Source organism: Oncorhynchus masou, chromosome 1 (genome assembly GCF_036934945.1).
Source record: "Oncorhynchus masou masou isolate Uvic2021 chromosome 1, UVic_Omas_1.1, whole genome shotgun sequence".
Lineage (NCBI taxonomy): Eukaryota > Metazoa > Chordata > Actinopteri > Salmoniformes > Salmonidae > Oncorhynchus > Oncorhynchus masou.
In genome coordinates this window covers 75,729,293-76,017,650 of record NC_088212.1, presented here as the reverse complement: position 1 = coordinate 76,017,650, position 288,358 = coordinate 75,729,293, and the positions used below count along the sequence as shown (strand labels likewise).

The window sequence follows — 288,358 nt, the reverse complement described above, 5'->3', positions numbered from 1 at the left end:
ACACCACACCCAAACTGGCCATGCGCGTGCGCCATCATGCACCATCGTGCGCAAATTGATTTTGTGCCCCCACACCAAAAGCGATCACGACACGCAGGTTGAAATATCAAAACAATCTCTGAACCAATTCTATTATTTTGGGGACAGGTCGAAAAGCATTAAACATTTCTGGCAATTTAGCTACCACTTGCAGTTGATGGCTAGTTTGTCCTGGGATATAAACGTTGAGTTGTTATTTTTCCTGAAATGCACAAGGTCCTCTACTCCGACATTTAATCCACACATGAAACGGTCAACCAAATAATTTCTGGTCATCCCTCCAGGTTTTTTATTTTTTGGACTTTATATGGCGATTGACATCTAACTTTCATAGTTATCATGATGACCAACCGAACTCAGTTCATCTTTCAATCACCTACGTGGGTATAACCAATGAGGAGATGGCACGTGGGTATCTGCTTCTATAAACCAATGAGGAGATGCGTTTAGCGTCACAAATAGTACTGACTTCGATTTTAGCGCTTGGCAACACAAACGCTCGTTGGCACGCGAGAGCAATGTCGGTGCAATAATTGAATAACATGTATGTTTAAATTTCATTTGCAACACTCGCGCACGCGAGGTGTGTGGTCAGCATGTTACCAGCCACAGATTGCAGCCCAAATAAATGCTTCACAGAGTTCATGTAACAGACACATCTCAACATCAACTGTTCAGAGGAGACTGTGTGAATCAGGCCTTCGCGGTTGAATTTCTGCAAAGAAACCACTACTAAGAAAACACCAATAAGAAGAAGAGACTTGCTTGGGCCAAGAAACACGAGCAATGGACATTAGACCAGTGAAAATCTGGTCTGAAGATTTTTGGTTTCAACTGCCGGGTCTTTGTGAGACACAGAGTAGGTGAACGGATTATCTTTGCATGTGTAGTTCCCACCGTGAAGCATGGCGGAGGAGTGATTGTGTGGGGGTGCTTTGCCGGTGACACTGTCAGTGATTTATTTAGAATTCAAGGCACACTTAACCAGTATTCTGCAGCGATACGCCATCCCATCTGGTTTGCGCTTGGTGAGACTATAAATTGTTTTTCAACAGGACAATGACCCAACACACCTCCAGGCTGTGTAAGGGCTATTTTACCAAGAAGGAGAGTGATGGACTGCTACATCAGATGACCTGGCCTCCACAATCACCCGACCTCATCCCGATTGAGATGGTTTGGGATGAGTTGGACTGCAGAGTGAAGGAAAAGCAGCAAACAACTGTTCAGCATATTTGGGAACTCCTTCAAGATTGTTGAAAAAGCATTCCAGCTGAAGCTGGTTGAGAGAATGCCAAGATCGTGCAAAGCTGTCATCAAGGCAAAGGGTGGCTACTTTGAAGAATCCATAATATAAAATACCATATGTGTTATTTCATAGTTATGATGTCTTCGCTATTTTTCTAAAATGTATTCTATTCTATAGTTATTTATATGGAAACTAGGCTTCAAGGTCATTTTAATGCTCCTCATGCAGGTTTTGATAATATCTAACAAGATCTTCCTCATTTTAAAAACAGTAGGTTAGTATCAGTGTGGAAACATTTACACAACAAAAGCTTTTATTTGCAAAGTGCAATATACAGTATGGGTCACATTTAGCATATACTTTTTCATGATCCTCACTAACAACATGTTATTTAGTTAATGATTTCCCCTGTTTAGCAGAGAAAATATGATATTCTAGGCAATGGTGTAGAGACCTTGAACACAGGCATTATTCATGTTTTCCATATACAGCTCGACTTTGCTTACACAAGATGTGTTCTTGGTAAGAGCAGTGGCTATTATAAGGTGTATTTCTCTATCTCTCCTCTCCTCTCCTCTCCTCTCCTCTCCTCTCCTCTCCTCTCCTCTCCTCTCCTCTCCTCTCCTCGTGCCTGTCAATTCAATTCAAGGGGATTTATTGGCATGGGAAACACATGTTAACATTGCCAAAGCAAGTGAAGTATATAATATACAAAAGTGAAATAAACAATAAAAAATGAACAGTAAACATTACACTCACAGAAGTTCCAAAAGAATAAAGACATTACAAATGTCATATTATGTACAGTATATATACAGCGTTGTAACAATGTACAAATGGTTAAAGTACAAAAGGGAAAATAAACAAGCATAAATATGGGTTGTATTTACAATGGTGTTTGTTCTTCACTGGTTGACCTTTTCTTGTGGCAACAGGTCCCATATCTTGCTGCTGTGATGGCACACTGTGGTATTTCACACAGTAGATATGGGAGTTGATCAAAATCATGGTTGTTTTCGAATTCTTTGTGGATCTGTGGAATCTGAGGGAAATATGTGTCTCTAACATGGTCATACATTGGGAAAGAGGTTAGGAAGTGCAGCTCAGTTTCCACCTCATTCTGTGGGCAGTGTGCACATAGCCTGTCTTCTCTTGAGAGCCAGGTCTGCGTACGGTGGCCTTTCTCAATAGCAAGGCTATTATCACTGAGTCTTTACATAGTCAAAGCTTTCCTTAAGTTTGGGTCAGTCACAGTGGTCAGGTGTTTAGGGCCAAATAGCATTCTAGGTTGCTCTGTTTTTTTTGTTAATTTTTTCCAATGTGTTAAGTAATTATCTTTATGTTTTATCATGATTTGGTTGGGTCTAATTGTGTTGCTGTCCTGGGGTTCTGTGGGGTGTGTTTGTGTTTGTGAACAGAGCCCCAGGACCAGCTTGCTTTGGGGACTCTTTTCCAGGTCTCAGGTCTCTCTTCATCTCTCTGTAGGTGATGGCTTTGTTATGGAAGGTTTGGTAATCACTTCCTTTTAGGTGGTTGTAGAATTGAACGTCTCTTTTCTGGATTTTGATAATTAGCGGGTATCGGCCTAATTCTGCTCTATATGCATTATTTGGTGTTCTACGTTGTACACAGAGGATATTTGTGCAGAATTCTGCATGCAGTCTCTCAATTTGGTATTTGGCCCATTTTGTGAATTCTTGGTTGGTGAGCGGACCCCAGACCTCACAACCATAAAGGGCAATGGGTTCTATAACGGATTCATGTATTTTTAGCCAGATCCTAATTGGTATGTCAAATTTTGTTCCTTTTGATGGCATGAATGCCCTTCTTACCTGTCTCTGTGTCTGTGACTGGTTTTCACAGCCTGTCTCCAGCCTGCTGGGAGATGCTGGCTGACTACGAGAAACTATGAAGACTTTGCAGTGGTAAAGACAAGTGTTCTCGCGGTGAGCCTCCTGAGGGCAAGCTTTCTGACAGCAATTAAACTTTGAGGAGAACAACAACCTCATAAGAAGAAGACAGTCCCGTCTGAGGAAAAATCATGGTTGTTACGCAACTTAGGCCCTTCCAGTACTTATTAAGTCTGCTCTGTGTGGTGCCTTCCTTGTGACTGTCAGAACCTATACCTACCTACTGTTTCCCAGTCCTACTTTACCTGCTGTTCTACCTTTGATTACTTTTTAATCAAACTTTCATGCAAAAAGAAACACAAAACATAAGGGAAAGTGTACTGAAAAAAAGTATTCTTTTTGAAATCGTTCTTTTATTCTGCAGTTGGTTTGGTGGTGGGGAAAAAGGGATGTTCTTCAGTTGGTTAGGGAGAGGGAGTGCTGGGAATGGATGGCTGGTTTGGCTCCAATATTAGACATGTATATTCATGTTGCTGCTCATTACCAGGCCTTTGATGACCAATCCCATCCTGATTATTTGGTGCTTCCATGACGAGAGGAGAGAGACTGTCTCTTTCTCGGGATGGAGAGCAGAGGAGAGGAAACGCAGGATTACTGTCAGACAGATAAGGGAATGACTAGGGACACTGATGGCCAGGGCCTTGTCATTTTGAGTGGCAGAGTGCTGTCTTTAATCAGCGAATGTGGGGGCGAGACTCTGTATGTCTATCTGTCGGTCTGTCGTCTGTGGCTCAGCCAGCTCACCTGTTAATTCTAATTACCCAAAAAACATGATCTCATAATTATGTTTCTGCTGCAGTGGAAACGCCAAATATCTCCTTTTCTCCCTCCCAAAAAGCTCTGCATTGAATTTGCACTGCAGTGGATTAAGGTAGATCAATTGTGAGTGACTGTATTTTAATTTTAATTTTATATGGTATTGACTTCTGTCCAAGGCCTCCACAACTGCAATGACAAGTTTGTAAACAGTAAATGCACCAGGATGCTCTGAAAAAAGTTCTCGAACAATTGCCTACGTGAGATTTCTGCTCAAATCTGTGTGTTTGAGGCTTTGGTCACCGAAGGAGTTCTCTCTGTGCTGCAGCAGGACAGTGTACAGTACGGCCCACCCTTGGCTGTGGGGTTAGTGGCACAGCATGTGGCAGATTGGTTATGTTGAGCGGCACAGGCTCCAATAGCGGCCTTCAAAGACTTTTCAAAAAGCCACTTCTCTGTTGGATCTACCTGGTGCTCAACCCACATCCTGTTCTCAATCATTTTGGAGTTTTTGAACACAGCCCAGCGTGCACTTGGAGAAAGGCCAGGCGGACACCCCCCACTAGCACAACTCATCACTGCTCTCATCTGTCAGCTAACAATCTACAACATTTTTGCTGACGTGGGATAATTAAGTGACTGTCAGTGACTGACATAACAAGAGAAAAACTGCTTATGCACAACCATATTTTGAAATTGCACCTTGTGTATTCTACTGTTTTAACTCGCAACAGTAAGTTGAGACCCTGACTGCGTTACCCTCAAAAATATGATATATTTTTTTTATTATTGATCTGAGGGTTTTCAAAACAGGCATGCTGCCAGATGCCCATGTCTGTACTAGTGGGAGGCTCAAAAGATGCATCTTGACCTTTGCACTACAGTTGAAAGGGAAAGACCAGAGCATCTACTTTTTTCCCCCTCTCCGCTGGTAAATGTAGCTTCCTCTGTCTCATATGGATGCTTTCTGATCTGGGCTACATTTTGTATTTCATGGCTTACTGGATAGCACCAGTTCAGCTGTTTTGAAGTGTTTTATGTCCAGGACTGAGGAATGGTTCAGGGGAGATGTATCGCTCGCCCAGGACTCAGTGCTGCACTAATATGATTTGTGGCTGTGTCTCACACTGACTATATTTTCCAACACTCAGAGAGCATTCTCTAAAGTCTGTGCAGTAAAAACACAACTGGCAAAAGCCAAATAATTATATGCCTCTCTTGCATATTAAAGTACAGTAAATGGCTTTTAGTCTTTTGGTAGAGTAATAGTATAGCATTAATTGCTGTAGGGATAACATTGTATTTTTCTGGACATGAGCCATTCACTGTACTGGAAGAAAGTGGAGAAAAAAATCAATTTGGAAACATATTGGCAGCATTGGTTGTGGGATCAGATGGCTTTGGAAAACAGATTATGTCCAGACCAGAGAGCCCAGAACATGACCACAGGGGACTGATGTTAATAGAACACCACATGACCTTGGTGTTGCCACGGAGAAATTGTGATACCCTAGTAGGTTAGCAGACTGAGTTGGCAATGTGGACAATGAATATCTACAATACCTACTGAGTACCTAGACGAATACTTACCTACTAAATACCTATCTACGCAAAGGTAGGCTACTGTATCCAGGGTTTCAGAGTTTCAGCTATCAAGGCCACTTGGATGGTTCAGGTTTCAGCGTGTTCTGCCAGACCATAATAGGCTATCCCTCCTCAGTGGCTGAGGTGTACAGAGGAGAATGGAGATCTGTAACGTCTATGGCTTGGCATGAGCACAGGTTGCCATGGCACTCTCCAGATAACCATCCAGATCGTCATGTGATCCAGCGACAAAACCCGGCCAGCAGAAAACTCTTATTGTACTGTATGGTTTCACTGCTTCAATGAAGTTCTGTTTTCTCACCAAATCCCCAGAGATAGGGTCTCCCTACTATGTCAAAGGTCAGGGTACCATGGCACTTAAGGTAAAATGACTGAGTGACGTAGCTTTGCCAATAATTAATTTCCAATGCACTGAACTGGGTGGGATGGAGTGGAGTGGAGTGAGAGTGGATGGTGCCAGGTCTGCACCAGTAGTTTTTGTAAAGGGAGCTTTGTGAGGTGGACAGGCAAAGGATGGAGAGGAAATAATAAGGTCATATAATATATTTTCTTTCCACAAACATTCATTGGAGTGGATTTGCATGGAAATATTGCTGCTCAGCCCCTCCCTCCACGCCAGGTCATCAGCACAATTTAATTACATTAAGAGACAGCTAAATTAGACTCTGCAAACAGAACGGCTTAAAAGATTACTGGACCTCTGGTGGGGAGAGATCAAATTCTACCTTCCAGCTTGAAACAACATGCACTGTTCCTTGCGGTCCCCATGTGAAGAGGGATTGATGGAGAGATGGGGGAGGGATGGGGGGATGGAGGGAGGGTTGTTGTGGACCAGATGAGAGGGTAGTTGTACATACATCCACAGTTATTCCACAGGTAGATCATATAGAGCAGTGGTATTAAAACCTTTTCAGAGGGGACCCCATTTTCTCTAAAATAATTTCTGGGCACCCCATTTTTGTTGCAAGAATTTCTTGTGACCCCAAACCACCGCAAATTTAATGATACTACCTTCAAATCTGTAACTTTTGATTTACATCAACAAATAACCTTAAATTCATTACATTTTCATCTCTTATCAAAATGAAAAGTTAACAATTAATACATTTTCAAATTGTCGTTCTCAAAATACTTGTATATTGTCCCATCTGTACTCTTATTTTTTGTTCCCCCCCAAAATACAATCTATATAGACTGAGTGTACAAAACATTAAGAACACCTGCTCTTTCCATGAAATAGACTGACCAAGTGAATCCAGGTGAAAGCTACAATCCCTTATTGATGTCACTTGTTAAATCCCCTTCAATCAGTATAGATGAAGGGGACACAGGTTAAAGAAGGATTTTTAAGCCTTGAGACAATTGAGACATGGATTGTATGTGTGTGCCATTCAGAGGGTGAAATTGACTCTACAAGGCGTCGAAAGTGTTCCACAAGGATGTTGGCCCATGTTGACTCCAATGCTTCCCACAGTTGTGTCAAGTTGGCTGGATGTCCTTTGGGTAGTGGGCCGTTCTTGATACACACGGGAAACTGTTGAATATGAAAAACCCAGCAGCGTTACAACATATTTAAGTGCCTTTGAAAGGGTTATGGTAGTAGGTGCCAAGCGCAACGTTTTATGTCAAGAACTGCAATGCTGATGGGTTTTTCACGTTCAACAGTGAATACAGTAAATACTGGAGGCTGAGACCCCTCCTGTCTCAGCCTCCAGTATTTATGCTGCAGTAGTTTATGTGTCGGGGGGCTAGGATCAGTTTGTTATATCTGGAGTACTTCTCCTGTCCTATTCGGTGTCCTGTGTGAATTTAAGCGTGCTTTCTCTAATTCTCTCTTTCTTTCTCTCTCTCGGAGGACCTGAGCCCTAGGACCATGCCCCAGGACTACCTGACATGATAACTCCTTGCTGTCCCCAGTCCACCTGGCCGTGCTGCTCCAGTTTCAACTGTTCTGCCTTATTATTATTATTCAACCATGCTGGTCATTTATGAACATTTGAACTTCTTGGCCATGTTCTTTATAATATCCACCCGGCACAGCCAGAAGAGGACTGGTTTTGGCCTTTCCAGGGAGTTTTTCCTAGCCACCGTGCTTCTACACCTGCATTGCTTGCTGTTTGGGGTTTTAGGCTGGGTTTCTGTACAGCACTTTGAGATATCAGCTGATGTACGAAGGGCTATATAAAATACATTTGATTTGAACACTTTCGACACCTTGTAGAGCCCATGCCCCAATGAATTGAGGTTGTTCTGAGGGTAAAAGGGAGTGCAACTCAATATTAGAAAGGTGTTCCTAATGTTCTGTATACTCAGTGTGTGTATGTATATATATATATATATATATATGGTGGTGGGGATCTGGGGATCCTAACAAATACTAAGTGCTAAATATACTGTGTTATATATATATATATATCTTTATTTCAAAAAAGGAATTGGGCGACCCCACTGCCGTTCCCTGACCCTGACTTTGAATACCACTGATATAGAGAAATGTTTTATATTTCAGCAACGAGACCTGGCTACATCTAAGGAAAAGCGCGCGCACACACACACACACACACACACACACACACACACACACACACACACACACACACACACACACACACACACACACACACACACACACACACACACACACACACACACACACACACACACACACACACACACACACAGGCTCTCGTACCTTAGTACATATTTTTCGTTCTCCATGTCATCTCATCAGTGATGTGTGAAGTGTTCTTTGACTGCCACCATTCCTCACTGCGGATGCCAAGCCATGGATCAGTAAAGATGTCAAGGACGTTGGGTAGGATTTGCTTTGCATGGTAAGAGTGCAATCAGACAATAACTGCCAAACTCACCACTGTGCCTTTGTTCAATTTGTGCCATTCAATGCATAGCACAGCAGTAAACAGATCATCTCTATAGATTAGCTACTGTAACCGAGTCGAGCTAACATGCTCTCTTCCATGCAATGATTATCAGAGGGGAAATGGGATAAGAAATGGATTACTGCTATGTAATTATACTATAACTAGAACAAGAGAATAGTGGGTGACCTAGTCACGACCCTCAGTGGAGTTGTGTAATGCTGTACCAGTCCACTCAATGGGCACTTGTCCTTTTTTCCGATGAAGAAAGACTTTGCTTTGCCATAGGGTTTGTTCCAATGAGATGGTAATAATGTGTTATTGGTGTTTGAGTGAAGACACATGTCTTTACTGAAACACCACCATACAACTAGACCTTCCTCTCAGCCGTTGGCCCACACTGTGACAACAAAGCCGTAAGTGTTGGAAAAACGTGTGTTAGCAATTTATCTCAGCTAGCGCCTAGGACTTTGAGCCATGTCTTTTTCCCAGGAGATTGGTAGCTAGTGGGTTTCCCCTCGATTGTCCCTTAAACAGTTACTGTGGTGATCAGGAGAGACTGTTGCCCAGCCTGTTAAACTGCTGGTTCCTGTTCGGCTATTGTGAGTGTTATCTTAACGATGGGGGACCAAAGCACTCCACTGACTGTGACTGTACTCCACAGCCAGACAAAAAGGATGAGCAGTGGAGAGAGGAAGATAGATAGAAGCTGACATCCAATGTATTAATACTCAACACTATTAGAGATGTGCTTCTGGTGGAAGGGAGGCATCGTAGCTTAAGGCATAGATACCGTTCAGCATCATCTTTCCAGCGGTGTAAGCTATACTGAAGTCACTGAATGTTCATTGTAACACTTCATATGTCATACATCATTTGTGAAATTAGCATTGTTTCTTTCTAACCAAATCAGTGCATGGATAGTGCGTGCATGCATGCTTTTGCTGTGAAAATGGATACTCGCACAGTACAATTACTGTACAGTATGTCAGCAGTTTAAATACTTCAAATTCATTAAGTGCTTATCGTAATAATATATGCCATTGGCAGACACTTTTATCCAAAGCAACTTACAGTCACACGTGCATATATGTTACATATGTATGGACCAGGGATTTGAACCCACTACTCTAGGTTACAAGCACCATGCTCTACCAACTGAGCTACAAAGGACCACCCCTCATAGACATAAAATCCTGAATAAAAAAAGGCCATGCCACTATCTTGTCTCCATGACATTGAACTTGGCATGGTGCTCCTTCTGAATAGACAAGCCAAAACTCCTTGCCATTTCTACAGTGTGCATGGCCCACTAGCACTGCAGTTGCTAGGTTAGACACACTCATCACTCGGCAGTGTGTGTGTGTGTGTGTGTGTGTGTGTGTGTGTGTGTGTGTGTGTGCGTGCGCGTGCGTGCGTGTGTGATATGACCCGCACGAGCATCTGACAATCAGTGGAATATTAGAGCCAGGAGAGTTCTCACTCTCCGTAAGTACCTCTTATTGATAGAGAGGCTGACACAGCACTCATCCTGTCTGATACTGATGATGACACACAGCACAGGTGACACATGATAGACCCACACACAGCCGTGCACAGAGCCTCCCCCATCTCTCCATCTCTCTCTGTGTAGTCTCTCTCTTTCTCCCCCTCCCTCCCATCCAGATCCTAGCCCTATCTCCCCAGCTCTCTCTCCCCATATCTCTCTCTCTATCTCTCAGTGTGTGGCTCAGTCCTGTGGTGCTGTAGAAGGTGTTCACCACTGGTGCCCTCACAGTACACCACTAAGGATATCACCACTCACAGGATATCACCAATCACCACTCACAGGATATCACCAATCACCACTCACAGGATATCACCAATCACCACTCACAGTGCACCACCAAGGATATCACCCCTCACAGGATATCACCAATCACCACTCACAGTGCACCACCAAGGATATCACCCCTCACAGGATATCACCAATCACCACTCACAGTGCACCACCAAGGATATCACCAATCACCACTCACAGTGCAACACCAAGGATATCACCATCATTTACGGTTGACATCCTGGCATTGTCTGATGATAACTCATAACCAATTACTTCATCTTTTCAGTATGCAAACGTGGTACGGTTCTTATCAAACTTTAATCCAGTAGAGGAGCAGGTTGACAATAACAGTATATATAGTGCATGTGTACATGCATGTGAACAGGTGTATATGGGTTTATTTGTATGTGTGACATTTCACAACATATAGTACTGATGATGATGATAGTATCAACCCATTCCAGTTTCAGGTCAGTAGAAACTGACTGTACAAAACTAAGGAGATGATTGTGGACTTCAGGAAACAGCAGAGGGAACACCCCCCTATCCACATCGATGGAACAGTAGTGGAGAGGGTAGTAAGTTTTAAGTTCCTCGGCATACACGGCATACACATCACAGACAAACTGAATTGGTCCACCCACACAGACAGCATCGTGAAGAAGGCGCAGCAGCGCCTGTTCAACTTTAGAAGGCTGAAGAAATTCGGCTTGTCACCAAAAGCACTCACAAACTTCTACAGATGCACAATTGAGAGCATCCTGGCGGGCTGTATCACCGCCTGGTATGGCAACTGCTCCGCCCTCAACCGTAAGGCTCTCCAGAGGGTAGTGAGGTCTGCACAACACATCACCGGGGGCAAACTACCTGCCCTCCAGGACACCTACACCACCCAATGTTACAGGAAGGCCATAAAGATCATCAAGGACAACCACCCGAGCCACTGCCTGTTCACCCCGCTATCATCCAGAAGGCGAGGTCAGTACAGGTGCATCAAAGCTGGGACCGAGAGACTGAAAAACAGCTTCTATCTCAAGGCCATCAGACTGTTAAACAGCCACCACTAACATTGAGTGGCTGCTGCCAACACACTGACTCAACTCTAGCCACTTTAATAATGGGAATTGATGGGAAATGATGTAAAATATATCACTAGCCACTTTATACAATGCTACCTAATATAATGTTTACATACCCTACATTATTCATCTCATATGTATACGTATATACTGTACTCTATATCATCTACTGCATCTTTATGTAATACATGTATCACTAGCCACTTTAACTATGCCACTTTGTTTACATACTCATCTCATATGTATATACTGTACTCGATACCATCTACTGTATCTTGCCTATGCTGCTCTGTACCATCACTCATTCATATATCTTTATGTACATATTCTTTATCCCCTTACACTTGTGTGTATAAGACAGTAGTTTTGGAATTGTTAGTTAGATTACTTGTTGGTTATTACTGCATCGTCGGAACTAGAAGCACAAGCATTTCGCTACACTCGCATTAACATCTGCTAACCATGTGTATGTGACAAATAAAATTTGATTTGATTTGAATTGAATCTCTCTCCCACTGACCTGGAGCCTGTTGCTGGACCATCTCTGAGAGGTCCTGGAGGTGTATGAAGAGGACAAGGCCTCCAGCACCGAACAGCAGAAGGAACCAGAAGGAGCAGGGAAGCTTGACGGCCGTGGCCCTCATCCGTCTTCTCCCACGCAGGGCGTCCACTATCCTACACTCCACCCACAACATCCTGCTATCCTGCCTCAGCTCAGACTGCTGCCTGGGGAGAGAGAACAGGGACAGAGTCAGCCCAGATAGGACAGGACATAAGATATAGCAGCACAATACAGGACATAGCATGACATGACATAGGGTTAAATGGGTTATAATTACATTAATATAGGTAGGCTAATCATGGTTCTTCAACAGTGTTACATCTGCGCCTGACACGCCCTCTACTGCTCATCCTGTGTCTCCTTGACTTGCCGCCACTCCCACAGTGCTCTCTCCCTCTCTCTGTGTGTGTGTGTGATTGTGTGGGCGGAGACAGGTGTGCTGGAGTCAGAGCAGTCCCCACCAGCTGCAACCTGTTCCATAATCAAGACAAATACAAATATTCAGTCCTGCCACTTCCACACTGTCAGATCGTAATCTCTGCTCAGTCAGTCTACGTTTCTAGCCATTTGTTACTATTTCGATCCTGTCGTGCCTGTTTTCCTTTGCTGACACGGTTTTCCTCTCCGCTACAGTTCTGCCCGCTCTGACTCTTGTCCCTGTCTCCAGTCCCACGTCTCCTCATCCTGCTACTCTGCCCTGGATTCCCCACTCTACTGCTCCCTTGGAATCCCTGCTTACCTGCTTACCCTGTCCCAGCCCCTCTCGCTTCAGCCTCCGCACCTGGTTTCCTGCAACCCGCCCGAGCTTCCCCTGGCCTGCACTTCATCTTCCCACTGTGTTTCAATAAATACCTTGGTTACTTCATCCCAGTGTCCTCGTCTGAGTCTGCTCTTGGGTTTCCCTGTTCCACTCTGTGTAACAAACAGTTTTCTCCTCATTGGATTAATTCAAAATGTGTTCACCTTACTGAGTGACAACTATAGAAATATATTCTCTTTGTACTGCTAACAGTCTACCACACAAGATTAATGAGATGTTACATTTTATAAGCAGGAACTACTTAAAAGACATACTGTGCAGTATTAATGATAAACATAGGCTCTTTGAAGTCCGTTTGTAAAACAACACATGTCCTAAATGTGTTAAACTGTGGACAACTTGACATGAAATCTAGAAGTCATGTTTTTCATGAGTCAGTGAGCCAGTATGAGGGTCCGTGCTCAGGCTATAATGAATGGTGGCCTGTGCACGAGAGAAAAACATTGAAAGATTTCAATGGGATCTCACACTCAAACCATAAAAAGGAAAAAACCAAGGCGACGGAGATTCTAAAATGTACTTTATGTAATCAATGCTCGAAAGAATCCAAAAAGGTGAAAGTGCAAAGTGCTCAACACAAAAAGGAGCATGTGTTTCAGCTGCTATGCCTTCATCAGTACTGTACAAACAAATGAAGTGGAGACACTCACTTCAGAAGACACACCTGTGCATAACAGCTGTAACAGGTAACATGTTAACTAGATACTGGTGAATAGGGGGTCATCAACGGCGTCTATAAATATACAGAATGAGACTAGAAAAATAATTAACACATATAATTGAAAATAAGAATCAGCCCGTATGAGTTAATTGATGCCATAACCTTGGAGACCAATAGCAGTCAATCAGATATCAAACCACTTTGGCTGGCCTTCAGTCATGGATAAATCAGCCAGTACAATCAGATATCAAACCACTTTGGCTGGCCTTCAGTCATGGATAAATCAGCCAGTACAATCAGATATCAAACCACTTTGGCTGGCCTTCAGTCATGGATAAATCAGCCAGTACAATCAGATATCAAACCACTTTGGCTGGCCTTCAGTCATGGATAAATCAGCCAGTACAATCAGATATCAAACCACTTTGGCTGGCCTTCAGTCATGGATAAATCAGCCAGTACAATCAGATATCAAACCACTTTGGCTGGCCTTCAGTCATGGATAAATCAGCCAGTACAATCAGATATCAAACCACTTTGGCTGGCCTTCAGTCATGGATAAATCAGCCAGTACAATCAGATATCAAACCACTTTGGCTGGCCTTCAGTCATGGATAAATCAGCCAGTACAATCAGATATCAAACCACTTTGGCTGGCCTTCAGTCATGGATAAATCAGCCAGTACAATCAGATATCAAACCACTTTGGCTGGCCTTCAGTCATGGATAAATCAGCCAGTACAATCAGATATCAAACCACTTTGGCTGGCCTTCAGTCATGGATAAATCAGCCAGTACAATCAGATATCAAACCACTTTGGCTGGCCTTCAGTCATGGATAAATCAGCCAGTACAATCAGATATCAAACCACTTTGGCTGGCCTTCAGTCATGGATAAATCAGCCAGTACAATCAGATATCAAACCACTTTGGCTGGCCTTCAGTCATGGATAAATCAGCCAGTACAATCAGATATCAAACCACTTTGGCTGGCCTTCAGTCATGGATAAATCAGCCAGTACAATCAGATATCAAACCACTTTGGCTGGCCTTCAGTCATGGATAAATCAGCCAGTACAATCAGATATCAAACCACTTTGGCTGGCCTTCAGTCATGGATAAATCAGCCAGTACAATCAGATATCAAACCACTTTGGCTGGCCTTCAGTCATGGATAAATCAGCCAGTACAATCAGATATCAAACCACTTTGGCTGGCCTTCAGTCATGGATAAATCAGCCAGTACAATCAGATATCAAACCACTTTGGCTGGCCTTCAGTCATGGATAAATCAGCCAGTACAATCAGATATCAAACCACTTTGGCTGGCCTTCAGTCATGGATAAATCAGCCAGTACAATCAGATATCAAACCACTTTGGCTGGCCTTCAGTCATGGATAAATCAGCCAGTACAATCAGATATCAAACCACTTTGGCTGGCCTTCAGTCATGGATAAATCAGCCAGTACAATCAGATATCAAACCACTTTGGCTGGCCTTCAGTCATGGATAAATCAGCCAGTACAATCAGATATCAAACCACTTTGGCTGGCCTTCAGTCATGGATAAATCAGCCAGTACAATCAGCCAGGGACATATCTCATTCTTATGCATCTGCAGCAGAGATGCATCTATTGTTTTGCGGGGAACACGCCCTCTGATCAACTGGATCAAACGCTGGGAAGTGTATGTATCTATCTGCTGACTTCATTAAGCAAACACACAAGGATGTTTGTAAAATGTATTCTGATAGTAATGTTTCATTTTTGTACCATATTCACATTTCCCATTTATGGGATATAGCTATTAGTATTTAGTATGCACTGTGATCTTTTAAAGTATGATTACAGGAAAAACATACACACAAAAACTATATGTGGACTGAATGTTGCACAGCTTCCAATGACAAACTTGTATTCTGTTCTGTTTTGTATAATTTACTGCATATCTAATTTCCCTTGGCAATAATGATCTTGTTGAAAAAAAAAACAGGTGGCCCAGAAACTATTTATGGTCAGAATTAAACGATTGGCTCCATAACAAAGAAACAAAGTGTCACACCTTGGTCTTAGTATTTTGTGTTTTAGTATTGGGGTTTTTGTAGACATTGGGATTGTGGTTGATTAGGGGTGTGTTTAGTATAGGTTTGGCTGCCTGAGGCGGTTCTCAATCAGAGTCAGGTGATTCTCATTGTCTCTGATTGGGAACCGTATTTAGGTAGCCTGGGTTTCACTGTGTATTTCGTGGGTGATTGTTCCTGTCTCTGTGTAGTTTCACCAGATAGGCTGTAATTAGGTTTCACGTTCCGTTTTGTTGTTATTTATTTATATCAGTTATTTCATGTAACGCGATTCATTTGTTTCATTAAAAAACATGAGTAACCAACACGCTGCATTTCGGTCCGACTCTCATTCAATAAACGAAGAACGCCGTTACACAAAGAAAGATTCAGTTGGTGGCCTATTCCATTCACTATTCAATTACTACCTGAGCCCAGGGTTTGACAGGGGTAAAATGGGAGGCAAAATCATGTTCACTGCAGAGCTAATTGTCCTTATTTATGGCAGCTGGCTGATCTGTGGTCAGGGTAATCCGTTCTGCTGCTGTGATGGAGATTACCCATCAGAAATGAGATAAGCCACCACAATGACTGCTATTCTGTTATGTAGAAAAGACCAGGGTTCAGATGGTATTTGTTTTCTTTCAAATAATCTGAACAACTGACTGAGGCGGCCTGGGGCACCAGGTGGGCAAGATTTGCACTTTTGGGACAATTATGTTGTTTCCATTATGCTCGGCAAGTTCAATCAAGCACAGCCGAAGTATAGGTCTGTTTTCTACACTCCTTTGTTCCGGTTATCCAATTGGCTACAGTATGATAGTGGCAATGTCTCGCTCTCTTTCTGTTCATGTCGCTGACATACGTACATCCCACACTTCCCCCAACTAACATACAGTCAGCCCAGTCAGCCCCACACCTCAGCCGGCAGCGGCCCCCAGCCACCTCACACATTCCCCTGCTCCCTGTGACGGTGACCTGGCTGCCAGTGGCTGGCTCTGCAGGGGACACGTACACCCAGACACACTCAGACAAAGGGCTGATGACGGCTCAGACGCAAACAGACATGGTCAAACACCCTCACACATAACACCCAAACACCTTTAGAGTAGCTATTCTCTCTATGGTGCATAACAGCAAATGCTACAGATGAAGTCACAGGTAGGCTATTAATATACAGACAGCCCCTGCAGTAGTGTTCCCATGTTCAGGTGTGAAAAGACAGAATATATTACACAGCATGGCTGAGAGTGCCAATGTCCTAGCTACACTGCTATATGAAGCTTTGGCTTTGACTTAATTAATGCTTTTTTAAATGTATTTTTATTTTATTTCACCTTTATTTAACCAGGTAGGCCAGTTGAGAACAAGTTCTCATTTACAACTGCCAACTGGCCAAGATAAAGCAAAGCAGTGCGACAAAAACAACAATACAGAGTTACACAAGGGATAAACAAACGTACAGTCAATAACACAATAGAAAAATCTATGAACAGTGTGTGCAAATGTAGTAGAGTAGTGAGGTAAGGCAATAAATAGGCCATAAAGGCAAAAATAATGACAATTTAGCATTAACACTGGAGTGATGTGTAAGTATGGATACTGGGGTGCAAAAGAGCAAGAGGATAAGTAACAATATGGGGATGAGGTAGTTGGGTGTGCTATTTACAGATTGGCTGTACAGGTACAGTGATCGGTACGCTGCTCTGACAGCTGATGCTTAAAGTTAGAGTGGGAGATATAAGACTCCAGCTTCAGTGATTTTTGCAATTCGTTCCAGTCATTGGCAGCAGAGAACTGGAAGGAAAGAGGGCCAAAGTAAGTGTTTGCTTTGGGGGTGACCAGTGAAATATACCTGCTGGAGAGCGTACTATGGGTGGGTGTTGCTATGGTGACCAGTGAGATGAGATAAGGCGGGGCTTTACCTAGCATAGACTTATAGATGACCTGGAGCCAGCGACAAATATGTAGTGAGGGCCAGCCAACAAGAGCATACATGTCGCTATGGTGGGTGATATATGAGGCTGTGGTGTAAAGCTTCTCATTGGTGGAAGGAGAGGAGGACCAAAATGCAGCGTGGTAAGTGTTTGTCATATTTTAATAGAAAAAACTGAACACTACACAAAATAACAATGAAGAGAAAACAAAACAGTTCTGGCAGGTGAACAGACACTAAACAGAAATTAAACACCCACAACCAAAATGGGGAAAACAGGCTACCTAAGTATGATTCTCAATCAGAGACAACGAACAACACCTGCCTCTGATTGAGAACCATACTAGGCCAAACACATAGAAATATAACATAGAAAAAAGAACATAGACTACCCACCCCAACTCACGCCCTGACCAACCTAACACAAAGACATAAAAAAGGAACTAACATCAGAACGTGACAGTACCCCCCTCCAAAGGTGCGGACTCCGGGCCGCAAAACCTGAACCTATAGGGGAGGGTCTGGGTGGGCGTCTGTCCGCGGTGGCGGCTCTGGTGCTGGATGTGGACCCCACTCCACCATAGTCTTTGCCCGCTTAAGTGGAGCCTTAGGAGCGGTGACCCTCGCCGACGACCTCGGACTGAGGACCCTTGCAGCGGGCCCCGAATAGATGGGAGACTCCGGCAGCGATCGGACAGGCGGGAGACTCCGGCAGCGCCGTAGTGAAGGACGACTCCGGCAGCGCCAGAGTGGCGGGCGGCACCGGCAGCTCCTGACTGACAGGCGGCTCTGGCAGCTCCTGACTGATGGGCGGCTCTGGCAGCTCCTGACAGACGGGCGGCTCTGGCAGCTCCTGACAGACGGGCGGCTCTGGCAGCTCAGGACAGACGGGCGGCTCTGGCAGCTCAGGACAGACGGGCGGCTCTGGCAGCTCAGGACAGACGGGCGGCTCTGGCAGCTCAGGACAGACGGGCGGCTCTGGCAGCTCAGGACAGATGGGCGGCTCTGGCCTGGAGAGAGAACCTGGAGGTAGGAGACGGAGAGACAGCCTGGTGCTTGGGACAGCCACAGGACCCACCAGGCTGGGGAGAACTACAGGAGGCCTGGTGCGTGGAAGAGGCACCTGATGGACCGGGCTGTGGGGGAGCACTGGAGCTCTGGTGCGCAGCCTTGGCACCACTCCTCCAGGCTGGATGACCACTTTAGCCCGGACCATCCAGAGTGCAGGCACAGGTTGAACCGAGCTGTGGGTGAGCACTAGAGATCTGGTGCATACTACTCGCACCTCTCCCTTAGGCTCAATGCCCACATTCGCCCGGCATGGGCGGAGCGCAGGCATAGGACGCACTGCACCCTCCCAGCGCCCTGGAGACACAGCACGCAGAGCCGGCACAGGAATACCCTGGGCCCGAAACGGCGTACCGGAGACCAGACACGCTGAGCCGGCACAACACACCCTGGCAGGATGCCCACTCTCGCATGGCACTTGCGGGGGGCTGGCCTATAGCGCTCTGGGCTACGAGCACGTACTGGCGACACCGTGCGCACCATTGCATAACACGGTACCTGACCAGTACAACGCTGCTTTCAGTAAGCACGGGGAGTGATTGGTGATTCTGTAATGCTTCTCGTTGGTGGAAGGAGAGGAGGACCAAAATGCGGCGTGGTAAGTGTTTGTCATATTTTAATAGAAAAAACTGAACACTACACAAAATAACAATGAAGAGAAAACAAAACAGTTCTGCCAGGTGAACAGACACTAAACAGAAAATAAACACCCACAACCAAAATGGGGAAAACATGCTACCGAAGTATGATTCTCAATCACAGACAACGAACGACACCTGCCTCTGATTGAGAACCATACTTGGCCAAACACATAGAAATATAACAACATAGAAAAAGAACATAGACTACCCACCCCAACTCACACCCTGACCAACCTAACACAAAGACATAAAAAAGGAACTAAGGTCAGAACGTGACATTTGGTGATAAAACGGATGGCACTGTGATAGACTACATCCAGGTTGCTGAGTAGAGTGATGGAGGCTATTTTGTAAATGACATCACCGAAGTCAAAGATCGGTAGGATAGTCAGTTTTACGAGGGTATGTTTGGCAGCATGAGTGAAGGAGGCTTTGTTGCGAAATAGGAAGTGAATTCTAGATTTAATTTTGGATTGGAGATGCTTAATGTGAGTCTGGACATTAACATCCTTAATTCAATAAATGAAAATCCATGGTGTTATTGTGTCCAATCACTGCACTATTGTCAATGCTGTTACATAGAATTACAAGTTCAGACCAGAGAGCTTCGTATTCAGCTTCATAATAATGACTTGCCCATTTCCTGACCTCTACCTGCAGAACATCTACAGTGTGCTACATGTAACACGTAAAAATGACACACACACACACACAATATCTCGTTAAAATCTTAATCTGGGTTTACATACAGTATCGATATTGTGCAAAATGCACAATTATATTTAATGAGCAGATTTGAGTAATATTCCAGCTAAACCCAGCAGGTTTATATTCCAGCCTGAAACCCAGCAGACCAGCTACTGGGAGCTCATTAAAGAGTACCACAGCATGAGGCTAGAGAGGGCAAAGGAGTTGCAGCTGGTATAGTGAAAGTCTCCAATGAAAGACATTCATAGAATTATTATGGGGATGCAGTGGAGAATAGCAAAGTGTGGAAATGGAGGGAAGTTTGTTGAGGAAACAGTTTCTCAGTACAGTATGGGTGTGCCCCACATGGCATTATATCCCCTATATAGTGCACTACCTTTAACCCTAGCCCTGTGGTCCCTGGTCAAAAGCAGGGTTTTATCTGCATAGAAAAGTTTTGGGCAGGTTGCCCTAGTGTTTTTTCAGGCCAAATTATATTATTATTATTTTAATTTTTAATTTTAATTATTTAAATCTGGATAATTAAATGTTTTCAGTGAGACCAACAGGAGACCAACAGGAGGGCCTCTAAAATGGTGGGTTGGTGACCACACCCCCACCACGCCCCTACCACCTAAGCCCCATTTTGATCCAGAAAAAAATCTAAAAGTAGTGAACTATAAAGGGAATAGGATACCATTGGGATGCATCCTATTACCTACACAGGAAGTCATCCAAACCTCCCAGGTAATAGCATAAACACAGCACACAGCTCAGAACTAGACGCCTGATTCACTCTCTGTGGGCTTTCAAATGCGGCCTCTTTGTGTGTTGAGAACTTCTTATGACTCATTCTCGGCTACGGTACATAAACATCTCATTTTCATATAACGGAGGTATAAAAGGTAGGCATATCATTTTGTCATTTGAACCCCAAGCGCTGCTGTATGGATTTCCATTTGTGAGAAGAATAAAATGAAAGAAGGAAAGCAAAGCTGGGCGTCTGGTTTGTTTGTACGAGGGTAAGAGATATTTCATGTTGTGATATGTGTTGCATAATGTAGCCATAGAGACAGGAGAATGTCTTTACTGGTGGTGCAAATCTTAATTCTATCTCTTCCCGATTTTTTAAAATTTGTTTATACCTTCCGGAAACCTGCCTCACCCAATGTGATACGGAATCGCTATTATTTTTAATTTTTAGAACACACTCAAGAACCTCCAGAAGCTAACCAGCTAACTAGCTACAAGCTATTTAGTCATTGTTAGTTTTTTAACCTGGATAACACTCGCCAGTCCTGCCCCCCTGCCCCATCCACCACTGCCCCCTGGACCCTGATCACTTGGCTACATAGCTGATGCACGCTGGACTGTCCATTAATCACGGTTCTCCATTCTGCTTGTTTGTTTTATCTGTCAGCCCCGTTGCCTAGTCAATGCCATTTTACCTGCTGTTGTTATGCTAGCTGATTAGCTGTTGTCTCACCCACTGTTTTAGCTAGCTTTCCCAGTTCAACACCTGTGATTACTGTATGCCTCGCTGTATGTCTCTCTCAAATGTCAATATGCCTTGTATACTGTTGCTCAGGTTAGTTATCATTGTTTTAGTTCACAATGGAGCCCCTAGTCCCACTCCTCTTACCCCTGATACCTCCTTTGTCCCACCTCCCACATATTCGGTGACCTCACCCACTACAACCAGCATGTCCAGAGATAAAACCTCTCTCATCATCACCCAGTGCCTGGGCTTACCTCCGCAGTACCCGCACCCCACCATACCCCTGCTGCGCATTATGCCCTGAATATATTCTACCATGCCCAGAAACCTGCTCCTCTTATTCTCTGTCCCCAACGCTCTAGGCGACCAGTTTTGATAGCCTTTAGCCGCACCCTCATACTACTCCTTCTCTGTTCCGCGGGTGATGTGGAGGTAAACCCAGGCCCTGCATGTCCCCAGGCACCCTCATTGGTTGACTTCTGTGATCGAAAAAGCCTTGGTTTCATGCATGTCAACATCAGAAGCCTCCTCCCTAAGTTTGTTTTACTCACTGCTTTAGCACACTCTGCTAACCCTGATGTCCTTGCCGTGTCTGAATCCTGGCTCAGGAAGGCCACCAAAAATTCAGAGATTTCCATACCCAACTATAACATCTTCCGTCAAGATAGAACTGCCAAAGGGGGAGGTGTTGCAGTCTACTGCAGAGATAGCCTGCAAAGTAATGTCATACTTTCCAGGTCCATACCCAAACAGTTCGAACTACTAATTCTGAAAATTACTCTCTCCAGAAATAAGTCTCTCACTGTTGCCGCCTGCTACCGACCCCCCTCAGCTCCCAGCTGTGCCCTGGACACCATTTGTGAATTGATTGCCCCCCATCTAGCTTCAGAGTTTGTTCTGTTAGGTGACCTAAACTGGGATATGCTTAACACCCCGGCAGTCCTACAATCTAAGCTAGATGCCCTCAATCTCACAAAAATCATCAAGGAACCCACCAGGTACAACCCTAACTCTGTAAGCAAGGGCACCCTCATAGACGTCATCCTGACCAACTGGCCTTTCAAATACACCTCCGCTGTCTTCAATCAGGATCTCAGCGGACACTGCCTCATTGCCTGTATCCGCTACGGTGCCGCAGTCAAACGACCACCCCTCATCACTGTCAAACGCTCCCTAAAACACTTCTGTGAGCAGGCCTTTCTAATCGACCTGGCCCGGGTATCCTGGAAGGACATTGACCTCATCCCGTCAGTTGAGGATGCCTGTTCATTCTTTAAGAGTAACTTCCTCACCATTTTAGATAAGCATGCTCCGTTCAAAAAATGCAGAACTAAGAACAGATACAGTCCTTGGTTCACTCCAGACCTGACTGCCCTCGACCAGCACAAAAACATCCTGTGGCGGACTGCAATAGCATCGAACAGTCCCCGCGATATGCAACTGTTCAGGGAAGTCAGGAACCAATACACGCAGTCAGTCAGGAAAGCTAAGGCCAGCTTCTTCAGGCAGAAGTTTGCATCCTGTAGCTCCAACTCCAAAAAGTTCTGGGACACTGTGAAGTCCATGGAGAACAAGAGCATTTCTCAACGGCTGGCCATGCCTTCCGCCTGGCTACTCCTACCTCGGCCAACAGCTCCGGCCCCCCCGCAGCTCCTCGCCCAAGCCTCTCCAGGTTCTCCTTTACCCAAATCCAGATAGCAGATGTTCTGAAAGAGCTGCAAAACCTGGACCCGTATAAATCAGCTAGGTTTGACAATCTGGACCCTCTATTTCTGAAACTATCTGCCGCCATTGTCGCAACCCCTATTACCAGCCTGTTCAACCTCTCTTTCATATCGTCTGAGATCCCCAAGGATTGGAAAGCTGCCGCAGTCATCCCCCTCTTCAAAGTGGGAGACACCCTGGACCCAAACTGTTACAGACCTATATCCATTCTGCCCTGCCTATCTAAGGTCTTCGAAAGCCAAGTCAACAAACAGGTCACTGACCATCTCGAATCCCACCGTACCTTCTCCGCTATGCAATATGGTTTACGAGCCGGTCACGGGTGCACCTCAGCCACACTCAAGGTACTAAACGACATCATAACCGCCATCGATAAAAGACAATACTGTGCAGCCGTCTTCATCGACCTTGCCAAGGCTTTCGACTCTGTCAATCACCATATTTTTATCGGCAGACTCAGTAGCCTCGGTTTTTCGGATGACTGCCTTGCCTGGTTCACCAATTAATTTGCAGACAGAGTTCAGTGTGTCAAATCGGAGGGCATGCTGTCCGGTCCTCTGGCAGTCTCTATGGGGGTGCCACAGGGTTCAATTCTCGGGCCGACTCTTTTCTCTGTATATATCAATGATGTTGCTCTTGCTGCGGGCGATTCCCTGATCCACCTCTACGCAGACGACACCATTCTATATACTTTCGGCCCGTCATTGGACACTGTGCTATCTAACCTCCAAACGAGCTTCAATGCCATTCAACACTCCTTCCGTGGCCTCCAACTGCTCTTAAACGCTAGTAAAATCAAATGCATGCTTTTCAACCGATCGCTGCCTGCACCCGCATGCCCGACTAGCATCACCACACTGGATGGTTCCGACCTTGAATATGTGGACACCTATAAGTACCTAGGTGTCTGGCTAGACTGCAAACTCTCCTTCCAGACCCATATCAAACATCTCCAATCAAAAATCAAATCAAGAGTCGGCTTTCTATTCCGTAACAAAGCCTCCTTCACTCACGCTGCCAAGCTTACCCTAGTAAAACTGACTATCCTACCAATCCTCGACTTCGGCGATGTCATCTACAAAATTGCTTCCAACACTCTTCTCAGCAAACTGGATGCAGTTTATCACAGTGCCATCCGTTTTGTCACTAAAGCACCTTATACTACCCACCACTGTGACTTGTATGCTCTAGTCGGCTGGCCCTCGCTACATTTTCGTCGCAAGACCCACTGGCTCCAGGTCATCTACAAGGCCATGCTAGGTAAAGCTCCGCCTTATCTCAGTTCACTGGTCACGATGGCAACACCCATCCGTAGCACGCGCTCCAGCAGGTGTATCTCACTGATCATCCCTAAAGCCAACACCTCATTCGGCCGCCTTTCGTTCCAGTACTCTGCTGCTTGTGACTGGAACGAATTGCAAAAATCGCTGAAGTTGGAGACTTTTATCTCCCTCACCAACTTCAAACATCAGCTATCTGAGCAGCTAACCGATCGCTGCAGCTGTACATAATCTATTGGTAAATAGCCCACCCATTTTCACCTACCTCATCCCCACAGTTTTTATTTATTTACTTTTCTGCTCTTTTGCACACCAATATCTCTACCTGTACATGATCATCTGATCATTTATCACTCCAGTGTTAATCTGCAATATTGTAATTATTCGCCTACCTCCTCATGCCTTTTGCACACATTGTATATAGACTCCCCTTTTTTTCTACTGTGTTATTGACTTGTAATTGTTTACTCCATGTGTAACTCTGTGTTGTCTGTTCACACTGCTATGCTTTATCTTGGCCAGGTCGCAGTTGCAAATGAGAACTTGTTCTCAACTAGCCTACCTGGTTAAATAAAGGTGAAAAAAAAGTATTTTCACATCTCCTTTTTTTGTTTCACGATAGTACTGTCGTGACGTTGTATTAGTTAATGTGACGACTGTTGCTCATTGGAATGATTAAATGTTTCTAATTGTGTGATTAAATGAATCAGGCAATTATTAACTCATTCACCTGGGGCACCATGGGACAATTAGTTTTATTGAGTTTCTATTTCCCAAATTAATTCAAAGAATATCAGAATATCGATTTTACAACAGTCGCTAATTAATCAGTTTCCTCTACAGTCTCCATTCTGAACATCGCATAATCCGGGAATCTGCACGGACCCAGGTCTCACCAATGAGTTCGTACCACACCAATCTTAGTTGAGTATTTATTTACTAGAAAGCTAAAATTATGATAAAAGATGCACATACACAACACACCGTCTAGGCTATTGAGTATAACTGAGTATAACTGGCCAACACACTATGGCGCGTGTCACCCAAAATGGGGATTTAAAAGAGATAAAGAGAAAGTACACAAGAGAAATATACATTTGGGTGCATTTGTCAGCTATGCTTATTTTAACCCTAGCCTTGCCCCGAACTGCCACTCTTATGGGTCAGAATATAATGTAATTACGTGTGGGAGGTCTCAGATGGGAAGCTCTCGTTTAGGCTTCTCAATGACGCACTTCTCCGGCACAATTCCCTGGTTGTCCTCATGATGTCAGTGTCCTTTTGGCTTAATGGCCTGATTCCTCGCCCTTGTTCTGAAAGGGATCTTCAGAGGACAGCCAGCTCTATAGCTCAGAGCTCACAGCGTAGGAATGGAAACAGTGTAGATATCAGGATTCGATGGGGAGTAGAGACCAGGTGTTCCGACTTGAATTCACCCGCTTAGACACAGCTACTCATCCGTAGCATGGGTATAAAAAAATATTTATTTTATCTTCAACGTTGTGTTGCGTTTTGTGTTTGTTGACTTTTTAGACCTTGGCTGCAGCTTGGGTCACTTCGTCTGATATGTTAATTCTTCACTCACATGTCTCGGGTCAGAAGTGGGCGTAACTGCCTTTAGGGCAATTCTCTGGGCATACCAATTTATGCATTAGGGGGCGCTATTAAAATTTTTGGATGAAAAACGTTCCCGTTTTAAACAAGATATTTTGTCACGAAAAGATGCTCGACTATGCATATAATTGACAGCTTTGGAAGGAAAACACTCTGACGTTTCCAAAACTGCAAAGATATTTTCTGTGAGTGGCACAGAACTGATGTTTCAGGCGAAACCCAGATAAAAATCCAACCAGGAAGTGCCGCATTTTTTGAAACCGCCTCATGCCAATGACTCCTTATATGGCTGTGAATGAGCTACGAATGAGCTTACGTTTTCCACGTATTCCCCAAGGTGTCTACAGCATTGTGACGTCTTTTTAGGCTATTCCATTGAAGAATAGCCGTAAGGGACCATATATAGCATGTGGTCACATGGTGTCTCCCACAGAAAATCTTGCGTAAAATACTGAGGTAGCCATTTTTCCAATCGCTTCTTATGAGAAACCAATTGCCTCGACGGATATATTATCGAATATATATGTTAAAAACACCTTGAGGATGGATCCTAAACAACGTTTGCCGTGTTTCTGTCGATATTATGGAGCAAATTTTGAAAAAAGTTTGGCGTTATAGTTGTAGCATTTTCCGGTCGATTTCTCAGCCAAGCATGATGAAGAAACGGGAGCTATTTCGCCTACAAAAATAATATTTTTGGAAAAAAGGAACATTTGCTATCTAACTGGGAGTCTCTTGAGTGAAAGCATCTGAAGTTCTTCAAAGGTAAATTATTTAATTTGGTTGCTTTTCTTATTTTCGTGAAAATGTTGCCTGCTGCCAGCAGAGCCTAGCAGAGCATTATGCCATGATAAACTTACACGAATGCTTGTCTAGCGTTGGCTGTAACGCATATTTTGAAAATCTGAGATGACAGTGTTGTTAACAAAAGGCTAAGCTTGTGTTTGAATATATTTATTTCATTTCATTTGCGATTTTCATGATTAGGAAAAGTTTCTAGGGGTATTTATGTCCGCTGCGCTATGCTAATGCGTTTGAGGCTATGATTACGATCCCGGATCCGGGATTGCTCGTCGCAAGAGGAGATTTTACTCAAATCCAATTTTAGACAACTAACTTCACATTTCATTTTTATTAAAACATTCTCTTTGATTTCGACATTTTCCACACAACGTACAATGTATAAACATCAAACATATACTGGGAAAACTCTTAAAGTTACAATGTCTTCATAATAATGTCATCTATTAACCTTTAATAACAAAACAAAAATGACATACATTTTTAATAATCCATCCATCGTCATGACCACCATTGTGGCTGACGGAAACCATTGTTCCAAAGTCCCTTTATTGCATGTTTAATGTTCTGAGGCTGGTTCTCCATAGTAACAGGACAAAGGAATGTTGTCTGTGGCCTAAGATTTACCATGGCCGTGAGAGGTCATAAAACCCCCACATCTTCACCTAGATCTCTCTTCCTCTGTTGGGGTTGCGAGATTATCTGTAGGGTTGTGGTCTCCCGTAACCTGACCTGATCAGGACAGTCATGACAGTACATAACGTACCTGTTGATATGTTGAGCGTGGTGTCACTGAGGGAGGTGGTTACCAAGTAATGGTGCAGCATTGGTCCTTAAAACTATAATAGCCATCTGTTCTTTAGCAAACAGTTGTATCTCAATCATGATAACTGTTCGTGTGTAGAATCTACACTGTAGATGATGAGTTAAAGAGACTAGTATTAAATTGCATCAAACCATACGACAACAAATTGACAATGACTTCATTTGACATTCAAACTTCAACTGTTCCTGAAACCATTGTTCCTTGCCTTCCAGGGCCCAATGTATACCCCCACAAAAGTCTGTTTGCCTGCATGGGTAAACACACATACTGATCAATAGAGATGAGTCTGTACTGACCTCCCGTCCCTCCCCTTTAATCAATGCTTAATGCTTTACAGACAGACAAGGCAGGAACCATTTTAAATCCTTTAAAAATAAAGTTAGTTCAACCTAAACCAGGAAGTTGAATGGAGATCCAAGGGCAACATGGAATTGTCTAAAATGTTGTTTAAGTATTAGGCTCTGGCAAAGTCTTTATGAAGGTATCAATAGGATCAAATCCATTCATTTACTGTCTGTGCTTTTAGAATGCATGAGATGGATAGGCCTACCTGTAACGGTTTTCTGTAGGCGAAGGAGAGTCGGACCAAAATGCAGCGTGTAGATTGCGATCCATGTTTAATGAAAAAACGTAAAACACGAATCATATCAAATACAAAAAAAACAAAGAACGTAATGAACGTAACGAAAACCGAAACAGCCTATACTTGTGTAAACTAACACAGAGACAGGAACAAGGACACTCACCCACGAAACAAACAAAGAATATGGCTGCCTAAATATGGTTCACAATCAGAGACAACGATAATTACCTGACTCTGATTGAGAACCGCCTCAGGCAGCCATAGACTAACGCTAGACATCCCACAAAACCCCAAGACAAAAACACACCACAATAACAAGTCACACCCTGGCCTGACCGAATAAATGAAGAATAAACATAATATACATCGACCAGGGCGTGACAGAACCCCCCTAAGGTGCGGACTCCCGGACGCACATCAAAACAATAGGGAGGGTCCGGGTGGGCGTCTGTCCATGGTGGCGGCTCCGGCTCCGGCGCGGGACGTGGAACCCACTCTATAAATGTCTTAGTCCCCCCTCCTCGCGTCCTAGGATAGTCCACCTTCGCCGCCGACCATGGCCTATCAGTCCTCACCCAGAACCCCACTGGCGCCGACAGAGATGGCCGCCTCGCTTCGCGTTCCTAGGAAACTATGCAGTTTTTTTTTTTTTTACGTGTTATTTCTTACATTAGTACCCCAGGTCATCTTAGGTTTCATTACATACAGCCGAGAAGAACTACTGTATATAAGATCAGCGTCAACTCACCATCAGTACGACCAAGAATATGTTTTTCGCGACGCGGATCCTGTGTTCTGCCTTACAAACAGGACAACGGAATGGATCGCATGCAGCGACCCCAAAAAAAACGACTCCGAAAAAGAGGGAAACGTAGCGGTCTTCTGGTCAGACTACGGAGATGGGCACATCGTGCCCCAGTTCCTAGCATTCTTCTTGCCAATGTCCAGTCTTTTGACAACAAGGTTGATGAAATCCGAGCAAGGGTAGCATTCCAGAGGGACATCATAGACTGTAACGTTCTGTGCTTCACGGAAACATGGCTCACTGGAGAGACGCTATCCGATGCGGTGCAGCCAACGGGTTTCTCCACGCATCGCGCCGACAGAAACAAACACCTTTCTGGTAAGAAGAGGGGTGGGGGTGTATGCCTTATGGCTAACGAGGCATGGTGCGATGAAAGAAACATACAGGAACTCAAATCCTTCTGTTCACCTGATTTAGAATTCCTCACAATCAAATGTAGACCGCATTACCTACCAAGAGAATTCTCTTCGATTATAATCACAGCCGTATATATCCCCCCAAGCAGACACATCGATGGCTCTGAACGAACTTTATTTAACTCTTTGCAAACTGGAAACCATTTATCCGGAGGCTGCATTCATCGTTGTTGGGGATTTTAACAAGGCTAATCTGAAAACAAGACTCCCTAAATTTTATCAGCATATCGATTGCGCAACCAGGGGCGGAAAAACCTTGGATCACTGTTACTCTAACTTCCGCGACGCATATAAGGCCCTGCCCCGCCCCCCTTTCGGAAAAGCTGACCACGACTCCATTTTGCTGATACCTGCCTACAGACAAAAGCTAAAAAAAGAAGCTCCCACGCTGAGGTCTGTCCAATGCTGGTCCGACCAAGCTGACTCCACACTCCAAGACTGCTTCCATCACGTGGACTGGGACATGTTTCGTATTGCGTCAGACAACAACATTGACGAATACGCTGATTCGGTGTGCGAGTTCATTAGAACGTGCGTTGAAGATGTCGTTCCCATAGCAACGATTAAAACATTCCCTAACCAGAAACCTTGGATTGATGGCAGCATGCGTGTGAAACTGAAAGCGCGAACCACTGCTTTCAATCAGGGCAAGGTGTCTGGTAACATGCCTGAATACAAACAATGCAGCTATTCCCTCCGTAAGGCTATCAAACAAGCTAAGCGTCAGTACAGAGACAAAGTAGAATCCCAATTCAACGGCTCAGACACAAGAGGCATGTGGCAGGGTCTACATTCAATCACGGACTACAGGAAGAAATCCATCCCAGTCACGGACCAGGATGTCTTGCTCCCAGTCAGACTAAATCACTTTTTTGCCCGCTTTGAGGACAATACAGTGCCACTGACACTGCCTGCAACGGAAAAATGCGGTCTCTCCTTCACTGCAGCCGAGGTGAGTAAAACATTTAAACGTGTTAACCCTCGCAAGGCTGCAGGCCCAGACGGCATCCCCAGCTGCGCCCTCAGAGCATGCGCAGACCAGCTGGCTGGTGTGTTTACGGACATATTCAATCAATCCCTATACCAGTCTGCTGTTCCCACATGCTTCAAGAGGGCCACCATCGTTCCTGTTCCCAAGAAAGCTAAGGTAACTGAGCTAAACGACTACCGCCCCGTAGCACTCACTTCCGTCATCATGAAGTGCTTTGAGAGACTAGTCAAGGACCATATCACCTCCACCCTACCTGACACCCTAGACCCACTACAATTTGCTTACCGCTCAAATAGGTCCACAGACAATGCAATCTCAACCACACTGCACACTGCCCTAACCCATCTGGACAAGAGGAATACCTATGTGAGAATGCTGTTCATCGACTACAGCTCAGCATTCAACACCATAGTACCCTCCAAGCTCGTCATCAAGCTCGAGACCCTGGGTCTCGACCCCGCCCTGTGCAACTGGGTACTGGACTTCCTGACGGGCCGCCCCAGGTGGTGAGGGTAGGTAACAACATCTCCTCCCCGCTGATCCTCAACACTGGGGCCCCACAAGGGTGCGTTCTGAGCCCTCTCCTGTACTCCCTGTTCACCCACGACTGCGTGGCCACGCACGCCTCCAACTCAATCATCAAGTTTGCGGACGACACAACAGTGGTAGGCTTGATTACCAACAACGACGAGACAGCCTACAGGGAGGAGGTGAGGGCCCTCGGAGTGTGGTGTCAGGAAAATAACCTCACACTCAACGTCAACAAAACTAAGGAGATGATTGTGGACTTCAGGAAACAGCAGAGGGAACACCCCCTATCCACATCGATGGAACAGTAGTGGAGAGAGTAGCAAGTTTTAAGTTCCTCAGCATACACATCACAGACAAACTGAATTGGTCCACTCACACAGACAGCATCGTGAAGAAGGCGCAGCAGCGCCTCTTCAACCTCAGGAGGCTGAAGAAATTCGGCTTGTCACCAAAAGCACTCACAAACTTCTACAGATGCACAGTCGAGAGCATCCTGGCGGGCTGTATCACCGCCTGGTACGGCAACTGCTCCGCCCTCAACCGTAAGGCTCTCCAGAGGGTAGTGAGGTCTGCACAACGCATCATCGGGGGCAAACTACCTGCCCTCCAGGACACCTACACCACCCGATGTTACAGGAAGGCCATAAAGATCATCAAGGACATCTACCACCCGAGCCACTGCCTGTTCACCCCGCTATCATCCAGAAAGCGAGGTCAGTAGAGGTGCATCAAAGCTGGGACCGAGAGACTGAAAAACAGCTTCTATCTCAAGGCCATCAGACTGTTAAACAGCCACCACTAACATTGAGTGGCTGCTGCCTACACACTGACACTGACTCAACTCCAGCCACTTTAATAATGGGAATTGATGGGAAATGATGTAAATATATCACTAGCAACTTTAAACAATGCTACCTTATATAATGTTACTTACCCTACATTATTCATCTCATATGCATACGTATATACTGTACTCTATATCATCGACTGCATCCTTATGTAATACATGTATCACTAGCCACTTTAACTATGCCACTTTGTTTACATACTCATCTCACACGTATATACTGTACTCGATACCATCTACTGTATCTTGCCTATGCTGCTCTGTACCATCACTCATTCATATATCCTTATGTACATATTCTTTATCCACTTACACTGTGTATAAGACAGTAGATTAGGAATTGTTAGTTAGATTACTTCTTGGTTATTACTGCATTGTCGGAACTAGAAGCACAAGCATTTCGCTACACTCGCATTAACATCTGCTAACCATGTGTATGTGACAAATAAAATTTGATTTGATTTGATTTGGACTGGGGGTCAGCTCAGGACAGAGGGGCAGCTCGGGACAGAGGGGCAGCTCGGGACAGAGGGGCAGCTCGGGACAGTGGCAGCTCAGCACTGAGGGGCAGCTCAGCACTGAGGGGAAGCTCGGGACTGAGAGGAAGCCCAGCACAGAGAGGAAGCCCAGCACTGAGAGGAAGCTCAGCACTGAGAGGAAGCTCAGGCAGGTAGTTGGCTCCGACAGATCCTGGCTGGCTGGCGGATCTGGAAGAGTCTGGTTGACTGGCAGATCTGGAAGGGTCTGGCTGACTGGCAGATCTGGAAGAGTCTGGCTGACTGGCAGATCTGGAAGAGTCTGGCTGACTGGCGGATCTGGAAGAGTCTGGCTGACTGGCGGATCTGGAAGAGTCTGGCTGACTGGCGGATCTGGAAGAGTCTGGCTGACTGGCGGATCTGGAAGAGTCTGGCTGACTGGCAGATCTGGCTGTTCCATGCTGACTGGCGGCTCTGGCTGCTCCATGTAGACTGACAGCTCTGGCGGCTTCTTGCAGACTGACAGCACTGGCTGCTCCATGCAGACTGGCAGCTCCATGCAGACTGACAGCTCCTTGCAGACTGACAGCTCCTTGCAGACTGGCAGCTCCGGCTGCTCCATGCAGACTGACAGCTCTGGCTGTTCCATGCAGACTGACAGCTCTGGCTGTTCCATGAAGACTGACAGCTCTGGCTGCTCCATGCAGACTGGCAGCTCCATGCAGACTGACAGCTCCTTGCAGACTGACAGCTCCTTGCAGACTGACAGCTCCTTGCAGACTGGCAGCTCCGGCTGCTCCATGCAGACTGACAGCTCTGGCTGTTCCATGCAGACTGACAGCTCTGGCTGTTCCATGAAGACTGACAGCTCTGGCTGCTCCATGTAGACGGACAGCTCTGGCTGCTCCATGTAGGCGGACAGCTCTGGCTGCTCCATGTAGACTGACAGCTCTGGCTGCTCCATGCAGACTGGCAGCTCCATGCAGACTGACAGCTCCTTGCAGACTGACAGCTCCTTGCAGACTGACAGCTCCTTGCAGACTGACATCTCCGGCTGCGCTAAACAGGCGGGAGACTCCAGCAGCGCTTGAGAGGAGAAAGGCTCCGATAGCGCTGAACAGGCGGGAGGCTCCGGCAGATCAGGAGAGGAGGAAGGCTCTGGCTGCGCTAAACAGACGAGGCGCACAGTAGGTCTGATGCGTGGTGCTGGCACTGGTGGTACTGGGCCGAGGACACGCACAGGAAGCCTGTTGCGGGGAGCTGCCACCGGAGGGCTGGGGTGTGGAGGTGGTACAGGGTAGACCGGACCGTGCAGGCGCACTGGAGCTCTTGAGCACCGAGCCTGCCCAACCTTACCTGGCTCGATGCCCACTCTAGCCCGGCCGATACGAGGAGCTGGAATATACCGCACCGGGCTATGCACCCGCACTGGGGACACCGTGCGCACCACTGCATAACACGGTGCCTGCCCGGTCTCTCTAGCCCCCCGGTAAGCACAGGGAGTTTGCACAGGTCTCCTACCTGGCGTAGCCCTACTCCCTGTGAGCCCCCCCAAGACATTTTTGGGCCTGACTCTCGGGCTTCCTTGCCAACAGTGTTCCCTCATATCACCGGCTCCTCTCTCCGGCTGCCTCTGCTCTCCTAAGTGCCTCCACCTGTTCCCATGGGAGGCGATCTCTTCCAGCCAGTATCTCCTCCCAAGTGTAACAACCTTTGCCATCCAAAACGTCTTCCCATGTCCATTCCTCCTTTCGCTGCACCTGCCTGTTAACACGCTGCTTGGTCCGTTTGTGGTGGGTGATTCTGTAACGGTTTTCTGTAGGCGAAGGAGAGTCGGACCAAAATGCAGCGTGTAGATTGCGATCCATGTTTAATGAAAAAACGTAAAACACGAATCAAAACAAATACTACAAAAACAAAGAACGTAATAAACGTAACGAAAACCGAAACAGCCTATAATTGTGTAAACTAACACAGAGACAGGAACAAGGACACTAAGGACAATCACCCACGAAACACACAAAGAATATGGCTGCCTAAATATGGTTCCCAATCAGATACAACGATAATCACCTGACTCTGATTGAGAACCGCCTCAGGCAGCCATTGACTAACGCTAGACATCCCACAAAATCCCAAGACAGAAACACACCACAATAACCCATGTCACACCCTGGCCTGACCGACTAATGAAGAATAAACATAATATATATCGACCAGGGTGTGACACTACCACTGTTCTAGTACTCAGATTTGAGATGTGGGTCTGAGAATTGTTTCTTTCCACTCTAACAAATTAGGTTTGACATAACACAGAATAACTCATTAACAACATAACAGAAGCTGCTTTAGCCATATTGTCCGTATTGTCCCTGGACTTTCTGTTCACTCAATATACTAATTCAAATACAAAAGGTTAGGTTCATATAGAGAGAGAGAGAGAGAGAGAGAGAGAGAGAGAGGGAGCGAAGAAAGAGAGAGAGAGAGAAGGAGCAAAGAAAGTGAGAGAGAGAGAGAGAGAGAGAGAGAGAGAGAGAGAGAAAGAGAGAGAGCGAAGAAAGAGAGAGAGAGAGAGGGAGCAAAGAAAGAGAGAGAGAAAGAGAGAGAGAGGGAGCAAAGAATGAGAGAGAGAGAGAGAGAGAGAGAGAGAGAGAGAGAGAGAGAGAGAGCAAAGAAAGAGAGAGAGAGAGAGAGAGCGAAGAAAGAGAGAAGAAGAAAGAGAAAAAGAGAGGGAGGGAGAGGTGTAACTATCACCTACCTGAAACCTAATGCAGAGGAGTCCCCTAAGCTGTGCTCTTTTGTACTGTCCTTTACTGAATTACGCTCTTCACATTCAAACAAATAATTGCAGTGTCGAACACAATAATACAAATGACAGATTAATTCAATTGAACGCTGCTTTTCCTTCACAGTTGTATTCAACCAGCAACCCATATTAAAGCGAATACATAATGCTGTAATGTGAAGCCACATCATAATAGATTGTAGAAACTCATATTGCACTAAAGTCTGACTATTTTATTTATTTATTTCACCTTTATTTAACCAGGTAGGCTAGTTGAGAACAAGTTCTCATTTGCAACTGCGACCTGGCCAAGATAAAGTGTAGCAGTTCGACACATACAACAACACAGAGTTACACGTGGAATAAACAAAACATACAGTCAATAATACAGTAGAACAGAAGAAAACAAAAAGTCTATATACAGTGAGTGCAAATGAGGTAAGTTAAGGAAATAAATAGGCCATGGTGGCGAAGTAATTACAATATAGCAATTAAAAACTGGAATGGTAGATCAGCGGAAGATGAATGTGCAGGTAGAGATACTGGGGTGCAAAGGAGCAAAATAAATAAATAAATACCAGTATGGGGATGAGGTAGGTAGATAGATGGGCTGTTTACAGATAGGCTAAGTATAGTTGCAGTGATCTGTATCAAAAAACAACATACAAACTCTGTTCTACTATTGGTTCATAAACAATCCACAAAGACAACACAATATTTATCAACACCTTTAATCAAACTATGCAATCACATCTTTGATATATACACACACACACACACACACACACAGTTGAAGTCAGAAGTTTACATAAACAAGTTAAATGTCTCCAACTTAAGCTGGTGCTTAAAGCTAGTGAGGGAGATGTGAGTCTCCAGCTTCAGAGATTTTTGCAATTCGTTCCAGTCATGGGCAGCAGAGAACTGGAAGGAAAGACGACCAAAGGAGGAATTGGCTTTGGGGGTGACCAGTGAGATATACCTGCTGGAGCGCATGCTACGAGTGGGTGCTGCTATGGTGACCGGTGAGCTGAGATAAGGCGGGGCTTTACCTAGCAGAGACTTGTAGATAACCTGTAGCCAGTGGGTTTGGCGACGAGTATGAAGCGAGGGCCAACCAATGAGAGCGTAAAGGTTGCAATGGTGGGTCGTGTATGGGGTTTTGGTGACAAAACGGATGGCACTGTGATAGACTGCATCCAGTTTGTTGAGTAGAGTGTTGGAGGCTATTTTATAGATGACATCACCGAAGTCGAGGATCGGTAGGATGGTCAGTTTTACGACGGTATGTTTGGCAGCATGAGTAAAGGATGCTTTGTTGCGATATAGGACGCCAATTCTAGATTTAATTTTGCATTGGAGATGCTTAATGTGAGTCTGGAAGTAGAGTTTACAGTCTAACCAGACACCCAGGTATTTGTAGTTGTCCACATATTCTAAGTCAGAGCCGTCCAGAGTAGTGATGCTGGATGGGCGAGCAGGTGCGGGCAACGATCGATTGAAAAGCATGCATTTAGTTTTACTTGCGTTTAAGAGCAGTTGGAGGCCACAGAAGGAGAGTTGTATGGCATTGAAGGTTAGTTAACACAGTGGGAGGGGCCAGAAGTATACAGAATGGTGTCATCTGCGTAGAGGTGGATCAGAGAATCACCAGCAGCAAGAGCAACATCATTGATGTATACAGAAAATAGAGTTGGCCCGAGAATTGAACCCTGTGGCACACCCATAGAGACTGTCAGAGGTCCAGACAACAGGCCCTCCGATTTGACACACTGAACTCTATCAGAGAAGTAGTTGGTAAACCAGGCGAGGCAATCATTTGAGAAACCAAGGCTGTCGAGTCTGCCAATAAGAATGTTGTGATTGACAGAGTCGAAAGCATTGGCCAGGTCAATGAATACGGCTGCACAGTAATGTCTCTTATCGATGGCGGTTATGATGTCGTTTAGAACCTTGAGCGTGGCTGAGGTGCACCCATGACCAGCTCTGAAACTAGAGCTGCATAGCGGAGAAGGTATGGTGGGATTCGAAATGGTCAGTAATCTGTTTGTTAACTTGGCTTTTGAAGACCTTAGAAAGACAGGGTAGGATAGATATAGGTCTGTAGCAGTTTGGGTCTAGAGTGTCACCCCATCTGAAGAGGGGGTTGATCGCGGCAGCTTTCCAATCTTTGGGAATCTCAGACGATACGAAAGAGAGGTTGAACAGGCTAGTAATAGGGGTTGCAACAATTTCGGCAGATAATTGTTTAGCCCGGCTGTCTAGCCCGGCTGATTTGTAGGGGTCCATATTTTGTATCTCTTTCAGAACATCGGCTATCTGGATTTGGGTAAAGGAGAAATGGTGGGGGCTTTGGCGGGTTGATGTGGAGGGTGCCGGGCAGTTGACCGGGGTAGGGGTAGCCATGTGGAAAGCATGGCCAGCCGTAGAGAAATGCTTATTGAAATTCTCAATTATAGTGGATTTATCGGTGGTGACAATGTTTCCTAGCCTCAGAGCAGTGGGCAGCTGGGAGGAGGTGCTCTTATTCTCCATGGACTTTACAGTGTCCCAGACTAAGACCTTGGAAGCTGAGCATATATTACACTCAATATGTGTCCTTCATTAGCTGTGAAGGGGCTATATATAAACCTCATTAATAAGCAAGGCCAAAACCAGGAAGTCCTGAGAGATACTAGCACTTTGTTTGATGTTGCATCAAATTTTGCAGGTTTGTCGGTTTGGATGAATTACATGAGTGTAATATGAGCGTAATATACGAGTGGGACACAATTCCTCCACTGCGATGTGAGAGACTGATCAACAACTACAGGAAGCATTTGGTTGCAATCATCACAGCTAAAGGTGAAAAATCAGTTATTGAGCATAAGGGAGCAATTACTTTTTCACACAGGGGTATTGCGTGTTGAATAACTTTGTTAATTAAATAAATCAAATAAGTATTTTTTTGTTATTTATTCACTCAGGTTCCCTTTATCTAATAGGTTTTGGTTGAAGACCTGATCAAATCAAATCAAACTTTATTTGTCACATGCGCCGAATACAACAAGTGGAGACTTTACCATGAAATGCTTACTTACAAGCCCTTAACCAACAGCGCAGTTCAAGAAGAAGAAAATATTTACCAAGATAACATTCAATATCAAAAATATGCAAAAATGGAGAAAATCAGAAAGGGGGCAAATACTTTTCACAGCACTGTGTATACTGGAGACACATTACATCATAGCTCCACTACAACCAAAGTAACATTTCCCATCCAAAACGAGGGCCCACTGGGCACAAGCCGGTTGAATCAATGTTGTTTCCACGTCATCTCAATGAAATGATGTTGAACCAAAGTAGAATCGACGTTGAATTGACATCTGTGCCCAGTGGGGAATGGAGTTCGTTTTGCATTCAGTGACAAGCATGACAAGACATGTAAAAAGGCCTCTCCTAGACATGGGGGTAGTGTCAACTGACCAAGTCTGTGAGCATCAGAGCATCATAGATTTTTCTATATATTCTCTGTATATTCTGTTTATCGTCTATATATTCTTTCGGTATATTCTGTTTGTTGTGGTCCGCACCATTTCATCAGGTAAAATTGTGGGCAGTCCCGTGTGGATTGGTTTGGTTTTGAAGTGCATTAAGTGCATTTAAGGATTCGGACCAGCAAGAGTTCACGCTAGCCTCACACATCACAGCCTTTCCGTGTCAACCTTTTAAAAACACAGTGTTCTTGCTAGCCCATGGTGTAAGTTACACTCCGTCCTTTACACAAAATCTAGTTTGCCAGCTAGGGTCTTTCTAAAAGTCTCTCTGTTTAATAACAAATAAATAGTCTGCCATACACATGCTGCCAACCATTCAGGCAAAAAGATGCCTCCACAAGTTGAAATCCATTTGGGTGGATTTAGCCAATTTTGATGTAATTCTATGAAATATGAAGAGGAGAATTACATGTTGTGTTGATACAGTTGGACAGTTGGAGAAAGACACAGGTAAAGACTAGTCCATTCCAGTTGCAGTGCTACTTCTCAAGTCAGGTTTTTATCTGTACTTTTCTATTTCAGCTTGCTTGGTACAGAGATATAATAGTAGTCAACAAGTCAAAAGCAACACTTTGAAAGTAAAACACTAGAATGCTTTTATTTTCCAGCCTCCAATTGGCAGAGAAAGAGCCGGTGCAGAGAGGCAGACATGTTATTAGTTCGATGTGTGGCTTCTTGCTGGACCCTCTGCACAATTTGAAAGGTGTATGTTGACAGGGTGAGTCAATATAATTCTGAGTGCACACAACTAGTCACGCAAGCGCCAATGCCCACTGGGAGACATATCTCGTCAAGTCTTCTCCAACAGCCGAGTGCATAGAGTGTAACTTACAAGTGCTCTAGAATATTCAACAAGAGGATATTGTATATTTCTAATACTTAATGTTACCAAGGACCCATTAACAACCATGGGAATTAGCTGGTAGTACTGTATCACCCCATAAGTGATATTGTTCCAGTAAAGACGCACCTTTTATTCAGCCTTCCGAAAAGTTACACATCATAAAAGTAAACATACAACATACACATGAACAGTGTGGTGGCAGCAGCCACTGCGACGGAAGATATTTGTAAAGCTCTGGGTTCCATGGCCATCCCCTTAAACAGTTTGATTTACAGTCTTAAATAAAGCAGAGGCGACCTTTCATCAGATTTAGCCAGACAATATTTTGCTTGGGTGTCCAGCATTCATGTGGATTAGCATGACAGATGGGAGACATGCTGCAAAATCAATACCTCTGTCAACTCAACAAAGTCTCTCTCCAACAGAGAGGAAAAACAAACAAACAATGGCTGAACTGAGTCTGACTGGTGGGCTAAAATAGATGTTTCTCCGAACTGAGTCTGACTGGTGGGCTAAAATAGATGTTTCTCCGAACTGAGTCTGACTGGTGGGCTAAAATAGATGTTTCTCCGAACTGAGTCTGACTGGTGGGCTAAAATAGATGTTTCTCCGAACTGAGTCTGACTGGTGGGCTAAAATAGATGTTTCTCCGAACTGAGTCTGACTGGTGGGCTAAAATAGATGTTTCTCCGAACTGAGTCTGACTGGTGGGCTAAAATACAGTAGATGGTTCTCTCTTGTCTCTCGCATCACTCACACGTTGTCAGCAGTCTGAAAACAACAATTATGAGTATCAAACTTGCCAGACAGTGTATAGAAGAACTTATGTTTCAAGTTCAACTGCAATACTCTGAATCACAAAAACATTTCATTCAATTGCAATGAAAGTTATGTAAAAAGGGTGATGTACTTTCTCTGTTAAGCAGAATGCCTGTGCTCTGCTCAGCTCTGCAGTGAGAGCTGTCAGTATGAGAAGTATAGCGCTACACCACACACACTCTATATTTAACTAATTTCAATGGCTAGAACACCAGACAAGCTTTGCCAGTAGTTGGAGCTGTCAGTCTATGAAACACTGGACATACAGGTACGAGACAAGATCTGCATTTGACTTCATTAAATCTGTAAAACACAGACAAGCCAGATTACCTCTGTGATATTTAGTATTAGCTCAATCGTTGATTTAAAGGTCTGGAACAGGCAGAAATGCAATGTGGAAGAGAACTGGGGTACTGGACGTATGTAGTTAATTTTTTAAACATTTTTATTTAACCTTTATTTAACGAGGCAAGTCAGTTAAGAACACATTCTTATTTACAAGGATGGCCTACCCCGGCCAAACCCTAACCTGGACGATGCTGGGCCAATTGTGCACCGCCCTATGGGACTCCCAATCACGGTCGGTTGTGATACAACTTAGAATCAAACCAGGGTCTGTAGTGACACCTCTAGCACTGAGTTTAATATATATATTTTACCTTTATTGCATTGACTTAGACTGCTGCACCACTCGGGAGCCCAAATAGGGCTAGCATGGTGTGTTGTTTAACCAGACAGAATCCAGGGGGAATGCAGACGTTTGGAAATGTCAAGTTGCTGACATCAATAACAACACAACACACAGATTCGCCTGAACCATAGACAGAGACGTGATGCCATTTTCATTCATGGCTTTATGGAGCAATCTCTTACGCAGACTATTTAGGTAAACAGACAGGAAGGTGTATTATAGAGAGACAACAGTAGGAACCTGCAACCCTCACTGTGATGGATTGGGTGTCCTTAACCTGTCTGTCTGACAATGAGACCCAATCTGAGTCTGACTTGGTTCCACTGATTACAGCCTTTTGAGACCAGGGTTTGTTTTTCCCTATAAATTGACTCCTTTACAAGTACAGTATGGCACTCTCGGGATTGTGACGGGTTTTCTCAGAAAATCTACCTAACAGGTATTGATGACACTGTGTATACTCTAAACATCACAAACAATTACTCATTATGCACCTTTGTTACTGTCATTATTTCCATAATCATTAGTGCTACATTGGGGAATTAAACAATGGCCTTTATTACTAAACTAATGATTGGTTTACTCATGCCACGATTTACAGACCCAAGTTTATGTATCTAACTCATTATGTGTGAATGAAAAGGTCAGTGGAATACAGTGTCACCTTCAGATATAGGATCTTAATTTGAATTATATTGTCACGGTTTTCTTCCGTCAAAGGAGAGGAGGACCAAAATGCAGCGTGGTTAGAGTTCATGGTATTTAATATGAGAAACTCAACATGAACACTTTACAAACACAACAAGACCCGAAACAGACCTATATTGTGCAGAAAACACAAAGACAGGAAACAATCACCCACAAAGTACCCACAGAATATAGCTGCCTAAATATGGTTCCCAATCAGAGACAACGATAGACAGCTGCCTCTAATTGAGAACCAATCTCAGCAACCATAGACATACAATATACCTAGAAGGGAAACAGCCCCATAAACATACAAAAAACCCTAGACAAGACATAAACACATACCTCACCCTTGTCACACCCTGACCTAACCAAAATAACAAGGAAAACAAAGAATACTAAGGTCAGGGTGACAGTCACAGCATAATAATTCTGCAGCAACAGGATTTTAATGTTTAGTCCATTATCTTGCTTAAGTGAATGTTAGTCTATTGCCTGGCTAAAAGTAGGCTACATGAAAAGTGCAATACTGTTAATATAACAGTGTCTTAGTGTGGGTTTTCAGTGAATTTATGTAAATCACAAAGCTCATCTGCATTTCCTGCCGTACAGGAAAATTATCAGCAACAAAAGAGTGATCAAATTAAGATCCTACATCTGTACTACAACATGGCATCTGAGATAAGATCATTCCAACCAGGACTTTAACCATTGGTTTACCACATGGTGGCGGTATGAACGTTTTGACAGAAAGCTCTGCTGTCTCTTCTGCCCCTGAGAAGGTAATTATCATCCTACAGAAGCTCCTACGCATCCATTTGACATCAATTCACCTGAAAGCCAGGTGAGACGGAAGGGACAGACTACTGAAGACTTGGTGAGGCCTGTGTGACCCAGATACAAAGGAACTCAGACAGACACAGTAATGCTCTTCAGGACTTCATCAGAAAACATCACAGTGAACCAGGACACAAATGTTGAGATGCACACATACATACAGCAAGCCTAACCTTAATAATACTGTGAAAATACTGGTGAAAAGGGTTTACGTTTATCCCTTCAGTGGACAATTGGCTCTGTCCGTCTTCTCACAGACACATGCATTGTCTTTATGAATCCATTGTGTATTGCATTGAGTCAAATCAAGTCTTCACCAACAATATGCAACACCTTGAAAAATTCCCACAAAATATGTGCACGTTTTAGACCGGGCACGGCATACCTCGACTGACTGGCAAATTGACGAACACAGTTTCATGAATAATTTTACATTTGAAATAACATTTTGTTTTGCCGACTAAATTCTGATGATGCGTTACAGACAAACTATGTCAGCTACCATTTCTGACAACCTACCAAACGGACAACAATAAGTCCAAGACCAGTAGTGTAAAGTACTTAATTAAGTAAAAAATACTTGAAAGTACTACTAAAGTAGTTTTTTGGGGTATCTGTACAGTACTTAACTTTACTATTTATATTTTGGACTACCTTTCCTTTACCTCACTACATTCCTGAAGAAAATACTTTACTTCATACTCCATACATTTTCCCTGACACCCCAAAGTACTCGTTACTTTTTGAATGCTTAGCAGGACAGGAAAATGGTCCAATTCATGCACTTATCAAGAGAAAATCCCTGGTCATCCCTACTGCCTCTGATCTGACGGACTCGCTAAACTCATGCTTCGTTTGTAAATTATGTCTGAGTGTTGGAGCATGGCCCTGACTATCCGTAAAATAAAAAGAAACAAGAAAATGGTGCCGTCTGGTTTGCTTAATATAATGAATTTTAAATGATTTATACTTTTACATTTGATACTTAAGTATTTTTAAAACCAAATACTTGAAGACAAGTAGTAATTTTCTGAGTGACTTTCATTTTTACTTCATTTTCTGAGAAGGCACTTTTTTCACCACTGTGTAAGATAAAATGACAGAGATGAACCAATCCATCCTGAGCAGCAAGGGTAATAGTCTAGACTTGGGCCTTGATGCTATCCAACAGCCTGTTTATTGGCACATTCTCTCCCTGTAATGATATCAGGGAAGGAAGAGCTGATTTAAAACTAATTGCTCCTACTTCTATTCCATTTCACAGCCTGAATCTTTCCTCCAAGCCCCCCCCCGAGGACTGGCAGATAAAATAGAGCATGTTGATGGGGATGGGAACTGGATTTGATGTTGCCCTTGATATACTAAACAGTTCTTTGTGCTTAGCATAATTGGGCCGCTTGGTTCTCAAACCAGACTTTGGAATTCCCTCCTCACAGGGGTAAGTGAAACTCTTCTTTACTCCATTCTACCATGCATTGGTGTGATGATGAAGCATGTCCAACGGGTGTGTTATACAGTGAATTGAGTTTTCACAGAGCAACTGGTGTCATTTGAAAGAATGAGAAGGAGAGAGATAGAGAGATAGAGAGAGAAAGAGAGAGATTCCCATAGCCAGGTGACAGGTCTCAACTATGAGAGGAATTAAACACTTGAGAATGAGGGATTTCCATTAAGCATTACGCCGTGAGGGATTGAAAAATATATTTGAGGGAAAATGCTTTTAAAAGCAATCTGAATCCTGGAAAAATGATGCCTGATAACTAAAATTCTCCTCCTAAACACAACAATTTCCAAGGTATGGCTGCTATAATTAGATGTTATATTCTTTCCCTTTTCTATTATGATGCAAAAATACAGCCTATGCTTCTTCCAATTTATATAATTTTTATACAGACTCAAATGGCAAGTGGTAAAATCTGCCAGCTGAGATAATGATCATTTGAAAAGGACAAACATCACAATATGACAATCTTGGATAAACATTAGAAGGTACTGTGTTATTTGATATTTACCCTAGAGAGTCTTAGGAGGCTTACTGAGCCAATAATGAAGAAACCCATGCCACATATATTTAGATCCATCCCACAGATAGCAATGCAGCTGTGGATATTAAATGGAGAGAGAGGAAATATGGAATGAGGTACACATCAAAAATATTCAGACCATGTTACAGTAAAACACTTGGAATGTAGAGCCTCGAAACGGAACCTCATAGAAATGGTAATACAAAACTATGTCAACCAACCATGGCATTCTGTTGAATCACGTGAATCATATAAATTCATATATGTTTATGGCAGCCTAAATGTGCCAGATAGATTGCACCAGTTTGGCACAACATTCATCTAAATTACTGGCAGCGTGAAGGGGCCAGCGATATTGTGCAGGTCTGGCACAGCAGCTCAATAGTCTGATACTGTATACATGACCTGTGGTAATGTAATCAATCAATCAATCAAATGTATTTATAAAGCCCTTCTTACCTGAGCTGATGTCACAAAGTGCTGTAAAGAAACCCAGCCTAAAACCCCAAACAGCAAGCAATGCAGGTGTAGAATGAGTGTCAATGACTTAAATTCAGTGATGGCACCCAGAAAGGGGGACCTCAAAATTAGAAATCACTGGACTGCAGCCAATCTTATCACAAATCTATTTAGACTCCCATTGCTCTGAGCAGAGTAGGACAACACTGTTGCTCCTTTAGGACCGAATTTGAATAGCATCTATTAAAGGAGCAGTTTCTCAGACTGGTTTGCCAGATTGGGTTGGTGCTTGTTTTTAAAAGAGAGAGACAGAAAGAAAGAAAGAACTAGAAAGAGATAAGAAAGAGAGAAGAGAAAATAGAGAGTGAGAAATAGAGAGGAAAGAGAGAGAGCACTCCATACCAAAAATGCAAAAATTTCACTCAAATGCATAACAGCAGGAGAGCGTCTCCAGCCTCAGACAATGATAACAGAATAATGCATTATGCAATGAAACCAATGGCCAAAAAAAACTGTAAGAAACCCAGTGGTCGTGCCTTTGGTTTTCGTTAAATCATAGGATAAACCAAACTGATGTCACATCTCCGATTGAAACCAGTCACAATAATCATGTTACTACTATAACACCATGCAACAGACAACATGCCTTTGTCAAATCATATTGAAATGGTTTGACATACTCTAGTTGTTATTCATGTGACTCTCTTGGTGCTGATGTCATTACAACAGGATGTTGCCATGTGCAGCCTCAGGGGAGTATGATACCTATTGGGATTGTTTTCTTCTTCACTGTAACACTTTCTAATTACATTTCAGGCACGGAGATGAGAAACCTACAATATGTGAATATCCTGCTATTGTGTTAATAACATGTGTATTAGGCTCTCTGGATGGTGTGGAGTATATGGCAACACAACAAGGAGAATGTAGATGAGAACATAGAAAGGAGACTTCTCCTCTGCTCCAGGTGCTTTACATGGAAATTAGAAACAAGCTATACAGTATATATGCCAATCAGTGAAAAAGTGACTGAATGCAATATTGGTAGTTTCCACACCTTTTAAAGAAAGACTCATTTATTTGTGGATTTGCCGACATGTGAAGAGGTCTGCAGAACATTCTTGTAAAAACACAATTCACAATATCAGTTAGCGTGACGCAGCAACAGAAAGTGAAGGTGCTCAACAAAAATAACTGGTGTGACAATCCTGAAGTACCAGCCCACTGCAAGCCTTGTTCTGTTCCATGCTTTGGTATGTGAGATGTCACTGAAAAACACCGCCAGGTTATATTTTTTTTACCAGTATCCATCTTTACATTTCTGAATACATCAGGTATAAAATATACTTGACATCCCATTTCTTGGTGTCTGAAAATACTTCCAGTAGCATTAAGAATGCAGTGTTTAGATACGCTAATTAAACACTTACGTCTGTGTTTATCATACATATAACGCTCGTTTAAAATGAAAAAGCAAAGCTGAGATGCTGACTAATGAGTGATGGGTGGGTTGTTCTCTGTTTGTCTGAAATGAGCTTGATTTCCCCTCAGCTAAATGGTGTTCAGCATTACCAAGCGGATCTCAGCCAGCACTGAGATGTTTGCTTTGATGTTGCCAGGACCAGCTGATTAAAACAGAGAGCAGGTTGGTAATTGCTGAAATTAGTGAGAGTGAAGCCTCACGCGGTGCAGCAGTCCACCCCCCCCCCCCATTGTCCCTGCCATTTGCCCACAGTTGATTTATCTTTCAAACTGTCCACTGTGGGGTCAGATGAAAGTTGGTCCGATGTTGAGCTTGGGTGGGAAGACAAAGTCGTTTTCATTTGCATTGCTTTGACAGCATTGAATATGTCCATAAACACACCAGCCAGCTGGTCTGCGCATGCTCTGAGGGCGCGGCTGGGGATGCCATCTGGGCCTGCAGCCTTGCGAGGGTTAACACGTTTAAATGTTTTACTCACCTCGGCTGCAGTGAAGGAGAGTCCGCATGTTTTCGTTACAGGCTGTGTCAGTGGCACTGCATTGTTAACCATCCTTCCCTATCACAGCTCTTTTACAGTGGAAGCTACTGTACAGTACACTCTGTCCCCCTTACATTATCTCTCTAACAAAGGTGTCATTATTAGCACATGTCAAAGGAGAGATAAAATGGAAATATAATTGAATTTGGGCCAGACTCCTGTGAGGATTATGATTATTAGCAAAGCCATTATGTAGCAGAGAAGAAATAGTACTGTCTGTTATATAGCACAAACTATTTGCTCTCTAGTTCCACATGTTAGATGTTCCAATCTGATTAGATCCAAATGAGCAAAAGACTGAATATGTACACAGATAATGTACCAAAAGGATCTGAACAAAAATATTGATTCAGCAGCTTGATCATCCAATATAATGTAACATCTGCAAAATCTTTTTTTTAATTGCTGCTCTACAAAAATGAAATATTCCCTAGACAATATCAACGAGAGCCACAGTAAACACTTGACCATCCATTATTTAACCTCACAGACTGTTTACAGCAACAAGCTGAGAAATTAGACACGGTCAACATTTCTGGTACATTACCTAGAGGACCCAGGCTCCACACCAAATTCAATCCCCTGAGGTGTGTTCACTAAACGGGAGAAACATCAACAATGTTTTAAAGATGATTATTATTACACAGTTTAGGTAACGGGCTGTGAATTAGTAACTTGGTTGACATTAAGCTCTCATGGCCAGCTGGGATTACTTTATGGTTGATTAATGACATTAATATTCTTATTGGGAAAAAACAGCAGATATATCTGCCTCAGCATGATTATGTATCTGTACTAGGCACATATTTTATGTTGTGGGACTAGATATACATTATTGAGATTTATACTCTCCTTTCCTGTTTAACTGAGCCGTTGATAGGCCATTGCTGAAACACAGTGTCAAGGTCAATATGCTAACAGCACCGGCGTGAACTACTGTATGAACTATTGAGAATGGTGCTGAAGGTCAGGTGGGACAATGGGTTGGAAGTAGGTTTCAGCCAATAAGGTTTTCTCATGTTCATTGTTGACAATTAACTTTCACTTTTTAAGCAAGATTCCATTGTAATTTCAGTTATTTAGATTTCTTTGGAAGCTGGGGGACTCATTCAAAATGTATTATCTTCTATTTACCTAGACTGTGGTGTACGGTGCATTTATTGTATACAGAGCTATAATATCCATACTCCAAATAGAAAATGTGCTGCAATGGCACAGTGCCTAGTCATGAGCAGAGATGCTGGACTTAAATGACCGTACACCACAGTCTAGGTGAATGCCACTGGCTGAGCAATATTCATACTACAAAGGTCAAGAGGGATAAAAGGGAAACTGTAGGTGATGCTAGAAGTTGCAGAGCACAACCAATTACTTTCCTGTGATGGTCTTCAACACTTTTCAAGACTAGACAGAGCAATAGCTTTCACAAAAGCCCCAAACCCCTTTTAGAAGGTGGTAATAGGTCCAGTCCTGTGATCTAATCAGCTCCAGGCATAGGACAAACCTACCACAGCAGAGGCTTTCTGTATTACAAGTTTCATAACCAAGAGTCCATTTGAATGGAATGAATGAAAATGCACGGGGAGGATCATTTTTCAGGACGCAATTTCCTCTTGGTTCTTTGTGGAGAGTTTCTGTGGGACATATTCAACACAGGATTAATATTGTCTGATAAAACATGTATTTAAAAATAACCTACTTCCTTCCTATCCCCAGTTCTGGAGAACAAAGCCAGCAACAAGTGACAATCAGTGGAACTGGTATCAGTACCAGCAGCACAATGAATAACAATACTGCACCATATTTATGTTAAGTAGCACATTGTAGAACACTGTGGGACATACTATAAGAGAGTGCATTCAGCTTGGTTACAAAACATGTTTGACTGCTCTTCATTCATTTGTCAGTGTTATGGACTGTACTGTAATGTACTGTGCTGTTATGGACTGTACTGTAATGTACTGTACTGTAAATTGGCCCTTGGATCATCACATTGTCATCAGTCACTCATGTAAAGTAGACATTGTATAATTTGTGTTAATACTGAAGATGAAGATTTACTACATAGTAATAGGCAATCTGCTCTCCTGGAAGCCTGATCCTAACTGCAGATGTCAAGTCTTTGTATCTTTACCTGTTGTGGTCGCTCTTTGTCTCCAGAAACACTTCTACTAATAAAGCCCCCGTTATTCTATCCATCGCTCATGCTTTCCTGGCCACTAATGGTGACTACTCACTCTGAACAAAACAGGCTCCATTTGAAAGCTGTCCTTTAGTATACGAAATTGACCGGCTGTAGGTAGCTGAGAGCAAGTAACCTCGCAGAGCAGCGTAGGTAGCTGAGAGCAAGTAACCTCGCAGAGCAGCGTAGGTAGCTGAGAGCAAGTCACCTCGCAGAGCAGCGTAGGTAGCTGAGAGCAAGTAACCTCGCAGAGCAGCGTAGGTAGCTGAGAGCAAGTAACCTCGTAGAGCAGCGTAGGTAGCTGAGAGCAAGTAACCTCGTAGAGCAGCGTAGGTAGCTGAGAGCAAGTAACCTCGTAGAGCAGCGTAGGTAGCTGGGAGCAAGTAACCTCGTAGAGCAGCGTAGGTAGCTGAGAGCAAGTAACCTCGTAGAGCAGCGTAGGTAGCTGAGAGCAAGTAACCTCGTAGAGCAGCGTAGGTAGCTGAGAGCAAGTAACCTCGTAGAGCAGCGTAGGTAGCTGGGAGCAAGTAACCTCGCAGAGCAGCGTAGGTAGCTGAGAGCAAGTAACCTCGTAGAGCAGCGTAGGTAGCTGAGAGCAAGTAACCTCGTAGAGCAGCGTAGGTAGCTGAGAGCAAGTAACCTAGAGCAGCGTAGAGCAGCGTAGGTAGCTGGGAGCAAGTAACCTCGTAGAGCAGCGTAGGTAGCTGAGAGCAAGTAACCTCGCAGAGCAGCGTAGGTAGCTGAGAGCAAGTAACCTCGTAGAGCAGCGTAGGTAGCTGAGAGCAAGTAACCTCATAGAGCAGCGTAGGTAGCTGAGAGCAAATAACCTCGTGGAGCAGCGTAGGTAGCTGAGAGCAAATAACCTCGTAGAGCAGCGTAGGTAGCTGGGAGCAAGTAACCTCGTGGAGCAGCGTAGGTAGCTGAGAGCAAATAACCTCGTAGAGCAGCGTAGGTAGCTGGGAGCAAGTAACCTCGTGGAGCAGCGTAGGTAGCTGGGAGCAAGTAACCTCGTAGAGCAGCGTAGGTAGCTGAGAGCAAGTAACCTCGTAGAGCAGCGTAGGTAGCTGAGAGCAAGTAACCTCGTAGAGCAGCGTAGGTAGCTGAGAGCAAATAACCTCGTAGAGCAGCGTAGGTAGCTGGGAGCAAGTAACCTCGTAGAGCAGCATAGGTAGCTGAGAGCAAATAACCTCGTGGAGCAGCGTAGGTAGCTGAGAGCAAGTAACCTCGTAGAGCAGCGTAGGTAGCTGGGAGCAAGTAACCTCGTAGAGCAGCGTAGGTAGCTGGGAGCAAGTAACCTCGTAGAGCAGCGTAGGTAGCTGGGAGCAAGTCACCTCGCAGAGCAGCGTAGGTACCTGAGAGCAAGTAACCTCGCAGAGCAGCGTAGGTAGCTGAGAGCAAGTAACCTCGTAGAGCAGCGTAGGTAGCTGGGAGCAAGTAACCTCGTAGAGCAGCATAGGTAGCTGAGAGCAAGTAACCTCGTAGAGCAGCGTAGGTAGCTGAGAGCAAGTAACCTCGTAGAGCAGCGGAACCGAGTGCAGACTACCAAATCTTTCATTTACCAGCATTTTAGAAAAGAAAGGGGCTGGCTAAGAGTCACTATTAAATATCTATATTCTCTGATACAAGTGAAGCTTCCAGGTCTCACTCAATGTTGTAATTAATTATTTGTTGCAACATCGAGGTGTGTTGCTGTGTGTTTTACAGATCGCACCAGCAACAACTATAGCTACATCCTTTGAATGCTGTATCCACCCAGTGTATATGACCATGTATGGTAATGCTGGTTGTGCTACTGTGTGATGGTGAGGTCAATGTTTAATTAACAAATGATGAGCTAAGCTGTGACTCAGAGTTGAGTATAGTGGACGACACAAAAAAAATGGTGAACCCCAGTTTATATGAGTATAAAGCATGTCTTTCAACAGGTCCATCAATAAACATACCCATACAAGGGAACAAGGAAAATAAAGATAGATTTAGCATCTCAACTGAATACATTGATTTACAGCATTAACATAGTCATTCATAGTCTTCCCTTGGTCATGAGCTTTACTGTATGTACTCATGGACCTGTTATCATTGATAAAGACATTCAAAAGATTTCTGAGCTTACACATTGCCCATGAGACACTATGCTACAATTGAAATGGTTTCAAATACACTGGGGCAAAAAAGTATTTAGTCAGCCACCAATTGTGCAAGTTCTCCCACTTAAAAAGATGAGAGAGGCCTGTAAATTTTATCATAGGTACACTTCAACAATGACAGACAAAATAAGAAAAGAAATCCAGAAAATCACATTGTAGGATTTTTTATGAATTTATTTGCAAATTATGGTGGAAAATAAGTATTTGGTCATCTACAAACAAGCAAGATTTCTGGTTCTCACAGACCTGTAACTTCTTATCTAAGAGGCTTCTCTGTCCTCCACTCGTTACCTGTATTAATGGCACCTGTTTGAACTTGTTATCAGTATAAAAGACACCTGTCCACAACCTCAAACAGTCACACTCCAAACTCCACTATGGCCAAGACCAGAGAGCTGTCAAAGGACACCAGAAACAAAATTGTAGACCTGCACCAGAGTGGGTAGACTGAATATGCAATAGGTAAGCAGCTTGGTTTGAAGAAATCAACTGTGGGAGCAATTATTAGGAAATGGAAGACATACAAGACCACTGATAATCTTCCTCGATCTGGGACACCATGCTAGATCACACCCCTTGGGTTCAAAATGATCACAAGAATGGTGAGCAAAAATCCCAGAACCACAAGGGGGGACCTAGTGAATGATCTGCAGAGAGCTGGGACCAAAGTAACAAAGCCTACCATCAGTTACACACTATGCCGCCAGGGACTCAAATCCTGCAGTGCCAGATGTGTCTCCCTGCTTAAGCCAGTACATGTCCAGGCCCGTCTGAAGTTTGCTAGAGAGCATTTGGATGATCCAGAAGAATATTGGGAGAATGTCATATGGTCAGATGAAACCAAAATATAACTTTTTGGTAAAAACTCAACTCATCGTGTTTGGAGGACAAAGAATGCTGAGTTGCATCCAAAGAACACCATACCTACTGTGAAGCATGGGGGTGGAAACATCATGCTTTGGGGCTGTTTTTCTGCAAAGGGACCAGGATCCGTGTAAAGGAAGGAATGAATGGGGCCATGTATCGTGAGATTTTGAGTGAAAACCTCCTTCCATCAGCAAGGGCATTGAAGATGAAACGTGGCTGGGTCTTTCAGCATGACAATGATCCCAAACACACCACCCGGGCAACGAAGGAGTGGCTTTGTAAGAAGCATTTCAAGGTCCTGGAGTGGCCTAGCCAGTCTCCAGAGCTCAACCCCATAGAAAATCTTTGGAGGGACTTGAAAGTCCGTGTTGCCCAGCAACAGCCCAGCTACAGCCCCAAAACATCACTGCTCTAGAGGAGATCTGCATGGAGGAATGGGCCAAAATACCAGCAACAGTGTGTGAAAACCTTGTGAAGACTTACAGAAAACGTTTGACCTCTGTCATTGCCAACAAAGGGTATATAACAAAGTATTGAGATAAACTTTTGTTATTGACCAAATACTTATTTTCCACCATAATTTGCAAATAAATTCATTAGAAATCCTCCAATGTGATTTTCTGGCTTTTTTTTCTAATTGTGTCTGTCATAGTTGAAGTGTACCTATCATGAAAATTACAAGCCTCTCTCATCTTTCTAAGTGGGAGAACTTGCACAATTGGTGGCTGACTAAATACTTTTTTGCCCCACTGTATATATACAGGTAAAAATAAATGTGTAATGTAGAATGGCATTGAGTTAAATTGTCAGAGGCAGACATATTTAAAGATGCTTGATTATGGCCTCTAACTCACAATAAAGTGTCAGTGGACCAGATAGACAGACCATGGCACAAGTTAGGAGACACGTGCCATGCCCACTTCTTGTTAGTGTCAAAGGCAATACTGCCTCGGTGAAGAAAGAATTGTTGGTCCCACATCAAACGCCAAGGCTATAAATTGTAATACTTCTACACTAGATGCAGTATTTAAGCCTATGGTTAAATGAATCCTTGACTGGGATAAAATGTTGTAGCTCTGATATTCTGTCACCTGCAGTCAACCCCTGCTGTTGGTATGAGAGGCATATCTGTACACATTTGATTTAATTGTATATTAATTTTACTATGCAATTCAGTTAAGAACAAATTCTTATTTTCAATGAAGGCCTAGGAACAGTGGGTTAACTGCCTGTTCAGGGGCAGAATGACAGATTTGTACCTTGTCAGCTCAGGGATTTGAACTTGCAACCTTTTGATTACAAGTCCAACACTCTAACCACTAGGCTACCCTGCTGCCCTAATATATACAGTCACAACTGCTTAAGTACAGTACGTGGTGGCCATTTTCAAGCACTAGGCTAACCCATGTTATTCAAATCAGATTAGCAACTGTTTTGCACTGATTACACAATAATGTAATGAATGTTTAATAACAGCTCAAAAAAGGGATCATGGTGCAAATGGGATTGTGTGGTCTTTTTCAGACTGCAGCAACTCTGAAAGGCATCAAGCTAAAGCTTGCTGTTGAACACTAATGCTTCATCTTAATGACAAGCCTTCATTAAATATGAATACAAGGCACCTATGCTTTGGGAATAACCAGACACTCAGAGACAAGCTTTAATGGCTACTGTACAGCAGTGGTTCTCAACTGGTTTTGCCTCGGGATCCAAATTTAACCAGGTGTTTGTCTCAGTCGCGACCCAATATATGCATCGTGATAATAATAATAATCCAAATACAATCTGGAAAACAATTTTTTAATGCTATATTGATAGTTAATGTAGCAATTATATTACAAGGGCACAACATTCCTACCACTTTCATTATCAATAATAACATTTTGCCAATATTCTTGAGGAAGAATGTTAATATTACTCCACAAAATCAACCAAAATAGTGCTGCTCGATAGTGCTGCTCGATATAGCTTGATATTGAAAATACTTTGATTGAAGAACAATTGTTCAGAGACTAAATTATGTATAAATGTAAAGTTCATTAGAATTTTACAAATGTTCTACCTGGTTTAAGATGTTTAAATTCTGACTGGATCATTTTTTGATTGTATTTTTTAAATTATTATTATTTTAAAAAGTATTACTCAGACACCCACACTGGTAGGAAATGAACAATGTAAGGTAATATAATTTCTTCTTGGAAATGTTTTCCCCATTCCCAGTATGTGGGAGAGGGCATGGGAAAGCGAACACATCAGTCATATCAGACCTCCTGCAGGGCCAAAGAGGGCAGTGATTGGTTGGTAATTAAACTATCTGGTAAATGAAACACTGATTGAATTAGAGGAATGATCCCTTCACTGCCTCAAGTTCTTTTTTAATCATTTAATAGTGTAAAAACGCTAGAGAATTTTGTAAAATGAATTCACAAGGTGTGTTTTTCTAATTCAGGCGTGCAGTAAATATTGATAATTTAATGATCAGTATCTGTTTAATAAAACATATTTGTCCCATGAATTTGGGCCTTTCCTAAGCCTTGGAAGTAATGAATATATGGGGAAACTACCCTCATAATGTCACGTTCTGACCTTAGCTCCTTTATTATGTCTTTGTGTTAGTTTGGTCAGGGCATGAGTTGGGGTGGGTAGTCTATGTTCTTTTTTCTATGTTGTATTTCTGTGTTTGGCCTGGTATGGTTCTCAATCAGAGGCAGCTGTCGATCGTTGTCTCTAATTGAGAATCATACTTAAGTAGCCTGTTTTCCACATTTTGGTGGTGGGTGATTATTTTCTGTTTCTGTGTTTTCCACACAGAACTGTTTCGTTTTCAGTTTGTGGAGTGTTCAGTCTTGATTAAAAATATGACAAACTCTTACCACGCTGCGCATTGGTCTGATCCTTCCTACTCCTCATCAGAAGAGGAGGACGAAAACCGTTACAGAATCACCCACCACAACCGGACCAAGTAAACCAGGAGCAGAGGGTTCCGGACTCCTGGACATGAACGGAGATTTTGGATGGAAAGGGACCCTGGGCACCGCCCCAGGGAAGAGCTGGAGGCAGCCAAAGCGGAGCGGCGGCATTATGAGGAGTTAGCACGGCAGTGCAACAGGGACGAGAGGCAGCCCCAAAGATTTCTTGGGTGGGGGCACACGGGGAGTGTCACTAAGTCAGGTAGGAGACCTGAGCCAACTCCCCGTGCTTACCGTGGAGAGAGGTGGATCGGGCAGGTACCGTGTTATGCCGTGAAGCGCATGGTGTCCCCAGTGCGCAGGTATAGCCCGGTGCGCTACATCGCAGCTCCTCGTATCGGCCGCGCTAGAGTGGGCATCAAGCCGGGAGCTATGTAGCCAGCTCAGCGCATTTGGTCTCCAGTGCGTCTCCTCGGCCCGGGTTATATGGCACCAGCCCTACGCACGGTGTCCCCGGTTCGCCAGCACAGCCCAGTGCGGTCTGTTCCCATCCGCCGCACTTGCCGGGCTACGGGGAGTATCCAGCCAGGACGGGTTGTGCAGGCTTGGTGCTCGAGTCCTCCAGTGCGCCTCCACGGTCCGGTCCATCCGGTGCCTCATCCACGCACCAGGCCTCCAGTGGCAGCCCCACGCACCAGGCTGACTCTCCGTCTCCTCCCTCCAGGTGCTCCCTCCTGTCCAGCGCTTCCAGAGTCTCCCTCCTGTCCAGCGTTGCCAGAGCCGCCCGTCAGTCAGGAGCTGCCAGAGCCGCCCGTCTGTCCTGAGCTGCCAGAGCCGCCCGTCTGTCCTGAGCTGCCAGAGCCGCCAGTCTGTCCTGAGCTGCCAGAGCCGCCCGTCTGTCAGGAGCTGCCAGAGCCGCCCGTCAGTCAGGAGCTGCCAGAGCCGCCCGTCTGTCAGGAGCTGCCAGAGCCGCCCGTCAGTCAGGGGCTTCCAGAGCCGCCCGTCAGTCAGGGGCTTCCAGAGCCGCCCGTCAGTCAGGAGCTGCCAGAGCCGCCCGTCTGTCAGGAGCTGCCAGAGCCGCCCGTCAGTCAGGGGCTTCCAGAGCCGCCCGTCAGTCAGGGGCTTCCAGAGCCGCCTGTCTGTCAGGAGCTGCCAGAGCCGCCCATCAGTCAGGAGCTGCCAGAGCCGCCCGTCAGTCAGGGGCTTCCAGAGCCGCCCGTCAGTCAGGAGCTTCCAGAGCCGCCCGTCAGTCAGGAGCTGCCAGAGCCGCCCGTCTGTCAGGAGCTGCCAGAGCCGCCCGTCAGTCAGGGGCTTCCAGAGCCGCCCGTCAGTCAGGGGCTTCCAGAGCCGCCCGTCAGTCAGGAGCTGCCAGAGCCGCCCGTCTGTCAGGAGCTGCCAGAGCCGCCCGTCAGTCAGGAGCTGCCAGAGCCGTCCGTCAGTCAGGAGCTGCCAGAGCCGCCCGTTAGTCAGGAGCTGCCAGAGCTGCCACTTCTCTTCTAGTTTTCATGATAAATATTACTGTGATGAAAATTCTAGATTGTCTGTATAATCAAATAACATTCAGCTCAGACACCCATACATACCCCACAAGACATGTCACCAGGCTTCTGTTCACAATCCCCAAGTCCAAACGAATCAACGGCAATGCACAGTATTATACAGAACCATGTTCGCATAGAACTCCCTTCCATCTCCAATTACTCAAGCAAACAGCAAAATTACTTTAAAAAACAGATTAAATAACATCTCCTAGAATAGCGAGGACTGTGAGGACACACACACGCACGCACGCACGCACGCACACACACACACACACACACACAGACACACACACACACACACACGCACAAGCACAAGCACAGACACACATTCTTTTGTAGTTGTATTATTTGTATATCATTGTATTTCAAATGTGTGCGACTGTCCTTATCTATCAGTTTATCAGTGTTTTATTACTTGTCATATGTTGTGTTTTTGTGGACCCCAGAAAGAGTAGCTGATGCTTCTGCAAAAGCTAATGGGGATCCAAATAAACAAATAAAACAAATAAATATTAGGTCTGTGTCACGTTCTGACCATCGTTCGTGTGTTTTCCTTGTTTTAGTGTTGGTCAGGACGTGAGCTGGTTGGGCATTCTATGTTGTGTGTCTGGTATGTCTATTTCTATGTTTGGCCCGATATGGTTCTCAATCAGAGGCAGGTGTTAGTCATTGTCTCTGATTGGGAACCATATTTAGGTAGCCTGTTTTGTGTTGGGTTTTTGTGGGTGATTGTTCCTGTCTTTGTTTGTGGCACCAGATAGGAATGGTTTGGTTTTTCACGTTTCTTGTTTTGTAGATTGTTGTACTTTCATCTTTATTAAAGATGCACAAAACTAACCATGCTGCATTTTGGTCCGCCTCTCTTTCCCCAGAAGAAAACCATTACAGATTCACCCACCAACCAAGGACCAAGCGGCGTGGTAAAGAGGCAGCAGCAACAGCAGCAGCAGGCAAAGCGACAGGTGCAGCAGGAGCAACAGCAGCACCAGCAAAAGCAGCAGCAAGGGAAGCAGCAGGAGAAGCAGCAGGAGAAGCAGCAGCAGCAGCAGCAGCAGCAGCAGCAGTGGGAGAGGCTGCACTATTTGGAAGAATGGACTTGGGAGGAGATCCTTGACGGGAAAGGACCCTGGGCAGAGCCAGGGGAATATTGCCGCCCCAAAGCCGAGCTGGAGGCAGAGAGGCGGCATTATGAGGAGCACAGGGAGAGTGTGGCAGAGTCAGGAGCCAGACCTGAGCCAACTCCCCCTGTTAACCGTAAGGAGCCATGGATGTTATCAGAGCTATCGGCGAAGCTGAGGGCTGAGTCTGAGAGGGTCGAGGAGTTATTGGACAGAATAGAGGAGAGTGAACGGATGGGAGATGAGGAGACACTCGAGGAGGTGTTAATAGAATTGGGGGAGTGTGAAGAGAGAGAGCAGTTGATTTGGCGTAGTATGCAAGGCATTCGCCCTGAGGTGTGTGTCCCCAGCCCGGTACCACCAGTGCCGGCACCCCGCACCAGGCTGTCTCTCCGTCCCATCAACACAGGTGCTCCCGCCTGTCCGGCGCTACCAGAGTTTCCGCCCCTCAGTACAGAGGCGCCAGAGCCCCTCAGTCCAGAGGCGCCAGAGCACCTCGGTCCAGCACTGCCAGAGCCTTCCTGTCCAGTGCCGCCAGTCTGCCCAGCGCCGCCAGTGCTGCCAGTCTGCCCAGCCCCGCCAGTGCCGCCAGTCTGCCCAGCGCCGCCATTGCCGCCAGTCTGCCCAGCGCCGCCAGTGCCGCCAGTCTGCCCAGCGCCGCCAGTGCCGCCAGTCTGCCCAGCGCCGCCAGTGCCGCCAGTCTGCCCAGTGCCCCCAGTCAGCCAGGAGCCGCCAGTGCCGCCAGGAGCCGCCAGTGCCGCCAGTCAGCCAGGAGCCGCCAGAGCCGCCAGTCTGCCAGGATCAGTTAGATCCGCCAGTCAGCCAGGATCCGCCAGTCAGCCAGGATCTGCCAGAACTGCCAGTCAGCCAGGATCCGCCAGTCAGCCAGGATCTTCCAGATCTGCCAGTCAGCCAGGATCCGCCAGTCAGCCAGGATCTGCCGGGTCAGCCAGGATATGCCGGAACCGCCAGCCAGCCAGGATCTGCCAGAACTGCCAGTCAGCCAGGATCCGCCAGGATCTGCCAGAACTGCCAGTCTGCCAGAACTGCCAGTCTGCCAGGATCCGCCAGTCTGCCAGGATCCGCCAGTCTGCCAGGATCCGCCATTCAGCCAGGATCTGCCAGAACTGCTAGTCTGTCAGGGTCAGCCAGGATCTTCCAGATCTGCTAGTCAGCCAGGATCCACCATTCAGCCAGGATCTGCCAGGATCCGCCAGTCTGCCAGGACCCGCCAGTCAGCCAGGATCTTCCAGATCTGCCAGTCAGCCAGGATCCGCCAGTCAGCCAGGATCTTCCAGATCTGCCAGTCAGCCAGGATCCGCCAGTCAGCCAGGATCTGCCGGAACCGCCAGTCAGCCAGGATCTGCCGGAACCGCCAGCCAGCCAGGATCTGCCGGAACTGCCAGCCAGCCAGGATCTGCTAGATTCATCAACCTGCCTGAGCTTCCTCTCAGTCCTGAGCTTCCTCTCAGTCCTGAGCTTCCTCTCAGTCGTGAGCTTCCTCTCAGTCCCGAGCTGCCACTCAGTCCAGTAGGGCCCGTTGTTAGGGTTCCTAGGCCAAGGTTAGCGGCGAGGGTCGCCACTCAAGGGACGCTAAAGAGGGGGACTAAGACAATTATGGAGTGGGGTCCACGTCCAGCGCCAGAGCCGCCACCGCGGACAGATGCCCACCCAGACCCTCCCCTATAGGTTAAGGTTGTGCGTTCGGACTCCGCACCTTGGGGGGGGCAGGGGGTACTGTCATGTTCTGACCATCGTTCGTGTGTTTTCCTTGTTTTAGTGTTGGTCAGGACGTGAGCTGGTTGGGCATTCTATGTTGTGTGTCTGGTTTGTCTATTTCTATGTTTGGCCTGATATGGTTCTCAATCAGAGGCAGGTGTTAAGTTATTGTCTCTGATCGGGAACCATATTTAGGTAGCCTGTTTTGTGTTGGGTTTTTGTGGGTGATTGTTCCTGTCTTTGTGTTTGTGGCACCAGATAGGACTGTTTTGGTTGTTCACGTTTCTTGTTTTGTAGATTGTTGTACTTTCATCTTTATTAAAGATGCACCAAACTAACCACGCTGCATTTTGGTCCACCTCTTTCCCCAGAAGAAAACCATTACAGTCTGAATATATACTACACACTGAACACCAGAGAAGGTGCTATATATCTAGAGAGAGAGAGCGTAACAGTTCAGTCAACCTATAGCAGTTATCTACATCTGTAATACAAATAGCTCCACAACAATCCCAAGCTTAATTATGACTACAAAAACTCATGTAACATTACACAAACCTAACATTGGTAACTTGTGAGAGGAGAGGGTGAGTGAATGAATGAATTAATACTAATTAGAGAGAGGGCTTCCCACTGGGCACAGATAATTCAACATCTATTCCACATTGGTTCAACATAATTTCATTGAAATGATGTGGAAACAACGTTGATTCAACCGGTGTGTGCCCAGTGGGTTGCTATCTCTATCTATGAAAGCTGTGGTTGAGTCATTTTTCTGGCTTCTAAGGAGCGATACTTAATCATATTTGGATGATGTCGTCTCCAGTGAACCTCCCACCATCTGTAGAAAAAGGTTCGTATGGGCAGTAAGATGTTCTGTTAATCTAGCTTTCAGAGACGGACATGTTTACAATACAATATGTCAAATGTAGTATTCAAATGGAAAGCAAATCTATGCAGCAGCATTGTTAATGCATTTCAATAAAACCACAACTGTTAACCACCTGCCACACCTACACTTCTGCATGAACCTGGTGTTTTGTGTCACAATTCAACTGAATAACCTGTGACTACATTTTAATTTTTGCTGTTAAAGTAACATTGACTCTATTTTCACTCTGTTTTATAACACAGCTGATAGCTCTCTCAGAAAAGTTCACTCACTGAGGCTGCCCCGGCTACAGTGTACCGGTGTCTGTGTCTGTATCACAGAATGGCTGAAATGGCTTGAATAGCGCTACACTGCCAGCTAATAACTTGACAGGCTTTAGTGCAGAATACATTTGTGTATTTCTTTAACTAGGCAAGTCAGTTAAGAACAAATTCTTATTTTCAATGACGGCCTAGGAACAGTGTGTTAACTGCCTGTTCAGGGGCAGAATGACAGATTTGTACCTTGTCAGCTCGGGGATTTGAACTTGAACTTCTGGTTACTAGTCCAACACTCTAACCACTAGGCTACCCTGCCTAACTTCTGGCTGAAACACAGTTGCCTAATTGATCAACACCCTGGCACCTGGACGTTAGGTTCCACAGGAGTTAAGCAATGCTTTCAGAGCCCCACAGAGCAGGGGTAGTAGGAGAGTCCCGAGCAGAGGGCAGGCTGGACTCTGGCTCCCTGGCTCTGTTTTCTAGGCACAGTGCCATCCATCCACAAAGTAACTCACAGAGCACCTGGCCCCTGCCTGCTGCCTTTATCCTCCCTCGGCCCTCAGCTTCCGAACGGTGACCTTGTCTGCCTGAAGGAATATGTTCATCCCCCTGAGCAGCAATATAGCAATACACATCCCTGGCTCCCTAGCTATAAAGAGACACGCAGATCAAATCCGCTCCCCAGTTCATCCTCACCTTTATTTCAAGGCCAAGACAAACGAGCGTTGTCACTAGGTACCGTACAGCAACGTCAAACTCTGGGAATAAGGACATTATCTTCCTGAGAAATACTGACTGGCACAAAATCCACAATGATCTCTCAGAGGGTCCCCAGCAGTGAACCAAAATAATGTTTTCATTTCTCAATTGATCAGTTGCATAACTAATACCTTACCTGGCAGCTAAAACTAGAGACAAATGAAAAAAGGGTTCCAAAAGTGTTCTTCAGCTGTCCCCAACCCTTTTTGGTTGCAGGTAGAACCCTTTAGGGTTCCATGTAGAACCCTATGTGGGAATGGTTCTAAATCGAACTCAAAATGGTTAAACTTGGAACTAAAATGGTTCTACCTGGAACCAAAAAGGGTTCTTCAAAGGGTTATCCTATGAGGAAAGCCAAAGAACCCTTTTAGGTTCAAGATAGCACCTTTTTTTCTAAGAGTTTAGGTACTGTTCTTACGGAAGGTTCTTTGGATAAAGCCTAGTGCAAAGGCAAGAAAGCAATTTCCGGTACTTTCTTTAAAAACATTTTTACAGCTCTGCATTACTCTGCAGGCAAGCACAAACAATCCATAGTTTGTGTCGGGTTGGTCTTCAATCTTACCTCAGTTCGAGCCAGTGCTTGACTTGAGCAGGAGCTCACATCAAATGTTCTACTGCTTGAGCTCCTGTTCCTCTTATAGAATATTAGCTCAAAAGTATTGTGGAGCTCCTGCACATAAATATAAACTCTACCGGCACCCAAAATGAGTACCGGCACCTATTTCATTCCAATTCAAGCACTGGTTCTAGCAGGAAATACATTAAAAAGATGTGTTCTCTTGGTTGACAGACTGAACTGAAGTACCCAGTAATGTAGCCATAAAAACTCATCCCTCCTGAAGTACATTATTAATTATAGAGATGTATTGATCATTTGGTGTTCTATTAGGGCAACAGGGAGTAAAGAGATTTCCTGTGTCCCGGAAACTCACTCCTATGAACATTTTATTATTCCAATTACTAGATTGCTTTATATTGAATTTGATCTTAACTCCATTGTCTGGTTAAAATACACCTTCATAATATTGCATCCCCCTTTTTGCACTCAGAACAGCCTCAATTCATGGGGGCATGGACTCTACAAGGTGTCGAAAGCGTTCCACAGGGATAATGACCCATAATGACCAATGCTTCCCACAGTTGTGTCAAGCTAGCTGAGTGTCCTTTGGGTGGTGGATCATTCTTGATACACACAGGAAATTGTTGAGGGTAAAAAAAACTGCAGCGTTGCAGTTCTTGACACAAACCGTTCAAAGGCATTTAAATATTTTTTCTTGCCCATTCACCCTCTGAATGACACGCATACACAATACATGTCTCAATTGTCTCAAGGCTTAAATATCATTATTTAACCTGTCTCCTCCCATTCATCTATACTGATTGAAGTGGATTTAACAAGTGACATCAATAAGGGGTCATAGCTTTAAACCTGGATTCACCTGGACAGTCTATGTAATGGAAAGAGCAGTTGTTCTTAATGTTTTGTATACTCAGTGTAGGTATCTCTGATTTCCCAAATCAATGTGTTTCCACGGCCTCCTTCATTCTGCAGTCTGAGTCACGTATCTCTACATGTGCATCTCTGCATGTTCAGAGAACAGTCTGGAGGTGGTCTCTCTCTCTCTCTCTCTCTCTCTCTCTCTCTCTCTCTCTCTCTCTCTCCCTCTCCATCTCCCTCTGTCATTCTCTCTTTCTTTCTCTCTCTCTCGCCTCTCTCCCTCTGCCTCTCCTTTGCTCTCTATCTCATTTCGCTGTGCCTCTCTCTTTTTCACTCTCTATCAGGCTCTCTCCACATTCACCCCCCTCTCTCCCTGTTCCTCTCTATCTGCTGGCTGGTGTGTTTACGGACATATTCAATCAATCCCTATACCAGTCCGCTGTTCCCACATGCTTCAAGAGGGCCACCATTGTTCCTGTTCCCAAGAAAGCTAAGGTAACTGAGCTAAACGACTACCGCCGCGTAGCACTCACTTCCGTCATCATGAAGTGCTTTGAGAGACTAGTCAAGGACCATATCACCTCCACCCTACCTGACACCCTAGACCCACTCCAATTTGCTTACCGCCCAAATAGGTCCACAGACGATGCAATCTCAACCACACTGCACACTGCCCTAACCCATCTGGACAAGAGGAATACCTATGTGAGAATGCTGTTCATCGACTACAGCTCGGCATTCAACACCATAGTACCCTCCAAGCTCGTCATCAAGCTCGAGACCCTGGGTCTCAACCCCGCCCTGTGCAACTGGGTACTGGACTTCCTGACGGGCCGCCCCCAGGTGGTGAGGGTAGGTAACAACATCTCCTCCCCGCTGATCCTCAACACTGGGGCCCCACAAGGGTGCGTTCTGAGCCCTCTCCTGTACTCCCTGTTCACCCACGACTGCGTGGCCACGCACGCCTCCAACTCAATCATCAAGTTTGCGGACGACACAACAGTGGTAGGCTTGATTTCCAACAACGACGAGACGGCCTACAGGGAGGAGGTGAGGGCCCTTGGAGTGTGGTGTCAGGAAAATAACCTCACACTCAACGTCAACAAAACTAAGGAGATGATTGTGGACTTCAGGAAACAGCAGAGGGAACACCCCCCTATCCACATCGATGGAACAGTAGTGGAGAGAGTAGCAAGTTTTAAGTTCCTCGGCATACACATCACAGACAAACTGAATTGGTCCACTCACACAGACAGCATCGTGAAGAAGGCGCAGCAGCGCCTCTTCAACCTCAGGAGGCTGAAGAAATTCGGCTTGTCACCAAAAGCATTCACAAACTTCTACAGATGCACAATCGAGAGCATCCTGGCGGGCTGTATCACCGCCTGGTACGGCAACTGCTCCGCCCTCAACCGTAAGACTCTCCAGAGGGTAGTGAGGTCTGCACAACGCATCACCGGGGGCAAACTACCTGCCCTCCAGGACACCTACACCACCCAATGTTACAGGAAGGCCATAAAGATCATCAAGGACATCAACCACCCGAGCCACTGCCTGTTCACCCCGCTATCATCCAGAAGGCGAGGTCAGTACAGGTGCATCAAAGCTGGGACCGAGAGACTGAAAAACAGCTTCTATCTCAAGGCCATCAGACTGTTAAACAGCCACCACTAACATTGAGTGGCTGCTGCCAACACACTGACACTGACTCAACTCCAGCCACTTTAATAATGGGAATTGATGGGAAATGATGTAAATATATCACTAGCCACTTTAAACAATGCTACCTTATATAATGTTACTTACCCTACATTATTCATCTCATATGCATACGTATATACTGTACTCTATATCATCGACTGCATCCTTATGTAATACATGTATCACTAGCCACTTTAACTATGCCACTTTGTTTACATACTCATCTCATATGTATATACTGTACTCGATACCATCTACTGTATCTTGCCTATGCTGCTCTGTACCATCACTCATTCATATATCCTTATGTACATATTCTTTATCCGCTTACACTGTGTATAAGACAGTAGTTTAGGAATTGTTAGTTAGATTACTTGTTGGTTATTACTGCATTGTCGGAACTAGAAGCACAAGCATTTCGCTACACTCGCATTAACATCTGCTAACCATGTGTATGTGACAAATGAAATTTGATTTGATTTGATTTGCTTCTCTTCTCTCTCTATCTCTCTCATGCCCAACAAAGAGCACATTTGCAGACTCTCCCCCACACTTGTCAGAATCCTCTCTGCTTCCTCCCAGCTATTCTTCCCACGGTAGCGACTCACATTACCCCATTCTTCACTGTAATGCACTTTAATAGCATTAATATCTCCTTTTGCTTCTTGAGCTGCACCCCCTACATCTTAAGAAAGCTGCTTAAAAGCAATTGACAAGGGTAGTCTACCACAACAGATATGGGGAGTGGGAAGACAAACATAATGATTCAGCTGTTTTAATGCATTATTGTTCTCTCCCTGCATGGAGCACTCTGTAAACAGGCACTAGAATATGTAGAAAAACATGCCATCCTTCTATGCCATCCCAAGTTTCACCAGAAGTGACAGTGAAGGTCGGGTCGGTCTAAAATGACAGGGGGCTCCAGCATAAAGATAAGGCTCTACTATAAAACATCCAAACCAACGAGGGTGGGTGCCTCTGGTTTTGGAGGAGGAAAGAGAATCCTCCCTCTGCATTATTCAATGGATCTCCTCCTCTAAATAACAGCGGCTGCAGATTGTTTGACATCCCAAATGAATAATTAAGGGATGACCTTTTGTTCCCATTAGAGGTGATGGACCAATATCGCATTCATCCACTTCCTGTTTAAGGCTCAGGCTGCCATCAAATGGCACTCTATTCCCTTTATAGTGCACTTCGTTTGACCAGGGCTATGGTCAAAAGTAGTGCACTATATAGCAAATAGTGTGCCATTTGGTACACAGATCTGATCTAAAGCTAAATGTGAAGCTATTCCTATAGGATTGACTAGAAATGAATAGTCATTGATGACTAAGAGCCTGAAATGTAGCTACCAAACCATAAGTCACCTCTAATGATGGTAGTATAAATTGCATTGTAGGCATGTTGATTTCAGGAGAATGTAAATAAACATTTTGCAGAGGGAGAAAAGCACATCCAATTTATATTTTCTCAGCAATATTATTAACCCATTGGATTATTTGGTTGTTAAGCTGTAGTCTAATTCACAAGTCAAGCTTTCTTTAATAAAATGTTACTGCAGAGAGCTAAATCAGGGTTTCTTGGTAGTCTTAAACAAATCTAATTCGACACAGAAGTATACACCTCACACACATGGTTATGGGCTTAAAAAGAGAAGACACATGTACCATGTCAGATAGAGAGTTGAAAGTTATTCCATTTTGAGTTTGCATCCCAATATTAAACTTTATATACATCACAGAAGACTAAAATATAACAAAACCGTTTGGCATAGAAACACCAGATTTCTGGCTTAAAAACTATAAAATTATGAAAAATATGAATAACATTCCACCCATGAATGTGAGGGCGCTTTGGTCATTCAACTGCAGGATCTACCCAGTAAACTCAACTGGTGTCTCTGATTCTCCCGCTCCAAACCAGTCGACAAGGCCATGGGTGTTGCCTGGTGATGCTGCGCTGTATGGAGTGTGAAGATTCCTGGCATTGAAAGAGGCTCAGTGTTCATGGGAGCACATATTTATAGCCGTGTGAGGAATTATTCATTGTGATCAGAGTGCAGATCATGCTCTTATTCCTTCACGGAACAGATGTGGCGGAATGAAAAGAACAGGCTTTTTTTCTCTCTCTCTCCCACCCTGCTCTCTAGCGGCCTGCCAAATGGAAACGGCGAAGGATGGTTAGCTCTTTGAAGCCACTGTGTGTGTTTGTCGTCATGCGCTCCTGCTCTGCCTTGGGATCTCAGGTGGTTCTTTTTTTAAAGAGAGAGATCTTGTAATGTCGCACAAGCCACTGCCTACACACCGAATCACTGTCCTTAATCAGGAGTGATCCAAACCCCCCTCCCCATGTACAGGGCCACCTAGCTACACAGTACCATGGCTTCAATACATCCCCATGGAAGTAACTGATAATCTATAAGGATCTACTGTATATTATTCTAAATCCAATAGTAACAAAAACTGCAGATTCAACTTGGAAACCAAGGGGTAAAGTAAGTGAATTGTTTCTAATGTCCATTCGGACAGATTCACCCCTTACAGAAAAAATACATGATTTCACATGAAATCATGTAAAAACGTGTTTTTGGAACACTTCACATGCGATCACATGTTAACACGTGTAGTTTCATGTTATCACATTAACTTCACGTAAGATTATTTCAAGAATAACGTTTCAGTTTTTCAAAATCAGTGTCACATGGTTAATCATAAAGATCTGAAGTAAGATTCTAAAATTCTAAGAGTAATAATGTAACTAAGGCGAGAGCATCAGCCTCTGCTATAAGGACACATTGATACGCTGTGGCCCATTGGCGGCTAGAGAAATGAGTGCATAGAACTCAGAGATAGCCCATAGGCCAATGCATCAGTAGTCCTATCATTTCCATCGTCAACTAAGTAAAATACATAAGCCCAAAGCCGACAAATAAAAACAGAAAATCTCCTGATGAAAATTCTGGTTCTTTCAATCACATTCAACTCTCTACTCTGCCTCATTTCTATCTGTCTTGACTTGAGCTATCGCTAGTGAAGTACAACATTGTATCAAATCATCAACTGGGTCCGGCCAGAAGCTGTTGCTAGATAACTTGCAACATTGTGTCAACTAGCCTATTCCGGGCCCTCATGGTTTCCATCACCTGTGAACTCGAGAGAAACAGCAGTTTTTTATTACGTTTCCACTGGATATATGGGATCATCAGATCATGATATTTTGCTCTTCACTCAGAGGCTTGGTGGCCGGGAGTGTTGGAAATATTTTTTAAATACAATTTGCTTACCGCCCCAATAGGTCCACAGACGACGCAATCGCAATCAGACTGCACACTGCACACTGCCCTAACCCATCTGGACAAGAGGAATACCAATGTACGAATGCTGTTCATCGACATAGTACATAGTACCCTCCAAACTCGTCATTAAGCCTGGGTCTCGAACCCCTCAATGTGCAACTGGGTCCTGGACTTTCTGACGGGCCGCACCCAGGTGGTGAAGGTAGGAAACAACATCTCCACCCCGCTGATCCTCAACACTGGGTCACCACAAGGGTGCATTCTCAGCCCTCTCCTGTACTCCCTGTTCACCCATGACTGCATGGCCATGCACGCCTCCAACTCAATCATCAAGTTTGCAGATGACACTACAGTGGTAGGCTTGATTACCAACAATGACGAGACAGCCTACAGGGAGGAGGTGAGGGTCCTCGGTGTGTGGTCAGGAAAATAACCTCTCACTCAACGTCAACAAAACAAAGGAGATGATCGTGGACTTCAGGAAACAGCAGAGGGAGCACCCCCCTATCCACATCGACAGGACAGTAGCGGAGAAGGTGGAAAGTTTTAAGTTCCTCGGCATACACATCATGGACAAACTTAAATGGTCCACCCACACAGACAGCTTTGTGAAGAAGGCGCAACAGCGCCTGTTCAACTTCAGGAGGCTGAAAAAATTTGGTTTGTCACCGTAAACACTCACAAACTTTTACAGATGCACAATCGAGAGCATCCTGTCGGGCTGTATCACAGCCTGGTACGGCAACTGCTCCACCCACAACAGTAAGGCTCTCCAGAGGGTAGTGCGGTCTGCACAACGCATCACCAGGGGCAAACTACCTGCTCTCCAGGACACCCACATCACCCGATGTCACAGGAAGGCCAAAAAGATCATCAAGGACATCAACCACCCGAGCCACTGCCTGTTCACCCCGCTATCATCCAGAAGGCGAGGTCAGTACAGGTGCATCAAAGCTGGGACCGAGAGACTGAAAAACAGCTTCTATCTCAAGGCCATCAGACTGTTAAACAGCCATCACTAACATTGAATGGCTGCTGCCAACATACAGAGTCAAATTTCTAGCCACTTTAATAATTAATAATTGGATGTAATAAATGTATCACTAGTCACTTTAAACAATGCCACTTTATATAATGTTTACATACCCTACATTACTCATCTCATATGTATATACTGTACTCTATACCATCTACTGCATCTTGCCTATGCCGCACGGCCATCGCACGGCCATCGCTCATCCATTATTTATCCCTTTACACTTTTATTTATTTTTTAATTTTTTATTTCACCTTTATTTAACCAGGTAGGCTAGTTGAGAACAAGTTCTCATTTGCAACTGCGACCTGGCCAAGATAAAGCATAGCAGTGTGAACAGACAACACAGAGTTACACATGGAGTAAACAATAACAAAGCCAATAACACAGTAGAAAAAATGAGAGTCTATATACATTGTGTGCAAAAGGCATGAGGAGGTAGGCGAATAATTACAATTTTGCAGATTAACACTGGAGTGATAAATGATCAGATGGTCATGTACAGGTAGAGATATTGGTGTGCAAAAGAGCAGAAAGGTAAATAAATATAAACAGTATGGGGATGAGGTAGGTAAAATTGGGTGGGCTATTTACCGATAGACTATGTACAGCTGCAGCGATCGGTTAGCTGCTCAGATAGCAGATGTTTGAAGTTGGTGAGGGAGATAAAAGTCTCCAACTTCAGCGATTTTTGCAATTCGTTCCAGTCACAGGCAGCAGAGAACTGTAACGGAAGGAGGCCAAATGAGGTGTTGGCTTTAGTGATGCTACGGATGGGGGTTGCCATCGTGACCAGTGAACTGAGATAAGGCGGAGCATTACCTAGCATGGACTTGTAGATGACCTGGAGCCAGTGGGTCTGGCGACGAATATGTAGCGAGGGCCAGCCGACTAGAGCATACAGGTCGCAGTGGTGGGTGGTATAAGGTGCTTTAGTAACAAAACGGATGGCACTGTGATAAACTGCATCCAGTTTGCACTTCATGCACTTCAAACAAAAGACAATGAAAAGATTGACAAAACTCGTAATGGTTATGAAATAAACCAAAACTTGTTTATCACAAGTGTAGCAGGTTATGAACACTGCAAATAACATTTCCATTCCAAGAATGAGCATGGTAAATGACTGTACTGTAATTAATACATGCATTAACAGAAATTAATGTAACCAAATGACGGGGGGATTAACGGTACATTTACTAGGCCTACTGGTGACATATGTAATGGGGAATTGATTTAAAAAATAAGCAATCAAAGGGCAAACAATTCACAGAATGAAACAATGAATGCACAAGAATTGATGGGAGACAGCTGAGTGCATTCTGGAGAGCTGAGTGTGTGCATTCTGAAGATAGACACAACATATCTTTGCTGCACACCCCTCCCCTTCTTCTTTTTGCAACATATTAAATTATACTCAAGACACATTATCTTCACGCATATTTTAGATGTTTTTCACTGACAGCCGCAACTCAATCAGTTCGACACTATTGCAAAACGTGCTGCCTAAATTGTGGCCTTCCCAATTAGGCATGACCTACACAGCTATGTTTTTAAAGAAGCTAATGATCCTCTGTGGCTAAGTCATGCTATCTGGTGAAGTATTTTGAATGTTTTTATTTAGACAATTAATTATATAATTTTGGCAAAACATCAATGTACTTTAAGGGAAGCCAGTATCCTAACAGTGCACTGTGGACCCGCCAACTTGCCTTTCCATTTCACATGAGGCTGAAACCAGAGATCTATACACTGGGGAGAAGTATTTGATACACTGCCGATTTTGCAGGTTTTCCTACTTACAAAGCATGTAGAGGTCTGTAATTGTTAAAAAAAGATTATTATTATAGAAAATCACATTGTATGATTTTTAAATAATTAATTTGCATTTTATTGCATGACATAAGTATTTGATCACCTACCAACCATTAATAATTCCAGCTCTCACAGACCTGTTAGTTTTTCTTTAAGAAGCCCTCCTGTTCTCCACTCTTTACCTGTATTAACTGCACCTGTTTGAACTCGTTACCTGTATAAAAGACACCTGTCCACACACTCAACCAAACAGACTCCAACCTCTCCACAATGGCCATCCAGAAAATCACATTGTATGATTTTTAAGTAATTAATTTGCATTTTATTGCATGACATAAGTATTTGATACATCAGAAAAGCAGAACTTAATATTTGGTACAGAAACCTTTGTTTGCAATTAGAGAGATCATATGTTTCCTGTAGTTCTTGACCAGGTTTGCACACACTGCAGCAGGGATTTTGGCCCACTCCTCCATACAGACCTTCTCCAGATCCTTCAGGTTTCGGGGCTGTTGCTGGGCAATACGGACTTTCAGCTCCCTCCAAAGATTTTCTATTGGGTTCAGGTCTGGAGACTGGCTAGGCCACTCCAGGACCTTGAGATGCTTCTTACGGAGCCACTACTTAATTGCCCTGGCTGTGTGTTTCGGGTCGTTGTCATGCTGGAAGTCCCAGCCACGACCCATCTTCAATGCTCTTACTGAGGGAAGGAGGTTGTTGGCCAAGATCTCGCGATACATTGCCCCATCCATCCTCACCTCAATATGGTGCAGTCGTCCTGTCCCCTTTGCAGAAAAGCATCCCCAAATAATTATGTTTCCACCTCCATGCTTCATGGTTGGGATGGTGTTCTTTGGGTTGTACTCCTCCTTCTTCTTCCTCCAAACACAGCGAGTGGAGTTTAGACCAAAAAGCTCTATTTTAGTCTCATCAGACCACATGACCTTCTCCCAGTCCTCCTCTGGATCATCCAGATTGTCATTGGCAAACTTCAGATGGGCCTGGACATGCGCTGGCTTGAGCAGGGGGACCTTGCGTGCGCTGCAGGATTTTAATCAATGACGGCGGAGTGTGTTACTAATGGTTTTCTTTGAGACTGTGGTCCCAGCTCTCTTCGGGTCATTGACCAGGTCCTGCCGTGTAGTTCTGGGCTGATCCCTCACCTTCCTCATGATCATTGATGCCCCACGAGGTGAGATCAGGTCTGTGAGAGCATTATTACTGGTTGGTAAGTGATCAAATACTTATGTCATGCAATAAAATGCTAATTAATTACTTAAAAATCATACAATGTAATTTTCTGGATTTTTGTTTTAGATTCCGTCTCACAGTTTAAGTGTACCTATGATAAAAATTACAGACTTCTACATGCTTTGTAAGTAGGAAAACCTGCAAAATCAGCAGTGTATCAAATACTTGTTCTTCCCACTGTATATAATGACGAGATGCTCATCTCTCTGCCCTAACAACGGGAGTCGTTGTCCCAAAGGCGGGAAGGCAGGCGACAAGTTTAGGTCTGCTTATTATGCCCATAGAAATGCATTAGGCCGATTTTGGAGATTGTCAGCCCTCTCGCTTCGCCTCTTCCTCTCTGCTGAAACTCACTGACCGACGAAAGCATCTGAGTGAGCAAAACAGCGCCCCTCTGTATTACTATATTTAGCCCATATATCTGATGCTGTCTGGACAGAAATGGTATGACATTCCATACTCTTTTGGTCCAGACAGGATCAGATACTGTACATGGTCTAGACATATTGAAACAGGGGTCTCTGTTTCGCTCACAGATGCTTTATCTGAGATTGATGCATCTTTCTGTCAACGCGTCTCGGTCAAATAAATCAATATTTAAATATTTTATTTGGAGAGGCAAGGAGGTATGGTAGGGCGGGCCCCCTGTGGCCCGCCCATAATGCCGGCCCTGCACACAAGTACACTCACTCTCACACCGGCAGTAACGCATCCCTAGCTTCCAGCTGGGCTTGGACTGCGCTCTTCCCTCCATTCCGAGGAGCCGTTGGTCACTGCAGAGCCATCTGGAGTGCTATGTCCCAGCTCCACTGGGCCTCTGCCAGCCTCAGTATGAGCACAGCATCTTCAAGCACATTTTGTATGCGTCAAAGCTCTGCTGTGTCCAATGACCCTGGCCGCTGACAAAAGCCATTGCATTCAGTCACATGGACACCACCTCAAAGGGGGCCTTATTCTCTAGTTGGACAGCACCTGCATTCTCTGGCACCAAGTGAAAAGGGGTTGGGGGCCATTTTAACATGATTGACATACTAATTTCCTGTTACAAAAAAACTAAGTTGCACAATACTGCACAAATATTGCACATAATGTTTCTATAATCAACAAATGTACAGAGTGGCTTCACAGAGGCCTAAAACTTGATGCCCAATAGGACCCCAATGACGGCAGAAAGCTGAGGTCCTCAAAAAGCCATTGAATACGCTGCATCTATCAGGGATCAGTAAGAGCTGGAGTAGCCTAACAGATCATTATCATCATTTATTCCATTGATGTGTAAATTACATTTTCCACAACGTGTCATACCCATGCTTATAGACTGGGTCACTTTTTCAGAGCTCGTAAACACAGCAATCTTGTGTGTTCTTTTCCCCAAGATTTTTCTATTTTGTTCATCAGAGCACCTAGCAGCAGATTTGTAGGAGAAAAACATGAACTGGCCAAAGAACGGATCACTGACCTCTGTCATCAATTACCAAGAGATTCTTTTTTTGGCACAAAACGTAACATGTAACGAAGCAAGGAGGGGAGAACAAATGGAACCCAGTATGCTGAACTCACTCACTCTTTGTCATAAAGTATAAAGTGATGTAGGCCTATTTAAGGGTTTGCAGGGTTTGCAGTTTGCACTGCAGTTAATACTGACACCTGATCCTTGCGACCATCACCTTTATAATCCGACACATCCTCTGGGTCAGCTCCATAGGGCATCTCTGAGCCACATATACTGTAGGTCAGATACAAACTGCAAAGGTAAATGAAGCCTACACAAAACTTTCTATACGTCATCCACGTCTGTTATCCACACAGGCACTTGAACCTACACAAATCGATAATATAAAGCTTATCCTCTCAACTCTATTGTCCCTTGGATCCTGTAACGCAGGCCCATAACCACACCTTGCTGTCACATTCTTGTCTTTACCTGCATGCAGCAGGTGCTGTTGGAGATTTGCTCGTGTTTGTTTTTAATGACAGTTTTTAGTTATTGTACCTTCTTACATTAAATACGGTGGGGAGTGTATTTATTCTCAGATTTCTGTCTGCCTCAGTGCATCTGGTAATAATGAGAAATTGAACAGAATCATGGTTCATTTGAAAGTGGAGTTAAACACAGACATCAATCAAATATATGCCATTTCCCATCTCACAAAACAAGGTGAAAATAATATTCCAAACCAAATAAGAATGCTCTGTCATTTATCACAGAAAATATTTGCAGTCAGTCTACCTAGCCCGCTCTAAAATGAGACTTGTGAATCGCAGTATGAATAATGGGATACTTTCCCTATGTACTCAGTGTATAATTAGGATGAACACAATTTGAGTTCATTCACTGACCACTTAAATTGAATAATGCATGCTTGATATGGCAGTCTGCAAGGAGCAACTAGGCATGACTCCAAATGAGAGAAAGACAGTGGCAGCATTCATTATGTTCAAACTTTGGGAGAGGAGAACCGGGGCAAAGAGGAGCAGAAGAATACTATCTGCTTGACTAATGCCAATAATGGCAAGGTACAATATCAATATATGGTGCTGTATGATGGATACCAGAGGAGAGAGCATGATCATTTCTTCAAAAACACATCTATCCACTGTAACTAGGCTATAGGTCTTATGTCACCTCTAAAATGTGCTGATGAAAACTATAGGTCATTGCAATCCACTGTTTGATTCCTATGAGCAAAGGCAAGACCACAGAAATGTGTAGGAAAACGTTTCTCGCACAAAAGTAGGCTAGGAGATAGCCTTACTGTACAAAAACAATTGTATTAACAATATATGTATATACAGTTGCCCAATTGTCACCTGTAGAGACGGTCATCACTAGTTAACAAAGCCACAAAGTCCTGAACCCCCCTATTTCTACAATGTATATTCTAAAAACCTTAACCTTAACCATACTGCTAACCTTATGCCTAACCCTAACCTTAAATTAAGACAAAAATTCTTGAATTTTTACGATATTGACCATTTTGACTTTGTGGCTGTGGTATCTAGTGGAAACCGTATAAGACAGTGAGACAATAAACAAATCAAGCAAAGATATGCTAATGAAGCTGTTATAGTTCAATAACAACTAAATAGGCTCAATGTATCAATGTAGCCTATCAATATGATGTGTAACGAGGTTCTGTATGGACAAAAAAAAATCCATGTACAAGAACACAAAAACTTAACTGGCTAAATACAGGTGAGATGTCAACCCAGCCTACTATTCGATTGAAGACAGTTGGCCTAGTTATGTTTTATGACGTAACTCACATGACAAAAACATTATCTAGAAACGTATGGGAATAAATTTACCTTAGCGAAAGCACCTGATATCATAAAGCTGACAAGACAGAGCGGAAAGTGTGGGCTCGTGTACTGATTCTCCTCACTCGTAGATCAGCCAAGTCCTATCTTCAGCACCACGGAAAAGCCGTCCGCCTATTTCTTAAATAATAGGCTTTTCCGACTAAACAAACCCAAGACAAATGTTAGCCTACTGTCTCTACAAGTCAGATGTCTCGTGGTCGAGTCCTGGTTGCAATAGACCTGGTTAGAGCTTCGTCGAGTAGAACTAATGTGAAAAGATGAAGCGATGGACGTTTCACCAATCAGACAGCAGCAGTATTGCGCTCCATTCTTGTGTCTTGCGCTTGAGTTTTGCATCCCGGGAAGTCTCCAAGGAGAGGTACCTCTTCTTTCCTCCAGGCAACCGCTGCAATAATAGTAATGTCGTTGAAAAAATGACGAATAAACAAAATTACATATTGTATTTTCAATGCAAAATGTCTTTTCATCTTTTGGATTTGAAGCGAGAGAAAATACGAAAATAACTACAGTAGCATACAGTCACCTAACCAGCCCTTATTATAGAATAAACTCAGTAACTGGGAGCGGTTGTTTCCAGTTTACCTGAACATGAGTCGATGCCTCCAATGCCTTTGAATCACTGTATATAATCCAATTGTATCTGTCTAGCGCGAAGCCGCTATAACTGTCAGGTGTCCGCCCATGCTCTTAACCGCAGGTCTCGTGCGAAGTGAAATATTGCCGGCTACCACGCAACAGAGACAGGTGCGACAGAATAGTTTGGAAGTAAAACATTTTTTTAATATGGTGCTTGCACTGTATGTTTAGGACTACGCACTGTAATCGTTTTTTACATTACAATGTATGTTTAATTAGAGCGAAAAACCCAAGTGATATGCTACATCTTTCCATTCCCAAGATATTTTGACAATCTACATAATTTTAGAAAGGAAATCAGTCTGGAATGGATAGAGACATGCCTCACTCTACTGTAGCCTAACTCACATATAGTCCAATAGAGAAAGTGGTAATAAAAGCCATAAGGGAAGTTGTATGGTTCTGAATGGAGACTTTGGCCCCACACCAAGAAGTGTATCAGCCCAGCCAGCTTTGCTGAAAATGTGATTATGTTGTCTCTAGGTGTCCATCATAGACCTCATCCCAGACAGGCACAAGACAAATGGTTTCAGCTATCAGGGTGACAGATGAGCTGACATTTATTGATATATTGCCCTCCATGAATGATGTGATGTGAGAAGGGCACACTTTATTCAATAATGACCTCAAGACAATAACATTTTCTCTTATAATGTCCTATGCATCAATGGATGGCTTCCTGCCTGCTCATCTCATCTGCAAGGTAGTGTGTGTGTGTGTGTGTGTGTGTGTGTGTGTGTGTGTGTGTGTGTGTGTGTGTGTGTGTGTGTGTGTGTGTGTGTGTGTGTGTGTGTGTGTGTGTGTGTGTGTGTGTGTGTGTGTGTGTGCAAGAGAGAGAGAGAGAGAGAGAGAGAGAGAGAGAGGGGATACTTTTTAAAGAAATATTACAAATGCTGTATGACACGGAATGCATATACTGTATATACTGTACAGTAACCTTGCTTTACCTTAACTCGTGCATATACAATAACTTACTCTGTATTCAGCAGCATGCCTGGCATATATTCAAGACTCAAGGGCCCCCATGTACGGTCCTGTCAGTGGGGTGCGATCAAAGTGGAGGCCTTCATCTGTAACCCCCGCCATGGAGCCCATGTAGAACAATTGAGTACCCACACATGCAGTCAGAGCCGGCACTAGCCCTCTGGGGGCCCTAAACTAAATTGTGTTGCCATCCCCAGTTGCCTTTCCCTATCTTAGGCCATCCACAATAGACTGTCCAACTCACCCTCTATTTAAAAAGTGCACATGGCATGGCCCATGAGCCAGGAGAGCTAGTAGAACCTGCACAGTATTGTATGCAGAGCATGCTCTCCATTCTCAAACCAAAGACATTTGTACCTTCATTCTCTCAAAGGGTTACACTGACAGAGAAAAAAAGGTTTTAGTCAGAAATTGGAAAGGAAAGCCCTGCAGGTTGAAAATCAAAAGCCACTGGATCTACATAATTCATTTCCAGGCTACTTCACGAAGCTCGGCTGGCAGAAGGGGGTTTTCTACCTGTTTTTAGTGCAGCTTCCAGAATGTAAACAATCCTGATAGTGTGGGCACTAGCTAAAGGGGAACCATCCTTATTAATAGGACCTTCACAGGCACTATGGTTTGCAGTGTTGCCTGCCAAAAGAAACAGGCACCTGATTAAACATTCATCCGCACACTAGAGAAAAATACACATTTTCTGTGTTTTGCTGTCATCGAGGAGAAACAGTATGATGTGAATTCACAGCAAAGTATCACAATATCTGTCATCTAGTATAGCTAAATACATCTAGTATGAATATTGTGTGCCACTGAATCAGATGAAATCCAATCAAAATTATTTTCCTTGAATGAGCCAGGAAATGAGAATGAGTGAAATAAACACCACTTTATAATTTTATTGTTCATGTATCCAGTACGTTGTGTAAAGGAAAACTATATCAAGGCTGAATCTCAGGGTGTGGTAGAAACCATGCAGAGATTATCAATAGAGCTGAGATCTTCATCCTTACAAGAGCAGCACACCCCCCTCTGCTGGTTCAAGACAGCAAGCAAACTCACACAGCTTTGTTGGCAGATTCCACAGTTTATTATGCCCAAGAAAAGTGATCCAAAGCCATCGTTTTGGCCAAACTAACAGTCTACTCTAAACCATGCCATCTAGTCCACTGTACCACAAGCACATATCAGTGTGCGTGTGCGTGTGTGCGTGTGTGCGTGTGTGTGTGTGTGTGTGTGTGTGTGTGCGTGTGTGCGTGTGTGCGTGTGTGTGTGTGTGTGTGTGTGTGTGTGTGTGTGTGTGTGTGTGTGTGTGTGTGTGTGTGTGTGTGTGTGTGTGTGTGTGTGTGTGTGTGTGTGATCACAAAGGAGACTACGGATCGCTTACTGGGGATATCAGCAGCACATCAGCACACTAATGATCATACCAATAATGGCCCTTTTTCACAATCAATGAGTCAGGTTAGAGAAATACATTGATGAGCAGATCTGGTCTGTGTTCTACGTTTTCAAACAGACAAGAAGCTTCTCTCAATATCTTATCTCAAAGTCCATAGGATCATTGCACAGCACCTCAGTGGAGAGTCCTTGTCTGCTTTAGCGCATGTTAATGAACATGCAGTCTGCTGGTCAACTTGATTCTGATGGATGCTGACATTTACTGTAGGAGCCTTGACACAATCCCCTGACCAAGTGACAGATAAGACCTTTATGGTGCGTTTATCAATACGCTCCTCTCTGCTCATCACTCCTCCTACTGAGGCGTCTGGTATCAGTCAAAATCAATACTGTTGGTCTGGGAGGAGGTGCGGGGGGGGGGGGGGTTAAATGATGACTGCCACTGCCAATACAATACAGTTCTTGTCATGGCTGCAAATATTATACATTTCTTAACCTTGAACTTATTAAGTGTTCAAATAGTTGTTGTAATTTGAGGAGAGATACTTTACATAAGTTACAAGACTGTAGCAGGTCAGGGGTTGTGGGTTGGTCATAGTGTACTCTAATATACTCTACTATATGCTGTACTTTACTCTACTGGACTGTACTGTGTACTGTACTGTACTCTATGTCTATGCGGTGACACACATGTGACATTGTAGTGAAGACAAAAACAAGTATACCTCAGAGATTGTCCACATGAAACTACTGTACATAAAAACGTATGAACCTATTAAACTTATTTTTAAATAATGACTGCCACTATACTCTACTGTGCTCTACCGTATACTGTACTGTACTGTACTATACTGTAGCTTATACTGTACTCTACTGCACTGTACTGTAGTACTCTACTGTACTGTAGTCTACTTTACTCTACTATATTTTACTGTCCTCTACTGTATATTGTACTATACTTTACTATATTTTACTCTACCGTACTCTACTTTACTCTACAGTACTCTACTGTACTCTATGTCTACGCAGTGACACAAATGTGACATTGTAGTGAAGACATAACCTCTGAAAAAAACTAGTACCCCTCAGAGATTGTCCACATGAAACTACTTTACATAAAAACATATTTTCAGAGGATTCAAGCTGTGGTTTCACTTATCAAGCCAGAGTTAACCTGTTGCCCAATCATTTTTACAAGTTCAGTATTAATTAATCTGTGACAGAACCGCTGGCCCTGGCTCAGGATCTAATATCACCTTACATAATCCTGCTCTAACTTATTACTGACTCAGCTACAGCATAACTCTTAGCTGTAAATGACCTCCGCTGGCCCAGCCATCCTCCGATTGATTATGATAAATTGGGATGAGCAACAGTTTAATGAATAACACTGGCAAGAGTAAATCCAACATTTTACATCTGAGTGGTCTGACACAGTATATATTTCTGGGGTATTGACATCTACACCAGACACATTAGAAATAGGGGTGTTTGCATCTTCAATGTCACCTGGGGTCACAGCCCTCAACTTGCTCCACTGAGTGGTTTGTATCTGTAACAACATCACAGCTCAGGGCGGTAAAATTAGAATTATGGATAAGTGTATCCTGTGGAGCTGAAGCACCCTGGAAATAGGCCTGCAGCAGAGATGACGCAAACCTAAATATGTAGCTAGCTACAGTGTAGTGCCTGAAGGCCTTGTTTTTCATACAGGATATTTAGAATCATTTAGTTAATTATCAAAACTGTTGTATCTGCTCAGTTCTTAAATGATATACATTAATTCTGAATCGCCATCATGTTTCTGCAAATTCTAATGGCCTACCCTTACGCCAAAGCCTGACTCTGTTATCAGCATGACGCAACAGGAAGTGGGATTCCACTCTTCAATTGTCCAGTGTTTGCGATCGCGTTCCCCCTGTAACTGCTTCTTCTTGTTTTGAGCTGATAAGAGTGGAACCCGGTGTGGTCGTCTGCTGTAACAGCCCATCTGTGACAAGGACCGACGAGTTGTGCCTTCTGAGATGCCGTTCTGCACACCACTGTTGTACTGCGCTGTTATTTGTCTCTTTTTGGCCTGCCTGTAAGCTTTTACGATTCTTGCCATTCTCCTTCGACCTCTCTCATCAACTTAACTTTTGTTCGCTCACAGGACTACCACTGACTGGATGTTTTTTGTTTGTTGCACCATTCTCGATAAACCCTAGACAACACCGGCCTCACGGGCATGAAAGACCAGGACGCCGGGCATTTCTGAGGTACTGGAGCCACACTCAAAATTGCTCAGGTCACTCGTTTTGCCCCTTCTAACGTTCAATCGAACAGTAACTGAATGCCTCGATGCCTGTCTGACTGCTTTATATAGCAAGTCACGGCCACTGCTGACTGGCCACTGAGTATATATTTAAGCAATATGGCACGGGGGGGGGGGTGTATATGGCCAATATACCACAGCTAAGGGCTGTATCCAGGCACCCCGCATTGCGTTGTGCCTAAGAACAGCCCTTAGCCATGGTATATTGGCCATATACCACAAACCCTTAAGGTGCCTTATTGCTATTATAAGCTTGCTATCAACGTAATTAGAGCAATAAAAATAAAATGTTTTTGTCATAGCCGTGGTATACGGTTTGATGTATCACGGCTGTCAACCAAGCAGCATTCAGGGCTCAAACCACCCAGTTTAGAATAATGCAATTTGTGTGATATTGCTCCAGTCTGTGAAGTACTGTACATAGGGCCAACCACAACAACTGAATCTACTGCTTTCTCTGTATTACAAGGCTTCTCCTGAACCATCCAAATATGCTGCACTCTTATGAAGATGAATGTATCTGTGTAGCGGCTCATTTGAGATTTCCAGTGAGGGCACACCACACAGTGCTACTAGCGGTGCAGGAGTCAGGTCCTGATCAATAGATGTGGGGGCAGACATGGCAGAGCCGAGCAGAGTGTGGGCTAACCAATCCCCTGGCTGAGTGCTCCAGTGCTCTGCAGTCTGGAGAAGAGAGGCAATAGTGAGGGCTGAGGGCATGAGGAGGCTGGGGAAGAATTAGATACACCTGACTGACTCACAATATTGGGTGGACAACCTCTAGCTAGGGTATCATCACTAACTAGCTGCTATGTCAGGGGAGTAGAAGGATGAATTCAATTAAGTTTAATTAACTGAACTTCATGTGACGACGTTAGAGTGAAAATGTATATTTCCTGTGTCAACTGTAATATAATTGTTTTTGTTAGTCTTCTTGGGCTGGTTTCCCAGACCCAGAGTACATGTGATCCTGGTCTAAGATGTTTTTTCAATGAAAAGTCTGCTTAATTTGGCTCAGAAGGATTCATGTTTGTGTCAGGGCCATAGGATGATCTGTCTCTCTGGCTGAGAGGGAGAAGTTTAAAGTGATGAGTTGTGACTTCACTTGTCCTCCAGCCATATATTTAGCCCCAATATCTGCCGGGGTCGGCAAGGTGCGAGGCAACCAATTTTCTATAGTTCCAGATCAGGACACACAGTGAAAATGAACATTAAATATTGATTTCAGGCTATATCACTTACTGAAATACCCTTCGAGTTATGTATCTTTGGTCACTTATACTTTAGTTGACTTCAGATACAAGTCAGAGTTGTTAAAAGTTAAGACACTACTTCTTAAGACTACTGTCTATTGTACTTTTTGACTACAATGGGGGTCTGGTTGTACCATAACATTGGCCATTGATAGAAGTTAGGTCTATGCAGTCAGAAATGAACAGGGTGTTCGTTATTGCCGTTTCCTACAAAGTCTGGTGTTTGAAGTCAGGAAAGAGAGTTTGATGAGAGATTCTTCCATTGAAGAGGTGGAATGGTGCAGTTCACTGCCTTCGTCAGACCTAATGATGATGACTGTTAATACTAATACACAATTTCCACTGAGGGTGGATTGAAATTAGTGGATTAAATCTTTAGGTTTTCAATCTATTTCCCATTTTATTTCATACACCGATGCACATCGTAATAATGTAACATTGTATAATTGCCTAGAATTAACCGTGAAGATTATGATTCAAATCCTCCCAACAGAACATCAAAATTCAAATTTTGAAGCATGCAGTAGTGTTTCCAATGATGTTAAAAATCCCTCAAGATCCAACCATAATTCATTATCCATGGCAGAAATAACTGCAAAAGTTAAGTAGGCATGTGTAGCAAATAGTTAATAACAGACCACAAAACAACAACACACAATAGGGTCTCATCAAAATATGTGGGAATACCACAGTAAATGAGAAACAGCTGAAAGACTCTGGGTTGAGTGGAATTTTAAAATCCCAGTGTAGTTTAGGATTTTTAGGATTATTGTTATTATTATTATTTTTTACCAAAGACAAGGACTGTACTCTCATACATGATGGGGTGTACAGCCTACAACCGGAACTCTGCCTTGATTTGAAATACATTACCAACACTTTAGAAATAAATCAATTCCAACTGAAATTGAATGTTTAAACGTCAGTATCAAAGGAGTCCTGGAGACATTTCAAAGCCAAGGCAGCAGAGAGCCCCCCCCCCCCCCTCTATCTGTAACTGCTAGTGGACTACTAGGCTCATCTCTGTGTGTATCTGTGTGGAGGCGGCTGGTGGAGCAACACGTGTTTGGTGCCAAGGGGAAGACTTTCATACCGCACTGCAGCAGCTGCCGCCAGTGCTGCTTCTCCCTGCTTGCTACAGATCTGGGTGTTGCATCTACAGAATATCACCTTATATCACATTCCCTCTGATCAGGGGAAACGAACCCCCTGGGGAGGGATGGTGTGGGATTTAAAGTGGTGAACAGAGTTTACATAACAGAGCAATTGAGAGTTTAGAAAGTGTTGATCAGTTTAACTGTGTTTGATTTGTTTTTGAAAACCTAATATGTGGTATCTAAATGCAGTAGGGGAGAGTGAGGTAATTTGAGCAATTTTTACATTCAGCATCCCTCCATAATGGGAAATATAGTATTCTTTCTAACAAAGATATCTACATATATTTCAGGATGTTGTGTATACTTGGAGATAATCAGAATTCATGTAAACATTACAGTTTTGAAAACATAGCTTGTCCAAAAAAAGTGGACAGAGTAAGTTAAGCCGCCTATACATTTCTGTACTGAATTAAATATTACCACTACCTTTTAAAACCTTATTTCCCAAACAAGAAAAAAAGAAAAAAATATATACATTGTGTTCAAAAGGCATGAGGAGTTAGGCGAATAATTACAATTTAGCAGATTAACACTGGAGTGATAACACTGGAGTGATAAATGATCAGATGGTCATGTGCAGGTAGAGGTACTGGTGTGCAAAAGAGCAGAAAAGTAAATAAATAAAATAAATAATTCAACCGGGCCCCGTAGTGTTCGGTCTGGAGCGTGAAGTGACTAGCTCTGCTGGGCAGTTCCTGCGTAGCAACATAGCGGTGCCAAAAGCCCTTGTCTGCTCTAGAAAGCCTATGTAAATTACGATCGCCAGACCAGCCTAACAAAACATTTTAGACTGGGCTCTAAAATAGTTTATTATGATCAAGTTCGATGTAGTTATTTTAATGTTCGCTACAAATCGAAATATTTAATTAAATAGTGATACATTCTGACTACTATATTTGTCATCACACAGTACCATGTGCTTACACAGACCAATCACAGGCTGGCAGGCTGTAAGGAGGCCTCTGTTTGACTCTCTCAGGCAGGATGAAAATGACTACATTGACCATGATTTTTTGCTAGTTACAGGCCACTTTCACCATGATCCTTAGTAATTTGATGGTGCCATTCAGACCCATTCAGCAATATGGCACTCTTCAAATTAAAAAAATTCAGACTTCATGCTCCGTTGGGAGTTTTGTATAGGAATAGGTGGATGACATCAGCACTATCAGTATTTACTGGTTTTAATGTCTATGATTTTAACACAGGCTTAACACCTCACAAACACTTTGTACCTTTTGAAACATGTTTCACATAGGTCAGTCCCTGTTGTTACCTCATATCCCAGCAATAATGCCTTGGATTACACCTGGGAAGAAAATACTTTACTTTGCTCAACTTGCCATTAGCTCCACCATTGGCTCAATTTACCCCAAGGCAAACATTTTGACTATATTACCCAAGACAGTTATAAGGATGCACTTTCATGCTATGTTTAGGACCTCATATTTGAGCTTATAGAGACGCAACTGACTTATAGAACAAACTTAAAATTACCTACTTTGGTTTAGATACAAGTATGATGAAACCTCTAACACAATTAAATTAATTTGACTTGGTGAAAAATATGTTTTTTTGGACCTAACTTTCTTACCACTTTTTCCACGTGGGTTCTTTCTTCAGAGACTCAATGAAAGACTCCAGACTCAAATTATGCATTTTGTGTAGGGGTTCCTAGAAACAAGGGTCGCTCAACTTACCCCTTTGGCTCAATTTACTCCTCTGACTCTTAGGCCATGTGAATACATCCGGTCCTCTCTCCACCTCTATTAGTTTTTCCCAGCATGCCACATCAGAAAGTACTCTGAAAGATGCATTGAATGAAGCTCTCCCTATAGTACCTGTGTTATGCTATGGTCAGGCTTTCATACCAACAAGCTTTCACAGTCTCACTTCAGAATTAGACATTCATCCATGTTTTTCAAACGTCAAATTCTGAAGTTGTTGCAAATGTCAAATTTCAAAGAGTTTAAGGTTAAGGTTAGGCACTAACTCCGGATGGTTAAGGGTTACGGTTTGGGAAAGGCTTAAAACAAAAATCTTAAAAACAACGTTCTGCCGCTGGATTTGAACTTGCAACCTTTGGCCTTTTGGAATCAGAGGCAGATGCTTACAAACATCCAACATCCTCATCCAGAACACCAGGTTCAGCAAAAGTGAAACCTACTTGAAGGTAACAACGCTCACTGTTTCCCCTAATGGTCGGTTTCCACTTCATCTCCTGACGTCCTCAGACATGGATGAACGTCAAATACTGACTTGTTTCACGGGTGACCTGCCTGTTCATACAGTACTACTGTATATGGACTTGCTGTGTGTGGTATTGGTCTGGGGTTAGTGAGGGTTATACTGGGGCATCAGAGAAAGAACATCCGATCCATGATGATGAAAAAGCCCACAGAATCCACGGAGGCACCACGTGAAGTGATGTTAAAAGCACTACTGGGCTGCTTTAAAGCACTCAGGCCTGTTCCTTTCTCTTTCTAAGAGCACCATTTCAATGGCTGTCTAATGCACTCTGGGGCTCAAGCTGATGTCTGGAGCAAGCCACCACCAGTACCATTGTGCCAGTGGAGGCTGCTGAGGGGAGGATGTCTCATAATAATGGCTGGAACAGAGCAAATGGAATGGCATCAAACACATGGAAACCATGTGTTTATGTATTTCATACCATTCCACATATTCCACTCCAGCAGTTACCACGAGCCTGTCCTCCCCAATTAAGATGCAACCAACCTCCTGTGCACTGTGCCTTTTCCAGGGATCCCACAGTGCCTCACAACAAGACGTCCATCCATCTGGAGCTGATGATTCATCGCTACTGAACTATAAGGAATCTGCAATATCATTTGGAGTATGTCAACGTTTGACATCACTGAGACCAACAAAGACAAAAAAGGCAACAAAAAAAATACATAAAAGATGAGGTCACCAAAAGAGTAAAAATACAGAGAATTTGTTTAACAAAGGCTTTATCAAATACTTTTTCACCATGAGCGGTCCCTGAACTCTTGGAAATCCTTGTTCTGTTATTCTTTTTTCTTAGTGCAGTCACTACTAATGAGTTTTTTATGAAACAGTTTTTTCTCTCCCTACTGTAATTCTCTCCTGGTCACAGCTCATAAATAGTTTCATGCATACAATATGATCTTGTTATACGGCCAGAATGTGCAAATTCTTCATTAGTGAACCAGCCTGGCTCAGGCATTTTTCTACAAGCATACAGTGCCTTCAGAAAGTATTCATACCCCTTGACTTATTCCACATGTTGTGTTACAGCCTAAATTCAAAATGGATTGCGTTTTTTTTTTTGACCCATCGACACACAATACCCCATTATAACAAAGTGAATGTATTTTTTTGCAAATTTTTGCTAAAATATCTCATAATATCTTAAATAAGTATTCACACCACTGAGTCAATACCTTGTAGAGGCACCTTTGGCAGCGATTACAGATGTGAGTCTTTCTGGCTCAGTCTCTAAGAGCTTTCTTCACCTGGATTGGACAACATTTGCCCATTTTTCTTTTCAAGGTTCGTCAAGCTCTGTCAAATTGGTTGTTGATCATGTCTAGACCACCCTTTTCAGGTCTTGCCAACGATTTTCAAATAGATTTTAGTCAAAACTGTAACTTGGCCACTCAGGAACATTCACTATCTTCTTGGTAAGCAATTCCAGAGTAGATTTGGCCTTGTGTTTTAGGTTATTGTCCTGCTGGAAGGTGAATTAAACTCTCAGTGTCTGGTGGAATGCAGACTGAACCAGGTTTTCTCTAGGATTTTGCCTGTGCTTAGCTCCATTCTGTTTCTTTTTTATCCTGAAAAACTCCCCAGTTCTTAACGATTACAAGCATACCCATAACATGATGCAGCCACCACTATGCTTGAAAAAAGGCAGAGTGGTACACAGTAATATGTTGTATTGGATTTGCCCCAAACATAACACTTTGAATTCTGGACAAAAAGTTAATTGCTTACTTTAGTGCCTTGTTGCAAACAGGATGCATGATTTGGAATATTTTATTCTGTACAAGCTTCCTTCTTTTCACTCTGTCAATCAGGTTATTATTGTGGAGTAACTACAATGTTGTTGATCCATCCTCAGTTTTCTCCTGAAAAGTCACTGCTCAACTGAGAGACCTTACAGATGTGTGGGGTACAGAGATAAGGTAGTCATTCAAAAATCATGTTAAACACTATTATTGCACACAAGGTCCATGCAATTTATTATGTGACTTTCCATAACAAAGTGTTTGAATACTTATTGACTAAAGACAATTCAGCTTTTTATTTTTTATTAATTTGTAAAAGAAAATTTAAAAAAACATATTTCCACTTAGACATTATTGGGTATTGTGTGTAGGCCAGAGCCAAAGAATCAAATTTCAGGGCGGCAGGGTAGCCTAGTGGGTAGAGCATTGGACTAGTAACCGAAAGGTTGCAAGTTCAAATTCCCGAGCTGACAAGGTACAACATCTGTTGATCTGCCCCTGAACAGGCAGTTAACCCACTGTTCCTAGGCTTTCATTGAAAATAAGAAATTGTTCTTAACTGACTTGCCTAGTAAAATAAAGGTAAAAAATGTATTCAATTTTAAATTCAGGCTGTAATACAACTGAATGTGGAAGGAGTCAAGTACTCTGTATGAGGAACTTGGTTAGTTGCAGGGTATAGAGGGTCAACATTTAGAAATGAGATGAGCAGGATAGTTATCAGTGCATTGAATGGATCAGGGAAATGGTGTAAATAGGAATTAAATGTATGAACATGGTTTTAAGTTCACATTAAGCTATTTAGTTGCACTTAACAGTAGATTTATGCAACCTTTATCTTCAATGTTGGTTGGGCGAGTTAATTACCTGATTAAACCTCTTTGCCGTATAAATTAATAAGCCATAAGCCATGTACACTATACTAATACTGTAGCTACACCACAGCTCAATTACACATTTAAGTTGTGATACTGAACACAAGTTTTATTATATCTGTAGAAAAAAATTCATAGGGATCAAACATATATTTGCTTAGCCATTGTATGGATTGTCAATATGGCTCTGGAAATAACAGTCAGGTTAGTATACTGTAAACTTTAAACTCACATGTTTATGCCAACTCCACACGTCACAGTCTTGAGTAGGATAGCAGTTTTCACAGGATGTCTTTTTGGCAGGAGTAAGTCTGTGAATTGTATCTGTATTTGAGGTATTTTTGTTTTGTTTTAACCCTCATTTTGTGGTAGTCAATAGTTTGTTAATAGTTTCAGCATCTGCAGGGAACAATCCCCAAAAAGTGGTGCAAATTTCTTTCCCATCCATCTCCAAGTTATGCACATTTAGAGGCACAAAATGTCACGGATAACACTTTCAGCCTGCTAAATATCGCGATAGAGAAATAGTTCCCTAATAAGGCAGGGTTCCCAAACTGACGGCCTGCAAGTGATTTTATTTGGCCCCCAGTTTTCTGAACATAAAAAAATGTACAAAGTTGTATTATATTTTATTATTTTTATTGTTGGACATATAATACTTTAAATAATACTTTAAAAACCCAAGAAAATCAGCTCCAAGTGATTTTAATTTTGGATATTTGTTCAAAAGTATTCCCTTGTACAATAGAGAGATACAGTGCCTTGCGAAAGTATTCGGCCCCCTTGAACTTTGCGACCTTTTGCCAGATTTCAGGCTTCAAACATAAAGATATAAAACTGTATTTTTTTGTGAAGAATCAACAACAAGTGGGACACAATCATGAAGTGGAACGACATTTATTGGATATTTCAAACTTTTCTAACAAATCAAAAACTGAAAAATTGGGCGTGCAAAATTATTCAGCCCCCTTAAGTTAATACTTTTTTAGCGCCACCTTTTGCTGCGATTACAGCTGTAAGTCGCTTGGGGTATGTCTCTATCAGTTTTGCACATCGAGAGACTGAAATTTTTCCCCATTCCTCCTTGCAAAACAGCTCGAGCTCAGTGAGGTTGGATGGAGTGCATTTGTGAACAGCAGTTTTCAGTTCTTTCCACAGATTCTCGATTGGATTCAGGTCTGGACTTTGACTTGGCCATTCTAACACCTGGATATGTTTATTTTTGAACCATTCCATTGTAGATTTTGCTTTATGTTTTGGATCATTGTCTTGTTGGAAGACAAATCTCCGTCCCAGTCTCAGGTCTTTTGCAGACTGATGCTGCGACCACCATGTTTGACAGTGGGGATGGTGTGGTCAGGGTGATGAGCTGTGTTGCTTTTACGCCAAACATAACGTTTTGCATTGTTGCCAAAAAGTTCAATTTTGGTTTCATCTGACCAGAGCACCTTCTTCCACATGTCTGGTGTGTCTCCCAGGTGGCTTGTGGCAAACTTTAAACAACACTTTTTATGGATATCTTTAAGAAATGGCTTTCTTCTTGCCACTTTTCCATAAAGGCCAGATTTGTGCAATATACGACTGATTGTTGTCCTATGGACAGAGTCTCCCACCTCAGCTGTAGATCTCTGCAGTTCATCCAGAGTGATCATGGGCCTCTTGGCTGCATCTCTCATCAGTCTTCTCCTTGTATGAGCTGAAAGGGTAGAGGGACGGCCAGGTCTTGGTAGATTTGCAGTGGTCTGATACTCCTTCCATTTCAATATTATCGCTTGCACAGTGCTCCTTGGGATGTTTAAAGCTTGGGAAATCTTTTTGTATCCAAATCCGGCTTTAAACTTCTTCACAACAGTATCTCGGACCTGCCTGGTGTGTTCCTTGTTCTTCATGATGCTCTCTGCCCTTTTAACGGACCTCTGAGTCTATCACAGTGCAGGTGCATTTATACGGAGACTTGATTACACAAAGGTGGATTGTATTTATCATCATTAGTCATTTAGGTCAACATTGGATCATTCAGAGATCCTCACTGAACTTCTGGAGAGAGTTTGCTGCACTGAAAGTAAAGGGGCTGAATAATTTTGCACGCCCAATTTTTCAGTTTTTGATTTGTTAAAAAAGTTTGAAATATCCAATAAATGTCGTTCCACTTCATGATTGTGTCCCACTTGTTGTTGATTCTTCACAAAGCAATACAGTTTTATATCTTTATGTTTGAAGCCTGAAATGTGGCAAAAGGTCGCAAAGTTCAAGGGGGCCGAATACTTTCGCAAGGCACTGTATACACTAAGTGTACAAAACATTAGGAACACCTGCTCTTTTCATGACATAGACTGACCAGGTGATTTCAGTTGAAAGCTAAGATCCCTTATTGATGTCACCTGCTAAATCCACTTCAATCAGTGTAGATGAAGGGGAGTAGACAGATTAAAGAAGGATTGTTAAACCTTGAAACAATTGAGACATGGATTGTGTATGTGTCCCATCCAGAGAGTGAATTGGCAAGACAAAAGATTTAAGTACCTTTGAATGAGGTATGGTAGTGGGTGCCGGTGCACCAATTTGAGTGTGTCAAGAACTGCAACGCTGCTGGGGTTTTCATGCTCAACAGTTTCCCGTGTGTATCAAGAATGGTCCACCACCCAAAGTACATCCGGCCAACTTGACACAACTGTGGGAAGCATTGAGCATTGAGTCAACATGGGCCAGCATCACTGAGGAACGCTTTCGACACTGTAGTCCATGCCACAACGAATTGAAGCTGTTCTGATGGCAAAGGGGGGTTCAACTCAATATTAGGACGGTGTTTCTAATGTTTTGTACAATCAGTGTATGTGATCATATACAAATGTAAGCAAGGTTTGAAATTATTATGTTTTAATCAAATATTATATCGGTTTGGGATTCTTGCAGTCATTTTGCAGTTTACAAATTATTTGTTAATTATGTTCCGGTCCCCTGACCATCCGTTCAAGAAAAATCAGCCCATGGCTGAATCTAGTTCACGATCCCTGCTCTAAGGCAATATCTTCTCCCCCTTGATAACTAATCTGTCATGAAATATTCAACTGATCCAGATAAATCTAAACATTACTGAGTTTGCGGGTTCCTGCCCAGCCCTTAAGATAAGGCAAGGGACTAAATACTTTTTGTACTAGCGGGCATTCTGTTGTGTTCACTCTGCATCACCAGGCCAGCCACCAGCCTACTTGCCCTCATTCTATTAGCTGCCCTCCCTAGAGGCAGAGCGGAATAGCCCTTGTCCAATCATTCATCAACGTGTCCTCTAAGTGTGGGCGGCTGGGTGCAGGAAAGCGCTATGGGCAGGGATCCTATCTATTTATCGCCTCCAGTAGTGAGGTAAAGTGGAGCTTTAAGGGGAACTGCACCCACTGATTTGGCCTTGTTTTTTGGCTTGCGTCTCAAGAAATGCTGGCAGCCATGACAGAACCCAAACGTGAGTTGCCTTGGGGGTGTGGTTTGATGTGGGTGTTTCTTGGGTGTGTCCTTGCCACCACCAAGACAGACCCTTCTGTCAGAACATTGCCCATAGCTGTTTCCCCCACTCAATCACAACAAACAACCCTTCTGCAGGGTGACTTCAATAACTACAGGCAGATGTCGGATGAAGCTTTGAATAGGTCATTAGCCTACAGAGTAATATGAGAAGAATGCAATTGCTGTATTTATGTACATATTCTAAACTAAATGTTTCGATAACTTTCAAATGTAGTAACAGGTCCATGTAGAATATACCACCCTTTACATAATACAATTGAAGCAGTGTTTTACTAATATAGCAATGTGCACCTTTCATCTTCCATTGTCATCCCCAGCCGATACAGATACTGTTCCTATCAACATTTTGTCTGGTGGTAATGGGGCTACCTTGGAAAACATGTCATGGTGGTCAAACCTTCCTGTGTGGTGTCCCTTACGAAAGTATTCACCCCCCCTTTGGCATTTTTCCTATTTTGTTTCCTTACAACCTGGAATTAAATTTTATTTTTTTGGGGGGGTTGTATCATTTGATTTACTGAACATGCCTACCACAAGATGCAAAATACGTTTTATTGTGAAACAAACAAGAAAAAATACAAAAACAGAAAACTTGAGCGTGCATAACCATTCACCCCCCCCAAAGTCAATACTTTAAAGAGACACCTTTTGCAACGCTGGAATTTTTGCCCATTCTTCAAGGCAAAACTGCTCCAGCTTCTTCAAGTTGGATGGGTTTCGCTGATATACAGCAATCTTGTAACGGTTTTCTTGGTGTGAAGGAGAGTCGGACCAAAATGCGGGGGGCTATTGAGATTCATGTTAAATAAAACAATGGAAACACGAATAAATACAAAAACAATAAACGTAACGTGAAAACTGAAACAGCCTATACTGGTGCAAAGTAACACAGAGACAGAAACAAGGACAATCACCCACAAAACCCAACACCAAACAGGCTACCTAAATATGGTTCCCAATCAGAGACAATGACTCACACCTGCCTCTGATTGAGAACCGTATCAGGCCAAACATAGAACTAGACAAACTAGACATGAAACATAGAATGCCCACTCATATCACACCCTGACCAAACAAAACATAGAAACATACAAATAAACTATGGTCAGGGTGTGACAAATCTTTAAGTCATACCACAGATTCTCAATTGGATTGAGGTCTGGGCTTTGATTAGGCCATTCCTCTTTGATTAGGCCGTTTCCTCTTAAACCACTTGAGTGCTTTAGCAGTATGCTTAGTGTCATTGTCCTGCTGGAAGGTGAACCTCCATCCCAGTCTCAAATATCTCGAAGACTGAAACAGGTTTCCCACATGAATTTTCCTATATATAGCGCCATCCATCATTCATTAAATTCTGACCAGTTTCCCAGTCCCTGACAATGAAAAACATCCCCACAGCATGGTGCTACCACCACCATGCTTCACTGTGGGGATGGTGTTCTCGGGGTGAAGCGGGGTGTTGGGTTTGCATCAGACGTAGCGTTTTCCATAATGGCCAAAAAGCTCAATTTTAACCTCATCTGACCAGAGTACCTTCTTCCATATGTTTGGGGAGTCTCCCACATGCCTTTTGGCGAACACTAAACGTGCTTGCTTATTTTTTTCTTCAAGCAATGGCTTTTTCCTGGCCACTCTTCCATAAAGCCCAGCTCTGTGGACTGTATGGCTTAAAGTGGTCCTATGGACAGATACTACAATCTCTGCTGTGGAGCTTTTCAGCTCCATCAGGGTTATCTTTGGTCTCTTTGTTTGCCTCTCTGATTAATGCCCTCCTTGCCTGGTCCATGAGTTTTGGTGGGCGGCCTTCTCTTGGTAGGTTTGTTGTGGTACCATATTCTTTCCATTTTTTAATAATGGATTTAATGGTGCTCTGTGGGATGTTCAAAGATTCTGATATTTCTTTATAACTCAACCCTGATCTGTACTTCTCCACAACTTTGTCATTGACCTGTTTGGAGAGCTCCTTGGTCTTCATGGTGCCGCTTGATTGGTGGTGCCCCTTGCTTAGTGGTATTTCAGACTCTGGGGTCTTTCAGAACAGGTGTATATATATACTGAGATCATGTGACACTTAGATTGCACATAGGTGGACTTTATTAAACTAATTATGTGACTTCTGAAGTTAATTGGTTGCACCAGATCTTATTTAGGGGCTTCATAGCAAAGCGGGTGAATACATATTGTCTCAAGTCCGACCGAGGGTGGTTCCCTTTCCCGGGTGGGTGGCGCTCGGCGGTCGTTGTCACCGGCCTATTAGCTGCCACTGATTGTCTTTCCTCCCCCTCCTTGTATGTTTAGTGGTAGCACCTGTTTATGTTTAATTAGTTTGTCTTTATTAGACAGCCGGCACGCCTGGTTGTTGTGCGGGATTATTTCAATGTAACCTTCGGCTCTGTTGTAGAGGTACGTGTTAGTACTTGGTCGTGTATTTTTCGTTGTACATTTTGATTCCCTGTGTTTGGGAACGTACCTATTGTGAGCACCCTGTGGTGCGTTGGTGCTATTAAAGACGCACAGCATTGAACTCTCTGTCTCCTGCTTTTGACTCAACACCCACGACACCCGGAGCATTACAGAATCCCGCACCTAAAAATTGAATGGAGTCAGCAGGAGCAGCAGCCAACCCTCTCCCATCGATGGAGGAACGGGTTCTCCACCACAACTCCGTTCTCCATCGGATCGAATCCGCGATGGAACAAGTGATAGAGAGAATGGACCGATGGGAGAGGAGTGGTCTCCTCTCTCCACCTTCGGCACCCACTGTTCCGGACTCCCCATCTCCCGACTCCAACACCCTCCGTCTGACGCTACCGAGGGCTTATGATGGAGCGGCGGCGGGTTGACAGGGGTTTCTGCTTCAGCTGGAGCTATACCTGGCCACCATCAGACCCACTCCCTCAGGAGCAGAGAGGGTGAGTGTCCTCATCTCCTGCCTCACGGGTCGTGCTCTGGAGTGGGCGAACGCAGTCTGGAATGGCCCAGACTCAGCGCAGGAGCACTACCCAGAGAACGACTATTTCATCTCAGGTAGGAGAGGAGGAGCGCCCAGGATTACACGCTGGAGTTCCGGACCTTGGCAGCAGGATCCGGGTGGAACGACAGGGCCCTTATCGACCACTACCGGTGTAGTCTCCGAGAGGACGTCCGCCGGGAGTTAGCGTGTCGGGACACCACTCTGTCACTGGATCAGCTGATTTACATGTCCATTCGACTGGATAATCTGCTGGCTGCTCGCGGGCGTTCAGAGAGGGTCCTGTGCGTTCAACCACCCAGCCCCTCCGCTCCCATTCCGATGGAGTTGGGAGGGGCTGCGCCGAGGGGTACCGGAGGAGGAGGCTCCCTCTGCACCAGCTGTGGTCGGAGAGGACACACGTCTGATCGGTGCTGGGGGGGTCCGTCTGGGAGTAGAGATGGCAGGCGGAACGCTTCTCGGTCACCCCAGGTGAGTCAGCATCAAACTCACCCATAACCCCTTGTTGGCCACATGTTTGTCTTAACTTTTTTCCTTCACTTTTTTCCCTCTTCCCAGCATAGGGCGCTAGTCGATTCAGGCGCAGCTGGGAACTTTATGGATCGCGGACTCGCCCTTAAGTTAGGGGTTCCGCTGGTGCCAATAGATTCTCCTTTCCCCATGCACTCCCTAGATAGCCGGCCATTAGGGTCAGGGATGGTCAGGGAGACCACGGTCCCGCTGGACATGGTGACGCAGGGGAATCATAGGGAGCGTATCAGTTTCTTTATTATTGATTCGTCTGCGTTTCCAGTGGTGCTGGGGACTCCCTGGCTGGCCCGGCACAATCCTAAAATTTCGTGGAGACAGGGGGTTCTCCAGGGGTGGTCAGAGGAGTGTTCTGGAAGGTGTTTGGGAGTTTCCATCGGTGCCACGTCGGTGGAGAGTCCAGACCAGGGTTCCACGGTGTGCATTCCCCCCGAGTATGCCGATTTGGCAATCGCTTTCAGTAAAGTGAAAGCGACTAAATTACCACCTTATCGACCGGGAAGGGATTGTAGGATAGATTGTAGGATTGTAGGAGACGTTGGCAATGGAGACATGTGTCACGGAGTCGCTGGGACAGGGGTACATTCGGCCCTCCATTTCACCCGTCTCCTCGAGTTTCTTTTTTGTGAGGAAAAAGGAGGGAGGCTTGCGTCCGTGTATCGATTATAGAGGTCTAAACGCCATCACAGTGGGGTATAGTTACCCGCTACCTCTCATCGCTACGGCGGTGGAATCGTTCCACGGAGCGCAGTTCTTCACAAAACTGGATCTCAGGAGTGCGTATAGTCTGGTGCGTATTCGGAAGGGAGACGAGTGGAAAACCGCATTTAGTACCACATCAGGCCACTATGAGTACCTCGTCATGCCGTATGGGTTAAAGAATGCTCCAGCCATTTTCCAATCCTTTGTAGACGAGATTCTCAGGGACCTGTGCGGGCAGGGAGTGGTTGTTTACATCGATGACATTCTCATCTACTCGGCCACTCACACCGCGCATGTGTCTCTGGTGCGCAAGGTGCTTGGTAGACTGCTGGAGCATGACCTATACGTCAAGGCTGAGAAATGCGTGTTCTCTAAACGAGCCGTCTCTTTTCTGGGATATCGCATTTCCACCTCGGGGGTAGTGATGGAGGGCGACCGCATTAGGGCCGTGCGTAATTGGCCGACTCCGACCACGGTAAAGGAGGTGCAGCGGTTTTTGGGTTTTGCCAACTACTACCGGAGGTTTATCCGGGGTTTTGGCCAGATAGCGGCTCCCATCACCTCACTGCTGAAGGGGGGCCCGGTGTGGTTGCAGTGGTCAGCAGAGGCGGACGGAGCATTCAACAAGTTGAAGGCGCTGTTCACTGATGCGCCGTGTTGGTGCATCCGGAACCCTCTCTAGCATTCATAGGCTGGGGTGGGTGCCGTGCTATCACAGCGCTCGGGTACGCCACCAAAACCCCGCCCCTGCGCTTTCTTCTCAAGGAAGCTCAGCCCAGCAGAGCGTAACTATGATGTGGGGGACCGGGAGTTGCTAGCGGTGGTTAGAGCTCTGAAGGTGTGGAGACACTGGTTTGAGGGGGCTAAGCACCCCTTTCTCATCTGGACCGACCACCAGAATCTGGAGTACATTCAGGCAGCTAGGAGACTTAACCCACGTCAGGCAAGGTGGGCCATATTCTTCACCCGGTTCCGGTTTACTTTGTCTTATAGACCGGGCTCCCAGAACGTAAAGGCTGACGCACTGTCCCGCCTCTACGACACGGAGGAGGGGTCCACCGAACCTACTCCCATCCTTCCCTCCTCAAAGCTGGTAGCACCAGTGGTATGGGAGGTGGACTCGGACATCGAGCGGGCGCTACGGGCTGAACCCACGCCTCCTCAGTGTCCAGCGGGGCGAAGGTACGTGCCGCTTGGTGTTCGGGACAAACTGATTCGGTGGGCTCACGTCCTACCCTCCACGGGTCACCCTGGGGTGACGAGGACAGTGGGGAGCCTTCAGGGGAGGTATTGGTGGCCTACGTTGGCTAAGGACGTTAAGGGTTATGTCTCCTCCTGTTCAGTGTGCGCTCAGAGTAAGGCTCCTAGGCACCTTCCTAGAGGGAAGTTACAACCCCTCCCCATTCCACAGCGGCCATGGTCACATCTGTCCACAGATTTCCTGACCGATCTTCCGCCGTCTCAGGGGAACACCACGGTTCTAGTGATTGTGGACCGGTTCTCTAAGTCCTGACGTCTCCTCCCGTTGCCCGGTATCCCTACAGCCCTACAGACTGCGGAGGCGTTATTCACCCATGTCTTTCGGCACTACGGGGTGCCGGAGGACATCGTTTCTGATCGGGGCCCCCAATTCACGTCTCGGGTATGGAGAGCATTCATGGAACGCTTGGGGGTCTCTGTCAGCCTGACCTCCGGTTATCACCGCGAGAGTAATGGGCAGGTGGAGAGAGTGAACCAGGAGGTGGGTAGGTTTCTGCGGTCATATTGCCAGGATCGGCCAGGGGAGTGGGCACGATTCATTCCCTGGGCTGAAATGGCTCAGAACTCACTACGCCACTCCTCTACTAACGTGTCCCCTTTTCAGTGTGTTGGGGTACCAGCCGGTCCTGGCACCATGGCATCTGAGCCAGACCGAGGCTCCTGCGGTGGAGGAATGGGTACAGCGCTCCAAGGAGACCTGGAGGGCCGTCCAGGAATCTCTACGACAAGCAAGTGGACGGCAGAAGAGGAGTGCTGACCGCCACCGCAGTGAGGCCCCTGTGTTTGTACCGGGGGACAGGGTCTGGCTCTCGACCCGAAACCTACCTCTCCGCTTGCCCTGCCGGAAGCTGGGTCCGCAGTGTGTAGGGCCCTTTAAAGTCCTGAGGAGAATAAACGAGGTGTGTTATCGATTACAACTCCCTTCCTATTATCGTATTAACCCCTCATTTCATGTGTCTCTCCTCAGGCCGGTGGTAGCTGGTCCCCTGCAGGACAGTGAGGTGCCGGAGGTCCCCCCCCCCCTCTGGACATCGAGGGGTCCCCGGTGAGGGGCCTGCAGTACCTCGTGGACTGGGAGGGGTACGGTCCGGAGGAGAGGTGCTGGGTACCGGTGGGGGACATCTTGGATCCATCCATGTTGAGGGATTTCCATCGCCTCCATCCGGATCGCCCTGCACCTCGTCCTCCGGGGCGACCTCGAGGCCGGTGTCGGCGCGCTGCGGGAGCCGCGCGTCAGGAGGGGGGTACTGTTACGAGTCCGACCGAGGGTGGTTCCCTTTCCCGGGCGGGTGGCGCTCGGCGGTCGTCGTCACCGGCCTATTAGCTGCCACTGATCGTCTTTCCTCCCCCTCCTTGTATGTTTAGTGGTAGCACCGGTTTATGTTTAATTAGTTTGTCTTTATTAGACAGCCGGCCCGCCTGGTTGTTGTGCGGGATTATTTCAATGTAACCTTCGGCTCTGTTGTAGAGGTACGTGTTAGTACTTGGTCGTGTATTTTTCGTTGTACATTTTGATTCCCTGTGTTTGGGAACGTACCTATTGTGAGCACCCTGTGGTGCGTTGGTGCTATTAAAGACGCACAGCATTGAACTCTATGTCTCCTGCTTTTGACTCCACACCCACGACACCCGGAGCATTACACATATGCACATATTATTATACCTTTATTTCAACAAGGAACACAGACTGAGACCAAGGTCTCTTTTACAGCTGGGCCCTGCGCATACATATTTACACATACAGTTTAGGTACAATGATTAAAGAGACAAACAAAACGATCACAGATAACACAAAAATACAGCAGCAGATTGTTACATTTACACATAGGTTATTCCCTTAACAGCACAACAGCACAACCCGAAACAGTTACAAGGAATATAAAAATAAAAATTCTCCATTTTTTTTTTAAAAAGGCCAAGGGGGACAAGAGTCTCAAGTTTAAGTTTAGTCTGCAGGCTATTCCATAGGCAAGGAGCGTAGCAGGAAAAGGCAGCCATACCCAACTCTGTGGAAATCGCATGGGCCTCAAGTGTAATCAATGTTTGAGACCTGATTTTAGGAATTATAATTCTTCTGTTGATAAGTGATGATAAATAAGAAGGTAGTTTATTCAGAAGTTCTTATAGACAAACACGATAGCATGTTGTTCTCGTCTCATGGACAGCGAAGTCCAACCTACATTGTAATATAAAACATATTGGTCAGTTCTGTAGCTAGCACCCGTAAATCATCATTGTTACATCCACAGAAAGCATGAGCTCCTGAGTTTGGAAAATCTTGTGCAATACACCGATGCATGTCTTGTATTCAAGATCCTAAATGGCCTGGCTCCCCCTCCGATCAGTATTTTTGTTAGTTAAACTGAAAACCCAAACATATGGCAGCAGTTCCACAAGGTCTGAGAGGTGACTGTATAGTTCCCTTAAGGAAAAGTACCTTTAGTAAATCCGTTTTCTCTGTGAGAGCTTCCCATGTCTGGAATACACTGCCATCAGACACACATAGCTGCACCACATATCACACTTTCACAAAATGCTTGAAGACATGGCTAAAGGTCAATCAGATTTGTGAACATGGTCCCTAGCTGTGTGTTGCCGCTTTCCATGTCGTCTGTTGTCTGTAGCTTGTGAGGTGTGGAAACACTTTGTTGCTTTTATTAAATTTGTCTTGCTGCTTTTTGTTCTATGTTGCTATGTCTCTATGCTACATCTTGCTTGACCTGTTGCTCTGTCTGTACACTATGTCTTGCTTATGCTAAGTTGCTATTGTCTATATTGTAATTGTTTTTAATTACCTGCCCATGGACTGAGGTTGAAAATTAGCCGGCTGGCTAAAACCGGCACATTTACTGAAACGTTGATTAATGTGCACTGTCCCTGTAAAAATAAAATAAAACTCAACTCATCTCAATAAAGTATGCAATGATAAGTAACATACAGTGATTTAAGTGTGGATGCCGTAGCATGATGTAGATAATATCCCCATAATCTATAACAGACATAAAAGTAGCTTGCACAATTTCTCTTCTATTTGTAGAGGACAAACATGTCCTGTTTCTATAGAGGAAGCCTAGCTTGATTTTTAGCCATTTACAAAGTTCGTCAACATGCATTTTAAAAGACAGTTTATCATTCAACCATATCCCCAAGTATTTATATGCAGAGACCTGATTAATTTGAGAGCCATCAAAGCTTTTAAGCGCGACTGTATTTTTAACCAACGTTTTGAATCTATTAAAAATCCTAAAATGTGTTTTCTTTGCATTTAAAACGAGTTTCATTTATATAAAAGACATTGTAATATCTTAAAACCTGTCTCCAATAGTGATAATGCTTGGTCAGCCGTTGAAGCGATAGAGTACATGACAGTGTCATCAGAATATAAATCATTTTTACACTTTCTTATCTCATCACCTATATTGTTTATGTAGTGAGTAAACAGTATGGACCAAGTATAGAACCTTGTGGGACCTCTTTAACCAACTCCAATGGCTCCGACTGGATGCCGTCGACTCTAACAGCCTGCCTTCTATCTTTCAGATAGTCATGAAACCAACGACAGACATCTGATCCCAATCCTATTAACGACAGCTTACCCAAAAGTATTGCATGGTCTACTGTGACAAAAGCTTTAGACAAATCTATGAACAAGGTGGCACAGTACTTTCTCTTATCTAGGGCATTAGTAATATAATTTACAACACGTACAGTGGCCGTAGTGGTACTGAATACATAACAACATAGGAAAAACACCAAGGGGATGAATACTTTTTCAAGGCACTGTACAACAGGAATTCCCTGATCCTGGTGCAGAATACACAGGGTTTCTACCTCCCCATATTGACTGATACCATTCAATTCAATCATTAAAAAAGACAATACAAGTAAAATTTGTGTCTAGTAACATTTTAATGCCGAGTGCCAGGTCATTCAGAGATATCCGTATCAAGCCTGTCTGTCAGTCTAGACTTCATCACATCCTCTTGCAAGTCTCCATGTGCTGGTTCCATATGTGAACATATACACACATAGTCGTTGTTCTATTACCAATAGCAGTTAGTATAGGTCACATCAGATTTATTGTCCAGGGTGTAACCTAGCCTGGTGCAACCAACCTGATCGCTGTGTTCACCTTTCTATTTCACTTCAGATATCAAATGTGAAGTGAAATAGAATGGTGAACACAATGATCAGGCTGGTTCCACCAGGCTAGGTTATGCCCTGGACATTAAATGCATCTAAGAAGTAGAAAATAAGCAACAAATAATGTCAGTTTATATAAATTATGTTTCACAATTGGGTCAAAGTAATGAATTGGGTTACCTTCTGTATCTGTACAAATGATGAGCCTGTGAAAGCTGTTGCCGCCGACATGTGCAGGTTGCTGGCCAGATACTTGATATGTGCAGGTTGCTTGGCCAGTTGACTTTTCCATTCATAGTGTAGGAACGCTCACAGCGAGGTCATGTCTGCATGATTCTGATGAGGGCCTCCCTTGCTAGTCTTCTTTATGCTGCATGTTCGGCTGCAAACTGGACATCTCTCAAATAACTGCAGCAGGCAATCTTATGGGGTGGTGTTGACTGGGAGGGCCTGTGAATGGGGGGGATATAATAGACAGCCAAGTGGGAAATTGCATTTTGTTCTAAAGAAAGGACACAGCTTTTTGCTAATGCACTTCACAACCAAAAGTACACTACTAGTTGCAGTTACTTGTCTGGAGCATGAGCCAACCATTTTATCAAGTAGCAGGCTATTTTTTAACACAACTTTTCACATTTCACATAGCGCACATTACCTGTCATTGTTGATGAAGCCGTCTGTGATGGTGTATCCCTGGCAACAACGGAGGAGGTACTTGTGTCGCATGACACACTTTGACACACTTTCTTCTGAGGTTTTGCCTGACAAGCTGTGAAAATAGGTAGGTCCCGGCATCCGTTCATGAACAGGGCATCAGTCTGGCCCAACTGGGCATCAGTCTGGCCCAACTGGGCACTTTGTCTTACAGAAAAACAGGGTCAATGATTGTCATCGTTCCTCAATTATAAACATAGCTATAGAATATAACGTAATCTTGTGTGGAAGCTAATTCTATGCTTTACAGATGTAGACTGGCTCGCTCCAGATTGGATTAGATTCAGGCCACTATGTTTTGCTATGGCCCTGGGTTGGTTTGAGTTTGTTGCTGCTACTTAGTACATTGTTGTAGTCAGATATGAGTTAGCTAGTACCACCATTGCTGCATCCATTACAGTTACTAGCAAAGTTAGTCAAAAATAGCTAGTAATGCTAATGTTAGCCAGCTAAAATAAGGTGGTCCCCTCAATCTTAGTTAGTTGGCTAAAGTTATACTGCATCTAAAGTCAATCTGGCGACATCACAATCATGACAAACGGTTGTCCTACTGATTATTTGCCTTCTTTTGAAATGTTATCGTGTTTCCAAGTCAAAACGGAGTTGTATTGAGGTAGGCTAACATTAGCCAGCTAGCTAGATAGCTAGTTGGTAGCTAGCTAGCTAATGTTAGCTATGCTAGAGATAATTTTGAAAATTATTATCAAAATATACATAACCAGATACATAACCAGCAGTCTATGGTCTACCTTCCAGCACACTTACCACCACTGGGGACCAACAAATTCCAACCACCTATTCCGCATGATAGCATCTTTCAGCAGGGCCTGCAAACCATAGTTGTTGGCTGTGCATTCTGCTGGAAGCATGCATTTTATGGTCAATCTGTATAGGGTCTTTCAAATCAAATCCAATTGTATTTGTCACATGCATGGAATACAACAGGTGTAGACTTTACCATGAAATGCTTACATACAAGCCTTTTCCCAACAATGCAGAGTTCTTAAGGCTAGGGGGTAGTTTTCGGGAAGTTTGAATGAATAACGTACCCAAAGTAAACTGCCTGTTGTTCAGGCCCAGAAGCAAGGATATGCATATAATCGGTAGCATTGGATAGAAAACACTCTGAGGTTTCTAAAACTGTTAACCTCTAGTGACTCCACATCCCGCATGAGGGAGCGTAATCATCGACTGACACTAATTAGCATAACGCAACAGAGAATGTCTCCGTTTTGGAGGCTGCCTCCATGTTGTTCTCTGACGTAGCCAGTAGGTAGCGTTAGCTATACATTTCTATTACTAGGGTTGATCCAGCTAATTATAGCAATTTGAAAAAAGAGTGTTTGTAAAACATAGTGCTATTTCTGCCTCCCTTGTTTCAGAACCGGGTAGACTCGGTCATTATTCATTTCTCGAGCGAGGACACAGGGACAGCCGACTGAAATTTGAGTAGATATTAGCTTGACTAGTGGTAATTATCTATCTCTCATGTTTTCACGAGAGTAGAACTATGGTGTATGTCTTTGTGTATCGCGCGTTCCGGTAAAACCGTTCCCTTGCCGAATGGGACCCAATTTTGTGCTTGGACGTGAGATTTCTGTACAAATATGATTAGCTTAGCACGAGATGCTACAGCTAACAAAGGAACAGCAGCCATTTTGTTTTCATGTGTCAAACTGAATTTCCTCTGGCTTGGGCAACGGAAGTCCCTCTGTACTTAGGTTCGAGTTCAGCTTTGTACGATCAGTGACCTCTAGTGTTGAAGAACTGCAAGTAATATATATATATATTTTTAAGCATTTTATTTATTTATTTTTTCTATTTGAAAACAAAACGTGTTCTCATTTGGTGTAACTATGAGTACACGTATGATAACCCTGCCAATCTCAATTGACTGGATAATTGTCTCATTCAATTTAATAAGTTAACATCTAGTGACTCCCCATCCCGGGTGCGGGAGCGTAATCACAACTGACACTAATTAGCATAACGCAACGGACATAAATATTCCTAGAAAATATGAATATTCATGAAAATCACAAGTGAAATATATTGAGACACAGCTTAGCCTTTGTTAATCACCCTGTCATCTCAGATTTTCTAAATATGCTTTACAGCCAAAGCTAGACAAGCATTTGTGTAAGTTTATCAATAGCCTAGCATAGCATTTTGTCCAGCTAGCAGCAGGTAACTTGGTCACGGAAATCAAATTTGATACTGACTGCTATGAGAAAGAGCGATAGACAGATAGAAGGAAGGGAAGACGGAGAAGCCCTCCCTGCACTGCTGAGACCTTGCAGAGAGAAGATAGAAGTGACACTGAATTTTGTAAACATTTTTTTTTACCTTTATTTAACTAGGCAAGTCAGTTAAGAACAAATTCTTATTTTCAATGACAGCCTAGGAACAGTGGGTTAATTGCCTGTTCAGGGGCAGAACAACAGATTTGTACCTTGTCAGCTTGGGGGATTGAACTTGCAACCTTCTGGTTGCTAGTCCAACTCTCTAACCACTAGGCCCTGCCGCCCCGCAGGGGCTAGAAGAGTAATATAGAATAATTCACATCGCATTCCAAGACTATAACAGTATGGGTAGATAACTAGCTTTGAACTCATCAGGCACCCCCTTGGAACTCCAATGCTATCAATGTTCGGTTGTAACATTCTCTGTCCTATTGCATGTTTTTACTTCCCCTACGTCCCATCCGTGTGTGATGTATCGAGCCAAGCAAAAATAATTTCCTCCAGTAACTGTGAAAGGGGGAAGTCTGGATGTAATGGGCACATGGGGATACAGATAATGCAGATCAATGCAACTGTCATTGTCTGGCTTCCCTGCCTTCATGAACAGCTTTACCATACAGGCCATTCCCCTGGGTGAATCAATTCCCCAGGGGATGGGGGTCAACTGAGGTTTGGCTGTGGTGCAGGCATAACATTCTTATTTAGCTACTAATCTGGCTGTATACTGAATCCATTCTAACCACAGGTTGGAATCCCCATAACCAGTTTCCACCTCAATCATTTCCTTAAGCTCTTTCGTCTGAACTATCCGCACCGGTCCTTGGCTCTGGACGACTTCACGGTCAGTATCTGTTTCGTCAGGGGCTCTGCTTGTATTCTGGCTGGCTGTAGAACACATATGTCAGAGTCAAGGCCCGCGGGCCACATCCGGCCCGCGAGAAGGTTTTTTGCGGCCCCTGGGATGATCTTGATTTATTATTAGAACCGGCCCGCAGACCGCAGCAAGCCGGCAGCCCGCAGATCTTTTACACGCACCAATACTACATTTCCCACAATGCAACGGTGACGCACCGAGCAGTAGGCTGCTTCATTTCAATATTTATTGGCACAGCAGTCGTCAGCATCACAGTAAAATTAACTTTCAGATACCCATCAAAAATGGCAAAACGGAAGGTGGACACTGAGAACCGGGGTTTCAAACAAGGTGGGAGTCGGAGTATATGTTCACGGAGGTAGCTGGAAAACCTGTGTGTCTTCTGTGTGGAGAAAGTGTGGCGGTACTGAAAGAGTATAATCTGAGACGACATTATGAAACGAAACACGCGGACAAAAACAAGAATATGGACATGGAACAAAGGCTACAAAAGGCAGAGGAATTAAAACGAGGCCTCAAATCTCGACAGGCTCTGTTCAAAAAAGCCAAATCACAAGGCCAGGCTGCTGTCAAGGCCAGTTTTATTTTGGCAGAAGAGATCGCTAAATCAGCCCGGCCATTTACGGAGGGGGCGGCAGTGGGTGCTGCGGAGTTCGCCCGTTTCCTCCCCGACACAATGCCCCAGCTGCGCATCCAGGCTGCTCAAACGTTGTCTATGTTTGGCAGCACATACCTGTGTGAACAACTTTTTTCTTTGATGAACCTGAACAAAACATCACACAGAAGTCGACTTACTGCTGAACACCTCCACTCAATTCTGAGGATTTCCTCAGCTCAGAGCCTTACCCCGAACATTGATGAACTTGTGGAAAAGATGGGACACCACCAAGTATCACCCTCAACCTCAAACAAGTGAACATTACTGTGCAATCACATATTTAGAGTTTTTACTCAGTTCAAGTTTAAAAGTTAAAGTTTAATATTTGTTTTCACTGCATGTTACTTCTCCTTAAACAAAGTGTTGTTTTTGATTAATAGATTTTTGCACTTTATTTTATTGTATTTCAATCCAATTATATTTTAAAAATATTTCAGTTGAGTGGATGATAGAAAATTGCTATTATTGTTTTTTTCTTTGAAGTAAATTTAGCCCACTTTTGCTAAAATAGAAAATATAGGCTACTGATGGTGCCTTGAATACCGGTTTCTTTCATTTAATGTTCATGTTATGGGGATTTTTATATAAAGGAAATTTGTCTTTTGTGTCTGTTGAAAATTAAAGATTACTGACAGAGCCATAAGAAAATATTGCTTTATTTATCTGATCATATTGGAATATATTTGTTAGGTTTTCAGTAGGTTCAATTAGGTTCACTAGACTATATGCGTCATTTAAAAAATTTTCAATGAACATTCGAACAGTCCGGCCCTCGGCTTGTAGCTAAATTTTTTATTTGGCCCTCCGTCCATTTGACTTTGACACCCCTGCTGTAGAACTATCAAAGGCCCTAAACTCTTCTACCCGGAATGGTACTATGGTGTCAACCGAAACCTGATCAAACCCAACATACCATAACCCTAGATCCTCTTTCTTTACGTCTTTAATGGTAATTCGTACCTTTATGCAATACTTCTCTCACTCCAGATTACAGTCAAAAACCCTCACCTTCACTATACTCCACCTTCTTCCATACTGGGTATGTGATTTATATAGCCCTCTCTCTCGGTGTGAGCTATAACCTGTTTCCATGAACTGCACGGGGACCTGCACAGATATGATATCTTCCATAATGTCTCATAGTTCTAGACTGCCAAGGGGTCAGAAACCCCATTTGGTCTACATGAAACTCCACTGAGACATCCTTCCCGATCTCCATTCTCACTTCCTGTTTACCCAGATCAAGTGATCTCTTATGCTTGGTTAATACAAAATCCTCCTCGTCTATACTATGGGTCAAGTTACCACCTTCTGCATTCTCAGATGGGTCATGGTGTAATAGGAATATGGCTCCCACAATAAGACAGCTCAGACCGATCAGCACTCCTGTAAAGCCCCACCCTTTCCCGGAGAACATATCATCAGCGAGAGGCCAGCCCATACTTTCACTTCTATGAACGCACACAGGTAGGATAGAGCGGGGTCAGGGAATCTTCGTTAGAGAGGTAACCCCGAACCCTATTGGTATTCGGTTCTTCTCCTAACTCTGTGATTGTTCGAAAGTGTTAGTGTGTCTTACCCTCTTGCAATGTGTGACATGAACCCAGGTAGCTCTTTCAGCAAATCTCACCGCGAATGCTGTCACCAGGAGTACTTGGTATGTCCCAACGTGGCTGCTTCCCGTCTATTCTCCTCAGGGACTGGATCCATATCCAGTCTCCTGGTTGCATTGAGTGAATCACCTTCTCCTGTAATTCACCTGTCAGACACAAAATCTTGGACATACAGGTTTGGTTAACAAACAGTCTTCTCATGTGTTCTGGTAGTATATCTTCAACTTCTATGTCTACATAATTTAAATTATTGCTATATTTGCTATATTTATCTATTACAAAAATTATTATTTTTGTTTATTATCCAATAGGCCACAAAGTGTCCTAACCTACCCCTTCTTGATACATGGCTCTGCCCTTGTATCAATATTGCCGCATAACAATGACTTAAGTAAGATTAGTAAATTATCCTTATGTCAAAAATTTCTAGGCCATGGTTCAGTGTCTAACATCTTAGCTCCCGAAACCAACTAAGCTTTCATTCCCCTGTTACTCATGGATTTTTAGAAAAATCACCTGTCTATGGTGGCAATCTCTAAGGTTATTACATAGTTTGATGAAGGTTATCTCGATGCTCTCAATAATCCTGAATCACCACAGATGTCATATATCCCTGTCCTGTTGGCTTGGATTAGGTTCTAAATACTTAACATAAGTCTACCATTAATCCAAGGCTATGCCCTTTCTTTCTTCTCAATGGTTCTCAAATTATACATGTTGTATCCCAGGTTCCCAGAACATTCCCTTATCAAAAGAATTCCCGTGTTTAATTAAAACTCGAAAAAACTTCTAATATTCCATATGTGAGTATACCCCTTTAAGATATCGTGTCTCTGGGAAACATGGAAATCTCCTCAAATCCAAACATTTACTACAAACAAAACCTAATAATAATGATAATTCCATTGTACTCCTTACAATCCTTAATTTTAAATTCCCTCAATGGTTCACTATACTTAATTGAACGTGCGCTCCAAGCTTGCTTTGTAACATTAAATCACATTCAGTCTGCCCGCAAAAAGTCTCTGAAAATGCTTGATAAGATAACCCTGCCATTAGACACACACAACTATGATTAATGTGCACTGTCCCTTTAAAATAAAATGAACCCAACCTGCAATCCCCTTTACCAACCTGACATCGTTCCACGTAATGGAAACAGATTATAATGTTAGAATACTTGAACTTGCTGTTCCAATTCACTGGTGTTATCTAAACAATCAAACCAAATATCAATGACCAGCAACTATCACAAAACTTTTATGATTCAGCTATTCAGACCTGAATCGCTTACAGCCAAATATAGCTCAGTGGGTGCACAACCAACCGGTGATGCCCACCTAGCAATTTTGTTGCTAGATTTAGCAACTTTTCAGACTACCCTGACAAATGTAGCTACTTTTAAAAATGTATTTGAAACTTTTAGCACCTTTTGAAAAGTGACTCAAAGCTATAATGCACGCATTTTCCCTCTAAATGACACAAACTATTTTCTCTGTCACAACACCATTGCCTTTGCTGAAAAAGTGCATTGTGAGTGACATCAGCAGCAGGGGCTCAGCCCGTGCCCAGGCAGCAGCAATTTCAGCAAATTGCAAATCATTGTTGGCTGACTGCAGCAGCAGTAGTACGGGTTCGACAAGCAAAGCCCAATGAAAATAGTTGGTCACGAATGTTTGATCTTGAACAGAACTTTCAACATCTCTCAATCAAAATTGTACTGCCAGAAGTACAGAAAAGAGTGGGAGTCTGTACCCATCAAAGTCTGTAACTGTCAAATCAATTTGAGTAATGTTATTGTGTATTCTACGCAATGACGCAGTTTGACGTTATCACACAATGATATCACAACGTCATTTAGCAACAAATCAACCTGCCTCAACTGACCCTGAAAATTTGTTGGCAACACTGCAACCAACTCTCCTATTCCTACCTCAAAAATATAACCCCTACTCAAACTGAGTTCTACTTTAATTCTATCGCAAGATTAAAACCAAACTTTCCAACTTTCTCTTCCCTTTCGGCTTCACCTTGATGAAATGTCCAAACTTTAAAAGTAATCTATAAATCGCCAACATTTATTACCTACATCAGTCAATCCATACGAATAAAAACATTTCGGTGGGCACCACTCTATTGCCATTATCTCTCCACTATGATATAGAATTCATTAGATTTAGGTAACTGTCTCTTCTATGATCCAGTAATTTAAATACGACTCCATTCTCAATACGTTATTCCAGCAGACCATTCAGGCAAGACAACGTGTTACATTGAAGTCGCCTCGCCATTATTTAGAATGAATTAGTCTTTCAATTTAACCTAAACAAGCTATTAAAATGTTCAGTTTGTAACTTAAACTAACACTAACAACTGTAACTCTCCAGGCAAAACCAATCAATAGTTTAATTACAATCAGAATTAATTTTAGTCTATTGGTGCCCAGGCTGAGATGAAAAACAGAGTCTCCTGCGTTGTAGGCAAGAGTCCTACCACTCGACCACCAATGCTATTGAAATGATTGAGATGCAAATAACCCTATTATTACAATTGTCTGTAGTCGTAAACTCCGGCACGCACTATTGAGACAATTTCTAGAAAATATCCCTAATTTAAAGGTCCAAGCGTTTCCCCAGCGAGGATTCTTCTTACTCTCTCTCTCTCTTTGTATATCCCCTTATCTTATAACTTTCTCGCACCCTTTCTCTACGCTTGTCTTCTTACCTTCTGTTAGAAATTTTATGAATAAATGACTAAACAATATCCCCATTTTAAGTAGAACTGTAACTAAGTAAACTTATACTCTGTTTTATTATATCTGATTAACAATATGAGTTCATAAGTGAGGGATTGTGGAGCCTGAAACAGGGGGTAATTACATTTAAATAAATACCATTCCAGCCAGGTTGGAGGAGATTATGAGTGGGGGTTTCGAAGTAAGCAGAAAAGGTCTTTAACCTATGGTTGAACCGACAAAACTTATCTCTGGGATGTTTTAGATAAGGCAGTGAGTGCATTCCCAGGTTTTCTGTTAACTAGAACTGTCAGCTAAGTGGTGATCGATAATGGTGAGGAGTCAAGAGTTAATTCAGTTATGTTGTGTGTCCTGTGTGCCCGTTAGTGGGTCGGAATGAACTTTTAAACTTGCTCTGTCTTGGTCGAGAGGATTCATTCACCAATGCCGTCACATTTTGTATATAAACTGTTGTTCGTGGTTACATGGCCGCTCGCTCCGAGAATAAATACTATTATCTAATTTTGATAAGACTGGTCTCCGTCTATTTTATGCAAATAAGAATCTTACAAATTATCATAAAATAGAATAAGTGAATTCAATTAATGAAAACATTGGAAATATTGAAATTACAGTAACACCTTCTTTTCCGGGATTCAGACAGCCAGGTTTTTAACCCTCGACCTGCTGTTTCCCTTGACTATCTACACCTTTCTTCTGACTGTCTCTACCCACTTTTCTTGACCTTCTCCCTTTCTCTACCTCTATCCACTTTCTCAATAAGTTTGCTAAATCCTGTCCTAGTTCGGTAAAATCTTTCCTGACTTTCCCTAGGTCAGCTAGCCCTACCATTTCCTCCTCCTGCTCTATCCCTCCCTCGGCTCCAGGAGGTTCCCCGTATGGGGGTGGTGGTGCTGGGACGGGAAGCACTGGCTGCCGCAACACCACTGTTTCATTATCAGGATTCTCTCTCCACGCCCGGTTTATCCAGGTGGGATATAATTTAGGCTTATGAGGGACCTCCAGAGGAGCCATGGGAGTTATTGTTCCTAGTTGCTGGCTACTTACATCTTCCTTATTTTTTATTTCCTTTTTATTTTATCTTTTAAATGCATATCCCGCTCATCTCCGGTTAATTCCGGAACCTCCTTTGAGGATTTACTACCCATGTTTAGTAAAACCTTTTAGTTTCTAAGCTTATTCTCACAATCTATGTATATGTATTTCTATGATCTAGGTGTGTGCTTTTTACCGTTATCCAATCACTATAGTTGTTATCACAATCTATGTGTGTGTCTCCCTTAATTCCTTACTCAATCGCTATCGTCCTAATCTCATGTGTATATATCCTTTCAGTTAATTTACATAGGTAGTGGCCACAGATAATTTGGTATTAGCCCCTGATACCTCGTGTCATTTACGGACCCTCTAATATATTCTTGATCAGGTCTCAGTTAGATCTCAATATTCTCTAGTTTATTTTGGTACTGCAGATACCCGGTGTCATTACGGACCCCCTTCTACTGCTGCCTAGGTGGCTCTACACCCAATTCCTACCTGCCATTTGCATAGAATACTTCATTGCCTTTAACCCTTTCATGCGTGAGTTCCAAATATCTCTAACCGTCACCCCAGCGTGAGTTTTTTTATGCATGTGATGTTAGAATGTTCTCTCCATTCCAGAATGTGATTGATACGTAATAGTACATTTTATCCGCGCTGCCCTCACACTTAAGCACGCAGCCTGTTTATATTTATAGGCTATTTGAACTTCAATTTCAAAGTATTTTCTAATAAGTTTTTATTTTCTAAAAACAGTTTGAATTTATTCCTCATTCATTCACACAAAAATAGTCATTTTTACTTTTGCGGACAATTATATTTTTGGGACATATTACTTCTTTGTAGTATTGTTTTATTGCTATATCCTTATATTGTATTCTAATGAATAATTCCTCTTTATGCTGTACTTTCAGAAACCACAAACATTATTTGGCAATATCATAACTGGAGCTGGACATCTTTGGAGCTGAAGATTGAGGCCAGCTTTTGTATGCTAACGTAAACTCCTTAACAGTTTTACTGGATGAAAACACAGCAAGAAAACACATATGCCAATATGTAATAGTCATCTATTTTATTGCAGTGTTGGTAGTTGGTTCAACAATTTGTTTTACTAGAGGACAAAAAACTGAATATGCATAACCCATATTTAATATCCATGCAGTGACTGAACAACAACTGCATTTCCACCCCCATCTCTAAAGGCATAGTATCATGGCAGGTCACCTGTCAGGTCAGTCAGTCACCTATTGCTGCAGATGTGCTCAATAATGCTTAAGCAATGTGATACTCCTCAAAGCATGGTGAAATACATAGAGGTGTATCACAAACTAAACACATGTATTTTGTCATCTTCATCTGCTTACTTCTCCTGGCGTCAGACAGGCAGACTTTGCAATGCCTCCGTGTGCGACTACCTTGAGAAGCAGTTTGAGGGACTTTGCAGGGAAAATGACGTGCAGTGAGGCGTAGGGGATTGTCTACGGCAAGACGACCCCAGTGGATGGGTGCCGATTGGTGTGGTGCTCCTCCAGCAGCTCTCTCATGAGGTTCTCTCTGTATTTTTGGTAGGTAATTACTTTACCTATGAAGGAGTGGGGAGGATGAGGAAAGTTAGAGGATGATGAGGCAGTGGGTAGGTGGGTGAGACTATAATTGTCACTATAATTGCATAATGGATTTGTATGTGAACTGTACATCCAATTACAAAAATACCTTGTTCAGTAATCATCTCACCTGTTAGTTGGTGGTGAACTATGCTGCCGTTGAGGACAGCAGTGTCGATTAGATGGAAAAATATCTTCTGTTTATCATGTCCGCCTTATTCACGGCCCCCATTTTGAGGTTATAATCAAGCACACAATCTGGTTTGATCAATCTCTCTCCCGTCAGGTGGTCCACCATCCCTGTGGCCAACATGGTTGCTGTATGGACAGTGGAGAGGACATGGACGTCTCGCTTGTCATGCCACTTTACTGCCAGCTGTTGACCGTTCTCCTGGAACTCCACCTCCCCTCTCTACATCTTCCTGCATCCGAATGCCGGCATCCCCTTCCTGTTCGACCTGACTGAGCCACAGGCCCCCGTGCTGTTGGAGAGCAGATGCTGGAAGAGTGTGGGACTGCTGTACCAATTGTCCACGTACAAAGTGTGTCACTTGCCGAGATGAGGAGCCAGCATGGTCATCACCACGGACCCTGACACCCCAAGCCCCTCATAATGTTTGATGTCAGTGGTTGACCCTGTGTAAACTATAATATCCTGGACAAATCCTGTCTTCACGTCGCACATGACAAAGAACTTGACTCCAAACCTGTGCCTTTTGGAGGGAATATATTGATGGAACACCAGCCTACCTTTCCATAACATCAGGGACTCATCAATGCATAGGTCCTTGTATGGCACAAAGACCCGGCCAAATGCTGATGTCAGGCTGATAAGAACATTTCTTATTTGGTATAACGGGTCATTTAGGATGGCAGTAGCATTGTTGACGAAATGCAGGCATCGCAGCAGAACTAGGAAGCGGTCTTGGGAATAGAGGGTGGCAAAGAAGGGAGTTGCAAACATAGGATCTGTGCTCCAGTATTCTCTTAGGGAGTTCTTCTTTACTATTCCCATGAGAAGGACTGTCACCAGGAAGGTATACATTTCACTAATTATGGTTGTCACCCATTTAGTGAGTTTCCCCCTCACTCCTGGCTCTCTCTTCTCCTGTAGGCATAGCGATTGGTCTCCTCAACTATGTCTCCCACCAGCTCCTCTGTCAGAAACAACTTGAAGCACTCTGCCTCAGTTGGAAATGGCATGGGGCGTTGCACTCCAGACTGGGACTCGTCAAAGCAAACAGCAGTGTCAGGAGGGGTGAAATGACTGGTGGCCTTCCAGCTACCACAGAACTCCTGTACTTCATCCACTGTCAGTCTGCCTCGATCACCACCAGCATCTTCAAAGGGACCTGGTACTTTGTCAGTGGACAAGGGAAATTCAGATTCAGGGTTCTCAATGGCTACAAGGTTGGGGAGCAGCTCCTCACTGTCACTGTCAAAATCTGATTCCTGACTTTCATACTCAGACTCATTGTCAGAAATTTAAAAAATCTCCAGAATTTCCACATTTGTGAGTTGTCTCCTTTTGAAAGACACTGTTAATGCTACAGCTTAGCTCACTAGCTACATACATAAACAACAACACTGAATGGCGCAGAGTGGGAGGTTACGTGGTTGACTGCCGGCATGCGCCACTTGTATCAATAAATCACTATCAGAAAATGTTTTGTGTGGCAATTATTTGTGTATTTACGGTTTTATTCAAATGGTTTCAATTCTAGGTGACAAATCATGCATTCCGATTCTTGCACAGATTGTAATGGGCACATATTATGTGTGTAAAATACTTTTTTGAAGGTTGTACTGATTATGATGAGCTAAGCTAATTCCAGCTGTGTAGCCATGTTTGTTGACATACAATGCATTCTGGGTTTCACGTCTGTTTGACCGAAGATGTTACAACAAAATGAGGTGAGTAAGAGTTCACAAATTTTTTGAGGACTTCCGGAAATTAATGGTGGGATGTGAAACTCATCTCGTCTTCTCTTATTATCTTCGGTTTCTGTGAGGAAAAAAATGCATGGCTGTTTTACCTAGTTATTTCGATCAATGGTGAGCTCACCCGTGATGTGATTAATTATATATAGTAATTGCTATTAGCTAATTCATATTGTAGTTTATGTCAGCCGAGAGTTAGAAAATATGACTGCTTGTGTTGGGTCTTTCCTCAGCGCTAGGACAAATGTAGCCTACATTTTTCCGGTTAGGATGATTGTGTTATGCTATATTTACTTCTGTGAATATCTGAACATTGCATCCAAAAATAAACTGCTGACATTCTGGACATAACTTTGTAAGGACTGTGTTTCTGTAAATAGTTTCTGAAAAAAGTGTGGCCAGCTCAAACGCTGATTGTTACGTCATTCGAAACTGCCGTTCTAAACAAGCATTCTAAATGAGTGTTCTAATCACATGGGTGTGATTGTATGCTTCAGGGACCACTGTAGAACGATCACACCCGTGTGATGGTACCTGTGAAAGGGTTAAAACCTTTCTCTACACAAAATTCTAAAGATAGATCACCGGGTCAGAATGCCTTATGAGAATTTTAAAATCAACACCTAAACTACACAAAAACAATCAAATATATTCTGAATGTAGCCCGAGCGTCAATTCCCCAGAATTTGTGAATAAAGATTTACTGACCTTCTCATAGACTGGGAAAAGCAATGTAGGTTAGATCTCGTCACCACCTCTGTCGTGTACCAGTTCACCGCTGGCCGGAAATGAACCCTCAATTCAGAGGTCAGGTCTTTGTCTTACGATCCTGGATCTGCCCGTGCACGGTTTTCAGCAGTTCCTTGGGGCAACCGAGGCAGGTATTGAGATCCGGCTCGAAGGACCAAATTGATACGAGAATTATGTTCTCAATGTTCATAAACCCAATTCAATTCACTACTCAGCCTGAAACCCAGAATGTGTAAGAAACTGGTTGAAATGAATCAGACGGAGGCCCAGCTACGATAGTCAGAAAATGTATTCCCGAGAGCTGTTTGTACAAAACAATTCATTTTATACTGGCTTCTCACGCACACACATTCACACAAACATACGCACACACATTCACACTAACATTAGCACAACTTCTCAACCACACACATTCACACAAACATACGCACACACTCACACTAACATTAGCACAACATGTCCTGCTACCCAGCCGACAAAGATTAGGGGAATCCGTGAGACTCCCTCCCTCAAGATAGGGAGACCGAGACCCTAGGAAGTACTTTCAGGGGCCCCAGCCAAGGTCGGCACCGAATCTTGCCCAGACAGTCTGTTGTTAAGATACTATTATAGACATATTGTACAGACTATGGTTGCACATAATTCTAATCAATTTCATACAATTATATGGCTTCAGGGTGGAATATTCTAGTCATTCATATAAATTCCATCAACAGTACCCTAACATTTGAACTACGGTTTACACTTATGATAATCCAGCCATCTCAATTGATTGGATATCATCATCTCATTCAATTTAACATGCTAAATTGTGAACATACCTTTTCAGGTTCTTCCAAGTAAATGAGACATTTTAAACGTTCCCATATTAACCTAGATGAGCCAACTTCTCAGGTTAAAGTTTAATTCCCAGTTTAATATCCAGGTAGGATTAATCACTATCACTGATTAACCTATTTGCTTTTGCAAAATTAATTCACGTCTGTCACGCCCTGGTCTTAGTATTTTGTGTTTTCTTTATTTATTTGGTCAGGCCAGGGTGTGACATGGGTTTTGGTATGTGGTGTGTTTTGTCTTGGGGTTTTTTCATAGGTATTGGGATTGTGGCTTAGTGGGGTTTTCTAGCATAGTCTATGGCTGTCTGAAGTGGTTCTCAATCAGAGGCAGGTGTTTATCATTGTCTCTGATTGGGAACCATATTTAGGCAGCCATATTCTTTGAGTGTTTCGTGGGTGATTTTCCTTGTTCCTGTTCCTGTGTCTGTGTTAGTTTGCACAAGTTTAGGCTGTTTCGGTTTTCACGTTACGTTTCTTGTTTTGTTTAGTGTAACTCTCCTTCACCTAAAGTAAACCGTTACAGAATCACCCACCACAACAGGACCAAGCGGCGTGGTGAAGGGCAGCAGGAGCAACAGCAACAGCGGCGCAATGAGGAATGGACATGGGACAATGCATTGGATGGCAAGGGTTGCTACACATGGGAGGAGATCCTGGCGGGAAAGGATCGCCTTCCATGGGAACAGGTGGAGGCAGCGAGGAGAGCAGAGGCAGCCGGAGAGAGGAGCCGGCGATACGAGGGAACACGGTTGGCAAGGAAGCCCGGGAGTCAGCCCCAAAAATGTCTTGGGGGGGGCCTCACAGGGAGTATGGCGACGCTAGGTAGGAGACCTACGCCAACTTCCTGTGCTCACCGAGGGGCTAGAGAGACCGGGCAGGCACCGTGTTATGCTGTGGTGCGCACGGTGTCCCCAGTGCGGGTGCATAGCCCGGTGCGGTACATACCAGCTCCTCGTATCGGCCGGGCTAGAGTGAGCGTCGAGCCAAATGCCATGATGCCGGCTCTACGCATCTGGTCCCCAGTGCGTCTCCTTTGGCCGGCTTACATGGCACCAGCCTTGCGCACAGTGTCCCCGGGTTCACCTGCATAGCCCAGTGCGGGCTATTCCACCTCGTCGCACTGGCAGGGCGACCGGGAGTATTCAACCAGGTAAGGTTGGGCAGGCTCGATGCTCAAGAGCTCCAGTGCGCCTGCATGGTCTGGTCTACCCAGTACCACCTCCACGCACCAGCCCTCCGGTGGCAGCTCCCCGCACCAGGTTTCTGTGCGTGTCCTCGGCCCAGTACCACCAGTGCCAGCACCATGCATCAGGCCTACAGTGCGCGTCGCCTCTCCATCGCTGCCAGAGCCTTCCTCCTCTCCAGCGCGGCCGGAGTCTCCCGCCTGTTCAGCGCAGTCAGAGCCTTCCTCCTCTACAGCGCTGCCGGAGTCTCCCGCCTGTTTAGCGCTGCCAGAGCCTTCCTCCTCTACAGCGCTGCCGGAGTCTCCCGCCTGTTTAGCGCTGCCAGAGCCTTCCTCCTCTACAGCGCTGCCGGAGTCTCCCGCCTGTTCAACGCTGCCAGTCTGCAAGGAGCAGCCAGAGCTGCCAGTCTGCAAGGAGCTGTCAGTCTGCAAGTAGCTGCCAGTCTGCAAGGAGCTGCCAGTCTGCAAGGAGCTGCCAGTCTGCATGAAACCGCCAGAGCTGCCAGTCTGCAAGAAGCCGCCAGAGCTGCCAGTCTGCATGGAGCAGCCAGAGCTGCCAGTCTGCAAGAAGCCACCAGATCTGCCAGTCTGCAAGAAGCCGCCAGAGCTGCCAGTCAGCATGGAGCAGACAGAGCCGTCAGTCAGCATGGAGCAGCCAGAGTCGTCAGTCAGCATGGAGCAGCCAGAGCCGTCAGTCAGCATGGATCAGCCAGAGCCGCCAGTCAGCAAGGAGCAGCCAGAGCTGCCAGTCAGCATGGAGCAGCCAGAGCCGTCAGTCTGCCAGGATCCGCCAGTCAGCCAGGATCTTCCAGAGCCGCCAGTCAGCCAGGATCTACCAGATCCGTCAGTCAGCCAGGATCCGCCAGTCAGCCAGACTCTTCCAGATCTGCCAGTCAGTCAGGATCTTCCAGATCTGCCAGTCAGCCAGGATCCGCCAGTCAGCCAGGATCTTCCAGATCCGCCAGTCAGCCAGGATCCGCCAGTCAGCCAGACTCTTCCAGATCCGCCAGTCAGCCAGAATCTTCCAAATCCGCCAGTCAGCCAGGATCCGCCAGTCAGCCAGACTCTTCCAGATCCGCCAGTCAGCCAGACTCTTCCAGATCCGCCAGTCAGCCAGGATCTTCCAGATCCGCCAGTCAGCCAGACTCTTCCAGATCGGCCAGTCAGCCAGGATCTGCCAGAACCGCCAGTCAGCCAGGATCTGCCAGAACCGCCAGCCAGCCAGGATCTGCCAGAGCCAACTACCTGCCTGAGCTTCCTCTCAGTGCTGAGCTTCCTCTCAGTGCTGAGCATCCTTTCAGTGCTGAGCTTCCTCTCAGTCCCGAGCTACCCCTCAGTCCCGAGCTACCCTTCAGTCCCGAGCTACCCCTCAGTCCCGAGCTACCTCAGTCCCGAGCTGCACCTCAGTCCCGACCTGCCCTTCAGTCCAGTGGGGCCCTTGGTGAAGGCTACTAGGCCAAGGTTGGCGGCGAGGGTCGCCTATCTAAGGACGCGAGGAAAATGGACTAAGACTTTGTTGGAGTGGGGTCCACGTCCCGCGCCGGAGCCGCCACCGTGGACAGACGCCCACCCGGACCCTCCCCTATGGGTTTTGGTGTGCGGCCGGGAGTCCGCAACTTGGGGGGGGGGGGGTTCTGTCACGCCCTGGTCTTAGTATTTTGTGTTTTCTTTATTTATTTGGTCAGGCCAGGGTGTGACGTGGGTTTTGGTATGTGGTGTGTTTTGTCTTGGGGTTTTTTCATAGGTATTGGTATTGTGGCTTCGTGGGGTTTTCTAGCATAGTCTATGGCTGTCTGAAGTGGTTTTCAATCAGAGGCAGGTGTTTATCATTGTCTCTGATTGGGAACCATATTTAGGCAGCCATATTCTTTGATTGTTTTGTGGGTGATTGTCCTTGTTCCTGTTCCTGTTCCTGTGTCTGTGTTAGTTTGCACCAGTTTAGGCTGTTTCGGTTTTCACGTTACGTTTCTTGTTTTGTTGTGTTTAGTTGTATTATTAAACATGAATCTAAATAGCCACGCCGCATTTTGGTCCGACTCTCCTTCACCTAAAGAAAACCGTTACAACGTCCAACTCCGACATTACTGATGCAGTACTTATGGTTCATTTTTTTCTCTACATTTTTCAAATAATGTGCAAGCTATCAGAGGAGATGGTCACCACTACTCTGCTAATTAGTGAACCTTCACCCATAAAATGATTGATTGCCTTATCTTTCAACTCAGAGAGCTTGCAAGCACAGCTATTGAGGCATCCCCTCTTTCCACTGGGATTCTCTGCCTCTAACCCTATTACAGGGGCTGAGTCACTGGCTTACTGGGGCTCTCTCATGCCGTCCCTGGAAGGGGTGCGTCACCTGAGTGGGTTGATTCACTGATGTGGTCATCCTGTCTGGGTTGGCACCCCCCCTTGGGTTGTGTCATGGCGGAGATCTTTGCGGGCTATACTCAGCTTTGTCTCAGGATGGTAAGTTGGTGGTTGAAGATATCCCTCTAGTGGTGTGGGGGCTGTGCTTTGGCAAAGTGGGTGGGGTTATATCCTTCCTGTTTGGCCCTGTCCGGGGGTGTCCTCGGGTGGGGCCACAGTGTCTCCTGACCCCCCCTGTCTCAGCCTCCAGTATTTATGCTGCAGTAGTTTATGTGTCGGGGGGCTTGGTCAGTTTGTTATATCTGGAGTACTTCTCCTGTCCAATTCGGTGTCCTGTGTGAATCTAAGTGTGCGTTCTCTAATTCTCTCCTTCTCTCTCTCGGAGGACCTGAGCCCTAGGACCATGCCCCAGGACTACCTGACATGATGACTCCTTGCTGTCCCCAGTCCACCTGGCCGTGCTGCTGCTCCAGTTTCAACTGTTCTACCTTATTATTATTCGACCATGCTGGTCATTTATGAACATTTGAACATCTTGGCCATGTTCTGTTATAATCTCCACCCGGCACAGCCGGAAGAGGACTGCCCACCCCACATATGCTCTCTCTAATTCTCTTTCTTTCTCTCTCTCGGAGGACCTGAGCCCTAGGACCATGCCCCAGGACTACCTGACATGATGACTCCTTGCTGTCCCCAGTCCACCTGGCCGTGCTGCTGCTCCAGTTTCAACTGTTCTGCCTTATTATTATTCGACCATGCTGGTCATTTATGAACATTTGAACATCTTGGCCATGTTCTGTTATAATCTCTACCCGGCACAGCCAGATGAGGACTGGCCACCCCACATAGCCTGCTTCCTCTCTAGGTTTCTTCCTAGGTTTTGGCCTTTCTAGGGAGTTTTTCCTAACCACCGTGCTTCTACACCTGCATTGCTTGCTGTTTGGGGTTTTAGGCTGGGTTTCTGTACAGCACTTTGAGATATCAGCTGATGTACGAAGGGCTATATAAATACATTTGATTTGATTTTGATCAAAAGCCCACAACGCAAAGAGCCCTGACCACTCGGTTTTGAAGTTTGACCAGGAGCACTCACTCCAGTTAGAGGGTGCATTATCAGGTATTGGAGCGTTGAGAGATGACGTACAACAACGGTTTCTACAATGAAACCACAAATCCAATAACCACGTGATTGAAATACTGTAACTGTATAGTACGTTGCCATGGAAACAACTACCGCTACAATCAACCTGTTCGCTACGTTCCTGCACCCAACCCACACAAAGTGTCAGAGCACAAGGGTAACAAAGGGTTAAAGGACGATCAAAACATAAGCCAATGTTCTCTAAAAGTTCCACTACTTGAAGAAAAAAAATTTGAAGAAGAAAAATTTGACAAAAGGGTAAAATATAAGTCACAAGGACTAGACTGGGAATTGCCGGATACCAGGTCCTCATGAATTAATACCCTTAGCAAGTACGTTAAAAATTGAATTTCTCCCACTCTCACTCGAGACCCTATCCCGGGCCCGCTTGATCAATATGCCAGACCACTCACGCAAAGAGCTCTTATGAGCCCCTCCTTTAGAGTTGAATCCTCAAAACAGTTTCTAAATACTGTTGACATATAGTGGAAGCCTTAGGAAGAGAAACATGACTAATATCACCCTGTATCTTCAATGAGGACTGAAAAATTACAAACCTCAGATTTCCCACTTCCTGGTTGGATTTTTTATCAGGTTTTTGCCTGTCATATGAGTTCTTTTATACTCACAGACATCATTCAAACAGTTTTAGAAACTTCAGGGTGTTTTCTATCCTTGTTGCCCAGCAACAGCCCCAAAACATCACTGCTCTAGACGAGATCTGCATGGAGGAATGGGCCAAAATACCAGTAACAGTGTGTGAAAACCTTGTGAAGACTTACAGCAAACGTTTGACCTCTGTCATTGCCAACAAAGGGTATATAACAAAGTATTGAGCTAAATTTTTGTTATTGACCAAATACTTATTTTCCACCATAATTTGCAAATAAATCCATTCAAAATCCTACAATGTGATTTTCTGGATTTTTTTTCTCATTTTGTCTGTCATAGTTAAAGTGTACCTATGATGAAAATTACAGGCCTCTCTCATCTTTTTAAGTGGGAGAACTTGCACAAGTGGTGGCTGACTAAATACTTTTTTGCCCCACTGTAATTCTGTGTGATTATTTCAGTATTTAGTTAATAAATAATTAAGCTAATTTGTGTATTGCTGATTCAACTTGTTAGCCAGGGTTAATGCAGATAGCCAAGTACTTTACGACAATCAGAACGAGACTGAATAAGGTGATGATTAATAATTGAATTCCTATTGATATTAAAGATCTTCAGAGAGTGCATTCGGGAGATAACCGCTCTACAGTGGCAAGAAAAAATATGTGAACCATTTGGAATTACCTGCATTTCTGCATAAATTGGTCATAAGATTTGATCTGATTTTCTTCTAAGTCACAGCCACAGACAAACAAAGTGTGCTTAAACTAATAACACACAAATTATTGTATTTTTCTTGTGTATATTTAATACATAATTTAACTTGTTATGGCTGCAATCCCCCTATCGGGATAAGTGTCATCAACAACCGCTGAATAGCATAGCGCTACATACAATAAATATTACTATAAATATTTATATTAATGAAAGTGCAATAAGTGCAATATAAGTGCAATATAGGAAAACACAGCTTAGCCTTTTGTTGATCCACCTGTCATGTCAGATGTTGAAATGATGCTTTACAGCAAAAGCCATCCAAGCATTTGTGTAAGTTTATCGATCGCACGATAAAACATTAAGTACACTTAGCATCATGTAGCTCGGTCACGAAAATCAGAAAAGCAATTAAATTAATCATTTACCTTTGATGATAATCAGATGTTTTCACTCACGAGACTCCCAGTTACACAACAAATGTTCCGTTTGTTCCATAAAAATGATTTTTATATCCAAAATACCTCCGTTTGTTTGGGCGTGTTATGTTCAGAAATCCACAGGAAAGAGAGGTCACGACAACGCAGACAAAAATTCGAAAAATAGTTTCCATAATGTCCACAGAAACATGTCAAACGTTTTTTATAATCAATCCTCAGGTTGTTTTTAAAATATATAATCGATAATATAATCAAATGTCTTTCACAGTAGGAGAGGGGAAAACAATGGCTGTCCAAATTCTGTTGCGCAAGCAAATCTCATGTGACCACTTGACGCAATGTTAGGGTTCTGGCTCATTTTTCAAAATAAAAGCCTGAAACTATGTCTGAAGACTGTTGACACCTTGAGGAAGCGATAGGAAAAGGAATCTGGTTCATATCCCTTTAAATCCAGCAAAGGGAGGCTATGGAACATGGATTTTTGAAAATAGAAGCCACTTCCTGTTTTGATTTTACTCAGGGTTTTGCCTGCAATATCAGTTCTGTTATACTCACAGAAAATATTTGGACAGTTTTGGAAACTTTAGAGTGTTTTCTATCCAATACTAATACTAATATGCATATATTAGCAACTGATACTGAGGAGCTGGCTGTTTACAATGGGCGCAATTTAATCCAAGCGACTCAAAACTGCCCCTGCAGCCCTATGAAGTTACATTTTCAGAGTGTAGGTTGGAAAATGTATATGAACCACTAGGCTAATGACTTCTCAAAAAGCTAATTGAGGAGTCAGGAGTCTGCTAACCTCGAGTCCAATCAATGAGACAAGATTAGGGAAGTTGGTTAGAGCTGCCCTGCCCTATAAAAAAACACTCACAAAATTTGAGTTTGCTATTCACAAGAAGCATTGCCTGGTGTGAACCATGCCTTGATCAAAAGAGATCTCAAAAGACCTAAGATTAAGAATTGTTGACTTGCATAAAGCTGGAAATGGTTACCAAAGTATCTCTAAAAGCGTTGATGTTCATCAGTCCACTGGAGAAAGTTCAGCACTGTTGCTACTCTCCCTAGGAGTGGCCATTCTGCAAAGATGACTGCAAGACCACAGTGCAGAATGCTCTATCAGGTTAAGAAGAATCCTAGAGTGTCAGCTAAAGACTTACAGAAATCTCTGGAACATGCTAACATCTCTGTTGACGAGTCTACGATACGTAAAACACTAAACAAGAATGGTGTTCATGGGAGGACACCACGGAGAAGCCAGTGCTATCCATAAAAACATTACATTACATTACATTACTGAACAAAAACATTACTGAACATTACGGAAGTTCGCAAAAGAGCACCTGGATGTGTTGCTACTGGCAAAATATTCTGTGGACAGATGAAACTAAAGTTTAGGTGTTTGGAAGGAGCACACAAAACTATGTGTGGAGAAAAAAAGGCACAGCACAACAACATCAAAACCTCATCCCCACTGTAAAGTATAGTGGCGGGAGGATCATGGCTTGGGGCTGCTTTTCTGCCTCAGGTTGCTATCATCAACGGAAAAACGAATTCCAAAGTTTATCAAGACATTTTGCACGGAGAATGTAAGGCTATCTCTCCGCCAATTGAAACTCAACAGAAGTTGGGTGATGTAACAGGACAACGACAAAAAACACAGAAGTAAATCAACAGATGAAAATACACCTTCTGGAGTAGCCCAGACAGAGTCCTGACCCCAACCCGATTGAGATGCTGTGGCGTGACCTCAAGAGAGCAGTTCATACCAGACATCCCAAGAATATTGCTGAACTGATATAGTTTTGTAACAGGGAATGGTCCAAAATTCCTCCTGACCATTGTGCAGGTCTGATCCCTAACTACAGAAAATGTTTGGTTGAGGTGATTGCTGCAAAAAGGAGGGTAAACCAGTTATTAAATCCAAGGGTTCACATATTTTTCCCACCCTGCACTGTGAATATTTACACAGTGTGTTCAATAAAGACATGAAAACGTATAATTGTTTGTGTGTTTTTGTGGCTTAGATGAAGAGCAGATCAAATGTTATGACAAATTCATGCAGAAATCTAGGTAATTCCAAAGGGTTCAGCTACTTTTTCTTGCCACTGTATATAAATTAATGCTTCCATGGTGCCCCAGGTTATTAATGGTTTAATTGTTGCATGGTTTAATTCAATCACATAATCAATTAAACGTTAGGTAATCGATTTGATAAAATAGCATGTCATATAATTTAATCATAGTCAGAGACACGACGGTGATGTGGAAATGAGGAACCCCCTCCACTACAACCCCGTCGATGTGAAGGGTGGCGTGCTCAGCCCTCCATTTCCTGTAGTCCGGGATCAGCTCCTTTATCTTTCTGGTGTTGAGGGAGAGGTTGTTGTCTTTGATTTCCTCCCTGTAGGCTTTCTCATCGTCATCGGTGATCAAGCCTGCAGCATCGTGTCGTCTGCAAAATGAATAATGGTGTTGGAGTTGTTCGCAGCCACACTGTCGTGGGTGAACAGGAAGTACAGGAGGGGACTAAACTCTTAGAAAAACGATTCCAAAAGGGTTATTTGGCTGTCCCCATAGGATAACCCTTTTTGGTTACCGGTAGAATTTATTTTGGTTCCAGGTAGAACTCTTTTGGGTTCCATGTAGAACCCTCTGTTCTACATGGAACCCAAAAGGGTTGTACCTGGAACCAAAAAGCGTTCTTCAAAGGGTTCTCCTATGGGGACAGCCAAAGAACCATTTTAGGTTCTAGATACTGTAGCACCTTTTTTCTAAGCGTATAACCACACACACCTGAGGGACCCCCGTGTTGAGGAGGTGTTGTTGCCTACTCTCAACACCTGAGGGCGGCCCGTCAGGAAGTCCAGGATCCAGTTGCTGAGGGAGTTGTTTGATCCCAGGGTCCTTAGCTTAGTGATGAGCTTTGAGGGCACCATAGTGTTGAACGCTGAGCTGTAGTCAATGAACAGCATTCTCACATAGGTGTTCCTTTTGTCCAGGTGGGAAAGAGCAGTGTGGAATGCAATAGAGTGGGTCCAGGGTGTTTGGGATGATAATGCTGATGTGAGCCATGACCAGCCTTTCTAAGCATTTCATGGATACAGATGTGACTGCTACAGGGTGGTAATCATTTAGACAGGTTACCCTGGTGTTCTTGGGCACAGGGACTATGGTGATCTGCTTGAAACATGTAGGTATTCCAGACTGGGTCAGGGAGAGGTTGAACATGTCAGTGAAGACACTGAAGTATGAAGTATGCTTCCTGGTAATCCTTCTTTATCAAATTTCCAAATGGCCGTAATCCTTTGAACGTGTTGGTTGGGGGCGAGGAAACAATGGAGCCCCATTCGATAAAGGGACATGAAGTGGGTGGAGGGGCGATTTGCACGTGGAGCTTGGCAAAGGGGGCCATGATTTGTTGACATAATTGTGATCCAAACCCAAACTTAATTTACTTGTTGTGACGCACTGAGGTTCCAAACTCCATTTTAGAGGACACAGACTTTATTACATTAAAATTATCCTATTTATACTTTGTATAAAATTTTGACAATATAATCATTTTCTGAATCATATCAATGCCAAATAGGCCTTTTTCAAAGGGATTAGTTAAGCGTTTCCCAAACTTGGTCCTCAGGACCCCAAAAGGTGCACGTTTTGGCCCCAACAGTAAACAGCTGATTAAAATAATCAACAAACTTCGATTCTATTTTTAATTTAACAAGGCAAGACAGTTAAGAATGAACTCTTATTTACAATGACAGCTTATGCTCCTTGTTCAGGAGCTGAACGACAGACTTTTACCTTGTCAGCTCGGGGATTCCATCCAGCAGCCTTTCAGTTACTGGCCCAACACTCTAACCACTAGGCTACCTGCCGCCCCTGAATCGGTTGTGTGGTACTTCAGCAAAAAACTAAACGTGCACATCTTGGGCTCCTCAGGACTGAGTTTGGGAAATGCTGGATTAGTTGTTTTTTAGGGGCAGTCACTCTTTAATAAGGATCGGTGGTCTGTGAAGGCCAAGCCACAGCAAACAGACCCTCTCATTGAAAGAATTACCGCACTCATGTCATGTTGTCTTTTTTGTCGCTGCAATCTTAGAAAATGCTGTTTACACCTTTTGGTAGTATCATACTTTTATTGATCAACTGTTTGTGTGGGTTTGCAGTTTCATTTTTACCACCCATTTATTCCTACACCCATGTTGAGAGAGATTGTGGTTTGCATAATTCCATATTGCTTCAATGCATCGTTGAGAGGCTCTTACTGTCCCATACTGCACCTGGGAAATGGCTCCAGAATGTGCATCTCAGTTCAGAGGCTGAACATGAAAAGTCAATTACAGAGATGGATGGAGATGTGACTGAGGACCCTGGCTGACTCTTTTTACTCATGTGGTTCTGTTCTGTAGGAGTCCTTTTTTCATTGGGCTTTTGGAGTGACTGAATCTGACTGCTTGGAGCCATCGATGTGGACACAGGAAAATTCATCCTCTTTGTCCCCAAGCTGCCTGAGAGCTATGCAACCTGGATGGGAGACTGAGTCACTGGCAACGCCTTTCAGCTCAGTCACAGGAGAGAGAGGGATAGAGGGAGAGAGTGAAGAGGAGAGAGAGGGTTTATTTTTAAATGAGCTCATTTTCAGAATGAATGTGTATGGCTGCCTGTTATTGCATATCTAGCCCTTTGGTTTCTCGAAAGAAGATATTATTTTGAAATGGATTCCATAGACTTCAAACCTTTATCTTTTCTCTCAAGCACAGCAGACGGAGTCAGGAGTATTGCTGCCTTTGCTTTAATCAGCAAATTCAGTGGACGCATCCAGCTTATCTTAAAAGGCCCTCTTCGCAGACAATAGTGCTTCTGCAGACTGTTTCAGTTTGAAGTCTCTGAAACACAATGGATGGAATATTAGATTACCATAGTTCTTTATTGTTGTTTTGCATGTATATATATTTATTCAGCTCCTAGTTTATTCAGCTTCGAGCCCTGCCTCAGTTAGACTAATTATTCTACTGCTGCCTCATCTCTCTCTCTCTCTCTCTCTCTATTGTAGTGATTTTGGAGGGTTGCATGCTGGGAGATATGCTATTTCCCAGCTATTAAGCTATGTCTGTATTTTTCCTTAGATGTCACTGCCGCTAGAACTGTATTGTGCTAAACTGCCTAAGAAAAACACTTTATTTGTTCTTATATCGAGTGTTTACAACATTGCCATTTGCACACTGTGGCTGAAATTTTGACAGTGGAAAAATATGTGGACTTAACAAAAAAACAACTTGCACCATACTGTACTTCATTCTTAATCATGTGCCATGTGTAGACGTTTTAGACAGTTATGAAACCAGGGGTGGCTGATGGGTGAACACCTGCCACCTAACTCAACCAACATTTGTCAGAACCTGATAGATGGAGAAAAGTAATTATTTGTTGTATTTATGCAGTGATGCGTCATTTGGGTGACATTGGCACCATTGTCACTGTGACTCAGATTGTATGTGAATATGATCAGCCTCAGGAGACAGCCCACCACTTTCAGACTTTCAGCAATATGGACTCCACACACTAAGAATCCTGTACTCTTGTACTGCACTGTGTGTGTGTGTGTGTGTGTGTGTGTGTGTGTGTGTGTGTGTGTGTGTGTGTGTGTGTGTGTGTGTGTGTGTGTGTGTGTGTGTGTGTGTGTGTGTGTGTGTGTGTGTGTGTGTGTGTGTGTGTGTGTGTGTGTGTGTGTGTGTGTGTGTGTTATCCTGCTACTTCAGGCCTACTCATTATAACATAATGTGTTTGTGTCTTTTGACAGGATTCATCCCTGGGAATACTTCAAGGAGAAATATGTTGTCGATGAGGTGCAATACACCTGTGATGCAAGTTAGTGTGTACGTGCACGTGTTCTTTTTAAGTCTGTTTTTTGAGTAACAATGCAGAAGGTGTGTCTTACGTTATTTAGGTTGAAAGCCTGGTCATGGTGCAGAGCTTTATACTGGAAATTGAACCAGTAGGCAGAGGTAAAGAAAAAACAATGATGGTTTCATTCATTCATAGTGTGTATAAAACATAATAATTTGTGGGTGCTCATATTTGTCCTATTTCAATTGTGTCAATTCAAAATATGTTTTTTGCATATCTGAGAAGAGAATTTTGTTCTCCAGGTACATAAACACATTTAATTGTATTACTCAGTCTGCAAACCAGAATTTGTAAGATCCTGGTCCGAATGTAACAGAAGGAGGCCCAGCAACAATAGATAGTCAAAAAGGTTTATTCACAGGAACGTCCTCAAGTCAGGAATACAAAACAATTCATTTTATACTGACTTCTCACGCCCACACATTCACACAACCATACGCGCACACACACACAGAGATTAGAGATTAGTGACCTTGTCCTTGAGACATACTCCCCGTTCTTCTCCCAAATCTCTAGTCAGATTGACACCAAGCTCAGACAGTCTGTGTTTATAAAACCATAAATACATATTGTCTTTACCCTAATTCTGACTAGACTACACATTTATTGATTATGATGTTATACATTCTAATCACTTCCATACAATTATATGTTTCAGGGCGGAATATTCTAATCATTCAATTAACCGATAATTCTCACCTAACAATATCCTTCTCTCCCTAAGACATCCTCTGGGAGTGGGGTCATGGCCAGGGCCTGCCATTATCAACAGTGACCCTGGAGCAATTAGGATTAATTGCCTCACTCAAGGTTATATCAACAGATTTCTTACCTTGTCGGCTTGGCGATTCAAACGGGCAACCTTTGGGTTACTTCCCCACACGTCTACCGCTAGGCTACTAATAACCCATGCTATAGCAGGCCACTGGAACCTTCTATGTGTGCACTGTCATTAACTGCCATGCCCTTTGCACGACTTGACTTGACTTATTTCCTTTAGATCCTAGTGGAGCAAATGTCCTTTGCATGTAGAGGCCATGATTTTTGTTATGATAAGTAACTGTAATGTCTCCCACAAGGGATCATTCTTCAAAGCGTTACACACTATTGCCTCTCTCGTCATACAAAACAGCTAGCCTATATGAGCAGATGGTAAAGCTCAGAATGATTTGAGCTCACACTGTGGAAACACTCTTTATTCCTGCAGACCAGCATGGTCATTAGCATGATGCTATCTGTCACTGAGTCATATGGCACATTAAGATTAAGTATGCATGCAGTGGTTCTGACACTTACCCAATGGTCTTTTAAGATGCACACACCTGTTTGTTTAGCAGGTATAAGCAAAGGAGGAAAGAGGGACGGGGTAAGAAAGGGGAGTGTTTAAGTTTCAATCTACCCTTTCAACCTTGGGATACTTATTTTATTTAACTCGGTAAGTAAGTTAAGAACAAATTATTATTTACAATGACGGCCAAGACCTAACAACACTTGGCCAATTGTGCGCTGCCCTTGGGACTCCCAATCACGGCCAGTTGTAATGCATCCTGGAATCAAACCAGGTCTTTAGTGACACCTCTCACACTTAGATACAATGCCTTTGACTGCTGCACCACTCGGGAGCCCTAAAACAAGTTGTGAGTTAATCTATATTTAGTAGTCAATAATTTATCAGCCTTGAACCAAAATACAGTGCCTTTCCTTTTCACTTGAGATTGTGAGATAAACATTTGACATTTTAAGGAGCATTTAGCACTGCTCTGCAGTTATATATTTGTATTTTATTATGTTCGCTTTTATGTGGTGTTCCTTGGGGGATGGAGAGTGCACCGTGTGCTCTGCACCGGTTCTCTTCCCTTCCCTCCACACAGATCCTGGCAAGGTCTAATATCTCCCCCTCCACAGCTTTTGATCCTGCCAGGTAAGCAGGTAAGTAAGGTGGATGAGGGCCTGCTCATCTGCTCTCCTCTGCTGAATGCAGAAACACAGAGTAGAGCAGACCAGTGGTGTTTGTGAAAGTCAGTCTGGGTGCCACTGCCAGGCGTATTCTTCCTGGTGCCTCTGTGTTAATGATAGAGAACGTGCAGGACCTTTGAATGATGCATAGAGCTCATGCACATCTCTTGGCATTCAGAAAGAATAAGCTCCACCTACAGTACTTTGAAGAATGAATCCCATATGTCATGGTGTACTTCCGTGCACATCTTTGAAGACGTAATTTGAATGTGTTTCATAGACTACTACCATGTTAATCACCTCACAACATTGTACGAATTATTTTATTTTGAAACAATTATTCCTTGTAGGTGAAAAATGTCTCTTCTCTTGTTTAGAGGATTGAGGCAAATGCATGCTGATCCTGTGCGGTTCATCATGTGTGAGTGTGACGTACTGTCAGACTGAGTGTCAGGATTATGGATGAGAGTGCTGCTGGCAGGGAAGGTGACTGACCAGCCCTGCCCAAGTGTAAACCCATTTCACTGTGTACTGTACCCTTGGACATCTGACATACAGTAGAGTTGAGTAAGGGTATTTGAAATTTGAATACAGAGTAGGCTGGTTGAGAACATAGAACCTAGCCTTAGTTTGTTAATATGCTTTTTTGATGTCTTTTAAAATCTACATTTAACTTAGAAATCGTATTTGAAATGCATGCCATTTTAATTTTAATCTCAATCACAATTCTTTTTCCAAAGGTCCTTCACCATAGATGCTGTTTGACATAATGTCTCTAAGTATGTAGACTCAGTGCTTCATGGCTACCCACTGAGTAAAAACTGGTTGAATCAACGTTGTTTCGACATCATGTCTCTAAGTATGTAGACTCAGGTCTTCATGGCTACCCCCTGGGTGAAAACTGGTTGAATCAACGTTGTTTCGACATCATGTCTCTAAGTATGTAGACTCAGGTCTTCATGGCTACCCCCTGGGTGAAAACTGGTTGAATCAACGTTGTTTCGACATCATGTCTCTAAGTATGTAGACTCAGTGCTTCATGGCTACCCCCTGGGTGAAAACTGGTTGAATCAACGTTGTTTCGACATCATGTCTCTAAGTATGTAGACTCAGGTCTTCATGGCTACCCCCTGGGTGAAAACCGGTTGAATCAACGTTGTTTCAACATCATTTAAACCCCCAAAAAATCTATGTGATGCTGTTGAATCAACTTGAAAAGGGCATTTCATTTTTTTTTCACCCAACTGAAATGTTTTGTTGATGTCACACCGAATTCACGTTAGTTGACAACTCAACCAAATGTACATCAAAACTAGACGTTGAACTGACGTCTGTTCCAAGTGGGTACTGTCGTCCCTAAGGTGCAAAGTCCAATAAACAAAAAATGAGTGGGTGGCCCATCATGTCTAGGCACCAATAACAAGGTTTAAATGATATTGATGTGAGGGAGGATCACTTGCCTCAATTCAAGCTTCCAGGAAGTGCAAACCCATGTCTCTGGAAGCAGCTTTTAGCACTACTCAAACAAATCATTTGAAGGAGCAAATAGTGAAGAAAAACATCAACAAGCTTGAGATGGGTAATCTTAAGAAACAACAGAAAGTGGAGAGTAAACACTGAAATGTAATTCATTTTGCCAACAAGTTGCTGTGCTGTGATGTCAATAAAGCCCTGATAATTGTAGGTTCCAATCTCAGGCACCTCTCTCTCTCGCTCTCTCTCACTCTCACTCTCTCGCTCTCTCTCTGGTTTTAGAAAGTAGTTTCCAGTAGTCAAGGGGTAGTGCTGCGGTGCAAAGGGAATAGCTGTCATTACATAAACAGCAACAACCACAACAAACAGAAACACAGAAGAGTCTGGTGGAACAGTTTGTTGGTGGACTGCAGGGCAGATTGGATGTGACTGAGACCTTATTTGGAGAGAGGGATCCTTGACTGTTTGGTGCCCCTCTATCCCAATGTAATGCCACAGTGTGTATTCCTCAGGCAGCCCCTTACATCCCATACCCTTGATCTGTCATTAAGGGGGATAGTTTGAGTTTCTCCACATCCATTACATATACAGTGCATTCGGAAGTATTCAGACCCCTTGACATTTTCCACATTTTGTTACGTTACAGCCTCATTCTAAAATGGATTAAATAAAAACATTTTCTGAACAATCCACACAAAATACCCCATAAAGACAAAACTAGAACAGTTTTTCAGAAATGTTTGCTAATTTACTTACAATAAAAACAGAAATACCTTGTTTACGTAAGTATTCAGACCCTTTGCTATGAGACTCGAAACTGTGCTCAGGTGCATCCGGTTTCCATTGCTCATCCTTGAGATGTTTCTACAATGTCATTGGCGTCTACCTGTGGTAAATTCAATTGATTGGACATAATTTGGAAAGGCACACACCTGTCTATATAAGGTCCAACAGTTAACAGTGCATGTCAGAGCAAATATAAAATATTTGATACAATTTGATTGAAGGTCCCAAGAACACAGGGGCCTCCATAATTCTTAAATGGAAGATGTTTGGAACCATTGTCATGACGTTGCCCTGTTGGTGAGGTTTATGACCCCCGCATAAATACCTTTTCCCTTTTTCTCTCTCTACTCTACAGAATGGACACTTGGAAAGCCCTTTGTTAACATAGAGAGAGTATGGTAACATCAAAAGGTTGGGAACGGAACAATATTTCGGTAATCCAACCAGTTGAAAGTGTCAGTTGGTACTTAAGGAATATGATGTCAGATCAGTTGTCGTCTGAGACATTATTACTGATGATAGGACGACATACATTGTATCTTGGAAAGTCGACACGTTCAGATTCACATGGAATTGTTGTGCAATTTAAATGTTTAAATATGAAACTATTCGTGAAAAGATAATTTTAGCTACTAAATGAGAGAATTGTTTTCATGAAGTAAACTATGACCACTCAGTGGCCATGCCCAAGTGAACAGACATTGGTTGAGAAATATGAAACACGCCCTCCTCTCCCCCACTACTAAAGCCCGTTGACGAAAGTCAACCTTATGTTCCCGATGATGTGAGGACTGATGTCCATACGTTTATAAGGGCTAATATCATTTACATTACATTTTACATTACATTTAAGTCATTTGGCAGACGCTCTTATCCAGAGCGACTTACAAATTGATGAATTCACCTTATCCAGTGGAACAGCCACTTTACAATAGTGCATCTAAATCATTTAAGGGGCGGGGGGGGTGAGAAGGATTACTTTATCCTATCCTAGGTATTCCTTAAAGAGGTGGGGTTTCAGGTGTCTCCGGAAGGTGGTGATTGACTCCGCTGTCCTGGCGTCGTGAGGGAGTTTGTTCCACCATTGGGGGGCCAGAGCAGCGAACAGTTTTGACTGGGCTGAGCGGGAACTGTACTTCCTCAGTGGTAGGGAGGCGAGCAGGCCAGAGGTGGATGAACGCAGTGCCCTTGTTTGGGTGTAGGGCCTGATCAGAGCCTGGAGGTACTGCGGTGCCGTTCCCCTCACAGCTCCGTAGGCAAGCACCATGGTCTTGTAGCGGATGCGAGCTTCAACTGGAAGCCAGTGGAGAGAGTGGAGGAGCGGGGTGACGTGAGAGAACTTGGGAAGGTTGAACACCAGACGGGCTGTGGCGTTCTGGATGAGTTGTAGGGGTTTAATGGCACAGGCAGGGAGCCCAGCCAACAGCGAGTTGCAGTAATCCAGACGGGAGATGACAAGTGCCTGGATTAGGACCTGCGCCGCTTCCTGTGTGAGGCAGGGTCGTACTCTGCGGATGTTGTAGAGCATGAACCTACAGGAACGGGCCACCGCCTTGATGTTAGTTGAGAACGACAGGGTGTTGTCCAGGATCACGCCAAGGTTCTTAGCGCTCTGGGAGGAGGACACAATGGAGTTGTCAACCGTGATGGCGAGATCATGGAACGGGCAGTCCTTCCCCGGGAGGAAGAGCAGCTCCGTCTTGCCGAGGTTCAGCTTGAGGTGGTGATCCGTCATCCACACTGATATGTCTGCCAGACATGCAGAGATGCGATTCGCCACCTGGTCATCAGAAGGGGGAAAGGAGAAGATTAATTGTGTGTCGTCTGCATAGCAATGATAGGAGAGACCATGTGAGGTTATGACAGAGCCAAGTGACTTGGTGTATAGCGAGAATAGGAGAGGGCCTAGAACAGAGCCCTGGGGGACACCAGTGGTGAGAGCGCGTGGTGAGGAGACAGATTCTCGCCACGCCACCTGGTAGGAGCGACCTGTCAGGTAGGACGCAATCCAAGCGTGGGCCGCGCCGGAGATGCCCAACTCGGAGAGGGTGGAGAGGAGGATCTGATGGTTCACAGTATCGAAGGCAGCCGATAGGTCTAGAAGGATGAGAGCAGAGGAGAGAGAGTTAGCTTTAGCAGTGCGGAGCGCCTCCGTGATACAGAGAAGAGCAGTCTCAGTTGAATGACTAGTCTTGAAACCTGACTGATTTGGATCAAGAAGGTCATTCTGAGAGAGATAGCGGGAGAGCTGGCCAAGGACAGCACGTTCAAGAGTTTTGGAGAGAAAAGAAAGAAGGGATACTGGTCTCTAGTTGTTGACATCGGAGGGATCGAGTGTAGGTTTTTTCAGAAGGGGTGCAACTCTCGCTCTCTTGAAGACGGAAGGGACGTAGCCAGCGGTCAGGGATGAGTTGATGAGCGAGGTGAGGTAAGGGAGAAGGTCTCCGGAAATGGTCTGGAGAAGAGAGGAGGGGATAGGGTCAAGCGGGCAGGTTGTTGGGCGGCCGGCCGTCACAAGAAGCGAGATTTCATCTGGAGAGAGAGGGGAGAAAGAAGTCAGAGCACAGGGTAGGGCAGTGTGAGCAGAACCAGCGGTGTCGTTTGACTTAGCAAACGAGGATCGGATGTCGTCGACCTTCTTTTCAAAATGGTTGACGAAGTCATCTGCAGAGAGGGAGGAGGGGGGGGAGGGGGAGGAGGATTCAGGAGGGAGGAGAAGGTGGCAAAGAGCTTCCTAGGGTTAGAGGCAGATGCTTGGAATTTAGAGTGGTAGAAAGTGGCTTTAGCAGCAGAGACAGAGGAGGAAAATGTAGAGAGGAGGGAGTGAAAGGATGCCAGGTCCGCAGGGAGGCGAGTTTTCCTCCATTTCCGCTCGGCTGCCCGGAGCCCTGTTCAACGTGGAGGTGACGATTGCCACGCTGGAAGGATGAATTTTGACTACAACAGCCAGAATATAGCACGAGCTGAGTATGGCAACTTGATATGAACTTTGAAATCTTATTCACTAAAGAAGTGATACATCCTAGACATTGAGTTATCAGCAGCAGCTGTAAACGTGTGTGGCCTAGGAAAGGACAGACAATCTTTTCAGAATGACAGGTTACTCCAATGTATCCGTTCTACCACACAACGACAGACTACAACGTAACCGCCCAGAAATATTCTTCAAAGGACAAGGGAGATCTCTGCTGGGCAACTCAGCCTTCCATCTTCGACCAATCTATCGAAGCGCAGCTCAGAGTAAATATATTTCTTGCATTTTCCTTTTACGAATGGGTGGTTTCTTAGAATGCATAAGATTCTGTTTTTACAATAGCATAGCTTCATAAGGTCCGACGGAGCCAATCATTTTGTTCCTCAGTCTTCCCGCTCTTTCCTTCAAACCCCTTTCTTTGTGCAACCAGCCGTCATATCGGTTTTGTCCGCTAGGGACGTTTTCTTTTATGACATAATTAGTAATCGATGTATGATCCATCCTGTGTATATGTAATTCTGTGTAATTTTTGTTGGTATTTAGTAAATAAATAACTAAACTAAATTTTGTATTACTGATTCAATTTGTTCACCAGGGTTCGTGAAGATAACCAAGAATTTTACAACGTTCAGATGAGACTGAATAAGGTGATGATTAATAATTGACTGATATTGATATAAAAGATTACCAGGTCTTTAAGAGTTTATTCGGGAGACAACAGCTCTATAAACCTTCTTCTGTGATTCCATGGTGCTTCTTAGTTAATTACATTTACATGAGTAGTTTAATCAGGTAATATTAATTACAGAGAATTGATTTGATAAAATAGCATGTCATATAACATTTAATCCATAGTAAAAACACGACACCATCAAGACTCTTCCAAGAGCTGGCCGTACTGAGCAATCAGGGGAGAAGGGCTTTAGCCAGGGAGGTGACTAAGAATCCGATGGTCACTCTGACAGGGCTCCAGAGTTCCTCTGAGGAGATGGGAGAACCTTCCAGAATGACATCCATCTGTGCAGCATTCCATCAATCAGGCCTTTATGGTAGAGGGGCCAGACGGAAGCCATTCCTCAGTAAAAGGTACATGACAGCCCTCTTGGAGTTTGCCAAAAGGCACCTAAAGGACTCTCAGACCATGAGAAACAAGATTCAACAAGATTCTCTGGTCTGATGAACCCAAGATTGAAATATTTGGCCTGAATGCCAAGCATCACGTCTGTGATAAACCTGGCACCATCCCTACGGCAAAGCATGGTGGTGGCAGCATCATTCCGTTTGGATGTTTTTCAGCGGCAGGGACTGGGAGACTAGTCAGGGTCGAGGGAAAGATGATCGAAGCAAAGTACAGAGAGATCCTTGATGAAAACCTGCTCCAGAGCGCTCAGGACCTCAGACTGGGGCGAAATGGGTCTGAATACTTTCCAACTGCACTGTAAGCGTGCTCAATGCTTTGTAATTACAGATTACAGACTCGTCACTAAATGGTTCTGAATTTTGCATTCGCACCATATGAACAGTATGTGGTGTGTTCTTGTCATTGAAAATCTACTTACTGTAAATTGAGCCAGGAAAAAATCAAACAACAAAGCCATATTCATCTGGGATTCAGTTAACAAAATATTTTGTTTGGAGAATTATACTGTGTGGAAAAACACTGGGTTTGTATACTCATATTAAACAATTGAACAAAATGTACAATTTGAAAAGTCCCATTCCAGCTGCACAGCACTTCTTTCGTGCTGGATATGAGCATGGTCATGATGAGATGATGGGTTATGCTGGGCTCCCTCTGGGTTGTTTAATATTAATTAAATTACCATCAGTGCACTCATACATCAGTTTAATAACACAGATTTTCTCAGCCTGTCGTCCAACCCCCCCCCCCCCAACCAATCTCTCTCTCTCTCTCTCTCTCTCTCTATCTATCTCTTTGTCTCTCTCTCTCTTTGTCTTCGTCTCTCTCTCTCGCTCTCTCTCTCTATATCTCTCTGTCTCTCTCTCTCTTTGTCTTTGTCTCTCTCTCTCGCTCTCTCTCTCTCGCTCTCTCTCTCTCTGTCTCTCTCTCTCTTTGTCTTCATCTCTCTCTCTCGCTCTCTCTCTCTATATCTCTCTGTCTCTCTCTCTCTGTCTTTGTCTCTCTCGCTCTCTCTGTCTCCGTCTCTCTCTCTCTTTGTCATCGTCTCTCTCTCTCTCTATCTCTCTGTCTCTCTCTTTGTCTTTGTCTTTGTCTTTGTCTCTCTCTCTCTCTCGCTCTTGCTCTCTCACTTTCTGCCACTGCTTTTAGAAAGTAGTTGCCAGTAGTCAAGGGGTAGTGCTGCGGTGCAAAGGGAATAACTGTCATTACATAAACAGCAACAACCACAACAAACAGAAACAGAATAGTCTGGTGGAATAGTTTGTTGGTGGACTGCAGGGCAGATTGGATGTGACTGAGACCTTATTTGGAGAGAGGGATCCCTGACTGTTTGGTGCCCCTCTATCCCAATGTAATGCCACAGTGTGAATTCATTAGGCAGACCCTTACATCCCATCCCGTTGGTCTGCAATTAACGGGGCTAGTTTGAGTTCCTTCACATCCATTGCATATATAATGGCACCCTATTTCCTATATAGTTCACCACCATACGGTCTGATCAAAAGTATGCACTATATAGGGAATAGGATGCCATTTGGAGCGCGGATAAATCACTCTGGAAAGGCCCCTGTGCCCAACTCGGTAATCAAATAAAATAAAATTGTATTGGTCACATACAAATCTTTTGCAGATGTTATTGCCAGTGTAGTGAAATGCTTGTCATTGAAGCTGCTTGACTTCCCCGCAACATGCAAACAAGCCAATCTTGATCACCATAATGATCATAATTCCCCACTTACCTAAAATGGTAATTTGCTTCTCAATGTTCTGGATCCAATCACAAATTATAGATTACAGACTCTTTGCTAAATAGTGTGTTCTTCTCATTGAAAATCTACTTACTGTAAATTGCGCCAGGAAAAAATGAAATAAGACAAAGCCATATTCATCTGGGATGTTTGACATAGTAAACTCTCCATTCAACTCTGCAGTAAACATATCTTGTTTGGAGAATTATACTGTTTGGAAAAAGCACTGGGGTTGTATTCTCATATTAAACAATTGAACAAAATTTGAACAATTTGAAAAGTCCCATTCTGACTGCACAGCACTTCTTTTGTGCTGGATATGAGAGTGGTCATGATGAGATGATGGGTTATGCTGGGCTCTCTCTGGGTTGTTTAATATTAATTAAATTACCATCAGTGCCTTCATACATCAGCTTAATAACATAATTTTTCAGCTATTTGCTCAACATATTCACTCAACATAGCCTCTCAGCTTCGTATTTGCTCAATTGTCATGTTTACACCTTTATCATTGCCAGTGAAATATTACACAGACGACTTTTGTCTCAACAAACTTGCACTGAGCTGCAATGGTCTTGTCAGTGTCTGTATTCATTATAGTATCGCAGTTGTTGTTGACATGAAACCGTGCGTGACCATAATATGTGGAAGCTTTCCCAACTACTCATCATGTGAATATTGGCAGCCACATACTGCTCTGACACATTCTGTTTCGGTCCTCGGTCCTCAGTCTCAGTCTCCACTCTCCTAATGGGGCTGTTTTGAACAAGATCCTATCGATCTTGACCTCTTAGGCTTGCCATGTCTCACTCTGTACATTGGGAGAGATAGAGACTTGTTTTAATCTCCTGTATCTTGTCAGATTGCCTGATAACAGTGATTGATCTTGATCCAGTGTGCATTCTGCTCAACCTTTTGCTTGTATATGTAACCTCAGAGAGCGTCCCATTCCTCAGCCTGTTTCATAGCCATGCTGCAGCATGTATCACATCCAAGACCTGTTTTTACTCAAAACCTGACTTTACTCTCTAGTGGTTTGCCACTGGGCACACACTGATTGAATCAATATTGTTTCAAACGTATTTTGTCAACAGGTTGTTATGTCAATGTAGTTTCAACATAATCATCAGAACTATGTGTACATTGAAATTCCACATAGAAATATACACAATATTTCCATGACATAAACTGTCCAGGTGAATTCAGGTGAAAGCTATGATCCCTTATTGATATCATGTCACGATCGTCATAATAACACTCGGACCAAAGCGCAGCGTGAAATAGGTTCGACATTTTTATTACAAGTGTCCCGCACAAAAAAATAATAAAGAACAAGAACAAGTGAAGCTATGGAGTGCTCACAGGCAACTACACATAAACAAGATCCCACAAAACACAGTGGGGAAATGGCTGCCTAAATATGATCCCCAATCAGAGACAACTCTAAACAGCTGCCTCTGATTGGGAACCATACCAGGCCATCATAGAAAAAAAAAACGAGGTACCCACTCCGCTCGCGAATCAGCCAGCATCGGTGGCGGCTCTGGTGTGGGACTTTGGCCCTGCCCAGACCACGGGTCCGACCATGGAGCCAGGTAGAACGCCGTGCCCGGACAGGGCCCCGGCGCAGAGGAGGACCACGAACATGGAGCTGGCTTGAACGCACCGGCACCGAGGAAAGCTCCGGCCATGGAGCTGAGTTGGTCGCCGTGCCTGGACTGGGCATCGGTGCAGAGGAAGGCTCCTGCCATGGAGCGGGACTGGACGCCGTGCCTGGACTGGGCACCGGTGCAGAGGAAGGCTCCGAACTGGGAGCGGGACTGGACGCCGTGCCTGGCCTGGACTGGACATCGGCGCAGAGGAAGACTCCTGCCATGGAGCAGGACTGGACACCATGCCTAGACTGGACATCGGCGCAGAGGAAGGCTCCAGCCTTGGAGCGGGATTGGACGTCATGCCTGGACCGGGCACCGGCGCAGGGGAAGGCTCCGCCCTTGGAGCTGGACTGGACGCCGTGCCCAGACTGGGCCCCGACGCAGAGGAAGGCTCCGGCCTTGGAGCTGGACTGGACGCCGTGCCCGGATGGGGCACCGGTGCAGAGGAAGGCTCCGGCCCGGGAACTGGACTGGACACCGTACCTGGACTGGGCACCAGCGCAGAGGGAGGCTCCTGCCCTGGAGCGGGACTGGACGCCGTACCTGGACTGGGCACCGGCACAGAGTAGGGCTCCTGCCATGGAGCGGGACTGGACACCGTGCCTGGACTGGGCACCGGCGCAGAGGGAGGCTCCTGCCCTGGAGCTGGACTGGACGCCTTGCCTGGAAGCTCCGGACTGTTGACCCTCACTGGAGGTTCCAGAACGTGGACCGTCACTGGTGGTTCCGGACCGTGGACCGTCGCTGGAGGTTCCGGACCGTGGACCGTCGCTGGAGGTTCCTTACCGTGAATCGTCATAGGAGGTTCCGTACTGTGGACCGTCGCAGAAGGTTTCGGACCATGGACCGTCGTAGGAGGTTCCGGACTGTGGACCATCGCAGGAGGTTCCGGACTGTGAACCGTCACCGGAAGCTCTGGACTATGAACCATCGATCGGAAGCTCTGGACTGGTAACCGTTGGGAAGCTCTGGACTGGTGACACGCACTTCAGGGTGTGTGCGAGGAGCATGCACATGCAGTACCGGACTGGGGAGGCGCACTGGAGGCCTAGTGCATGGAGCCGGCACAGGTGGCACTTCAGGGCAAGTGCGAGGAGCAGGCACAGAACGTACTGGACTGGGAAAGCGCGCTGGAGGCCTGGTGTGTGGAGCCGGCACAGGTGGTACCGGACTGGTGACACACACTTCAGGGCAAGTGCGAGGAGCAGGCACAGAACGTACTGGACTGGGAAAGCGCACTGGAGGCCTGGTGCGTGGAGCCGGCACAGGTGGCACCGGACTGGTGACATGCACTTCAGAGCAAGTGCGAGGAGCAGGCACAGGACATACCGGGCTGTGGAGGCTCACTGGAGACCTTGAGTGTAGAGCCGGCACAAATTGTACTGGAACGATGACACACATCGCACAGGATATTGGGTCTCTGGTCATCTCTGACTCGTAATGAAGTATGACATTGGTAGCCTGTTGGTCATGCCAGGCTTCTGCTATCTTTACTGGCAAACAAGGACAGTGCTTTAGTATGGCTTCTACATGGTGTAAATGCTGTCTCTGTCTGTCTTGGTACCCAGGGAATAATTGCTGTTTGGAATAACAGTGCACTCAGGGAGTTTGAGTCAACATGGTCTCATTAGACTTGATCAAAATACTGACACATGGACATCAGTTTGAGTAGGGGTCAGGGTGAAATGTTGTCCCATCGTGAGCCTTGCAAACATTAAAGTAGTTCTCTCTAATCCATCATCCCGTAAAATTAGGGTTAAAGTTGTATAGTTTTTATATTGCTCACAGCATGTTTATAATTTGTTGGATACGGAACATCATCCTCTGATTTTGTGTCATTAATCAGAGTCTTCTTTCTGGGCTCATTAATTCCAAATATAAAGTCACACTACATGTTTTTCTGCTAAATGTGCTACGGGTGTGATGCATGATAAAGTAGATCCTTCAACTAAACTCAATAAACACTTCCCTCACTAACTGCTTGATTTCAGCTGTCACATCACTCAGGTCGCAGTTGTAAATGAGAACATGTTCTCAACTTGCCTACCTGGTTAAATAAAGGTTAAATAAAAAAATACACTGCTCATAAAAATAAAGGGAACACTAAAATAACAGATCCTAGATCTGAATGAATGAAATATTCTTATTAAATACTTTTTTCTTTACATAGTTGAATGTGCTGACAACAAAATCACACAAAAATGATCAATAGAAATCCAATTTATCAACCCATGGAGGTCTGGATTTGGAGTCACACTCAAAATTAAAGTGGAAAACCACACTACAGGCTGATCCAACTTTGATGTAATGTCCTTAAAACAAGTCAAAATGAGGCTCAGTAGTGTGTGTGGCCTCCACGTGCCTGTATGACCTCCCCACAACGCCTGGGCATGCTCCTGATGAGGTGGCGGATGGTCTCCTGAGAGATCTCCTCCCAGACCTGGACTAAAGCATCCGCCAACTCCTGGACAGTCTGTGGTGCAACGTGGCGTTGGTGGATGGAGCGAGACATGATGTCCCAGATGTGCTCAATTGGATTCAGGTCTGGGGAACGGGCGGGCCATTCCATAGCATCAATGTCTTCCTCTTGCAGGAACTGCTGACACACTCCAGCCACATGAGGTCTAGAATTGTCTTGCATTAGGAGGAACCCAGGGCCAACCGCACCAGCATATGGTCTCACAAGGGGTCTGAGGATCTCATCTCGGTACCTATGGCAGTCAGGCTACCTCTGGCGCGCACATGGAGGGCTGTGCGGCCCCCACGTGGCTAACGAGACGTGGTGTGATCACAAAAACATACAGGAACTCAAATCCTTCTGTTCACCTGATTTAGAATTCCTCACAATCAAATGTCGACCTCATTATCTACCAAGAGAATTCTCTTCGATTATAATCACAGCCGTATATATTCCCCCCAAGCAGACACATCGATGGCTCTGAACGAACTTTATTTGACTCTTTGCAAACTGGAATCCATACATCCTGAGGCTGCATTCATTGTAGCTGGGGATTTTAACAAGGCTAATCTGAAAACAAGACTTCCTAAATTGTATCAGCATATCGATTGCGCAACCAGGGCTGGCAAAACCTTGGATCATTGCTATTCGAACTTCCGCGACGCATATAAGGCCTTGCCCCGCCCTCCTTTCGGAAAAGCTGACCACGACTCCATTTTGTTGATCCCTGCCTACAGACAGAAACTAAAACAAGAAGCTCCCATGCTGAGGTCTGTCCAACGCTGGTCCGACCAATCTGATTCCACACTCCAAGACTGCTTCCATTACGTGGACTGGGATATGTTTCGTATTGAGTCAGACAACAACATTGACGATTACGCTGACTCGGTGTGCGAGTTCATTAGAACGTGAGTTGAAGATGTCGTTCCCATAGCAACGATTAAAACATTCCCAAACCAGAAACCGTGGATTGATGGCACCATTCGCGTGAAACTGAAAGCGCGAACCACTGCTTTTAATCAGGGCAAGGTGACCGGAAACATGACCGAATACAAACAGTGCAGCTATTCCCTCCGCAAGGCAATCAAACAAGCTAAGCGTCAGTATAGAGACAAAGTAGAATCTCAATTCAACGGCTAGGACACAAGAAGTATGTGGCAGGGTCTACAGTCAATCACGGATTACAAAAAGACAAACAGCCCAGTCACGGACCAGGATGTCTTGCTCCCAGGCAGACTAAATAACTTTTTTGCCAGCTTTGAGGACAATACAGTGCAACTGACACGGCCTGCAACGAAAACATGCGGACTCTCCTTCACTGCAGCCGAGGTGAGTAAAACATTTAAACGTGTTAACCCTCGCAAGGCTGCAGGCCCAGACAGCATTACCCAGCCGCGCCCTCAGAGCATGCGCAGACCAGCTGGCTGGTGTGTTTACGGACATATTCAATCAATCCCTATCCCAGTCTGCTGTTCCCACATGCTTCAAGAGGGACACCATTGTTCCTGTTCTCAAGAAAGCTAAGGTAACTGAGCTAAATGACTACCGCCCCGTAGCACTCACTTCCATCATCATGAGGTGCTTTGAGAGACTAGTCAAGGACCATATCACCTCCACCCTACCTGACACCCTAGACCCACTCCAATTTGCTTACCGCCCAAATAGGTCCACAGACGATGCAATCTCAACCACACTGCACACTGCCCTAACCCATCTGGACAAGAGGAATACCTATGTGAGAATGCTGTTCATCGACTAGAGCTCGGCATTTAACACCATAGTACCCTCCAAGCTCGTCATCAAGCTCGAGACCCTGGGTCTCGACCCCGCCCTGTGCAACTGGGTACTGGACTTCCTGACGGGCCACCCCCAGGTGGTGAGGGTAGGCAACAACACCTCCACCCCGCTGATCCTCAACACTGGGGACCCACAAGGGTGCGTTCTGAGCCCTCTCCTGTACTCCCTGTTCACCCACGACTGCGTGGCCACGCACGCCTCCAACTCAATCATCAATCATCAACAGTGGTAGGCTTGATTACCAACAACGACGAGACGGCCTACAGGGAGGAGGTGAGGGCCCTCGGAATGTGGTGTCAGGAAAATAACCCCACACTCAACGTCAACAAAACTAAGGAGATGATTGTGGACTTCAGGAAACAACAGAGGGAACACCCCCCTATCCACATTGATGGAACAGTAGTGGAGAGGGTAGTAAGTTTTAAGTTCCTCTGCATACACATCACAGACAAACTGAATTGGTCCACCCACACAGACAGCATCGTGAAGAAGGCGCAGCAGCGCCTCTTCAACCTCAGGAGGCTGAAGAAATTTGGCTTGTCACCAAAAGCACTCATAAACTTCTACAGATGCACAATCGAGAGCATCCTGGCGGGCTGTATCACCGCCTGGTACGGCAACTGCTCCGCCCACAACCGTAAGGCTCTCCAGAGGGTAGCGAGGTCTGCACAACCCATCACCGGGGGCAAACTACCTGCCCTCCAGGACACCTACACCACCCGATGTTACAGGAAGGCCATAAAGATCATCAAGGACAACAACCACCCGGGCCACTGCCTGTTCACCCCGCTATCATCCAGAAGGCGAGGCCACTAACATTGAGTGGCTGTTGCCAACACACTGACTCAACTCCAGCCACTTTAATAATGGGAATTGATGGGAAATTATGTAAAATATATCACTAACCACTTTAAACAATGCTACCTAATATAATGTTTACATACTCTACATTATTCTTCTCATATGTATACGTATATACTGTACTCTATATCATCTACTGCATCTTTATGTAATACATGTATCACTAGCCACTTTAACTATGCCACTTTGTTTACATACTCATCTCATATGTATATACTGTACTCGATACCATCTACTGTATCTTGCCTATGCTGCTCTGTACCATCACTCATTCATATATCTTTATGTACATATTCTTTATCCCCTTACACTTGTGTGTATAAGACAATAGTTTTGGAATTGTTAGTTAGATTACTTGTTGGTTATTACTGCATTGTCGGAACTAGAAGCACAAGCATTTCGCTACACTCGCATAAACATCTGCTAACCATGTGTATGTGACAAATAAAATTTGATTTGGTTTGATTTGATTTGACAGACACAGCAAACCTTCTTGCCACAGATCGCATTGATGTGCCATTCTAGATGAGCTGCACTACCTGAGCCACTTGTGTGTGTTGTAGACTCCGTCTCATGCTACCACTAGAGTGAAAGCACCGACAGCATTCAAAAGTGACCAAAACATCAGCCAGGAAGCATAGGAACTGAGAAGTGGTCTGTGGTCACCACCTGCAGAACCCCTCCTTTATTGGGGGTGTCTTGCTAATTGCCTATAATTTCCACCTGTTGTCTATTCCATTTGCACAACAGCATGTGAAATTTATTGTCAATCAGTGTTGCTTACTAAGTGGACAGTTTGATTTCACAGAAGTGTGATTGACTTGGAGTTACATTGTGTTGTTTAAGTGTTCCCTTTATTTTTTTGAGCAGTGTATATATATTCAGTATGCATATCTGGATAATTCCTAAAAAAGCTTTTATAATATTACGTGGGGTGGTAGATAAAAAATACTCACTTAACTAGCTGGTAGCTTTGTTAAATGTTTTACTTTATCACTTTACTTTATCACAGTATAGTGTCAGAGACATTACTGATGTTAAAACTAATAGTTCTCCAATTCAGTGGCTGCTTGTTGTGTTTTCTTATGCAGTTGTGTATCCTCTGTGAAAATCAATGGTAGTTCTCTAACATTGATCAATGTTCTCTATAAACATTATCAAGTCAGGGCCATGTTGCCTGACATTTAAGCTGTTTGAAGAGGAGAAATAAACTGTGTTAAGCTCGTTTGAGCTTTGCCATTTAATGTGTTTAGTACCAGGGGAGCCATAGTACCACATCACTGCTTATAAGAGAGACCTTCCTGTCAGCAGTTCAGGACAATATGAAAACATGAGCTTTTGTTTCTCCTAATTAGATGGTTGATCATCATGGTGATCTTTTATCAATGATCCTCATCCTTTCTACTCTCATATAGATTGCTGATAATATGTGCCATTTAGATGATTTTATCCTAAGTGACTTACAATAAGGCACGCTTATATATATTATTTACGTATGGGTGGTACCAGGAATCAAACCCGCTATACAGACATTGTGAGAGCCCTGCACTACCAACTTTTTTTATTTTATTTATTTCACCTTTATTTAACCAGGTAGGCCAGTTGAGAACAAGTTCTCATTTACAACTGTGACCTGGCCAAGATAAAGCAAAGCAGTGTGACACAAACAACAAGACAGAGTTACACATGGAATAAACAAACGTACAGTCAATAACACAATAGAAATGTCTATATAGAGTGTGTGCAAATGAGGTAAGATTAGTGAGGTAAGGCAATAAATAGGCCATAGTGGCAAAATAATTACAATTTAGCAAATAAACACTATACTGATCGATGTGCAGAAGATGAACACGCAAGTAGAGATATTGTGGTGCAAAGGAGCAAAAAATCAAAAAAACAATGTGGGAATGAGGTAGTTGGTAGGGCTATTTACAGATGGGCTATGTACAGGTGCAATGATCTGTAAGCTGCTCTGACAGCTGATGCTTAAAGTTAGTGAGGGAGATATGAGTCTCCAGCTTCAGTGATTTTTGCAATTCGTTCCAGTCATTGGCAGCAGAGAACTGGAAGGAAAGGCGGCCAAAGCAGGAATTGGCTTTGGGGGTGGCTAGTGAGATATACAGTGCCTTGCGAAAGTATTCTGCCCCCTTGAACTTTGCGACCTTTTGCCACATTTCAGGCTTCAAACATAAAGATATAAAACTGTATTTTTTGTGAAGAATCAACAACAAGTGTGACACAATCATGAAGTGGAACGACATTTATTGGATATTTCAAACTTTTTTAACAAATCAAAAACTTAAAAATTGGGTGTGCAAAATTATTCAGCCCCCTTAAGTTAATACTTTGTAGCGCCACCTTTTGCTGCGATTACAGCTGTAAGTCGCTTGGGGTATGTCTCTATCAATTTTGCACATCGAGAGAGTGAAAATGTTTTCCCATTCCTCCTTGCAAAACAGCTCGAGCTCAGTGAGGTTGGATGGAAAGCATTTGTGAACAGCAGTTTTCAGTTCAGTTCAGTTTTCTTTCCACAGATCAGTTTTCTTTCCACAGATTCTCGATTGGATTCAGGTCTGGACTTTGACTTGGCCATTCTAACACCTGGATATGTCTATTTTTTAACCATTCCACTGTAGATTCTGCTTTATGTTTTGGATCATTGTCTTGTTGGAAGACAAATCTCCGTCCCAGTCTCAGGTCTTTTGCAGACTCCATCAGGTTTTCTTCCAGAATGGTCCCGTATTTGGCTCCATCCATCTTCCCATCAATTTTAACCATCTTCCCTGTCCCTGCTGAAGAAAAGCAGGCCCAAACCATGATGCTGCCACCACCATGTTTGACAGTGGGTATGGTGTGTTCAGGGTGATGAGCTGTGTTGCTTTTACGCCAAACATAACGTTTTGCATTGTTGCCAAAAAGTTTAATTTTGGTTTCATCTGACCAGAGCACCTTCTTCCACATGTTTGGTGTGTCTCCCAGGTGGCTTGTGGCAAACTTTAAACAACACTTTTTATGGATATCTTTAAGAAATGGCTTTCTTCTTGCCACTCTTCCATAAAGGCCAGATTTGTTCAATATACGACTGATTGTTGTCCTATCGACAGAGTCTCCCACCTCAGCTGTAGATTTCTGCAGTTCATCCAGAGTGATCATGCGCCTCTTGGCTGCATCTCTGATCAGTCTTCTCCTTGTATGAGCTGAAAGTTTAGAGGGACGGCCAGGTCTTGGTAGATTTGCAGTGGTCTGATACTCCTTTCATTTCAATATTATCGCTTGCACAGTGCTCCTTGGGATGTTTAAAGCTTGGGAAATCTTTTTGTATCCAAATCCGGCTTTAAACTTCTTCACAACAGTATCTCGGACCTGCCTGGTGTGTCCCTTGTTCTTCATGATGCTCTCTGCGCTTTTAACGGACCTCTGAGACTATCACAGTGCAGGTGCATTTATACGGAGACTTGATTACACACAGGTGGATTGTATTTATCATCATTAGTCATTTAGGTCAACATTGGATCATTCAGAGATCCTCACTGAACTTCTGGAGAGAGTTTGCTGCACTGAAAGTAAAGGGGCTGAATAATTTTGCACGCCCAATTTTTCAGTTTTTGATTTGTTAACCTCTTGCGTCGAGCAATCCTGGATCCGGGATCCTATTTATAGCCTCAAGCTCATTAGCATAACGCAACGTTAACTATTCATGAAAATCGCAAATGAAATGAAATAAATATATTTGCTCTCAAGCTTAGACTTTTGTTAACAACACTGTCATCTCAGATTTTCAAAATATGCTTTTCAACCATAGCTAAACAAGCATTTGTGTAAGAGTATTGATAGCTAGCATAGCTATAAGCCTAGAATTCAGCCAGCAACATTTTCACAAAAACAAGAAAACCATTCAAATAAAATCATTTACCTTTGAAGAACTTCAGATGTTTTCAATGAGGAGACTCTCAGTTACATAGCAAATGTTCAGTTTTTCCTGAAAGATTTTTTGTGTAGGAGAAATCGCCCGGTTTGTACATCACTTTTGGGTACCAAAAAAAAACGAAAATTCAGTCATCAAAACGGCGAACTGTTTTCCAAATTAACTCCATAATATCGACTGAAACACGGCAAACGCTGTTTAGAATCAATCCTCAAGGTGTTTTTCACATATCTCTTCATTGATATATCATTCGTGGATGTCTACTTTCTCCTGTGAATCGCTTGGAAAAAGACGTGCAGTTGAAGATGACGCACCAATTTCGAAGGAGGACACCGGGCGGACACCTGGCAAATGTAGTCTCTTATGGTCAATCTTCCAATGATATGCCTACAAATACGTCACAATGCTGCAGACACCTTGGGGAAATGATAGATCAGGCAGGCTCATTCCTTGCGCATTCACAGCCATATAAGGAGACAATGAAAAACAGAGCCTCAAAAATCCTGCTCATTTCCTGTTTGAAGTTTCATCTTGGTTTTGCCTGTAGCATCAGTTCTGGGGCACTCACAGACAATATCTTTGCAGTTTTGGAAACGTCAGAGTGTTCTCTTTCCAAAGCTGTCAATTATATGCATAGTCGAGCATCTTTTTGTGACAGAGTATTGCGCTTAAAACGGGCACTTTTTTAATGAAATAGCGCCCCCATAGATGTAACAGGTTATAAAAGTTTGAAATATCCAATAATTGTCGTTCCACTTCATGATTGTGTCCCACTTGTTGTTGATTCTTCACAAAAAAATACAGTTTTATATCTTTATGTTTGAAGCCTGAAATGTGGCAAAAGGTCGCAAAGTTCAAGGGGTCCAAATACTTTCGCAAGGCACTGTACCTGCTGGAGCGCGTGCTACGGGTGGGTGCTGCTATGGTGACCAGTGAGCTGAGATAATGCGGGGCTTTACCTAACAAAGAATTATAGATGACCTGGAGCCAGTGGGTTTGGCGACGAATATGAAACCAGGGCCAGCTGACAAGAGCATCCAGGTTGCAGTGGTTGGTAGTATATGGGACTTTGGTGACAAAACTGAATTTTATCGCCGAAGTCGAGGATCGGTAGGATAATCAGTTTTACTAGGGTATGTTTGGCAGCATAAGTGAAGGATGCTTTGTTGTGAAATAGGAAGCTGATTCTAGATTTAATTTTAGATTGGAGATGCTTAATGTGAGTCTGGAAAGAGATTTTACAGTCTAACCAGGCACCTAGGTATTTGTAGTTGTCCACATATTCTAAGTCAGAGCCGTCCAGAGTAGTGATGCTAGACGGGCAGGTGCGGGCAGCGATTGGTTGAAGAACATGCATTTAGTTTTACTTGCATTTAAGAGCAGTTGGAGGCCACAGAAGGAGAGTTGTATGGCATTGAAGCTCGTATGGAGGTTTGTTAAAACAGTGTCCAAAGAAGGACCAGAAGTATACAGAATGATGTCGTCTGCATAGAGGTGGATCAGAGAATCACCCGCAGGAAAAGCGACATAATTTATGTATACAGAGAAGAGAGTCGGCCAGAGAATTGAACCCTGTGGCACCCCCATAGAGACTGCCAGAGGTCCGGACAAAAGACACACTGAACTCTATCAGAGAAGTAGTTGGTTGATAAGTTTTTGGTGAACCAGGCGAGGCAGTCATTTGAGAAACCAAGGCTGATGAGTCTGCCAATAAGAATGTGGTGATTGACAAGAGTCGAAAGCCTTGGCCAGATCGATGAATATGGCTGCACAGTATTGTTTCTTATCGATTGCGGTTATGATATTATTTAGAACCTTGAGCATGGCTGAGGTGTACCCCATGACCAGCTCGGAAATCAGATTGCATAGCGGAGAAGGTAAAGTGGGATTCGAAATGGTCGGTGATCTGTTTGTTCACTTTTGAAGCCCTTGGAAAGACAGGGTAGGATAGATATAGGTCTGTAACCGTTTGGGTCTAGACTGTCTCCCCCTTTGAAGAGGGGGATGACCATGGCAGATTTCCAATCTTTGGTGATCTCAGACGATATGAAAGAGAGGTTGAACAGGCTGGTAATAGGGGTTGCAACAATTGCGGTGTATATTTTAGAAAGAGAGGGTCCAGATTGTCTAGCCCAGCTGATTTGGTTCCAGATTTTGCAGCTCTTTCAGATCATCAGCTATCTGGATTTGGGTGAAGGAGAAATGGGGAGGCAAGTTGCTGTGGGGGGTGCAGAGCTGTTGACCGGGGTAGGGGTAGCCAGGTGGAAAGCATGGCCAGCCGTGGAAAAATGCTTCTTGAAATTAGCGATTATCGTGGATTTATCGGTGGTGACAGTGTTTCCTAGCCTCAGTGCAGTGGGCAGCTGCGAGGAGGTGCTCTTGTTCGCCATGGACTTTACAGTGTCCCAGAACTTTTTGGAGTTTGTGGTACAGGATGCAAATTTCTGTTTGAAAAAGCTAGCCTTTGCTTTCCTAACTGCCTGTGTATATTGGTTCCTAACTTCTCTGAAAAGTTGCATATCACGGGGGTTGTTCGATGCTAATGCAGAACGCCATAGGATTTTTTTGTGTTGGTCAAGGGCAGTCTGTTCTTAGTTCTACATTTTTTGAATGGTGCATGCTTATTTAAGATGGTGAGGAAAGCACTTTAAGAAAATAACCAGGCATCCTGTACTGACGGAATGAGGTCAATATCCTTCCAGGATACCCGGGCCAGGTCAATTAGAAAGGCCTGCTCGCTGAAGTGTTTTAGGGAGCGTTTGACAGTGATGAGGGGTGGTCGTTTTACTGCAGACCCATTACGGATGCAGGAAATGAGGCAGTGATCGCTGAGATCCTGGTTGAAGACAACAGAAGTGTATTTAGAGGGCAGGTTGGTCAAGATGATATCTATGAGGGTGCCCGTGTTTACGGATATAGTGTTGTACCTGGTAGGTTCCATGATAAATTGTGTGAGATTGAGGTCATCTAGCATAGACTGTAGGACGGCCAGGGTGTTAAGCATATCCCAGTTTAGGTCGCCTAACAGTACAAACTCTGAAGATAAATGGGGGCGATTAATTTACATACGGTGTCCAGGGCACAGCTGGGGCTTCGGGGGGGTCTATAACAAGCGGAAACAGTGAGAGACTTATTTCTGGAAAGGTGGATTTTTAAAAGTAGAAGCTCAAACTGTTTGGCACAGACCTGGATAGCATGACAGAACTCTGCAGGCTGTTTCTGCAGTAGATTGCAACTCCACCCCCTTTGGCAGTTCTATCTTGGCGGAAAATGTTGTAGTTGGGGATGGAAATTTCAGAATTTTTGGTGGCCTTCCTAAAGCAGGATTCAGACACGGCTAGGACTGCAGTGTTGGCGGAGTGTGCTAAAGCAGTGAGAGAAAAAAACACTTAGGGAGGAGGCTTCTGATGTTAACATGCATGAAACCAAGGCTTTTACGGTTACAGAAGTCAACAAATGATCGCGCCTGGGGAATAGGAGTGGAACTGGGGCCTACAGAGCCTGGGTTAACCTCTACATTACCAGAGGAACAGAGGAGGCGTAGAGCTACAGAGGGCCTTTGATGCCATTTCCAACATAAAGCTGGGAGTTCTACTAACTTTGGTAACACTCAATGCAACACTTGATACCTCACAACATAATGGCATGCCTTGGTATGCCTCTACCATCAACTAATCCATTTTTATTGTAACATGTAGATGCTGTCAATTCAATCAATGTGGGTCTGTTAGATCAGAAATGGTCACAGAGTTAACTGTCATCATGCTATATCTCTTACCAACATGCTGCACACGTTCACTTTTCAATATACTGGGTGTGTCATTCAGTATTAACATACAAATTGCTTTGTCTTAATGAACTGCAGGTCCAACACGTAAGACCCATATTTTGTTGTTTAAACAGTCGTTCTCTACAATCTGCTTCATTGTTTTTCTATTGGCGTTTCTCTCTAAGCTTGTTGTCATAATTTGGGATGAGTTCATTTTCCTTTTAGACCTAGATAGACAGTAATCGATTACACAGTGTTCTACTCCTGCAGTAGACTGAGACGTGAAAGTGGGCCTGATAAGTATATCATGTTTCTTCCAGCGTGGACAGAACACAGATAGTGGGAGTACCTGCCGCGAAGCCTCCTTTGAAAGAATCAGCCAGTTTGTTTAATTGGCATCAATTATTCATTAGTGTAATTGTACATTGTTCAGCGAGGTCGACAGAGTTTCATTACCGGCATGCAGTGAATGCTCCTGCATACAGATTGGTTGCTGATTCATTTAATTCTGGAACTAATTCGGTTGACACTGAGATCTTGCTCCTTGCTTGTGAGTTATTAATTCATGGCAGCAACATTATTTTCTGTTCTGTTGTACTTCATTTTATTCTTCTGTTCTTTTCATATTTGCAAAATGTCCTGTCTGTATATGCGCACACACTTTTATTCACAACGTAACCAATACACTCTTGACATCTTCATTAATGGAAGCCAAATATAAGTGTGATGCTTGAGTCAACTATTAATGCTGTCAGCACAGTTGTGATAATATCTGCAAGTTTGGATAGAAACCTAATTTTATTTTAAGATGCCTTTGGTGTTAATGTCTACATCCAAGAGAATTTTAAATAGTCAAACTTTTACCCTTAAGCTATACGTTTTTTAGGATAATCTATATAATGCACAGTGAGCTATGTGAGCTTGGAAGCACATTCCTATACATCTCGAAATGTGTCTTAAAAACTTCAAAGGCATTTCTGTGGTATTTCTAATTGTAGTATCTTGGTTGTGTACCTTGATCAACAACACAACCTTTTATGTCTGATATTTCAGACTCCAAGTGAACAATATTGTTCTGCATCCAGTCATTGTGGGATGGTAAGTTGCAACTAGTTTCTGTTTGCTGCACTTTCACTCTCTGAGATTCTGCAGTGTTAACTGTGATTTTGTTTGTCAATATGAAGATTGAAACACTTCTAAAAATGACAGACATGCTCATTATCTCTGATTAATCAATTAAGGTCTGATTGTTTGACAGAAGTTGAATTTTAAAAATGGTGCATAAAACTCGAAACTGAGAAAAATCCAAATATTGCTTTGATAAAATACTAAAATGCTGCTTTGATAAAAGATTAAATGAACAATAATGAATCCTTGTTAATTGAAACGTCATAAAGAAATGTAATCTCTTTGGACTCTGTGTAATTCTGGAAAGAGTGGGAGGTTATGTAGTCTGATGTAATAAAGTATAACAGAGTAACTGCATCATTCAACTCTCTTTCAGCTTTCATGTTACCTTTCTTTTGTATTTGACATAATAATGTTTTGTAGGAGGTAGTTTTTCATCAGAACACATCCATCCTCTTATAGATCATTTTTTTATATTGGCTACCACTATTTAAGAAGTTTTCTTTGAAAAAAGTATTTGTGAAAGACATTCAAGATGTCTATTTCTGAACTGTTGGGGGTCAATTGAAAAGCTTTCATCTCTCAGACTTTCAGATTCCAGACCATCAGGAGGACTAGCTGCATCTTGGAGATGTTTTGATTTTTTTTGCTAAATTTGACCTGTAATGTAGTTTGAATCTGCAGGCGCTAGTACCCTTTTATGATTATGTTCATGGCGTGTTAGATACAGTAGGTTGTGTGTGATCAAAGGCCAGGCAAATTATAAGGAAGAGTTAATGGTCAAGCTATGAAAAATCTCCATCCTCAAATTTCCTATTTAAGCCTCACTGCCATTTCAAATGACTTTCTACATCTCATTTGGTGCATATTATTTTATTCCATATACTGTAGAAAGATCTGTCCATACGCCTCTTGATTGCACCCCTTGAACTATAAAAACAGGTTCATCAGGTCATTTGTGTTGGTGCTCCTTCTATGAATTTAGATGGCCCAAAACTGAAGCTCTGATTTTAAACTGTCAGACATCCTCCCCAGTCCCTCTTAAACATGTTACTTTGTTACAAATGCTAAGATATCTATGCATAGTCACTTTACCCCTGCCTACATCTACAAATTACCTCAACTAACCTGTACCCCCGTACATTGACTCGGTACCGGTACCCCCTGTATATAGCCTCGTTATTGTTATGCAATTGTATTGTGTTACTTTTTATTTTATTTTTTACTTTATTTTATTTAGTAAATATTTTCATTACTCTATTTCTTGAACTGCTTAGTTGGTTAAGAGCTTGTAAGTAAGCATTTCACGGTAAGGTCTATCTATACCTGTTGTATTCGGCGCATGTGACAAATAACATTTGATTTGATTATGCAGTTTTACCAAAATGTCTCTCTGTTGTAATTTCATTACCCAAAATGAAATTTAAATGTCACCTTTTGTATAACCACTATAGTTTAAGTCAATAAAAATATAGTGTTAGTTCTAGAGCATCTTTACTCTCAGACCCACCAATGAGACAGCAGCCATTGCAGCATCAGCCTCCTGAAGTAATTGTGTTTATGCTGTCAGAAGCAGTGCTTTTCCCTGGGCTGTTTTTGGCCTCCCAGGCAGAGCCCTAAGCCAGCCTTCTCAGCTGTAATGGTCTTCGTGCTTGTCTGGCTGCCCCTGGCATTAGGCTCAGACCTTTACCTCTATAGGAAGACGGTTCATTATGGCTACACTCCTCTCTGCTGCAAACTTTCCATTTCTTTCTCTCCTTGCTCATTACCAAAGAGAGTTCAAGGGCCTTACCGTCCTGATGAACTGACATTTTCTCAAATGAGCTAAATCACCATTCAGGCACGTCTCCTAGGGGGAATGATAGAAATCATATTTTTAGGCATGAGTTTTTGTGTAACCAGGCCTTTTTGAAGTAATGCATATTTACCAGTATGATGTGTGTTAGTTTGAGGGGTTCATTAAGGACATGAAATGTAACACCCCATTAGAATAGTTCTGTCACAGTGCTCTGTAGAATATCCACCCGTAACCATTGGTTACTGCTTATTTTCTTATGTGGAACTATTTTTGTAAAGTCTTATTAGTCTACTGTGGCCGTTTCACTCTGAGTCATCTGAGGTGGTGACTGCATCTCTAACATGAAGAGAATCATTAAGACAGAAATGGTGGTAGAAACCATGACCAAGAATAGAATCAGAAAAACACCTCACTAACAATATGGTAAGAAGCTGATTTCTCTGTGAGCATGTGTGTGCGTGTGTGCGTGTGTGTGTGTGTGCGTGTGTGCGTGTGTGTGTGTGTGTGTGTGTGTGTGTGTGTGTGTGTGTGTGTGTGTGTGTGTGTGTGTCAGCAGTGAGGAAAGGATGAGTAATGAGTGTTAGCTGAATTCATTATACACCTGTTTATTGAAGTTTCACCTCAACATCGACATGCTGTGAACAGATGAGCTTTCGTATCACTTTTTCTATAACAGCCCCCACTCTAACACACACACACACACACACTCACACACACACACACACACACACACACACACACACACACACACACACACACACACACACACACACACACACACACACACACACACACACACACACACACACACACACACACACACACACACACACACACACACACACACACACACACACACACACACACACACACACACACACACACACACACACACACACACACACACACACACACACACACAGCTTTGGCTTTCTTGGTGGTACTGTTGCCTCTGGATGGGTGCTATACTGCAGACCTAGATAATGTATGTTTGTAGATGATAAAATATAGTAATCTATACCTGGCATGCTGACGTTGAGCAGTTGAAAAATCTAATGAACATAGAGAAGAGGCCCTTGACTCCTTGTTCCTTCTCTTCCTGCAGCCGGCTGACTAAGACTGACATGGAGCTGGAGGTTCTGCGATACACTAACCGGATTTCCAGTGAAGCCCATAAAGAGGTAAAATCCTGCAGGACAGACAGACATACCTGCCACAGGGGGAGAAGGAGCTCCAGATTCTGGCTCATCTCATTTTCAAAGGGAGGTGATCTGTGCATTTTGGATATGGGATGTCAGGATCTTCTGAGGTACAGCATTCAGCATATGAATATGTTCTAAATTCAGAAGAAGGTTTACAGCCTGCAAGCAGTAAACAGATGTGAACCCACTATAGCGTCTTTATTTTTTATTTTTTATTTCACCTTTATTTAACCAGGTAGGCTAGTTGAGAACAAGTTCTCATTTACAATTGCGACCTGGCCAAGATAAAGCAAAGCAGTTCGACACATACAACAACACAGAGTTACACATGGAGTAAAACAAACATACAGTCAATAATACAGTGGAAAAATCGGTAGGATGGTCAGTTTTACTAGGGTATGTTTGGCAGCATAAGTGAAGGATGCTTTGATGCGGAATAGGAAGCCAATTCTAGATTTAACTTTGGATTGGAGATGTTTGATGTGAGTCTGGAAGGAGAGTTTCCACTCTAACCAGACACCTAGGTATTTGTAGTTATTATATTCTAAGTCAGAACCGTCCAGAGTAGTGATGCTGGACGGCCGGGCAGGTGCAGGCAGTGATTGGTTGAAGAGCATGCATTTAGTTTTACTTGTATTTAAGAGCAGTTGGAGGCCACGGAAGGAGAGTTGTATGGCATTGAAGCTCGTCTGGAGGGTTGTTAAGCATCTTCCAGTTTAGGTCACCTAGCAGCACGAGCTCTGAAGATAGATGGGGGGCAATCAGTTCACATATGGTGTCCAGAGCACAGCTGGGGGCAGAGGCTGGTCTATAGCAGGCTGCAACGGCGAGAGACTTGTGTTTAGAGAGTTGGATTTTTAAAAGTAGAAGTTCAAATTGTTTGGGTACAGACCTGGATAGTAGGACAGAACTCTGCAGGCTATCTCTGCAGTAGATTGTAACACCGCCCCCTTTGGCCGTTCTATCTTGTCTGAAAATGTTGTAGTTAGGGATGGAGATTTCAGAGTTTTTGGTGGTCTTCCTAAGCCAGGATTCAGACAAGGCTAGGACATCCGGGTTGGCAGAGTATGCTAAAGCAGTGAAAAAAACTAACTTAGGGAGGAGGCTTCTAATATTAACATGCATGAAACCATGGCTATTACGGTTACAGAAGTCATCAAAAGAGAGCGCCTGGGGAATAGGAGTGGAGCTAGGCACTGCAGGGCCTGGTTTCACCTCTACATCACCAGAGGAACAGGAGGAGTAGGATAAGGGTATGGCTAAAAGCTATGATAACTGGTCGGCTAGGAGGTCCGGAACAGAGAGTAAAAGGAGGTTTCTGGGGGCGATAAAATAGCTTCAAGGTATAATGTACAGACAAAGGTATGGTAGGATGTGAATACAGTGGAGGTAAACCTAGGCATTGAGTGATGATAAGAGAGATATTGTCTCTAGAAACATCATTGAAACCAGGTGATGTCATCGCATGTGTGGGTGGTGGAACAGAAAGTTTGGATACGGTATATTGAGCAGGGCTAGATGCTCTACAGTGAAATAACCCAATAAACATTAACCAGAACAACAATGGACAAGGCATATTGACATTAAGGAGAGGCATGCTTATCCGAGTGATCATAAGGGTCTCGTGAGTAGTGAGGTTGGGATGGGACCAATCCAATTGGCAAAATAGATGTAGTTATAGTGACCCAAGAAAATTGTCTTGATGCTACTCTATACAGATTACATTGGTTGTATGTACTAGGACTGTAAACATAAAGTACTGTAAACTACAAAGATAGCCTACATAGCTACATACAATATCTTAGGCACCAATTCCCACCTTGCAACTACTGGGAACATCAACCACCAGGCACTCTAGTGTGAACCTAAAAGGCTTAGCCATCCCATATCCATGCAACATGGGGCGGCAGGGTCACCTAGTGGTTAGAGCTTTGGACTAGTAACCGAAAGGTTGCAAGTTCAAATCCCAAAGCTGACAAGGTACAAATCTGTAATTTTGCCTCTGAACAGGCAGTTAACCCACTGTTCCTAGGCCGTCGTTAAAAATAAGAATTTGTTCTTAACTGACTTGCCTAGTAAAAACAAAAAAAAACATTGCAGGATCATGGTATTATCTCCCATTCTACACAGGCTCGTAGTAATAAAAGCAAACACTACAATGAGGACAATTCATACAGTCCCTCCTAATAGTCAAGCTGGGCAAACCCTGGTCCCGTTAAGAAAAAGGTGCCTAGAATGGTTGGGGTTCAAATCTCTACCCTCCATACACTCTCTCGTGTTATCCAGGAGAGACTGTCAGTTTTCTCAGAGAAGTGCAGTCATGGAGCAGAAGTGAAATGTGCCTTTTGGAAGCTTTAGAGTAATTGATTCATCTAGATTGATGGTCACATACTGTAATGGAAAGAAAATAATTGCTAGCAGTGAATTAAAATATGAAAGGAGTTTATTCTAGGAAATGCAATATTAATGCACTTGCTGGCTTTTTATTGGCAAAATAAATTAAGAATGTGATGACAAATAGATATTGAGTTGGGTTGTCATCTTGGCTCCAAAATAACAAATACAAATTAAGCCTGACGACTCCTCTTGATCAATGGAAAACAATTTGATGTTGAAATATCTAGGTAGTATTTCCCACAATGGATGAAATACTTGAAGAATATTTCATTAATTATCTCAATTCTATCAGAATACAATACCCATAGTATATTCTAAAAGTAATAACAAGGGGAAAAGATTCCATATTTAGACAGTTAAAGTTAAAGTTAAATGTTCTTCCAGTCTCCAATTTCCTAATACATACTGGATATACCCCAAATGTATTCCCCTGCACTGCAGGAAATGTTTCCACTGCCCCATCACGTGTAGGGGTGTCCTTGACAGACAAGGCCAATCGTTGCTCAACCTTGGGCAGCCTGAGGCGCTGAATCTGCTTTGTGGTCCTATTTTCTGCAATAAAGCCATTGATGTATATTCACTGACATTGGTCTTCATAAGTGGCAGTATCACGAAGGACTTATAAAGACAAATACCTCTGCTTTCCTGCCGGCCGCTGTTCTCTCCTTTATTGCTGCAAACCCTCTGAGAGGTACAGGACTCTGGAGGCAACAATGAAGTTAAAACAAATGGATACTGAATGCAGAAATGAATTTAAAAATCCAATAGTGTTATGGTTTCAATACAGGGGCATGGCTTATCGAGTGCCGGTGCTGTTGGATTCATATGATTTCCACAGAACTGGTCATTCAAGAAAACTGCTCTGGAGAATTAGCACTAAGTCCAACAGGGGAAATCTGAGTGGAACTAAAAACCTGACAGAGCTTTGTTAAGATGCAGCATGCCGATGGGTAAAGGCCAGGTCTTAGGCAGTGTCATTAATTCATGCAGTCATATTAAGTCATTAACATCATACCTAATGGTCTCTCTCGTTGCATCTTACTTAATTAAATAACCATATTAGAAATGTGTAATATTTCCACGTAATTACTTAGTTAGCCTAAATCCGCCTGTCTGTTTAATTTAACATTAAGTTTTGCAGAGAACAAACGCTATTGGGCATTCTGGGTAAACAACTAAATATAACTAACCGGAAGCAGTTAATCAGCTCCCTTGCCCCTATACTGTAATATTAATCACACTGTTATAGTCTTGGAATGCGATGTGAATTATTCTATATTACTCTTCTAGCCCCTGCAGGGTGGCAGGGTAGCCTAGTGGTTAGAGCATTGGGCTAGCAACCAGAAGTAACCAGAAGGTTGCAAGTTCAAATCCCAGAGCTGACAAGGTACAAACCTGTCATTTGGCCCCTGAACAGGCATTTAACCCGCTGTTCCTAGGCCATCATTGAAAATAAGATTTTTTTCTTAACTGACTTGCCTGGTTAAATAAAGGTAAAAAAACAAACAATGTATAACAGAGCAATATGATTTTTTTTTAAGAAATGCACAGGTCTTCTTTTACTATTCACATGACATACAGCATTTTGACATTCAGTGTGTCTACCATGCAGGTGATGCAGGTGAAACCAATATACCACTGTTGAAATTAATTTTAACTGAGCTAATTGAACAGTGTAACAAAATGCACTGATGTCCCATCTATTGGCCAACTGGAAGGATGTTTTACTCTGGAGCCCCTATATACTGTCTCCAGCTGAGGGATGATGTGTGCTCTGTCCCAAGGCCTCCTAAGTCTTATCAATCTGACTAGAGGAGGGCTGTGCAGCCGTTTGATCCTTGGTCCTGCTTGATGAGAGGGCGATGTGCAGAAAGATGTTAAAGGCTCTGGGCTGAGGAATACTGGTACTATTAACAATGTAGTGTATTATAACAGGATCCAGATGTGACGTTGTCCCACTTCCACTTGGAGCTCTTGCACGAAGTCAATATGGATGGAGCTAGGAGGATTCGGTGACATGTTTGGCTGCAGTGTCCTTCACTGTTGTTTTCCCATTCCACTGCTCGCTCTGATGATGTAATTTGTCATAATAGAAGAAGCTACTACAGCTCAATGGTAAGAGCAACGCCGCATTTCAACATCATTTAAAAAGATAATGTTATAGTTTTCTTTGTATAATCTTTCCTGTCTTTTATCCTTTTGGACATCTGAAGGCAGCCAACCTTTTTTGTGTATAATTAAGCAATAAACTTCCGTTCTTCACTGGCATAACTGTTTAATGAGGCAAATTATTTCCTGGGATGAAAATGTCAAAGTGTGAGTAGGGTGGAAGAAAACACATTTACATGTACTAGTATGCTTCTCTGCTCTGCCTGCTCTGCCTGCTCTGCCAAGGTGACTGGCTTCAGTTGGACTTGACAGGGTCAGCCTTCCTGAGCACTGTCTTCCTCCTGGGACGTCATTAAATTTCTGTTCCCAGCACCTGAGCCTCTTTGACGCCTCTGGTCACGTCCCTCCCTGACTCCCTGCTCTATGATGTGATGTCCTCGTTCTGTGACCCCGGCTCAAATTGAAATCAAGAGTTTCTCCAGAGGCTAGTCCTTCAGTGTTGTGGAGTCTATGGAGAGATCTTGCTGGCTGTGTCAGATGGCCAAATAAAACAGGCCTTTTCCAGATCATTGCAACGCTTGCCCTAGATTATTATAGTACCATATCACAGATAGGTTGTGTTCAGTAGGCAAGAAATGGAAGAAAACAGAGTGAAACAGGGAGGTACTATCTGAAGATGTCCAGTAGGAAACATATTGTAATGACCTGGCTAGATCGTAAAGGAACAATTGTCCAAACAGAGAATTGAGTTTACGAATTCACTGTTTATTATCCCAACTCCACACAGGCTACTGTTTGGCCGTAGCCCATGCCAAATAAATGAAGGATACCCCTATAAAACAACCGTGACATTCTCTTGTGAAGACCAGACGTAAGAGAGAGAACAATGTCTAAACCTGGCATTCCTGTGGTTGGCAGATAGCAGGTTGACTGGCATGTCAGACCCCGCTAACACTGGGTACTGGTAAGTACAACACAACCAACAAACAGCATAACACATAACACACAGCTGTCTGTGCGGGTCGCTACAATGTGTTATAGTTTTCTTAAGCATGGCCCTGAGTACGTGGACTGCAGATTTGTTCTCTTGTTCTGTGCATGTGCATGGCTAGTGTTTCCTTCTGCTACCTGGCTGAAACATTTAGTGAAACGTGTTTCTATTGACCTGTAACACTGTAACCTTTTAGCTGTGTTACACTGCAGACTATGTCAGAGGGGACAACACAACATTTCCAACTTTCAAATGAAACAACACAATTGAGCTGATAATGAATTTCGTGTCTAGTGAGACTACAAATACACATCGGTAATTTGTGTTTGTCTTCGTTCCTCATGATGTCTTGAGGGCTTGAGTTAGCATGGCATATATAGTATTGGTCTTGACAGTCTCTACGGTATAGGCCTGTAGCATTTTGTCTAGTCCCTGGCAAATAGAGTATATGGAGTCACATTTATTTCTCCCATTTGGAAGGTAAAACGCCTGAGAACTAACTATACCAGTTGTACAGCAGTACACATTGCACTGCCACATCATACCAAGTGTTATCTTGACCCACACTTCCTATTATAACTTGCTATTATCTTGGCTAAGACGCTTAATCCATGAGTTTGAATAAGTGGCTCTTAACTGTTCAAATCGCCTGCAATTGTGAATAATCCCCCTTGTCCCTGAAGCATAATTTTCCTTTCTGTCAGACAGTGAGTTTTTGGGGACTTGAGTAGATGACACTTATCTTATCACACAGACTCAATAGCATGTCATTTGCAGGCTATTGCACCTCATTTTGCAATCCAGAATGAAACACTCCCACAACCGCCCTCACCTCTCACAGTGTAGGATGGATAAATTTCAACAGTGAATAGAAAATATGCACAATTAGCCTTTAGCCACAACAGCAATTACTTTAAAGAGAACAACAAGTAGTTCTCTACAATTTTTCACAAACACAGACAAAATAAAGTGATGTTGTCATTTCTCTTCAGATAATGAAGCATGTGAGACATGGACAGAAAGAATATGATATGGAGAGGTGAGAATACATGTTGTCTGTATATGTCACTGTGTGTACAGTACCATGTACTGTAAAATACAATTCTTTAAACACATCTTGGTGTGACAATACACTGTTAAGAAAATCTATTGTTTGGCCAGATGGTTTGGCCTTCGCACTGTACTGTCTGCCCTTAAAGGTGATGGTAAACCAGTATGTTCCTGATCTATCAAGGTGTGTTCCTCTGGCTGATTTACATTCACAGTACTGCTGATAAGACGTCCTACTTCTCTCCCTACTGCCCATCCCTTCACCAGTTCACTGAAATCTATTTGGCCCCTAAAAACAAACTGAGATAAGCCGTGGTGCTTTGCCTTCCATCTTGATGGGATTCTTCAGACTCTTGACACTGTCAACGGAAAAGAGATAGAAATGCCAGGTCTGTGTCCGAAATGACACCCTATTCCCCATATAGTGCTATGGACCCTTCAAAAGTAGTACACTATACTATATAAGGAACAAAGTACCATTTTGGACGCAACACTGGACTGAGTTTGAGCTGCTGCAGAACACAAGTGGGAGTTTATAGTACATAGTTGTATAGGTGTCCTGTCTGACTACACTGCTGACCAGACCACTCAGTCTCATCTCACTGCTGGGAGACTGACCTGCTTTTCTTCTGGACATTATTCTTGGAGATTCCAGTCAGTCTGGGGAAAGGAAAGCTTGGGCTGTGTGTGTGTATGTGTGTGTGTTGGAGTATATTAGAATATGATTGTTCCTGTGACCAAATCCCTTTCCCGAGCACTATGCCCATCTACCTGTCCACTGTTTGGTCTGGCTGGGGACAGCAACAGCTTCTCCTGAGTACTTTGGCTTGAGGGTCTGTGATGTTAATATGAGACACTTAACAAAGCTCTGCTGACCGTACTCCTAGCATCCTAGTCCTCTCATCAGTCTCACTCTCAGCCTCCATGACATCATCATATTAGCTTTAGATGGGGGATGCTTCTCTAATGTCTGTGCACTAATCAGTACAGTGAGAGGATCTGACAGAACAGGTGCAGGTAGTGGAGAAGGAGGAGGTATTGTGTCTGAACACATCAAGGCAAGACTGCTTTGGCTGCAGGGCTGGCAGAGAGGTCACGCAAAGCTCTATCACTGAGGAATGCTCAGTGACAGAGGGAAAGAGCCAGTGACCCAACACTCACAGTGTCCACACACCATCACCCACTCTCACATACCTCCTCCCCCACCCTACCTGGCCTCCACCTTCCACACAAAAACCTCTGGAGTTATTGCAGAGTCCACCGCTGCATTCACAGGCTACTGTGATAGAAGTAGCCTCTAGAATCCTTCACATGGATAATGATGGCAATATTTCTGCATCAACGACAAACAAACAGCACTCTCTGCAATTTTGAAAACATTTTTATAGAGGCCTAGAAACTGTAATTAATTCATTAACAAGATAATAAAGTATTCATTTTAAGTAAGGAATGAATATGTTTTAACATAGTTTTTGCATGGTGGGGAGTGGTGGGACGTGTATTATCCATTGGGATTCAATCTGTCAGGATTAGTGAGCAATTTTATTAATTGAGTTTTGTTGCAGTGAGCCAGAGGCTCTTAACAACCAACAACGCTGCACATTATTTTGTAAGTAATTATTTATTTCAGTACTGTTATGAAGGATGGTTTTGAATAATTATTACCCCTAAATTGGATTTCCCCCCTGTGCAGACAGTGCTGGTGTCCTTGCCTGAAGTTTGAGTTTAATTAGTGACATGTTATCCATCTTCAAATCAAAACCGTCTTCCAGTATCTATGTAGTGGAATAGTAATGGCTGGCATGGAATAAATGGAACAGTTTAAAAAACATCAAACATATGGGAACCACATGTTTGACTCTGTTCCATTTATTCTATCCATTACAATGAGTTTGTACTCCTATAGTTCCTCCCACTAGCCTCCTCTGGTGTATTTATCTCTCCACAGAACAGTGATTTAGGAAGAGGTGAATGGCGTGTAGGGGACACAGTAATAGAGCACAGCTCCTCTGTGGTGTGTGTGGTGGCAGTAGGGTGATGATGCGTGTCAGGGTCTGGCTCAGGGAGGGATGTCGTGAGGTTGGTGATCACGGTCAGGAGGTGAAGGGCAGAAGAGCTGGAGCTGAAAGACAATGAAGATAGGATAAGAGTTGAGCACTCTTATTGCAGTACAAACTATGGGGGATGATTCTGTTGCTTTTTGTCAGCAAGCTAAGCAGTTTAGTTTATTTTTATTTTTATAAAGGATCAGTTAGTGAGGTTGATTCACTTTTAAGATGACTTTATCTACTTTTTTCATTTAATTAATTGTATAATTCACTTTCCCTTATGTACTCACAGTGCTAGCAGATAAGATGCCAATAAAACGACTTGATTTACTCAATGTTGGGACTTAGTCAATCAATCAAATGTTATTTGTCACATACACATGGTTAGCAGATGTTGATGTGAGTGTAGTGAAATGCTTGTGCTTCTAGTTCCGACCCTGCAGTAATATCTAACAAGTAATCTAACCTAACAATTTCACAACAACTACCTTATACACACAAGTGTAAAGGAATTAATAAGAATATGTACATAAAAATATATGAATGAGTGATGGCCGAACGGCATAGGCAAGATGCAGTAGATGGTATAGAGTACAGTATGAGATGAGTATACAGTGGGGCAAAAAGGTATTTAGTCAGCCACCAATTGTGCAAATTCTCCCACTTAAAAATATGAGAGAGGCCTGTAATTTTCATCATAGGTACACTTCAACAATGACAGACAAAATGAGGAAAAAAAATCCAGAAAATCACATTGTAGGATTTTCTATGAATTTATATGCAAATTATGGTGGAAAATAAGTATTTGGTCACCTACAAACAAGCAAGAATTCTGGTTCTCACAGACCTGTAACTTCTTATTTAAGAGGCTCCTCTATCCTCCACTCGTTACCTGTATTAATGGCACCTGTTTGAACTTGTTATCAGTATAAAAGACACCTGTCCACAATCTCAAACAGTCACACTCCAAACTCCACTATGGCCAAGACCAAAGAGCTGTCAAAGGACACCAGAACATGTCCAGAACATGTCCATGTACATGTCCAGGCCCGTCTGAAGTGTGCTAGAGAGCATTTGGATGATCCAGAAGAAGATTGGGAGAATGTCATATGGTCAGATGAAACCAAAATAGAACTTTTTGGTAAAAACTCAACTCGTTGTGTTTGGAGGACAAAGGATGCTGAGTTGCATCCAAAGAACACCATACCTACTGTGGAGCATGGGGGTGGAAACATAATGCTTTGGGGCTGTTTTTCTGCAAAGGGACGAGGACGACTGATCTGTGTAAAGGAAAGAATGAATGGGGCCATGTATCGTGAGATTTTAAGTGAAACCCTCCTTCCAACAGCAAGGGCATTGAATATAAAATGTGGCTGGGTCTTTCAGCATGACAATGATCCCAAACACACCGCCCGGGCAACAAAGGAGTGGCTTCGTAAGAAGCATTTCAAGGTCCTGGAGTGGCCTAGCCGATCTCTAGATCTCAACCCCATAGAAAATCTTTGGAGGGAGTTGAAAGTCTGTGTTGCCCAGCAACAGCCCCAAAACATCACTGCTCTAGAGGAGAGCTGCGTGGAGGAATGGGCCAAAATACCAGCAACAGTGTGTGAAAACCTTGTGAAGAAATCGTTTGACCTCTGTCATTGCCAACAAAGGGTATATAACAAAGTATTGAGATAAACTTTTATTATTCACCAAATACTTATTTTCCAACATAATTTGCAAATAAATTTATTAAAAATCCTACAATGTGATTTTCTGGATTTTTTCCCCTCATTTTGTCTGTCATAGTTGAAGTGTACCTATGATGAAATTACAGGCCTCTCATCTTTTTAAGTGGGAGAACTTGCACAATTGGTGGCTGACCAAATACTTTTTTGCCCCATTGTATGTTTTGTATCATAGAACTATACCAACCTAAATACTTTTATACAGACAAATATCTGGGTTTTAAGCTTAGACTTGAAAAAACAAATATTTCAGGATTAAAATGGTTATATTGATTCTCTCTGAGGGGAAAACAACCCTGCTATTCTGGTCTTTTATTACTAAAAGCTACAGATTTTGGTCTTGCTTTCACTGAGAAGCTAAACTGCAGCAAAACTGTGGGGGGAGGCACACAGGGAGATTGGTGGAGTCACGGTTTAGACCTGAGCCAACTCTCCGTGCTTACCATGGGGAGCGTGTGACCGGTCAGGCACCATGTTATGCGGTGATGCCCACAGTGTCTCCAGTGCGCATTCACAGCCCGGTGCGCTATGTTCCAGCTCCCAGCATTTGCTGTGCTAGAGTGGGCATCCAGCCAGGATGGATTGTGCCGGCTCAGCGGTCCTGGTCTCCAGTGCGTCTCCTCGACCCAGGATATCCTGCGCCAGCTCTACACACGGTATTCCCAGGTCATCAGCACAACCCAGTGCGGCCTGTGCCAGCCCCCGCACTTGCAGTGCTACAGGGGGGTATTCAGTCAGGACGTGTTGTGCCAGCTCCACGCTCCAGACCTCCAGTGCGCCTCCACGGCCCAGTATATCTTGCGCCGGCTCTACACACTATGCCTGCAGTGCGCCTTCATAGCCCAGTGCGTCCTGTGCCAGCTCTACACACTCACCGAGTTAAAGTGGGTATCCAGCCAGGATGCGTTGTGGCAGCTCCACGCACCAGGCTTCCAGTACGTCTCCTCAGTCTGGTGAGACCTGTTCCGGCTCCACGTCTCCAGTGATGATCCATGGCCCAAAGCCTCCAGTGATGATCCATGGCCCGAAGCCTCCAGTGATGATCCATGGCACGAAGCCTCTAGGGATGATCCATGGCACGAAGCCTCCAGTGATGATCCATGGCCCGAAGCCTCCAGTGATGATCCATGGCACGAAGCCTTCAGTGATGATCCATGGCACGAAGCCTCCAGTGATGATCCATGGCCCGGAGCCTGTGGTGATGATCCATGGCACGATGCCTCTAGTGATGATCCATGGCACGAAGCCTCCAGTGATGATCCATGGCACGAAGCCTCTAGTGATGATGCATGGTCCGGAGCCTGCAGTGATGATCCATGGCCCGGAGCCTGTAGTGATGATCCAGGGAAAGGAGCCTCCAGCAACGGTCCCCAGTCCGGAGCCTGCAGCGACGATCTACGGTTCGGAGGTCCCGGCAACGATCCCTGCACCAGAGGCGCCACCGAAGTGGGGGGAGCCTCAAGCGGAGCAGGGTCTGTGTCCCGCACCAGAGCCCCCACCGAGAGTAGATGCCCACCCGGACCTCCCCTATAGGTTCAGGTTTGCAGCCGGAGTCCGCACGTTTGGGGGGGGGGGGGGGGTACTGTCACGCCCTGACCTTAGAGATCCTTATTATCCTCTATGTTTGGTTAGGTCAGGGTGTGACTCGGGTGGGAAAGTCTATATTTTCTATTTCTTTGTTTTTGGCTGAGTGTGGTTCCCAATCAGAGGCAGCTGTCTATCGTTGTCTCTGATTTGGAATACATATTTAAGTTGTCATTTTCCTTTTGAGTTTTGTGGGATCTTGTTTTCTGTTTAGTGTCTTAGCCTGACAGAACTGTGTGCTTTCGTTTTCGCTTTTGTGATTTTGGTTGAGTGTATTTTTTAATAAAAGTATCATGAACACTTTCCACGCTGAGCTTTGGGCTACGCTTCCTACCAACGAGAGCCGTTACACTGTGCTTATTCATACCAGTGATAAATACTTCTAGAATGAAAGAAAAAGGGGAGAAAGAGGCAGAGCTTTTTTTTAATAGAATAGGTCTCTCTCTCATAATACTGCTGTTAGACCACTTCTGTCTCAAAGAAAGAACAGTATCAGATCTCCAGTTAGGGAGGCAGCCATGAGCCTGGAGGTAGAGAGAGACAGGGGCTAACTCACCATAGAGCTATCCTCTCTCCTTTCTCCATGCCTAAGGGTAGAGAGGCTAACTCACCATAGAGCTATCCTCTCTCCTTTCTCCATGCCTAAGGGTAGAGAGGCTAACTCACCATAGAGCTATCCTTTCTCCTTTCTCCATGCCTAAGGGTAGAGAGGCTAACTCACCATAGAGCTATCCTCTCTCCTTTCTCCATGCCTAAGGGTAGAGAGGCTAACTCACCATAGAGCTATCCTCTCTCCTTTCTCCATGCCTAAGGGTAGAGAGGCTAACTCACCATAGAGCTATCCTCTCTCCTTTCTCCATGCCTAAGGGTAGAGAGGCTAACTCACCATAGAGCTATCTTCTCTCCTTTCTCCATGCCTAAGGGTAGAGAGGCTAACTCACCATAGAGCTATCCTCTATCCTTTCTCCATGCCTAAGGGTAGAGAGGCTAACCCACCACAGAGCTATCCTCTCCTCTTCCCCTCGGCTGGACAGCCCAGGTGGCCTCGGAGGGATTTTTGCTCTTATTCAATAAAGGCCTTGTGAATTTAGTGAAAGTTGTCCACTGCTGTTTAGATCACCAGGGAGATGGAAGGACAAAGCATGTGTACGTTAATGAATAACTCACATTGGTCTCTCCTTCCCAGGCAATAGCTTTCGGAAATGCACAATACAAATAAATATTCATTTGACATTGCATGGAAGTTCATTATTAAGGAGGAAAACAGGATGTTGTACACAAGTCTCTGTAAGAGTACTTTTGAAATAGTCACACAATATTGAAAAGCCATTGAAAGGGATTGGAAAGTTATTTTCAGGACATCATCCTCATATCCTTCACTCTCAATGGACCATTATGCTCTACCATGTCTTTCTACTAAGCACTCGTATGTGACTCATCTCGTCAATCTTTTAAGGCGCTCCAAATTGCATTTTAACAAGGTCAAGAGAAAATATATAAATATTAGGATTTTGATAATAATTTTTAATCCCGCTCTGTTGTAACACAAATAGATGTTGTATTTGTTCGTTTAGATTTGATTAATCTCATTGGCTGGAGAATAAATTGTTTTGGTCCCCTAAACTCCACACAGAAGGATTAACACACCTGCGGTGGAATGAGGCTGTGTGATTGGACAAGGAAGTGTAGGATCTTTATCCCAGTATGCTTTAGGTCAAGTTCAGGGAAGTGTGACCAGAGGATTGGTTCCTCAGGGAGCAATTACTGTAGGCCTCACTAAAGAAAGTTGGGATGGGAGATGGTCTGGAAGGTGTGAAACAATGCCGTAACCCCTTGTTGGCTGTAAGCGTATTGGCCCTACTCCAGATTGGAGAGTAAATCCATTTGAATTCAAACACTTTTTGACAGCACCCCGTTCAATTTGAACAAAACCTTCCATACATATTTGCCCATTGAAAAATAGCTCAGAAAGGGACTTTTTGGACCTGAATGCCAAAACATTCAAGATAAAGGTGCTTAATGTTGCCCTATTTTGCATACTCCACCATACCATGAGACATCCATGTCTTCAATACTGGAAATATATCATTTAAAGCTTACCAACAGGGTTGTCAAACTATTTAATAATTTCTAAAACATTTTTTAAATTTAACCTCAAACTTCAATTATCTAAAAACTCAGATTTTTTGCATATTCTCATATGTTATAGCATAGACCCTGTTCTTCTGAGGTTTATGTGTTTTGCCCGCCATCGTTTGAGACACAACATGCTCTTGAACATTACCACAAAATAAAAAACACCTGGTCACATAATTGGGGCGACAGTGGTTAGAGCGTTGGGCCAGTAACCGGAAAGGTTGCTAGATCGAATCCCCGAGCTGACAAGGTAAAAATCTGTCATTCTGCCCCTGAAGAAGGCAGTTAACCCACTGTTCTTAGGCTGTCATTGTAAATAAGAATTTATTTGACTTGCCTAGTTAAAAAAATAAAAGCAAATCTGTCCATGCGAACTACAAGGTTTAGATAGCTAGTAAATGAAGGATCTTAATTTGAGCCAGTTTGATACAGCAGGAAAATAATCCTGCTGCAACAGAAAATGTGGATAATAATTAATTTACATTTTTGTAGGCATTGATACACTCAAGTCTGAAATGTCAAAGTGTAAATTACAAACTTCAGGAGCCTTTTTAAACACTACACGTTTTACTTTTCCTGCAACAGGGTGATCAAATTAAGATCCTACATCTGTACTTACCAAGCTAAAAAACATTAGCTGACATAGGATAGTTTATCTACAGGAAATGTATGACAGTTTATTAAATAGCTCAAACTAAGGTATTTCAGTGACTGACATAAGAAGAGGAAAACTGCACATGTACTACACATTTTAAAATGGAAAATTGTGCATTCTACTATTACTTTCCCATCCACCCTATAGCCCAGTTGTTTTATTCATCGTGCAGAATAAAAACCTTTATACTGAAGGTGTCACGCCTGCTCCTTCCCTCCGGAGTACGACGTCACCAGAATAACCACCAGTCCTGGGAGTCATCATTACGTACACCTGGCACTCATCATTACGTGCAGCTGTGAATAATTATGATTCACACCTGGACTCCATTACCTTCATAATTTCCACCCCCACCCTGTTCTTCCTGTTAAACTATTTTTAGTACCCATCATTCTGGCTGACTGTCCCTCATGCCCTGTGTCTACAGCTTTAGTGGATTCCGGTGCAGGAATCAGACCTTTGCCTCCTCTCTCAATATTACTACCTACCCGCTCTCCTCTCCTTTCCCTGTTCAAGGTCTCGACTGTCGGCCTCTACGATCCAGAACCATCACACACATCACCCAACTATTCACCCTCACCGTGGAGCCCAATCACCAGGAAAACATCTCCTTCTTCATCACCATTGCACCAGTTCACAAGATCATCCTCTGTCTACATTGGCTTTTGTGCCATAACCCTACCATCTCATGGTCAAGGATGAGAATCACTGTCTGGTCACCTGAATGCCAGAAGACCTGCTTTCCTGTCCCATGTGGTTCCACGTCAGTTCCTCGTCGGTTGAGACTCCTGTGGTTGCCCTCCAGCCCAATATCCCGGAGGAATATCAGGATCTAAGGGAGGTATTTTCCAAAACCCGTGCTACCTGTCTCCCTCCACATCGCCCCTGGGACTGACCATTGTTCTGTTTTCTGGTGCTACACCTCCCCGCAGAAGCATCTACTCTGTCGGTGGCTGAGACCCAGGCCATGGAGGACTACACTCAAGAGACGCTCCAACAGGGTTTCATCCGTAGGTCCACATCCCCTTTGTCAGCTGGTTTCTTCTTCGTGGCCAAGAAGGAGGGAGGACTACACCCTTGTATCGATTACCGTGGACTCAATGACATCACCACAAAGTATCGGTACCCTCTCCCGCTGGTGCCATCGAGCAGCTCTGCTGGGCCCTGTTCCTCACCAACCTGGACCTCCGGAGTGCCTACAGTCTTATTCACATCCGGAAAGGGGATGAGTGGAAGACGGCGTTCAGCACGATGTCTGGTCACTACAAGTACTTGGTTATGTCCTTTGGCTTAGCCAATGCTCTGTCAGTGTTCGAGGTGTAAAAGGACATGCTCGCAGGTGATTGTATACATTGATGACATCCTGATCTTCTCGACCAACCTGGAGGATCACAGGAACGCCTCTTGGCTAACCACCTGTTCGTCAAAGCGGAGAAGTGTCAATTCCACCAGAGGACTGTCTCCTTCTTGGGCTACTAAATCAGCCAGCAGGGAGTGAGGATGGAGGACAAGAAGATAGATGCGGTAAGGACAAGGCCAGTCCCAACCACCATCATTGGTTTACAACGTTTTTTGGGGTTTGACAACTTTTACAGCCGCTTCATCAGGATCTTCAGTGCCTTCTCCGCCACCCTTCTCACCTCCTTGCTAAAACACCCAGATTCCGCGCCACCTTTTGTTGTTTAGGTAGACGCATCGGAGGTGAGTGTGGGGCAGTTTTGTCACAAAGACAGGGGGACCCACTAAAATTGTATCCTTGTGCTTTCTTCTCCAAGAAACTGTCCGCTGCAGAGAGGAATTACGACATCATCAGCTCTTGGCGGTGAAGTTGGCATTAAAGGAATGGAGACACTGGTTGGAGGGTGCCAAGGAACCATTCGTCATCCTCACCGGCCATCAGAACCTTGAGAACATACAGATAGCGAGGAGACTGAATCCGCTAAAAGCCAGGTGGGCCCTCTTCTTCACCAGGTTCGACTTCACGCGGACCTATCGCCCAGGTTCTAAGAACATCAAGGCCGATGCCCTGTCCTGTATCTATGATTCGGGAGAGGCTCCTATCCCTGAGGGCACCCATAATCCCATCCTCCCGAGTTGTGGGTCCAGTGGTTTGGGACGTAGATGCGGACATCCGCCATGCTCTAGAGAGGGAGCCTGCACCTCGGAATTGTCCTCCCACAGGGATAAGGGATTGGCTACTGACCTGGGAACACACATCTACGTTCCCACAGGGATAAGGGATTGGCTACTGACCTGGTCACACACATCTATGTTCCCACAGGGATAAGGGATTGGTTACTGACCTGGGCACACACATCTACGTACCCACAGGGATAAGGGATTGGCTACTGACCTGGGCACACACATCTACGTTCCCACAGGGATAAGGGATTGGCTACTGACCTGGGCACACACATCTACGTTCCCACAGGGATAAGGGATTGGCTGCTGACCTGGGCACACACATCTACGTTCCCACAGAGATAAGGGATTGGCTGCTGACCTGGGCACACACATCTATGTTCCCACAGGGATAAGGGATTGGCTACTGACCTGAGCACACACATCTATGTTCCCACAGGGATAAGGGATTGGCTACTGACCTGGGCACACACATCTATGTTCCCACAGGGATAAGGATTGGCTGCTGACCTGGACACACACATCTACGTTCCCACAGGGATAAGGGATCGGTTGCTGACCTGGACACACACATCTACGTTCCCACAGGGATAAGGGATCGGTTGCTGACCTGGGCACACACATCTATGTTCCCACAGGGATAAGGGATCGGCTACTGACCTGGGCACACACATCTATGTTCCCACAGGGATAAGGGATCGGCTGCTGACCTGGGCACACACATCTATGTTCCCACAGGGATAAGGGATCGGCTACTGACCTGGGCACACACATCTATGTTCCCACAGGGATAAGGGATTGGCTACTGACCTGGGCACACAGCTGTCATCGCTGGACATCCAGGTATTTCTCGCACCATCCATTCCATCACTGAGAAATACTGGTGGCCCACCTTGGTGCAGGATGTCAACTCCTGTTCTGTGTCTCCTCAAACCAAGTTCCCCCCAGAATGCTCCAGCAGGGAAGCTCCTGCAACTTCCCGTGCCTCAGCAACCTTGGTCCCATCTGTCCATTGACTTTGTTACTGATCTTCCCCCTTCTGGTGGTAGTGGATATATTTTCCAAGACATGTTGATTCTTCCCACTGCTCTCCAGGTCGCTGAGGCACTCTTCCAGCAGGTCTTCCAGCATTATAGCCTTCCGGAGGACATCGTCTCAGACCGTGGCCCCCAATTCACATCCCGAGTATGGAGGGCCGCCTTGGAGAAGCTCGGCGTCACGGTTAGCCTCCCATCTGGTTATCGGCCTCAGAGCAGGTGGAAAGGATGAATCAGGAGCTAGGGAGGTTCCTGAGGCGTCCCTGTCAGGACCGGCAGGGTGAGTGGGCACGTTTCCTTCCTTGGGCAGAGTACGCCCAGAACTATCTACCTCACTCCTCCACTGGGTTGATCCCTTTCCAGTGTGTTTTGGGTTTCCAGCCGGCCCTTGCCCCGTGGACCCTGGGCCAGACTGCGGCTCCTGTGGTAGATGAGTGGTTCCATCAGAAGGAACAGGCAGACCGTCACCGCAGTGAGACCTCTGTGTTCCATCCTGGGGAACTTGTCTGGCTCTACCAAGAACATCCCACTCCACCTGCCCTGCAAGAAACTGAGCCCCCGGTTTGTGGGGCCATTCAAGGTTCTCCGTCAGTGAGGTGACAGGATACAATTACCCAGTCACTACTGTATCTCACCCTCTTTTTATGTCTCCCTTCTCAGGTTGGTGGTTCCTGGTCCCCTAGCTGATGCTGTCCCCCACCCCCCGGACATCAAGGGGGGCCCAGCGTACGCTGTCAGATCCCTATTGGACTCCCGACGTTGTGGGGGTCAGCTCCAGTATCTGGATTGGGAGAGGTATGGGAGGCGTCTGCTCCTCCCCTCCGGCGCACAACGTCGCCAGCGTACTATCCACCGGTCCTGGGAGTCATCATTATGCACACCTGGCACTCATCATTACATGCACCTGTGAATCATTATGATTCACACCTGGACTCCATTACCTTCATCATTTCCTCCCCTTTATGTCACTCTCCCATGTTCACTTACCAGTTGGTATTGTTATTGTGTCTCGGTGTACTGCCTTATGTTCGTGTCGTGTTCTTGGTTTTGTTGTTTTACTAAAACGTTTCACCTACACCTGCTTCCGACTCACCACCCCATCATTACAGAAGGTTTGTACACGTGATTTCACGGAAGCCTCTTGATAAGGATGCATGTCTTAAAAACAAATATTACAATGTTGTGGAATCCTGCTAAGAGTTTTTCTTTTCTGCAATCCGACCTTCAAGACTCTCCATGAGCTCTATAGCTCTGAGATGTCAATTTTCCTAATGAATGTTGATCATGCACTACATGTTATTTGGTTAATTTTATTGAAATGTAGCACGTTCTATATCTTCTGTGGTCATTGGTCGGTATCTTCCTCCATGGTGTTTGGTGTTTGTGTCATGCACATTGTTCTCTACCCAGCCAGGCGCCTCCATCGCACTGAGTAATTAGAAGCAGCTCAAGGATTTAATGAAGAGGCGCTCACTTGATGGCAGCAGCGCTTGAGACATTGCCAGTGGCTCTGACTTCAAAGCGGAGGGAGACATGGCTCCAACAGCAAAGGCCGGGAAAAGCTGCAAGAAAACAAGTTGTGGCTTTTCTTTCGATTTGTGGCCTGCCATGGCACTTATTGATACAGATGTAGGACCTTAATTTGACCTAGGTATATATATATTTATATATATATAATATTGCAGCACAGGACATTTAATCTATAATGTAGCTTGATTGGTGGTTAGGCTATTAGCCAGCCAAAAGTTAGCTATATGAAAAGTGCAATACTGTTATTTTTAACCGTGTGATAGTAATGGGTTTTCAGTGAATTTATGTACATCACAAAGCAACTAAAGTGATCAAATTAAGATCCTTCATCTGTAGGTCTGCAGGAAAGTAAAATCATGCCAGCCAGCAAGGGCTTTTAAAAGGCTGATCAGTGTGGCATTGCGTTGCGCCCTTGGGCGGGGGGTGTCATCAGAAATGGAGCCTCTGTAATGATGGTGAGGGTGGGTGGTGAGATAAGACAGGCCACGTGATTTTCCAGTCAGAAGCCATACTACTCCCCTCACCCCTTCCTCCTCCGTTCTCTCACTTTGAGTCTGCACTGCAGCCTTCCAGAAACAGGCTCGCTTGTGATCAGTGGGTTGAAAAGTGTTTTAGAAGTGTTTTAAGTAATGTATTTGATTGCTGTAAACCTGAAAACATGTTTTTACAGGATAAGTTATGCACTCCATATGCACCCATGCATAGAAGTCCCATTTGACTTTTTTGTAGGTTACAATGTTCTTCCTTACATGCAGGTATGGACCATCACTAGAGTTGTTGGTTCTTAGAAGTACTTGTCTTGTGGGGTCACATAGATAGCGAGATAAAATCAGTGTGCCAGGCTTTGCCCAGAGGTTATAGGCTCCTTTGAGATAGAAAGCTATAGTATGGGGCTGTCGGACAGTGGAGGAAGCTTAGCTGTTAGCAGCACACTGATCACGTTACACCTATACACTGAATGCCTGTCATGCAGAGTCACATAGATAGCAATGTGCTGGGCTTTACTAAGAAGTTTTCCTTTGAGATCTTGTCGTATGGTGCCATATACTGAATTAGATAGTGAGCTGAACGCAGTGTGTTGGGCTTTTATGATTAATGGGAACGTCTGAGGGGTTCTGTTCTGTTCTGTGCTAGGCTGTAGTACTGAAAGGGTTCCGCCCCTACACTCATTCCACATTAACTACATCTATATTCCTCTGGCTTTACCCCTGAGATAAGATTCTCCCTCTCCTCCGTTCACTTTGATTTTCCCTCAAATTGTATTTAGCTGATTTATAATTAGTTGTATTACATAAGTTGTATAATAAGAGCTCCTATCCGTGCAATACTGCATAATGTAATACTGCAGAATGGAAATGGTTATGTAGAAATATTGAGCTCATAAAACTGCATTTCTTTTAAAACAAGATTCGGAAGAGAATACTTTTTTTAACTGCATTTTGTAAAACAATATATATATATATATATATATCTTTCTCTGTAAATGATCTATGAAACTGTTTATAAGCATTGTTTATTAATCTGTAATTGAAAAGCATAAAGAAATAACAGAATTTTGTATTCTCCTCTGAAGTATAGATCAAGGAGTCCTGGAGATTATTTTTCTCATACACTTATAACTAAAATGACAATGTTGTGTTTTCCACAAACTTTGAAGTATTTAGTTGTGTGAAATAGATTATACATTCTGAAAATCCTAATCTGCCTCGCAATATCTCCTAATAGGATTAATTGGGGGATGTGAGGGATTCTCTCTCTCTGTGTTCTGTCCTCTTGCCTCATCATATATTTTCCTTGGGTTTTATTATAACTACAAGAGGTGTAATTATTGTATTGTTACAATTCTGACCTTTTCTAAGTGAGTCACCTGTCAAATGACAAAACCTTCATCCATTCTCATCCTAACATTCAGAAGCACCCCACTGATCCTGTATAGAAAAAGTAGATGACATGGTACTTACTACCCAGTGTGCAAAGCTGATGTCATAATAACCAGTTTAATACGGTTGTAATCTGATTGTAATTACATAATGTCCACCAGCCTTGTCCACTGGGTAGCTACATGTGTTCCATGTGGCTTTTCCTAGTGATGTCACATTGAATTACAATTCTGACTAGAAATAAGAGGCCCATAGAAAAGCGACAGTTTCAAACATCAGAGCCTGTGAATGGGTTATGAACGGGTTGTTAGCATCATAGGAGCAGCTAGCTATCGATCAGGGAATAAGGCTCACCTGGTAATGATGCCCTTCAGATGAAATAAAAGGCACAGTTAGATCTGAGGCTTTAATATAGTACATTCTAAGAAATACACACACCTAAGGATAAACTGATCATTATTTTAATATCATAGTGTTATTGGAGCACATTGTAGACACATTGTAGACACGTTGTAGGTATTTACTTCCACATAGCACAGCAGTAACTCCACAACCTGGTCACACACAGCATTTACAGCCAATATCTATTGATGGGCCTTTCTCTGCATTAAAGGCTCTATGAAAACCAAACTTGTTTTTATGGCTGATACGTAGGGTTCTTTATTCACATTAATCTGCCTGTCTAACCTCGTTCTCTACCTTATGGTTATTTATGACCCAGCACCACTCTCTGTGTGACATCACTACACACAGTGTTCCGTTCGGTAACTATACCATTATGACAGGACTAGAGGACTGGGAAGCCTGTGTGCTGGAGGATTGTTGATTAACACTGAAAGTAATTCATACTGCATTATATTTGCTATTTTCTGCATTGCATTTATCACCATTATTGTATGTTACTACAGTTCACCTATCCTCAACAAGTCATTGGGTATCATTGCTTTATTTGACTTGAATACATACTGTATACCATTTATTAGTGTCCAAAGAAACTTCAATTAAACTGTAACAAGCAGTCTTCTTAAGTATTTTTCTCATGTTCCCCTTTAAGTTAAATGTTTGGCTATGTACTGTATATATTTTCCCATTGAACTAATTTACCATCTTTGAAGTAAATTATATTAACAGCAAATAGCCAATCTATTCTTAGCCTTCTTGAGTAATTGTTCCAATTTCTTTGGCTGTTAACCATACCTCTGATACTGATAGCTCAACTTTTCAACCAATTGCTAGAAAAGGAGTGGGTGACCAGCTCCCTTTCTTTTAATCTTCTATTCTTTACTGGGTTTAATTGTGGTTTGTGTGAACATGAGGACGTCTGGTAAAGGGGCCCTTTAGAGTGAATATTTGTGTGTAATTAGAGGAGCAGGCCTGTGAAATACAGATGAAGGTGCTGGATGGCCTCCGGTTCACTAATTGGAATGATCTCCCTGTGTATTTGCTTTAGCAATGCTCATTAAAAAAATTGTGGGAGGGATAGAGAGGGGATGGGGAGGGAAGGAATGAGAAAATGAAGGAGGGAAAGAGAGGGAGAGAACAGAGAGAGAGGGAGAGAACAGAGAGAGAGGGAGAGAACAGAGAGAGAGGGAGAGAACTGAGAGAGAGAGGCGACTATTCTGATGATGTAGTGCACACAAAATGTACTTTTTCGCATAAGGGAGGATATTTCTTATTGAGATTACTGGTCAACATTTTTTGTGGGGGGTTTAAAACAATCAATATTGAAACTTTCAGACGTTTGTGAGCTAATTAAACATGTTCAATAGCTTTCATGAGATTATTTTCTCACTTCCATTAGTTGAAGACAAGGGTTTAGCTATCTTGGAATTTTAACATTTCCAAGAAGAAATCCAATAACTTTATTTTCAATAACTATTTTCTTAGACAGAAAAATAGGAAGAAATTTAAAGCTGCAATATGTAACTTTTTGGGCGACCCGACAAAATTCACATAGAAATGTAGTTATAGATCTGTCATTCTCATTGAACGCAAGTCTAAGAAGCCGTATAGCTGTTCTACGTGCGTAAATTCTATGCTTCCAGTAGTTAAGTTTAGTTTTTGTGTCTTTTGCTTTTGGTTTTGTACAACAGATTCAAACAACTGAAAATACAATATTTCTGGTTATGTAAAATATGTTTCACAACGGTTTAGATGAAACAATGATTCTCTACACTATATTTCCTTGTTTTGTCACATAAATTGGAATACTGCAAACTATTAGAATTTTAGCAACCAGGACATGGCAGAATGTATTGAGGAATAGCAACTTTTCGTACGTTTCTTCTTAAGTATAAAGTTAAGGAAAAAATACACTTAAAATGAATTTCTTCTCAAGAAGGTTTTGTGAGTCCGGGCCCTGGAGTCAAGTCTGTCTGTGTGGCTGATCCCCTTTGGGTTGGTCCATGGGGTAGGCAGTAGACCAGACCAGTCTGCTGGAGATGCACAGAGAAAGACAAACTAGTCAACTAGAGAAATCTGTTGGATGCTTCTGCTCCCAGACAAAGACAATGTTCCCCCTGCAGCCAAACACCAAGTGATAGAAGATGAGAGGATCCTGAGTTGGTAGTGCTGTAGCTACTTAGACTATCGATGAAATGTGTGATTTCTATAACTGTCACAAAACATAGGAAATAGCAGCAATCCTCTGTAATCGATTTAGATCAAATGTCTCCATGCCAATAGAATTGTGGCTGACACAGTGGCAGTGAAAGACAATACTGTACTCTCTTTATCTGCCTTAAGTATTAAATCTGAAGGTCGGTTGAAGGTGTGGTTGGTTGTAATGATAGATCTGTCTGAACACTCAGAATCCCACCGTCACAAGCGACCTCGGCTGAGAAGTAGTTGCATAATAATTGAAATGATTTAGCAGCTAAACTGAGTGGATTTAGCGCAATCCATTTAAAAAAAACTGACATGGAATAAATCCAGATGAAATATGAGTGCTTGTCCCATAAACCAAATCCCCTCCGTAATAAACAGCTGTCCTGGGTTATGGATGTGGCTGTTGCTTAACCTGACGTTGCAAAGAGGGCTTTGATCAGGATTTCTGCTCTGTCCAGATTGCACTGACTATCCTGATCTTTTTCCAAACCATCTGCCATATTTGCATCACTTTGGCCATTTTTTCTTTTTTTTAATTACATGTGTGAGTCCAAACAGATTATTAGAAAATGGACAAACATTTGGTTCCCTCATGTTTCCTTTAGTTACTTTTCAGGGCATAAATTATGCCCATTCTGGTCACCAGATAAGTAGATTAATTGGCTTAGCTTGTATTATATTCCTGGTACTTGGGATGCATACTAATGACTGTATGTGAATCAGAGTGTACTGGATGAAGGTCAAGGTCTTTCTGTAGCATTCCAATGAGTCACACTGTCACTAAAGACTTCAGAACAGCTTTGGAATGAATAGCATTTACATTCTAGAATCGGAAGCATTCTTATACATGCGGAAGAGATTCATCAAACTTGACCAAAACAATGGAAATGCCATGGAAATGCCACACATGCGTCCCCTCATAGGACATGAATCAAGAATCTCCTCATTGCCGCCCGTCAAATGTGGTCTACATTTGGGCTATTGTTTATATGTTTATATCACACTTAGGTTGGGGTCAAAATCTGAGTATAATGCTGGTATGGATGTCAATCCCAATACATATTCATATCATCGTTACCAATGCTACCATCTTCGTTAACAATGCTACGATCTTATATACAGTATAGCATTTAGCAACAAAAAAAATCTAAACCCGAAAAGGTTTCTTTTCTTAATATTATGCAGCAAAAACACATATCCAAATCTAAATAAAGTGACCACCTTGTGGGCATGTTCGAACACGTAGACCTACATCATGACGTAATTGACAAATATCCACTTGGTTAGATCAGCCTTTTTCTGTTCCCCATGGTCTGTGTTCCATTGATCTCTTTAATGCATGTAATGTAGTTTACGAAATCTCAATTAGTAAGGCTGGTCTGAATGCTCACTTTAACTAAATACAGGAAGCATAATATAATTCCCATTGTTTCCTACTCTATATCCATAGTGCCTGCTGAAAGTATTCTCACCCCTTGACATTTTCCACAGTTTGTTGTGTTACAGCCTGGATTTAAAATGTATTAAATTTATACTGTGTGTCAAATCAAATCAAACTTTATTTGCCACATGGGCCAAATACAACAAGTGTAGACTTTACCGTGAAATGCTTACTTACAAGCCCTTAACCAACAGTGCAGTTCAAGAAGAAGAAAATATTTACCAAGTAGACTAAAATAAAAAGTATTAATAAAAAGTAACACAATAAGAATGCTATATACTGGGGGCACCGGTACCGAGTCAGTGTGCAGGGGTACAGGCTAGTTGGGGTAATCTGTACATGTAGGTGGGGGTGAAGTGACTATGCATAGGTAACAAACGAACAGCGAGTAACAGCAGTGTACCTTTATTTTATTTAACCAGGCAAGTCAGTTAAGAACAAATTCTTATTTTCAATGACGGCCTGGGAACAGTGGGTTAACTGCCTGTTCAGGGGCAGAACGACAGATTTGTACCTTGTCAGCTCGGGGGTTTGAACTCGCAACCTTCCGGTTACTAGTCCAAAGCTCTAACCACTAGGCTACCCTTGGTACAAGAGGGGGGTCAATGTAAATTGTACGGTGGCAGTTTTTTATGAATTGTTCAGCAGTCTAATGGCTTGGAGGTAGAAGCTGTTGAGGAGCCTCTTGGTTCTAGACTTGGCGCTCTGGTACTTGGCGCTCCGGTACTGCTTGCCGTGTGGTAGCAGAGAAAACAGTCTATAACTTGGGTGACTGGAGCCTCTGACAATTCTATGGGCTTTCCTCTGACACCACCAATACCCTCTGTAGCGCTATACGATCAGATGCCAAGCAGTTGCCATACCAGGCAGTGATGCAACCGGTCAGGATGCTCTCGATGGTGCAGTAGTAGAACCTTTACAGGATCTGGGGGCCCATGCCAAATCTTTTCAGTCTCGTGAGGGGGAAAATGTATTGTCGTGCCCTCTTCACGACTGTCTTGGTATGTTTGGACCATGATAGTTTGTTGGTAATGTGGACACCAAGGAACTTAACTCTCAACCCGCTCTACTACAGCCACGTCGATGTTAAAGGGTGCCTGTTAGGCCCACCTTCTCCTGTAGTCCACAACCTTTGTCTTGCTCACACTGAGGCACAACACTGCATGTTCTCTGACCTCCTCCCTTTAGGCCGTCTCGTCGTTGTCGGTGATCAGGCCTACCACTGTTGTGTCGTCAGCAAACAATGTTGGTGTTGGAGTCATGTTTGGCCACGCAGTCGTGGGTGAACAGGGAATACAGGAGGGGACTAAGTACACACCCCTGAGGGGCCCCAGTGTTAAGGATCAGCTTGGCAGATTTATTGTTGCCTGCTCTTGTGGTGGCCCGTCAGGAGCATTATCCCACAATCATCCAGAACATCTGGTGCTCTCGTGCATGTTTCAGTGTTGCTTGCCTCGAAGCAAGCATAAAAGGCATTTAGCTCGTCTTGTTGGCTCGCGTCACTGGGCAGCACGTGTCTGGGTTTCCCTTTGTAGTCCGTAATAGTTTTCAAGCCCTGCCACATCCGACGAGCATCCGTGCCGGTGTAGTAGGATTCAATCTTAATCCTGTATTGACGCTTTGCTTGTTTGATGGTTCGTTGGAGGGCATAGCATGATTTCTTATTAGCATCCAGATTCATCTCCCGCTCCTTGAAAGCGGCAGCAATAGCCTTTAGCTCGATGCGGATGTGGTCTGTAATCCATGGCTTCTGATTGGGATATGTATGTACAGTCACTGTGGGGACGACGTCATCGATGCACTTATTGATGAAGCCAATGACTGAGGTGGTGTATTCCTCAATGCCATTGGATGAATCCCGGAACATATTCCAGTCTGTGCTAGCAAAACAGTACTGTAGTGTAGCATCCGCATCATCTGACCGGGTCCGTATTGAGCGAGTCACTGGTACTTCTTGCTTTATACTTTTTGCTTGTAAGCAGGAATCAGGAGGATATAATCGTGGTCAGATTTGCCAAATGGAGGGCGGGGGAGAGCTTTGTATGCATCTCTGTGTGTGGAGTAAAGTTGGTCTAGGATTTTTCCCCCCTGGTTGCACATGTGACAGGCTGGCAAAAATGTGCCTACACTGGCTCACAGGCCTACACACGATGTCCCATAAATTCAAAGTGTTTAGACATTTTTACAAATCAATAAAAATGAAAATCTAAAATGTCTTTAGTTAATCAATATTTAACACCTTTGTCACGGGAACGCCTAAAAAGTTCATGACCTCATCTCTGTACCCTACACATACATTTGAATACGGAAGTTTATATACACCTTAGCCAAATACATTGAAACTCACTTTTTCACAATTCATGACATTTAATCTTAGTAAAAATTCCCTGTCTTAGGTCACTTAGGATCACCACTTTATTTAAAGAATGTGAAATGTCAGAATTATAGTAGAGAGAATTATTTATTTCAGATTTTATTTCTTTCATCACATTCCCAGTGGATCAGAAGTTTACATACACTCAATTAATATGTGGCAGCATTGCTTTTAAATTGTTTAACTTGGGTCAAACTTTTCAGGTAGCTTTTCACAAGCTTCCCACAATAAGTTGGGTGAATCTTGGCCCATTCCTCCTGCCAGAGCTGGTGTAACTGAGTCAGGTTGGTAGGCCTCCTTGCTCTCACACACTTTTTTTATGTTCTGCCCACAAATGTTCTATGGGATTGAGGTCAGGGCTTTGTGATGGCTACTCCAATACCTTGATTTTGTTGTCCTTAAGCCATTTTGCCACAACTTTGGAAGTATGCTTGAGGTAATGCTTGGAAGACGCTTGGAAGACCCATTTGCGACCAAGCTTTAACTTCCTGACTGATGTCTTGAGATGTTGCTTCAATATCTCCACATCATTTTTCTCCCTCATGATGCCATCTATTTTGTGAAGTGCACCAGTCCCACCTGCAGCAAAGCACCCCCACAACATGATGCTGCCACCCCCGCCCTTCATGGTTGGGATAGTGTTCTTCGGCTTGCAAGCCTCCCCCTTTTTCCTATAAACATAACGATGGCCATTATGGTCAAACAGTTCTATGTTTGTTTCAGCAGACCAGAGGACATTTCTCCAAAAAGTACGATATTTGTCTCCATGTGCAGTTGCAAACCGTAGTCTGGCTTTTTTATGGCGGTTTTGGAGCCATGGCTTCTTCCTTGCTCATTTTACTGTGGATATTGATACTTTGTACCTCCTTCCTCCAGCATCTTCACAAGGTCCTTTGCTGTTGTTCTTGGATTGATTTGTACTTTTCGCACCAAAGTATGTTCATCTCTAGGAGACAGAACACGTCACCTTCCTGAGCGGTATGACGGCTGTGTGGTTAATACTTGCGTTCTATTGTTTGTACAGATGGATGTGGTACCTTCAGGCATTTGGAGATTGCTCCCAAGGATGAACCAGACTTGTGGAGGTCTACAATTTATTTTTCTGAGGTCTTCGCTGATTTATTTCAATTTTCCCATGATGTCAAGCAAAGATGCACTGAGTTGGAAGATATGGCCATGATCCACAGGTACACCTCCAATTGACTCAAATGATGTCAATTAGTCTATCAGAAGTTTCTAAAGCCATGACATCATTTTCTGGAATTTTCCAAGCTGTTTAAAGGCACAGTCAGCTTTGTGTATGTAAACTTCTGACCCAGTGGAATTGTGATACAGTGAGTTATAAGTGAAAAAATCTGTCCGTAAACAATTGTTGGAAAAATTACTTGTTTCGTGCACAAAGTAGATGTCCTAACCGACTTGCCAAAACTAGAGTTTGTTAACAAGACATTTGTGGAGTGGTTGAAAAACAAGTTTTAATGATTCCAACCTAAGTGTATGTAAACTTCCGACTTCAACTGTATCATTAACTGTTAGGCCCCTCAGTCGAGCAGTGAATTTCAAACACAGATTCAACCACAATGACCAGGGAGGTATTCCAATGCACTGCAAAGAAGGGCACCTATTTGGAGATGGGTATTTAAAAAAGAGTTTTGTGAAATTATTAATTACACTTTGGATGGTGTATCAATACGCCCAGTCACTACAAAGAAAGTCCTTCCTAACTCAGTTGCTGGAGAGGAAGGAAACCACTCAGGGATTTCACCATGAGGCCAATTGTGACTTTAAAACAGTTACAGAGTAGAATGGCTGTGATAGGAGAAAACTGAGAATGTATCAACAACACTGTAGTTACTCCACAGTAAGAAGCTAATAGGCAGAGTGAAAAGAAGGAAGCCTGTACAGAATATAAAATATTCCAAAACATGAATCCTGTTTGCAATAAAGCACCAGTGAAACTGCAAAACATGTGGCAAAGAAATTATCTTTATGTCCCGAATACAAAGCGATATGTTTGGGGCAAATCCAACACAACACAACACATCACTGAGTACCACTGAATCAACCTTACCCATGTTCTAAAAGGTTTCAGACAACTCAACCTCCCCACCAGCTATAATAACCTTATAAGGCCCTAACTGGAACTCCTTTCTCCCAGCAGGGGGTCTTGATGCCAGCCGCCCCGCATAGGGCTACCTGTCATCACACCATCTGGCTCAAAGGATTTTCCCTCGGAGACAAGGCCATTCCCCAAACTATTTAATAGCATGTCATTGTATTCCGTTCCTGTGTTCCATTCATTGAATTGAGGATATTAGATACTTCATTTAAATTGTGTCCTGAACCTGCTCTAGCAAGGTCAAATGTTATTATATATATATATATATATATACAATTATATTTGCATCAATGATATAGTTTGTTACATTCAGCATGAAAGGATAACACATCATGAATAATACTGAAAATACTGAAATTTGAATAGGACTATATTGATATATTAAATCAAATCAAATCAAAGTTGAATTGTCACGTTGACCGAATACAACAGTGAAATGCTTACTTACAGGCTCTAACCAATATTGCAAAAACAATCCCTATAAATCCTTGTTGTCTGCGTTGACTATACCCATCAATGAAAAGGTGTTATAATACTCTTAGCCACAAAATTGCGTCAGGATCTCCTCCTATAATTTTGTGCAGATTTTATTAATTTTAGGCCCGAAAGAAGTGAGCTGTCCTTTTACATGCCAATGGCCCCTTTATATTCCGCTATGTTTATTTTCCTGGCTTTTGTGTTTTGGAGTGTCGGTATCCCTGGTAATATTGTGCTGTCCCAATGCATATAATATGTTAATTTGTGCATAGAGATCTTTTTAAATTAGTATTCCTAATTCGGTGCATTTGTAGACCAATTTGGAACCTGGAGAATCACCGAATTACCCATCATTCTGTCTGCTTCTATTTCATTATGTGATGTCATGTAAATGCCTCATAATGTATGCATCATAATGCTCTTGACAAAAACCATAGAGATCCTATTAAATGACAAAATCTTAAGTCTATGCTAAAAACATTGATGACCAAACTGTATGGATCTGGAGGGGAAAGGGCTCCCCTCACATATGAACAACTACATACAGTTGAAGTCAGAAGTTTACATACACTCATACGGAACACAAACAGACTGCGCGCGGGCGCCATCATAGCATAAATTTATTTTGTCCCCCCACACCAAATGCGATCACGACATGCAGACTGAACTGAACTACATTCATTTGGGGACAGGTCGAAAAGCATTAAACATGTATGGCAATTTAGCTAGCTAGCTTGCACTTGCTAGCTAATTTGTCTTATTTAGCTAGCTTGCTGTTGCTAGCTAATTTGTCCTGGGATATAAACATTGAGTTGTTATTTTACCTGAAATGCCCAAAGGCCTCTACTCCGACAATTAATCCACACATAAAATGGTCAACCGAATCATTTCTAGTCATCTCTTTTCCTTCCAGGCTTTTTCTTCTCTTGACTTTATATTTCGATTGGCAACTTTCATAAATTAGGTGCATTACCATCACTGACCTCGTTCGTCTTCTGTCACCCATGTGGGTATAACCAATGAGGAGATGGCACGTGGGTACCTGCTTCTACAAACCAATGAGGAGATGGGAGAGACAGGACTTGCAGCGCAATCTGCGTCAGAAATAGAACCGATTTCTATTTTAGCCCTTGGCAACGCAGACACTCGTTGGCGCAATAATTGAATAACATAGATTTCTAAATTGATTTTGCAATGCTCGCACATGCGGTGTGAGCGGTGTGGTCAGCCTATTAGGTTGGAGTCATTAAAACTTGTTTTTCAACCACTCCACACATTTCTTGTTAATGTCACGAATCCCGTTTCCTGAGTCTGTTTTTTGCCTGTGTTCTGTCCTGGAGGGTTTTTTCCGGCGTCCTGGAACGCACCCTTTCTGGTTGCCGGGCAAGGTAGCCAGTTGGGAGTTCTGATTACCCGCACCTGTATCCCATCAGCTATCTGCACACCTGGTCCTGATCATCATCTCTCCTCTTCATAAGCCCGGACCTGACATCCATTCCCTGCCGGATCGTTAGCCATGAACAGTATGTTGTGCCATAGTATCAGCCTCAAGTTGGATAGAATTTGTTTTGTTGTTTTTTTACGTATTGCTTGCCTTAAACTTACCTCCGTTTGTTCTGTCTTCAGTTACTCACCCGGATGATTTACCCCATTCCCGCCTGGTCGTCGGAGGATTCCGCTACCCCATTGGATCCACCTATTTACTCCCATCAACTCACCACCACTGCCCGCTACGCCACCTGGATATATCTACCCATTCACATTCACTTGTAAATAAATACTCACCTTCTTCCTACTCTCCTTGTCCTGGTCTGCTTCTGGGTTCGATTTTGAAAAAACGTGACAGTTAACAAATTATAGTTTTGGCAAGTCGGTTAGGACATCTACTTTGTGCATGAAACAAGTAATTTTTCCAACAATTGTTTACAGACAGATTATGTCACTTTTAATTCCCTGTATCACAATCCCACTGGGTCAGAAGTTTACATACACTAAGTTGACTGTGCAAAGTGGTAATCTTAACTGACCAAAGTCAGATAATTTTTATTAGGATGAAATGTCAGGAATTGTGAAACTGAGTTTAAATGTATTTGGCTAAGGCAGTGGTTCTTAACCTGGGTTCGATCGAACCCCAGGGGTTCGGTGAGTCAGTCTCAGGGGTTCGGCGGAGGTCAAGACACACATCCGACTCATATGATTCGTGATGACACGCCCCTCTAGGCCATCATTGGCTGCAGGTGATCACACTACATCGCTTGGCCTATCTGTGCTGCAGGGAATTTGGTGAGCTCAGTAGTCAACTTTTTGACTGTCGTGATTGTACGTCTTGTGATATCTTAATTTATTTTAATCCCTTCATACTTACTATGTCGAGCAAAAAAGAAAGTGGTCGGACGAATATGTACAATATGGATTCACATGTATAACGGAACGTGATGGGAGTCAGCGTCCTAACTGCATGATTTGCAATGCCAAGTTGAGCAATTCTAGTCTAGCACCGGCAAAACTAAGAGAACACTTCCTTAAGCTGCATGGAGATGGAAAATACAAGAACACAATGCTCGCTGAATTCGATGAAAAGGCTACTCTGCCTGTTCTCGGCTTTGTACCCATCAACAAACTGATCCTCACAGCATCGACAGAAGTTGCTTACCTGATCACAAAGCAGGGCAAACCACACACCATTGGTGAAACACTCCTAAAACCAGCTGTGTTGAAGATTGCGAATATCATGCTGGGAAAAGAGGCTGAACTTAATTTATCCCAAATTCCTCTTTCAAATGACACCATCAGCGACAGAATAGAGGACATTAGCAAAGACATCTTGGCTCAAGTAGTTGCAGATCTGATTTCAAGCCCGGCAAAATTCAGCCTTCAACTCGACGAGACCACAGACGTTTCCAATCTAAGCCAGCTTGCTGTATTCGTGTGCTATGTGAAAGACGACGTGATAAAGGAAGATTTTTTATTTTGTAAGCCTCTTACAATAACAACTAAGGCAGCCGATGTGAAGAAACTTGTGGATGAATTCTTCAAAGACAACAATCTTTCATGGGATATGGTTTCTGCAGTTTGTTCGGACGGAGCTCCAGTCATGCTGGGAAGAAAGTCTGGTTTTGGTGCGCTAGTGAAAGCCGATGCACCACACATCATTGTTACGCATTGTATTCTGCACAGGCATGCGTTGGCAACAAAAACCTTGCCTCCAAAACTGGTAGAAGTATTACAAATTGTAGTGGAATGCGTGAACTATGTGCGAACTAGTGCTCTGAGGCACCACATCTTCAGTGAGCTGTGTAAAGAAATGGGCTCTGAATTCGAGGTACTTCTGTACCATTCTAACGTTCGGTGGTGTCCCGGGGACAGGTGCTGAATCGTGTTTTTGCCGTGCGTGTGGAATTAGCCCTGTTTTTGCAAGAGCACCAACATTGTCATGCAGATTGCTTAAAAAATTCTGAGGTCATTCTCATTTTAGCGATATCTTCGCAGCTCTCAATCATCTCAATCAAAAGATGCAGGGCGGTGGAGTCAACATCATCGAAGCGGAGGAAAACCTGAAGGCTTTAAAAAAAAAGCTACCGTTATGGAAACGACGAACAGAGAACGATAACTTCGCAAACTTTCCCCTGCTGGACGACTGTAAGTAAGATCGAAGATGTATCTGGAATCGGAGACATTTCTGTACCCGCGGAACTGAAGCAAGCAATTGCCATGCACTTAGGTGAGCTTGCAAAGTCTCTCGACGGATACTTCCCTACGAGAGTCATATCCAGCATGGGTGAGACAGCCGTTCACGTTTCGTGTTGAGACAACAGATGTCAATGATGAATACCTCAATGAAATCATTGAAATTCAGCAGAGCCAACTCTTCAGAACAACAACGCTTTCAATGTTTTGGTGTCAACAAATGGTAACGTACCCTGTTATTGCTAAGAAAGCTCTGGAGATTTTCATACCGTTTGTTACAACATATCTTTGCGAGCAATCCTTTTCGAGGATGCTGGACATAAATACGAAGAAAAGGAACAGACTCATTTGTGAAAATGACATGAGAGGCACTTGCCTAGGTGAAGCCGCGCATTTCTGAACTGGTCTCTGAAAGACAACAGCAGAAGTCACACTGATTTGCAGTAAATATTCATTATTGTGTTTTTGTTTTTGTGTGAAAATCATGTTTTGATGATTTTGTTCTTTGAACACAGTCATGTTGATTCACGGTTCATTTTGTGTACCAGTAAGATATATACCTATGTTTTGAATTTGAAAAAATCATATTTTATTTTTCCAATTTAAGAAGGGTTTGGTGAATGCGCATATGAACCTGGTGGGGTTCAGTACCTCCAACAAGGTTAAGAACCACTGGGCTAAGGTGTATGTAAACTTCCGACTTCAACTGTATCTCATGGCCCGCTGCCCTGTTTTCCCCAACTTTTAAACTAACCCTCAAATCCTTTCAAATAAAGCAAGGTTCATAATGACTCAAATAAGCACTAGGTCTAAAACATAGGCAACAAATGTGAGCTGGTAGATTAGTCAACCGAGACTGGAGAGGATGAAATTTAATTTCAACAATTGAATTTCCAAGATAATTCAAGTGCAATGATCCCACAGGAAATATGGAGTTAGCTGGCTGCTACACACTATAGTGGCCTGGCTCTCTGGGTGGATCCATAAAAACACCTAGGGGTGTTCAAGTACTATGATCAGTGACTGAACCAGGTAAGATTCCAGGTAATTTTCAAGACATATTCCCCAAAAACCTTCCAGGTAATTTACGAGGAATTTTTCTAATTGCCACAAATTAACTGCCAGATATCATACATTTAGTTCAAATAAACACATTTCTGAAGTGGAAATTGCATTGAAACAAATTATTAATTTACAATGATTTGCCACCCGTAAGGGCAGGGTGCTGCTAGTAACTATTTGCTGTAGTGGAATTATGTCAATCCAAGCATCCTGGCACTCTACTGCTAATGGCTTGGAGTGCTTCTACACCTGCATTGCTTGCTGTTTGGGGTTTTAGGCTGGGTTTCTGTACAGCACTTTGAGATATCAACTGATGTACGAATGGTTATATAAATACATTTGATTTGATTTGATTTGGAGTGAAGATTGTCACTCTGAAATGGTACTGAAATGGCACTGTTAGTAGTCACTTTAAAAAAGGAAATCACTGCTGCCAAAACTATTGATCATGTTCAAGCAGCGGTCATTTTAAAGTGTTTATAACATTCTCACATTTATACATCTCATCCATCAAATATTGAGTAGGGAGATGTTGATGTTTTACAAAAGGAACTGCATTGAATGTTAATTATTGATCCAGAATGTGCACAGGCAACACAGGCAAATGATGACCCAGGATAAACAGTCAATTGACAATCCTGGGGCTGGTTTCACGGACACAGATTAAGCCTAGTCCTGGACTAAGAATCTACAATGAACATGCCTTTTAGTCAAAGGCTAAATACCTATCCAGGAAACTGGCCCTCAGTGTGCTACATTATGTACTGTACCCTACAGTAGCGTTGCAGCTGTAGAGACCGCAGTGCAGGACAGTGCTGGTTTGGGCATTAATCAGCAGCAGTCTGTCTGATGGCAGATAGTTACCAAGACAGCCACTGTGCCCAGCCCCACACTCTCCTCAGGAAGATGCAAGGTTATTTACGCTAGCTCCGAAGGTCCCCCTGCCTTCGACAAACCATGTTTATCTTGTCCAAGTCTCCAGAGCTAGCCCCCAGAGTGGGCATCCTGGCTCGCCTCGGCCTCTCACAGGGATATTAACAAGATGGAAACAAGCAGAACCGGCTCTGGGTGGAAAATCCATCTCCTGGCCTACCATCTGTAGAAGAGGGAGGAATTGGCACATGGTGTTTGTGCCAACAGTAGAGTGTCCTGGGGGCACCCGAGAGGACGGATGGAACGACATGGTTTATCTCAATGATGAAAGTGTTGTTTAAAGCAAGGACAGCATTAAAGAAGAAGTTCACTTTATTTGGACCAAATCTGTATTTTGGATGTAAATGGCATGTTATAGAAGAGTCCAGACAATTTTTTTGTGATTTTACTTGGTTTTGAGAAACTTAACCCAACCAGCGAAACACCTCCTCATGATCATTCTCCAGTGCCTGACCCATGTATGTCTCAATGCCAGGGCACAGATAAAACATGAACTAAAGCTAGATAAAACACCAAAATACATCCTGTTAGAAATTGCAACGCTCTCAGTATAGTGATGCGGGTCTTTAGATGTTGTAAACATGAAATTGTGTCATTCTGAACTTTATCTGCAATGTTATATTCCATTTTGTGCGACTCGGGCCATACTTTTCCATGCCTATGTACACATAGAAATATCACAGCTGGATAGGGGAAACCGCTCGAGTCGCACAAAATGGAATGTAACATTGTTTTAACTAAGCCCTGGCACTGCAAAACGAGTATGGGGAAGTGTATTGCTGGTTGGGGTAAGTAAAAAAAAGTGTCTGTACTCTTCTATAACATTTACATCCAAAATACAGATTTGGTTCAAATAAAGTGAACTTCTTCTTTGAGTTAAGTTTTGTTTTTTGAAGTTCAAGACTTTATTTTCCACCTCAGGCTTCCTTTGTGTGCATGTGTCAAATCAAATCAAATCAAATTTTATTTGTGTGTGAACTTGCGTGTCTCTGTGAACATTCATGTACTGTATGTGTACATTTTGTGCCATGTACATTGTGACAGGTGCTCATTATGGTGAACACAACCACAGGATGGCTGACCCATGTGTGTCTCAGTGGAACTATTCAAACAGCAGCAATAGGATAGATTCAGAGTGATATTAGTCTCTCTGCCTTCGCCAGAACTGCAATAGCTTTATTCATTACAAGAATGCAGTGGGAGGTATAATGTAATAATTATTTGCCTCCTCGCCTGCATTAGGCATAACTAATCAGACAAACATCGCCTCAAATAGCTTTCCTTTCAGTGTAAGAAACTCTGAGTTTGCTAGTAAATGTTTTGACAAGTTTGCAAGCAGGTTGGGACTGCATTTTGTTAATATGTTCAAACCAAGAGGAGTGGCTCGGATCAGTGTTTTGGATCAGCCCTTTGATGTAGATGATAGGGTTTATAGAGAGAACTTTAGTCTTATGATAAAACATGAGCATGGGCAATCACTCCAACAACACTAATGACTGTTGAACCCACCCTATTAGCTATGATTGTGTTTGTTTCTTCACAAACATATCATCTGTGTGATTCTCTGTTCCCACTGTGAGGGGAGACTTTGGATACCGTTCATTCTGTTAATATAGAGCGGCTCGAGCTGCAGAGCTGTTTGATCTGTCTCCTGGTATGATGATTAGAGGAACGCATTAGGAATTCTTAAAACAGCAGGTCTGGAAGAGGACAGAAGTGATTGAACTGCTGTTTGGAAAACCATTTTGAGCTGACCAGCATTCGACTGATCTCTGAGTTTTGTTTGAAATGTCCGGACGCCGGCCAACTTTAGTTTGTGGTAAAAGTATTCTAGACACATTTTATTCTGATAAAAACACTGTTGGTTGACGCTAGTGAGGTTTGAGGCCAAATATGGACCAGGCTACCTCACTGAAGGAGGCAGGTGTAGGCCTGATACTACAGTAGTACAGTCAGAATTTAAAATTGTGATTTAAAAAAGTATAGCAAATATAAAATGATAACATTTGTGTTCCATTTTGGGGTACAAATCATTCTTCTCCAACCACCCACTTATGTCTATGCTTTCTTCCACTGCATCTCCTTGAAAGCTTCTGGTGCTGTGATCATCTGGAGACGCCACCCACTCAGCAGCATCTATTTCCTGTTTCTCTCTCACTGGCAGCTTTTTCTGTTTTAATTAAACCTTCATCTGGGTGGCTGAAGAGCGTAAAAAATCTGAGTTATGATAGCAGCGCCGCTCGCCACCCCACTATCTGCCTAATTGACTGCACCGCGTCTCCACGAACGACACCTCCCCTGGTTTGCTTTGGGAGGAGAGACTGAGCTTTCTGCATTTCTTATCTCTCTTTTTTTCCCTTTCTCCTCTCCCACTCTCCTACTGTAGCTGGAGGCTGCTGGCTTTTTGTTGAACTCTCCATGTTACTCTTATATGTCTAACAAACTAACACAGCTCTCTGCTGATATTTTTATCAAGCTGGAGAGCGAGGAAATCCAACAGCTCAGGTTAACAGTAGGATGTACCGGTAACTGCCTAAATAATGGAAACAAAAGCGTGCAAATAGGGCGTTGGGCCACCACGAGTCTCCAGAACAGCTTCAATGCACCTTGGCATAGATTCTACAAGTGTCTGGAACTCTATTGGAAAGATGTGCCACCATTCTTCCATGAGAAATTCCATAATTTGGTGTTTTGTTGATGGTGTTGGAAAACGCTGTCTCAGGCACCACTCTATTGGGTTGAGATCTGAGACACACCCCTATGCTACTTTGAGACCCCTCTTTTCAAAGTCACTGAGATCTAGCCATGGTAGCCAAAATACTGGGCATACTTATACATGACCCTAAGTATGATGGGATGTTCATGCTTAATTGAATACAACTCAATAACCTGCTTTCAATATACTTTATATCCCTAATTTACTGAAGAGTTTCATTTATTTTGGCAGTTACATTACCTGTAGTTGTTGGCTCAGGATTAGTTACTGCCGAGACAACAGATTACCTGCTGTGAAAACGTTTACTCTTCTGTTTACATCAACTTGAATTTCAGAGAGATGATTGGTGAATAATCACTCTTTCAGTCTCACAAGATAAAAACATAAATATAGATGGAGATTTTCAAGGTGGGAGATTTATATTTTCATCTCCTTAATGAGAAAATCTTCTTCTGCTCTGTATGTAAAGGGGTAAAGAGGATAATGTCCTACCAATAGGTTAACAGCTAAATCTGTAGTTTCGTATGATCCTCACATCAGTGCTTTTCTGTTGCAGCCTGTTCCAGCACTACTGCTACTCTCATGGGGGAATGTGTCACACCTCCTACACCTGTATCTGTGGAACGCAAGGCACTTCCCCCCCTCACTTCACAGAATTGAATTTATGGTGAACATAATCTATAATTCATGAAATTCATCTTATTTTACCACTTCAATGGGCCATTGGAAATGGTGATAGCTATGACCACTATTCCGTTTTGAAGTCGCCTCGGCTTTCTTTACAAAGCGACATCCCAGCTAGTGTGTTTTATGTCTTTCACCATTTTGTTTACTACAAGTTACAGCATTGCTTTCTTCTAGGACATCCTTCAAGCCACTGTAATGGTCCCAAGCCCTCAGGTTTTCAGTTCAAAGCTCTACAGTTCAACTGTATCATCAGAACATGCAGCTGGCAGTAGAGATAACATTTAGGATTCAGGGGAACTGGCACTGTATGCAGGGATCGGGGTGTCTTGACATTTTGGAGCCCAAGCTTTACTGTACTGTTTGTGCTACTGGCAGATCCGGTTCCTCTCTGCTGGTCCAGGACTGCTACTGCTGGTGGTGAATAACATCAGTATATTTTGGATGAAATGTTAAGTAAATATAATGATTACAGTTTGGCCTGTAAACTGTTGTTACAATGAGCTTCTCTTTTTCTTAATTTAAGAAAAAAGTATGAGGGTGATTTTGCAATTTTGCACAAAAGTGGTTCTATTCTTTTACTTGACTGGTGCCCACTATCTTGATGATGATAAATGTTTTTATATACTCAACAGAGGACACAACTCAGTGCTGTACTATGGTCATCTAGGAGCTCCCAATGACAAGTTTATAGTGGATGATACATGGTGAATCAGCAATCACTGTATATACTGTACCTCAGTTGATCCAACCAGGGATACTAGGACCACTGGGGGTACTTGGCCTATCCACTTGAGAAGACTCATGAGACCATAGGCCTAATGGTAAAATGCACATGAGGGGGTAGATCAAGGGTACTCCTGGCAGAGCAAAATTCAGTTGGTGGTACAGTGACAGAAAAAGGTTGAGAACCACTGCTGTACCTTACTGTTACATTTTCTCCTCCTTTGATTTATACCACAAGGCAATCAAAATATTCTGGGGTTTTCATGTAGTTTAGCTACATTTGGTATCAAGAAATACTCTTAGAGGTCCATTGTTTCTCAGTTTTGGATTGACAGTACAGTACTGTAGCCAAAGAGAGTTACACCTCCCCCTGCTGTCCATACTATAGTGGTGTCTTACTGTAGTTTCCCCCTGTTATTTTAGGAAACATGATGGATGCAGTGCTGTCCCTGATGTGATCTGACCCTGGATTCAGTCATCATATAGCCTAACCCTAGAGTGTGATTGAAGCTGTAAGATGTTTCATTATATATTTAATATGAGCTATTATTACATAAACAGTACAGGTTTTATGTGGCAAAGTGGCAGCTTTGCCAAAATAGATATTTTGCCTAAATAGATATACCCAAACAGAATTATTTTACATGAGATGGCCATAAAAATAACAGTTTTAGAAAGTTCTGGAACTCACCTTTATAGTAAAATAGTTATAAATGGCTGAGGTGTACTCTTGAGAACAAAAGCTACAAAGTACAAAAATTGCGAAAATATGAAAATGTGATTTTATACTGAACAAGAATATAAACGCAACATGTAAAATGTTGGTCCAATGTTTCATGAGCAGAAATAAAAGTTCCCAGAAATGTTCCATATGCACAAAAAGCTTATTTCTCTCAAATATTGTGCACAAATGTGTTAACATCCCTGTCAGTGAGCATTTCTCCTTTGCCAAGATATTCCATCCACCTGACAGGTGTGGCATATGCATTGGGAGAATAAAAGGCCACTCTAAAATGTGTAGTTCTGTCACACAACACACAGGATGTAACGGCTTTCTTTAGGTGAAGGAGAGTCGGACCAAAATGCGGCGTGGCTATTTAGATTCATGTTTTAATGAAACAAATAAACACAAACACTACAAAACAAGAAACGTAACACAAAAACCGAAACAGCCTAAACTGGTGCAAAGTAACACAGAGACAGGAACAATCACCCACGAAACACTCAAAGAATATGGCTGCCTAAATATGGTTCCCAATCGGAGACAACGATAAACACCTGCCTCTGATTGAGAACCACTTCAGACAGCCATAGACTGTGCTAGAAAACCCCACTAAGCCACAATCCCAATACCTACGAAAAACCCTGTCACATCCTGGCCTGACCAAATAAAGAAAGAAAACACAAAATACTAAGACCAGGGCGTGACACAGGAATGCCTACCAGAGCTGTTGTCAGAGAATTTAATGTTAATTCCTCTATCATAAGCTGCCTCCAACGTAGTTTTAGAGAATTTGGCAGTACGTCCAACCTGCCTCACAACCGCAGACCACGTGTAACCACACCAGCCCAGACACCAGCACCAGCCCAGACCTCCACATCCGGCTTCTTCACCTGCGGGATCGTCTGAGACCAATCACCCAGACAGCTGATGAAACTGTGGGTTTGCACATCTGAAGGTTTTCTGCACAAATTGTCAGAAACCATCTCAGGGAAGCTCACCTGACCAGGGTCTTGACCTGACTGCAATTCGGGGTCATATCCTACTTCAGTGGTTAAATGCTCACCTTCGATGGCCACTGGCATGATGGAGAAGTGTGCTCTTCACGGATTCATCTGTTTCAACTGTACCGTGCAGATAGCAGACAGCGTGTATGGCGTTGTGAGGGTGAGCGGTTTGTTGACGTCAACATTGTGAACAGTGTCCCATTGTGGTGGGGGAGTTATGGCATGGGCAGGCATGGGACAACATTCCACAGGCCACAATCAACAGCCTGATCAACTCTATGTGAAGTAGATGTGTCGCGCTGCATGAGGCAAATGGTGGTCACCAGATACTGACTGGTTTTCTTAACCACGCCCCTACCCTTTTTTTCAGGTATCTGTGACCAACAGATACATATCTGTATTCCCAGTCATGTGAAATTCATATATTAGTGCCTAATGAATTTATTTAAATGGACTGATTTCCTTATATGAACAGTAGCTCTGTAAAATCTTTAAAATTGTTGGATGTTGCAATTATTTTTGTTCAGTGTATATGGTTTTATTTTTTTCCTATTCAACAAAAGTGGGGCAATAGGACTTGAAATGACTGAAATGCTTTATAAATATAGTACCAATTAAATAATTTTTCATCTCAACATGAAAAAATACAAAATAATTTAATATAATTTAAAGAATATCGCTTTCTCTTGATCACAGAATTTAATATAATTAAAGATCACTTTCTCTTGGTCACACTTTGAGGTTAAAGCTGAAGTTGTAATGAGTGTGCACACATTTGAATGGTGTCTCTGTGCTGCTCAGTGTACATTTAGGAGAAAATTCTCTGTCTACAGTTATATGAAATAGTGCCATCATTTCCTATGACCGAAACGACTTACTATAAGATTTCACATTTCTGTTAGCTGTAAAATAAATAGGATCATACTTAGTGACAGTACCATATTGGCACTATTTCATATAACTGTCGACAGAGAGTTTTCTCCTAAATTCAAACACCATTTAAATGTGTGCATACTCATGACAATTTCAGCTTTAAGCACAAAGTGATTTCATCCTTCTGTGACCAAGAGAAAGGGATCCTGTTAAAATTATATTAAAATACTTCATATTTTTTCATGTTGAGAGCTCTAAATTGCTAAGAAAATCACAGCAAGATGAAACCACAATGGCTGGACTCGCAAGACTGTCACCGCTCATTTGTGTCTCTCAAGCTGGGCTCACTCGCTCAGAGGAACAGATAATCGATTCTTTGTCTGGATAGGCCAGCAAATGTGACAGGTCACTCCCTATGCAAATGTCGGTCTGAAACCTGACACTTCAAGTCAGCTCTGCTTAGAGAGTGGAATCAGAGAGCAGACAGATTGGGCTTTTTGGCATTATTTGTCAGTCGGAACTGGTCCATAACTATACATCTAAGAGGGTATTAAAAAGATGATGGTGTTTGAAAGGGGAACTCTTGGACAGCCTCTTTAACATGCCCACTGGATTCTTCATGAACATTTGTCTTAGGGGTTGAAAGTTGAGCAGGTTTTAAATATTGATACACAGAAGATGGATCCTTTAGTCTTGTAGCCCTGAGTGGCTCTCCCATGGGTTTATTCATAAACATAGCACAGCTTGACTGTATTTGAACCTGAGGCAGGCTGCTGTGTGCATAGGGATACTGATGGAGATTTAAAGTGGCTGTTTGGAGCGCCCATGGTGACACAACATGAGCACCTTTGAAAGGCAAACCGCCTCCACTCAAAACTTTTATCCATTCTGATGTGCATTCTGGGAACAATTTATTATCTGTTTGACATGGGTGGAGAAAAACACTGAGGCTTTGCTGAAGTCATCATGGACCATCATGGCTCTCATTAAACACATGCATACAGTGCCTTGCGAAAGTATTCGGCCCCCTTGAACTTTGCAAACTTTTGCCACATTTCAGGCTTCAAACATAAAGATATAAAACTGTATTTTTTGTGAAGAATCAACAATGAGTGGGACACAATCATGAAGTGGAACGACATTTATTGGATATTTCAAACTTTTTTAACAAATCAAAAACTGAAAAATTGGGCGTGCAAAATGATTTAGCCCCCTTAAGTTAATACTTTGTAGTGCCACCTTTTGCTGCGATTACAGCTGTAAGTCGCTTGGGGTATGACTCTATCAGTTTTGCACATCGAGAGACTGAAATTTTTTCCCATTCCTCCTTGCAAAACAGCTCGAGCTCAGTGAGGTTGGATGGAGAGCATTTGTGAACAGCAGTTTTCAGTTCTTTCCACAGATTCTCGATTGGATTCAGGTCTGGACTTTGACTTGGCCATTCTAACACCTGGATATGTTTATTTTTGAACCATTCCATTGTAGATTTTGCTTTATGTTTTGGATCATTGTCTTGTTGGAAGACAAATCTCCGTCCCAGTCTCAGGTCTTTTGCAGACTCCATCAGGTTTTCTTCCAGAATGGTCCTGTATTTGGCTCCATCCATCTTCCCATCAATTTTAACCATCTTCCCTGTCCCTGCTGAAGAAAAGCAGGCCCAAACCATGATGCTGCCACCACCATGTTTGACAGTGGGGATGGTGTGTTCAAGGTGATGAGCTGTGTTGCTTTTACGCCAAACATAACGTTTTGCATTGTTGCCAAAAAGTTCCATTTTGGTTTCATCTGACCAGAGCACCTTCTTCCACATGTTTGGTGTGTCTCCCAGGTGGCTTGTGGCAAACTTTAAACAACACTTTTTATGGATATCTTTAAGAAATGGCTTTCTTCTTGCCACTCTTCCATAAAGGCCAGATTTGTGCAATATACGACTGATTGTTGTCCTATGGACAGAGTCTCCCACCTCAGCTGTAGATCTCTGCAGTTCATCCAGAGTGATCATGGGCCTCTTGGCTGCATCTCTGATCAGTCTTCTCCTTGTATGAGCTGAAAGTTTAGAGGGACGGTCAGGTCTTGGTAGATTTGCAGTGGTCTGATACTCCTTCCATTTCAATATTATCGCTTGCACAGTGCTCCTTGGGATGTTTAAAGCTTGGGAAATCTTTTTGTATCCAAATCCGGCTTTAAACTTCTTCACAACAGTATCTCGGACCTGCCTGGTGTGTTTCTTGTTCTTCATGATGCTCTCTGCGCTTTTAACGGACCTCTGAGACTATCACAGTGCAGGTGCATTTATACGGAGACTTGATTACACACAGGTGGATTGTATTTATCATCATTAGTCATTTAGGTCAACATTGGATCATTCAGAGATCCTCACTGAACTTCTGGAGAGAGTTTGCTGCACTGAAAGTAAAGGGGCTGAATAATTTTGCACGCCCAATTTTTCAGTTTTTGATTTGTTAAAAAAGTTTGAAATATCCAATAAATGTCGTTCCACTTCATGATTGTGTCCCACTTGTTGTTGATTCTTCACAAAAACATACAGTTTTATATCTTTATGTTTGAAGCCTGAAATGTGGCAAAAGGTCGCAAAGTTCAAGGGGGCCGAATACTTTCGCAAGGCACTGTACTTACAAATATGTCTAAATCAAGTGTCAGCTCCCTTCATCCATATATGCTTGTGAGCAAATGAAATGGGCTATGCCTTTAATAGTGAATACTAGATCCAGTCCACAAAACAAGTCTTGTGTTTCAGAGGTCAAGTGGACAGAGATGCACTGTCTGGCTGACCGGGTTCTGCAGGAGCTGGTAAAGATTGGGATCCTGCGTGGGAGTGTGGAGTTCATGCTGAAGGTCCACATGGGCTCTGTCTTCATGTCCCATGGCCTGGGACACCTGCTGGGCATCAGTAGATGTCAGTACTTCCTGAACCATCCAGGGTGAGACACTGTCTGCGGTCCAAACATTTTAAAGACACACCCTCGTCCACTTACCCTTGCCTTATGCCCTTGTGGGAATCCCCGTCGCCATCTTGGAGTACGTTCCAAATGATTAGCCAAGCAAGGGAAGTTTACAACGTAAATCCCTCAGCGCTCGTTTTTAGATAGGCTTTGCAAGTGTACAATTATGTTCACTTCAGGGCCTGAAACTCCCCATAATTCAAGTCCATGAAAACTTTTAAAAAGTATCAATGGAGAAGTCAACATACAATTGTAAGTAAAAAAGAATGCAAATGAGTTAGAAATTTTGCTACTAATGCACATGACGGCACAAACACGTATCGTAAAAAGTAAATATGTTTTTGTTTGGTTATCTTTCGGAAATTGTAGAAATAAAAAATGTTCCTTCTTCAGAAGTTCAGGCTAGGCAAGCTAACGTTAGTTAGCTAATTAATTTGCTAGCTATCATACAGTAGGCGTATATTAATAATGATATATTTAATATAAGTAGACATGCACTCATAATTGACTGTAGTGCATATAAAGTAGTTTCTGACCAAGGGAGGTCTATTTAAAAATCATTCTTCCCTTCCTCCATCGCCCCTTGCCTTGCAAGTGTATACTCGTCAGACGTCATGATAGGTCATGAGAAGTGTCCACTTAATTTGAGGGCTGAGGGGATAGGGTGTCATTTAAGTGTTTGGACCGCAAGCACTGATTAATTAGAGTCTCAATTTCTAAACGGTTCACCTGATATGGATGGAAATGCCCTCAAATTAAAGCTGGGAGTCTGCACTTTCCATCATGAGAAAGGCCCATGGCCCTGAAACTGTTAACAATGTCTCAAGTCAGCTACGTTGCATAACACATCAAGCCAACAGCAAATAATATTCCATCACATATGATATGGTAAGGGCTATAGTGTATAACACAGAACCTCACAATAGTACACATTAACATGGGTTATTAGATTATAATTACACTGTAATAAATTCTCAAATGGGTTACATTCATCTGTGCAGTTGAGACAAATTCACCCCACTGCCCTCCTAATCCAAGTGGGGCATATCAGTAATAGTCAATATTGTTAGGTCTGGGATGCATTTTCAATTTATGACAGACAGGCAGCCCAATTCAGATATTTTTGCCACTAATGGGTATTTTGACCAATCAGATCAGATCATTTGACAAAAGATCAGAATTGGGCTGCCTGTGTAAATGCAGCCTCACTCACACAGTGTCTGCAAATGTTTTCTTGGACCTTGAACTAAGTGTTGAAATAATTGCTGGTTCTGATAAAAGAAAGGCCATACATAATATGGGCACTAGAACAGACTTCTGTATTTGTAAGTCGCTCTGGATAAGAGCGTCTGCTAAATGACTTAAATGTAAATGTAAATGTAAATGTAGAAGTTCTCAGTGAGAAAATATATCAAGAATATTCACTGAAGAGTGACAATGAAATTGAGAATGAAATAACACCTCAAAAGTTGGTTCATAATAAAAACTTAAACAGTATATATATCCAACACAAACATATGTTGTGTGGTGTTTACTGATAAAAAAAAGTGGATTTGAAACGGAAACAACTCCCTGTGGGGTTTCTGAAAGACAGTTATAAAGACCTTGCAATGCAATACTAACATATATTTCAAGTTAGTGGATCAAATAAATTGCCATACTATTTCAAGCATCATTCAGGTTCGCAGCTTGATATCACATAATGCCGACACACATTTTGAAACATTTTGATCAGCACTCACTCTCTTCAGCCAAAATCAGCTGATCGGCTTCACACGCGAAGACACGTGTCACAGTCTTGAGCAACATGGCTGCACGACAGGAGTGAGTATATATTCTGTTCTGTATTATTTCTATGGTTTATCTTTGTGTTAAGCGTACTTGGCCACTGATTCTGAATTAAACAAATTATAATGCATAAATTGTTAGCTCGCTAGCTATCTGCATAAACCTGATCAACTAAGCTAACTCTCGTTAACGGGGCGAGCTGACAAACATAAGAAAATAGCGGCATACTTTTTGCAGGCTGGCAGTCAGGCATCAATCAGCAACTTTTCCAGGTAACTAACTAACTATGCATGTCTAACTTGAAATTTACTCGCAGAATAGTGAAATAATAGGTGGTTACAGCTCCAGTTTGTGGGTAATATTAGCTTGTCTCTCCACAGAGGGGTTGTTTCTGAAATAATTGCCAGGGACCTCACGATACGATATTATCACCATACTTACAGTAGCTCGGTGCCGATACAATATGTATCACGATTCCATATGTATCACGATTCTATATGTATCACGATTTATCACAATTCGATGTTAAATAAATATTGCTCACTGTATGTCTGCAGCAGAGGGACAGGAGAGAGGCATAATAATAAACACATTTTAATAAAATACTAATTTTGATTAGTCAAGTGCTGAAAACATGTTGCCTCACCATTTAAAAGTAAGATTGAAGACGAGCTAACATTATAGAAAAAATACCGAAGTTGTCACACCCTGACCATAGTTTATTTGTATGTTTCTATGTTTTATTTGGTCAGGGTGTGATCTGAGTGGGCATTCTATGTTGGATGTCTTGTTTGTCTATTTCTATGTCTGGCCTGATGTGGTTCTCAATCAGAGGCAGGTGTTAGTCATTGTCTCTGATTGGGAACCATATTTAGGTAGCCTGGGTTTCACTGTGTGTTTGTGGGTGATTGTTCCTGTCTCTGTGTTAGTTTGCACAAGGCTCAGTCACTTTGGTTTTTCTTTTTGTCCTTGTTTTGGAAGAGAAGAGAACGAGCGCCATTCTCCTTGCGGAGATGGTGCAAAATACATCAACACGGTCGGTCCCTGGGATTGGGCTGGCCAACACGATTCGGTTTGCTTAGAAGGAAAATGAGTTGGAGCCTTTAGGACGGGAAACTTTTGGAAGGATAATATTGATGGGGATTCTAAAGCTGATGGTGAAGGACGTGTTTTGTTTCCAAGGCAACTCGTTGGAGGGAGCATACGACGTGGCACTATATACAGAGGAAAAACACGATGATATCCTGAGAAGGGCAAGAGCAGTGGGAGGTGAGAGGCCGATGAGCCACTATGAAATAACAAGCCTGGCGAAGAACAACTTTAGGGTTGTAACTGTCAACATTTACAACCCATACGTTAAGGACGAAGAGGTGAGGGCCTTTCTGGGGAGATACATAGATAACGTCTCCTCAGCAAGGCACCTCAAAGACTCACTTGGGTTTTGGAATGGGAGGAGAGGCTTCCAGGCCCTCCTCAGGGAGAACCCAAAGGGACATGGTGGCTACCTCCATCCTCCTGCTATGTTCTCCCTAGGGGCTGACGGGGACGTTGTTTTATGCACGTCAGCCCCCATTTTGCAGGCGCTGTATGGCCTACGGCCACATTTTCGCCTCGTGCAGCACGAGAAAATGCAGATTTTGTGGATCTGAGGAACACGAGGCGAGGGATTGTGACAAGCCTAAGGCGTGCCACGGGTGTGGCTCGTCAGCACACCTGTGGCGGGTTGCCCGGCTCGTCAGAGGTCATATGCGTCTGCGGCTGGGGTGGGAGCAGGAGCGGGGGATGGGGGAAGAAGAGGAGGGGAAGGAAGCACGCCTCATGACCAGAGTACAGGTCCAGAGGGGAAGGCCGCAAGGAAGGAGGAGGAGCAAGAAGCGGCGGATGGAAGAGAGAAGGAAACTGAAGGCACGGGAGTAGGAGAAACAGGAAAAGTGGCGGAAGAAGGCAACCGAGTGGACGAGCATGAGAGAGAAGAAAGTGAGGGAGGAGTGTTGGAGAAGGAGACGGTGGAAGAGCAAGTGGACTGGGGGGAAAGTGCCCTGGTGGAAGAGATGAGGGGTATGGTGGAGGAGCTGGCGGGGGGGGGGGTGGTATCTCTCCACTGCCACCATCACCAAAGAAGAGAATGAAGAGGAGGGTGCGATTGGCCGACAGTGAGAGGGAGGGGGTGGCCAAGAGAGTGATGGGGTGGGAGAAACTTCTGGGTTGCTGCTGGTTTCCTTAGGCCCTCAACTTCTGTTGGGTGGGGACAAACCTAACAATACTCAGGACTGGGTACAGGAGGAGGTGGGGAGTTTTTTGTTTGGGGACTCAGCCTCCCCAATTTTTTTCGAATCCAGCTGCAGCACTGGGGAGGGGGAGGATTGTGGGGGTAGACCCAGGGTGCAGGGCACCCCGGAGCCAAACATTATTCCTGCATCCTGGGTTGGTAAGATGGAGGAAGAGGGGGGATGTCGGGAGTACGGATGGTGTTCTCACCGGTAGATATGGAGCAGGGGAGCATCGGGTGAGTCACCTGTTTTTGTTTTTTTTCTGTCTGGGTTTAGAATTTGAGTGTATTACATGTTTTTATTTTATTCTTTCATGGGGTCTAATTTTACTTTTGTTAGTTTAAATGTAAGGGGTTTAAGGGATTTTGTTAAGAGGAGGGGGGCGGTTTTTAGTTATTTGGAGGGTGTGGGGTTTGATTTTTGTTTTTTTACAGGAGGTTCACCTGAGGGATGGAGGGGATGTTAGTAGGTTTAAGAGGGAGTAGGACAAGGGGGAGTCGGTTTGGGGTATTGGGGGGGTGCACTCATCGGGGGTAGTGATTTTGTGTGGGCACAGGGAGGTAAAAGTGGAGGATGCTTTTGTGGTAATGCAGGGGAGGGTTATAGGGGTGGATGTCACGATAAGGGATTGTAAATTTAGATTAGTGGTGGTGTATGGGCCACAAGTGGTGGCAGACAGGAGGGAGATGGTGGACTGTCTGACGCCCCTGTGTGTCACAAATAGGAAATTAGTGATAGGGGGGATTTTAATACAGATTTAGGAATAGGGGGGATAGCAGTGCAGGTGCCATTGCCGGGCTAATGGCTTGCCATGGTCTGGTAGATGGTGGTCTGCACACTACTCCGAAAATGGCCGGTCCTACATGGCGCAACTCCAGGGGGTTGAGCGGAGGCTCGACTATATTTTTGTACCCAGGTCTTTGGGTAAGTTGTCTGGGCGGCAGTTGCCTGTTTTCTTTTCGGATCACGACGGGGTCCTCCTGCAGGTGGGGTCGCCAGTCTGCCTCTTTGGTAGGGGGTACTGGAAGTTAGATCGGGATGTGCTGGAGGAGCAGGCTTTTGTTGACGGGTTTTATGGTTTCTTTTGGAGGCTTGAAGGCCTCCGGTCCATGTGCGAGGGGGTGTTAGAGTGGTGGGAATTAGTTAAGGTGAGGATTAGGGCTTTTATAATAGGATATTGCAAGAGGAAAAAAAGGGAGGAGAGGAGGAAGGTGGATCGTATCCAAAGGTTAATTGAACTCGAATACGAGGCAGGCAACCTCGGCGGGTCGTTTGACTGGGAGGAGCGGAAGGCTCGAGCTTTCCTGGAGCGTGCGCATAGTGGCTTTCTAGAACGTAATGAGACTTGTTCTGCTATGTTCTTTAAGTCGGTTAGGGCCAGACAGAGTAGGAAGGTAATGCATGGTGTTAGGGAAGAAAATGGTAGTATAGTTAGAGAACCAGAGGATATGGTCAAGGTGACAACTGATCATTTCCAAGGTTTATTTAAGGAAAGGGAAATAGATGTAGAGCAGGGAAATGTGTTTTTAGAACACTTGTCCAGGCGGTTGCCGGAGGACATTAGAGAAGTGATGGAGGCCCAGAATTCACTAGAAGAGGTTGAGAGCGCTCTTAGGAGGATGGGAAAAGGGAAGGTGCCTGGGATGGATGGGCTGCCAGCTGAGTTTTATCTCAAGTTTTGGGGTATACTTGGACCAGTGGTCCTCGAAGTCTTGAAGGCCATCCTTGAGACGGGGGTCCCGGGGGGATCAATGGCTGTTGGTGTGCTGTCACTTTTATATAAGAAGGGGGAAGTAACAGACCTTGGCAACTGGCGGCCGTTGACCATGCTGTGTGTAGATTACAAGCTACTTGCAAAGGTTTTAGCAGACCGGTTGCGCACAGCCCTTCCCTACGTCGTCCATGAGGATCAGACATGCGGGGTAGAGGGCCGCTCTATTAGATGGAACCTACAGTTAATCAGGGACTCCATCACTTGGGTTGAAGATAGAGGACTGCCTTTAATGGTAGCAGCGCTAGATCAGACGAAAGCCTTTGATCGCGTGAATAGATCCTTTTTATTCAGAGTGTTAGGTTGATTAGGATTTGGGGAGAAGTTCATAGGATGGATTCGTACACTATATGTCGGAGCGGGGTGCCGAGTTAGTGTAAATAGTCACTTGGGTGACGTTTTTGACCTCTCGTCTGGGGTCAGGCAGGGGTGCCCACTCTCGGCTCTCCTCTTCGTTCTGTACATGGAGCCTCTGGGGGCTGCCATTAGGGCAGACACAGGGGTGGAAGGCTTGTTGATCCCTGGAAGTGGTGGGCTGCGGTTTAAGATGACGCAGTATGCCGACGACACTTCCTTGCTGCTGTGCAAGGACTCGTGCCTGACAAGGTCCCTTGCCATCTTTGGGGATTTCACCCGAGCGTCAGGAGCAGTTCTGAACCATGCAAGTATTCCGTCAAGTTTTTCGGAAGATGGCGCAGTAGAAGGGATGTGCCTGGGGGGTTATCTCTCTGTGAGGGGGCCCTGAGGATTCTCGGGGTCCATTTTGAGACCTCCGGCTCAGCGACGCTAAACTGGAACATGCGTATCGCAGTGGTAAAGAGGAAGCTAGCAATGTGGAAGGCTAGGTATTTGTCTTTTGTGGGCAAAGTCCTGGTCCTAAAGGTGGATGTGTTGCCGTCTCTTTTGTATTTGGCGTACATCTACCCATTGCCGGCTTGTCTGAGGAGGCCTCTAGTGAGGCTTGTGTTTTAGTTCATGTGGAGTGGCAGGTGCGAGTGGGTTGCCAGGGCACGCATGATCTGTCCCATCGGGGAGGGAGGTAGGGGGTACCACATTTCCCCCTCTAGCTGGACACAATTGTTTGTTTCTTTCTTGTTAACGGAGCTTGCTCATCCAGTGATACACCCGTCCGGTTACCTCCTGCGGGTGTTCTTCTCGTATCAGGCGAGAAGTGTAATGGTGTGGTCTAACACGGGTCCTCGGGCGGAACAGCTGCCGTGGCACTTTGGTCATACGGCCAAGTGGCTGCGTGCGCACCCTGAGGTTGAAGTTGCCCGAGTAGGTTTAGATCACAGGCACCTGTACGAGGAGGTCAGAAAGGCAGGGAGTCCGGCGCCTGTAGTGGGCATCTCGGAAGTGGTCTGGGAGGGAGTGCAGGCGCGGGGTCTGGACAACAGGCTCAAGGACCTGAATTGGTTGAGCCTCCATAAGTGCTTGCCAGTACGTTCCATCATGTACCGGTATAGTTTGGTGCAATCCCCCACCTGTCCAAGATCCTCTTGAGGAAGGGAGGAGACTGTGCGCCATGTCTTTTGGGACTGTGCCTTTGCCGGAGTAGTATGGGCTAGGGCACGGGTGTTGTTAGGTTTGGTAAGGGGGGATTTTGTATTGACGTGGGCCAGGATAGAGAGAGGTGTAGGGAGAGCGAGAGGGACGGATAGGGACAGGTTTCTGCTCTGGCTTCTCATGAGTCTCTTTAAACGGGGGCTGTGGGAAGCCAGGCAGAACATGGTGAAGACAGGGAGAGATTGGGGGGTGGAAGGGATAGTGAGGAGGGTGGAAGGAGATTTGAGGGGGAGGATGAAGAGAGAGGAGAGGATGTGGGGGCAGCATGCTGCTCGGGAGAGGTGGAAGGGGGGTTTAGGGCTGGGTGTCATTTAGATTTGTAAGGGGATAGATTAGGGACGGGGAGATAGGGAAAGGTATTTTGTAGGGTGACTGGGAGGGAAGATGTTCCCCTGAGGTTTTGTTTGGGGTTTATGTTTAGTTAAATTAGTTTAATTAAAATACCATTATTTGAGTATGTATGAAAATTATGAGTTGTAAAGAATGAATGGTATTGAAGATAATAAATAATTATTTATAAAATAAAGATAGGGCTGTTTCGGTTTTCCACGTTTGTTGTTTTGTATTGTTCGTGTTTCATCTTCATTAAAGATGTATCTAACTAACCACGCTGCATTTTGGTCCGATCCTTGTTCCGCCTCTTCGTCAGAGGAGGAGTTAGAAGAAACTCGTTACAGATTCACCCACCACAACAGGACCAAGCGGCGTGGTGACAAGCAGCGGCAGCAGGAGCAGCGATCACAGGACTTCTGGACTTGGGAGGAGATATTGGACAGAAAAGGACCCTGGGCACAGCCTGGAGAATATCGCCGTCCCAAGGAAGAACTGGAGGCGGCAAAAGCGAAGAGGCGCTGGTTTGAAGAGGCAGCACGGCGACGCGGTTGGAAGCCCGAGAGTCAGCCCATAAAAATTTCTTGGGGGGGGGGGCTCACAGGGAGTATGGCTACGCCAGGTAGGAGACCGGCGCAAACTTCCTGTGCTTACCGGAGGGCTAGAGAGACCGGGCAGGCACCGTGTTATGCTGTGGTGCGCACGGTGTCTCCAGTGCGGGTGCATAGCCCGGTGCGTTCTATTCCAGCTCTGCGTATCAGCCGGGCTAGATTGAGCATCGAGCCAAATGCCATGAAGCCGGCTCTACGCATCTGGTCCCCAGTGCGTCTCCTTGGGCCGGCTTACATGGCACCAGCCTTACGCTCGGTGTCCCCGGTTCGCCTGCATAGCACAGTGCGGGCTATTCCACCTTGCCGCACTGGCAGAGCGACCGGGAGTATTCAACCAGGTAAGGTTGGGCAGGCTCGGTGCTCAAGAGCTCCAGTGCGCCTGCACGGTCCGGTCTACCCAGTACCACCTCCACACCCCAGCCCTCCGGTGGCAGCTCCCCGCACCAGGCTTCCTGTGCGTGTCCTCGGCCCAGTACCACCAGTGCCAGCACCATGCATCAGACCTACTGTGCGCCTCGCCTCTCCAGCGCTGCCGGAGCCTTCCTCCTCTCCTGTGCTGCTGGAGTCTCCCGCCTGTTCAGCGCAGCCAGAGCCTTCCTCCTCTCCTGCTCTGTTGGAGTCTCCCGCCTGTTTAGCGCTGCCTGAGCCTTCCGCCTCTACAGCGTTGCCGGAGTCTCCTGCCCGTTTAGCGCAGCCATAGCTGTCAGTCTGCATGGAGCAGCCGGAGCTGCCAGTCTGCAAGGAGCTGCCAGTCTGCAAGGAGCTGCCAGTCTGCAAGGAGCTGCCAATCTGCATGGAGCAGCCAGAGCCGCCAGTCAGCATGGAGCAGCCAGAGCCGCCAGTCAGCATGAAGCAGCCAGAGCCGTCAGTCTGCCAGGATCCACCAGTCAGCCAGACTCTTCCAGATCCGCCAGTCAGCCAGACTCTTCCAGATCTGCCAGTCAACCAGACTCTTCCAGATCTGCCAGTCAACCAGACTCTTCCAGATCTGCCAGTCAACCAGACTCTTCCAGAACTGCCAGCCAACCGGGATCTGCTGGATTCAACTGCCTGGTTGAGCTTCCTCTCGGTACTGGGCTTCCTCTCAGTGCTGGGCTTCCTCTCAGCCCCGAGCTGCTCCTCAGTCCCGAGCTGCCCCTCAGTCCCGAGCTGCCCCTCAGTCCCGAGCTGCCCCTCAGTCCCGAGCTGCCCCTCAGCCCCGAGCTGCCCCTCAGTCACGAGATGCTCCTCAGTTCAGTGGGGTTCTGGGTGAGGACTATTAGGCCATGGTCGGCGGCGAGGGTGGATCATTCCAGGACGCAAAGGGGAGGAACTATAACATTTATGGAGTGGGGTCCACGTCCCGAGCCGGAACCGCCACCATGGACAGACGCCCACCCGGAACCTCCATATGGTTTTGAGGTGCGTCCGGGAGTCCGCACCTTAGGGGGGTTCTGTCACGCCTTGGTCTTAGTATTTTGTGTTTTAGATAATTAGTTGGTCAGGCCAGGGTGTGACATGGGTTTATGTTATTGTGTTGTTGTATTGGGTTTTTTGTAGGCATTGGGATTGTGGTTGATTAGGGGTGTGTTTAGTTTAGGTTTGGCTGCCTGAGGCGGTTCTCAATCAGTCAGGTGATTCTTGTTGTCTCTGATGGGGAACCGTATTTAGGTAGCCTGGGTTTCACTGTGTATTTCGTGGGTGATTGTTCCTGTCTCTGTGTAGTTTCACCAGATAGGCTGTACTTAGGTTTCACGTTCCGTTTTGTTGTTTTGTATTTTGTCTCAGTATTTTCATGTATTCGTCATTTGTTTCATTAAACAACATGAGTAACCAACACGCTGCATTTCGGTCCCACTCTCTTGCAACAAACGAAGAACGCCGTTACAAGGCACTTTAAATGGTGGTTGAAACCATGACCAAGAATAGAATCAGAAACACCTCACTAACAATATGGTAAAAAGCTGATTTTCCTGAAAGATAAAGAGGGGAGTGTAAGGCTCCTCCGGCAGTGTGGAATGGATGAGTAATACAGGTATTATTTCCGCATTCCTTATGAGATACCAAATATAAAGCACACACATAAACACAGAGCTTTAGCTTTCATCATCATTCTTTTGTTTCTGGCTGGGTGCTATAAGCCAGTGTTTGTGCATGATAGAATTAAGCAAAACGGCCAGAGGGGGTGCGGTATATGCCCAATATACCGCGGCTAAGGGCTGTTCTTATGCACAACGCAATGTGGAGTGCCTGAATACAGCCTTATCAGTGGTATATTGGCCATATACCACAAACCCTGAGGTGCCTTAATGCTATTATAAGCTGGTTACCAACGTTATTGCAGTAAAAAGTAATGTTTTGTCATACATGTGGTACACGGTCTGATATACCACAGCTTTCAGCCAATCAGCATTCAGGGCTCAAACCACCCAGTTTATAATAGATCAATATGCCAGGTGTATATTTCTATAAGAGGCCCTTGACTCCTTGTTCCTTCTCTTCCTGCAGCCGGCTGACTAAGACTGACATGGAGCTGGAGGTTTTGCGATACACTAACCAGATTTCCAGTGAAGCCCAAAAAGAGGTAAAATCCTGCAGGACAGACAGACATACCTGTGTCATGTCTTTGGCTATGCCGGAATAAGTGATATGACATGCTATTGTATAAAATAACTTGCTATTACCCGATTGAGCTAATCATGTAAATGTAATTAACTAAAGAGTCGTGCACCACAAAATAATATGTATAGAGCTGTTATCTTCCGAATAAACCCTTAAAGACCTTGTAATATTTTACATCAATAGCAGTCAATATCAATCGTCACCTCAATTCAGTCTCATCTGAAAGTTGTAAATTCTTTTATCTGCACGAACCCTGGATAACAAGTTGAATCAGCAATACAAAATTGGCTTTAATTATGTATTTCCTAAATACCTAACTAATCACACAGAATTACACATACACACAATTAATCATAACTTGATTACAAATTACGTCATAAAAGAAAACGTCCCTCGCGGGCTGAACAGATATGACAGCTTGTTACACAATGGAAAAGGGGCTGGGTTGAGTGAAAGAGCGGGAAGACCGAGGAACGAAGGGCGAAGCTGTGCTATCGTAAATAATGTATCTTATGCATTCTAAATTACCGCCCATTTGTAAAAGGAAAATGCAATAAATATTTACTCTGAGCTGCGCTTCAGTAGGTTGGTGGTAGATGGAAGGCCGTGTTGCCCAACCGAGTCCTTTGAAGAATGTCTCTGGTTGTCAATTGGATACGTTGTAGTTACATCGTTGTGTGGTAGACGGGATACTCTTTCTGTTCCTTCCTAACCTGCGTTTGCAGCTGCAGTTGCTAACTCAGCGGCTAGAAGGTATCACTTCTGTAGTGAATAAGAGTTCAAGGTTCATACCATTCTCACATCATCGGAACAGGAAGTTATGTTGTCGTCAAGGGCTTATATAGGAAGGGAGAGGAGGGCGTGTTTGAAAAGTTTTATAGCCCATGTCCCTTCACAGGGCGGGCCACTGATTGAGCAGCCCAATCAGTGGCCCGCTCTGTGAAGGGACATGGGCTATAAAACTTTAACTTCTATTCTTATGTGCAATAAAAGTGACTCCAAAATGACACTACTTTATTTACCATTCCTTAATATTGGGCACCACATAATCTGAAACACAACCAAAACAAACAGCAAATGCATCCAACAAGTTTCTAGAGACACAAGCTTCATGTAATAACTGCGTGCTAGGAATATGGAACCAAATATTGAACTTTTGACTTCTTTAATACACATGTACAGTTAATAATAAGTTAATTTGTCCCCTAAAATGGGGGGACCATGTACAAAAAGTGCTGTAATTTTTAAACGGTTCACCTGATATGGATGGAAATGCCCTCAAATTAAAGCTGGGAGTCAGCACTTTAACCAACGTGCTCGAGTACAGAGCCAAAACAACCAAAAATGTGTCAATGTCCCAATACTTTTGGAGCTCACCATGTTTTTTATCATGAGTAATATATGAATATAATCAAAGCTAAAAGAATACATCTCAGAGGCATCATTTCCCACTTGCAGCCTTGTATATCACAGGCACAGCCAACCTGAAGTGCTGTTGTCTTCCTCCTCAGATCATGAAGCATGTGAGACCTGGACAGAAAGAATATGAAATGGAGAGGTGAGTGGAGCTTTTTATCATGAAGGGTTTGCCAGCTATATTGAACTGTTTGTACCGTATGAAGGCATATTGTATGACGAGGTGGTGTACTATGTCCCACATAACCATGAAGGTGACGGTAAAACCGTACGTTCCTTATCTATCAAGGTGTGTTCCTCTGGATAAACTACATAAACACAGCACGTCTGATCTGATCACTACTGAAGTCATAAGTATTTGGACAAATTCACTTATAGTGTTTTCAAGTAGTCAAAAGTGTAGTATTTGGTCCCGTATTCCTTGCATGCAATGACTGCATCAAGCTTGTGACAAAAATCATGTTGGATGCATTTATCATAAGTAAGAATAGAAGATTTTTCTAAACACTTCTATATTCATGTGTTATGCTACCATGATAATCGACCATCATGAATGAATCGTGAAAAATGAAAAGGTTAGAGGCACAAAGATCATACTCACCCCCCCCCCCCAAAAAAAAATACTATCCTCCCCTGTTATTGGTAATGGTGAGAGGTTAGCATGTTTTTTTTGTAGCCTCTGAACGGCATCTCACTGATTATTCATTATTCATGATTCATTCATGATTTTTCTTAATCACGGCATTATCATGATTTATTTAGAAGTGATTTATTTAGAAGTGTTCAGGAACATCTTATCTACTCACTGTGAGTGATGACAAATCATTTTCTTTCTATTACTATTGGGCAAAACATAATCCAAAACACACTACAAATGCATCCAATGAATTTGTGGAGTCACAAGTTTGATGTAGTCATTGCGTGCAAGGAATATGGGATCAAATACTAAACTTTTGACTACTTTTATACACTATAAGCTCATTTGTCCAACTACTAATGACTTCCTCACATGGGCGGGCCAATACATTAAGTGCTTTAATTTCTAAATGGTTAAACAGATGCATTTTGCATGAAAATACCCTCAAATAAAAGGTGACGTTCTTTACTGTCACCTCATGTGAAACATTTGATCTCAAACCAAAAATGCTGGAGCCAAATGGAAAAAATGGCATCACTGTCCAAATACATATGGAGGGGAGTGTATTTTACAATGTAGCAACAGCCACCCACTGAGCTGAATCAATTTCCTGTTTCTAGCTGGCAGCTTTTTGTGTTTTGAATTAAACCTTCATCTGGGTGGCTGAAGAATGTAAATAATCTGAGCTACTATAGCAGTGCCCCTCGCCAGCCCACTATCTGACTAATTGACTGCAGCAAGAACGTGCAGCAGAGAATATGTAATCACTGACTCAAGTCTCCAGTGAATAAACCAATAACCAAGTGAAGATGAGTCCAAATGCTTTTATTATACTGTCCTCCAGTTAAGTATCAGGCGATGGAGATCTTCAAGGTGGGAGGTTTAGATGACTCTCTTCTTGTATTCTAGGCTAACCAATATCAAAAAGGAGGTTAACCCTTGATTAAACTTCCTCCTATATTGTCATTGTTAGAGCTGGGGAGCTTCTTGTGTACGGTCGCTCATGTCAGTGCTTTTCTGTTGCAGCCTGTTCCAGCACTACTGCTACTCTCATGGGGGAATGAGACACACCTCCTACACCTGTATCTGTGGAACGCAAGGCATTTCCCTTTGCTACACAAAGGGTGTTAAGTGCCTCTATAATGTCCTACTTGTATGCTTAAATCTTCAACAGTTGAAACAACCGCTCAGTCCTGCACTACGGCCATGCATGAGCTCCCAATGACAAGACCATCGATGACAGAGATATGTGGTAAGTCGGCGATCATTTCACATGATGTGAAGTTATTCCTCTCCTCAATTGTCCTCTTTGGGTTGTTTGCTTGGTTTTATTAGATTCTGTGTTCATTTTGTCTTGGATTTGTATATCAAAAACACTTGCAGTGATCTGTTGTTTTGTTTAATGGAATACTGTACATCTCAGCGAGCTACACCTCCCCAGCTGTCATAGTATAGTAGGGTGTTGTTTTGTTCTCGCTGTCAGCTGGATCCACTGAGTGGCTCTCCCATGGGTTTACTCATAGACGGAGAACAGCTTGGACTGGCTTTGAACATAAGTCAGGCTGCTGTGTGCATAGGGGTACTGATGGAGATTTAAAGTGGCTGTGTGGAGCGCCCATGGTGACACAACATGAGCACCTTTGAAAGGCAAAACTTGTATTCATTCTGATGTACATACTGTGAACAATTTCTCTTATTTATGTTTGGAAATAAAGATGCCGGAATGGCTGTAGAGCCCTTTGGGTGAGCAGTAACACTGATCTAACTGTGACGTGTGGTTTTTCCTTGCAGTCTGTTTGACATGGAGAATACTACTGCTACTCCTCTGACATCACCTGCTCCTTCCCAATCAATGGAAAGTTCACTCCAGACCAGAAGGCCATCTATGAGGCTGTGCTCAAGTCATCACGGGCTGTCATGGCTGCCATTAAACCAGGTATGATCCTACTGTACACAGGCAGGCTTGAGGAAGCATTCACGGACCATACAGTACATACTTAGCTTGGGCACAAGGAATGATTATACATTTAATGTATTAATTTATTCTATGGTTTGACTAATATTGAGTTGTTGAAGTCTGAAGACAACCACAGAACATGCCATATCCTCACCACCGGTCATTATCACCTGCATATTAGACTGCTTTGAAACTTTTAACCTCCGATTTAAAAACCTGACTGAAGGTGGTCTTGTGTTTCAGAGGTCAAGTGGACAGAGATGCACCGTCTGGCTGACCGGGTTCTGCAGGAGCTGGTAAAGATTGGGATCCTGCGTGGGAGTGTGGAGGACATGCTGAAGGTCCACATGGGCTCTGTCTTCATGCCCCACGGCCTGGGACACCTGCTGGGCATCGACGTGCACGACGTGGGCGGATACCCAGAGGTCAGTACCAGAGAGATGGATACAGTATTCTATTCATCAATGGTCAGTGCTACAGAAAGTTCTAAATACACTTCCAAAAAGACATATGTCTCTTTCCTTCTAGACAAGGCTAACGTCCGTGTCATGCCGCTAGTTCTTGGTTACACAGGGTATTGAGCGGGTCAACGAGCCCGGTCTGAAGAGCTTGGGGATGGGCCGTCTGGTGCAGGAACGCATGGTCTTGACTGTGGAGCCTGGTATCTACTTCATCAACCACCTGCTGGACCAGGCCTTGGCCAACCCAGCCCAGAGCTGCTTCATCAACAATGAAGTGCTGACCCGCTTCCACCGCTTTGGAGGGGTACGTTTACCTATCCACAGACAGTTTGTACTCATTAGTTTATGTGCTGGTGTTACTGTCAACGTTAACCACCCAAAGCTTGCACATAGAAACCCCTTTGTCTCAATCTAATCCATGGCAGCAAATAATATACACATTATGCTGTTCTGTTAAGTCTTATTAACCTTGGCTCTGACCCTCATGTGTCTTACTGGATGTTTCCCCCTCCTCTGTCCAGGTGCGTATTGAGGACGACATTGCGGTGACTGCCAGCGGAATGGAGCTGCTCACCTGTGTCCCTCGTACAGTGGAGGAGATTGAGGCTTTCATGGCCGACCGTGGAAAATCCTTCTAAATAACGTCGCTCATATCCAAGCTGATCTAACCAAATGGTATTTTCACTCCTAAATTTGGAGAGAATATCTGTTTTCTGATACAAGGGATGCAGTTTCTCTAATGATATCTTGCCTGTCTACATTATACCATATATAATCAATAATGGATCGATGAAAAGTTCTGCATTTAAATCTTGAGGACTACCACAGAACATGCCATATCCTCACCACCGGTCATTATCACCTGCATATTAGACTGCTTTCAAACTTTTAACCTCCGATTTAAAAACCTGACTGAAGGTGGTCTTGTGTTTCAGAGGTCAAGTGGACAGAGATGCACCATCTGGCTGACCGGGTTCTGCAGGAGCTGGTGAAGATTGGGATCCTGATTGGGAGTGTGGAGGACATGCTGAAGGTCCACATGGGCTCTGTCTTCAATCTCAGTGAATGCAGTATCAGAAGCCAAACACACTAGTACAGGTTAAACTACCTAAACCGAGCGGAAATGGAGGAAAACTCGCCTCCCTGCGGACCTGGCATCCTTTCACTCCCTCCTCTCTACATTTTCCTCCTCTGTCTCTGCTGCTAAAGCCACTTTCTTCCACTCTAAATTCCAAGCATCTGCCTCTAACCCTAGGAAGCTCTTTGCCACCTTCTCCTCCCTCCTGAATCCTCCTCCCCCCCCCCCTCCTCCCTCTCTGCAGATGACTTCGTCAACCATTTTGAAAAGAAGGTCGACGACATCCGATCCTCGTTTGCGAAGTCAAACGACACCGCTGGTTCTGCTCACACTGCCCTACCCTGTGCTCTGACCTCTTTCTCCCCTCTCTCTCCAGATGAAATCTCGCTTCTTGTGACGGCCGGCCGCCCAACAACCTGCCCGCTTGACCCTATCCCCTCCTCTCTTCTCCAGACCATTTCCGGAGACCTTCTCCCTTACCTCACCTCGCTCATCAACTCATCCCTGACCGCTGGCTACGTCCCTTCCGTCTTCAAGAGAGCGAGAGTTGCACCCCTTCTGAAAAAACCTACACTCGATCCCTCCGATGTCAACAACTACAGACCAGTATCCCTTCTTTCTTTTCTCTCCAAAACTCTTGAACGTGCCGTCCTTGGCCAGCTCTCCCGCTATCTCTCTCAGAATGACCTTCTTGATCCAAATCAGTCAGGTTTCAAGACTAGTCATTCAACTGAGACTGCTCTTCTCTGTATCACGGAGGCGCTCCGCACTGCTAAAGCTAACTCTCTCTCCTCTGCTCTCATCCTTCTAGACCTATCGGCTGCCTTCGACACTGTGAACCATCAGATCCTCCTCTCCACCCTCTCCGAGTTGGGCATCTCCGGTGCGGCCCACGCTTGGATTGCGTCCTACCTGACAGGTCGCTCCTACCAGGTGGCGTGGCGAGAATCTGTCTCCTCGCCACGCGCTCTCACCACTGGTGTCCCCCAGGGCTCTGTTCTAGGCCCTCTCCTATTCTCGCTATACACCAAGTCACTTGGCTCTGTCATAACCTCACATGGTCTCTCCTATCATTGCTATGCAGACGACACACAATTAATCTTCTCCTTTCCCCTTCTGATGACCAGGTGGCGAATCGCATCTCTGCATGTCTGGCAGACATATCAGTGTGGATGACGGATCACCACCTCAAGCTGAACCTCAGCAAGACGGAGCTGCTCTTCCTCCCGGGGAAGGACTGCCCGTTCCATGATCTCGCCATCACGGTTGACAACTCCATTGTTTCCTCCTCCCAGAGCGCTAAGAACCTTGGCGTGATCCTGGACAACACCCTGTCGTTCTCAACTAACATCAAGGCGGTGGCCCGTTCCTGTAGGTTCATGCTCTACAACATCCGCAGAGTACGCCCCTGCCTCACACAGGAAGCGGCGCAGGTCCTAATCCAGGCACTTGTCATCTCCCGTCTGGATTACTGCAACTCGCTGTTGGCTGGGCTCCCTGCCTGTGCCATTAAACCCCTACAACTCATCCAGAACGCCGCAGCCCGTCTGGTGTTCAACCTTCCCAAGTTCTCTCACGTCACCCCGCTCCTCCGCTCTCTCCACTGGCTTCCAGTTGAAGCTCGCATCCGCTACAAGACCATGGTGCTTGCCTACGGAGCTGTGAGGGGAACGGCACCGCAGTACCTCCAGGCTCTGATCAGGCCCTACACCCAAACAAGGGCACTGCGTTCATCCACCTCTGGCCTGCTCGCCTCCCTACCACTGAGGAAGTACAGTTCCCGCTCAGCCCAGTCAAAACTGTTGCTGCTCTGGCCCCCCAATGGTGGAACAAACTCCCTCACGACGCCAGGACAGCGGAGTCAATCACCACCTTCCGGAGACACCTGAAACCCCACCTCTTCAAGGAATACCTAGGATAGGATAAAGCAATCCTTCTCACCCCCCTTAAATGATTTAGATGCACTATTGTAAAGTGGCTGTTCCACTGATGTCAGAAGGTGAATTCACCAATTTGTAAGTCGCTCTGGATAAGAGCGTCTGCTAAATGACTTAAATGTAATGTAAATGTAAACTATTTGAAGCTCTTAGTGATAAAGATGATTATTGAGAAATGCAGTGAATTAAACTGCTGTGGCCATCTTGCCACGTTAAAACAGTTGACGGTTGACAATATTTCAGTGCCTGGTTAATTGCTTTATGACTGTGCATAATAGATACTTTATTTTCTTGGACGTTTATACTATTCTCATAAAATACAGTCAATTGAAGTAAATAAACCCCTCAATTTGCAGTTCTGCGTTCTGTGACATTTGTAGAGAGTGCTTCCATTTTAAGATGCCAGGGAACATAAAGTGTCATGGAACAGTGGGTTGGTTTACCCCAACTTTGTAGTAATACTGCCAGTCTTCACTAGATGGAGTCCTTAAGTCATTCTGAAGTTCATGAAGCTCCGGTAGGAAGAGTTGCCTTGTATCGATGCCCTTATTTGTTACAGATTTGATTCACACCACCAGTGAACTGGTGTTCAAATAAATGGAATGACTACAAATATGCACTAAATAAGTATAAACATACATTTATTTACCTATTCTCTCCAAAACTGCCAATCAAACCTTTCCCATTTCAATTATGAAGTAGTGTACAGTACATTGCAGATGTTTGCATTTGAATTCCAAATACTAAAGTATAGTATAGCATTTGTTATAAACCATGTCTGATTTAAAAAATAAAAATAAAGATGGTGTTAATCATCAATTTAAATACTTGTCTGTTGGCAAATTCAGTTAATTCCCTTTAACTCAAAGTTGCATTGAAAACACTGTATTATCATGTAGAGAGTCCATCCCAGACGTAGCATCTGATTACACATACAATACATACAGGATGAGAACACATCAACCATGATAAATATGTCCTCAAAACCTTTTCTTACAGTGAATGTTAATTTGATGGATGCAATCAAAAAGGAACTCATTGCTCTTGAGGTACAATACAGGATAAAGGACAAACTAGTGGGACATAATACTTTACTGGCCTGGTCAATTTATCACCTTTGTTTAGATGTTCACCAGGCCTACCCGAGTAAAAGTTTCAATTTACTCAAATGTACTTTAAAAAAATATATATTTGTGAAGATTGTGGGACATTACTGCAGTTATAAAGTGTCATGAATATCCCAGTATCCTTTTAGTGAATTAGTGAATTAATGTTTCAATCTCCACATGAACATAAAAATGTACAATGGTGTAATTTTTTTATCTCACGCAAATATAGTAGTTTTACCTTCTCTTTAAGAAGCATAGTGTTCTAGAACTTCTAGCCATCTGCTTTAACCATCCAGTGGGCTCTGGAATGCCTACATCCCTTTCCTAGGCAGCGATTGGTGGAGAGGTAACAGACGTTTTAACCCTGCAGCCAAAAGGGGCCACTGGTGCCGATAAACCAGCGCCCTCCCTGGGGACCCCAACAAATAAATAAAGAGGGCTTTCTGTTCTGTTCGGGCACTGGGAGGACCTGCTGAATTGCCTTCAGTTCAGCAACTTCTTCACTCACTCAATCATACAGTGCCAGTAAAAAGTTTGAACACACCTACTAATTACAGGGTTTTTCTTTATTTTTACTATATTCTACATTGTATAATAATAGTGAAGACATAACTATGAAATGACACATGGAATCATGCAGTTACCAAAAAAGTGTTAAACAAATCAAAATATATTCTATATTTGAGATTCTTCAAAGTAGCCACCCTTTGCCTTGACAGATTTGCACACTCTTGGCATTCTCTCAACCAGCTTCACGAGGTAGTCAGCTGGAATGCATTTCAATTAACAGGTGTGCCTTGTTAAGTTAATTTGTGGAATTTCTGTCCTTAATCCGGTTGAGCCAATCAGTTGTCTTGTGACAAGGTAGAGGGGTATACAGAAGATAGCCCTATTTGACAAAAGACCCAAGTCCATAGTATGGCAAGAACAGTTCAAATAAGCAAAGAGAAAGGACAGTCCCATCATTACTTTAAGACACAAAGGTCTGTCAATCCGGAAAATGTCAAGAACTTTGAAAGTTTCTTCAAGTGCAGTTGCAAAAACCATAAAGCGCTATGATGAAACTGGCTCTCATGAGGACCGCCACAAGAAAGGAAGACCCAGAGTTACCTCTGCTGCAGAGGATAAGTTCATTAGAGTTACCAGCCTCAGAAATTGGAGTACAAATAAATTCTTCACAGAGTTCAAGTACAAGATACATTTCAACATCAACTGTTCAGAGGAGACTGTGTAAATCAGGCCTTCATGGTCAAATTGCTGCAAAGAAACCACTACTAAAGGACACCAATAAGAAGACATTTGCTTGGGCCAAGAAATATGAGCAATGGACATTAGACCGGTGGAAATCTGTGCCTTGGTCTGATGAGTAATTATGAAACGCAGAGTAGGTGATCGGATGATTATTTCCCACCGATGGTGTTTTTCCCACCGTGAAGCATGGAGGAGGAGGTGTGATGCTGTGGGGGTGCTTTGCTGGTGATACTGTCTGTGATTTATTTAGAATTCAAGGCACACTTAACCAGCATGGTTACTACAGCATTCTGCAGCAATACGCCATTCAATCTGGTTTCCGCTTAGTAGAACTATCTTTTTTTACAACAGGACAATGACCCAACACACCTCCAGGCTGTGCAAGGGTTATTTGACCAAGAAGGAGAGTGATGGGGGACTGCATCAGATGACCTGGCCTCCACAATCAACCAAATTGAGATGGTTTGGGATGAGTTGGACCGCAGAGTGAAGGAAAAGCAGCCAACAAGTGCTCAGCATATGTGGGAACTCCTTCAAGACTGTTGGAAAAGCATTCCAGTTGAAGCTAGTTGAGAGAATGCCAAGATTGTGCAAAGTTGTCATAGCGGCAAAGGGTGGCTACTTTGAAGAATATAAAATATATTTTGATTTGTTTAACCCTTTTTTGGTAACTACATGATTCCTTGTGTTATTTCTTAGTTTTGATATCTTCACTATTATTCTATAATGTAGAAAATAATCAAAATAAAGAAAAATCCTTTAATGAGTAGATGTGTCCAAACTTTTGACTGGTTCTGTATATACACAGCAGTGATGCAAAATATATGATTCACTACAATGACACATGAACATTTTAGAGCTTAATTTGTTAGAGGGTTGCTGTGTAAAACTGGTGAGCTGTCACTTGGGGCTCTATTCAATCCGTATTGCAGAAGTTCAGCGTTACAGCGTGATTGAAATCTAAAGGCAATGTTCCGTATTAGCAGAGACTGCATCACGGTAAACACTGCATATGTTGGCTCAATCAGAAATGACCTTAACAGTTATATTGCACCATCTGTAATGCTTCACCGGTACAGATTAAATAGAACCATAGATCTGGACTGATCAATTACTGTTTGACACGTCCTCCTGTGAAATAGTGAAATCTTTGGTCAACTAAACTGCTGTGTAGGAGAGTATTGAATAGAGCCCTCATGATGCGTAATTGGGGATGATTTAAGAGCAAGCTTGGGCAACTTCATACTACAAGTAGTTAAATAGATCATAAATATTGTGGATTTTAAAGCATAAAGAAGCTTATTAAAATGTGTACAGTCTATACATTATGCAAAACAAACAGAATTTCCCTCTGCTTTAATACTGTATCTTCCTCTCCTTTAATGTTATCTAAGAGAGCCATGGTAGTCAAGAGTCTCATCACAGATGTGGTAGCAGTCCTTAGTTGTAAGAAAGATAACTCCCACACATAATATTACCTCTGCACGTTGTTTATTCTATCAACGTTTCGGCCAAAGACCTTTTTCAAGACCTTAACCCATTCAGGTGAATGGCAGCGCCAAACTGCTTCCCACGAAACACAACAAAAACCCAGACAGGAACTTTTACTGGAGGGGATTCTGGTTACAGACCATAAAGTGGTTCCATATTCTTCGGTTTGGTGTTCTGTCTATCATCTCGCCTCACCAGGGCTCCTCCACTCATAGCCCTGTTAAACGTGTCCTTCACAACCATCATACAAGAACCATTCAGTTTCCCATATTGCCCATTGGCAATCTCCTCACATGCCAAAAACAAGTTGGGCTTTCACTTCCTTTCTTTGCGGTCTTTCAGTTTTTCAGTCTGTATTTTTAGCACTCATATTATAGTGTCCAGTCAATGTCCACCCAGAGTCAGGTTCTAGGCTGTCCTCTCCACTGTGGGTCAGTGTGTTTGGCCCAGGGACTGAGGGCCTGCTCTGGGCGCTGTGTCAGGCCCCCTAGAGGTCTGAGGCCTGGGGAGGGGGCTAGCTGAGTGCCCTGTGTTGTGACTGTCTGTGGGCCACTCGTGTGCAGGAGGCACAGCAGGTTGTCTTGTAGTAGTCGTACACACAGAGACGTGCCTGGACCACCACATTGCAGTTGAAATACTTGTCTCTACAGTTCTCGTCTGAAAAACAATCATAATCATAATATCAGTGATTTTAAGTTTTAGAAATCTTTAAGTATTTTCACAAGTTTTCTGTATGGAATAAGATTTTCATTAATGTTGAACCATTTTAGACTAAATTTCCCTCTAACCCTCATTAAAACTTAGGACCAGACCAGCCATCATTAACCAATCCAACTGTGTGACATTCCAGCGGAGGTGCCTTGGCCCCAGATCCATGTTTACTACACAGTAGTAACTGACCTATGTGTGGGACGCAGGGCTCTGGGTTGCACTCCTCTCTCTCCACTGGTTTCAGCTCCTCTTCACAGCCCTCACTGGAAAGCATGTCATCAGACAGACAGCGCACCTCCCTCACACGGAAGCCCCCCTCACACGTCTTAGAACACTGCAGGGACAGAGAATACAATTCAAACCTCATTCTCCCTTTCTTCAATTACGCTTTCAAGAGAGTATATTTCACAACTCTACATAAAAGCGTGTGTGTGTGCTTTTTCTTGTGAGTGTGGGCATGTGCTTGTACAGTTACTCACAGCGCTCCAGTCTGTGTGGTACCACATGGCCCCACAGGGCTTGAGGTGGCAGCTCTGCTGATTAAGAGGCTTGTCTAGAGAAGAACATTCGTAGGGCGGCATTACATTGAACCCCTCGTCAGTCTTCATCAGACACACCACTGCCCTCTGCTGGCTGCCCGAGCCACACTCCGTTGAACACTGGGGGAAGGAGAAAATACCATAGGTAATACTACACATGGGCATGATATGAAACATCTGAACTGTTTCAACATGTTTTGTTTTTTTAAGAAAAAGAAAAAGGCATCACTGGCTCAGTTGATTGGCCGACCTGAGTTATAGAAGGTACCCCTTACTTAGAGGGACGGTTTCCTGGACAGAGATTAAGCCTTGTCCTGAACTAAATATCTACTTCAAGTGGAAATAATGGACAATGGATTTGTAACATTTGAGACTTCCTCTTTCTGTCCTGGGGTAAGAAATGTTTTTTTGGGGTGGGGATAGGTAATACAACCCTGACATGAGACATCAGCAAAAATGTAAGTAATGAGCAGGAGACATCTGTAAAATCTGCAGCAAATCCTCATCCTAATCTTTTCCCAGATGATGTGTCCCTACAAGCCCAGTTTGACCCCGTGTTGTCCTGTCTTACCTGACTCCAGGGGGCTGTAAACCACTCGATGCGACTCTCACAGGGGCCGTGATTACAGACCTGAGAGTCAGTGGGGCGCTCATGGCCACACCCTTCCAGAGGCAAGCTGCTAATGTGATTGGTCAGGCACAGAACGCCACGGGTCCGGATGCCCATCCCACACTCAGCAGAACACTGCAGAGAGCAAAGACATGGTAAGTGACAATAAAAACAGTTGACCTATGCCTTGATTCAATCCAATCAGAGGTAGATCTGTGTATAGCGCACTTTCAAAGGTAATTTCCTATTGAGCTGGCATATGCAGCATTTACTGTGAATGGGGAACATTGCCTTTAAAAGGTGCAAAGCTGACAAAGCGCTATCTGATTGGATCACAGCCTTAGTATCACCCTCGTTTTTAACACTAGTATCAAGTCAAGTTGTCTTCAATTATAATCTTGCATCTACAATACTGTAGTAGATGCAATCAAACAATTACTACAGTATTAGGTTAGAAAAGTGTTAGAGAGTGATGGTGAGAGTCCACGTCCTCAGTCCTACACATACATACCTTATTCCCCCAATCAGTGAAGAACCAACTTTTAGCACAGGGCCCCATGTCACAGTTCTCATTGTCACTGGGTTGCAGCTTCATGTTGCACTCCTCGTTTGACACAAAGTCTCCCATGTTGCTGACACAGTGCACCTCCCTGGTCCTCTGGCCCACGCCACAGGGAACAGAGCACTGGGGAAACACAGGAGGGGCAGTAAAATACTATAGGGGTAGTGTTCAGTTCATCTCACACTGTAAACATGGGTTAGTTCTCTCTGATGAATGTAACCTGTTGTCTGTGAAAACAACTGGGAAAATGCTCCATAGAATACTTGCTCGGGTTTAATTTATGATAAGGAATGTTAGAAACTTTAGAGGAATGATAACATTTATCTAATTGGGGTTCATGTACTTTCTGATACATTCTTTTAATACAGTATGTTAAATCTTGTCTGAGTACTTTGAATTGAGCCTGCCTCAGATGGGTGGGGTATGTTTACACTTTTAAGACTATTCTAATAGTTCCATGTGCCAGGCAAGCTAAAGTATTTGAAACAAATACTATTTGAAGCATATTGATTGACAGCTGTCACTCACGGCGCTCCACTCGGTTCGTATCTGCCACTCGCTGCAGATTTTCAGCTGGCAGGTGCTGGTGGTCTCGGGCTGCTCCAGGTGGTGGCAGCGGCTGGTGTGGACGTTAAGGGTCCGGTTGGCATACACCTGCCTGCACAAGACCTGGCGGTGCTGCATACCCAGGCCACATGTCTTACTGCACTCCGACCACTCACCAATGTCCCAACTGCACAGTAGGACACACAAGGCCCCATGTTCAGAGGGACACAATAGCTATGTGGTCCCAACATAGCTAATAAAACATGTGGTCAATTGTCCAATTAGATTCTAATTATGATCTAATTATTAAACTTTAAATTTAACGGGTAAGGAACTTTTCATGAAAATGTTAGGAAATCTGGGTCTTCTGACTTTTGCTAAAGCTCTGTGTATGTATTGAACCAGTGTGTGTAGTATGTAATGTGTGGTTGAGACAGAGGAGTCTCTCACAAGGCAGGGCAGGACTGAAGGTTGCAGGGCTCTTCCTGTGAACTGGGCCTGGTGCTGCTGTCACACTGGTTCCCTGGTACCTGCTCATGGCTCAGTCTGTGGACACAGCGGAAGATGGTGTACCTGCTACCTGAAAACCAATACCCAGAAGAGCGTTAGATGTTCATGCCTCAATACTGCATCTTCACTACTCACTGAGGGAATCTGTTAAACCTAGTTGATCAACTAGTATCAATTAGAGGTTGAGACCTCTTGGGGCTTCAGTTCCGAAAAAGATGCATGCCATGTCTTACCTCTGCCACAGGAGGCGCTACACTCTGTTGCCCCAGACAGTTTCCAGTTGTATTCTCTCTGACGTTTGGGTGGCTGGACCGCTGGCACCTGGTTGTTGGGGACCTGGGGAGGGTATTTGCTCCCCCCTGCTGGATCGTACCCCTCCTGGTTGGGGTTGCCCCGGTGGTCAATCCCACTTTGCCCATGCAGAGTATTCCCTGGGAGATCGAACATGGTATTTCAGCCAAAATAACCAGGGGAAAACTCAGTCATTGAGATGCAGCGCCATCAGTGGTTGTGACCCCCTCCCTTTGTGGATAGTTCATTTAGGCCATACAGTCCCAGTCAGTTGCATCAGTAACTATGGGGAGCCTCACCTCCAGGTCTGTGGTTGGGGTGCTGTGGAGGGTTGTCAGAGGGAAGGATGAATTCATAGCTCACTCCTGGGTTGGGCTGCTGGAAGATCACCTGAGGACAGAGCAAAAATTCTTCAGTAAACAAGTTAATTATAACGTAATGTGCCAGTGTAAACTGACAGAGAAATATGTGCCAATATGAGCTATATTTTACTGTACATACAAGTTGACTGGTTACATACATAAACATCCAGGATCTCATTGGTTGGCCCCTCAGCCAGGAAGGACTCCCCGGCGGTGCTGGTGACCTCATTGGGTCGTCGGTAGGTAAACATGGTGCCCACCCCCTCATACTTCCCTGGCCGGTCAATGGCCCAGTTCCCATTGATGATGGAGCGACCTGAGCGGCTTTTCAGAGCTGCAGACAGACCATGAGTTGACTGTTAATAAAACACACATTGAAGGAAAACTATATTTTGTTATTTGTTTCATTGGTCCATTGTTGATGTAGTCCCAAAATGTTTTGATTGTCAGCACTCAAGTTTTCAAGATATGTAACTTTTCTGTAATGTTTTTCAGATGGCCTGTTGCCCTAACCATGGAATTCTCCAATGTGGCTGTAGGGTTGAGAGATTCAGCTACACAATTAACATAAAGCTTTGCCAGCTATTTACTAACAGGTTTGCTCATTTACAAAAGACACTGCTTTTTTTCCTGAGGATTTCTGTATTTGGAAAGGTGTGAGCTATTTTCATATTAAATGCTGAACTTCCTGCTTTACAGGAAGTTTGGGGGCACTCAATATGGCCGCCACCACAGAACAACAACTTGAATGGAAATGTCCATTCTAGTAGTTATATTTCTATGAGACAGACAGCAACCCTTCCTGTCACCATCAGCTCTACTGTGCTTAGACAGACAGGAAATAATTCTGCCATAATTGTTTCATCAGAAGTGGTTTTAACATAATGAGCAAGACCGTTAAAAGTGAGCTGTGTAATCACCGCAAACTGAATACATTTTGTCACATGTATCTTCAAAGCCTTGTCTTTTGTAAATGAGCAAACCTGTTAGTAAAGAGCTGGCAAAGCTTTATGTTCATTGTGTAGCTGAATCTCTAAACTCTACAGCCACAATGGAGAATTCCATGGTTAGGGCAACAGGCTGTCCAAAAAATATTAGACAAGTGACATTAAGACTACTAAATACACTGCTCAAAAAAATAAAGGGAACACTAAAATAACACATCCTAGATCTGAATGAAATATTCTTATTAAATATTTTTTTCTTTACATAGTTGAATGTGTTGACAACAAAATCACACAAAAATTATCAATGGAAATCCAATTTATCAACCCATGGAGATCTGGATTTGGAGTCACACTCAAAATTAAAGTGGAAAAACCACACTACAGGCTGATCCAACTTTGATGTTATGTCCTTAAAACAAGTCAAAATGAGGCTCAGTCGTGTGTGTGGCCTCCACGTGCCTGTATGACCTCCCTACAACGCCTGGGCATGCTCCTGATGAGGTGGCGGATGGTCTCCTGAGGGATCTCCTCCCAGACCTGGACTAAAGCATCCGCCAACTCCTGGACAGTCTGTGGTGCAACGTGGCGTTGGGTGGATGGAGCGAGACATGATGTCCCAGATGTGCTCAATTGGAATCAGGTCTGGGGAACGGGCGGGCCAGTCCATAGCATCAATGCCTTCCTTTGCAGGAACTGCTGACACACTCCAGCCACATGAGGTCTTGCATTGTCTTGCATTAGGAGGAACCCAGGGCCAACCGCACCAGCATATGGTCTCACAAGGGGTCTGAGGATCTCATCTCGGTACCTAATGGCAGTCAGGCTACCTCTGGCTGTGCGGCCCCCCAAAGAAATGCCACCCCACACCATGACTGACCCCCTGCCAAACCGGTCATGCTGGGGGATGTTGCAGGCAGCAGAACGTTCTCCACGCCGTCTCCAGACTGTCACGTCTGTCACATGTGCTCAGTGTGAACGTGCTTTCATCTGTGAAGAGCAGAGGGCGCCAGTGGCGAATTTGCCAATCTTAGTGTTCTCTGCCAAATTTTATTTATTTTATTTTTATTTTACCTTTATTTAACCAGGCAAGTCAGTTAAGAACAAATTCTTATTTTCAATGACGGCCTGGGAACAATGCCAAACGTCCTGCACGGTGTTGAGCTGTAAGCACAACCCCCACCTGTGGACGTCGGGCCCTCATACCACCCTCATGGAGTCTGTTTCTGACCGTTTGAGCAGATACATGCACATTTGTGGCCTGCTGGAGGTCATTTTGCAGGGCTCTGGCAGTGCTCCTCCTGCTCCTCCTTGCACAAAAAGGCGGAGGTAGCGGTCCTGCTGCTGGGTTGTTGCCCTCCTACGGCCTCCTCCACGTCTCCTGATGTACTGGCCTGTCTCCTGGTAGCGCCTCCATGCTCTGGACACTACGCTGACAGACACAGCAAACCTTCTTTCCACAGCTCGCATTGATGTGCCATCCTGGATGAGCTGCACTACCTGAGCCACTTGTGTGGGTTGTAGACTCCATCTCATGCTACCACTAGAGTGAAAGCACCACCAGCATTCAAAAGTGACCAAAACATCAGCAAGGAAGCATAGGAACTGAGAAGTGGTCTGTGGTTATCACCTGCAGAACCACTCCTTTATTGGGGGTGTCTTGCTAATTGCCTAGAATTTCCACCTTTGTCTATTCCATTTGCACAACAGCATGTGAAATGTATTGTCAATCAGTGTTGCTTCCTAAGTGGACAGTTTGTTTTCATAGAAGTGTGATTGACTTGGAGTTACATTGTGTTGTTTAAGTGTTCCCTTTATTTTTTTGAGCAGTGTATAAGAGTGTTTGGACAACTAAAAGCACATATTAGGCATGCAGAAATAAACTAGAACATAAGTCTATTGAGGAGAATGAAGCAAACATCAGGGGATAATGGTAAAGATAAGTAGTTCCGTGGAAGAATCCTCGGTCCTGTTTATACCCAGGATGTTGCATCACAGCACGCTTTTACCCACTGATATATGAACTCTTCCAACAACAACGCCAGGCGACGCAGGAACAGCAGTCACTGAAAGGAGCCATTGTTCATGCATACTCTACATTTCCTGCTTAGGTGCTTACTCACTGAGTAAGTATTGTGTAGGGGTTGAGTGGGGACTCATATTAAAAAAGCAAGGCATAACTTGGCACCCCCAGTTAGTAGTATTGACTTAAAAAAGTAGTTTCAAAGCAGGTTCCATCGCTGGGCTCAGTGGTGGTGGTGGTTTTCTAGGTAGCAGTGAAATTCCTCACCTTAATTAAAAAGGATGGGAAGGCTGGAGGAAAAGGTCCTCTAATGAAAGCTTGTTTATATACTTTCCCCTGAGGGGAGCAGCCAGGCCAGGGGAAGTGGGGGCCAGGCACTCCCTCTCTCTCCCTTTCTCTCTCTCTCGCTCTCTGTTTCTCTCTTTCTCACCTTTCTTTCGCTCTCTCTCTTGCTCTCTCTTTCTCCCAGACGCACTGCTATGCTATGGCATGGTTCTCATTAAACCAATGTCTCCAACAATAAAACCCTGACATTCCAGAAGTCATTCCTGAAAATAGACCCACTTCTGTGTCACACTGTTATGCTCCTATAAAGACAAGATCTTATTTATTCAATGAATTACAGCAAAGGGCTTTAAAAAAAAATAACAGATTGTAACCAGAAGTGCACTGTGTGGTTACTTACTACTGACAACATAGAAAGGCTCACATCCAAAATTCCGGAAAAATCCCTCCTGCTCTGTATTTGAGCTGCCTTTTAATTAAATGAATCAAATCAATTTAACAAGCAGCTGTTCCCTGCTGCCTGATACCAGGCTCACAGCACGGATGTAACAAGACATGACCTAAATGATATTTCAAAAATAGCTACTGCTGTCAGATGTTTTATAACCTGAAGCTTATCTTTAAATTGTGACTTTATTAGTACCGTTAATGTAATATGAAACATAATCTAACGTGGTCGAAGGGAAAACCTAAAATTGCTATTGCATGTGTCATAGCTCATGGGTCTGATTCAGACAGAGAAATATGGAGCCTTAAGGGGCCGTGGATAAAGAGCTGGTAACTCTGTAGTTAAACAGAGGTGGTTTGGAACCATGCTTGTATGTTGAGTAACCTTGCTTCAGACATGAAGACTTGCCTCCCAAGCTACCCACTGGGCACACACTGGTTGAATCAACGTTGTTTCCTCATCATTTCAATGAAATTACATTGAAACAACGTGGAATAGACGTTGAATCTGTGACCAGTGGGTAGTGTCTACGCTTTAGCTGGAGCGGGCTAACACAGTCTGACCCGGGTTAAAACACTGGTCAGTCACAGTCCTACTCACCCAGGTAATTCCTGCTCTTCACCGTCTCAGTGACATTGATCTTGGTGGCTCCCTCTGGGATCTCCACTATCTTGTGGTAGCCCACCTTGTTCAGGCTGTGCTGCTGGAAGAGCCCTGACACCAGCTTACAGGCCATGTTGTCCCCGCCACACACCCCACACTTGTCCATCACCTTGCCTGAGCCAAGGTACTCATCGCAGCCCAGACTCTGTCAGAGAGGGAGAAGGAGGTCAAATGAGGGGACAGAGGACATGTATAGTACGTCACTAATCATCACCGGTACATAACAAACAGTACAGTACACTGGAGGATTTTTGTGGTGAAGCAATGTTCAACTGTTGAGCTCCTGAGACATCTGTTTTAACAGGCAACTGTTTTACCACTGAAGTGCATGGAAAAGTAAATAACATGAGCAACCTCATTAATCAAGTAAAGAGGGGAGAATGAGAGATAATAAACCAAAGCCTATCCAGCATATTCATAAACAAACCCGTGTTATTTCACCTCTCTAACTCCCTGACCTGCTGCACATAATTAACTACCATAACACAACAACCAATTAGCCTGAGCCAGCTTCATTCCAAAAACAGGCATATTCTTGGCACGATGCTGGAGTAGTAACGGCTCACAAAGTTTCAGAGCAAATCCTCAGGGGTGTTAGCTTTCTCTGTCACATTGGCACTCTTAAATCACAGGAAGCCTGGATAAGGTTAGTATAGAACACTCAAATCAGAAGTCGATAAATCCAGCCAATTCAGACGTAAAAGTAGCTCGCTGTGTCAACAGGTGCTGCAAGCAGGGGCCTGGTTGGGACTGATCCCAGCAGGCCACCGTACTTCTATAATTCCAGACCCCTGGGCAGTGGAGAGTAGACACTGGTGAGCCAGGATTATGATACGCCCTCAGTCCGCCCTCAGTCCGCCACCACTCAAACTGAAGGAATGACCATTGGAGGAGTCAGCAGGGGACAAAAAAAGCTGTTTAGTTTTAATGACACAAAGCTCCTCTGTGATTCGAATGCTGCCAACGTTAGTCTTTAGTCAGTCAGTATCTTTCAGGGAATGTTACGTTAAGCAGTCCAGTCAATAACCCCCCCCCCCGTTCCTAGACAAAACCCTGTCACAAACAATTTCCTCCCAATCCCAAACCAGGACTAATGGGGATCTTGCCTTGCTAAACCGGCGTATTTTCTCAGACCAACTGTATATATTACGTCCCATCAAAAAATATTACACAACATTTTATGTGTGGTCCTTAAGCACAGGACATAACTAGGCTTACATAGAATAATCACACAAACAAATGAAGAGCGGTCTACAGTGGTAATTAAAAAGGGTTTTGCTGTAGATTCATGCTCTCTCAGCAGACTTAGTTCTTCCTGGAGCTGCAGTAAGACAGTCAGCTGCAGGCTGGATGCTGGCTGGGATATGGGGATGGAAGATGGAGATGGTAGCCAGGCCAGGGCTAGGGGTGGACTGAGGAGATTGGGGTAGGCTCAGAAGACAGAAGCCTGGCTCTCACCCACCCATAGCAGCGAGGTCTGCATCGGGCCAACACTCCACCCAGGCCAAAACAAATACACACCACCTCCTTCTACTGGCTCCCGAGTGGTGCAGTGGTCTAAGACACTACATCTCAATGCAAGAGGCATCACTGCAGTACCTGGTTTGAATCCAGGCTGCATCACATCCGGTCGTGATTGGGAGTCCCATAGGTCGACGCACAATTGGCCCAGCGTCGTCTGGGTAGGCCGTCATTGTAAATTTGTATTTTTTCTTAACTGACTTGCCTAATTAAATAAAGGTTAAATAATACATTCTACACAGGAAATAAGCGATGAGAGAGGAAATAGCAAACTAATAGCCCTGAGAAATGACCAAACAGGGCAAATGTTATATTGGCCAATGTGGAATTATGGATTAAAACGACCTATAGGGACTCAAATGTAAGATTGGTACATGATAAAAACTAGATTGTTCCATATGAGTTTATACATTATTATATTTTCATACATCACAGTATGCAAACAATTGGGATACCAAGTGAGTAGTATCTGTCTTCTCAATTTTCACCATAAAACACACTGACTTTAAGTAACAACATTATCAGATATCATTTCAATGTTTAGCCTTAATCCCAGGAGAAAGAAAACGGTTCCTTCCTTCCCCTCATAAACTACAGCTTGACAAGCTCGGCGAGTAATGGCTGTCTGTGGCCGTTTGCCTGGGAAAAGCTCTGAATCACTATGTGTTAACGTGTGAATGGAGAGTCACATAATTTATAACCAGTAATCTGAGTCATCCGTCAATGTATGAAATATCATGTGACTAAGAGGCGTCAGTAGTGTTTTTAGAAAAATTGTGCAATAAGGTTTTCCAAGCCTTTTAATATGGTAAAATGGCTTAGACCTATACAGGAAGCATTGAAGTGTGGGTATTATTTGATATCACTGTACAGTACATCTTTCAAATCATAAACTGTCAAAACAGACTTTGGAGAACAGATGATACCCCATGCAAAACAGTGAAGCCAGCAGTCATTTGTTTCCCAAACCTGAAAATAGTCATCCAGGCTGTCCTTGATATATCAAGTATAAATAGTCCTGCATCACGAATCCATCAAAATGAGGTGTCTCACTGAACCAAGTTTGGAGGGATCCTAGTTTTTCCCTTTCAAGGGGATCCACAGTATTTAAGTGCTCAATTTATTAAGCGACCACATCATTACTTTTTTCTAATCTGCTCTCTGTGGGTGGTTTATAATTATGCTTGGCGCTGGATGACATCCCCTTTCAGTAGAGCTATAATGGGCCTTTAAATGTCACTAAAATCCACCTCATCTGGAAATGGTTAGACGTGTCAGGACGGTAGTCAACTACCAGTCAAAGTGAGGAACGTCGGATGAAAACAACATTAGCCTTCCAATAAACCCCAGCAGTACTTTTCCAGATAAAACAGATGTAAGGTCTTATGCTTTTAGGAATTGGCTTGTCATGATAGTGATAATAATCCCTTGTTGAGTTTAATTTAAGTTATGAAATTCTACACAACTGAACCAGTAGACTATTGGTCTCTTTCCATCATACCAGTAACCACTTTATAACAAAAGTTTGAGTTTGCATTTACAAGGTTATTAGATACCCTTGAACTACAGTCTCACTATGATGTTAAAGCTATCGCAATTCCAAGCCTGTCCTCAGCTGTGCACAGAGGCGCCTCTTCTCAGAAATCAAGGTTTGGGAGCTTAAAAATAAGTGCCTCATGCACTAATTGAGTGGGTAAAGAAGGAATTAAAAAAAACTACATTTATTTCATTACAAACATGCACAAACTGTCAATAAACAGTTGCAAAGACACTCCATGTCCCTTGATCCTTTTCCCACAGGCTTGGCGCAGGTTACACTTGCCTTGCAATAATGTTTCTTTTAACTGTGTGGGGGGCCTTGGTTTGTGGTTTCCCACAAGGAATGAATATGAATATAAAAATGAGTGGTCACAGTGACTTTATGCTGGAGTCAACAGGAATGTTGGAAACATCTTACAGTCCTTAAGTCGACCAGCCCCCATCTTTCTTTGACTGTAAAGACTTCGGGCTGGAATCTATTAGATCTGCGCTAGCCAACATCCGCACAGAGATTGTTTTGGCGTTATTGGAGGTGGAACTACGTTAGAGTTGACAGATCCACAAGCGGCTCCTTGCATTAGCTTATCGTGGCAACGAAATCACCTGATTTTATAATCCGACAAGTCCCATGCAGCCGCGTTACAAGTTCAAATTCTCAAATGCGTGATGTTCTATTGTCTACACCTTGATTAGACTGATAGACTATAACCACCCCCCCATTCAAATTCACATGAAAACATGCATTAGAAGCCTACACCTTTCTATCGCCGTTTTGAACTAACGCGGTTTGTGACACAAGAGCAGCTACTCACCTATTTGTCAGCTCACACCACAGTTACACCTCCAAAACATCTGCTATGCGTATGACTGCCAACACCGGTTAACACTAGTTCTGACTGAATCGTGGCCTTCATCCACCCCAAATGAAGTTATAGATGTGGTTGAAAAAGTAATCAGTGGACTGACTGCAAGGGTTTCTCACAGACGTGGGACTGGGACCCTGGGTTAAAATGGAGACTGTTTGTGAGTGGATGTTTAGACAGAGAAATCCACTAATGACAAGGAGATTTAAGCTAGCGAGTGATTGACATTAACATGTGCAGACAGCTGTACTGTATAAGCCTATCAGGGAGCACTATGGCACATAAATACATCCAGATTCATGCAGCTGTTTCAGAAGCCCCATCTACAAAAATGATCCATTATCAACCACACACTCTGCATATCAGGGACTCCGGACACTTTTATTCAGTCATTGCTGTAACTGATCCTAGACCATAACTCTTCTGATCTCTGCCATGTCCATGGCTTGAGGTCAGAATGTACTTGGGTCTTGTCAGAGCTTAGACTAGGTGTTCCCACAATATTATACTCTGGGTGCCATGCCAGACCCACCAGCCTGGAAACCACCAGGGATAACTGACTGAAGCTCAACTTCAGCAGGGTCAGGAAGGTAGATCGCTCAATGAGTCCCTGAGAAAGCACCAAGACTACTCACTGAATACATTAATATATTAGCACACTTAGACCCTATCACTATTACAGGGTACATAAACTTTGAGTGCACAAACTTAGATATGCTTCAAGGTTGAAATCTTGCATATTATTTAACATAACATCTAATATTTTAACACCTAACATGTTGTCTCAACATGTTTATCAAATGACAACAAACTAAATGAATGCTGCATTAATGGAATACATATTAATATCAATAACAGGCTCTAGAATTAAGTGTCAGCTAAATGGTTTGGCCTCGCTTCAAAAATGACATTTGATTCAACTTAAATTCTAATGAGAATATCTTCAGATTAAAGGACTTCTCCCTTTATTTTCAAATGATAACACTTCACTTTGTCATAAAAGAAACACACACACCCTGTCGACCAAATTACGAACAAAGAGTAACAGAGTTTTGTGAACATTATGAGAACATTTTCAACTCTTCACTTGCTGTACAGCCAGCAGAGAGCTCTGCTGGACCGTTGCCATTGCTGTTATCAAGACTTAGCTTGCAATGATACATACGCCAGCTCATCTGGAAATGTAATATTTACATTACTGGGCTTCCAAGCTGAGAATAAGCTGAGAATTCTGGGGCAATGTCATACCAGATAATAATTCACAGTGGAGGTGACCTTACAGCAAGATGGCCACTGAATGGAAAGGACATTATGCTGAAATCTATAGAAAACTCAAAGACTGACCACAACCTCAACATGAAAAAGTGGGGATCATTGAGTGGGGAACATTATCAAAAATGTGACTCATTGCTCTGGAAGAAATTATAGTAATAAAAAGTAAACTGGGTCATATTGTATATTAGAAGTGCATTTAACCCAACACATCTATGCTTCTGATGTTGTTGAATGGTATTCACAATATAGGTATAAAGTAAATGTGATTATTTAGAAAATAACAAAATGCTCAATTCCATCAGCTTTTAAATTGTTACCAAGGCTAGGACTAATGCAAACCCTGTGAACACTGAATATTGGACCTGCTGAGTTGAAACACTGGCCAGCTTTTAGAATAGGACCATACTGGCATCCTGTATATCATTAGAAAATACAGAGCCACATGTCCCACATAATAGTGTCTGCTTGTGTTTTACCACTGATTCCTATTTCATTTCTCACACAGAATCCAGTATAATGTCATAGTATGGCATGACAACCCACCCCCTCCGCTCGTTCTTTCGGTCGGTCGGTCGGTCGGTCGGTCCATGTGAAGTGTATGTGGCCGACCGTTGGCAGGGGCGTAGGCCACAAGCATCTGTCTCCCACATGGTGAGATGCTGTGTTCCTTTCTACCTTCCCTTTAGAGGCTCCTTTATCAGAACAGTGTTTAATGAGGGTGAGGTCGCTAACAACACACACTGCCTTCAACACCGTCAGCACTGGAAACACATCTGCAGCTGTGGTGGAGGTAGGCTACTGTAGTGCTTGGGACTGCTCAGTGATCACAAGGTAAAAGGTGATTTTCACTTGCGTACAATATAATGAAGTCACTTTGTAAACTACATCCATCAGACATTGAAGGGCAGCTCCCAATGAATAGTGTTATGGTACTGTACAACTTCCAATACCAATTGACATTTCCATATCAGATTGCAGCATTAAAAGGAGATTAGGAAATATAGCCATTCTGGCTGCTATGACAGAAGAGAGGGAAAATTGGCAGCCTTCAACAACGAACTAGAAAATCTATTCATGTCCTATAACCTTTCCATGCCTGTGTACTTTTTAAAACATTTTGCTTCACAAAATTAAATAGACAAATGGACCATCACAATCCGTCTGTAAATGGAAGAATGGAAGACATACTTTCAAGAATCACAGCCTTTTCCTCTGATTTCATCTCTGGAACTTGTATCATGGATGGGTTGTGAAGTCAACCAAGCCAAGGCAATAATCTGAGTTCGTAACCACTAAAAGAAGCACAAACTCTTGGTTTTCTTGGACCAGACAGTGATAACTCATCGGTTCTTTCCCACTACATGGCATTTCCCAACATAAATCATGTGTCAAACCTCAAGTGTGTATCCAAAACAACCAGGGATAATGACTGTGGGGATAACTCTTCCCAATGAGAGGAGTAGGGCTATTGGGGTCCTCCATCCATTTTAAAGACACCCTCTACTGTAGCACTTCACATCAGCACAGGATACAATACAGGATAAAGTGGTAATAACATGGTAATAGTATGGCAACAAGCTAAAGTAACTCAAATACTTTTTGTTGCCCCGGATAGGAGTGGGGTCTTCAACAGTGAAGAGTAGAGTGACATATACTGGTCATGACTGGGGGATGTTTTCTCAACAGTGAAGAGTAGAGAGATATATACTGGTCATGACTGGGGGATGTTTTCTCAACAGTGAAGAGTAGAGTGATATATACTGGTCATGACTGGGGGATGTTCTCAACAGTAAAAAGGCCTCACGTACCCCACAAACCTCTCTCCCAGCCATGAGGCCTTATGTCAAGGGCACAGCAGCCTCGTAAATGTCCACTGATTGTCCCGGGAATAGCACAAACCGTGTTGATTCACCAGTCTTTAAAACACTAGAGGGTTTCCTCTATCAGTATCTGTTTGTAGAGGATCTGTGTTGGGAACATAATGAATGGATATTTTAAAAAGTGCCTAAATACAGGGTAGAGGACACACCTACATGTTTACATGTGGAAATGAAAGGTACCCTATAGTGAGAGTATTATAGAGGGAACACGTAATCCTATACAATCATTCTCTAAGACACCAATCTCAACTCCTGCCAAATGACCAACTGCAGCTTCGCCTGACATCACACATTTTTACAGAGATGTTTAGCAGAAGACAAAGCAAATCGGTTGCATGGACTCCATTCATTCACACGTAACATTTTGGTCACAATTACCTTCATCAAGGCATATGACCTTGATGAACAGATCAAACCAGGATACTGTACACACTAGAATGAGATATTCTATTTCATGACTGTACATCACCTGTCTGCAGCAGTATCACAGTGATGTCACAGCCATGTAGTCAATCATCTACACACACACATAGAGCTGTGCCAATCTATGCCCTATTACAAGCCAGACATCCCCCTTTAGAGTTTCCACAGTTATACTAAGTGCAACTTCGAAGGACACTGTCCTTTATAACTATATAACAGCCTGCCTTATATGTGCTACAGAGTCAACAGCACAGACTGCCAAAGCTGCTTAACAGTGAAAACAGTCACACAGTAAATACCTAATCTGATCCCTACTTCCTCCTCATGATCTATAGTCTGCAGTCATAGCCAAAGCATGAACTAACTCAGAATTGAACCTATCTATTAGAATCAGACTATCAACTTATAGTTCAGCAGCTCGAGAATTACTTAAGAAGAGCACTGGGCTAAACAGGCTAATTACATTCATAATACAGATTTATACAGGTCATAGTTTTAGAGGGAGTGCCTCTTATGTCTGTTTGGGATGTGTAAAGGTGCTGGGACTGGGAGCGATGAGTAGCCAGTCCCAGACGGTCAGTCTCAGCCCAACCTGTGGAAAAGCAGAGAGTGGGTCCATAGTAAGACCATGGTATGGTTTAAGTCTTACCTGTGACCACGGGTTCCCCTTGGCAGTCACCAACATGTGGAGAAGGCACACAAGCAGCAGAAGAGCAAGACCTGATAGCATTCTCTCATGTGGCCAAGAACTATTGACCAGCAGCTCTCAGTCATGCATTCAGACAGGTCCAGTAGAAAACAGTAGCTGCTCCTGGCTGTTTCGCCTTGCCCCTGTAGTGCAGTGAACGCCAAAACCACTACTCTGCTGATCTGTATGCACAGCCTTGTAAACTGAGCTGGAGGAGGCGCAGCTGGGGAGGCTGGGGCATTTAAGAGGAAAAGTTAGGGGCGAGAGAGAGAGAAAGAGGGAGAAAGAGAGAGAGGGGGGGGTGCGAGAGAGAGAGGGTGCGAGAGAGAGAGAGAAAGAGGGAGAGAGAGAGGGCAAGAGAGAGAGCGCTAGAGAGGATGCGAGAGAGAGAGAGAGAGAGAGAGAGAGAGAGAGAGAGAGGTATATATGGGAAGAATGAAGATTAGTGGAGAGATGTTGAAATGAAAAAGGAAATATTTGGGAAGGGAAGAGGAAGAGTATTTATTGTTTATGAATGGTGGAACAAGAAGCCTCCTATTGTGTAGTCAACAATGGACAGGTGTTGGTGAGACAACTCAACTGGATACCTTTGCTGAGCATTATTTAATAGGACTTGATGGAATACCATTGCAATGTAATCTAGACCACTGACAATGGAACACAGCAGACAGCCAAAGAAAAGTAACATAACAGCCCAAAACACTTTGTGGTCAAGTGGACATTCTAACACTGAAATAGACAGACTACGGACTGCATTTCATATTCTTAAACATGGAGAAACCACAAACTCTGCAACAATACGATCCCTTTGCACTCTCTCTTATACAAGCATACTCAAACACTTAATTGCGAGCCACGTCGCAAGGAAGGCTGGAAGTAAAGAAGCCGGAGCCAAAAAGACTGAACTCATCATATGGGTTTCCTATTTCTGCACCATTGTTTCCACAACATTAAACCCTAATTCATCAGGACACACTGTAGTTAGGAGTGCACTCTTCATCAGACTATGACAGTTGGTTTTCACATAAAAGTATATGACCATAGTGGGTGCATCACGGCATTGTAGCTGCAACCATGAGATAACATTTTCCGATTTTAAAGCGGTACAGGGAGACCACAACAGGCACATGCAGCAAACTACTGTATCCACTACAATTCTGTATTTCAGCTGGGCTATGAGAGGAGAGGAGAGGAGAGGAGAGAGAGAGAAGAGAGAGAGAGAGAGAGAGAGAGAGAGAGAGAGAGAGAGAGAGAGAGAGAGAGAGAGAGAGAGGGAGGGAGATATTTCCAGCAGGCTGTTAGTGAACACACCCTCTTCTTTGGGCCACAGGTGCTTACACACCATTAAGAGGAAATATGCTTTTTTCACACCAAAACTCGACTGTCCCTGTTAAGCAAAGCCAGCAGTGGGTCACTGCATAATATGAATGAGAGTATTGAGAACACTGAGCAGGATAACAAGTCATATCAGCACCTATTGAATGCATCCAATTCCATTACATCTCCAATTGTATTTAAATATTTCACAGCAACAAGCAAAGGCATCATGGACAGACAAAAAGAGAGAAAGTTTAGCGGCGTCTCAACACCTGGACTTGGCTTGGCTTCTGCTGGCACTCTCTTGTATTTCCCCACTCGCTGGCACTCTCTTGTATTTCCCCAGTCACTGGCACTCTCTTGTCTTTTCCCACTCGCTGGCACTCTCTTGTATTTCCCCACTCGCTGGCACTCTCTTGTCTTTCCCCACACGCTGGCACTCTCTTGTATTTCCCCGCTCGCTGGCACTCTCTTGTATTTCCCCGCTCGCTCTCACTCTCTCTCCCAGAGGCAGACTGACTGACAGCCAGTGAGTGAGCAGTGAGCAGCCTCTGCAGCAACACAGCTGCACACATGTTTACAGGGAACGTAGTGTATGGGGAAGAGAGCTTTTCAACAGCATATCTATCTCTATAATCTCAGACACATCAGCTACCAATGCTCTCCTGATATACTGTATACTAATCTGGACTGATATTGAACAGTACGCTTAACACCCTGAGGCCGGCTGCTGGGACCTGCTGGATCAGACAGACTGAAAAGTAAAGCATGTCCTGGTTCTGGATGGAGTCCTGTTTCCTTCAATATATGGGTCAGGTCAGCAGCCTTGGCACCCAATGTCCTGAAGTCTCCTACCCAACACACATCCACACACACCAGAGACATGCACTAGCCTACAGCATCAGGTGGTCTTACCATTACTGTATGGTATTATGATGCATTACAAAGGAATTCATACAATGGATGTATTCATGTTTGCTTCCCATTTACTGTCATATTTCCATCATGTCTTAAAGTACAATGTTAGCATGACCTGGAAATGTTTTCCCACATCCTGTCAATTTGAGCAGACATATTCAAAAAACATTTTCTAACCAAACACTACTCTGGATTTCAATTCAATCTGTTTAATATTTTAAAATTCTTTCTCCATATTACTATACATTTCAAACCCTAAACCCAAACATGAACTGCTTGTACGTTAGAAAGACCTATTGGAGAGGACTGTGTCAGGAAGAGCACAGTTTGAAGATCGAGCAGTAGAGCAGAAAGAGAGAAAAAAGCTGGGATACATATTAGCTGCCAGGCATGTAGGTCCCTTGATTGTTTCCTTCAAGCAATGTCTTTGACTAAGGAAGGCAGAGAGAGTGGGTTGTTAATGAATAAAACAGGTGAGAGCGTGAGGATAATGAGGGGTGTGGTGGAGGTGAGGTTAGGGATCGGGGAACATAGCTGCAATCACTATTTATTCTTTGGCCTGTTTTGGCTCATAAAGCCAGCTGTCTGTGCATAACAGGATCATCCTGTGGGGAGGACAGTGGTATAGAGATCCACGGTATGCTACATTATCACTGGAGGTTCATTGTGGGGCACGGGGCTGTGACTGACTGACTGATAGAGTGATATGCCCCAAATGGCACCCTATTCCCTTTATAGTGCACTACTTTTCACCAGAGACCATAGACTATAGCCCATACAGTGCATTCTGAAAGTTTTCAAACCCTTGACTTTTTCCACATTTTGTTATGCTACAGCCTTATTCTAACATTTCCTCATCCATCTACACACAATACCCTATAATGAAAAACAAAGATAAAACAAGTTTTTTGACATTTAGAGCCCGGACTTGAACTCGATCTAACATTTCTGGAGAGACCTGAAAATGGCTGTGCAGCGACACTCCCCATCCAAGCTGACAGAGCTTGAGAGGATACCACATACTACCAAAAATATAATATTACTTAGGCTATGGTATAGTGAACAACAATCACCACAGGATACCAAAAACCAATCACTAGAGGAGTTCACCAACCTTGGTCAGTCTCCCAGAAAACTAAAAAAGAGTGTTAGATTTTTTTCTATTGACTCATAACAAAGACTGATGAGAGAGTATTAGTATATAACCTGCCGAGTACTGTACTGTAAAGATGCTGTTCCGGTCGAAAGAGACAGTTTAGCACTCGTTTCAACCTGGCAGAGGAAGCAACAGCAGTCAGAGAGTCTTTAACACTCTAACACTCTGGCAGTATTCTGTTCTGCTCCACTACCTGTCCCCAGAGGTGTGTACTATAGTTCAGGTCTATCTTGCACTCATGTATGGCTTGTTCAAGCTCAGTGGAGCTGACAGCTCCCATAGTACAAAGGAGCTATATATTTCAGCTGAATACCAGGGGCAGGAAATGAGCATGCAGGTCTGGGGGCTGTGAAGGCCATAGAGACCAGGGGATGTTTCACACAGTGGAGGAGCCTGGGCAGGCAGCCTGCGTCTCTTTTAGAAAGTCAAGCCAGACCATCAACAGCTGTCACAGACAGGAAGCAGTCAGCGAATGGATGAGTCCAAATTGTTCGGCCCTTTGTTGAAGATACATGTAAATTACTGTATCATTTATTTCTAAATTGAATCGTGATGGAAATGTTAAATGCACATCATTTTGTACAGTGTACTGTATTTAGAGTAAATAGTCTATCTCACTTTATCTACCAGACAAAGCATCAAACAGGGAAAATATCTGAGACTTCAGAGACACAGAGCTAAAATGTATTTATTGTATTCAGAGGAAATGAGTCTTCCTAAATGTAAAAGACAGGAGGTGGAGACAAGAACTAACAGAGTGTTGGAAATGCATCAAGTTTGAGTCCTATTGAAAGCAGACACTTTCTGTTCACAGCATGTGGAATTTAACGTGCACCTACTCAGAGGGTCAAAGAGTCCCCTGTCTCCAGACACATCCTTTATGAGCTCTGTGCTCAACCCCTGAGAATTGGTCAGCAGAAGTCTGACCCACAGATCCAGCCGGAACATTACAGGCCAGTCACCCAGTACGAAACAGGTGGACCAGGGCTGAACGGGACCAGGGAGGCTGAGATGACACACTTAGGGGAGAATCTTAACTTCTGCTTAAATCAAATGTTCACTTAGTCTCCAATGCATGACTAAAATGTGATTTAAGTGGAAGTTAGGTTTCGCCCCTTCAAATATCATCTCCTTCTCATCCGGCTGTCCTAAATCATATACTGTACAGTAACACCTCTACTTTAACATGCATGGCATTCTACAGTGAAAGAACAAGCTACATGCTGTATTGCACTGACTCACACATGTTGTCTGTCCTATTGGGAATTATTTACAGCACGTATACTAACTTACCCAATCACTGACTGTTGTTGTTTTGGTAATCAGTGACTGTATTGGAAGGGGGAGTGATTTCACCTCTTTCCTGAGTACATAACCAGCTTCTCAGGCTCCCTCTCAATGTGCTTCATTCTATAACTAGAGGACTCCTGATATCTCCAGGAGTGATAAGTATCATTTTTGTCTTTATCTGCTGTTGTCTAGTACTGTCGTTTTGCTAGCTAGGGCCATCTACTTTAAGTGTGGTCTGTCTTCCCACTAGCCTACATGGTGTGTGAACTGTTGACTGCTCATAACTTGCAGATGATTGTTGGCATATCAACCAGGATTAAGGGGCAGGGCAAATTGTGACTGTTGTTGTTTGGATAATCAATGGCAATATTGGAGAGGGAGTGGTTTCTCCTTTCCTAGGTATTCAGCAATTAGTACCGAGAGATGTGTGATTTCTGAAAGACGGCAGTAGCTCTACTGGAGTCACTTTTATTGATAACTGACATCTTATGGAAACAGAAGATACACTACAGGAATGACGGAGTCCATCCAAATCAGCTTGGCTCGTGGAATCTGTCTACGAATTTCAAAGCTGCGTTGAAACAATGACTGCTAAATGATCCAAGACAACTTTATGCAGCTCACCCTGCACTATCAGCTCCAATGTAAATAGCATGAGTAATCAAGCATCCCAGAAAAGTGCTAAAAATAGCCCATAGGTAGCCTAAGAAACAGGGTCCATGAAGTCAATAACTTGCTTGTAACAGATGACATTCATATTCTGACTATCTCTGAAACTCACTTAGATAATACCTTTGATGCTACAGTGGTAGCAATACATATAACATCTACTGAAAAGACAGAAATGCCAACGGAGATCCAGTCAGTATCTGGATAATATGTGTGAAATGATTGATAATGTATGTGATATCAACAGAGAAGTATATTTTCTGGGTGATTTAAATATTGACTGGCTATCATCAAGCTGCCACTCAGGAAAAAAAATCAATTTGTTTCTTGTGCCTGCAACCTAGATCAGGTTGTCAGTCAATCTACCAGGGTAGTTACAAACAGCATAGGAATTAAATCATCAACATGTATTGATCACATCTTTACTAACACTGCAGATATTTGCATTAAAGCAGTATCCAAATCCATAAGATGTAGTGATCACAATATAGTTGAAGTCGGAAGTTTACATACACTTAGGTTGGAGTCATTAAAACTCATTTTTCAAACACTCCACAAATTTCTTGTTAACAAACTATAGTTTTGGCAAGTTGGTTAAGACATCTACTTTGTGCATGAAACAAGTAATTTTTCCAACAATTGTTTACAGACAGATTATTTCACTGATAATTCACTGTATCACAATTCCAGTGGGTCAGAAGTGTACATAAACTAAGTATGTACACTAAGACTGTGCCTTTAAAAAGCTTGGAAAATTCCAGAAAATTATGTCATGGCTTTAGAAGCTTCTGATGGGCTAATTGACATCATTTGCAAGTATAAACACCATGGGACCACGCAGCATTCATTCCATTCAGGAAGGAGAAGCGTTCTCTCTCCTAGAGATGAACGTACTTTGGTGAGAAAAGTGCAAATCAATCCCAGAACAACAGCAAGGACCTTGTGAAGATGCTGGAGGAAACAGGTACAAAAGTATCAATAGCCACAGTAAAACCAGTCCTAAAGCGACATAACCTGAAAGGCGGCTTAGAAAGGAAGAAGCCAATGCTCCAAAACCACCATAAAAAAAGCCAGACTACGGTTTGCAACTGCACATGGGGACAAAGATGGTACTTTTTGGAGAGAAAAAAGTACAACAGAAAATAGAACTGTTTGGCCATAATGACCATCGTTATGTTTGGAGGAAAAAGGGGAGGCTTGCAAGCCGAAGAACACCATCCAAACTGTGAAGCACGGGGGTGGCAGCATCATGTTGTGGGTGTGTTTTGCTGCAGGAGGGACTGGTGCACTTCACAAAATAGATGGCATCATGAGGCCGGGAAATTATGTGGATATATTGAAGCAACATCTCAAGACATCAGTCAGGAAGGTAAAGCTTGGTTGCAAATGGATCTTCCAAATGGACAATGACCCCAAACATATTTCCAAAGTTGTGGCAAAATGGCTTAAGGACAACAAAGTCAAGGTATTGGAGTGGCCATTACAAAGCCCTGACCTCACTCCCATAGAACATTTGTGGACAGAACTGAAAAAGCGTGTGCAAGCAAGGAGGCCTACAAACCTGACTCAGTTACACCAGCTGTCAGGAGGAATGGGCCAAAATTCCCCCAACTTATTGTGAGAAGCTTGTAGAATGCTACCTGAAACATTTGACCCAAGTTAAACAATTTAAAGGCAATGCTACCAAATACTAATTGAGTGTATGAAAACTTCTGACTCTCTGGGAATGTAATGAAATAAATAAAAGCTGAAATAAAGCATTATCTCTACTATAATTCTGACATTTCACATTCTTAAAATAAAGTGGTGATCCTAACTGACCTAAGTCAGGATTAAATGTCAGGAATTGTGAAAAACTAAGTTTAAATGTATTTTGCTAAGGCGTATGTAAACCTCCGACTTCAACTGTAATAACCATATCTAGGAAAACCAAAGTTCCAAAGGTTGGGCCTAATATAGTGTATAAGAGGTCATACAAGAAGTTTTGTTGTGATTCATGTGTTGATGATGTAAAAAATATTTGCTGGTCTGTGGTGTGTAAAGAGGAGCAACCAGATGCTGCACTTGACGCAAGGTAGCCTAGTGGTTAGAGCGTTGGACTAGTAACCGGAAGGTTGCGAGTTCTAACCCCCGAGCTGACAAGGTACAAATCTGTCGTTCTGCCCCTGAACAGGCAGTTAACCCACTGTTCCCAGGCCGTCATTGAAAATAAGAATTTGTTCTTAACTGACTTCCTGGTTAAATAAAGGTAAAATAAAAAATAAAAATAAATAATTAAAATATGAAACTACTAACTCCAGTTACTAATAAGCATTTATATATTAAGAAAATGACTGTAAAAACTGTTAAATCCCATTGGATTGATGAGGAGTTGAAAAATGGTATGGTTGAGAGGAATGAGGCAAAAAGTATGACAATTAAGTCAGGCAGCCCAACTGATTGGCAAAGGTACTGCAAATTAAGAAATCATGCGACTAACTAAAAAACTAATTTAAAAAATGACACTATGAAACAAAGATCAATTATATAAAGAATGATAATAAAAAGCTTTGGGGCACCTTAAATGACATTTTGGGGAAGAAAAGCCAACTCGGAGCCTTCATTCATTGAATTAGATGGCTCATTCATCACACTGATATTGCAAACTACTTTAATTACTTTTTCATTGGCAAGATAACCAAACTTAGGGATGACATGCCAGCAACAAACGCTGACACTACACATGCAAGTATATCGGACCAAATTATGAAAGACAAGAATTGTACTTCTGAATTCCATTAAGTCAGTGTGGAAAAGGTGAAAAAAATATTGTTGTCTATCAACAATGACAAGTCACCGGGGTCAAACAATCTGGATGGAAATTTACTAAGGATAATAGCAGACAATATTGGCACTCCTATTTGCCACATCTTCAATTTAAGCCTACTAGAGAGCGTGTGCCCTCAGGCCTGGAGGGAAGCTAAAGTCAATCCGCTACCCAAGAATAGTAAAGTCCCCTGTACGGGCTCAAATAGCTGACTAATCAGCCTGTTACCAACCTTTAGTAAACTTCTGGAAAAAAATTGTGTTTGACCAGATATAATGCTATTTCACAGTAAACAAATTGACAACAGAATTTCAGCATGCTTATAGGGAAGGACACTCAACAAGCAGCACTTACACAAATGACTGATGATTGGCTGAGAGAAATTGATGATAAAATGGTTGTGGGGGCTGTCTTGTTAGACTTCAGTGCAGCTTTTGACATGATTGATCATAGTCTGCTGCTGGAAAAACATATGTGTTATGGCTTTACACCCCCTGCTATAATGTGGATAAAGAGTTACTTGTCTAACAGAACACAGTGGGTGTTCTTTAATGGAAGCCTCTCAAATATAATCCAGTTAAATAATCCAGGAATTCCCCAGGGTAGCTGTTTAGGCCCCTTGCTTTTTTCAATTTTTACTAACGACATGCCACTGACTTTAAGTGAAGCCAGAGTGTCTATGTATGCATGTCAGCTACTACAGTGACTGAAATGACTGCAACACTCAACAAAGAGCTGCAGTTAGTTTCAGAGTGGGTGGAAAGGAATAAGTTAGCCCTAAATATTTCTAAAACTAAAAGCATTGTATTAGGAACAAATCTTAAACCTCAACTTAATCCTGTAATAAATAATTTGAAGTTGAGATGACTAAACTGCTTGGAGTAACCCTAGATTGTAAACTGTCATGGTCAAAACATATTGATGCAGTAGTAGCTAAGATGGGGAGAAGTCTTTCTATAATAAAGCGATGCTCTGCCTTCTTAACAACACTCTCAACCAGGAAGGTCCTACAGGCCCTATTTTTGTCACACCGTGACTACTGTTCAGTCGTGTGGTCAGGTGCCGCAAAAAAATGACTTTGCAATTGCAATTGGCTCCGAACAGGACAGCACGGCTGGCCCTTGGATGTACACAGAGAGCTAATATTAATAATATGCATGTCAATCTCTCCTGGCTGAAAGTGGAGGAGAGACTGACATCCTCACTGCTTTTATTTATGAGAGGTATTGACATGTTGATTGCACCGAGCAGTCTGTCTAAACTACTGGTACACAGCTCGGACACCCATGCATACCCCACAAGACATGCCACAAGAGGTCTCTTCACAGTTTCCCAGAACAGACTATGGGAGGCACACAGTACTACATGGAGCCATGACTACATGGAACTCTATTCCACATCAAGTAACTGACGCAAGCAGTATAATTAGACTTAAAAATGCTGCTTTAGGTCTACTTTCCAATGACCATATGGGTTAAATAATTTTTCTTTGTGGAGTTTTTCAGTTTAGTGATTTTAATTTGATTAGGTTATTTTAAATGTTGTTTTATCTTTTGTACCAGTAGTGTTTTTTATACATGACTCTCATGGAGAGATACAGTGCCTTGCGAAAGTATTCGGCCCCCTTGAACTTTGCGACCTTTTGCCACATTTCAGGCTTCAAACATAAAGATATAAAACTGTATTTTTTGTGAAGAATCAACAACAAGTGGGACACAATCATGAAGTGGAACGACATTTATTGGATATTTCAAACTTTTGTAACAAATCAAAAACTGAAAAATTGGGCGTGCAAAATTATTCAGCCCCCTTAAGTTAATACTTTGTAGCGCCACCTTTTGCTGTGATTACAGCTGTAAGTCGCTTGGGGTATGTCTCTATCAGTTTTGCACATCGAGAGACTAAAATGTTTTCCCATTCCTCCTTGCAAAACAGCTCGAGCTCAGTGAGGTTGGATGGAGAGCATTTGTGAACAGCAGTTTTCAGTTCATTCGACAGATTCTCGATTGGATTTAGGTCTGGACTTTGACTTGGCCATTCTAACACCTGGATATGTTTATTTTTGAACCATTCCATTGTAGATTTTGCTTTATGTTTTGGATCATTGTCTTGTTGGAAGACAAATCTCTGTCCCAGTCTCAGGTCTTTTGCAGACTCCATCAGGTTTTCTTCTAGAATGGTCCTGTATTTAGCTCCATCCATCTTCCCATTAATTTTAACCATCTTCCCTTTCCCTGCTGAAGAAAAGCAGGCCCAAAACATGATGCTGCCACCACCATGTTTGACAGTGGGTATGGTGTGGTCAGGGTGATGAGCTGTGTTGCTTTTACGCCAAACATAATGTTTTGCATTGTTTCCAAGAAGTTAAATTTTGGTTTCATCTGACAAGAGCACCTTCTTCCACATGTTTGGTGTGTCTCCCAGGTGGCTTGTGGCAAACTTTAAACAACACTTTTTATGGATATCTTTAAGAAATGGCTTTCTTCTTGCCACTCTTCCATAAAGGCCAGATTTGTGCAATATACAACTGATTGTTGTCCTATGGACAGAGTCTCCCACCTCAGCTGTAGATCTCTGCAGTTCATCCAGAGTGATCATGGGCCTCTTGGCTGCATCTCTGATCAGTCTTCTCCTTGTATGAGCTGAAAGTTTAGAGGGACGGCCAGGTCCTGGTAGATTTGCAGTGGTCTGATACTCCTTCCATTTCAATATTATCGCTTGCACAGTGCTCCTTGGGATGTTTAAAGCTTGGGAAATCTTTTTGTATCCAAATCCGGCTTTAAACTTCTTCACAACAGTATCTCGGACCTGCCTGGTGTGTTCCTTGTTCTTCATGATGCTCTCTGCGCTTTTAACGGACCTCTGAGACTATCACAGTACAGGTGCATTTATCCGGAGACTTGATTACACACAGGTGGATTGTATTTATCATCATTAGTCATTTAGGTCAACATTGGATCATTCAGAGATCCTCACTGAACGTCTGGAGAGAGTTTGCTGCACTGAAAGTAAAGGGGCTGAATAATTTTGCACGCCCAATTTTTCAGTTTTTGATTTGTTAAAAAAGTTTGAAATATCCAATAAATGTTGTTCCACTTCATGATTGTGTCCCACTTGTTGTTGATTATTCACAAAAAAATACAGTTTTATATCTTTATGTTTGAAGCCTGAAATGTGGCAAAAGGTCGCAAAGTTCAAGGGGGTCCGAATACTTTCGCAAGGCACTGTATGTGTAAAACAAAATGGTGGAAGATTCAGTTATTTGAGGTTTTGAATTGAAGTTTATACGCCTTGAGTGATATGTGAACGAGTGTATTGTATTGTTGAGTGTATTGTATTGTTGTGTTTGTTTTGTTCTATTCCCGCGGGGATATAGGTCTAACTTCCTGATCCTTGGCTCTACGATGGAGTTGACAGTGTGATGGGGAGTATAAGCCAATTTGAAAGAATAGTTTCAATAGAATGTGTGGATATTCTCTTTGAAATATGTTACGATATGTGTATTAAGAATAATTGGTAAAAGTAATAATTTATCATGCAGTTAATGAACTGAACTAAACTGTTTTGCACATCGAGAGACTGAAATTGTTTCCCATTCCTCCTTGCAAAACAGCTCGAGCTTAGTGAGGTTGGATGGAGAGCATTTGTGAACAGCAGTTTTCAGTTCTTTCCACAGATTCTCGATTGGATTCAGGTCTGGACTTTGACTTGGCCAATCTAACACCTGGATATGTTTATTTTTTAACCATTCCATTGTAGATTTTGCTTTATGTTTTGGATCATTGTCTTGTTGGAAGACAAATCTCCGTCCCAGTCTCAGGTCTTTTGCAGACTCCATCAGGTTTTCTTCCAGAATGGTCCTGTATTTGGCTCCATCCATCTTCCCATCAATTTTAACCATCTTCCCTGTCCCTGCTGAAGAAAAGCAGGCCCAAACCATGATGCTGCCACCACCATGTTTGACAGTGGGGATGGTGTGTTCAAGGTGATGAACTGTGTTGCTTTTACGCCAAACATAACGTTTTGCATTGTTGCCAAAAAGTTACATTTTGGTTTCATCTGACCAGAGCACCTTCTTCCACATGTTTGGTGTGTCTCCCAGGTGGCTTGTGGCAAACTTTAAACAACACTTTTTATGGATATCTTTAAGAAATGGCTTTCTTTTTGCCACTTTAAAGCCCAGATTTGTGCAATATACGACTGATTGTTGTCCTATGGACAGTCTCCCACCTCAGCTGTAGATCTCTGCAGTTCATCCAGAGTGATCATGGGCCTCTTGGCTGCATCTCTGATCAGTTTTCTCCTTGTATGAGCTGAAAGTTTAGAGGGACGGCCAGGTCTTGGTAGATTTGCAGTGGTCTGATACTCCTTCCATTTCAATATTATCGCTTGCACAGTGCTCCTTGGGATGTTTAAAGCTTGGGAAATCTTTTTGTATCCAAATCCGGCTTTAAACTTCTTCACAACAGTATCTCGGACCTGCCTGGTGTGTTCCTTGTTCTTCATGATGCTCTCTGCGCTTTTAACGGACCTCTGAGACTATCACAGTGCAGGTGCATTTATACGGAGACTTGATTACACACAGGTGGATTGTATTTATCATCATTAGTCATTTAGGTCAACATTGGATCATTCAGAGATCCTCACTGAACGTCTGGAGAGAGTTTGCTGCACTGAAAGTAAAGGGGCTGAATAATTTTGCACGCCCAATTTTTCAGTTTTTGATTTGTTAAAAAAGTTTGAAATATCCAATAAATGTTGTTCCACTTCATGATTGTGTCCCACTTGTTGTTGATTCTTCACAAAAAATACAGTTTTATATCTTTATGTTTGAAGCCTGAAATGTGGCAAAAGGTCGCAAAGTTCAAGGGGGCCGAATACTTTCGCAAGGCACTGTATCTGTTAAACCATGTGATACTATGAAGAAGATCAGAAGGGGATGAGGACAGAATGGAGGATTGTCTTCTTATGGGAATGTGTCTGTAACTAGTGTATGTCCCCTCTGTTTTCTCAGCGGCAGCTCTAAGCGGCGTGTCAGAGGCGGTCTCGTTGCAAAACAAGGCCGTCACCGAAACAAAGACGGTCTTGCTGAGTTGTTCTGCCAAGTTATTTGAGAAAGGAAAGAGAGGAAGGCTCCACATCACTAGGCTCAGTTGAGTATCTTATCTAGTTATTTTCAGATGATCTCCTTTTGCTCTTGCTGCTATGTGTGTTTTCTATACCTGTTCGCTCCTCTCCCTGTAGGCTTTACAAACGCTCCACACCCCTTTGCTGCAACCCTTCTTATTTAGTGTATCCTGCGCGCACAACACGTGTGGAATTCCTGGTCTCTGGCACCGTTTGGAACTGCCAATCTGCGGTCAAGAACGCCAAGTTCATCTTAGCCTATGATGCCCTTCAGTCCCTTGACTTTTTGGCCCTGACGGAGACTTGGCTCACACCAGAGAACACTGCCACTCCAGCTGCTGTCTCTTCATCGGACTACGTTTTATCTCATAGAGCATATGGTCATCGCGGTGATGGCACAGGGCTACTAATTTCTCCTAAGTGGAGATTTTCTCTCTCACCTGTTCATCTCCTCATTTGAATTCCATGCTGTCACTGTCACTTCTCCACTCAAGCTCAACATTGTAGTCATCTATCACCCACCAGATACCCTTGGAGATTTGCTGAATGAACTTGACACCTTGATAAGATCATTTTCTGAGGATGGTTCACCGCTCTTCGTACCTGGTGACTTCAACCTCCCGATCCTTTCGATTAATTTATTTTCCTCTCCTTGCCTCTTTTGACCTTACCTTTTCCCAGTCGCCTCCCGCTCACAAGGCAGGCAATACGCTTGACCTCATCTTTACTAGAGGCTGTTCAACTACTAACCTCACTGCAACCCCCCTCCAGGTCTCTGATCACTACTTTGTTTCCTTTTCGGTCTTCCACTCCTCCATCCCTAGCCACTCAGCCCCTACCCAAAATTGTAATGTGCCCTTGCAATCTTCACTCTCTCTCTCCCACTATTCTCTCCTCTTCTATCATCTCTCCCTTCAACTAAATCCTTCTCCCTCCTGTCTCCTGATTCTGCATATTTGACCCTATTCTCCCTTTCCACATCCTATGACTCGCACTGTCCCCTCTCTTCCTGGCAGGCTCGGTCCTACGCTCCTGCTCCGTGACTCATTGCTAACTTATAGAAGAGGGCTGCGGGCAGCTGAGCGAAAATGGAGGAAAACTCAATTTCTGGAGGACCTATCATCCTTTCACTCCCTCCTTTCTACCTTCTCTTCCTCTGTATCCACTGCTAAAGCCACTTTCTATCATTCTAAATTTAAAGCTTCTGCCTCTAACCCTAGGAAACTATTTTCCACCTTCTCCTCCCTCCTTAACCTCCTTAATCCTCCACCACCTCCAGGTTGACGAAATCAGCTCCTCATTCTCATAACCTATTGAGTCCACTGGTCCCACACAGAACTACCATATGCCTTGACCTCTTCCTGCGACTAGTAAGGTCTGGCCACCTGACACCCTCCTCCCCTCTCCAGACCATCTCTGGAGGCCTTCTCCCATTCCTCACTTCCATCATCAACTCATCCCTGACAACTGGCTGCATCCCCTCTGACTTCAAAATGGCCAGAGTCGCTCCCATCCTAAAGAAACCAACACTCGACTCCTCCGACGTAAAGAAAACTCCAGACCGGTATCCCTTCTTTCTTTCCTTTCCAAAACACTTGAGCGTGCTGTCTCTGACCATCTCTCTCACAACGATCTTCTTGACCCTAACCGGTCAGGCTTCAAGACGGGTCACTCAACCGAGACTGCTCTTCTCTGTGTCACAGAGGTTCTCCGCACTGCCAAAGCTGACTCTCTCTCCTCTGTTCTCAGTCTCCAAGATCTATCCGCTGCCTTCAACACCGTGAACCATCAGATCCTCCTCTCCACCCTCTTAGGGCTGGGCATCTCAGGTTCTGCACACTCATGGATTGCATCCTACCGGGCAAGTCGCTCCTAACAGGTGACGTAGAGAGAATCTGTGTCTGCACCACGTATTCTCACTTCCTCTTCCGAGATGGGGCAGCAGTCAGACGTCTTTGTCCTTCGTCTTGACGTGTCCCATGTATATATATTTTTATATATTTTTCTTCGCATATCTTTTTAAAATATTCTTCTAAACCTCAACTTCAATATACTCTCCTGCTACCCGCCTCACACAATGTGGTGTGGATCTGCTTTTTTCTAAAGTATTTTTCTTTACCTCTGAATCGGAATCACTGAACAGAAGCTAGCCAGCTAACTAGCTACTAACTAGTAGTCAGCTAACCACTGCTAGCTGTAATCAGCTACCTTTAGCTCGGAGAGTTCTCGCTAGTTTGTACAACGCGATTCAGACCAGAGCATACAGGACCTATTTTCTCTCCATATCCCTGGATTTCTACTGCAAGCTCTGAACCTTCTCACCAGGATCATCGCCGCTAGCTGACTACTCATGGCTAATGAGCACCAATTAGCCTGGAGCTAGCCCATTCTAGGCCCATCTCCCGGCTAGCTGAAGAGGTCCATCAGCCACTCCTGGGCTACAATACCTATTTGCCAACTGGCCTGGACCCCTTTTACTGCCGATATGGGGTACGGAACCCTGCCGAATCTTCACGACTGGACTACTGATGTAATCTGCTCGAGTGGGTTACTCAACTGACTCTTTCGTCGCGAAGTCCCCTGAATGCCCATCTCCTAGCCTGCTAGCCGTGGCCCGCTAGCTGTCCAGAGCATATCGGACTGTTGCTAATAGGTCCATCGGCCAATTTCTCGTGCCACTATTCCTATTTTGCCAATCGGCCTGGGCCCCTTTTACTACACAAAGCACTGCTTATCCATCGTGACTGGACAACCGACGTAATCTGCCTGAAGGCTTTTTTCCAACAGGACCCTCCGTCGCGACGTCCCCTGAATGCCCATCTGCTAGCCGCGGCCCGCTAGCTGTCTAGAGCATATTGGACTGTTAGCTGAATAGATCCATTTGCCAACTGGACTGGACCCCTCTGCTACACGGTACCCTACTAATCCATCACAACTGGTCTATCAACGGAACCACACGAGGAGGCTAAAACAGACTTTCCTCCATCGCGATGTCTCTCTAAGGCCATTCTGCTAGCTTTCTAGCCCCGGCCTACTAGCTGTCTGAATCGCCGTGTCTCCAGCCAGCCCAACCATTCACTGGACCCTTATGATCACTCAGCTACGCATGCCTCTCGATAATGTCAATATGCCTTGTCCATTAGTGTTCTGGTTAGTGATTATTGTTTTATTTCACTGTAGAGCCTCTAGCCCTGCTCAATATGCCTTAACCAACCATTTAGTTCCACCTCCCACATATGCGATGACATCACCTGGTTTAAATGTTTCTAGAGACAATATCTCTCTCATCATCACTCAATTCCTATGTTTATCTCCACTGTACTCACATCCTACCATACCTTTGTATGTACATTATGCCTTGAATCTATTCTATTGTGCCCAGAAACCTGCTCCTTTTACTCTCTGTTCCAAACGTACTAGACGACCAGTTCTTATAGCCTTTAGCTGTACCCTTATCCTACTCCTCCTCTGTTCCTCTGGTGATGTAGAGGTTAATCCAGGACCTGCAGTGCCTAGCTCCACTCTTATTCCCCAGGTGCTCTCATTTGTTGTAACTGTAAAAGCCTTGGTTTCATGTATGTTAAAACCTCTTGGTGTTAGGAGGCAGTATTTTCATTTTTGGAAAAAAAAACGTTCCCGTTTCAAATTGGATATTTTGTCAGAAAAAGATGCTAGAATATGCATATAAACACTCTAACGTTTCCAAAACTGTAAAGATATTGTCTGTGAGTATAACAGAACTGATGTTGCAGGCGAAAGCCTGAGGAAAATCCAATCCGGAAGTGCCCAGGTTTTGAAAGCGCTGCGTTCCAATGACTCCCTATTCAGCTGTGAATGTACCATCAACAAGCTTACGCTTTCTGCGTATTCCCCAAGGTGTCTACAGCATTGTGACGTAGTTTTACGCATTTCTGTTGAAGAATAGCTGTAGGCGGCCACATTGCGTAAGTGGTCACATGGTGGCTCCGAGAGAGATTCTCGTGTAAAATACAGAGGTAGCCATTATTCCAATCGGTCCTAGTGAAAAACGAATTGTCCCAATGGATATATTATTGAATAGATATTAGAAAAACACCTTGAGGATGGATTCTAAACAACGTTTGCCATGTTTCTGTCGATATTATGGAGCTAATTTCCGGGCGATTTTTCAGCCAAACGTGAAGAACAAACGGAGCTATTTCGCCTAAAAAAATAATCTTTTTGGAAAAGATTAACTTAGGCTGTCTACCTGGGAGTCTCGTGAGTGAAAACATCCAAAGTTAATCAAAGGTAAACAATTTAATTTGATTGCTTTTCTGATAACCGTGACAAGGTTGCCTGCTGCTAGCATGGAATAATGCTATGCTAGGCTATGATAAACTTACACAAATGCTTGTCTAGCGTTGGCTGTAAAGCATATTTTGAAAATCTGAGATGAAAGGGTGATTAACAAAAGGCTAAGCTGTGTTCCAATATATTTCACTTGTGATTTTTATGAATAGGAAGATTTTCTAGGAAGATTTATGTCCGTTGCGTTATACTAATTAGTGTCAGATGATGACAACGGTCCCGTTCACGGGATGGGGTGTCACTACAGGTTAACATTAGAAGCCTCCTTCCAAAGTTTGTTTTATTCACTGCTTTAGCACACTCTGCCAACCCAGATGTCTTAGCCGTGTCTGAATCCTGGCTTAGAAAGACCACCAAAACCACTGAAATTTCCATCCCTAACTATAACATTTTACTCTAAGATAGAACTGCCAAAAGGGGTGGAGATGCAATCTACTGCAGAGGTAGCCTGCAGAGTTCTGTCCTACTATCCAGGTCTGTACCCAAACAATTCAAGTTTCTACTTTTAAAAATCCACCTTTCCAGAAACAAGTCTCTCTCCGTTGCCGCTTGCTAAAGACCACCTTCTGATTGCCCCCCATCTATCTTCAGAGCACGTGCTGCTAGGTGAACTAAACTGGGACATGCTTAACACCCCGGCCATCCAATTGATGCCCTCAATCCCACACAAATTAGCAATGAACCTACCAGGTACAACCCCAAATCCTTAAACACAGGCACCCTCATAGATATCATCCTAACGAACCTGCCCTCCAAATACACCTCTGCTGTTTTCAACCAAGATCTCAGGGGTCAATGCCTCATTGCCTGCATCCGTAATGGGTCTGCAGTCAAACGACCACCCCTCATCACTGTCAAACACTCCCTAAAACACTTCAGCGAGCAGGCCTTTCTAATCGACCTGGCCGGGGTATCCTGGAATGATATTGACCTCATCCCGTCAGTAGAGGATAACTGGTTATTCTTTAAAAGTGCCTTCCTCACCATCTTCAATAAGCATGCTCCAGTCAAAGAATTTAGAACCAGGAACAGATATAGCCCTTGGTTCACTGCAGACCTGACTGCCCTTGGCCAGCACAAAAACTGCATACTGCATTAGCATCGAATAGTCCACGTGATATGCAACTTTTCAGGGAAATTAGGAACCAATATACACAGGCAGTTAGGAAAGCAAAGGCTAGCTTTTTCAAACAGAAATTTGCATCCTGTAGCACATACTCAAAAAAGTTCTGGGACACTTTAAAGTCAATGGAGAATAAGAGCACCTCCTCCCAGCTGCCCACTGCACTGAGGCTAGGAAACACTGTCAGCACTGATAAATCCACTATAATTGAGAATTTCAATAAGCATTTTTCTATGGCTGGCCATGCTTTCCACCTGGCTACCCCTACCCCGGTCAACTGTCCGGCACAACCCACAGCAACTCACCCAAGCCTCCCCCATTTCTCCTTCACCCAAATCCAGATAGCTGATGTTCTGAAAGAGCTGCAAAATCTGGACCCCTACAAATCAGCTGGGCTAGACATTCTGGACCCCCTCTTTCTAAAAAATGATCTGCCGAAATTGTTACAACCCCTATTACTAGCCTGTTCAACCTCTCTTTCGTATCATCTGAGATTCCCAAAGATTGGAAAGCTGCCACGATCATCCCCCTCTTCAAAGGGGGAAACACTCTAGACCCAAACTGCTACAGGCCTATATCTATCCTACCCTGCCTTTCTAAGGTCTTCGAAAGCCATTTAGAATCCCACTGTACCTTCTCCGCTATGCAATCTGGTTTCCGAGCTGGTCATGGCTGCACCTCAGCCACGCTCAAGGTCCTATACGATATCATGACCGCCATCAATAAGAGACATTACTGTGCAGCCGTATTCATCGACCTGGCCAAGGCTTTCGACTCTGTCAATCACCCTATTCTTATCGGCAGACTAAACAGCCTTGGTTTCTAAAATTACTCTCTCGCCTGGTTCACCAACTACATCTCTGATAGAGTTCAGTGTGTCAAATTGGAGGGCCTGTTGTCTGGACCTCTGGCAGTCTCTATTGGGGTGCCACAGGGTTCAATTCTCTGGCCGACTCTCTTCTCTGTATACATCAATGATGTCGCTCTTGCTGCTGGTGATTCTCTGATCCACCTCTACGCAGACGACACCATTCTGTATACTGGCAGTTCTTTGGACACTGTGTTAACTGACCTCCAGACGAGCTTTAATGCCATACAACTCTCCTTCTGTTGCCTCCAACTGCTCTTAATTGCAAGTAAAACTAAATGCATGCTCTTCAACCGATCGCACCTGCCCGCCTGTCCAGCATCACTACTCTGGACGGTTCTGACTTAGAATATGTGGACAACTACAAATACCTAGATGTCTGGTTCGACTGTAAACTCTCCTTAAGCATCTCCTCTCACATTAAGCATCTCCAATCCAAAATTAAATCTAGAATCGGCTTCCTATTTCGCAACAAAGCATCCTTCACTCATGCTGCCAAACATACCCTCGTAAAACTGACCATCCTACCAATCCTCGATTTCGGCAATGTCATCTACAAAATAGCCTCCAACACTCAACTCAACAAATTGGATGGAGTCTATCACAGTTTTGTCACCAAAGCCCCATATACTACCCACCATTGTGACCTGTACGCTCTCGTTGGCTGGCCCTCGCTTCATACTCATCGCCAAACCCACTGGCTCCTGGTCATCTACAAGTCTTTGCTAGGTAAAGCGCCGCACTATCTCAGCTCACTGGTCACCATAGCAGCACCCACCCGTAGCACGCGCTCCAGCAGGTAGTCACCCCCAAAGCCAATTCCTCCTTTGGCCGCCTTTCCTTCCAGTTCTCTGCTGCCAATGACTGGAACGAACTGCAAAAATCACTGAAGCTGGAGACTCATATCTCCCTCACTAGCTTTAAGCACCAGCTGTCAGAACAGCTCACAGATCACTGCACCTGTACATAGCCCATATGTAATATAGCCCATCCAACTACCTCATCCTGATACTGTATTTATTTATTTATCTTGCTCCTTTGCACCCCTATATCTCTACTTGCACATTCATCTTCTGCACGTCAATCACTCCAGTGTTTAATTGGTATATTGTAATTACTTCGCCACCATGGCCTATTTATTGCCTTACCTCCCTTATCTTACCTAATATGCACACACTGTATATAGATTTTTTTCTACTGTATTATTGACTGTATGTTTGTTTATTCCATGTGTAACTCTGTGTTGTTGTATGTGTCAAACTGCTTTGCTTTATTCTTGGCCAGGTCGCAGTTGTAAATGAGAACTTGTTCTCAACTAGCCTACCTGGTTAAATAAAGGTGAAAAAAAATCATAAATACTGGTGTCCCCCGGAGCTCAGTTCTAGTTCTAGACCCCTTCCTCTTCTCTCTGTACATCAAGTCACTCGACTCTGTCATATCCTGACATGGTCTCTCCTATCATTGCTATGCGGATGACACTCAACTACTTTTCTCCTTCCCCACTTCTGACACCCAGGTGGAGACACGCATCTTTGCGTGCCTGGCAGATATCTTAGCTTGGATGTCAGCCCACCACCTCAAGCTTCACCTCAACAAGACAGAGCTGCTCTTCCTCCCGGGGAAGGCCTGCCCGCTCAAAGACCTCTCCATCTCAGTTGGCAATGCCACGGTGTCCCCCTCCCAGAGTGCAAAGAACCTTGGCAGAGAACACTTCTCTGCAAACATCATAGCAGTGACTAGCACCTGCAGGTTCATGCTCTAAAACATCCGTAGAGTACGACCCTACCTCACACAGGAAGCGGCGTAGGTCCTAATCCATGTTAATATGTAGTTACTATGACTGAGATGTGGTTGTCCTACCTCGCTATCTTAAGATGAATGCACTAACAGGATTAAAGCATCTGCTAAATTACCCAAAATGTCAATGTAAATGTAAGACCAGGCTCTTTTGACTAAAGTACCTCTTCATACCCAGAAAGTGATGGATAACATGCTGGGGCCTGCAGCTGGGGCCTGTCGTGAGAGAGACAGGGTTGTGATCTCTCCACCAGTCTATGCCGGCTGTATTTCAGAACCTCTCATCCCCATTTTAACAAGTCAGTCGCTCCCCGCCCGGGGAATGCCTAAAACAGATGCAGCTGTCTGTTGGTCGGTGGAGGACTTTCTGCAGGGGGCGAGGGGAGACTTGGTTGTGTTAGGGTGAGCCTGGCAGAGAGGGATGCAGTGGGATGCAGGCCAGCCACAGCAGCACTGGGGTGGAGAGGAGAGGGAGCCACTGCAACGTCCAGGCAGCCAGGCAGTCAAGCTCCTGACCCAGGACCCAGGGCAGGGCAGACTCATAGACTCACACAGACACACAATCTGGCCTCACACACATAATGAAAATTAAATATGGAACAGAGACAGAGCACTGGCAAAGACACCAGTGGAGGATCTGGATCAGCAGAGCTGACTTCGACAGCCAAGACAAGGCTCTGGGGAAGAGACCGCTGAATTACAGTAGTAGGAGTCTATGGTTTTACCCTGTCAGAACAGGCACTATTTTCAGCCTTTAAGTGAAATAAAAAGAGAGGTATAACGCATGCGATAGTATTGACCATGAATGACCATCAGTGGATGTTGAGGATCGGGGGGGGGTACATGGTAAAAGTTTTATCTCCTAATTATCCACATAGCACTCAGAACACACCCTCCAGATACCTAGGTGCAATAATACAACTCTCTAGCCCGGATATAATTCACCCTATCTTCAGCCCCACCATCACCCGCCAGCAGAAAAGTTGCCATTTAAAAATACACACACCCTTCTCAAGTGCCTACCCTTGTCATGTAAAGAGAAAGAGCAGCTCAATGGAATTCCAGCCAGAAAAGCAGCTTTATTTGAGCATCCATCTGAAATGTGTAACCACATTCAACGTTTTCTATGGCTCTAATCTGGGTTTTCCTTCTTTCAGCGTAAAACCTGGATCGTGTATGAGGCGCACCGTATTCAGTGACAAGGTCCAAGCCTTTCACATTAAGCTCATGATTCATAGGTAGGGCTCAGTCTTTCTACTGTTAAGAGACAAAGGGGTATCCTAAAGAGACCTCGTTTAGCCTCTAAGCATCGGTCAAACACAGTTTACAGTGCACACTACACTAATACTGTTGTACTCACTCTCATGATGAAGGCTCTTTATGAAGACAAACATCTGTTAACAAGTAGAGATATCCTGACTATAATATATGTAGGAATATGTAACTTTTCCTCTTTGTGTTATACAGAGGGGAGAAACAGCACCTGAAATAACACATTTATTGGTAGGTAGAGTCAGTAGCACATGCACTGAGGATCATGACAAGTTCAAACAGTTCCCACCAAATTGTTCTGTTTCAGGGAAAATACAGGAAGCCGTAGACGAAGCCACAAAGTTTTTCAGCAGCCATCTTTAGCAGTAATATTGATCAAAAGAGCAGCTTCCAGCTCATTCTCTCTGTTCTTTGTTTACTCTTTGCTTCCTTATGTCAAAGACTCCAAATAACATGTGTCACTTTACAATACCTATAGAGATATCCCTACACCCTATGTAAGATTTTCCTCTACTGTACTGTAGAAATACCACATCAACTCAACCAGAGTAGATAGTAGCATATGGATACCGCGTCCAGTAACAAAAAGCCATTAGACAACAAGGGTGGATTTGAGGATTTGTCCCATGGATCTGAGTGAGATGTGTGTGAGCCCCATAGAATTTAAGGCAACCCATGGAAAGTATCAACTAAAGCACCTGTGTAGAGAGAAGAACTGTGTTCTCAGTCTAAAGTAATGTACTGTGGGCTCCAAAATTACAGCCACTCCTGACTGGCAACGCACAAACAATACTTAAACAAATATAAACAATATAATTTTAGAGATAAACTCAAAATACCAACATGTGAGAAGTACTGTATTTTTAATGTTTCAATGGAACCAAACAAAATCATACAATTATTTAAAACAAAACATATTTCACCAAAATCAAGGTTTCATAATTATTGGCACTCCTCATTTAGTACATAACGCATCCACCTCTGGCAAGGATAACAGCATGGAGTCTTTTCCTGTAATGTTTGACAAGGTTAACCTGTTACATCTATGGGGGCGCTATTTCATTATTGGATAAAAAACCGTGCCCGTTTTAAGCGCAATATTTTGTCACAAAAAGATGCTCGACTATGCATATAATTGACAGCTTTGGAAAGAGAACACTCTGACGTTTCCAAAACTGCAAAGATATTGTCTGTGAGTGCCCCAGAACTGATGCTCCAGGCGAAACCAAGATGAAACTTCAAACAGGAAATGAGCAGGATTTTTGAGGCTCTGTTTTTCATTGTCTCCTTATATGGCTGTGAATGCGCAAGGAATGAGCCTGCCCGATCTATCGTTTCCCCAAGGTGTCTGCAGCATTGTGACGTATTTGCCAGGTGTCCGCCCGGTGTCCTCCGTCGAAATTGGTGCGTCATCTTCAACTGCACGTCTTTTTCCAAGCGATTCACAGGAGAAAGTAGACATCCACGAACGATATATCAATGAAGAGATATGTGAAAAACACCTTGAGGATTGATTTCTAAACAGCGTTTGCCGTGTTTCAGTCGATATTATGGAGTTAATTTGGAAAACAGTTCGCCGTTTTGGTGACTGAATTTTCGTTTTTTTTTGGGTACCCAAACGTGATGTATAAAACGGAGCGATTTCTCCTACACAAAGAATCTTTCAGGAAAAACTGAACATTTGCTATGTAACTGAGAGTCTCCTCATTGAAAACATCCGAAGTTCTTCAAAGGTAAATGATTTTATTTGAATCCTTTTCTGGTTTTTGTGCAAGTGTTGCCCGCTAAATGCTACGCTAAATGCTACGCTAGCTATCAATACTCTTACACAAATGCTTGTTTTGCTATGGTTCAAATGCATATTTTGAAAATCTGAGATGACAGTGTTGTTAAGAAAAGGCTAAGCTTGAGAGCTAGCACATTCATTTAATTTCATTTGCGATTTTCATAAATAGTTAACGTTACGTTATGATAATGAGCTTGAGGCTATAACTGGATACAGGTTTTTTTCATAGCCAAACGTGAACAAAACGGAGCGATTTGACCTACACAAATAATATTGTTTGAAAAACTGAACATTTGCTATCTAACTGAGAGTCTCCTCATTGAAAACATCTGAAGTTCTTCAAAGGTAAATGATTTTATTTGAATGATTTTCTTGTTTTTGTGAAAATGTTGCTGGCTGAATTCTAGGCTTATAGCTATGCTAGCTATCAATACTCTTACACAAATGCTTGTTTAGCTATGGTTGAAAAGCATATTTTGAAAATCTGAGATGACAGTGTTGTTAACAAAAGTCTAAGCTTGAGAGCAAATATATTTATTTCATTTCATTTGCGATTTTCATGAATAGTTAACGTTGCGTTATACTAATGAGCTTGAGGCTATAAATAGGATCCCGGATCCGGGATTGCTCGACGCAAGAAGTTAATAAACACATTTGAGGCCTCCCGGGTGGCGCAGTGGTTAAGGGCGCTGTACTGCAGCGCCAGCTGTGCCATCAGAGAATCTGGGTTCGCGCCCAGGCTCTGTGGTAACCAGCCGTGACCGGGAGGTCCGTGGGGCGACGCACAATTGGCCTAGCGTCGTCCGGGTTAGGGAGGGCTTGGTCGGTAGGGATGTCCTTGTCTCATTGCGCACCAGTGACTCCTGTGGTGGGACGGGCACAGTGCGCGCTAACCAAGGTTGCCAGGTACATGGTGTTTCCTCCGGCACATTGGTGCGGCTGGCTTCCGGGTTGGATGTGCGCTGTGTTAAGAAGCAGTGCGGCTGGTTGGGTTGTGTATCGGAGGATGCATGACTTTCAACCTTCGTCTCTCCCGAGCCCGTATGGGAGTTGTAGCGATGAGACAAGATAGTAGCTACTACAACAATTGGATACCACGAAAAAGGGGTAAAAAATAAATATAAAAAAACACACATTTGGAGGGATTTTGGACCATTGTTCTATGCAGATCCTTTCAACATCCTTCACATTCTTGGGTTTGTGCTTATCAAGTGCCCTCTTCAACACAGCCCACAGGTTTTTGATTGGATTGAGGTCTGGCGGCTGAGATGGCCATGGCAGAACATTGATTTTGTTGTCACAGAACCATTTCTGTGTGGATCTCGAGGTATGTTTTGGGTCATTGTCTTGTTGGAAAGTCCACCTAGGGCCAAGTCCCAGCCTTCTGGCAGAGGCAACCAGATTGTCAGACAAAAATGCCTGATACTTGGTGGAATTCATTATGCCATCTATCTCAACCAGTTCCCCTGGACCTGGAATTAAAACAGCCCCAAAACATCACTGACCCACCACCATATTTCACCGTGGGTATGAGGTGTCTCTCCTTGTATGCATCTCTGTTTCGATGCCAAACATGCCGATGCTGTATCTGACCAAAACATTTAATTTTGGTTTAATCTGACCGGAGCACCTTCTTCCATTCATACTTTAAATTGGCAAACTCCAAGCGCTTGCGTCTGTGTCTTGGGGTCAGACAGGGCTTTCTTCTGGCAACCCTTCCAAAGAGCCTGTGGTTGTGGAGGTGGCGTTTGAACCTGGTGACTCCAAGACGCCACCAAGGCCTGCAATTCTTTACAGTGATTCTTGGGGATTTTGTTGCTTCTCTCACCATCCTCCTTCCTATACTGGGGGCAAAATGTATTTGCATCCTCAACCCGTGAGGTTTTCAACTGCTCCATATCTTTTTAATTTTTTAATAATTGCCCTGACAGTGCTCAAAGGTATATTCAATCGTTTGTGGATCTTCTTGTAGCCATTGCCAGATTTATGAAGGTCTATGACCATCTGTCTCTTTTGAACGGCCAGTTCTTTTGTTTTCTTCATGGTTGGATGACAAAGGGATATTGCATGCGTGTTACCTCATTTTTATACCTTAGTGAAACAGGAAGTGATGTAATGGCTCAATATAGTTTCTTAAGACTTAGATCTACTTAAATAAGTGGAATTTAATTCCTGGTTTAATTTTGGTAGATGTTATTTACAATAATCTTTAAGGGTGCCATTAATTGTGAAACCTTAATTTTTAATTAAATCAATAAATGATTTTGGTGGGTTCCATTGAAACATGAATAGAGTACAGTATTTCTCATGTTGGTATTTTGAGTTTCTCTCTATAATCATATTGTTTATATTTTTTAGTATTGTTTGTGCATTGCCAGTCAGGGGTGTCAGTAATTTTGGAGCCCACTGTATGTAATACATCTATACCATTAAGCAAAGCCTTTTATCCAAAGTGACTTACAGTCATGCGTGCATACAATGTTACGTATGGGTGGCCCCGGGAATCAAACCCGCCATCCTGGCGTTGCAAGCGCCATGCTCTACCAACTGAGCTAAAGGGACTGTAGAAGTAGAATATGGTTATGGTCTCTAGCTCTGAGAATACCTTCATGCCGGATGGTTCTCGTGCTGCTATGAAACCTGGCACCATTCCGTTCATTTTCTTACGAGCCGTAAGAGATCACAGTGGGCCACATGCCAAGAGTCATTCAACGTCATTCATTTCACAGTTTATGCTGCGCTATCTAATCAAGTGTGTAGTGCAATTCCACAGTTATGTTTTTAACCAAAAGTGCATTGCATATAACCCAGTTCCACAGCCCTGAGGCGGCTCATTGGAGCCAAGGCATCACAGCTGTAGGAAGACCAATCTTAATACAAAGCAAGACTCTGAGCACAGAGACCACAGAACAGACCAAGTGTTTAGCCAGCTAAGCTCTCCTACATTCAGCATGCAGCCTGCCTGTCTCACAGTAAGCACAGGGACTTAATAGGGACAAGCAGGCTGACTGGCATTTTTAACCGATGACTACTGGATATCTGCCAAATCCTTTTTTTATACTATCTAGGGCCATTTTGAAGAAAGAAGATGTTCCGTTTTTCTGACATTCTCTAATAGTCTGATACTCAACTCACTGCCTGACTAACAGTATGAGCTCTGAGACATGGACCTAAAGGAAATGTCACCGTGTTTACTGAGCTATAAAGTCTGACTGATATATCATCAAAGTGTGTCAGGAACATGAACCAGAAGCATGCAGGGACACCTTAGGTCAGAGGTCAGATTGAGAGCTAGGTTGTTTATCATATTGATCCGGGATGGACCACACAAAACACAAGTGCTTAGCCCGACTAATAGAAGGAGTAGGGATCAATATTTATTTATTCAACCTGTATATAGCCAGGTAAATCATTGAGAACAAATGATCTACTGCAATAATACAGGGATTGTCACAGCCTAATTTAGGTCAAACCTGTCTGTGTCTACAGTGTGTATTTAGGACTGTAGAGCTATAGGGGTATTATGAGTGGGCAGGATGCCAAGCTCTCCAGGATCTGCAGTGGGAAACTCTACTTATCTATTGGTGTGTGTGGTACACATAAATAAACACACATACTCCTGCATATTACGCCCCAGCACCACCTCTCATCACACTAGGAAATTGCCCCCACCCATCCGCGCACAAACACATACACACTCACACACACCCTGTGCTTATTAAAAACAGCAACACAGTGTTCAGCACACAGTGCAGGACAGGTCTGCTTTCTGTTGAGCAGGACCACAGGAAACAGACAAGGCAGAAACAGACCTGGGCTCTACTCTATGCAACATATCTATAGGCAAAATCTGATTGAGCTCAAAGAGAATGCAGCCATAAGCCTCTGCAGACACCTTGCGAAATAACAGAGTCAAAGTTTAACCATACAAAGTAAAGAGATGCCTGCTGCAAAGTGACTCCAGCTCCACACAGAGGGCAGAATAAACAGAGCCTTTGGTTACAGCTACAGTAGGAGATGTAATTTTATTGTACGCAAGCAAAAAGGGCCAAGGCAGGAAAAGCAGATGTTCCTGTGTCTATGTCATCAGTCTACTTTGGTCTCCTCAATATAATTTATGACAGCATCTCACTGCTACTATGGGATGTGCCCTGACCTGCTGAATATATTCCCTAGGTGAGTATACACAGAAATCAGGCCTCAATACGTTCCCTAGTAGTGAGAGAGAGTACAGAATGGTCCCTGGTTGGTTTAGCTCACAATGTGTAGCAGATGGCGAAGTTACTGTCGGAAATGCCTAGGCTTTCTGGGGAAGTGGTGTTGACGTTAGCGTCGGTTCAAATCCAGGGTCCGCCTTGGACAGAGATGGACCGTATTATACAGAAGTAAACTTACTGGGCAACTCACTGCAGGGTATCAGAGACAGAGAGCCAAAAGGGACCCAGACACATAGAGTAAAGTACAGTACACACTGCAGTTCATACCACACCCACAGACCACAGCAGTATAAGCTACAGTAGAGTACAGTCCAATACAGTAGAGTACAGTAGAGCAGTCCAGTCCAGAAAGTCTAGTCCACACTACTGTCCATACCACAACAGTATAAGCTTCAGTACAGTCCAGTCCAGTACAGCGCAGTACAGTATAGTAGAGTACAGTACAGTGCACACTGCAGTCCATACCACACCCACAGACCACAGACCAGCTGCATGAATACTGAGTGAGATCCCACCTCGGCCACATAAAAGCGGACCACTCCCTCCATGGGGTCAGCTAGTCACCACACTGCCCAGAGATCTATCGGCTGGAGGGCTGGAGGTCTGGTGAGAACACTGGCCCCTGTGATAAATCACAATTTCACTGGTATTAAAAGTAGAAATTAGTCTAAGCTAATATGAGATCTGAGGGACTCTTTATCTTGATTAAATCTTAATATAGTAAAGATCTCCACTGGATTACAGTGCATGGGGGAAAAATGTGGTTGAGAGCGCAGCAAATTGGGTTGAAGGGAGACTCAGAGGCAAGCACGAGTTCCTAGAGCGCAACTTGGAAAGGGTTCACTCAGAATTATGGCTTAAAATCATATTGGAAAAACATTTCTAAGAGTTAAATCCTGATGAAATAAGAAGTCAAATGTATCCAGCTGCACACTGGACACAAAGCCAGTCAATATAACAGGTTTACACAGGGACTTATGTCTCTCCAATTTCTAGCCACAGGTGTATTTTAGAGATGCATATTAAAAAAATAAAGTTAAAGGAACAAATATGTCCATCATGATCCGTCATTGGGATCCCAGATCCCAGATCCTGGACTCAGAACCCAGTCACCCCAACCTGACTGTTTCACTCCTTATGGAAAGATAACAGTGTTATACTCTGCTGCCCTCTGCTGGTTATGTGTAATTGATTAGATGTTGTTAATAAAAAAAAACTATATCTTGTGTTTGGATGCAGTTGATCTTGAGAACTCTATTGGGGCTGTGTTTTTTCGTGTTTGAAAGTTTGTGTGGAATGATGTCAACATTTCATCTCAATGAATTAAACGTAGCTTTTCTTCTCTGATTCCATCCATCCTGTCACTGTTCGGTTCTATTCTGAGTGGTTTGGCTGGAGTACACAGGCCTGGCCAGGCCACTGGTAAATGAGTTAAGTGTCCTACCTGACACCTCCCCGCCACACAGATGGAAGTCTCGTCCTGGCCGCACGGCGTCCCATCGATGACCCTATCCGACTGACGCACGTAGAAGCGGAAACCGATTGCACGACAGTTGAGCTCACAACGCTGGTCCCCTGAAACTGTGACAGAGGAGACACAGAAATGAATGATTTGATATGATTTATGAGTACAAAACATTATCTCTCTCTAGTAGGGTGCCTGGCAGGGCTGTAAATGTACATTGTTCAATGTAGGTGGACAAGCTGGGTAGACTGCTGCATTAGAATTGTAATGCCGTGCAGTAAAGGAGTTGTTGTTTTCTTCCATTGAGCCATGCTACCATCTAGCAACTGTGGTGAGGAGTGGGCTTTTTTATTTCACCTTTATTTAACAAGGCAAGAACACATTCTTATTTCAATGACGGCCTAGGAACAGTGGGTTAACTGCCTGTTCAGGGGCAGAATGACAGATTTGTACCTTGTTAGCTCAGGGATTTGAACTTGCAACCTTTCGGTTACTAGTCCAACACTCGAACCACTAGGAAAGCTAAATTCCTAATAAATCCAAGGGATCAACGGAAGTTAACAGGTTATTTTCTCTTCTCTGGTGATCCATTAGTGGTAATTAGAACCACAGACCTCTGGGTGGTGTCTCTTGTGTGGGAGGGAGGCAGATGCCCTCCAGGCCTGGCAACCACTGGGAGTTGGCAGGCAGTGGGGTGAATGTAACATCAGGTTTGTAATCCACCTGCACTTGGACTTAACTCAGATGTTTTGTCCATTAGTTCATGAGGTTTACAAGGACAGCTATGCTAAAAGTGTTGTAATTGCATGTTCATGTGTTTGAGATAGCGAACTTGACTTGTCCTCATCAATTAAACTGAAGTTATTTGAGCTTTAATCAAGTCATACGTCTGCAGTAAATGCCATTCACTCCAACAGAGAGAATAAAAACATAACATGTTCATCAGTATCCTAAAAGTAATTGTCTATCCTTGAGGTGTTTTGACTGTTGCTTGGATACTTAAGACACCTAGATCTCCAAACAACTCAACAACATCTGGCAGCTCAGGGCATTCATCAAAATGGCTGAGACAGGTGACATACTGTGGTGCTTACATCACCTCACACTTTGGGTAATATTGTCCAACACCAAGGCAATATGAAAAACATGACGCGACCCACCCATACCTTCATTGAAAGGCTCCCACTCGTACAGTCGACCCATGAAGGGATAGCTGTTGTAGGAAGAACACTGCACCGCTCTGATGTGTCTACTGGCTGGAGGACAGGCCTGGACAGACATATAGACAGATAGAAAGAGGGTGAATATGTGTCCCCCGGCCTACTATGTCCAGACATGGCTACATTCTCCCCCAAGGTAAATTCAAATCAAATCAAAGTTTATTTGTCACGTGCACCGACTACAACAACCTGTAAGTAAGCATTACAGTGAAATGCTTACGTATAGGCTCTAACCAATGTTGCGGGGAAAAAAGGTACGCGTGTGTGTGTGTGTGTGTGTGTGTGTGTGTGTGTGTGTGTGTGTGTGTGTGTGTGTGTGTGTGTGTGTGTGTGTGTGTGTGTGTGTGTGTGTGTGTGTGTGTGTGTGTGTGTGTGTGTGTGTGTGTGTAGGTAAGTAAAGAAATAAAACAACAGTAAAAAGACATTTGAAAAAAGAGTAGCAAGGCTATACACACACCGGTTAGTCAGGTTTGTTGAGGTAGTATGTACATGTAGGTATAGTTAAAGTGACTGTGCATATATGATGAACAGAGAGTAGCAAGGCTATATACAGACACCGGTTAGTCAGGCTTATTGAGGTAGTATGTACATGTAGGTATAGTTAAAGTGACTGTGCATATATGATGAACAGAGAGTAGCAAGGCTATATACAGACACCGGTTAGTCAGGCTTATTGAGGTAGTATGTACATGTAGGTATAGTTAAAGTGACTGTGCATATATGATGAACAGAGAGTAGCAAGGCTATACACACACCGGTTAGTCAGGTTTGTTGAGGTAGTATGTACATGTAGGTATAGTTAAAGTGACTGTGCATATATGATGAACAGAGAGTAGCAAGGCTATACAGACACCGGTTAGTCAGGCTTATTGAGGTAGTATGTACATGTAGGTATAGTTAAAGTGACTGTGCATATATGATGAACAGAGAGTAGCAAGGCTATACAGACACCGGTTAGTCAGGCTTATTGAGGTAGTATGTACATGTAGGTATAGTTAAAGTGACTGTGCATATATGATGAACAGAGAGTAGCAAGGCTATATTCAGACACCGGTTAGTCAGGCTTATTGAGGTAGTATGTACATGTAGGTATAGTTAAAGTGACTGTGCATATATGATGAACAGAGAGTAGCAAGGCTATATACACACACCGGTTAGTCAGGCTTATTGAGGTAGTATGTACATGTAGGTATAGTTAAAGTGACTGTGCATATATGATGAACAGAGAGTAGCAGAAGCGTAAAAAGTGGGGTTGGCGGGTGGTGGGACACAATGCACATAGCCCGGTTAGCCAATGTGAGGGAGCACTGGTTGGTCGGGCCAATTTAGGTAGTATGTACATGAATGTATAGTTAAAGTGACTATACATTTTAGATAAACAGAGAGTAGCAGCAGTGTAAAAGAGGGGTTGGGGAGGCACACAATGCAAATAGTCCGGGTAACCATTTGGTTACCTGTTCAGGAGTCTTATGGCTTGGGGGTAAAAACTGTTGAGAAGCCTTTTTGTCCTAGACTCCGGTACCGCTTGCCATGCGGTAGTAGAGAGAACAGTCTATGACTGGGGTGGCTGGGGTCTTTGACAATTGTTAGGGCCTTCCTCTGACACAGCCTGGTGTAGAGGTCCAGGATGGCAGGCAGCTTTGTCCCAGTGATGTACTGGGCCGTACGCACTACTAAGTGCCTTGCGGTCGGAGGCCGAGTAGTTGCCGTACCAGGCAGTGATGCAACCGGTCAGGATGTTCTCGATGTTGCAGCTGTAGAACCTTTGAGGATCTCAGGACCCATGCCAAATCTTTTTAGTTTCTTGAGGGGAAATAGGCTTTGTCGTGCCCTCTTCACTTTGCATTTGGTAATGCACTGGTGTTTCAATGTCCTTTATAATAATAGAGACTAGAGAGAAATAGACAGGAGCACAAAACGTATTGTCTTTTACATTTTTAAAAATCATTTTCAAAATGCTTGCTGTTTGGGGTTTTAGGCTGGGTTTCTGTACAGCACTTTGAGATATCAGCTGATGTAAGAAGGGCTGTATAAATACATTTGATTTGATTCACGACTGTCTTGGTGTGTTTGGACCAATCTAGTTTGTTGTTGATGTGGACACCAAGGAATTTGAAGCTCTCAACCTGCTCCACTACAGCCCCGTCGATGAGAATGGGGACGTGCTTGGTGCTCCTTTTCCTGTAGTCCACAATCATCTCCTTAGTCTTGGTTACGTTGAGGGATAGGTTGTTATTCTGGCACCACACGGCCAGGTCTCCTCCCTATAGGCTGTCTCGTCGTTGTTGGTGATCAGGCCTACCACTGTAATGATGGTGTTGGAGTCGTGCCTGGCCATGCAGTCATGGGTGAACAGGGAGTACAGGAGGGGACTGAGCATGCACGTCTGGGGAGTTCCAGTGTTGAGGATCAGCATGGCAGATGTGTTGTTATCTACCCTCACCACCTGGGGGTGGCGTGTCAGGAAGTCCAGGATCCAATTGCAGAGGGAGGTGTTTAGTCCCAGGATCCTTAGCTTGGTGATGAGCTTTGAGGGTAATATGGTGTTGAACGCTGAGCTGTAGTCAATGAATAGCATTCTCACATAGGTGTTCCTTTTGTCCAGGTGGGAAAGGGCAGTGTGGAGTGCAATAGAGATTGCATCATCTGTGGATCTGTTTGGGCGGTATGCAAATTGGAGTGGGTCTAGGGTTTCTGGGATAATGGTGTTGATGTGAGCCATTACCAGCCTTTCAAAGCACTTCATGGCTAAGGACGTGAGTGCTACGAGTCTGTAGTCATTTAGGCAGGTTGCCTTTGTGTTCTTGGGCACAGGGACGATGGTTGTCTGCTTGAAGCATGTTGGTATTACAGACTCAATCAGGGACATGTTAAAAATGTCGGTGAAGACACCTGCCAGTTGGTCAGCACATGCCCAGAGCACACGTCCTGGTAATCCGTCTGGCCCCGCAGCCTTGTGTATGTTGACCTGTTTAAAGGTCTTACTCACGTTGGCTACGGAGAGCGTGATCACACAGTCATCCGGAACAGCTGATGCTCTCATGCATGCCTCAGTGTTGCTTGTCTCGAAGCGAGCATAGAAGTGATTTAGCTCATCTGGTAGGCTCGTGTCACTGGGCAGCTCGCGGCTGTGCTTCCCTTTGTAGTCTGTAATAATTTGCAAGCCCTGCCACATCTGACAAGCGTCGGAGCCGGTGTAGTATGATTCAATCTTAGCCCTGTATTGACGCTTTGCCTGTTTGATGGTTCGTCGCAGGGCATAGCGGGATTTCTTGTAAGCTTCCGGGTTAGAGTCCCGTACTGTCACGCCTTGGTCTTAGTATTTTGTGTTTTAGTTTATTAGTTAGTCAGACCAGGGTGTGACATGGGTTTATTATGTATTGTATTTTCGCATTGGGGTTTGTAGTGTTTGGGATTGTAGCTGATTAGGGGTGTGTGTGTGTTAAATAGGTTGGCTGCCTGAGGCGGTTCTCAATCAGAGTCAGGTGATTCTCGTTGTCGCTGATTGGGAACCGTATTTAGGTAGCCTGGTTTTCGCTTTGTATTTTGTGGGTGATTGTTCCTGTCTCTGTGTTAGTTTCACCAGTCAGGCTGTAATAGGTTTCACGTTCTGTTTGTTGTTTTCGTATTTATTAAGTTATTTCATGTATAGTTCGTTTGTTTGTCTTCACTATTAAACATGAGTAACTTACACGCTGCATTTCGGTCCGACTCTCTTTCAACAAAAGAAGAACGCCGTTACACGTACCTTAGTTACACGTACCTTAAAAGCGGCAGCTCTACTCTTTAGCTCAGTGCGAATGTTGCCTGTAATCCATGGCTTCTGGTTGGGATATGTACATACATTCATTGTGGGGATGACGTCCTCAATGCACTTATTGATAAAGCCAGTGACTGATGTGGTGTATTCCTCAATGTCATCGGAAGAATCCCGGAACATGTTCCAGTCTGTGATAGCAAAGCAGTCCAGTAGTTTAGCATCTGCTTCATCTGACCATTTTTTTATAGCCCAAGTCACTGGTCCTTCCTGCTTTAATTTTTGCTTTTAAGCAGGAATCAGGAGGATAGAGTTGTGGTCGGATTTACCAAATGGAGGGCGAGGGAGAGCATTGTTCGCATTTCTGTGTGTGGAGTACAGGTGATCTAGAATTTCTTTCCCTCTGGTTGCACATTTAACATGTTGATAGAGATTTGGTAGAACTGATTTAAGTTTCCTTGCATTAAAGTCTCCGGCCACTAAGAGCGCCGCCTCTGGGTAAGTGGTTTCCTGTTTGCTTATTTCCTTATACAGCTGACTGATTGTGGTCTTAGTGCCAGCATCTGTCTGTGGTGGTAAATAAACAGCCACGAAAAGTATGAGCTGAGAACTCTCTAGGCAAGTAGTGTGGCCTGCAGTTTATCACAATATACTCTACTTCAGGCGAGCAAAATCTAGAGACTTCCTTAGATTTCGTGCACCAGCTGTTGTTTACAAATATGCACAGACCCCCCTGTCTTACCCCCGTCTTACCGGAGTGTGCTGTTCTATCCTCCCGGTGCAGCGTGTATCCCGCTTGCTGAATATCCATGTCGTCATTCAGCCACGATTCCGTGAAGCATAGGATATAACAGTTGTTGATGTCCCATTGGTAGGATATTAGTGATCTTACCTCGTCTAGTTTATTGTCCAATGATTCCACGTTGGAAAGTAATATTCACGGTAACGGCAGCTTTCCTAGTTGTCTTCTGCGGGTCCGGATGAGGCATCCGGCTCTTCGTCCCCTGCGTCGCTTCCTTTTGAGAATAATTGGGATGTCTGGTTGTTGTTGTTGTTGAAGAAATCTTTGTCTAATCCGAGGTGAGTGATCGCTGTCCTGATATCCAGAAGCTCTTTTCTTCCGTTAGATACGGTTGCAGAAACATTATGTACAAAATAATTTACAAATATCGCAAAAAAAAACACATAATAGCACAATTGGTTAGGAGACCGTAAAACAGCGCCATTTTCAGTCTTTACAATCGGTGCCTATCAAAGTCAACAATCGCAACATTTCCACTATAACTGTCTTATCAGACCTCATCTTCCTTAATAACCTCCATGTTTTACCCTTCATGGTTGATTTAGCTGTTTAACTGTGGGTTACAGTGAGGGATTCATTCATACATGATCATAAGTGATGGCTGAACCGCTCTTACATCGGTGTTGCAAATCTTGTACTGGTTGTGCTCTCCCACACAGGAGGTGGGCAGTGGGTTGTAGGGCCGTCCAAAGGGTTGCTGATCCGCTGAGGCCTGGCTGGATGAGTGCTGCGGCTCCTGCCTAGGTTGGTGCCCCTGGCTGGGCTGGTAGAGTGAGGAGGACCAGGGTGGATTAGGGTTAGAGTTAGCCCTGGGCTGGGGGGCTGGGTTAGGGTTAGAGTTAGCCCTGGGCTGGGGGGCTGGGTTAGGGTTAGAGTTAGCCCTGGGCTGGGGGGCTGGGTTAGGGTTAGAGTTAGCCCTGGGCTGGGGGGCTGGGTTAGGGTTAGAGTTAGCCCTGGGCTGGGGGGCTGGGTTAGGGTTAGAGTTAGCCCTGGGCTGGGGGGCTGGGTTAGGGTTAGAGTTAGCCCTAGGCTGGGGGCTGGGTTAGGGTTAGAGTTAGCCCTGGGCTGGGGGGCTGGGTTAGGGTTAGGGTTAGAGTTAGCCCTGGGCTGGGGGGCTGGGTTAGGGTTAGACCTATGCTGGGGGGCTGGGTTAGGGTTAGACCTATGCTGGGGGGCTGGGTTAGGGTTAGCCCTGGGCTGGGAGGCTGGGTTATGGTTAGCCCTGGGCTGAGAGGCTGGGTTAGGGTTAGACCTGGGCTGGGAGGCTGGGTTAGGGTTAGACCTATGCTGGGGGGCTGGGTTAGGGTTAGCCCTAGGCTGGGGGGCTGGGTTAGGGTTAGCCCTGGGAGGGGAGGCTGGGTTAGGGTTAGACCTGGGTTGGGGGGCTGGGGGCTGGTGATAGACTGGGCTGTAGCTGTGGAGATGGGGGTTGTTGTAGGGCGGACGGTAGGGGTTTGGCCTGTGGCCTCCGTGCCTGGTGGCTGATGGGCTGGGGTCAGAGAACGGGGAGCGTCTCTGTCTGTGGGAGCGGCCAGCCCCGGTCTCTATTCCAGATGTCTGGCCTTTGTCTGTCTGGAGAGACACAACATAAGGCATCCTCCCATAGCCATACTTCCCTGGAATGATGGGACTGTCACTGCCCGTACTGAAAACACACACACACACACGCGTGTAAAGACAATTGTCTGTATATAATAGCCTCCACTTACGGCACTTGTTTACTTTCAAAATGTGTTGCCTGGATTATCAAAGACTGTCAAATAAATGTCAAAGACACACATCACAAGTGCAAATTACTTCTGAGAAGCGGATAGATATTAATGTCAGCAAGCAAGCGCCGAGCAGAGAGCGCTTTTGTCTGGAGGCTTGGATTCCTACGTCAACAACCCCCATTACTCAACTGTCAGCACTATTTATTTAAAAGCTTTTTAACTCGAGCTCACAGGAAGGAGGCCACAAACCCGCCAAGTACAAGCCGAGCTATTGACTCCATCCATAAAAGAATAGCTTTACACTGGAGGGGAGTCCAATGGACCATGGGGTGAGCTGGAGCTCCACAGAGACACTTTTAGACAGGGCATTAAACACAGGCCAGACTGAAAGACAGAGACAGGCCCCTGTCTGTATGGTGTGATAGATACTGTACCTGTATCCAGCATGGGCCTCTCTGTCTCTCTGCTGGTCCCTCAGCTCGCCTCGGCGGGCCAAGCTGGTGTTGCTGTTGGAGGGTGGGGGTCTCCCAGGGTTGGTGCGGTGCAGCGGGACAATGGGTCTTAGGGCAGACACTACATGGCTTGGGTTCTGGTTGGGGTGGTGGCCACCTGGCCTGAAGGGGTAGGCAGCTGCACCCATGGAGGGGTTGTAGGAGGGTAGGCAGGGTCGGTTCTGTTCCTGAACCCCTCCCCCACAGGAGCGGGAGCAGGAGGACCAAGGCTCCCAGGAGCCCCAGGAGCCTGGGCCCCCACCCTGCACTCCTCCAGCCTCCTGCTGCTGGGGCTCTGCCCTTTGAGGAACCTGCAGGAACATCCTGAGTTAAAGCCCTACACCACCCACAGCACGGATAACAGACACCACTTGAGAGCAGACTAGAGAAGCAAAATAATAACATCATTACATTAGAGGGCTTCCCAGAAATCATTCTCATGAAAGACTTGAAGCCAATGAGACAATGTCATGTCATCAACAATGTTTTTTTTCTCTCCCTCGCTCGGTATGAGACTAGCTTCTGTTCATGTCAGATAAAGCCCATATTTGTCTGATTAGAGGTTGTCTGCTACTCTCCCATCCCCTACTGACTACCTGCATATCTCTCTGTTGACTCTAGCCCTCTGTGTAACGCTGCCAGAGACGTATTAGCATCTTAGTGGCTATCACTGCACTCTCTGTCTCAGGACCCTGCGCCAGCCAACCCTGCCCTGCGCCAGTCAGCTTTGCCCGAGGAGCTGCAAAGAGGGAAACCAGCTTTTTAACAGCCACTTTGTCTACATTCATCCTGTCCTGTGTGAGCTTACACATGCACATGGCAAAGGCTCAGCCTCCCTTTGGCGTTGAGAAGACTAAGAGAATACCCAAACGGATAGTAGGGAGAGTTGGCAGATAGCTATCCTTCTGTCAGTCACCAACATGGCGCTATTCAGAGATCACTCAGACCATGGCCCCCTACTCGCTGCAGCCTTTGTAACTCTACTCCACTGTCATCTCCAGGGTCAGCCATGGGTCAAACAGCTGGACTCCTGGAAAAGCAGATGGCCAACAGAGACAAGCTCTCTCCCAGAGAGGAATGCCCTGTCAGACAGTTGTCTGTGATTGGATAGTTAGCCTGTCCATCAACACTCTCCAAAAGGACAGTTATAAATATTGGTCCATCATTAATTTGCTCTCTCTCTCTCTTTCCCTATCTGTCTCTCGCTCTTCCTTCCTCAATGACTGATTGCATGTTTACATGGGCCGGGATAGGCTAGTGTTGTATTCAATGGCTTGGTGGTTGAACAATAGCATCACGGCAGCAGACATTATAATCTTCCTCTGTACAGTTGAAAGGAACTGGAGGGTGCTAATTGGCAAGGGTTACGATCGGAAGACAAGATCATGCCTTCTTTGGCAGTTCAGATTCCGTGAGTCTGTGCCAACCGGCGTGAGATGATGATAAAGGCCAGTGATAAATTGATTCTCAGGCTGCAAACACACGAGGGAGGTCTATCAACCTGGGCTTGTGGATGTCAAACAGACCACACACGTTAAAACACAGATTCCGTGCCCTCCACTCAGCACAACCCCCTCCCTGCTCCCCTTCTCCCCTCTGCCGACCCCCAGCCACTCTACTGACCTTCCTGTGGTCTGTAGTGAGCTGGCAATCCAGGGGATTTGGCCTGAGCAGCAGCAGAAGCATGGAAACTCTGTGTGTGACAGATAGCATACTGAGCTATAACACATTTGACAGCAGTTTTTACAGAGAAAAAAGATTGTTATCTGAAATGGAGACAATTAAAACAAAACTATTAAATTGAGTCATGCATAGTGCATGATCAGCAGCTGCAGTGTGATACAACATGTGTATGATGAGTCTGTTCAGTGTACAGTACACCAACATGATCAGACTGTAATAAGTGACAAGTGATATCTCACCTCAGAATCCAGATACAAAGTTCCCTCATATCTCCTAGATTTTGAGGGCTACAGTACCTAAAAAAAGGATATGTTGTACTTGCAGACATAATGACATTCATAACACAGCAATAAAGCAGTAATATCATATTTAACACAAAGCTTTCACCTCAAGACTACATGCAGTGTCTGGTCTGCTCTTTAGTGTCTCAGATTGTCTGAAGGTTCTGCCCACTTGACCATGTGTGTTGACCCTTGACCCTAACCCTGGTCCTGATGAGTGCCCACCCACAGAAACAGAACTCCATTTTCAGATGGCTGGACTGCAGTGACACGTTTATCATTGTGCTCACAGTAAAAACGAATCTGTGATGTATCTCTCAAAAAAAAAAAATGAATGTGGGGGTATAAAGATCACTTCAACTTAAACATAGACATATCTGTTTTGTTTGTCTCACACTGGTGCAATTCCACTCCACGTGAGGTTTCCATTGTCATTAAATAAATAATATTCACAATATCTATTTACTTTATTTGCACAATAGCCTATAATTGTAATTTATCCAAAAAGATGTAGGCTAGGACTATTAATTCAAACTTCTTTAAAACGTATTATGAGGCTGGGCTATTACAAATATGATTTAGTTATGGTAAACACCATCACAATTGCAGGCATGTATATATCTGTGTATATACCCTGCGCAAAAAGATCGCCATTCTGTCAAACCCGACAGGGACGGGACAGGAGGCTCTCGTCCAGGCTGAGGGATTTGCATTTAAAGTGTGAGCGCGCAGTAGCGAGCCAAATTAAGTTACACTTTCAAAATCTGAAATCCTTGGCAATTTATGAGAAACATAGCATGTAGGCTACCATTTGAATTTTATTTGAAAGAAATTAGTCGACAAAACAAAAACATTATACGCATAATTATGTGTAAATTACTAACTTGTCAATCATTTAATCAATTGCATTATAATGTTTCCTAATGTATTATATGATTATGATTAGGCTATTATGATCATTATTAGGCCTATATTATTACACTTTCATAAAACGTAAATTGTCTATTCCTACCTTGGATGATTGTGCATGTGTTTGCTACCTTGTTGCTTTCTTCAGTGCAGTATTGCTGCTTCTCAATTGTAAATTGTGTCGCCAGTTATCCTAAAATCCACGCGCATCGCCAGAGTTCCATCCAGGTGTAAATAAGTTACTACCACCGAATCAATTTTAAACCCGCTCCAAATATCCAAACGTTCTGTAGACGTGCTGGTCACTGGTCAACATGACTTTATTCCGTTCACTTTCTCCCTCTCTCCTTTTCTCTCTCTCACGCTCTCTATCTCTGGCGTCCTGAAACACAATTCTACTCAGAGAGAAGAAAACAACGTGTTGCGCCCCCTGCTGCCTCAATCAGAGAGAGAGAGAGAGAGAGAGAGAGAGAGAGAGAGAGTAAGAGAGAGAGAGAGAGAGAGAGAGAGAGAGAGTGAGAGTGTACAACCCCCCCAGCCTCAGTTTGTCGGGGCATGGACTCTACAAGATGTTGAAAGTGTTCCACAGAGATGCTGGCCCATGTTGCAGTTCTTGACACAAAACCGTGCGCCTGGCACCTACTACCATTTCCCATTCAAAGGTATTTACATATTTTGTCTTGCCCATTCACCATTTGAATGGCACACATCCATGTCTCAAGGCTTAAAATCTTTCTTTAACCTGTCTCCTCCCCTTCATCTACACTGACTACACTGACCACACTGACCAGGTGAAATCACCTGGATTCACCTGGTTAGTTTATGTAATGGAAATAGCAGGTGCCCTAAATGTTTTGTACACTAAGTGTATATATTTTTCTAAACGCTTTATTAATTCATAAATCTGTCCTAGTTCCTAAGGTTTGTCAGATTTTCATCATCATCTATAAGATATGTTCTCCTCCTCCGATATAGTCTCTGAGAGTGTTTCTCTCCTGGGTGGTCACTACCAACCTCTCACTGCTGAAATATGGACCATGACAATTCCCCATTCCTACAGAGGAAGCATGCTGTAACATGCGCCCAGAGTGTAGAGACCAGACTAGGTAAGGGCTATTGCTGTCATTACTGCTTGACAACCGCAATCAATTCATTGGTACACAGGATAATAATTTGTCACCCTTTAAGCCAACACAAAGATCAAACTGCCCCAACTCAGTCTTTTGCTGAAAGACCAAATACAATAAAAAGGGTCAGGGTGAAAAGACCAGGGAAAGTATTTAAAAAAATGTTAGTACTGTAACCAAAACCATTGGATTCTACCTGGGTGGCTCACTGTGGAAGTGTGTGTGTGTGTGTGTGTGTGTGTGTGTGTGTGTGTGTGTGTGTGTGTGTGTGTGTGTGTGTGTGTGTGTGTGTGTGTGTGTGTGTGTGTGTGTGTGTGTGTGTGTGTGTGTGTGTGTGTGTGTGTGTGTGTGTGTGTGTGTGTGTGTGTGTGTGTGTGTGTGTGTATACTGAAAGTCTCACTACCTATAATGGCCTGTTTCTTGCTCTATCAAGTAAATAAAATATACTGTGAAGGTCCATGGCCTTGCTCTCCCTGGCTTGCAGAGTTGCCTAATTTGAGTGGATAAATTAAGGTCATGCTTGGTTGAGCGTGCATCCTAAGCTTCATCGTTTTCTTACTGGCTTTCATTGTATAATATATACACTGTGTGACATATGTGTCTCATCATGGCCTTTGTGCCCAAAGGTGCCGGCTATCATAATGGCTTTTTTCAATGGTGGGACCATGTTGATGCTGGCTGTGAATTTGCCTTTAACCTCTGTTTCCAAACCATGGTCACGGGTGACCGCACCCAATTATAGCAACTTAATGAACTACTGTTCCGGTTGACCCATTCAAACTATACAAGGAAACACGTTCGAAAGGAGAGCTGTTCTACCCTGTCATCTGACAAAAATGTGAATCCCCTGCCATCAGACGTACAGCACATTCAGCACTGTAACTAACAATAAACAATGTGCTAAGCTCATTCCAGGATCAGGGAAAAGTAATACTCTGTCCTATGAAGTGGAACTAAGAGGAATCCATGTGTCCAGATAATACATTATGAGGAGGTGGTGTCTCAGTGGGATGGTTTTACGAGCAGAAACAATAGAACACACTTAAAGTAATACTCTGTCCTATGAAGTGGAACTAAGAGGAATCCATGTGTCCAGATAATACATTATGAGGAGGTGGTGTCTCAGTGGGATGGCTTTACGAGCAGAAACAATAGAACACACTTAAAGTAATACTCTGTCCTATGAAGTGGAACTAAGAGGAATCCATGTGTCCAGATAATACATTATGAGGAGGTGGTGTCTCAGTGGGATGGCTTTACGAGCAGAAACAATAGAACACACTTAAAGTAATACTCTGTCCTATGAAGTGGAACTAAGAGGAATCCATGTGTCCAGATAATACATTATGAGGAGGTGGTGTCTCAGTGGGATGGCTTTACGAGCAGAAACAATAGAACACACTTAAAGTAATACTCTGTCCTATGAAGTGGAACTAAGAGGAATCCATGTGTCCAGATAATACATTATGAGGAGGTGGTGTCTCAGTGGGATGGTTTTACGAGCAGAAACAATAGAACACACTTAAAGTAATACTCTGTCCTATGAAGTGGAACTAAGAGGAATCCATGTGTCCAGATAATACATTATGAGGAGGTGGTGTCTCAGTGGGATGGTTTTACGAGCAGAAACAATAGAACACACTTAAAAGCTCCTCATCAGCAGCACCTCAGACTCTCAATCCGAAGTAAAACAGTTTTCTATGGGATACTTCTGGTCCATTCACCCATACACAAACACATTGCTATCTTAACTGGTATCAAATGTCTCTATTTTCTGTATGATAACTGTACACGACAGTACAGATACATATTTTGATATACATGCATGAACTGATAGCAGAAGCTAGTATCAGAGCCAACAGAGCTGGTTTGTTTACAGTATAACCAGTACTTAATCCTGTGAAATACATCCTGCATGACAAGTAAATAATACAACACAAGGTTACTGCCAGTTTCTGTCATCATATACTCTATATGGAGAAGTATCTAGGCTTATAAACAAGCTATTACAGTGGAGACAGGTAATACACTCTGATTTGAGGATAAATTGGATAAATAAAAAATTAATAATCTGTCATGATAGTCTATTGTTTTGACAACAACCGACACACTGTATGAATTTCACTTTCATTGGTTGTGCCTGCCACCATAATGCATTCTGTTAAAACATTTCCCTAATGTCTGAATAAGTTCATGAATTATGCATGAAGAGTAACCTTGCCTAAGACCTTGACACTCATGTTAGCAGTCAGAGCTCATGTTCAGTGGGCTTATGCAGTCTAGATTCCCACAGACAACCTGGGTTCTATATGCATGTGCCAATCATTCTCGAGGCATCCAATATTTATTCAATAAAACATTTTTTGTTTCACTCTTACCTGAGAGCTTTTTCCTTTGCTAGTATCAAAGATTTGAGTGGATTAAGGTGAAGATTCCTCATTGACAGCAACACCTACATGGCAATATACTGTATTAATTAATATGACGGATCCTATGCAGCTCTTTGAGACTACAAACACACTGGTTGTGTTTTGCTTGTCAACAGCAGAGCTCTCCTTGGCCTGCCTCCATTACAGTGTCGGAGGAGGAACCTTAGGCTGGGCATGATATAAGAGTGTGGGGGAAAATTCAGCTGGGAATACATTGCTTTGGAAGGAAACTCTACATATGGTTTGATTTGATACCAGCATCTCTCAAAAATGTTCTCAAGAACCGAGTCTGCAGAAGTTATATTTTATGACCTTGTTTTGCTCACATCAAGGATTGTTGGTTCTCATGCACCAGTCCAACAGATATCAGAAGGACGTTTTCCAATGATGGATTCCTGTACCACATCTTTCAGTCAGTGTAAAAATAAGCTTCTAAATAAAGAGTATAGACCAATAAGGGTGGTTATTACTCACCGAGTGGTATATAAATGTCAGGCATGTTGGAGTTGATGTTGAGTTGACCCCTCAGAGCCCTGGGCCTGGGAAGTGCTGCCCTGCCAGCGGTTCTCATTTGCTTTCCTACAAAGGGTCTTATTAATCTCCCTCTCCTCTGATCTACTGTACCTCCCCACCAGGCACAGCATGCTGTCACTTGTCATCAGGTTCTCTGAGGTTCTCCCTAAAGTATGTTTGTGTGAATCTCACTCAGTTTTGACTCCATCAGCATTTAAAAATCTTATATCCTGCAGGATATAAATGAGTGCATCGATGACGTGGTCCTCACAGTGACTGTACGTACATACCCCAACCAGAAGCCATGGATTACAGGCAACATCCGTACTGAGCTAAAGGGTAGAGCTGCCGCTTTCAAGGAACGGGACTCTAACCCGGAAGCTTATAAGAAATCCCGCTTTGCCCTCCGACGAACAGATGTGGCAAGGCTTGCAAACTTTTACAGACTACAAAGGGAAGCACAGCCAAGAGTTACCAAGTGACACGATCCTACCAGACGAGCTAAATGACTTCTATGCTCGCTTCGAGGCAAGTAACACCGAAACATGCATAAGAGCACCAGCTGTTCCGGGTGACTGTGTGATCACGCTCTCCGCAGCCGATGTGAGTAAGACCTTTAAACAGGTCAACATTCACAAGGCCGCAGGGCCCGATGAATTACCAGGATGTGTACTCCGAGCATGCGCTGACCAACTGGAAGGTCTGTAATACCAACATGTTTCAAGCAGACCTCCATAGTCCCAGTGCCCAAGAACACTAAGGTAACCTGCCTAAATGACTACCAACCCATAGCACTCAAGTCTGTAGCCATGAAGTGCTTTGAAAGGCTAGTCATGGCTCACATCAACACCATTATCATAGAAACCCTAGACCCATTCCAATTTGCATACCGCCCCAACACATCCACAGGTGATGCAATCTCTATTGCACTCCACACTGCCCTTTCACACCTGAATAAAAGGAACACCTATGTGAGAATGCTATTCATTGACGACAGCTCAGCGTTCAACATCATAGTGTGCACAAAGCTCATCACTAAGCGGCCAGGCACGACTCCAACACCATCATTAAGTTTGCCAATGAATGCGGGCCTCCTGGGTGGCGCAGCGGTCTAGTGCACTGCATCGCAGCGCTAGGCCACCAGAGAATCTGGGTTCGCGCCCAGGCTCTGTTGCAGCCGGCCGCGCCCAGGAGGTCCGTGGGGCGAAGCACAATTGGCCTAGCATCGTCCGGGTTAGGGAGGGTTTGGCCGGTAGGGATATCCTTGTCTCATCGTGCACCAGCGACTCCTGCATGGCTTTCCACCTTCACAATAGGACCCTACACTGGCTGATAGCAGTAAGAAAATACACTGAGAGCAGTAGGACAATACACTGTCTGAGAGCAGTAGGACAATACACTGAGAGCAGTAGGACACTAGACTGGCTGAGAGCAGTAGGAAAATACACTGTCTGAGAGCAGTAGGACAATACACCGTTTGAGAGCAGTAGGACACTACACTGTCTGAGAGCAGTAGGACAAAATACTGTCTGAGAGCAGTAGGACAATACATTGAGAGCGGTAGGACAATACACTGTCTGAGACAAGTAGGACTGTCTGAGAGCAGTAGGGCAATACACTGTCTGCGAGCAGTAGGGCAATACACAGAGAGCAGTAGAATAATACACTGTCTGAGAGCAGTAGGACAATACATTGAGAGCGGTAGGACAATACACTGTCTGAGAGCAGTAGG

General features: G+C 43.9%; 3 protein-coding genes and 1 long non-coding RNA gene across 6 annotated transcripts in view; 2 read left to right on the top strand and 2 right to left on the bottom strand.

Annotated features, from left to right (window-relative positions):
- Nucleotides 1-75,789, bottom strand: part of LOC135550831 (carbohydrate sulfotransferase 8-like) — a 263,202-nt gene extending 187,413 nt beyond the window's left edge. The window contains exons 1-3 of the mRNA XM_064981973.1: nt 75,707-75,789; nt 75,110-75,509; nt 11,860-12,065 (exon numbers count right to left, since the gene is read on the bottom strand). Of these exons, the coding sequence (XP_064838045.1) occupies nt 11,860-12,034 (175 nt within the window). The 5' untranslated portion in view covers nt 12,035-12,065; nt 75,110-75,509; nt 75,707-75,789. The remainder of the gene's footprint in view (nt 1-11,859; nt 12,066-75,109; nt 75,510-75,706) is intronic.
- An 81,045-nt stretch (nt 75,790-156,834) lies between these two features.
- Nucleotides 156,835-216,690, top strand: LOC135504212 (uncharacterized). The gene is made up of 3 exons (XR_010450109.1): nt 156,835-156,905; nt 215,054-215,100; nt 216,622-216,690. It is a non-coding gene; the product is annotated as an uncharacterized LOC135504212 (long non-coding RNA).
- Nucleotides 216,691-216,831: 141 nt separating this feature from the next.
- On the top strand, nt 216,832-219,106 carry LOC135543880 (xaa-Pro dipeptidase-like). Its single transcript, XM_064971230.1, has 6 exons — nt 216,832-216,847; nt 217,403-217,531; nt 217,796-217,977; nt 218,126-218,317; nt 218,535-218,634; nt 218,949-219,106. The coding sequence occupies exons 1-6, from the start codon at nt 216,832-216,834 to the stop codon at nt 219,104-219,106; spliced, it is 777 nt and encodes a 258-aa protein (XP_064827302.1).
- Nucleotides 219,107-224,092: 4,986 nt separating this feature from the next.
- Nucleotides 224,093-281,659, bottom strand: LOC135550814 (thrombospondin type-1 domain-containing protein 4-like). Of its 3 annotated transcripts, XM_064981962.1 has the most exons (18): nt 281,607-281,659; nt 281,308-281,377; nt 279,628-279,995; nt 278,823-279,126; nt 278,098-278,295; nt 272,869-272,971; nt 271,682-271,818; nt 233,311-233,518; nt 229,169-229,344; nt 228,948-229,038; nt 228,591-228,788; nt 228,298-228,427; nt 227,830-228,034; nt 227,251-227,424; nt 226,701-226,874; nt 226,070-226,249; nt 225,780-225,924; nt 224,093-225,536 (listed from the first exon to the last, which is right to left on the bottom strand). In XM_064981962.1, exons 1-18 carry the CDS (start codon nt 281,633-281,635, stop codon nt 225,394-225,396), a joined length of 3,033 nt encoding a protein of 1,010 aa, XP_064838034.1. In that variant the 5' UTR covers nt 281,636-281,659; the 3' UTR covers nt 224,093-225,393. The 3 variants fall into 3 exon arrangements, with proteins under 3 accessions (XP_064838034.1, XP_064838017.1, XP_064838026.1); XM_064981945.1 differs by lacking the exons at nt 271,682-271,818; nt 272,869-272,971; nt 278,098-278,295; ... (2 more) ...; nt 281,308-281,377; nt 281,607-281,659 and adding an exon at nt 241,524-241,762; XM_064981954.1 differs by lacking the exons at nt 271,682-271,818; nt 272,869-272,971; nt 278,098-278,295; ... (2 more) ...; nt 281,308-281,377; nt 281,607-281,659 and adding an exon at nt 240,380-240,506.
- Between the last annotated feature and the right edge of the window lie 6,699 nt (nt 281,660-288,358).

Coding starts and splice junctions, on each gene's coding strand:
- LOC135543880 (XM_064971230.1), top strand. Junction 217,532..217,795: donor CATGGCTGCCATTAAACCAG/GTATGATCCTAC, acceptor CTTGTGTTTCAG/AGGTCAAGTGGACAGAGATG. Junction 218,318..218,534: donor GCTTCCACCGCTTTGGAGGG/GTACGTTTACCT, acceptor TCCTCTGTCCAG/GTGCGTATTGAGGACGACAT.
- LOC135550814 (XM_064981962.1), bottom strand. CDS start 281,635: ATGAGGGAACTTTGTATCTGGATTCTGAG. Junction 229,039..229,168: donor ATGAGATCCTGGATGTTTAT/GTATGTAACCAG, acceptor CTCTGTCCTCAG/GTGATCTTCCAGCAGCCCAA. Junction 226,250..226,700: donor TTACAGCCCCCTGGAGTCAG/GTAAGACAGGAC, acceptor TCCTTCCCCCAG/TGTTCAACGGAGTGTGGCTC.